The 288,358-nt window shown below is 40.8% G+C and overlaps 6 protein-coding genes across 7 annotated transcripts; 3 read left to right on the forward strand and 3 right to left on the reverse strand.

The window, feature by feature from the left end:
* Positions 1-3,826: 3,826 nt before the first annotated feature.
* Positions 3,827-33,690, forward strand: STX17 (syntaxin 17; the record flags this gene model as incomplete). Its single annotated transcript, XM_084279875.1, is given in 11 exon segments — positions 3,827-3,870; positions 3,872-3,914; positions 3,916-3,988; positions 5,389-5,483; positions 11,045-11,224; positions 19,352-19,417; positions 24,521-24,740; positions 30,337-30,455; positions 30,539-30,589; positions 32,595-32,681; positions 33,451-33,690. Coding segments are annotated over 11 exon segments (1,218 nt in total).
* A 4,201-nt stretch (positions 33,691-37,891) lies between these two features.
* ERP44 (endoplasmic reticulum protein 44) lies at positions 37,892-87,509 on the reverse strand. The gene is made up of 12 exons (XM_084260565.1): positions 87,390-87,509; positions 69,280-69,352; positions 66,904-66,943; positions 64,516-64,631; positions 54,382-54,566; positions 53,823-53,938; positions 49,424-49,481; positions 47,977-48,093; positions 43,902-44,013; positions 43,328-43,469; positions 40,364-40,466; positions 37,892-38,347 (listed from the first exon to the last, which is right to left on the reverse strand). Exons 1-12 carry the CDS (start codon positions 87,444-87,446, stop codon positions 38,246-38,248), a joined length of 1,221 nt encoding a protein of 406 aa, XP_084116691.1. The 5' UTR covers positions 87,447-87,509; the 3' UTR covers positions 37,892-38,245.
* Positions 87,510-92,117: 4,608 nt separating this feature from the next.
* Positions 92,118-179,549, forward strand: INVS (inversin). The gene is made up of 16 exons (XM_084260061.1): positions 92,118-92,244; positions 100,151-100,317; positions 127,635-127,808; positions 131,096-131,263; positions 137,994-138,174; positions 142,190-142,299; positions 145,975-146,146; positions 151,680-151,835; positions 153,280-153,509; positions 155,332-155,438; positions 158,633-158,845; positions 163,861-164,162; positions 167,438-168,245; positions 174,897-175,132; positions 176,170-176,250; positions 179,257-179,549. Exons 1-16 carry the CDS (start codon positions 92,139-92,141, stop codon positions 179,370-179,372), a joined length of 3,327 nt encoding a protein of 1,108 aa, XP_084116187.1. The 5' UTR covers positions 92,118-92,138; the 3' UTR covers positions 179,373-179,549.
* A 915-nt stretch (positions 179,550-180,464) lies between these two features.
* TEX10 (testis expressed 10) lies at positions 180,465-243,094 on the reverse strand. Its single transcript, XM_084260054.1, has 15 exons — positions 243,037-243,094; positions 239,995-240,183; positions 238,521-239,230; positions 232,608-232,851; positions 230,366-230,478; positions 227,736-227,974; positions 216,748-216,883; positions 212,347-212,522; positions 211,970-212,147; positions 198,336-198,424; positions 197,001-197,134; positions 185,243-185,323; positions 183,079-183,260; positions 181,865-182,075; positions 180,465-180,678 (listed from the first exon to the last, which is right to left on the reverse strand). Exons 2-15 carry the CDS (start codon positions 240,172-240,174, stop codon positions 180,565-180,567), a joined length of 2,787 nt encoding a protein of 928 aa, XP_084116180.1. The 5' UTR covers positions 240,175-240,183; positions 243,037-243,094; the 3' UTR covers positions 180,465-180,564.
* Positions 243,095-246,785: 3,691 nt separating this feature from the next.
* Positions 246,786-267,972, reverse strand: LOC311205377 (uncharacterized protein). The gene is made up of 17 exons (XM_084279777.1): positions 267,812-267,972; positions 267,144-267,230; positions 266,154-266,222; positions 265,655-265,685; positions 263,643-263,702; positions 263,170-263,250; positions 262,373-262,509; positions 260,720-260,842; positions 259,147-259,189; positions 257,885-258,004; positions 256,993-257,134; positions 255,090-255,135; positions 254,699-254,758; positions 251,931-252,038; positions 250,090-250,186; positions 248,880-249,080; positions 246,786-247,148 (listed from the first exon to the last, which is right to left on the reverse strand). The coding sequence occupies exons 2-17, from the start codon at positions 267,192-267,194 to the stop codon at positions 247,069-247,071; spliced, it is 1,449 nt and encodes a 482-aa protein (XP_084135903.1). The 5' UTR covers positions 267,195-267,230; positions 267,812-267,972; the 3' UTR covers positions 246,786-247,068.
* A 1,170-nt stretch (positions 267,973-269,142) lies between these two features.
* Positions 269,143-276,343, forward strand: MSANTD3 (Myb/SANT DNA binding domain containing 3; the record flags this gene model as incomplete). Of its 2 annotated transcripts, none has more annotated exons than XM_084279773.1 (3): positions 269,143-269,153; positions 274,152-274,597; positions 275,934-276,343. In XM_084279773.1, the coding sequence occupies exons 2-3, from the start codon at positions 274,183-274,185 to the stop codon at positions 276,341-276,343; spliced, it is 825 nt and encodes a 274-aa protein (XP_084135899.1). In that variant the 5' UTR covers positions 269,143-269,153; positions 274,152-274,182. The 2 variants fall into 2 exon arrangements, with proteins under 2 accessions (XP_084135899.1, XP_084135898.1); XM_084279772.1 differs by lacking the exon at positions 269,143-269,153 and adding an exon at positions 271,949-272,002.
* Positions 276,344-288,358: the final 12,015 nt, after the last annotated feature.

The following is a 288,358-nucleotide window of genomic DNA, read 5'->3' on the forward strand; positions in this document are numbered from 1 at the left end:
GTCTCCCTTAAATCTTTGCCCTAATAGTGTTCTCTCCTACTTTTACACCCTACTCAGTGTTGCTGCTACCGTGAATGTGTTAATGTATAATGATCCTCTTGTGTTTCATTGCTGCTTGGGGGACCTACTTTTTGCAATACTGTGTGAATGATCCTCAACCAAATCTGGGCTGGTTTTGCAGCAAGTTACACTAAAAAGGCATCGGATCAGAGTTCCACCGACTGTAATAGACTTTCCCCACAAACCAACTCAGGGTATTTTGCTTCTTCCATCAGGAAGAGCTTCAGAAAATGCTGCCAGCTACTTCACAAAACACCCCTCAGTCAAGAATTACCAAAACAGTTTGATTTTTTTTCCCAGGGATATATGCTAGAAAGGGATCTCATTTCGAGCAGACTTGTCCTCCTCAAAGACTGAGCACAACGTTCACTCTAACTCAGCAATGGCTGTGTCCCATGACACAATGGAAACTTCATTATCGGCTCTTGCCAGCGTAAGTCTTTTGATAGTGAAATCAGTGTACCTGTAACGATCATGTATTGAAAAAGGCAACAGAATTTTGAAATGCTCTACTGGAAAAAGATCTGTCTTTGAGGACACAACGTAAGAACCTGGGCAGTCCTGTGGTTTTTGAGCAACACGCACTGCAAGGTTGCCTCCACCATGAGTTAAGTGAGAGTCTGTCTGCATGGGAAGGAAACCTTGCTGAGAAGGGAAGTGAAGGAACCGTGTCAAATGAACTGCACATCTGGATCCTAGTCCAAAATCTGTGTATCTGAAAACTAGGGATGATCTCATGGGCAAAAAAAGTAACTGCTGCAAGCTCTTCCTTAGTCTGATGTACAACAGTTCTCTGCCTTTTTAGGAGTCTTCATGATTTTCTTCTACATGATTTACTGGGGATGCCAAACAGTTTATCTGATAACCGTATAGAAATACATACAGTCACCAGACCTCTAAGAGACCACTCAAAATTGATCACAGACATGCAATACAAGCCATAGTCTGCCTGCAATACAGGAAGTCCAGCTCAGCCTACACATCTTTTCTTTTTTCTGAGTTATCTTTTGCCATCAGAGGTAGTACTTTCCCAGACCTGAAGGTGGAACTCTTGTTCCTTTGATGATCTTTACATGAGTGACATAGCATTTTACATTGTCATTTTCTTCTTGAGGAAACCTGGACTTCTCTGAAGTCATTGCTGGGTTGTCTAGGAGATCACATTAGCGATGGTAGCAGAACTGGACAGTCAGGCATGAATGTCATGTTCACAATGAAATGTGCCAGGAGTTCTTCAGGCATTGCCTGTCAGAACTCACCAAAAAAAAAAATAAATCTTTCTTCTTGGGAACATCCATGGTATCCTATTCCTTCTTTTGCTGCTACAGAACTAGAACTAGGTTTTCTTCTAGAGTCATAAACTTTAAGGATAGAAAGGACCAAGTATAATCTTGTGGTCATATCACCTCCGTATTAGACCACACAGAACCTCAGCCAATGTATTCCACATTGTATGCTGGAGCTACAGTACATCTTTGAAAAAAAGAAATCTTCATTTTTTTTACCAACAATCTTGTACAGTTTCAAAACAAACTCATGGAGAATGTAATCCTACAGACAATTAAGATATGCCATATTTCTAGATATTTCTAGTGGAGTTTTGGATTTGTTTTTTGGTTTTTTCTACTTATCTTTGAGAATTTTGTCATTTTCTGAAAGTGAACACTGTTTCTACTTTTCAAACATCTCTAATCCAGACAACTAGTGGTATGGTTATGTCAAAGGTATCTCTTCTCCCTCATTGGATTGTGCTGTTAAAATATCTCACATGAATGCACATTTTCCATACATTTTACAACGTCCTTCTGGAGTCTTTGCAATATTTAACATACCTTGAAGTGTAAATGGCCAAATTGAATGCATTACTTCAGTGATGGTTCCATCAGTACTATGCATTCCAGTTGTGTTTGACGTTCCCCTGGTTTTGTTTCAGAATATTAGTTTGCAAAATTTTGTTCTGGGAGGTCACGTTCAGCTGCGTATGTGCCATAGGGTCCAGGTCCTCTTTAGCATTGTCTCATGCCATTTGTTCCCCCTCAGACTCCAGGTGTGGCTTTGAAGCTTTATCTTGAATTTACAACCTCCAATTTGACTGTCTTTGGGGGAGTATTTTTAGAAGAGAGAAGATCTTGCAAAACAATTCAATGGAGTTTACCTAAGTGACCCACCCTTATCTTTATATACAAGACCGAAGCTGTGATTTGGTATTTTCATCTAGGTCATTCCCAATAGTACCAGGCCAAGAATAACACCACCCAAAAAGACAAACCCTATGACAAATCTTCACTTGCAATTATGTCTCTTGAGAACTGTCAGCTGAATTAGTTCTTAACTCACTTATAAACTGTGCAGAATTTGCATTCCACGTTGTATTTATGAGAATAGCATCCTGTTCTAACTCAAATGGAAGCTATTGCTTACCTTTATCAACCAAACAAATTCAAATATATTTCATTGAATCTTATTCATACAAGTGCCTTGACTGGCATTTAATTACTGGCATTTAATTACTAGCATTTCAGAACTGTATCCCACTTCATGATTCTGCCCAGTATCCATGTCAAACTGTCTATGCTAGGCTGGTCTGTACCATTCTCTTTACCCTTTTAAAAGTCTATGTTCAGTGTAAGGTTCCTCTTAGTGCTCTGGCATTCCCCAGTACTCCGCTGTCATTCCAGCAGCTGCCTTGTGATCAACAGAGCTGATGAAGACACTCAACCCTGTGGATTTGGACCCTTTAGTCCCTAAATAACTACAATTTCCTCTCCACTTGCCCTATGAAAATCCACCTAGGAGACTGGAACCATGGATACGCAAGGTGCATGGCTTATATATTTATACTGATTGGCTGGTCATTGCAAACAATAATGTGTAAAAGCTGATTATTTTTTTTTTTTTGCTTGCTGCTCCTTTGCTGAGGAAGCAAATTTAGGGTGGTTTCCCCAGTGACATATCGATTTCTGCAAAACTTCTAGGAATGTAATGACTTTCTCCAAATTAGATTGGAACCGGACAAAAGGGCATTGAATGACAGATGGACATAAAATGTCAAGTCTTGTCCAGAACTTCAAAATCAACTTAAATTGGTCATTGATTCTTTGGAGATCTTAAAGTCTGTTCTGTTAATGCTACTGAGTTCAGGTTTAAAATGTTCTGTTTTAATAGGGGCGTAATACAATTCCTCTACAGATATTTCTGGGCAACTGGGTAGTTTTTCAGTTCTCCCAGAGGTGATAGAATGACCAGAAGTGATGCCAGGCTGCCCTGGGACGTTCTGTGCTGCGTGTGCCACAGCTGCCGGCAGGCCTGGCTGAGCAGGTGCTCTGCCAGCCAGGGGCTGCCATGTCAGGGCAGGATTCCATCAGCAGCCTCGCACACGAACTGCTTGCTCCTAATTTCAAAGTACAGGTCAGAAATACTTTTTGGACACTTAGTTGCTGAGTGCTGAGTCAGTGAAGGTTGGTGTGGCTAGAAAGGAGACCACGCTCTGTCCCACCTGGCGATCTGGCATTACCTAAGTTACATGTCAAGGCAAATAAAAACGTTGGCAGCAGGGAATTTAAGGGAAGTTCTTGAAGTGATGGCGGGAACCTTTGGCTCTCTTTCATACGAGGAAACGTAACTTTTCTCTCGCGAGGAGCTCTCATCCCAGCTGCCCGGTACCACCCCCCCCCGCCGGACTGGGACAACTTCTCCTCCTCCGCCCCGGCCCCTTCCCGCACCCGAACTGGGCGCCCCGCACCGGGAGCTACAGAGGGAAATAAACATGAGGAAAATCGCCCGGAGCGCGGCGAAGACGGGGTGTGCGTGTGGCGGGCGGGGGTTGGGCCGTTCCCCGCCGAGGGGGGAGACTGGCGCGCCGGCTCCCGCCCAGCGTCCCGGGTCCGCAGCTGGCCGCGGCTCCCGTCTCTGCCACAGCCGTCACATGGTGAGAGGCCGCTGGCGCAGGGGGAGGAGGTGGGCTGTACGCGGCTGGGGGCGGCGGGACCAGCGGGAAGCGGAGGGCGGGGGCGCCCGCTGCCCCGGCGCCGAGTGGCAGGGAGGGCAGCGGGGGTGGAGGTTGCCGGGTCTCACGGGCAGCTGCCCCGCTGCTTTCGCTTTCGCTTCTCGGCGGGGGAGGCGAGGCGAAGGCAGGGCTGGGGCCTGGCGGAACCCCGGAATGCCCTGAGCTTGGTTCCTGCGGACGTGGCCGGCCGGTAGGAGCCCGCAGCGAGGAGGGGAGCGTCGGGTCCCACCTTCGACCCCCGGTTCCTGCCCCTCAGCCGGGCCGCAGCGGGGCTGCCGCCGGCTCACCTCGGCCTTGCGGGCCGCGGCCGCAGGCCAGGCCCTGCTGCCGCTGGCAGGCCCGCGCCCCTCGGCCGCCCCTCTCCCTGAGCCCGGGGTCTGGCTGGCACAGCGGGGGAGCTCGTCCTTCTCCCCCGCCCCTGCTGGGCTGCGGGGGCAGGAGGTGGTTTCTCGCCTCACCAGCGGCGGGGCGGCCCGAGGCTGGCCATCGCGGCGGAGCGGTGTGGGGTGCTCAGCGAGGGGGTGCCCCCGGGAGCGGCTGGGCGCGGGGGTCCCGGGCCGGGTGGCCGGGAGGGCCAGGCTGAACCATGCCAGAACTTGCCAGCGCAACTTGGGTTCAGAGGGGGAATAAAAACAACCCACAAAAGCGTAATGCGATATGTTGTTTAGTTCTGCAGTTCCCAGGCTTTTAAAAACATAGTTCAGGAAAAACAAGCGTAGCTCACTTGAATGCTTGATACAGACTCAAAGCCTTTACTTATTATTTACTCATGCTGCTTCTCTCTGCGTAGACCCCTGGCTTTCCAGGGGCTGAGGTGCAGGAAGGGTAGGCCTCTGACACCTGGGGGTTGCTGAGGTGAGACCAGAGGCTTAGTTGGATACTAAAAAGTAAGTGTAAGGGCTGTGATGGCAGCTCTACAGCCATCAACTCCTGCAGGTGTTGGTCTACTACAGACTTGCTCCACCGGTTCAGCTTTGGTCAGAAGAGTTCATGTGTTAGTCATTAGGTATTTTCTGCCCTTCTGCAGCTGACTTAAACATGTACAACCAATACAAACTGCCTGTCATCTGCTCTGATTTCTCAAAATAAGTACGTGCCCCTGCCATGTTTGGATCAAGTTTGTATTGCTGGGTGATCCACAAGCTCAGATCTACTAGGAACCACAGCCTGCTAGGTACAGCTGCTAATTCTGATTGTTCCATGGGAGATCTGCACTTTTTATTCCACCAAGTAGTTTCATGTGACTTTGTGAACACGCTGGGGCTGGTGACAGCACCTTATTTCAGCCTAACAAAGCTGTTTTCCTTTGGGTTCCTTTATAGCCAAAGGAGCAAGGTGTAGTTCAGACTCAAAGCGCGATTTGGCTGTAGCTCACCACAGGAGTGTGTTCCTTGCTAACTACAGCCCTCAGCTGAGGGTGACTCTTTGTCACTGCAATTTTGGGGCTAGTACTTAGTCTAAGAACTGTTCAGGGTTACCTTAGTGAGTAAGCTGTTGCATGTCTCTATTCCAGCATCTGTATTTGTAATTTATTTAGTTTACATGGACAAAAGGAAAAGCTTTTTGCCTTACAACCCTTAAAAACAAGGCATCTATGCTGGAAGTACCTTTTCTATTGGCAGTGGTTGTCTAAAGGGTCATCAGTGAGTTAAAATAAAATTGGAGTGTTACATGGTGTTTCTCTGGGCAAGCAGAACTCTTCAGGATATTTTGCATTTTTCCTAACGTATTTGAATGGAAAACACTGGGCAGTTTAACAGAAGTTAATGACTGTTGCATTTGATGTGCATTAACAGCATTTCCTAAAATGTGTAATATGAGTGCATTTTCATACATGGGAAGAATTTTACTTCTGATTGACTGGATATACGTGACTCTGTGCCTTCTGTGCACTGCCACAAAGTAAGGGGAGAATTTGTTTTAGTGTCACAATTAAATCCACACTTTCACTGTTTGGAATGGGATGTCTTAAGATGCTTTTACCCCTTACAATTATTTGATTTAGACAGCGAAACAAGATAGCATTTGCTGGTTGGACCTTCTAAAGCTGAAAGAGGAAGTGATCTGTTTTTCAAAAAAAATTGTTTGCTTTATGTACCTGTTTATTTGTTAAAGCAAATATGAAATACATGGGTCTCCTCTGGTTCTTTGGCTCTGTTGCTTACAAACAGGAGTGTGTCAGCTCACCCTTTATGAAGGTATATACTTATTTAATTTCAAGGTCACATGGCAAAGAAACTGGATAAGTAATTTTTCCCTGTCTTGGATAGTAAGAGTCATAGATTATTTTCATATTGACTGCAGATACCAAGTTAATGGTATTATTTTATGGTAATTTTATTTCAGAATAAAAGTTGCAGTTTGGGGCCAGTCTCCAGAAATACAGCCATTAAGAAGGGACATTACATATCATTTTTGTCACCACCTAGTGCTTTGATAACGCTGCTACAATATGCTTTGGATACATCTTTTCTGTTAACACAGTTGACTGAAAATTGTCCTGCATCTGGGTCTTGATCACTTCTGGATAAGGGTCATTGCTGTCACTGAAATGTAATTGAATTTTGATGTGTGAATTTTTAATGTTAAAATGGGAAGTATTTCACTCAGACACTACCCCCTCATAGGCCTGTAGCATCAGCTTTTGAAAAGACAAGGTTCTGTAATTTCTTTGTTTATCAAAACATCTTGCACAGTGAATATAATAAAGGACAGTTAATTACAAATTGTTTTATCTAACTTTTTAAATTACTGATTTAATGATAGGACATTCCCTTGGGCTTGTTTGCTCAAGCTGAAATTTATTTTAGAGAATCAGAGTCGTGTATTCTGGTCTCAGGGAACCTGAGGTTTTGTTGTGCTTGGAGCTTGGTGAATGACTGTAGGAAGGATGTCCAAGGCCCTGTTCAAGTGACAGTCCTGTACAGAAGCAGTCAGAAAGGGAAGGTGATCTGAATGGCACCCTCTGAGAGAGGGCTCAGAACTTCTGCAGGTTTGTGTACACGCTGACTGCAGTTCAGATCCAAGGACAGAGACAAAACGATCTTCTTCAAAAGCTGGAATTGGGAGCGGTGGTTTTTTATATGCCTGGGGAGAATGGTTGATAGCCTGCACAGGGTTGGTACTCAGAGGGATCTTGATGGGAACGGGCTGATGTGAACCTCATAAATTCCAGCAAAGGCAACAAGAAAGCCCTGCATCTGGGATGGGATAGCCTGAGGACTGCAGCAGGCTGTGGGGAGGCCTGATGGAGAGCAGCCTTTCAGAAAAGGACCTGTGGGTGGTGGTGGACCACAGGCCAAATATGAGTCTGAGTGTGCTGTTGCAGTGCAGGACGACCTCATTGTGGGCTGTATTACTAAGTGTGGCTGAAGGGGAGCAGGATGAGGAAGTGACTCTTCCCCTCTATTTGGCATCTCTAAGACTAGGAGGCAGTTTAGGGTCTGGAGCACTCGAATGCAAGGAGAACAAGAGGGGGAGTTATTTAAGGTGAAATCTCACTGCAGTGTGTGGGAAGGTATAAAGCCAGGCTGCTCTTGAAGGTGGCTGACAGTGAGATGAGAGGCAGCAAACACAAGCTGGTTTAACTACAACAGAGGGTTTTTTGCATGTACTTTTCTTGGTTGGTTTTAACCTGAAGAATGGTCAGACACTGATGAGTCTAATGAGTGTGTGGAGGTGTTAGAACACAAGGACCTCTGCAACCACATCTAATTCAGTTTGTATTGGATGGTCTACGAAAATCTCTTCCAACTTGGCCTGTTGTTCTGTGATTACACTAAAACCCAGGCATTTATAGCTTTGAAAATTAATTGTTAAAGTTATGCTTAGGGAAATACAAACCAAATAAAGTATGCAAGAAACCTTAGCTATCCTTAAAATTGCACCTGGAATGAACATACAGTCATCACAAAAACTTGTAATGTTATTTACATAAACTTTTAAAAAATATGCCTTATTGGTAATTTACAGCTTAGAATTTCTGTTACAAAAGCTACTGTACTGTTTGAGAGAACATTAAGGAGACCTGATGAGATTGTAAGGAGTTTCTGTCTTTCATAGTTTCTCACACTTGATTGTGTTGTGAAATTTAGGCAGCAGTGCCTTAAGGACACTCACAGACACGGTTGTGAAAGCTAGTTTACCATCTGGGAATTTTTAAGGAGAAGAAAATGACTATCCAGAGCCCCACATGAAGCCAAATCTTTGAATTTAAACCAGTTGCTTATTCAGATTACCCACTCAAGACATGGGGGGACCTTGGTTACAGTAACTCTGCTCGCACAGTGGTTTGGTTTTGACATCATCTCAACTATTGATTTCAACTCTTACAAGTCTCTGGATGTCATTAAAGATTAGGTACAAAGTTACGATGAGTTTCACTTAGTCTTGGCTGTGTTTGTTCTAACACAGAATGGGCTTCCCTGGTTTTCTGTGTGTTCATTTTGCATGTCAAGTTTGAACAATTCATGTCATTGCTTCTTCAGGATGATTCAGTATTAAAGAGAAGCATGACATGGCTCCTAAATAACTTTCAGGAACCAATTTTTAATTAATTCTAGCTCATAAACTCATGGATTAGCATATAAACCATCAGGAAATTGTTTGTTTGGAGAGGAGGCACTGCAGTTTGGAGTATGATGCTTTTTATCTTTTGCTCATTGAAAAAAAACCCCAACCAAATACCACCAACCTGTTGTTAGCTGAAAATGGACTTAAATAAAAGTTGCTCTTTCAAAATTGTTAGTGACCATACTGACCAAGGTATAATAAAAGAACTGATGCATTTGATATCATTTTGCATATAAGTGTACTATTATCAGAGTGATGGAAAGAGTAAATCAACACAAAAGGACTAAAGTTTGTTTTACATCCTGAAAAATGTGTGTATGACCACTCACTGCATATTTATTTTGAGATTTGGCCAAATAACTATTAGTATGAAATGTGTTGGGCTAGAAGGGAATCTGTAAAGACTGCTCCATAGTATCTCTGTGATTTGAAGTGGGGATGATTTAGCAGTGTCTGCAAAGTAGTGATGACTGCGAAGCCAGTGAATGAAATAATTTCCTTCTGAGGTTCTGAAAAAGGAAAAGGTGTTTCAGTGAAACCCCAGAGACTGATGACCTCTGACTTGTTCTCCTCTTGGTAAATACTCATTTTTCCAGTTTTCCATTTCCTTGTGGGTGGGAAAGATAAAGGAGGAGAGTACATTTTTAGACTTTGTTTTATTTGCAGCTGTGTTGGGAAAGGTGAGTAATCAGGGACTGTTTTCCCCTGGAAAGCCAGTTCTTTGCCAGAAGTGCTTTTCCCCTTTCTCACTGGCCTGATTTCTCACTTGGCTTCTTTGAAGGAGAGGGAGATTTGTACGTATCCTCCCTGCAGCTTACAACTGAGGGCTGTGGCTGAGCTTGAGCTGGTTCAAAGACCCAGTGCTATCAACTGGTGTCTGCCTTCAAGTGCTCTCTGCCCGCAGGAATCACAGGTCTCAGCAGAATGTCAGCACCCTCCTTCCACACTTTCACACCATAGTTAGATGTGAGAAAAAGGTCTAATTTCACTGTTAATATGTTTGCCTGCATGAAAAACAGGATTATTTTTTTTCTTTAAATCTGTTACATTCTGCTGTGCCTCATCCTTACCACATGGAATATGGTAGTTTAATTAATTTAAATTAGTTTGATTACTGGAAGAGGAAAATCAGGGAAAGCCACCTGATGCAGTTGATGCTGTAGTACAGGTACTTCCGTATAACCGAGTCAGCATGTATCTTTTTACTGACTTTCTCATAAGTGTCTGCAGTTCAACTTCTTGATTTTGTTAAGAAAGGACCAAGAGAAAGAAAATCTCATTTAAATAACCTGTTTATACAGTGTTATTTCTCCTTGTGTGCATCCAGCGTAATAGAATTTCTTTACGTTGCTCGTATTCTCTGTAGATAAACCCTATTATGTAGAGATCACAGAATCATTAGGGTTGGAAAAGATCTCCAAGATCAACTAGTCCAACCGTCCCCCCCCCACCTGTATTACCAACACATGTCCTGAAGTACCTCATCCAACCTTTCTTTGAACACCCTGAGGGACGGTGACTCCACCAACAACCTGGGCAACCCATTCCAATGCCTGACCGCTCGTTCTGAGCGATTTCTCCCAATTTCTGACCTGAACCTCCCCTGGCACAACTTGCAGCCATTCCCCCTTGTCCTGTTGCTCCTTATCTTTGAGAAGAGGCTGATCCCCAGCTCACCACAACCTCCTTTCAGGCAGTTGTAGAGAGCAATAAGGTTTCACCTGAGTCTCTTCTTCTCCAGGCCAAATAGTCCCAGCTCCCTCAGCCACTCCTCATAGGTTCTACATATCTTTCTTTTAGAGAAGTGAAACCTCAAATTTATGGTTTATGCATAGTCAGGGAGCAGATTCAGACTGCTTGTGTACCTGCCAGTCCTGCAAACATTTCAGCAACCTGTTTAAACCTCTTGCTGGCTGATGCCTTAGTGTTTTCAGTAGGGGACAAATGCACTTTGGAGGACAAATCTCCATTCAGGAGCTCTTAATCTTTCTACGAAATGGACTTCCAAAATTAATTTTATTTTGGTGTCTTTTAAGGACATGTTTTGCAATCTTTAGGATGATTCAGAATGTAAATTGGCAAAACTTGAATTCTGATCAAGCAAAGCATCTAATTGGATGTTTTTTTCTATTGTGAAGTATGTTTGCCTCTGCCTTAATTATTTAGCTAATCATTAGTATCAAGTTCTATCTATGAAAAATGATCCCCAAAGCCTGCAAATAAATGGAAATAATGCATTTAAATTCAAACACAGCATCCAGAATTTAAGTAGTTAATGCTACTCAACCGTGGGTTTGGAATAGATGTGATTACTGGAAAGACTTGTTTACCTTAGTTTGCTTTCTTTTAAAAAGTGGTTCTAAATGACAGTATTTTTGTAAGCCTGTAATTCTTTCTTTTTTAGGGGTTTCTACCTTGGTGAAGGTATACTGGACAAGTGTTAACTTGCAAGCTGCTTTTAGGATGTCTGAAGATAATGAAAAAGTTAAACTCCGTCGAATTGAACCTGCTGTTCAGAAATTTATTAAAGTGGCAATTCCTACGGATTTGGAAAGGTTAAGAAAACACCAAATAAATATTGAGAAGGTCAGTGTTCACTTTTTACTAATATGTTGTTTTGTTGTTGGTTTTTTTTTTTTTACAGTATAGAAGGAATTATGCTGGAAGATTATGTAAAAATTTTGACAGAAAGCTGATCATGAAATGCTTTAATTCAAATTTGGTTGAAAATGATACTCCTGTATTGTCTGGTAATTTGGTGTGTACAAACACCTTTACATTTGGAGTAGCCAGTCAAGTGCAGAGTGAGAAACATTACTGTGTTAAAAAGTTCTTGTAAGAAAAGCAGCCTAATATTTTTACTTTGTCACAGTGATTTGTTGCCAACTATTCTGAGCAATTTACTGTTTATCCCTATCTTTTTTGCTATATATTTTTAGACTGTGTTAAGAGAATTAGAGAGATTGCATTATTTTAAGTAAACAGAAAAAGAATTGCGTCAAAATGGTAGTATATTTATATTCTTCTTGTTGACATTAGCTCACACTTGACCATGAAACTGTATGTTTCCAAGTTGGATTTGTGCATGTGCTGTGGCAGTGTCTGTGCTGGTAAGATAAACACACGTGAAGTGGCCTATGTCTGTATTATTAAACCCTTGTATTCTGCCAGACAGGGTGGCTGTTTCCACGCTGCTCAAGGGGAAAGGCCTCTGTTCTGTGTTCATAACTCCTCAGCTGTTCTTAGGGGCTCTATGTGAGAGCGCAGTATGGCCTGGCCAGGGACAGTTCTAATAACTTCACAGTGCAGATGGTGACCAGATTTCAGACTTGAAGCATCCTCAGTCTCTGTTTATTAGTATAGATATAGCCTGTGGAAAACAGAGGAACTGGTTTGTTGAGGAAGGTGGTAGGAGATGTACTAGAACAGGTGACACCAATAAAAAAATAAGAATCACTGGCTCAGAGGCAAACTTGCAGTGATAATATCAAGCAGCACTGGGGATTTGGAAATGACCGCGTAAGAACTCTTTAGAAAAACATGCATTTGACTTGGCTTATTCACAGTGTTTAAAATCAAGTAGACATGAAAATATGGATGGTGTAAAATAACAGTGTACGTTTTTTAACATGTTGGGAAAGAATGAAGAAATTGAAGAAAGCAGGTGAACATGATCTTGGTTTCCTGAAAGGTACCTGTAATATATTATTGAGACTGTTTTGCGTTTTGCTGATGCCATTTGTTCACAACTTTTACCGTAACTTTTCTGTTACTTTACCAAGTGGGTAACCTTTTGGAATGAAATTTTCCATCCTAGGTTTCTGCCTCAAGCGGTTTGGGGATGGGAGAGGAGGAAAAAATAAATCCATGCTTTTGTTTCTGAGAAGATAGTCAGGAAATAACATGCTGTTCAAGTAATATTAATTTATTTTAATAAGAAATGCATAGTTTAATTCATAGCAAGTGATGGATAGCTTAGTGATAATTTCAGAGCAGTGACATGTATTGGAACATTAGAGATGTTTTTGTAGTGTGGGCTTTGTCCAGACTGTACACTTTGCTGTGCCTGAAAAATCTGCTGGTTTTTGGCCAAGAGGTATGATTCCAGGGGATGGGGGAGGAAACAAAAAGGAATAAAGAGGTTTCTAGGTACTCAGTAGATCCTGGTTGAACTTCACCAGCTGAGCGTTGCTAAAGATTTACCTGACACTAAGGCATGTTCCTGTGCTTATACATTAGCAGAACTCATTCCTGGAGTTGCTAATTTGATGGGTCCTGAATCTGGGAATTATTTTTCTGAGTTTCTACCATTTCATTCTCTTGCTTTCACTTACTTGTTTGCAAGAGGAGGACACCCTTCCTGGTTCATGTAATTAAAGAATTGGATGGGGGAGCTAGTGAAAAATTGCCTCAGATAGGAGATCTCAGTGCAGAATGGTGACTGACCATGGCACGACAGAAAAACTGGGAAAGAAGAAGTCCTTGGAGTGCTGGGAGTAATGATGAGAGATAATAGTTTGACCCTTTCCTGGTAAGGGTGTGATGAGGGGACAGGAAGCATATGAACTGCAGTATTCCCAAACTGAAAAGTGTATTGATGTAATATTTGCTTGAAAGAGTAACTTCATGAGATGACCTATTTTTTTGGTCACAGGATGCTGCTTACTCTGTTATTCCATATTTGTGTAATTAATTACATCACCTAGTTGCCAGCTGATTCAGCTTTTTTTTTTTTTTTTGCCTTGGAATCTGCCAGTTTCCCACAGTGGTGTGCTTAGCAGGCAGGAGCAGCTTTCTGTTCTCCAGCTTCTCCCACAAACAACAGTTAGTTGAGTTGCTCTGCACCATAGCCAGAGTACAGAGGAGTCAGTATGGGCTTGCTCTTGGGTGAGATGATGGGGAGGGAAAGGAGCCTCAACTGTTTAATTGCCCTGGAGAGGTGCACAGCTTCCAGGGATCAATAGATACTTGTCTCTGCGCATGGCCAGAGCCTATCAGTGGCCATAGAGCTGGTTAAGGGCAAATAGTGAAGAATTACACAGAACAGGACAGGATTCAGAGGTACCTACAGGAGACCATTGTATTAAAAGCTTTCCTTGCAAGCTGTTTCATTCAAGTTGAGACAGTCTTGGTAGCTAGATTGTTCCTTTATTTCTCTAACCAGAAATTGCACAACTGCTCAGAGAAGTAACATGCATTTGTCATACTTCACCAAGAGGGATTTCTTGGTTGCAGAGAGGGAGAGTTTTTCATCTGTAGTTGGCTTAAAACAATGTTTAAAATTCTATCTTCAGGCCAGCACTCCAGTTAACTCCAAAGCGTGGAGCAGCAATGCATACCATTCTTCAGAGTCCTGGGGAAGGCACCCAGAAATGAAGGGATGCAGTTAAATACCTGCAAGAGGGTGGCATGAAAGCTACAGCTTTGCCTGAGAGGGGGAAACGGGTGGTGACTGGAAAAAGGTAGTTTGGTGATAGGAGGGCAGAGCTGACCTGCTGGTACAGAATGGGAAGTGATTAGCAGGGCATATTAGTAGTACACAGATGATGTTGTTGCATTCTCAAGGTAAAGATAAGCTTTTAGGATGTGCTTAAGGTCTAATTAGGGAGAGATGATAGGTGTAACTGTTACAGTACTTGAATTTTTCTGGAAGACTATTACTCTGTACAGTTAAATAGATTGTTTCCTTGGTGTTGTCCATATATGTGAACTCTCCCCCCACTTAGGATGTGTCAACACACAAAAGGCTTGGGTGCTGCAGTGAGAAACAGGTTCACCAAGAGGGATTTTTTGGTTGCAGAGAGGTAGAGTTAGAGATCAGTTACAGTGCTGTGTGGCACTTAACCACTGTGAGAGATGATCTTGGGAGTTGCTGCATTTTGCAGAACCTGGTCAGTGAGGTGGGGTGGCCAGTTACCAGTTGATTCTGCTGAAGATCTTCTATGTATTTAGACAAGGAATAAGTATACTGTATCTAACCAGATAGTGTTACCATGCTGTCAGAGGAGGAGTGAAATATGTTCCACTTAATCAGCCATGTGTTGGTCAACTGTAAGTCTTTATTAAAGTCCAGCAACTCAAACTTGAGTCAAGCATTCCTGTTTGCAGGCAGAAGGGAAGGTTGTTGTGAGGGTAGTTTTCTGTGTCCAGAAGAAAGTGAAGAAAACAGTAGCACTCTGGGTGAAATGAATCTTTAGTTTAGTTCTGATTTAACTCTTTGGTCAAAGTATTGTCAGAGAAACTCATTCTTAGCCAGAGTTTGCTTGTAGGCAGTACAAACTGCAGCATCTCTGTAATGGCACTCAGGGACTGTGCTGAAATACCAGGATGCTTTATTGAGTTGTATTGTATATTCTGAATGTAAGCATCCCATGCAGTCTGAAGGTATCTAGTTTGAACATTTCTTTAGAGTTTCAGGTTGTTGGTAGTGAGGTGAATGATTTGTTCAGTCAAACAATACAATTTACATATCAGAAAAGTCCTTAAATCATTGTGAACATAGTTCTTTACAGTGTTAGCTGTGTTTCCTCTAGAACAAGGCTTTTATGGAAGCAAGAAGTGGGAGCAACATTTAGTACAGATTTGCCTTTTGGATTTTAGAATGCCATTAAAAATTTCTGCATCCCTAGAAAGTGTAAGTCCTGGCAGATTTAATATTTGAATTAGTAATTAGCAGAATTGTTAGAAACAAGTAACTATGGATAAAACCTTCGAATAAACAATGGGTAACTGTACCAGAAGGTGTTCAGCTGTACTGAAGGCTTTAGAACTTCTGTGTATTGACAAAAAACGTAAGACATGAATGTTTCTGAGAAGTAATACATCTGAGTATAAAAATAGGCCCTAAATGCCAGATTATTTTAAAAGTCTGCACTCAGTGCAATGTTTTTGAAATTTGAAAGTTTCTTTTCTTTCTTTTTTTTTTTACTTTTCTGGCTGTTTGAATATATAAATATTCAAACATTTATTGATTTATGAGAAGGTGAGAATAAAAACATGGTGAATCTGAGTTTGAAATCTGTCACTCTTAGATAGTTTTAGTTTATCAGAACACTAGCAGTAGTTTGGTTGAAATGTTTCCATGATCATTTACATTTTTACATCTTTTGCATGCATTTTAGCCATAACAAATGTGTTAGAGTAGTTATGTGAGCTGTCAGCATCAGCAGCTTAAATGGTTTTCTCTGAAATACTTTTTGTAAAATTAACTTTCAGCCATGTAAACCAAACATCCCTAGAGGTAAAGGGATAATTTTGTAGACTCTGGTGCTGTTTGTTTTAGAGGCTACTTTTAAGCAAAAATCACTAATTATGTCAAATTGCTTAGAGCAGCAACATTATTTACTTATGATGAAGCCAATATCTCTAACCTCATTTCATGAATATTGATTTAAACCTTAGGTTCCAGAGATAGTCCAAACAATTAATCTACTAAATCACTGTTTGAAGAAACTATAAAATCAATATATAATGAAATTTGACCTTGAGTACACCTTTTCAGAGGAAGTGGCTACCATAAATCCATCATCATTGCATGGCTTCTCAACTATTTGAAAGTCCAACTTTCTATTTGACAGTATTGAAGACTTCAAATTTACATTCTTTAGAAATCAGTACTCTATACTTAATTTTTATTTTCTTACAGTGTTTTCCCTAAAGAGTTCTTGCTTTCTAAAACATGTTCAGTGAATTGGATGGCCCTTCACTCCAAAGAGGGAATAAAATGCATGCTTATCCAAGAGTTAGAACTTTCTGTTAGCTCCTCTTAGATGAAAGCAATTGTCAGGGTACTACAGGAAGGTGGAGATTTTGGCATGCTGCCCTAACTTTGTTGGTGACAGGCAACAATCCTTAAAGAGTAAAAAAAGTTCTCTAAGACCCAGACTCCTTTTCTCTATTGCTCTTGGTTTTGATTTTGTTTCCCATGACTGTGTCGAGCTTAAAGGATGTTTGCAAGACACTTTTGACCTTTTTTTTGTGATGGAAAGATACATAAACGTGACACAAAATGAGAAGTTAAGATACATGGATCTTGCTGCAGTCTTTGTCAGAATGCCTACTTTTGTATAAGGCATTGATTGTGTAATTTTTAGAAATGCTGGTGAGCAGCACCTGCTACACATTTAATGCAGGCATGTTATCAGAAGCTTTGAGTTCGCTTCATGTCCATTGGGTACTTCCAAGGAGAAATAGAAGGGATCCAAGGCATAAGCACAAAGGTGCCTTTCTAATGAGAGTTCTTTAAAGAAAATGGGACAAAGTGGAAAATAGATTTTTTTTCTAGGAGTAATGTTATTTTTGTGTAATACAAACGATTTGGGTATAGCACAGTTATGTTTAAATATCTTAGACTCATGGAAACATAGAATGGGTTGGGTTGAAAGGTCATCTATTTGAGTTGAAGGTCATCTAGTTCTGCACCAACATGAGGAAGAACTTTTTCACAGTGAGGGTGACAGAGCCCTGGCACAGGCTGCCCAGAGGGGTTGTGGAGTCTCCTTCTCTGGAGATATTCAAGACCTGTCTGGATGCCTGCCTGTGTGGCCTGTCCTAAGGAACCTGCTTTGGCAGGGAGTTGGACCCAATGATCTCTGGAGGTGCCTTCCAGCCCTTACAGTTCTGTGAATATATGTAAAATTCTGTGAACTCTGTTAATGAAAACAATGTCAATACCATTTCTCTTCCAAGTTTGCTATCCTTGTGTCACCCAGAGCAAACGTTGCCCTGGAGTGTGGCCTACTTCATGCTGAGTGACAAAGAGTAGTCAGCAAGGAAGGATTCTCTGGCCACATTCATGTCAGTGCTTTGGGTGTATTAAGTCATAGGATTCTTTGAGCTCGTCACTAGCATACTAGGAATTTCAAAGCAAAGTAGTAAAACTTCTAAATATATAAAGCAATAAAATGTGTTGAGCATTTCTAGTAGAAGTTGTAGACAGCACTAAAGATTTCCTGAGGATTTCTTCTTGTTCTTCTGAACTGGAAAACGGGATATTTTTAATTGTTCAGTATGTGGACAGTTGTCATGGTCATCTGAATTAGAACGGATAATTTTTCCTCAAACCCCTCCTGCTCCTCCCTCAGAAGTTACTGTTTCACTACTCTTTCAGGGGCGACTGAGTTGGAAGATTTAATGTTGATACAGATAAATGTTTTTGTCCATTTACTCTTAAATCATAGAATACCAGGTTGGACCAAAACTGAACACAGTATTCGAGGTGTGGCCTGACAAGTGCTAAATAGAGTGCAATAATGACGACTTCATTTCTTCTGATGATCCCCATGTTGATGCATCGCAGTGTCTTGTTGGCTTTCTTGGCCACTGCAGCAGACTGTTCACCTATATTGGGCTTGTTGTTCACCAGGACCCTCAGATCCCTTTCCCCAGAGCTGCTCTCCACCCAGATGGATCTCAGTCTGTACCCTTGGATTATGTGTTCCCTGGTGCAAGACCTTATACTTGTCCTTGTTGAACCTTATAAGGTTCTTGTTAGCCCACTCTTCCAGCCTGTCCAGGTGGGAGAGCCACCCTGCAATGATTTGAGCAGTGGCAATGACTTTAGTGGCATAATTTATGCAGAAATTGCTAGTTTCCTGGAAAAAAAAAAAACAACACTTGAATCTGGCAGTTGAAAAGGAAACCATTTCTCTTCCATAGCACTACAAAATCCCAACACAAAAGAACTTTTTTCTCTGAAAGTAAGAAGTAAATTCTGATTTCTTGTTATATTCGTGGAAACGGAGTAATTTCTGACCCTTATTGCTCTAATTTCTAAGATTAAGAAAATAATGAAACATCTAGACTGTGGATATAGTTTTTATCGGTACCAAAGCATGCCAAGATACATCAGAAATAATGTTAAGTATTTTTTTTTTGTATTTAAACAATTTAAAATAATTTTTTAATGTTGCCTGGCAGTTTAAATACCTTCTTTGATGGTTTCAGCACCTGTTCCAATAATCACAGCTTCTATTTCTCTATATTATTTTACTGCTCTTTTTTGTGATAATGCCTCTGTATTATTTATGTCAACTGCCAGTAGCAAGAATTGATTTATTTTAACAATGAAAAAGTTTCTGTGTGATAATATGTAGTGGTTTTGCAAAACCTGTTCTCTGCTACTGGAGTAGTTTCCCTAGAAAGTGCCGTATGGATAGTTTCCCACTGAAGTTAGTGAAGCCTTGTGCAGGTGCTAATTTTGCTCTGATAGTTCTCATAACCATATTTGTAACTGTGTAGAAATGGTAAATATAAATGTGGACAGGGGTGCAATGAATGCAACGCTCTCTGTAAATAATACCAGGTACATTGTTGTCCTGTATGGCCAGTACTGCGTATCCCTGTGCCATTCCATTTTCCTCCTCCTGCCCTTTGTTTTATTGACCACCAAGTGGTTTGTGACACAGCAGTACCAGGATGTTACAATTCCTTGATTGTTGATAAAAACTGTTGCTGAAACTGAAATTGTTATCTGCAGTTCTGTAAAATACATTGTGCAGAATTATTCACAAAATATATTGACATTTACCTGTTAATTTTGCAGTGGAAATGCCAATGACTCATCTTCTTTGCTGTCAATTTTGGGAAATTAAGGTGATGACCTACTGAAGATTCTTCTTTTCTTGGTTTTTTTTTCTTCTGTATAGCCAGTTGGTAAAAACAGTAATTATATGGAGTTACATATGGAGCAATTATTATTTCCCTTTATTTTAGTATCAGAGATGCAGGCTCTGGGACAGATTGCACGATGAGCACATTAACGCAGGACGGACAGTTCAGGTAAGGATATTCAAATGACTGTGATATTAATGCAATTAAATTATATACATAGTACTAGTTACCTCAGGGATGGCTATTCAGAGATGTGTGTTTGACAAGTACCTGGCATTGCTTTGCTTTGTTTAAAAGGTAGGGATTTCCTAATTGTGTCCCATGAGGCAAACAACTGAAATGTTTCAGGATTCTGTAACAAACAGAAGCTGGGAGACTCTGGTCTTTTGCAGACAGGAATTGCAGTAAGTGATACTGTTAATTTTAAAGCATTGTGAGATGCATAACGTCACCAACAGAGGAAACACCAGACATAGGTGTCAGCATGGCATCATCTCATTGACTTCGTGCGTAGTCACCCCTAACTCAGCACACCGGGAATTTCCCCTCTGTTTCCAAAGAAAATGTGTTGATGAAAATGCTGCAGTGGCTTAATGCTCAGCATCAGCCTCCACACAGGGGAGACTCACACAGCCCAAGGACACCGTCAGTGCAGACCACAAAGTTTGCTGACACAGATGTGCCAGCTAATAGTGACACAGTACTACCAAAACTGGGGGGACAGACGTATTTTTTGCCAGCAGAAAAGGCTTCTTCTGTTGGGTTTCATAGGTGGTGTTCAGAGAAGGAGCATGGCTTTGTTACTAGAACAAATAAGTTGTGACCCAAGTTGCATCAAGATGAGTGTGCTTTGCCAGCAGCAGTAGCACAGTCCCAAACTGCTGTATTTTGTAATTCTAATACTGGAACTTCCTGTGTTCCTTGCAGTGTCTTAAAGACGTCTCTGGGAAATTAGACTGGGCTGAAAATGAAAACAACTCAGAACTTACTCCTGATTGAACAACAGTATCAGGCAGTAGGCAGAGCTGGAGTTTCATGTATTTTTTGAGGAACTGAAGGTGTTAGCCATTTTAAGATCTTAGATTATAAGAAATTATATATGAAATCAATTTGATTTTTCTATTATTTGGTGGTTTGAATGTTTATCTTGATTTTTCACCAAGCATTTTTGAAATTTGAATATGAAGTAAGAGTTTTCTTAGTATTGAAAGAGTCTTCGTACAGTGAAAGTCCTGTTAAAGCAGTGGCATTCTAACAGGTGTGGTGTAGTAAGCATGTGTTTGCTTATGTCTGTGCTCTAATCTGTTTTCATATCTGAGGGGTAGGAAGGGTTCCCTTGGAATGCTTTATCATCAGTATCGCTTGTTTAGCAAGACAAAATCTGTTAATAATTAGAGAAAAACTACTCATGTTGAAGATGATGGTTTTTAATACAGTTAGTGCTTTAGTAATAATTGTCTTTAGAAACATACCTAAAGCCTGCCACTTTTATTTTCAGCAAAATATATAATTTCTTATATTTTATTTAAAGCTTACTGCTTTCAGATCCAGATGCAACTTATACATTCTGATACCCAGAGAACAGAATAAGTATCTGGGTTCATGCAAGAAGAGTAGAGTAGCTCTTTGTTTTAATTAAATAGTTAGGAGTCTGGAGTACTTGATAATAAATTATATGACATGTAGAATGTGTTTGCTGTAAGCTGTTTAAATGTTTACCAATGGACTTGTGATCTGTTTGTTTGCGAAGAAATCAGATTAATTATTGTGATACCAAATGTTCTCTGCAGCACACACTTTGCTCTCAAAATTAGATGTTGTAAAAATACATTAGGAATCCCTAAGTCAATATTGACCCAAGGCATCCGCCACAGGTTTTAGACAAATATATGCACAGCCACTCTACATTTAATCCATGTGCACATAATTAGCCATTTTTCTGAATTTTCAGTTTACCCAGAATAATTACTTCTGTTGTACTTTTGGCGATGGTCAAAATTATAATAGAAGTATAGATGAGCATAAATGTATATCCCTTCCTTCTGCTGACTGGGTGTCATGTTAAAAGCTTCTAAAATGGAAAGTGAAGAGAGAAACTGTGGAAGCCTTTGTTCAGGGCATAGTGACACCCTTCCAAAAATAGTGAGGAAAATACACCATGTCTTAGTTTTCATGGATGTGTTCTTAAAGGTCGTCCTTTTTAGGCCCAGTCCCTGGGCTTCTCAAATTGTTAGGGCCTCCATAAATGTGCAGTTTTGCCCACATCCATGCTGACTGCACCATACAATTCATTAACTGTTTCAAGGTTTAAGTCACTCTCAGTGCAGTGGCAGTATTTGTTTTAACACCTAAGGATTGCCTTCATCGTATTCATGATCAGAGGCAGAAAAATGCTGTAGTTAGTAGAGAGGATGTAACACATTGAACAACAAAATAAAGGAAAAATGCTGTGAATAAATGATCCAGCCTTAGTCTGTCTTCAGCCTTCAGAGGGAGATCCTACTCTGGAAAACACGCTGAAGCAGACATAGGCTCTTTGCGGTGTTGTTCTAACCCAGAAATGGGTTATGGTTTAGCACAGGACAGGAACGGTTGGACTTGATGATCATAAAGGTCTTCTCCAACCTTGTGATTCTGTGGAAAGCTACTTGAAAAATGTCATTTTTTTTCTTTTTCCCTTCCGCTTCCATGATTTCCAATTTGACTGAAAAAAGTTTGCAAGTAAAAGATGGTTTTCATTGAGCTCTCTCTTGCAGAAATCTTCAAGGCTTAATTGTGTTGGCTCATGCCTTCTGTACCATCTTTAAAATTACCTAATCTTCAAATTAAGTATCATTCTGAAACACCGTGCAAATACACTGGGGAGAGTGTGATAAGCAGCGTAGATGAGTGTCTTCATTGCTGCAGAAGGTTGTTTATGGTAACAGTGAAGGGTCATGTAACATCAGCTCACTCTTGAAGTCTCTGGCCATATTCTCATCTAGACCGAGATGAGATACCTGTGAGGAAAATTATTTGGTACCATGTTTCTAATTCAGCTATCTTACAAAGTTATTTTTTTATATCTCCCTTTTTCAATTGTGAATCAGTGTTTTTACCTGGGGTTAGCCTTAAATAATGCAGCCCAATTGGCCAGTAGTGCTCTCATTGTAAGCATGCAATAAAATATGCTCACAGTAATTTGACAAATGATGTTGTTTGAATCAATAGTTTGTTCTTTCTTTGGTTGCCTAATGTGGCTCATGAGGTGTTATTTCCTTTGAATGTTGTTGAATTAATTTTCCTCTTAATTATGTTTCTACTTTTTTCATACATGTTAAAAAAGTAATTCAACTATTGTATATAAATAACATACATCCCATCTAGCTCCTGCTTTTCCAGGTAAGTGATGTTGCCTTTCCAAGACACTTCCCCTATGTGAAGGAAACCTTCCTCTTTCTAACCACTCACTGGTGTTAATCCATTCTCCTGTTCTGCTGTGAGAATATTCAAAACAACTGGTAAATAGTGCAATCAACAACATAATCTATTATATCACCTTATAATGTAATGCAATCACTATTATTTTTATTACAGCATTATTTTATTATAATTAGATAAACACCAAGTCCTAAAACAATGAGTGGTATAATTTGAACTATAAATTTCTTCTTTCATTTGTAGAAAAAAGAAAAATTACATACATCTTCTGGATTTTAAAAGCCTAAGCATTAAAAAATACCCTTTATTTTTGCTGTAGACAGAATTTTATTTCACAGGAGATGCCTGTGCAAAGACTCTTCTTAATGAACAGTTTATATCTTCAGAAAAATTAAAAAGGACATTCATCAAATGCCCGAGGACAGATATTTCTTTTATAATTAAATATTTCTGTGTTTTACTGTACTTGATATTCCCATCAAGCAAATATGTTCTTCCTCCTTCTGAAAAAAGAAATATTTTTTTTCCTTTTTTTTTGTTAAAAAAAAACCCCTAGTCCTGCTCTGTCCCTGAAGTTGTCTTTATAAAATGAAGCAACAGCTTTCAGATAGCTGGGGCTTGTGAATGGTTGTGTCCAGAAGTGCTGTAATGAGTTGCTTATCATTAGTATAAGTAGCTTGTTATTTTAAAAAAGGCTAATTCTGAGAAGCAGTCATTTATTTTATTTGGGTATCATTTGAACTTGTTGCAACCTATGTAAATATTTTGGCAAAGGCCTGAGTTGATGACAGACACCAAAATAACTTCAGTAATTACATAGTGACTTAATTAGGTAAATACTTGAACTGAAACCCAAAATAAAACACGCTGCCTTCTTTGCTTGGAGAAGTGGATAAAGGTTAAAACAGACGGCAAGAAAATCAAAATATTGATGAGGTGGCTTCAAAAATACTTCTCTCTCCTTCTGTGGTAGGCTGATAGTATGGATGTAAGCTCCCCAGAGAAGAGAAGAGGTGCCACCTCTTCCTTGATCTCTGGTTCTTACTCTCCCGGGGCAGACAGCTTCGTTTCTATTACAGAAAGCAGGCCCCTTCCAGAAGGACTCAGGAGTATGTCCTGGTGACACCTCACTGCACCCATCAGGCACCACTGGGATGGGAGCTGCTGCTGCCATGTATTTTTGTTTGAGAGAGGGAACTGAGTGAGCTCAAAGGCACAAGCAGGTATTTAAAGTGTGACAGACCTCGCGAGCTGGTTATGATGTAGCGGCAGCGCTGAGTGAGAAGCACTCACAGGTACTGATGCCTTCCAGCTGTGGGCAGCTTTGAGCTCTGGTTCAGGTGTCTACATCACTGACTCACTCATCCCTCTCACATCACTGTCAGCCACCTTAGGAAGAGTAGATGGGTCTTTCACTCAGTAGGGATCATCTGTAGGTTGAGCAGCCTTAAGTGAGGGCCAGCCCCTTCACTGCAGAGCACTGTACTTTTTATAGGGGGACTCTTCTGCTGGAGCAGTACAAAAAGGGCCAGGAAATAGCACTGGGTCACAAAAGTGGCAGAGTGCAGGAGTCTCAGGATGGGGTCAAGGGGAGAAGTCACTGTGTTACTGGAGGCTTTTTTCACAGGTGAACCAGCTGTGGTCAGACAGCGCAGTCTGGAGATGAACATGGATGTAGTGGAGAGGTGACCTGAAACATAGGGATTGCTTGAAAGTTGGGGCTTTTGAGGGTTTTTTTGGCCATGGTTTCTTAAAACTTAAGAATGGATGATGAACATGATAGTTGCTTCTCAAACCCAAAAGGTGTCCTGTGCTTTTATGTAATAAAAATACCTCTTAAAACTGTTACAGCAACTCCGATCCAACATGAGAGAGATGGAGAAGCTCTGCCTGCAAGTCCGGAAGGAGGACATCCCGCTTCTCCAGAGAATGGTAAATCCAGTCAAAGAGGAGGCCTCGCGTGCCGTGAGGGACTTCCTGCAGCTCCACTCTGAATCTGCAGAAGAACTGAAAAAGCAGCTCGAAGGACCAGAGGATGCCTCTTTAACCAGATCTGCAACTCTAGGAGGAGGTAGTAGAACTTAATTTCCGTGTCTCTGGTAATTTGTATTGCTGTATCCAGGCTGCGCTTTCTGACCAGAGTGGCAAGGGATATTTCAGTCAAAGAATAACTGTTAATCAAGAAGTAGCTTTTCTTTTCCTCCTCTACACTTTTCTCATGGTCTGAGGCTAAATATTTCTAAGTGGAGAATGCTCTAAAGCATCCTAAGAAATGAGATAGCTGTGGCCTTTTGTGAAAAAGATCCCATAGCCTTGGGTCTTGAAATAGAAGACTGTTCATACAAAGAAGAATGTTTACAGTCCTGTTTCCCCGCCCTTGCAAGTCACATGATGGTGTGTAAGTAATCATTTAGGCCGTTTTCATTGAATTAGTGCTTGCAACATCAAGGAGAAAACATTTTTTATGTGACAGACAGTATAATAGGCCACTGCTGAAATACCTGGAGAACAGGAGCAGGTCTCTATAGAAAAGAGACACTCTTTTCCTGTAGCATTTTATCTCAGTAACTGACAAGAAGGCAGAAAACAGTAAAAAGCCATTTAAATAAAAGATTTGAAAATACATTATAACATGCTACAAGTCAGACATATTTGCTGTTTTCTCCTCCTTTCTCTACAAAATGTCTTTCATGGCTGCTTCCACCATTCTGTCCTCGGGTGAAGCCCTTATTATGTCCTGCTACTGGCTAGTATTCTCTGCTAATGATCTGTGAGAAAGTTGGATACATCAGGATTAAATACTCCCAGATAATTAGTTTGATTGCTGGAGTAGTGGTATTTTGAAAATCGTTTGGAAATTTCATGTATCTTTAAAACTGAAAGAGTGTTCTCAGTCAGTGGCATTGCAGAAGAGCCTGCCATCAAATGTGATTTGCTGCATAGAGAACTGCAAGAACTCTTTCAAGTGTGATTAACAAGGTAGTGAGTCTAGTGGTCAAACAGGAGACAAAGAAAAGTAGTTTGGAAGACTTGGAACACCCTCCCCTAGACCAGGTTGCCCAAAGCCCCATCCAACCTGGCCTTGAACGCTGCCAGGGAGGGGGCAGCCACAGCTTCTCTGGGCAGCCTGTGCCAGGGCCTCACCACCCTCATAATAAAAAACTTCTATCTTCTTACCAGGCCAACAGAAAAGACTGATTTGGCTTCTGACGTGTGAATCTTGACTCTTTCAACACCTTCAGCATCTTGTAGTTCATGCTGTTCAGTCGCCAGTACTTTGTCCTAATACCTTTATGGGCTTCCAAGTCCAGCTATTTGGTGCATTCTCTTTTTCCTCCAAAACAAAGAAAGATAAGAACTGAATCTGTTCAGTGTTGGAGTCCTCTGGGACCTCCTTACTCAGGTGCTCAGAAATATGCTTGAACTTTCGGAGGCTGTTTCGTAAATGCTCGAGAGCGAATTTCATCAAGAACTTTAATAGATGGAGTTCGTCTAAATATGTTCAACCTGTTCTCTTTATCTTTTGGTCTGTACACTTTTTTCCTTTAAATTCATTACATCATATACCTGACCACAGCTACCTGTTTGTATAAAAACTGACTTACTATTTCTCTATGTCATTTGATGTCTTTCTTTACCTGGCAGTGCACTGACACTTCTTTTGTCTTCCTTTAACTTGAAAAGCATTCATAGAAACTTTCTTGCCCTTGGGTAGTTGCACTTTATTTGTGTCCTTGTCTTTATGATAGTAACTTTCCATGCTTATATTATTCCCTGTGCTCATCCTAGTTGTGTGTCAAATCCTTGATATCCAGGTTGTCAAAGAGCTCTTGACGAATCCATAAGCATTTTCCTCTTCATCAGGACAACTTGCTGTCATCTTCAGTATGGCCTATGTTATCAGTGTCTGCCAGCTCTTCTACAGTCTTTTGCCCTTCAGGAACTTGACCCCCAGAGTCACTAATAATCTGATTGCCAACTGTGTTAGTATCTCTTTGGTGGGGGAGCTCACTCATTGCCTTTGGTCTTTGAGTTTTGGGATAGAGAACTGCGGTATTTGGTGATCCCCTTCATGCACACCAGTTACTCTCAGTCTCTTTGTGTGCTCTTCTCTGTTAAGATCAGAATGAAACTTCAGATATCTCTTCTTTTGGGTAACTTTCTGTGGTTTTCCCCAACACGTTCTGGTATTTCACTGGAAAGTCTGTCTTCACTTAATTGTTTTTTTTTTTTTTTTAACAGTTACATGGGTGTTAAATGAGAACTAGGATTTCATTTCAAAGAACAGGGCTGCTTTTTAAATCTGAAATACCTTTAAAGTATCGAGGACATCGAGCATAACTGTGCTTCAGAAAGACAGGAAATTGTTCAGAAAGGTTGGGAAGAGAAGAACAGATAAATACTGCTGGAACCACACAGTCCTGCAAGTCTGCTCGAGGAGACAGGACGTGTTTCCCCCCATCTGAAGAAGCACAGAATCAAAGAATCGTAGGGGTTGGAAGGGACCTTGAGAGATCATCGGGTCCAACCCCCCTGCCAAAGCAGCTCCCTAGGACATATCACTCAGGCATCCAGATGGGTCTTGAATATCTCCAGAGAAGGAGACTCCACCACCTCCCTGGGCAGCCTGTTCCAGGGCTCTGTCACCCTCACTGGGAAAAAGTTCTTCCGCAGTTTGAGGCCGTTGCCCCTTGTCCTGTCCCCACAGACCACTGAAAAGGGGCTGGCTGATTCCCCCTGCATCCCACACTTGAGATATTTATAAACATTAATTAGGTCCCCCCTTAGTGTTCTTTTCTCTAGGCTGAAAACAGTCCCAGCTCACTCAGCCTTTCCTCGTAGGAGAGATGTTCCAGGCCCTTAATCATCTTTGTAGCCCTCCTCTGGACTCTTTCCAGGAGATCCCTGTCTTTTTTATGCTAGGGAGCCCAGAACTCCAGGACACGATACTCCAGGTGGGGCCTGAGCAGGGCAGAGTAGAGGGGGAGGATCACCTCCTTCGACCTGCTGGCCACACTCCTCCTGATGCACCCCAGGATCCCATTGGCTCTCTTAGCCACCAGTGCACACTGCTGGCTCATGGCCAACCTGTCTGTCATCTGCCAGGACCCCCAGGTCCATCCCCGCAGAGCTCCTCTCCAGCAAAGAGAAGAGGAACGGTACAGGCAGGCAGACAACTAAATACAGTTAAACAGGTATTTTGTTCAAGTTTGCCTGTGAAAGCAGCTCTATTGAATTGCTACCACAGATGCAATATATCACCTTTTCTTTTGTGCTTGGAGGCTGTGGTCCTGAAAGCAAATCTCAGCTGCTGATCTCAATCAGAGGAGCTTTGCTGTGCCTGTTCTTTGTGGCATGTTGCTTCCCATCTGGTAGAGAAGAAGGAGTTTACAAATTCAAATCGCCCGTTTAGAAGGGATGGCAGTGAAATGATGTGGTCCCTTCTCTCCTCCTCCTTCTCCATGCTCAGCTCAGGTCCAATAGAAATGGAATTTAATTGCATTTTAAACTAATGTTAACAAAAGGTGAGACTCCACTCTTCAAATTACTAAACTCTTTTAAGCCACATACTGAACCTCCCAGAGCATTAGATTTTTATCTGGAGTGTAATGAGGTGCGAAGCCCCATTGTGAAATCTGCAGAGGTGGTTTGTATTCCTGCCTGTCTGTGGAGATGCTGGCAGCCAACTGGTGGAGCCACTTCTATTCTCCCTTCTATTGAAATCCGTTAAACTCGATAAAAGGCAAACCAGAGAATGTAAATTTCTCACTCATACTTTGAGCAGTGTTCTGTCACCCTTCTTATTCTTTAGTTTTCCGAAGTCAGTGAAGGAATTTTCTTGAGGATATTTTCCCCCACTAATTTTTAGTTATTAAAAAAATGAAAACAGTGTGTAAACCTGCTTATAATTGGAATGTGTGTGATGCAAAGTGTCGGCATCACTCATGTGTGTTGAAGGGTGTGCTTTGCTTCAGCATAGATTGCTAAGGACAGACCAGAGTAGGGAACGTAATTTGTTAGGAGTAGAAAAATGGACACATTTGGATATGTGATTAACTGTACTCAGAAGGGAAAAAAGGAGTATCTCAGAACTGTGTGTATAAGATTAATTAATCTGATGCTACAGATCAAAAATAGGTTCTAGAAGAACTGGTGATGACTGTAGAAGGCGAAGCGCCTTCCACGCCTGGGCCCTGAAAGGAAAAGGGGTGGAAATAATTAGAAAGAAAAGCAAGCCCAGAATAACACCCCAAATGGCCTACTCCATCGTAGTAACTCTCCTACTCTGCTTACTTAGCAATTACGGCTGGATATTGGCTTCATTGATGTTGGACTTCTATTGATCGGAGAGTAGGAAAATGGGGCCTTAATGTATTTTGAGATAAAAACATTGAAAAATGGATAAATCTTATGAAAGTATGTAATTTTTTATTTTATCTTAATTCGATGAATAAGCATACACCATTACTGGCTTTCTAGTAAATATGATTATTTTTATTTATTTTCAGCTGTTCATACCTGTTGCAGTAACAGTTATATAACATTATTGTAGTACCTTGGCACATTTGTTGTTTGCAAAGATTTTAACACAGTATTTACACTTCATTATTGTTAGACATATCTCACCAGTCTTCCCCACATCAAGTGTCCTCTTTATGCTGCCCTCCCCAGGAAGGAACCATTGGTGTCCAACTAAAGTAGCTGTTTCTTCCTTCAGGAACCAAAGCTCTCTAAATTACTGTGATCTTTGCACGGTGCTTACAGTACATACGTTCTCCAGTCTGCCTTTCACCTGCTCAAGCAGCTCCTTAATCCTTGCTATGACAAGCCAAACTTGTTCGTTATTATTCTTTATTATCACTTAATTGCACATCTGTAATTACGCACATGGCCATTGCACCGGAGTGGCTCAAGACTGGGCTCTCAGACTGGAGGAGGTATGTATGTGTCTGTCTGTCTGTCCGTTCGATCTGCTCTCCCCCATGCCTCCTAGCTCACTCCCTGTTTCTCCCAGCACACTTTGTCCAGCGATTGAGAAAGGAAAGACCCTTGGGAGTAACTCACACTGCTGAGCTTCAGGTGCGTGTCACCCTCCCAGTACCGCTGCCCCACCATCCAGGAGCGAACACCGGGCAGCACGTTCGCTGCTTGGTTTGCCACTGCTTTTACTTCTAAAGCTGCTCTCCTCCAGCTTCTCTTGGGCCCAGAGTGCTGAAAGTCAAACCAGGAGTGCAGTAACCATGTGGTGTAACCACAGAGTGAGTCACTGTCCGTTCAGGTTTGGGACTGCAGAGTTTTTATGTGGCATTATGTAAATGAAAGGTTTTTGTCCCAAGCTCAGTTTTCTTAGCTCAGTTGATACAAAATTAAGTAGCTGACCTCAAATTCAGGAGTGTAAAGTCATGTAGCATCATTCTCAGAACTGTTTGTGAAAGGGTGCTGATAGAAATGAATCCATTTCTCCAGCAACAACAGCAGCTTCCTTTTAAGAAACTCTCTAGTGCTGTAAGACTTTTCCCTACATGATCATTTTCAGGCCAGACATTTGGCTTGACTTGGGTTAAAAATCAATTCATCCTTGTGTCACATCAGGAGGGAGAAACTTGACACATCACCTGTGCTCTGATCCAGTGTGTTAATTTCTAAACACTGTGTTTGTCCTTCAGAGACTTTACCTAGCACGGAAGTGAAGGATGGCTCCCAGAGTTTAATCCAGATCTGCTCCCGCCTTCCTGAAATACCTCAGGAAGAGAACGCAGCCGAGTCCTGGGAAACCTTAGAAGAGGTGTGTTGAACCTCCCTTACTGCCGTGTCAGCGCTCCTGTTTTTAGCAGCTATTACAAAGTAACATTTGGGTTTTATTTGTAGGACTTGATTCAGCTGAGCCAGCTGGTGACTGATTTTTGCGTCTTGGTCAATGTAAGTACCACACCTGCGTTCTGCCCAGGGTGGAGGCGTTGTGCAAAAGCTGGGGGGCCACTCCTGGTTGGGGAAGGGAAGATGAGCGGTGCTGCTGCTCCTAATCTGAACTCGGACTGAGCTGATGTCACTGGATCGAAGTGACACAGTAAGAGAATAACGTTAATTGACTTTATTCAGTCCAGTATTCAAGACCACAGAATCCTAGGAAGTTCAGGAAAATGCCAGTAGAGGCAGAGAAGTTTCCCCACAGGCAGCTGGGGTGCCTGCAGGGAGGTGCAGTCTTTGCTGCCTGGGACCCATGGTAAATGCACCTACAGTTTACAGTAGTTTGTAGTTTATAGTGTACAGCAGATACTTTCCAAAGTCACAGGCGATGCGTATAATGTTTACACCAAATGGTCTAGCAGGGAGGTGGAAGGTTTTCTTTTGCTTTCCAAGTGCAAAAGGAATGTGCAGAAGCCCCAGTTGAACTACTCAGCTGTCCTGCTGAGCTGACAGCGCTCCCTTCCCTACTCACCCGCAGTGACTCAGTGCAGGAGTACCTTTGTGGCTCTCCTGCAGATTCAGGCTCTGCCGAGGTGATTTTTGAGGCGGCAAGTAGACCTCTGTTTCGGCACCAGTGCTGGTAATTGCTCCTAAGTTCTTGCCACCAGAACAGCTACTCATGTTCTAGCCAGTGACCCTGGCCACAAGCTGAACCTTAGCAGAAGCTGTAGTGCTGACTACAGATTTCTACCCAGGCCCCATTTGCTTTTACAGTTTCTAATTTTATGGTGAAGACAGGGTGGGTGCTGAGTCTCACTCTGTAAGGAGAACTAGAAAAATCTGGCATTTCTCTCCCCTTTGTTGTGCCCTTCCTCTACTCTCACATGTAGCTGCCAAAAGGTTGTGAACCTTCATCATCCACACTCAGTTCCAATGTTTAGGGCTTCCTGTGCCACGGGGATTTTAAGCTGACAGCTCTCACCCCCTGGGAGAGTTCCTTAACCTCCTTTCTGTTGGGTTAGTTGGGAGAGAGAGAAACCAGCTGAGTATGTGCTGCTTCACATATACAACCCGCCCTCCTCAGACACATTGGGCTGGAAAGGGACTGCTTTTTTCTTCAGTAGCCTAAATGTGAACAGCTGTAGTTAAAAAGGGGAGCTCCTGTCCCCAGGACTCTCTGGATTTTACACGTCCCCGTCATTAGATACAACGGCAGGTATTTCATAAGCGTGTGTATCAGATCCTGGCTGGTGGATTCCACGTTTTCTGAAGTAGAAAGAGGGAAGGGAGTTCAGAAAGCCTTTTCTTTTAAGCCAAGCATCAGCCATCTCATTATTTTGTAACATAAACCAGCCTGGATATCGCTGAGATTAAAATAGGAACAAACAAACCCCTTTATCTTCTCTCTAGCGTTCTCTTGGAGAGACTGCAGGGGAATGTGACTGCATCTGGAGAAGGGAGGGAACGTTTTGGTAAAATCCAGCAGTAGAATATAGAGCAACAGCGAGTATATTTTCAGTACTGTCACTACTCTGTAAGGCTTTATAATGTCATAATGGAACTCTTCCATTTAGATTCCGTGGTGCAGCTTCCTGTGTTGGAGCTGGGACTGATAGATAAACACTCTTTATAGAAATTTTATTTGAGCATGAACCTCAGCAGGAGACAGAAAGGCTGGTTTGGGTGGGTTTTCCCTTGGGAATGCGAGTTCGTCTCTTCACAGAAACCATTTGGAAACCCTGAGTTCTGGGATGTTTTCTCCAACTGCAGCAACACCTTGTGTAATGCCCACACCGTATTATTACTAAATAGTTAAGGTGGGGAATAGTTAAGGAAGTTTGTATCTTTGGCAGAGTTTATCAGATGCTATTAACAAACCACCATTGGGGCTGCAGGGCTGCAGTGTGCAGCAGATGAAAGTGGCTGTGGGGCCCTGATTACAGGCATTAAAATGGTGTGTATTGGCTCACCGCTGCTTCCCAGCGGGCTGCCTCACTCATAATTCCTTTGCATCTAGTCTCAGCAGGAGAAGATTGACAGGATTGAAGACCATGTCAACAGTGCTGCTGTGAATGTTGAAGAGGGAACCAAAAACTTGGGGAAGGTAGGGATCTGCTCCTGCTGGTCAATCAATGGTACTCTGCCTCCCAGCAATCCTCTGTATTAACCCAATTGATCTGCCGTCTTTAATGCTGAGGGAGCCAGCAATTAAGGAAATAAGGAAGAAATGACCCACAGGTAGCAGGGGAAAAACAAAAATCAATCTCTCTTGTAATTTTCTGTCACATCCAGGCTACTAGGAAATACAGTTTGGGGGAGGGGGGTCGGGGGCTGTTTTTTGGGGGAGGAGGGGGCCATTTGTGGGGAGCGCTACGCTGGTTTACCCACAAAGACAGGAGCATTTGATTGGCTCACAGGAATGAAATAAACATTAAACAACAGGCTGCTGGTAAGCTGCAATTTCAGTGCTGGTCCCTGTCGATGTCAGCAGTAGCTGCCTGTAAGCCACAGCCCTCGAGTGAGCCATGTAGCTGGAAAGGCTGCGCGTTCTCTTCGCTCCTCACCCGATCTAATGGTGGAGGTGAGGGAGAGACAGCCTATGTCAGCGGGCAGCAGCATGTGAAAGGGGCCCAGTTCACAGCTGGGTAGGTGTGACAGCTCCATTCTGAACCGTGTTTGGTGTGCTCTGTCATACACGTGGCATGGGAGATCATCCTCTCGTAAAGACCAATTTGTAAAGTTTATCTCTGACTGAGCATTCCAGTCGTTGCCAAGAGCAATGAGGGGAAAACGCGCCGCGCTGCAGGTGAGGAGTCTAACGCTGCTTTTTTTGGTTTCTTTTTTTTTTTCTCTCCCTCCCCCACCCCTTACAGGCTGCAAAATACAAGCTGGCAGCTCTGCCCGTGGCAGGTGCAGTCATTGGTGGAGTGGTGGGGGGTCCTATCGGGCTCCTTGCAGGCTTCAAAGTGGCGGGAATTGCAGCTGCACTTGGTGGTGGGATTTTGGGTTTCACAGGTGGAAAATTGATACAAAAAAGAAAACAAAAACTGATTGAGCGGGGCTGTTCCAGCTGTCTGGAGCCTTCTCCCCAAAGTGCCAAAAAATCCAGCTGAAGCCTGGGTTCCTTTTGACCAGGAACAAAGCGTAGTCGCCGTGCTGATGACAGACCCGCAGCCTTATGCTTTACGTACTGGGCTGAGTTGCCTGAACTCTGACAACAGAACTGTTACTTGGGAGGGGTGAAACTGTAATGCCAGAATGTCTCTTTTCAGATGGGGTAAGTGACGTCAGCCCTTGGAAAATGTTACTTGTACAAGCCTTAGGTGAGCCGTATGCGCAGCTGTAACGATGGGTCGCAGGTGCTTCATGCCAAACTTGCACAGGGCCTTGCACACAGTACGAAGGGAGAGATTTGGAGAAAACCCTGGTGCTTTCCCATGAACTACCCAGAAGCTGGAGCTCCAAAGAAAAGGACATAAGCTCCATCTGTCTTTCGTGCCCATAGCACAACTTTAAATTTAACTTGAATTACCTGGATTCCCAAACTCCTCCTGTGTGTACCCCCAGGACACGACAGGGCTGACTATGCATGTTCCTCAGCACACAGGGAAGCATTAGTTGCCAGAGGAAAAGGTTAAAAGTTGGCCGAGTGGGGTGGGATAAAACCCATCTGCCTCTGTCAACCAAATCAGATCAGCATCATGCTCAGCTTTCCCCTTTTTCAGGTACTTTATTTTTTTAATTGGTAACCTCCTCATCCCATCTAAAGCGTTGTTAAGAATTAAACAGTTGAAGCTGTAACCCTGCAGGACTGTTACTGGAGAGGAGTAGTTTTCCACGGCTGCTCAGCTCCTTGGCTTGCCCTGAGAACCCGCACAGGGTGAAGTGACGAGCTCTGGTGGCCTGAGCCCGAAGCCTCAGCCTACTTCAGCAGTGCTTACTGCCAGCTGTAGCTCTGGCTTCTCATCCTCCATCACCAGCAGCAGCATGGGGGGAGAGCTGACAGCTTCCCTGGAAGGCCTGTTCCCTCAGCAGCCTTTACTTAACCTGTCCCCCAAAGGCAGCATTAGGCACCAGGTCCCAGGATGGGGAAGGGGCGAGGCCGATGAGTTACCCCTTTAATGGTGCTGGCGCCAGCTGCCCGCTCCGGCTGATGGGACTGCTGTGAAAATGCCAACCCCAGTGTCTCCAGCAAGCAAACCCTGCTTCCCTGGGCCAGCTGCTCCCCTGCACGCTGGTCAGTTCTGAGACTTCTGCTCCCACCCACACTGCAGAGCAGCTTCTCAGCCTTTTCAAGAGTTTGGGACGTGCTGTGGAGCCCGTCAGGGTGAGATGCTGCTGGTGCTCTGGCTAGCTTTTCACAGCAGATGCCTTTTATTCTTACCTTCCTGCCGTTGCTGCTTAAGAAGTCTTTGGCTTCTGAAACTTCCATAGTTAAATACGGAAGTGTTACTCTGTTTTTACTGTCATATCAGCTACTGTTCAGCACATGCCCCTACCTCCATCCTTCCAGGCAGCTGCCATGCTAGTGCTACTTCTGCCTGGGGAAACAGAGTTTGGGGTTGGGAAGGTGCTTTTTTAAAAGAAAAAAGTATTTTAGACTGTTGGATTCATCCTGAGCTCAGCTTGAGCAGTTTTATTAGACAAGCCCTGAAGGCAGTGTTCTAGGTCTGAGCAGGGATCACTCTAAGGAAGCTCCCTTTTCTTAACTAGTACTTTGCTATCATCCTTGGAACTAGCTGTCTGCTAATGACAGATGATAGGTTTTTGTGCCCAGAGCCACTGCATGCAACTGTTACTTACAGCACAAGTATCTCTGAACAGTTCTTCCTTGCTGCTTTGAACTGAAATCAGGCTCAGTCAGCGCCTTGTGTCTCTATTAAGGAGGTCTGAGGCTCAGGGAAGCAACATGTGCAAGAGTAGTTTTCACAAACCACCGCCAGCATCCTCAGAGCCACATGTGTTAAAGCCACAGCACCAACATCTGTAACATCAGCTGGAGTGGAAAACATGACCCAAGTCAGTCAGCTCATTTGCTCCTGCCAGGCAAAACCCACTTTTCTTTAAATGCAGCCTGCTTTGGATGTAAACACATTTAATGAGCTTGTAACAGTTTCATCCTATGGCTGCTCAGTCATTTGAGATGTAGAAATTACATTTAAAGGAAGAAATTAAGAAAAAAAGCACATCCTTTATCACAAACTGTAGTTTATATATATTTTTTTTAAAGTATTGTTTTAAAAAGCTCCATCTGCTTTCCTACTGTATCCTTCAAAACCTTGTGTGTTTAAATGGCAGCAGCCACACGTGAGACATTGCGGCCTCCAGCCTCTCCCCCCGAGCTGGACTATTGCCAGGACAATCTAAATCCCTAAGACTGAATTCCTGCCACAGCTTATACAGACTGAGCTTGGTGTGCACTCAGTTTATGAAACATCTAGCACAAAAAACCTGTTCTTCCTCCTCCCATCTTCAAGGAAGCAATTTCAAAACATTGTGTGCACGTTAGACTTGGGAGACTATTATTTAAGTGATGATTTTTAAAAATAGATGGGTTATTTACACATGTGAAGTAACCAAGCCAGTGATTAAATTGCTAGGCCTGGTAGTCAGGAGAAATGTAAGATATAAATAATCCTTTCAAACCAAATAAAATTCTTTGTCTATCAGCCTGGTTGTAGTATTTATTGAGAACGGGGGGTTGGTTCCTTTCAGCATCTAAAAGACTTGACCTGTGAGGGATTAAATAATGGAGCTTTTTAATCTCCAAGGAAGGCAACTCGAGCCGTGTAACTGTTACATTGATTGTCTGCCTGTTGCTGGGATGCCAGAGCTCTGGGAGCAAATTCTTGCTCAGAAAAGCAACCACAGATTACGAAGTGTCAGGGGGCTGGGGTGGCATCATCTCTTGCCCTTGCTGGCTGAAAGCACCAGCCACCAGCCTTGCTGGGTGCATGAGAAGGTAGCATCTCTCTCTCCACAAATAGAAGTTTGGGTGTCTTCTGCAAACCAGCATTTATAAATAAGAATCCCAAGGAACAACAGGAACCCTATGCAAGTAAGATGAGCCCTTGTGGGCACTATGCAGGGGTTACCTGAAATTTCACATGCCTGAACAACTCCACAAGTTCTGCAGCAGCACCCTTTGAAGCACACCATGCTCCCCTCTTTAGATCCTAAAGCAAAGCTGCCCAAAATGCTTGGTTTGGCTTGAAGTGGAGAACAGAAGCTCTGGCTTTCAAGCCCTTACTGCAGACTCACAAAACCAACAAAAAAGTATTGTCTTGCAGTAAACCCCCTTTTCGTTAGCAATTCAGCCTCTGCTCAGGTGCCTGGAGCTTGGCCGTGGGTGGTACCAGCACCCCTCTCCTCAGAATCAGCCCCCAGAAAGCACCTGGTGCTCCAGGGGCTGGATTCAGCAGCCTTTCTTGGGATCAGCTTTTGCCACAGACGCTTTCTGTCCATAACTGAGCCCATGATGCTCAACTGAAAGGCAAAAGGAAGCCTGATCCATGAACTGCAGGGAAGTAAACGGGAACCCAGTGGTCCACAGCACAAATCCTTCTAAGGACACCAAGCCTCAGGAGCCCAAGTCACAGACAGATTCTTTGTGCACATTCATTATTACTCCCCAGCAACACACCCCAAAGTAACAGAGAGAAGCTGCAAGATGGAAAAAACACATTTATCACACCAAGAAGCCTGAAGATGCATTGAGCAAAGCCTGTATTCTGGTGCTGGGCACAACAGAGAAGCCCACAGGGAAAGCAGTACTTCCTCTGTCGCAGCAGGAGGCGGAGGCCAGGCAGTAACTAAGGCACGAGGCAGACAGAGCGTAACAGGGAGCTTGCACGGGCTGTTTGCAAAGTAAAAAGACCAATCACAACATCTACAGAGATTAATTTAAGGGTGACTAAAGTAAGATGGCCAAGACCCTTGGCCTCTCCTACTTGGAAGAGTTTCCAACATCCCTGTTCTCGTAACACAACCATGTAGCTACTATAACAATCCTAATTCCAGGAAATCAGAGCAGGTCAGTACAGCCCTTTCATGCCAGGTACAGCCATTCTCATGAAAGCTGCTCCTTTCTCCCCTCGCTCGGTATTGCCATGGTCAGTCAGGATGATGGCTCAGACGTTTACACCCAGTAAAGCACCACACGAGATTCTGTAAAACTTTAATTTATTCCCCTCCCAAGTATCCAGAATAGAAGACCCTCTTAAGTTGGAGAAAAATGTGACAAAGAAAGAGATTACCAGGATAGCTGTTCACATGAAGGAGAAGAAGAAGAAGCAGCAGCACAAACTACCAAGGTTACACAGAAAACAACCCAAAAGTCCTATTTAATGGGATAGTGCAAGTTAACAGCATGTCTCTGGCAAGGATACCTTCATTTGGACTATAAAAGTTTTACAGAACAGAGTTAGATCAAGAGTCTGGATGGGTCTCTGAGATTTTACTGTAGCATTAGGAACGTACTGTTTGAAAGATGCTGTACAGAGTGACCCACCAAACAAATGTATTTACAAGCCTGGGGAGAAAAAAATTATTTTTCAGTTTATTCAAAATAAAAATACACATAGAATTATGAAAATATAGGTTTACTATTTCCACCACACAGAAGTCAATGCTGCTGTCTGAAAGGCTTGCAAGATTATTTCAAGTTTTTTAAAGTTCATCTTTTTCCCTCAATAAGGTGTACCTATGTTCACTGGGTGCCAGTTTCTGGAATGAGCTCTCTGGCGGGCTGCTTGCTAAATCCTGAATTGGCTGAAAGACAGAACACAGAGTGATGGTGCCTGTTAGACTCATTTCATAATCAATCACCTCCAGAACACAAACTTCTGACATGAAATCACAGAGCACATGAACATCTGGCATTCACGAGTTTCCAGCTGGTGGGGTGGTTTTTCTTTCCCTGGAGGCACATCCTGAGCCCCAGGTAGGTGGCACTGCACACACACATTCATTAACGAAGCACCTTCGGTTCAGGACGTACCTTTTGTTGGCCCAACTCCACAGTAACAGCCATCACATGACTTTGGGGACAAGTGACTTACAAGTATTCCAAATGCACCCCACGGTATTGCCCTTTGAGCCTGCCTACTGCTTGCTCTGAAAGCTCTCTAGCTTGTGGCCTAGGGCAGCAGAGTCCCGGTGCGCTGAGGCCAGCACGCCCATCGTCCTCACGTATACACTTTCCAGAGGATGGCAGGGTGCCACACTGAGTTGAGAAAGTGGAAGTCCCAGGTTTTGTCTGTGTTTGTCAAGGCAGAATGGAGACAAGAGGAAGCCTGCAGCTCCACAGAAGGAGCCTGTGTCCAGATAGGCAGCAGGATCCAGGGACTTGGCAGGCTTCGCCCACCCTGGCCCAGCCTCCTCCACACCCCAGTTGCCCCCCAGTGTCTCCTCCTCACACACCTGACTTGTTTCAAGCTGACTGACTGCCTACCCTATGCCTCAGACTCCAGCCCTGTTTTCTGAACCTCCTCCTGCTGACCTGAATTCCAGTTACCCAATGAATTCCTGAGAAACATGGGGAGTCACCAGTTCAATGAATTGCTGCAAAGACAATTCAGCCCACGTGTTTCCAGGGCCAGTCATGACAGCACGGAACAGCAGTCATTCTCCTGGCCCTCAGCAAGCCCTCCAGGGCTTTCAAGCTTTTAAATCTTTTAACTTTGAGCAGGGCAACAGGAGGCTGCACTGGCAGAGCTCAGCACAGTGCCACCCTTACCACATCCACAGATGACCTGCAAAATGAGCCTGTAGCCGTAAGTTGTTTCTGTTCCTCACCCCAGGGTTCTAGGATGGCCCAAGGCACCCCAAAACAAGTGCACACGTTCTACTCTGGGGCCAACTTTTGGCTTTAAGACCTAGAGAATGCAACATAAACCTTAAAAGAAGTGTTTAAAACCAGTTCTGTCTTAGGGGAGTGCCTGAGGGAACAAGAAGGTTGCCTGATGGGCTGCTGCATTTGCACTTTTCAGCATGACACCAAGCGTATCAGCTGAGTGGTGTATGGAGACAAGGCACAGAAGACTGGGCTGGGAATCAGGGCTGGCAATGTTTCATCCAAGAGGCAGAAAAGAATGAACTAAACACTGGGGTGCTCCTGAGTTTTGTCTGGTGAAGGATCTAGTAGTTCTTTTCCCAAAGAGATCCCAGGAGTGGCTTCCAGGCAGGTAATTATACAGCATGAATCTAAACGAACAAATGGAGCCTGTGACCACTATTAATGCTGCTTGTTAACTGTATTAATAAAAGTAATAAACCCTATCACCACTTAGCAATCTTTTGCTGATGCCCTAACAGCCTGCCTCCCCCTGGGCTCGGTGACTACCTGTACACCTACAAAACCCTCAATCCACTGCCCCTTCCCCTTGGAAGTGCCCTCTTGTAGCGTGTCGTGTGGGGAATGACACATCTATGATGTATCATCAGTTTCTACACTGAAATCACATGAGAACTTAAGAGCAGCTCTGTGAGCTCAGAACAGCCGTTTAGCCAAAGATCTGCTGTTTCAGTGGAGTGAATATTTACTCTTACACTCTTCCCTTATTCAAGGCAAACAAGTATGATTCCCCCAGTGCTCTCCCTGTCTTTACCCAAAGGGAAGTTAAAGGAAGAGCCAAGCAGAGGTGGCAATGTTATGCTTTGCTGAACAGAATTCTCCTTCAGGAGACTGAAATTAGAAATACACACACATATTGGGAAGTACAGCTCTGACAAGGGGTTAAAAAAAGAGTCTTTATTATATGCCCAAGTTATTTGTTGTAGCCTTACCTGACCAGGTGCTACATCAGTTGGATCAGGGCCATGGTGAAACTCCCTATGCAATTTTCCAGAATGCAAGTCTAGTACAAATTGCTTCAGTTTACCTGGAACTCTGGAAAAAAGGCAACAGAAACAGCCACAGGTTTATTACAAGTTAAGTCCAAACACATAAGATTGAAAGTGCACCGTGTTTAGCACAGCTGACTTGTGTTTGTCTGTCACACTACGTCCACTTTGAGGTGATTAATAGAAGACAGGAAGCCAAATGGTTTGTTAAGGTATCCTACCAGCTCCTTTTTCTTTCCCCTGCCTCTGGAGAACACAGCGAGTATTTCATCCTTCCAATAGCTCCCACGGAGCGGTACGAGCCGGTAACTCCATTGTACAGGCGCCTCGGCTCCCCCGCCAGCCGCAGCGTACGGGGGAACAGCGGGGTCCCAGCGCACAGTTTACAGATACAAATGACAGTCGGGTAGCGGTATTGACAAAACATCTTTGAAAGGCTCTCTAGTGCCTGAGCAACTGCAGACACACTGGAGATCAGCACTAAGAGGATATCAATGGAAATCTAATCTGAGATCATCTACTGTCACCCACAGCAAGCGTGCTAAACTGCAGCATCCAGTTTAGCTTGTGAAACATCAAATAGAGTAAAAAGCCGAGGATGAGGAGTTCATCTAATAAGCATTAAAGACGGGATGAAAACCGTAACGTGAGCACTGCTCGTGCAATCAAAAGGTAATGTGTCGATGGAGCAGGTTTTGTGGGGAGCCTTTCATCATGCCAGTTACCTCACTCAGGAAAGAAGGACAAAGTGTGGTCAGAAAGGCTATCACCAGCATCACACATCACCAGAAAACTCCAGGTAAAACACAGTATAACCCAGACTCCCAGCGTATCGCTACAGCAAAGCCTGCTCCTAATCCCTATTACAGTGGGACTCTGAGGGGTCTCTTCCCTTCCCAGCTAAGACCAGGAATTAGTAGTGATGGAGACAAGGGGGTTCGTTCCAGCCCAGCTGCAGGGACAGCAGAATCACTGCTCCCTGCTTTTACCTTTAGCTCCTGCCCTGTTCTAGGTCAGGCACACTGCAGGAGACATCCCCCTCCAACCCCTTCTCCTCTCCTAACACAGGAGGGGCATTTGGTGCCTACAGCTCCTCGCAGCTCAGCCACTTCTCACTGAGGAGACAACCCATCTTCTGAACACTCCCTGCTAGCACCTCCAGCCTGGAACAGCAGGACGAGTAGGGGTAGGTGGCTAAAGGCTGAGGAGAAAATATTGGGTGGTGATCTCTCTATGAAGTAGCTATTCTCCAAAATGACAGCTCCCTAAAGAAAGGGATCATCTAAAGAGCCAGTTCTGAAAGTTCCATATCCAAACCCTATTGGTTGGTGGCAGCACTGAGATTACAAGAGACAGTCTGGGGCCAGTTTCTAAAAGAGACCAGAAGAGTGTACTATGTGGCAGAAATCCTTCCTTGCAGGTGAGAGACTCAAAATCAAGATTTTTACCTATTATTAAAAAAAAAAACAAACCCAACCAAACCCAACCCCCCAAAACCAACACCCAAGTCACAACAATACACCACTAAAACAAAAATCCAAACCACACACACGAAAGAGAGTATCCCCTCCAGGAGCTCCAAGCTCTCCCCGTTTCCAAACTGTTAGGAATTTCTAAGTATCAGCTCAATCTCCTAAAGTAAGGTTGAATAATTATCATTAAGCAACGGTCTACAATCCTGACATTTCTCACTCATCTTCATTTGTGTGTAACAATTAGCACACAAACAAGCAAGTAGCTTCCATTATTCTCAGTGTTTCACAGAAACAGAACAGGAAAGTCTGAACTAAACACCTCTATTCCCCTTTAAGAGAAGTATCAGGTGTTTGAGAAGTGCTATTATAGCTACATCAAACAAAGGCCACGTTTTCAGAATAAGCCCATGGAAAATTGTGGGGAGAAGCCAGGTTTGAACCTTCCTTCCAGATGTCAGCATTTCAGGTAGAAAGCTGCCTGCTGGAACAGCAGAATTAGATGTGGGGTTATGCTCATGTTGCATGCTAAGCCTGAGCTCTGAATCCCTGCTTTGACAAAACTTAAATACCCTGAGTTTTGAAAAGGATGAATGGGCAGAAATTCCAAGTCTCAAGGCCCAGGCATCTTAATAAACAGCATACATGCAGGTACCTCCTCTGGGATAGAAACAGGAGCTTAACTCACAACCTGAAGATAGGACACTTCTCTCAGGCTGGATGTCCCTGAGGGTAACATTTACACATCTACTCCCCAACTGAACCCCAGGAGACAGAACATCTGCTCCTAAGGCAGTACAGCATAAAGACAGGCCGATGTAAAGAGGATTATCAAGGTGGTATTTCACCTAAGCACCCTGATACTTGAGAACACATTTTATTCAGATACCATGCCAATAATCAGCCATTTTCCAAGCCGTGCGTGGAAAATTTAGAAACTCATGCACAAGGATTTCTCTGCCAGCTTTCCAGGTTTAGACTAATGCTGGAAAGCTGGAATTGCACAGCAGGGAAAAAAAAAATCAAAGCAGCAGGCTGGGAGTTCTTACATGGTTCATTTTACAGTCATTATTGCATAGCACAGCATTTAAACTTTCCATGTAGTGTTTTAAACCTTTTAAATTTAATTGATGTATCTAGGATGCCACCAAAAATACCATGCCAGGCTTCAAACACCTAACTACTAAAGAAGACAGCAAAACTTTGAAATAAAAGAGCAGCAGCATCTAACAACTTAGTGTGAGATTCCCTTCTTGCCTAAAGCAATGCAATGACGTCACACCAACTCCTATCACTTTAAGGCTCTGAATTGCAGGTAGGGAGCTTTACCTATCCCAGGTTTAGTCACCCTCCTGTCACAGAACTGATTCAAACAGGAGCCTGTGTCTTTTCCTTTGTTCTTCCTGAATTAAAACACACAAAGAGAAATACTTACGACAAGTCGCTGAAGTCTGGGAAGACATACATGTGCCTGAAGCTATCGATGGCAATAACAGGGCAGTCTGCTGGAGTCTTCTGGATGTGGAGGAGAGGGTGCCTGAATTTGTCACAGTCAGCATGGAGGAAGTTTATTGTACCTTAAAATTGTGAGCAGACAAAAATCCACGTTAAGATTTTTTTTGTTATTATTATCTTGAAGGCCTAAACACTTTTGTAACTGTATCACAAAGGTGGAGATATTACAGGTACAGCATGCAAAACTTGGAGATTTCAATACTAATGCCACCAAAATAACCCAATTTCTTAAAGTGGTTTTGACCACAATGCAGACTGAAGTATTGTTTAATGCCCTCTCAAACTGCATGAGGTCATTTAGCCCAAAGGGACTTCTGAAAGTCACTTACTAACCATTTTCCCAGGAGTCAGCACTCACTGTCAGAAATACATGAAGCCCTTTGGTCTCACAAGCTTTAAAGCTAGGATTCTGCTTGGCTTTTGCTTCCACTCAACTGAGTTTGTCTCAAAAAAAGTTACACCGGTAAAAACAAGTGGTAGGAGTTCCTACAAACCTTTTTCACTTATTAACTGTCGTGCAACCTCCTGCTGGAATTTCTCTAAACTCTCCAAGTCATCTTTCATATGGAAAAGAATGAGAAAAGGAAGGCCTTCTTCTGTCAGTTCCTGCAGAGAAAACAAACAGCAAAACTCATTTCTTCCATTCCTTAAGGGCACTTAAATGATTCCAGCAATCTTCAAATTCAGCAAGATCTCTACTTCAGAAGCAGCTGAAAGAACAAGACTGAAGATGTTCACTGCTGAACCTGCAGCTAAGACATCAGAGTGATATCGTTTCCTTCTTCTGTCACACACAGCAGCTAAAGGATGAAGGTATTTCAGTATTTTGGGAAGGAACACACCTGCACTGGAATACCAGCTCAAAAGAAACAACCCAATTCTGAGAAAACACATCTTCACAGTAACAGCGCGGTATTAAATGCTATGAAAAGCTGAGTGTGCATTTGATACCCAGCCCTAGCCTGGTTCTGGCAATAAGGTGCTGTTTTCTTAGCATACCACTAGGAATGAGGATCTCTAAGGAAACGCATCAGAGAGGTGGGGAGAGGAGAGGAGGAAAAGAAAAAAAGCTGAAACTAATGACACAATCAAGTAGTGCTCTTTTGCCAGTAAGCATGTCCTGACTGTCATCTGTAGAACACCATCATCAAATTCACAGGCTAGTGTACTGATAAAGTTGATGAAGAACTGAAAACCTTTGTAGGACCAGCAAACTTCAGTTCCTCACAGAAATGTGCTCTTGCAGCCTGAGTGCATTATAAAGATCTGTCCAGGGACAGATAAACACAAAACTCCTTGAATAGTTTATTCAGGATCTTCCTCTTACTCAAAATTCAAACGAAACCAGAGCATGTGTTCACTTGCTTCTAAAGTGATTTTTAGGAACCTGTGAACATCAGCTCAAGGCGCCAGAGCCCAATTGAAGAAATTGTTGTTGTCAGCCAACAAACACCTACAGTTTTGTCCTGGCTTTCCTTTGCACAACCGGTGTACAAGTAAGAGCTGCCATTTCTTCAATTCTAGCCCATAGCAGAATAAAATCTATGGTTTTGGGGAATGACAGGGCTCGTTCATTCTGACACTCTGTGGTTTCTTTGGATGTTTTCAATTTGCAGTGAGGTGGAAGAAGTGCTCTCCATGTCAGTAGGCAGCCAGTTACACAGTGTAAGAGAAATGGCTGCCATTCTCCCTTCAACCAAGTCTGGCAGGTAAGTTGAAGCTTGTCTTCTAACAACATCATACTGCAAAGATCCTCATAACTCCAGTGCTCTTGATGAAACTCAAGCTTCCCAATACATCCCTAACCCAACTGCTAACCCCATTTCCCTTTTCATTTTGCTGTGGCTGTTACACAGAGATGAATCTGAGCAGGTCTCAGGCTTGTCTCCTACTAAAGGATGTGAAACAGCCTGTTTTGTACCACTCCGACTACGACGCCGTTTCCTCACTTGTTTCAGCAGGTACACTTCCAGAGGGAGAACTCCCAAGTGGGGCTTGGTATTCCAGCTCCAAGCTTCCTTCCTCCTTGCAAGCAGCTAAAAGGGCTACCTCACTTTCAATATCTGCACAGTTAAAACCCTTGTCTGTGGCGAGTTACATGCGCAAGATCAACTCCTCTCCAAAGAGGTTGTCAAGGACAGCTGGCTTGAAAGCTTTGCTCATTTTGGCCCTAACTGGTTTCTATAAAGGACCTTCCTTTGCCTGCTTTTCTATTCCAGCTTTCATGGGATGTCTTACTGATCAGGACGTGGCAAGTGGAATAGCTGTTTCATTTGCTTTGAGCTGCTCCCTCAAAAGCTACTGTCTCATTTGGCCCAGAGAATATCAAAAGATTTCTTCATTAGATCTGAGCTTCCCATATTTCTTCTGTGTGACTTTGAGGAACTTTTTACCCTTTCAGAAGCTTGGGAGTTCAGCACCACATGGGTCATTCTATTCATACAACACAAAATCACAGAGCGTGTCAGGTTGGAACAGACCTACAAAGGTCAAGATAAAACTAAACAGGCTGATGGCAGGTTAAATGGCAATTTCTTCTGAATGGTATGGGTGATCCCAACAGCCTTTTCTTGTCCAGCGTAGGGACTGTCTTGAACGTACCCTCTTCTCATGCAGACGACCTTGTTTCAGAGTTCAATTACTATGTGTTGCCTGGAGGCAACGCTGAACTCTGTTCACATCAGGCACTTTCCTGGCTAGCCTGCCTATGACACTTATTGGACAATGAAAGCATCAAGGTGGAAAACAAGGTAAAAAAATCCACCAACAGTTTACAGAGGCTTATTTTGATTTTATAATGGAATTTAAATTCTATGGTAGAAATTTTTGTCTTTACAGTATTTATACTGTATTCTAGCATCATAAACACAACCTAAGAGTCACTGAACTTTGTGTTTTTACCTTGAAATACTATACAGTGTGCACTAAGAGCCCACTGAAATACTATACAGTTTCAACAGGCTGAAGTATCTTAGCTTTGGCACATTTAAATTTGGTTATTTGCAACACTGATTTTTTTTAACAAATGTTGCTAGGCAAAGATGTTCCATTGAGTTCTGAGCCTTAGAAGCCAAGGTTCATCACTGTCAGCTTGTACCATGTTGGGTCGTGGTTTTTCTGGTTGTTCCCTCAACCCTCGGTTCCCGTTTCCTTAGGAAGAAGACATTTACAATTCCAATTTCACCATGGGAAAGGTACAGGGGAAGTCTGAACATGCTATATAACATGTGGCTTCTTTTACATACTGAGTTGCAAATGAAGAATTAGAATTTACCTCACAGAACTTCCCAATAAAACCTACTGAGATTGACTAGAAGGTTGTACTTAAACCATTGTGTGCATCCCACGCTACCCCTTTCCTTTGCCACGTAACCTGAGGTGCCATGTGTGTTCCCAGAAGAGCAGTGTGACGTACCCTGCATCTGCAGGGTACAAAATAATTAAATAATTAAGTGTGCAAACTAAGAATGACTCATAGGACATTCTTTGGTTTCTAATCCAGTGTGAAGAAACCACTGCAATTTGTTGCAAACCTCACTGGAGTTTCCAGAAGATGCTGTGGCTTGGTACAAATATTCCTCTTGAGGTACTACAACCTTGCCAGTTTTCTAAACATTTTTTTTTCCCTGTTGTGTTGGGTTTTGGTTTTTTTTAAATGCAAAAATATGTATAGTATGGAGTTGGAAAGGGATGGAAGGACTAAGTTACAAAAGAAAACAAAAATGAGGGGGGTGAGGGAAGAGAGGTTTAAAAGTAAAGTCCCAAATTTAATCTTATGAGTTACAGCTAAAAAGAAATATAAGGGAAAGAGCATGTGAAGCCAAAACATGTATTAAGAAGGTACCAGTGTTTAAAAAAATATTGGGAAAAAAAATCACCTAGTTTTTATTACAGTTCCCAGAAGACTGCCATTTCTACAGGTTGTCAGCCACCATTTAATAAAGTTATTTTATTAGATCATGCTTTGGAAGTGGTCAATACGGTAAAATTTTTCTATTGCTTTTAAAAAGTAATGTCAAAGCTGATCATAACTAAGAGATAGTTCACAGTTACTTTACTTTGTTCAGTCTTGGAATTGTTGAGATAGGTGTTTTCTACCTGGATGAGAAACATATTTTCCATGTCATTAGAGATGTAAAAAGCACTTCAGTAACATTTATGTCTGAATCTTAAATCAACATTTAGTCTGAACTTCTGTATAAATACTATGTGCCTATTTTAGATGAATAATCCAACCTCCCCAAGGTGTTACACACCCATACATACTTACAGACACAGTGTCCCAGTGTTCACCCTCAGAAAAATCACCAGACATTTCTTACACAATCCATATATGCACAACTATCGACTCTTACTTTGGTAGTGTACAATACTGTAACAAATCTGCCTCCAGTGAACTTCAAGTCCAACCAAAAAAGCTCCAAAAGAATGAGAAGACATTACAGCTATTTTCTGTCAAAAGCAAAGCGTTCAGAACGTTCTTCAGCATGGAATAAAGACCTTGAAAAATACACTTTGGATTTGAAAAACAAGCCCTAGAAATGGAATGGTAGGGAAAAGATTTCTTACCTCCCCATTTTCAAATGTAATTTCTCGAACTAGTGGCACACATTTATCTTGTGTCCATGCATAAATCAAATCAAAATTGGTTAGCGAGCCTAAATACACCATGTCTGGAGCATTTTCCTGTCAAAGAGAAAAATTACACTGGTTGAGAAACAGTAAAAATGATGTTGCTATGGAGAAGATAGCCAACATGACATGAAAGTAACAACATCCATAGAAATATGGAAAGCCAATTGTATACCAGTGTTCATGCATTCAGCATTTCTATTAACTACCTTACAGAAGCACAAGAGGAAAAGTAGTATTATATGTGATCAACTCCATTTTAGAACAACTTCAGAAGAACTGAAAAGATACTGTGTTTCCAAATTAGGGTTGCTTCAAAAATCAAGACTACTTAGTCTCCCATCAGGTTGAGAAACAGTATCTTAAAAAAACAGTCTAGATATAAACTAAGTGCAGATACTAAGCTTCTTCATGCTGACAGTTACAAAGACTCACCAAAGATCCCTCTCAATGTCCTACAGGACTCAAAAGCAACATTTAATGTTTACTTTCCCAAAGAGATATGAATAAATAATAGTTTTGCTTTATTTGCTAGTAGCTTTAACTCAGAATAATCCAGTGCTGCCAACTTTTAACACAATGACAGTTTTGGTTAACATGAAACGAAGCATGACTGCGCAAGCTGTGCCCACGATTAAGCACACCTTTAATTCAGACATGCCACGTAAATTATTTAACCTAATAAATTCTGGTTTCACAGAAGGAGGTTCGAAACTCACTCCCCCCTTAGGTGGGGTTTTAAAAAATTATTATTTCTCTTTTGTAAGCAACTCTTTTCATACATTAATTTGAGGGAAAAAAAGATTTTTCAGATACTATGTTTCTAAAAAGCAATTATTGGAGATTCTCTTCTGTACTGAATTTTTCCTCAAGCAAAGCTGTGTTTATGAGAGTTTATTAACCTACGGTTAATTTTGGAGCCTTTTCTTTGTTTGTTTTTAAATTAAGGGAACAGCTCTTAGACTTTGTGGGCTAAGCCACACAAGGCAGGCAGGTGGCTGTTGGGTAAATAGTTGGTCATTGTCACTTGCTTTCAAAAACATGAAACATGCCAGGAGTTGAACTTCAGACTTAAGTCCGGTACAAAGCACCTCTCTAGACACACACGATGAATCAAATATATTTCCAAGAAAAAAAACAACCCACATTTCTGGCCACTGACATTTAAAATGACAGATTTAGGCTGTTGTGCACTTAATTGTTAACAGATTCAACAGATCTTTTTCACCGACTTGGAAACACTAATTCCTATGACCCTATTTCATCACTGTTTAGTGATGAAATAAAACTGGTATTTGAGATGCAGTAACATACAGAATACAGTCTCTGTTAGCTCATGTTCACATATAATGACAAGCAGAATAAAATACATAGTTACACTTACCCCTGGTGGCTTGTAGATTACATTGTCTCCGCTAAATCTCTCTGCTTTTGAAATAGCCCTACAACAAACCAACCAGTAAGCATGTCTTGGTACAGACAAATGAAATCACTGAGATACCAAAAATCATATTTTAATTTGCTAGCCTTTCTTGACTATTTTTTCCCCCTTCAAAATACTTGATTGGTAAAGCACACTGTAAAGTAACTGCACAGAAACTTGGCCTGGCTAGGTAAGAGGGCATGAAGGGAGTCAGCAAGATGTATCCCAGCAATGAGAAGCAAGGACTACCAGGCACCAAAGTGCATGTAATGAATACTGCTGGTTACAACTTTGGATGAGACCAGGGAAAAGTGTTAATGAATTAACAGAATCATGTAAAAAAACCCCACCAAACCAAACCCCAAAGAAGGTGAGAAAGGCTGATTCTTGCTTGCATTTACACTTCCTGTTCCATTATTTACACCAGGAAGTTACGCCTTATCTACCCTGATAAAGCAGCACTTTGAGGTGCTCCAGTGGCCCAGTCAAAGAGAAACACGACAGCAAATAAGCCCACACTGTCCATTTTACCCTCAGGACAGATCCAGAGAGCACAGTTTTCACCCCTGATGATACCATACATGTGTACCTGGAGAACACATGCAGTTCCTCCTTGGAATTCAGCTTACTATGTCACCTTAGTGAGTTCCTAAGTGTCCTGGGGAATATATTGCAGTTCCTTAAATCCCAGCCACAACCGAGCACCCAGAAAGCTGCTAGCTTGTACCCCCAAAACGATCACCTCTTATACAAATGGTGACAGTGATGCATCCAACACAAGAGATGGAAAAAAAAAACCCCAACATAAGAAAGCCCTTAACAAAGACAAACCCTTTCATCACCTTCAGACACTAAAAAAGGCCCCTTCTCTCCCATGCCTTGCTGTTCCAGTGTAACTCATGCTGACAAGACAGAGCTGACTGGCTGCATATGCCACAGAAGGGTGAAATGCACTCCCCGTTTCTTTTCCTTCTAGCATAGGCTAAAAAGAAAGCATGTCAGCCTCAGGGAACTGTTAGCTGAGTGTTCCAGCTTCTCCAGTTATCGTACCTTTTGTGTGCTTACTGATATTGGCATTGGTAAAAACTGGTTAAGAGAAGTAAGGAGGATGAGGAAAAAAAGAAGCAAGAATATCTGAATTTTTCTCACTGCAAGATGAGGTAAATCTTCCAGGGGTTTGAATGATTTAGAAGGCCAAGAACAAAAACAAACCCAAGACTTCATAAGGGTTAACTTAGAGTACCTACTTTTTATTTCTTCCATTTGATCCAATTATCCTTTTATCACCTACAAAAGACGTCTGGCCGAGTCTGCTCTACCTATCAGTATTTGCACCAGTTTAGAGATACCTGTTTTAAAATGCACTTTTTTATTCCAGGCATGACAGCTTCTCCCAAAATGTGAGCTTGGGCTTCTCTCTGCCCATCATCACTGAGATAAACCACTCCCATCCCAAACAATCCTTCACTGAATAAGAAGAAAGTGCAGACATAGGAACCACTTGCCCAATCACTGCTTGGTAAACTGATGATAATCTATAATGAAATATGTGCTCTAGGGTAAGCCTGTGGTAGAACCCAAAATGTCCTCTTCTGAAGTGGAAGAACACAGTTGTGACTGCTTTGTTTCAGACAAGTCAAAGTGGGAACACATGAAAATCCTAAACTTCTGAAGATACACCTTTATAAAACAACTACCAAAATGGAAATACTTCCATTTACTGGTTCAATAAAAGACAAAACACAATGTAGAAGGTCAGTCTCTTGGAACCTCACAACACCCCACAACAGCAAGATTTGCCTGCTAAAATAAAACAGATAATAAATAAAACAGATAATTCACTCTTCCGTGAACTATCTACAGTTCATCATAGTCTGTTTATAGTATTTTTGGCCATTTGTTTTGACTCCCTTTGCTATGGCTCAATGGCACAAGGCTCTTCCATGTCTACTAACATTTCAGGCTTACTCCTTTAGTTCTACTTCCATCTACTTCTTGTATCCCTTCATCAGTATCTCTCCTACACTCTCCTGCTTAAAACTCTTCTCTCATTAATCTTGGTCTGCTGTCCTCAGACCTTAACAGAACTGTAAGATTAGTTGATTTAAGATTCATTCTAAGGTTCAAGATAATCTGCATCTAAATACCATTACTACAGTTTAAAAATAAGCTATTACTACTACCTAAAACCAGAATAATTTTGTCATAGCAGGGGTAACTTCTGCCTTGACAGAAGGTAGCGAGTTAGTTATTTTTTCCCCTCTCAAATTGATTAATTTGAGTTTACTTTAGCTTACTACAAGTTTGAAGACAGCAGCTCATGTTGTCACCCAAACCATATACCTGTTGAACTCTGTCCATAACAAATCCAGAACTCTCTACCCCTGGCTGCTAGGATGCTCCACCAGAAGAGTTCAACTGATCTGGGCCAGCTCCCCATGAAACATTTTGCTACATATAATCCGAACAGACAACACAGTTACATAGCCAGTATCTCCCTCGTAAGTCTTTTCACACATAATTTGTTTGGAAGCTGGAGAGCAGCAGCCACTCAGGAGATGAAAAACATTTAGTTTCCAGGATTGCTGTCTGGAAGGCTGCACTTTAAAACACTAACAGCTCCAGGCTAGAAAGGGAATGGGAGTCTGGAGACCAGAACAACAAGAAGCTTGCTGTGCAATCTGTAGTTACACGGGCAAGTTACAAATAAACTGATCTGTGCCATTATGTTTGCTTATCACTTATATCTAAGGAAAAAAACCCACTAAAATCCAAAAAACATCATAGCTACTCAAGAACAGGATCCAGCAACCAAATGCTAACACCGAATGGTGGGAGACACATTATATGAAGCTGACAAAGAGCAAACCAAAGACAAAAAGAGTGGAGAAAGAATCTTAAAAGTACTGCTATCTTATTAACAACTCTTTAAAGGCATTCCTGAAGGTAACGAAAAGTCTTATGATGGGGTGAAAAACAATTTAGAATTCTAACAACAACTCAGACCGGCTGCCCCAAGAACTAGCACGGGTGCACTGATGAGAAACTATGTGAGAGAACGGCTGTGCTTTGGGGACAAGACTGACAGGTCTTACAGGTGACACCTTTACAAGATGTGATGAGTCTCTCACAGCCAAGGCTGCACACACAGTCATGGGACACCCAACTGGAAACTGAAGGAAAGAAGGGCTGCTCATACTCCTGCACATTACAAATACTCTTCCCCATCCCCAAACATGCCAGAGGAGGTCTTAATGACTGACAACAAATTTTGTTCAAACACATAAAACGTCTTCGACTTTGATGCACCCTCCCAGGCTCTCTGGTACCCTTCATCACGTCCAACTCAAAAAGCCCTTCAGGCAGCTGCACAGGGTACAAAAGCGAGTACAACCCATGGGAATGCCTGATCTCCCAGCTGCAGGTACACTGCACACCACTGCAGTCACACCAACGCCCGGTCACTTTGAATAAGTACTGGCATATTAAACACCCCAGAAACACCCCAGAACTGCACTGTATTATGCTACTGAAAAAGGGAACTGATCGCTCCCCATTTATTTTTCCTCCAGGGAAGGAAGATCTTTTAATATTTTAAAATATTGTTGAAAATCTGCATAACAAGGAGACATTTCAATTTCTCCAGGTTGTTCTTTTAGGCTCATGCTATGAAGTTCGTCAGTGTAATTGCCTTTCTAAACTGTTTCATGCAAGTTCTGTATCGCTGTATGCAGTAACAGACCCAGGCACAGAAATCAGGCATTTTGGAACATAGCCCTCTTCCCCAACACCAAAAGGAAATGAGCAAGCAACTACTGAACTTTCTTTACAGGAAGAAAGAAGAAGGGGGGAAAAAGATAAAAAGAAAAAAGAAAAAAGAGAAAGAAGAAGAAAAGATTATACCCCCACAACAAAAAATGGTCATATATTAAAACAACAATAAATAAATAAGGAGGCTGCACAGGGGCGGAATTAAAAAATTAGTCTGCAAAGATGATAAACTCTTTGCAAAAAAGTTTTTAAACTCTTCCCCTTCTTGTACCCTTCTCCTTCTGAAGAAGTAGATTTGGGGCACAACTGCCTAGTATCTTCCCTCTAAAATCTCCCCAATTACACTGAATTAAAAAAGAAAGAAGAAAAAGGAGACAAAAGCCCCCCAAAAATATCAAGGCTGGATTTCACAGCAAGAATTAAGGCTAGGAGGACTTTTCTCCTCACAATACATTTATTCGTTAAGATATAGTCTCTCCAGTTATGCCTCACTGGAAATATTAAAGAAATACATTAAATTAAATTACATAAAACTCATTAACATAATTTCAATAACAAAATCATGCAATCATCAAATTTTAAAACTCACCCAAAGGCCGACAGGAATACACAGTCATCATGCAAAATACTTGCTACTCTTTCAAATGTTCTGTAATTATCAGAGTCCTTTTGCTCAAAGTATCCAACGATATTTCTTCTGCTGCGCTGTAAAAACAAAAAGTTAAATTATAGCTTACCTCAAATTGTCAAAACTATCATTACTCCCTAAGGGTATTAAATACAGCCGTGTCATTCAGTCAAGAGTCAACAACTGGTCACAAGTTTCTGCCTTTCTTTTCTGCCTTTTCAATACCGAGAGGCATCCTTGTGGACAGTTTTCCAGGGAGGAAAATTATAAGTCTCTTGTCAAAGTCTAATAAGTAATTTGGTAGCGGAGTTACTGTAACAAAATGAATGCAGTTGAAAGCTACTCGAATTATTTGTAATACTGGAAATTATCCCATTTTTCCACACAGTTTAGAAAAAGCACTCACAATATTTCTAGTTGAAAAAAAAAAGTACTAATTACGAACTTCAAACTCATTATGTTTCACCAGCTCAATATTTAAAAAATATATGCTTAGAGGGAATAAAATTGAAATACTTACGTCAACAGAATTTATTTCTTCCAAGTCCTGGACCTCCCGAATAGGATTACTCTTCTGCTGCCTGATGTAATCTGCTATTGCTGTCACAGATCTCTGGCCCCTGTACTCTCTCTTCATCATCATTCCATTCCGGAAGAGTTTGAGCGTTGGGTATTTGCTTATCCTGTACCTCTGGGCTATGTCCGCTACAAAGAAATTAGGTGAAATTAAGACCACAGCCCTACAAATACAGAGATACACTGAACGGGGTATCTTACACGTGGATAACGCGTGCACTGAAGTGGAATCTCTGAACCAGGAGTTCCACATCTTCAAACAAAAACAAACTAAACCAAAAAAAGCCAACAAACCACCCCCCACCCCAAACACCTATAGTGAAGAGAATGAACAGCAGCTGTGTTATTCCCCACATTTACTAAATGTCATTAAAAATCCGGGGTACGTAGAGACTGGACTCGGTCAGCTGAGCTCCTTTAGCACACTCCCTATGAACAAGAAGGAAAAGCAATAGAAGAGCTTAACAAGAACACCAGAACCTTAAAAGCTTGCCAAATCTCAGTTAATTAATCCACATGAGAAAATTCTAATAGCATAAATCACCCCCTATTTTTCTTTAAACTCACTACGACCTTTTTATCTCAATTACAGCGTTAGAAATATAATTGCCATCTCATAAATTTTAGAGAACATGAACCCTGTGCAAAGTACTTCTTGAAGCCTACAAAGGCCAGGGGACTGCTGTTAGTTCTGAGCTGTTCAAGTTTTGAACAAACACAAGATTTTGTGTTTCAAAATTAGGGCAAACACCTCCCTGGGTCAACCAGGGTCAGCATTTCCTTCAAGACAGCTCTCAATTCACATCTATCCATGCAGCCCAGCTTTCTCATAGACTTAAGACTGCCCAGAGCTTCATATGACAAAGTAACGTGTTTACATTTCATCCAGCATAAAAGCACTAGCTATTTCCACCTTTATATAACAGGTCAGATATTTAAGTTAGTTATTCCCATGACTTTCAAACATAAAAGAACAAAAAAAAAAACCAAACCAGAAAGAGGCTTTACAGTAAAATCAGAAGAGCAGCAAAGAAGAGAGGCGAACAGAAGCAATAAAGTCAATTTCTCATGAATCCATCCTGTGCCACATATCTCCAACATCTACTAAAACAATAATCTGGTTCTTCACTGTGCCACAACAGAGTATTTCAAGTGTCTGTTTGTCTGTCTTCTGCTGTGGTCAGTCACCAGGACACAGCAAACTGCAACAGGCATTGCAGGTAGTTCCCAGCTGCACACTGATGGAAAACCAGAACCAGCGAGAGGTCCCCAGTGCATCAAACAGGATACACCAGTCTTGAGTTTTGACAGCAACCTCTACTATATGTGCATTATCCAGCAACCTACTGCTCTTCTCTCATTCAGAATCAGTTGTAGTTCCACAAAAGAGCTTCAAGGAAGTTTTTTGTGAGGAAGGACTAGAGAAACAAGGTAAGCTGATACACTTTGGATTCTTAGGAAAACAAGACTAGAAGTAACAATAGAGACAAAGCATGTAATGCCAAATAGATTCCCACAAGCACTTTCCTTTTTTATTTTCCTGTTTAATTATGCCCTGTTCAGTCCTCTCCTAGAAATACAGCTAGAAACAAATAATTAAAAATATAACAATCACACAGCCACTGTGCAACCCAGGGACTCTGGGTTTCCTCTGTTACAGAGGGGGATGCAGTTTACCTAAACCTCAATCATGTTTGTACCTAAATCCAACTAATTCCCAAAATATGAGCATTCTGCCCACTTTCCAGAGCTGCTTAGTCCTTTGAGGCAACTCGTTCCAGTCAGCCATGATCACCCCGATTCCCTGTCTCCCTTTCTCTCACAAGGAAAGGGAGAGACTGAACTATAATAGATTGATTTTTCCTTTGGAGACAGATGTTTTATCCAGTTAAGAGGCATTGAAAGTCTGGGCTGAATATGTGTCCTGTTACTTTTCACTGACTGCTCAGGTCACCTGGATTAGCTCACAGCAGGAAGGCAACCAAAGTCTTGACAGTGGGGCCTATCTGGCACAGTAATGAAGAATTCCCTGCTGCCTGGAGAAGCCTCAGTGAATCCATCAGTAGTTTTAATCACTGTTAAAGCATTACTGTCTTGAAGCTTTAGTTACTGGAAACCATCTCTGTACCAGCTAGACAACTTAAAACAAGTCTGAGAACTAACAACAAAGTGCGCACAGTAGAGGAATAAGGACCATGTCTTGTCCACAAAAATGTTCTTTAACATCCCTCAGACCAGTAAACTCCACCAGCTAAGCCCAGTTCCTAACAAGGTCTGCATTGCTATAAATTATCACGGAATCCACATTCTTTGACTAAGAAGGGACTTGACCCATTTCCTAAATAACCCAGCTTCTCAATGCACTAATTACAGTTAAAATTAAGGGTAAGGCATTTTATGTCCTCAGAGTGTATTTATTTGAAACGAATACAAATTTCTCAAGGGAAGATGCCAATATATTGATCATTAACAAGTTTTAGATCAATACCTTTTCCTTCCTTTAAATTCCATCACTTTCAAGTTAAAGTACACACGAGCTGCCTGCAAGTTGGTGGTGAGTGTAGTGGGGGAGGAATCACTTTGTATTTACTTGCCAAAAGACAAACAACACTGGCAAACCAGGCACTTGCTGCCCTTCTCTCTTGCTGATAGAAGGACCTTTGTTCTAACGGCACGTCAAGCTACCAAAACTTGACCAGGGGCTGGTAAGAGCTGAGGAGGTTTTGCAGAAGCACATCAAGATTAAAGGCTGTTACAGAACTCCAAAGCCACACTCTTTGTCTTACAGTATGGACTTTTCATTCAGGTTATTTCCACAGTTACAGGAGGACACGAGGTCTTGAAGGTTCTCCGAGACGGAGACGGCAGTCCCTGGGGATGTGAATCTTCAAGTGCTGAAGTTGCATAAAAAATACTAGTGGCAATAAAAAGCCCACTGTCAAGACTGAATCCAAACATTATTTCCTAAGTCAGAACTTGCATGCTCTTTACAAATTACATTGAGATTCCATGAATACTGGTATTTGAACTAACGCTGAGATGACAGCCCTACACAAGTATTTGAAAACCATCTTTTTACAAAATGTAAAATGCAAGTACATGAAAAATTGTTTGAATTCATTCAAAAGTCAAACAGAGTAAACCTTAAATGCTTCATTAAGCTCTGGCATTTGATGCAGTTAGAGTTAGCATAAGCAGAGCAACTACAAAATTATATTCCTTTTAAAATTGGAAATACACAATGCAAATACATGGAATATTGTTTGAACTCATTCATAGATTGCATTAGTTATAGTAAATCCTAAATTAAATTTAAGAATATTTCCAGACATTCTCACTGCCACTTACTGATGAAAAGAGGTATTTGAAACAGATAAGGGCAACCTACCTAGAGGAAAAAAAAAAGTCTCTCAGCTACAACTTCACGTTTTCTCAGGTACAACTGTACCTAAAAGGTACACACCTTAAGTTTGTGTTCTGCCCAATTAATCATTAAATCCCAAGCCTAGTGTCTATGCTACCAGAATGGTTTTGCACTAGTTATGACAGGAAGCTACTGACATACCTGATCATGTCTTCTACAAATCAGACATTTTAAGCAGAGCAATGATTCTTGAATTCAGATGATTCCATCCTCCCTGTTTTGCATGCATACCTGTTGTCATGCAACCATTTCTAAACTGCCCAGACTATTTCCTACCACTGGTGATCCATATCTTTATCATATCTCTTGCAATGTCAGAGTTCTCTGTTGTCTGAGCATCATGTGATCCTGTACTCAAAGGAATGCCAAGCATGTGTCAGGCTGAAAACACACGTTACTTTGGCTATAGCTTTAAGTAAGCACAGTCTGAGTTGACTCCCAGAACGCTTCAGACACCACTGATCTAAGTTTACCCCACAGCACACTGTCCAAAGAGTTCAACTAGTATATCAGATCATATCACAGAGAATCTCAAGTTCACTGTTACTACATTAAAACAAAACGTACAATAAAGAATGTGTTGAAAAACTGCACACACACACACTAGAATCACAGCCTGGTTTGGGTTGGAAGGGACCTCAAAGACCATCCAGTTCCAACCCCCTGCCATGGGCAGGGACACCCTCCCCTAGACCAGGTTGCCCAAAGCCCCATCCAACTTGGCCTTGAACACTGCCAGGGAGGGGGCAGTCACAGCTTCTCTGGGCAGCCTGTGCCAGGGCCTCACCACCCTCACAGGGAAGAGTTTCTTCCTAATGTCTGATCTAAATCTGCCCTTTTAATCTGAGCCCATTACCCCTTGTCCTATCACCATATGCCCTTGTAAACAGTCCCTCTCCAGCTTTCCTATAAGCCCTTTGAGCTACTGGAAGGCTGCTATCAGGCCTCTCCAGAGCCTTCTAGAGGCTGAACAAGCTCAACTTTCTCAGCCTGTCCCCATAGGAAAAGTGCTCCAGCCCTCTGAGCATCTTTGTGACCCTTCTCTGGATTCACTCCAGCAGCTCAGTGTTCTTCTTTTACCGGGGACCCCAGAACTGGACACAGTACTCTAGGTGAGATCTGAAGAGCTGAACAGAGGGGCAGAATCACCTCCCTTGACCTACTGGTCATGCTGGTTTTGATGCAGCCCAGGATACAGTTGGCTTTCTGGGCTGCAAGGGCACATTGCCAGCTCACGTCGAGCTTTTCACCAGTCCACACTTCCAAGTCCTTGTCCTCAAAAGGCTACTCTCAATCCATTCTCCACCTTGTCCTGTAGCTGTGCTTGGGATTGCCCTGGCTCTCGTGCAGGACTTGGCACTTGGCTTTGATGAACTTCATGTGGTCAAGTTATCTTAACTCCTCCCCACCCTTGTGCAATACCTCCCATCTCAAAGGCAACAAATTCCTTCAGCTGTATATTTGAATCTGGGATTACCAAATGAGTATTCTGCTTGCTCACTTGAGATCAATCACATTTTTGAAGTCCCCCAGGCTACCTACAAGGGTATACTACAGATGAGAAATTAAATCAGTCTTTGAAACTTACCTTTTTACTTATTATTCCTCAAGCTTTTTTCTTGAGTTCAATCAAAAAGGCCTTTTTTGCCTTGTACTTTCCTACGTGCAGCACTACATTCACCTTACTGTTAAGTATTTCATAATACAGTATTAATTCTCCCCAGTTAAACTACTCCTCTCCTGACACATGCACACAGCTGTAAGACCTGGGAATATTCATAGGAAACAGAATTAGAAAGGAACTTGGGAGACCATTTAAACAAGGCATACTACCCTGATTACTATGAAACCTGGGTTTGGTCCATCGTGAGAGGTACAAGAAAAGCAATCCATGCTCTTCATTAAACTTGGCTACTAAGAAGCTGGGTAACAGCAAATCTAGACCACCTTCTGCTGCAAAGGAGCATTCACAACAGCCGTGCCTGCTCTTAGCAGGGCCTCATCAGTAGGTGTCCCATAACCTTTACTGACAGGCTAACAAAATGGCTCTCCTGAGGAGAGCCATCAACAACCTCTCCGAATCACTGCCATTTTTTATTCTATACAAAGGTAACTCTTTCAGATTGATGTTTTATTCCTAGGCAACCTGACAGGAATGCAATGAAATCCTCATGGTTTTTTACAGTTTTATTTATAGTTCATTTATGAACCTCCGGAATTTGTTACTGTACTGAGGTATTTTGCTTACCAAAGGCACAGTAGCAATATAATTAAGTAACTCCATTAAATAATAATAATAATAATAATAATAAATAAGCAATAAATAACTAACTCCATTGCAGGAATGGCCAGATCTAAAGAGATCATCAGCTCACTGTACTTCATGAGTGTTCCACTCATGGACATTTTGAAAGAACTAACAAGGGGTCCCTAAACAATCGGTCCAGAGAAGCACCTCTCAGCACTCCGCTGGTGAGAAGTCTTTTTCTTTTGGAAGCACAAGGATTTGTTCAAATCAATGATTTTTAACTCAGAAAACAGAGGAAATAACGGCAGAGTTGAATTAAAACCCAAAAGCATACTTTATAAGACTTCTGTACCACAACTCCTAATATTCAATTCATATAAACTGTTTAAAAAAACCCAAGCCCTCTCTCCTCCTCTCCTGCAGAAACTGGTGTGCTGCAATATTCACTCACAGAGGACAGAAACATAGAAAATCCCATAGGTACCAAGTGAGTTTCAAGCGTTGCTGCTTAACACAAAGGATTTCAAAACCCAACAAAATCCACACACAAAGCCAACCCCAAGCAAGCAAAAAAACCCCAACAAAAACAACACCCCACCAAAACAAAACCTTCCTAATAACATAATATATATGCAGAAAGCTCTTCTATAATTTTCTGTGGAACATCAGTAGGTATTAAATTCAGCATAGAAACACGTAATTTTTTTTGGTAAGTAAATTATTTAATCAAACACCCCAAACCCACCGAAGATTTTAACAGCAAACAATGTAGTGGAACTTAGATTATTATATTTTATAAAGGGATGAGGTCTTAGAAACTGAAAGAGTACCTGCTTCAACAGATTTACCTTGAGGATGTTCTACACCAGTTTAAAAAAAGGCTGGTAACTCACTGTGAAAGATAATTATAACTGAAGTGTGTATAATAAACTGGTGTAAAATATAATAGATACAGTAGCTGAATATAATGTTAATATTTAGATTTTGTATTTAATCACATTGGGACCTATCACTTCCTAGAAAAACATCTTAATATTGGCTATAAGAGCAGACAGAATTATAGTTTTGTCATTAAGCATCAAACATTTGGCAGTGCATCAATAATTCCCTTTAATTTGCCTTACCCTCAGAAGCTGGTGTGAGCTGTTGGGCCCTGCAGTGTGCTTCAATAATAGTGCATTAAACGGAAAGTATCTATGCCTGGCTGACCATTCTAAAAGCTGTTTTTGAGTGGCCTGAAATCAGCTATTTGGGTTCCCTATGGAGTCTTGGCTTCAAAAAGAAACAGATCATTTGTAATGCAAATAATCTGCCATTTCCAGAATATCATCCTAATATAGAACTACTAGTGATATAAAATCTGCAGGGCATACAACCCCTGAAATATTGTTGGAAGCCTTCTAGTGCTGTTAAAATATGTAATCACATACAAAAATATAAAGGTAAAACAGGGGAAAAAAGATAATTACAATCTTTACTCCAACATTTCATGAACTACTACAGCAAGCTCCAGCTGGGTAACACAGTAACATCCACCTTACTAAAAAGCTGCTATTATATATATTAAAATCAAAGTTAAGATACTTAAAACTTTAGGACATACCCAGTTACTGCATGCCATGAAATGTGCCACTGCTAACAACCCAGCAAAAACACTCTAGAAATCAGGAACAACATTTACAGTTTTGTTATGTTAACTCAAAAAGGCCAGGCAAAGTGGGATAAAAGACTTGGTTTGTCATGATAGGCTTTAATTTTAATTTGCACACCTTACAATTTTTGCAGAAGTCAGGCTCATCTACTTCTTAAATTAAGGACACAAAGCGTGACTAATGAGGACTCATAGTATTCCAATAATAAAAAGACAGACAAAATCTCTTGGCTACCTCATACAACTCAGTCCACTACACATGCTCCCAGGGAAAGGACTATCTTTGTGGTAGCATCTCCTCCACCACATAGGCCTTCGCTCTCCCTAGCAACCTCTGATGAGCTACATTCAATAAGCACATGAGGAGATGATTAAGCAACAAGCTTCTAAAGTGTTTCAAATGCTTGAGGGGAAGGACACACAGGACGGTTTTCTTAGGGACCAAACTGCTAAGACAAGAACACCTCAAAGTTAAACACTGGGCATCTAGCAGTCCCAAAACTCTCAGCCAAGCAACTAAAGCTGCAGCCAACAAAAAAAGGATTTGAGTTGTTAATGTGAACCTTAACAGTAAAACTCAGCAATCCTGATTTTTACTAAAGTATTTTGTAAGAACTTTATAAAAAAGTTTCATTGTCAATATCTTGACTGAAAAGGATGAGCCAACCTATTAAAACACTGAGGTGAGATTTATTATGGACAACCACAATGATCAAGTAAACTGAAAGGATGAGTGTCCTTAATTCCCCTCCTCCCCCCCAACTGATGCAAGTTAAATTGAGAGAATACCACTGATGAAAATGATAGTCATTTAAAGTATGTACTGTGACTGGTTTAATAAGCTGATACAAAGCCAATCACAACAATCGCTTCAATGGCATTTATCATCTACTGTCACAGTGGTAAAAGAGCAGGAGCAGTTTATTTGATCCTGCAGTGGATCTCAGAACACTCAATAAGAAAACTTCAGCAAAGACCACATATCAGGCTTTGCCTTCAATATATTCCTCCAAAGGATTTTGTTGCCTTACTTGAAAATTGACTTTGAAGGACGGTAAATTTGAATACTTAATGTTATGCTTTTGATTAAGATCCCCTAAGCACACATCATACAAAGAGACAATGGGAAGCAGAAGAGAACACCAAGTGTGAGAAAGAATGAAGCTGAAAACGTAGTTAAGTATTTGAGATCTCAGAAGGTATTCCAGGTACAAAAGAGCCCACCAAATCCCAACAAAACAAAACAAAAAAACCAACGCTTTATAGTTGAGGCTATAAAGGGAATCTAATGTTCCAGTGATTCACAAACTTCACCCCAGAGGCATTTAAGTTTCCTGTGATCAGGAATTGGTTGTCTTGATTTTTGGGACAAGCCAAAACAGAACCTCCCTGGCCACTCCTCACAGTTTGAAGGATCAGCTTATCTTACATTTCAGAACTGAGATGATACTGTTCGCTCCCTTAAACTTTTTTTTTTTTAAAAATGCTTGAGATCTTTCAAGATCACAAGATGGATGGTCTTACTGTTGGGCAACTGCAGGCATGCATACAAAATCAAGCACAAAATTATGCCAGCAGCAGATGTTAAAATGGACTTTCTGATTTTTGAATCTCCAAAAACCAAGACACTTCAAGAATTCTCATTACAGGGAAAAATCCTCTTTAACACAAAAATGTCATGTTGTTGAAATGGCAAAGTCAATTACCTTGCAGATATACAGCTAATTTTTTTTCTGGCCTACCTTGGTTCTCTTTAGGTGTGTTTTTTAAACAGAGCACAAACCCAAAACTTCTTTTGTTTGCTCACTGTTAATTCCCAGAGATATGCTAGAGATACAAACTAGTAACTTTATACAGCGATTCCTCAGATTTCCAAATGTGATCCTTCTTACAAATTACCTTAAACTTTCTTACAAATTAATTTAAAGCCCAAATATTATAATCACTATTGGCTAGGACTGAATTTCTGCTGGAATCTGAAGCCACTTGCCACTGGCACTACTCTTTGGGATTCAAAAGCCACTGCAAAGAAACTACGTCTGCAAGGGCTGTCCTTCCAGAAGCATAGAACAGAAAAGCTAGTCATATACTTTAGAGAGCATTATAATAAAATCTCAGTACTTTCCATACTTCCAATGTCTAGCAGATGATGTTCCTTACATCTTACTCATTATGGGATTAAAAAGCAACTTCTGGGATTAATAGCAGCATAAAATGAGTAAATTCAGGCACATCACCTCCTTGTATTTCTGGGTGAGGAGAGAACCCAAATAGGCAAGTACTTGTTGGCAGGTGTACAAACAGCAGAGCAGAAGAATTCTGATCCCTTTCTGGCTGTGCAAAAGCCACCTTACAGTGCACTATGACTCCCAGCTGGAAGGAAGGCCTGAGCAGAACACCATCCTGATGCTGACAGTGGAGGGTTACCCCTCCCTTTTCTTGGCTGTGAAGACCAGTACCATTTGCAGCACTAGTGCTTCTCACCCCTCAGTGAGCCAATTCCATTTACAATACCAACTCTCCCCCCCTTCCCCTCACACAAGACTGCATTTTTGTGGATGCAGCGAGAAAGCAACACTGGAGATTCCCCTGACAAATTTGGAAGAACAGGTTCACTGACATACACCAGCAACTCTGTGCTAAACAGGGAGGCAGGTAAAACCTCACTGCAGATTGCTGTCTAATATATTCTTCAATGAAACAAATAACTTGCTGGTAGGATACAACACAACAACTGAAATCAGGATTTACTTACAATGCTGATCACAGTCTACTCTAGCAAACACCACTTGATTTTTATCTGGATATTCTTCCTTAATTACATTAGAAGCTTCCTCAAAAATAGGATGTAGCATTTGGCTAAAGCGGCACCTGTGAACAGAACACAAAATTATAAATAACTTAAAATACTAACTTAAAATACTTTAATAACTCACAGAATATTTCAAACTTTAAAGGAAAGATTAAAGCTCTTGGAAAAGAACATCTACTTCTAATCATCTCCGTAACTGGCTGGATAAAAATAGGTTCAAAAGTAACTTGAATAATTCAGGTGGGGAAAAAAATTCTAAAAGAGTATCTAGTTGAAGAAGTGCCCCTGCTTTAGCTGCTTAAAAAACATCATTAATCAATTATAAGGCTTTAGGAAGTATACTCTATTCAGAAACTCTGTTCTTTTATTTTCTACCTGAATTATCCCCAAGGAAATAATTTTTAAAATATAGCAAAGAAAGTTACATGGATTATTGAGATCCAAGTATTTCACTGACAGTCACCTTCAAGAAATATCAGAGATAACTTTATAAAGGGTTAACAAAAGAAGTTATAAGTATTGTTCACCATATGACTGCTCAAATTTGGTAGAATTTTAACAGCCTGCTATTATAGCACTACAAGGATGCTTGTTACCTTGCTATAGCAATTTTTAAAATATTGGTATCTTCCCTGCATCACAAAGATATCAGAAAACCAATTTTCAGCCTCTTGCAGTTTGCCCTTGGAAAATCCAAGAACAATTTTCCAACAGCAACACAGACTCCAAATTTAAGTGTATTAAATTTACTCTCCATTAGCTTGCTTTCCTTGATTGTCCACCAGGTATCTATATGCATATCAGAAACTGAAAATAACTACCTTAAATGTTCCATTCATTTACTTATTTTAAAAGACAACATTTGCAGCATCATTCTATACATAACATGTAAGAAACCAGGTCTCATCTCTTAACTAGCCACTAAGTTGTACTATCATTATAAAAGAAAGGCATTTCAAGCAAACAGCTTACTTTGTAAATGACTACAAACTCTAAAGAAAAATCCTATTGGTTTAGGTGTGCCTAATCCGTGGTAACAAATGAACAGATGCAAATTAATTAAACAAAAATTGTCTATAAGATGACAGATGTATATACAAAGGTTATTAAACTAATTTAGATTGGTATGATGTCTATCTTTATGCAAAGCTTAAGTGAAACCATTAAAAACATCTTTACTGAGAACTTCTACATGAAAAGACTGGGCATCAATTTTTTAAAAACACTATTAAGAAACAATTAAAATTAACCTCCCATGGGTTGAATGAATTATCAGTAAAGGCAAAGTGTAAATTTTTCATGTAGAGCTCTGTGAGCTTGCTATTTCTAGGCCATATAAACCTAGAAACTCAGGTGGATAGTGGGATGTGAAAGGAACCAGAAGTCTCATCATCTATACAGCCTTTGATTCAGAAGGCCAATGCTTTACGCTTAGAAAGTACAACAGCAGGGAAAAGAATATTTAAAAACCTTGGTTTATGTATTGCTTTACATTAAAAAGGTAATTTTTTGGTTTATGTATTGCTTTACATTAAAAAGATTACTTTAGTCAAGACAAAAATAAGTACCTTTCTCTAACCTCATTTCTCTATATCAGTTTGCATGTTAAATTTTATTCTCTCTGAATACTTCTCTATTTTCTTCCTTGCTAAAGATTCTTTTAAAAATACTAATGGTAGCACAGAACAGAATATTTTAAATTACTTCTTACAAAAACAAAGAGCAGTAAGATGCTTAAATTAATTCTGAATATTTTGTATGGAAGTTGTTTCTTCTCTAAAAATGAATGTACAATAAACGGTTTCCTCTAACTTTCACAACCAATTTGGCCTCAAATCCTTTCTAGTTGTTCATATTTCATCCCTCAATTATAGTTTCTCTAGTTCTCAACTTGGACGATCTTCCAGATTAGAGAAGGATTTTAGCATCATTTCAAGCCTTTTACTTTCTAGCACACATGCATGGGACCAACTCTAAAGGAAATGGGAAAATTGAATATTTTGGACTCTCCTACGTTAAGGAGCAAAATGTTAAGGAAATCTGTCTTGATAACAACAACAAAAAATATGGCCAAGCACCAATTACATAGCATGTTATTCTGTACTACTATAGAAGCTTTTTTCCTCCAATAGAAGCCCTGAATGAAACAAAAGATAGTGGAGCAGCAGAAGGGAAACTAATCAGGACATAAAAACAGCAAACCAAGAACTAGTTTGAAAATAACGTAATACTGTATTTTCAATTAGAATACTACAGCCAAACATGACAGTTTCAAACAGACAGAAGTTTAGACACAAAAAAAAAAAAAAACCCAAACTTGGTGTAACTTACCAATCAGCATAAAAATTAACTAAAGCAACATCTGCATTGTCTGAGAGGAAAGAAAAAGAAAAAATCTGATGTCACATTGTGAGATAAATTTCTTAATGTTTTTACCTGAAGCTATAAAAATATGCACAATGACTACAAAAGCAAATATTCCTAGGTTATTCAGCATACAACTCAGTCTGATTGCTAGAAAACTGCTGGGATAAATCTTACCTGAAATATAATCTATATCAAATGGGAAAGTGGTGAAAGAAGCCTTCAGTCAAGTATTTTATTGACATTTTAGAGATTAAAATTGTCAATATTTAAGGTATTAAAGATACAAAAGAATATGTGACACGAGACAAAAAGTAATTCTGGATTTAAAATTAAGGCACTGAAAGCTATAAGTTGTACTCTAGTTTATCTTTTAAGCATTATCTAGATTATTTGTAATTTAAAAAACAGTTCAAAGCTGAAATGTCAACGATTTGGGTTAGAAGAATGACCAACACGCAGCCTGCCTGTGCAACTTGCTCTGGTCACTCTTTATTCACTAAGATGATGGATACCAAGGCAAAATGTATTAGAGAAATCTTCAATCCCCAAAAAAGAAAAATAAAGGGAACTCACAATAAATGCAATACTACAGAGATATATAGGATGAGGTAGTGAAATACTGTTCCTCTGTATTATTTTGTACATATCAAAAAAAGAAGAAAATATAATCAAAACTAGGAAAATCTTCAGCCCAAACATAAATTTTGATATTTACACAATATAAACAACCACGTTCTAAATTAACTTTTAGTCATTGCAGTGGTCTAGACATTAGGAAAAAAAAAAACCCAACCCCCCAAAACCAAACAAAACCCAACAACTAGAAATAAATAATGGGAAGTACAGAATATCAGTCACAACTTTATAAAGCAGAAATGTTGCTAGATTAATTTGCACTACTGACAAAGTTGCAAAACAATTACAAGCAAAGATTAAGATGTTGGAAGACTGCAAAACACAACACAAGGCTGGGAAAAACGGCAGCCTTGATTAAAATTATGGCATTAAGATTTTCATTATCAGCAAGAAATGCAAGTGACAAACAGCACATTAACAAGCACAGAGAAATTCAGGGCTACCTCTAAGGCATAAATTATTTCTTGACAGTAATAGGATAACTTTGAGTAGTATTTACACATGGGCATATACTGCCCTTTATGAATAACATTTTACAAAAGGATTTTATATTTTCCACTGTATAAAAGGTACTTATAAACCAATCTTATATCATCTAAACATACACGTACCACAAAAAACAATAGTAGGCAGATTCAGGCACCTAAATAAAATACTATAAAGATTTTTTTTTTCTGAATACTTGGAAAAAAATGTAGTAACTTTTCCTGTGAAGATAAACAGATACAGGCAAATTTCACACTTTTCAGCTGAAAACGTTTCAGACAAGGTATACACATCTATTAACCTATAAGCCTCCTCTCTGAGTCACCAGAATCAGGACAGCACTTAACCTGAGTAGAAACATAGCTGAACAATCACAGAATGGTTTGTGTTGGGATGGACCTTAAAGATCATCTAGTTACAACTCCCTGCCATGGGCAGGGACACCTGGCAGGAGAAGGAAGGAGACTCCACAACCTCTCTGTGTAGCCTGTTCCAGTGCTTTGTCACTCGCAGAGTAAAGACTTTTTTCTCATGTTCTGATGGAACTTTCTGTGTTACAGTTTGTGCCTGTTGCCCCTTGTCCTGTCACTGGGAATCACTGAAGAGTCTGGCCCCCACCTCTAGACAGGGACTCTTTAGGTACGTGTAAGCACTTAGGAGATCCCCTCTCAGTCTTCTCTTCTGCAGACTAACCAGACCCAGCTCCCTCAGCCTTTCCTCTTAGGGAAGATGCTCCAGTCCCCTCACCATCTTTATAGTCCTCTGCTGGACTGTGTCCAGTATTTCCCTACCTTTCTTGAACTGGGAAGAGCAGAACTGGATACAGTATTCCAGATGTAGCCTCACTAGGGCAGAGTAGAGGGGGAGAAAAACCTCCCTCAACCTGCTGGCCACGCTCTTCTTAATGCGCCCCAGGATGCCACTGGGCTTCTTGGCCACAAAGACACATCGATGGCTACTGGACAACTTGTTATCCACCAGGAATCCCAGGTCCTTCTCCATACAGCTGCTTCCCAACAGCAACCCCAAATCTATACCACCAGTTCATGGGGTTATTCCTCCCTAGGTGAGGACCCTAATCACAGGCATTTAATATTTCTATGCTGATTGCAATTCTTATTTTTAAAGTTAATGTAGGCATATTCATTTAATAATATTGCAACATTCACAAAGATAAGTGATTGCAGACATACAAAGAAAAGAATTCAAAGTACTCACTTAAAATGTCATCTATATTTCCACTATCTAGACTTGTTATTTCACTTCTTGTTGGACTAAAAAGCCAAGACACCTAAAAAGAGAAAGCAAACCAATAAGGTATGTAAAGTTTCAGCAATAAAGTAATATCACATCTATGATTTTAAATGCTGTGATTAAAAAGCTGGAAAAAAAAAAAAAAAAAAAAAGAATCATATTTCAGTCCACACATTTCAGATGACAGCAGTACTATGTTTATACAAATAAACACTACAGATATAGCATACATTCACAGTTAAAATGAAGTTGGTTCTCTCTTCATACGATTCTCTACTATGTCATCAGAAATATTACAGGTAAATTTTGTACCTTTAAGAATAACATCAATTCATAAGTTTAATCTGCAGAAAGAAGTGAAACTCCCATTTCAGCCACCCTGACAATCTCACACAGCCCAGAAGTGTGTAAGCAGAATAGTTTCACCCACAGTGAAGTAATTCCTTCTATCACAAGGCTGGGCTGGTTAAAAACCTCTCTCATTAGGTAAAGTTTGCAATTGCCTCAATTTTTATTGCTGTTTCAGAAGAGAGTTTCAGTATATCTACCTCAAGTAGCTACAAGTCTTTTATCTCCTGTATTTTTTTTCTTGATGCTGCTTCAGTCCCAGCATGCGACTGGCACGCCAGAACATCACAACTAAGACACCGTGTCAGTCAGATTATTCAATTACAAAGCAACACATGGATTACTCTTAAGGCAACTATCACAGCAATATGCAGTTTTATGGAAGAGAACCAGGGCTGGGACCAGATGCTCTACTGTGATGCCTTCCAGCATCGTTTTCCAAGATTCTACAGTTCCATCCCTGGTTTCCATCATTCAGCCGACAGAGGTAGCAGGAAAGACAAAGGAAGGTTTTCTGTAGAGAACTCGCCGGAATGCGCAGGTCAGGGAGCCACATAGAGTCCTGAGATTCCCAATGATGAATTAGTCCTCACACTGAGATGTGGTGACATGACATGCACGCTACCAGCGTTCCCAGAGCCTTAGTTTACTCCTTGAAACTGCAGTGAAAACCTGCTTATGGCTACAGAACCAGAACCAGCATCTGCTTTTTCCTTGGTGTCTGGTAAATTCAGCCGGCAGCATAATGAGCATCCAATAATGCCACACATTGCAGCTAGATACAAGAATCTATTTATGGAAAAGCCTGAGACCTACCCCAGACCTATACTAAAACCATGGCTACAAGAAGGAAGCACTCAGGGCAGAGCTGACCCTAGTGACAATTTATCAAAGGACTAATTCAATGTTTTCTAACGTTTGTTGCAATCAGTATTGCAACCAAATATTGGCCTCTCAAAAACATTAGCCACACTGGGTGCCTGCTTTCATTAAGATTAGCTTCAAAAATTATGGGAAACTTCTGCAGCAGGACGCTGTCACAGCTCACAGACTATCACTGTAAATGGCAGGTAAGTGAGATTTTGCAGCAATCCTTTTCAATTTCTTCTGGTTTACGGATCACTAAAAAACACTCTTCAGTGAAGATACAAATCCTTTCATATTTCCCATCCAGAAATCACCGAGTAGCACATACACTCCACTTTATGCTATAGGCTGAAAGCACACCAGCTCTTGTAATACAAAACATGCCCCAGCACTTCTCTTTTGGAATCTGTACAAGCCACTTATCTTATATGCAAGTCTAAGATCCGTTGCAGAGTTTGCACAGCCTTCCTGTGGCATTTAAACTGCCTGACAGAGATGTCTGAACTGTGACTTTAAGATGACTGTACAGAAACAAAAGTAACGGTTGAGCCGTGAGTTCTGTGATCGAAACAGCCTAACGACGCGGTCTATCAAGGAAATATCTGATTAAGCAAGCTATGCAATGCACAGGCTGTGGCAGGCCAGTGTCAGGGAAGTTCCTTTAAAGGTGCTGGTGTTGCTGACTGCTGAGCAGCAAGGAGGCATGACCCTGCCTTCAGTCTTTCCAGAGAAGCTACATGTGGGGGCTGTGGTCCTCATCAGTCTGGTAACCCCCCATGATGAATGAGAGCTGACAGCAACCATCAGTGCAGATACTTTCCAATCACACGCTGGGTGGTGACAACTCCCATGGTATTAGTATGGGGAGATGCTCATAGTAGTAGCTACATTAGTTGTAATGGGATCAGTTAAGCAGGTGAACGAGCTGGCATGGTTTTTGTTTGTACATACACAGGGTGTTGCAAGTGTTAGGTTTGACATAACTTGTGTACAATTGAAGCAGTAGCTAGAATTAACAGTATCAGAATATTGCTCTAGGCAATAAAGAACAGTATAATTCAACATTTATTTTGTTGGCTGTTACCTGATCCTACCACGGGTGACTTTGCAAACTCATCTAAGTTTAGCTTAGATGAGTTTACCTGCCCTGAAAGGTCTCAATAACCTCTGAAAGTACCCTTGAAGACCACAGAATTACTTAGCCTGCTGACAATCTTACATGATGTTTATTTACACCAAAAATCTACACAGGCCTCTAGAAAGCATTCGTACACAGAATGTATTTCCACAGTAGGTCTGGGTGAAACTATTTTCACAGGAGCTCAGCTGTTTCTATTGTCTCAACATACCTAACGGGTAAGATACCAATTTCTTAAACCCACGTGGCTTTTTATAAAGCAACTTCACAGCAGCAACACAAATCTGACCTAATAGGATACATTATACTTAAATTAAACATAACACAGATAAGCTTGCTATCTCGTATCGGAAAACAGGCTATGTTATTCACCAGATACACTTAAGCATATCAGGAACTGCAGCTGCATTTGTAGATTGCTACAATAGGCCTTAACTTGCAGTGCAAACATTTAACTGCAAAATGAAAGCACAGGGCTTACTAACCAACAAAATCCTCTACAAGAGTGTGCTACGTACAAATTAAAACTAATACTTCTTTATAGCATGAATAAAATTTTTGATTGTTTTCTTAACTCTTACTGTGGAAAAGCATGGAACAAGCTGCATGTGCTGAAACAAAGACCTCAAACGTCTTCATATACTGAAGGTAAAAATGAAATTAAGCTATATATCCTTTTACCCATCAATACTAAACAGTAGTGGAAAAATACTGAGACTAAGAAGGTCTCTTCCCAAAAAGTTGCACAAGACCTGCAAGAATTGAAACACCACTGAAGTATGAACATTTCTGGTGTGTCTGAACACATTCAGAATCATGTTCTTAAACATTTTATACTGACTAAATAATTGTGAGTGCCAAAATGTTCATAATAAATAGAGAGACTAAGGGGGGAAAAAAAGCATTCCTTGAAGAAATGTCAATAAATATGCAAGGCTCACTTCAGCCTTAGCTTTCATAAAGGTATAATGCCTGTGAGGAAGAAGGTTCTTATTCAAATTGTCAAGAAGCTACACTGTTTTGAGAATATTTTCTGACCTTTGATGAAACTTGTGCTTGATACCTCATGGGCAGAAAACACGGTATTTTTGAGGAAATAATTTCTGAATGTCAGCTGCACACTTTATAAAACATATTAAACACATGTTCTGAAAAACATGCTGGCTACAAAAAGAAGTCATCAGGATTTTTTACTTTTGAATGCAAACATTGCATTCCACTGGCCTACATCAGAAGGAAAGATGGGTGACTGTTCATATTTGTAACTGGGGAAAAAAATTTTACAACTGACCTCACAAGTCAGCTACAAACTCACTGAGAAAAAAGCATCTTGTAGAAATAATTCAAAAGGAAAATTGGCTATGTAAGTACACCTGTAAACAGCTCAAGTTGCTGACTATTTTGGATAGAATTAGCTGTATTTTCATATTTTTATTTTTTAAATGCTTAAACTACTAAAATCTGAAGACAAAACCAAAGATATACATATAAATATGAAATACTTGAGTGTGAAACTACACAAGTTAGGTAAGCATGTTTATAATCTATTCAGTCATTTTTCTATAGTGTTGAATGATAAAACCTGTAGACTAAAAAAAAATGAATGCAGAAACCTTCATGCACTTACAGAACGTGCTACTGAGAGGAAAAAGTCATGAACTTTCACTGGTCCTCTGAAACACTGTCAAGCAGGAATACATCTGCACAGGTTCCTGGGAGTTTCTGAAGATAATACTGCTGATGTTTTTACTGGAAAGTGTAACTATACAGAAATCCCAGTATTTCTAATCCAGTTTAGACCCTCACTTGAAGATAGCAAATGACTTAGCTACTTTTGCCAGGAGCCAGTACTAGTTGTTTCTGACGAGTAACTAGTAATTAGCTGACATTTATTCTGATTTTTTCCTAATTAAGGGCCTCAAAGCACTGCCTGAAAGACATCCTCATCTGACACACAGCACAAGGCCTGCTCTGTTCACACCCAACATCAGACCTCTGCCAGGTTTCAGATCCCTTTCCTGAGGAGGAAGTAAAAGCGCAACTCATGTTCTGCTGACAGTGTAGCTGTTCAATTGCCACTCCACACATCCAATTAATGAAACCCACTGGTTTATTCAGGAGATTTAGGTCAACCTTTTAACGTTTTTCTCTTACCAGTTAGTGCTGCTAGTTCATTAATTGCTAACTGGACAGAAGAGACAGACCTGAATGTTTAGCAGCATTTTTTTTTTTTTTTTTGCCATGTTCATCATACTTTACACCCCACATTCTTGCAGAAGAGCTCAGCATTTTAACTGCACAATCTTGATACTACAACAAATAAAACCTGGTCTGTTGCATTTTAGTTCACATCTATTTTTTAATTCACATAACGAAACACAAGTCCTCACTTCCAGAGCAAGATATTTAGAGAATACAGAAAATCTGTTCTTGGAGCATTATGATTTATAATTAGTAGTCCACCTGCAAGGCGGTCAACAGGAACAGTCTTCATTTTCACTTGCTAGAGTTTCCATTTGCCTTTTCTTCCTGATGGGAGATCCTAAAGGCACACTGCTAAACCATCTTCCTGCTCTAGCACAAAATCATTTTATGTTTGGCAACCGGCTCTAGCCGGCGTCTAATCCAGATTGACATGTTGAAGTTACTACCTGAAGTCCTAGCCCCACAGGACTCCCTGGCTGACTTTCAGTCCCTGAGTACCTTTTTCTTTATTCATGCCACTAATCTGCTGCTGCTCTGAGGTCTGCATTAAACTCCTGGACCACAGGAAGCAGACGCGTTTCCAGCCTGCTGTAGGATGATACAAATTGGAAGCAATCCCGGGAGACAGCAGTGCCGAGGCTGACAGGCACTGTAAAGAGACCCTGAAGTTTGGCTTCAGAACCATCAATCAGGAGCATCTCGCTGGTGGCATTCCCAGAAGCCCTATAACGAACCACAAAGTTCAGAGCAGACAGAGATAACAGTAAATAGAGAATGGTGGGGAAAAATAATAATAAAAAAAGAACATTATTCACCCTCTCAGAGAGAGCAGTTAAACTCTTAATTGCCACCACTTGATTCCAGACAGTGCCTGAACATTTTCATAATTTAGACGAACTGCTGCCATCCCTTATCTGTTGATTAAGCAGGATTTTTATTAGCAATATAAGCTACTTTCATTATAAAACCATGAGACAAAGTTACATTAGAGCCAAACACTAACTAACAATCACTTCTGAGCTATATTTAAGTTTTCAGAACAATTTTTAAATTGGTGCTAAAAACCCTTTTCCTATTACTCTTCTCTCAAGAGCTGTACCTTCAATTTAATCAGGGAAATCTAAAATACTCAAAGGTAGCTTCTGAAAACAGATTTCAGGATAGTAGTTACTAACTTCCATGACAATATAAACAAAATCTAACTAAACTGAAATACAGCTAATATATTTATTAGAAAACTTATTTCTTTAGTTTTAATAATTCAATTTTATAATGATTTAGTTAAACTGCTATAACTGTGCAGAGCTAGGTAGACAGACCATATTAAAAATAGGTAGTGTGATTTTTCCCCCCTTATCTATTCCCATTTTAAGCATCTACCAGGCATACATGGTGTAGGTACATGTATTAGCAATATTGAAGAACTTTCTGACAACCGAAAGATTGGAAAGAAAAAAAATCCATTCAATACTTACAAAGTCTATCTTTGAAATTTCAAATTATATTGGATTTGACACTCCAGGAAAAAAAAAAAAAAAAAACCAATCACAAAACGAAACTACACAGCTAATGGTTCCTACCACTGAATTTAATAGACACACAAAGGAGTTGTAGGATTGCTGTGTGACTGGCAATGTTTCCTAGCCCCAGATATCACAGTCCTCTGTTACCACAGTACTGAAAGTCCCCAGAAAAACAGGCAAGTTAACCTCTTAAGAGTTTGTGAACTATCATAAGACACAAGATGTTCATTCAAAAGTCCGCTGCTGAGATGGAAATTGAGCCTCCTTATCACAACGTGCTGTCCAAGGCATTGTATTTTTCCATAAATCTCACAATAGCAGAGCCACACACCCAGACACGATTTTAAAGCTTCAGTCTCTGAGCCCAAACCTAAGGATCATTGTATTGCATAGAAATATTTAAGGGCTCAAAGAAGAGATGTGAGGCCACAGAGATAAGGCCTGTAATTTATTTTCAGTTGAGCTGTTTCTAATTTCAGTTATTTTTCTTGGCCTGGAGGGAAAGGAAAATCTCCAGTCAGGGCCATAATACACTGGTTTCCTTGTCTAAAACAACCACTTAGAGGCAACACAGTCCATATACCTACAAAAGATGTAAATAGGTGCCTGAACAGCTATAACATTAATGAATAATGTTTAGAGTGCTCCACAGCCCCAGAAACATGACCCTGCCTTAAAGCCTGTTCAAAGCTTTAAAAGCATGAGTTCAGCTCCCCAGGAAACTACTGAAATCTCTGAATCTTTAGATATTTTATTTACCACACTTCTTACTCTTACACAAGACGCTAGAATTGCCTTGGGGGTGGGGGGGAGAAAAAAGGGGGAAAAAAGGTATAATTTGTGCAGCTTCTTAGAGGGAAAAAACCCACAACCTCATGTTCTGATAACTTTCTTCTAATATCTACCAACTGGTTTGATTATCTGGAAACACAAGGATTCACTTTCAAGCAGCTGTTGCTGTATATGAAAGCCATTACCCTGAAGTTTCTGAATTTGTTAAAAAGCCATGATCCAGCGACGTAAAACAAACGTTAGCTTATTCTTATCTTGACAAGACTTTGATAAGGCTAGCAGAACGGAATAGTTTGCTGCCCCTTTTCATGAAGTAAAAGGCCCGTTCGCTGTTACACATAAAACCATTAACAAAAACATTCATTGTAGAGAGTTTAAACCTTGCAGAGTGTGTACTCTTAACTCCATTCCTCAAGTCACAAACCACATACATAACCTTGAAATGCAAATAGCTTCACAATATTTTCCTCTCTGTATTTTCATACAAGTCAGAGCCATTTTTGCACTTCAAATAGTTTGGAAATTAATTTTATGCATAGCAATGGAGAGGAAATTGTGAGTCATTACATATAAATAGTAGAGTCTAAATAGAAGGCTCATTAGGAACTGTGTTGAGAGCCACGTGGATTGTTACAGAAAGCAACATACTATCCATTTATTCACTATGAGCTTCTACAGCCTTTCCTGTGCTCTTTATTCTAGTCTTCACACAAAGGGCCACTGCAGAAAAAGAAATAACAATTTAAAAAGAAAATATATATATATATATGAAATATATATGTGTGTGTGTGTATGGTTTGTTCATTCTTGGACTAGCGATGAAAATGGATATTCAAATGAAACCACAACTTCTACAGTATTCTGTGAATAGAGCAGCCACAGAATTCAGTATCTCCTTAAAAGAATAATCTTGGAGGAAGAATTTGAAAACAGACCTAGTATTTTTATAAGAAACAGTATTTCCAGTGCCACATGACTGTTCATTACTTTGGAATAATCTGAAGGATTGAATGTAGAAGTGGATAACTGAATTTCCATACTTGCTGCCTACACATATCCTACTGCTTAAGATAACACACAATTTTTATTTTGGTAGATCTTAATACATACTGATATTATTATGCAACAAGACAAAAATACCAACTTATTTCAAAAGAAAGGCTCAATTTCAACATCTACTCACTTGTAGCTGCTTATCGTTTTATGAACCATATCATCTATTTGCAATATCTTTTCACTCTTCAGCTTCAAAACGTCTCAGTGGTATCAAGAAAGGTGGAAACTTTAAGCAAAGACTAGCCTGTTCAGTTTTACCTTTGAGGCTAGAACTTGTTTTAAGAGTAGGTATGAATTGCCAAAACCAACTGCTCAAATGGAAGAAATAAAGGCTATCAAACACATATAAATGAGTCCTCCATGACAGAAATACCCAAGAAGCAATTTAGATAAAATTTCAAGTGCAGCTTTGGAGAAATCTGTATTTTGCATATTCTTATCAGCAGTTAAAATGAAGTAGCACAACCCACGTTGCTCCTGAGGCTGGGGATCCACACAGCTTTAAGCTGTGCAGCTGAGGCACTGCATTAAAACCAAAACAGCACTGGAAATTACAATTAGACAAACGAAATACCCAGTCTCCTCACCCAGTCCACTCAAAGGGAAGCAAAACACAATGGTTTAACTGCCACTCTAAAGCCAATGCAGAGGAAGACACGCAGACAGACAGTCTCTGATGAAGCTGTTTAAATTTTACTGGTCACAGAAGTGCTGCTGCTTATTTGTACTTCCAAATAACAAAATGGGTTTGAGGGCACAGAAGCACTGCCTGCTTGATTTGGCTCAGCTTTATTTGATGCTGAAGGTAACGGGGATGAGAACAACAGAGCAACACTCACAACGCAGAGAAGCAAATGCAGAGGTGACAATTAGTAGTTGAAGTTCATGAACCCTTCTAGTTTTAGCATTACACGGTCCTGCTACGCCATGCAGTCTCAGACAGAATACACACACAACCACCCTCATCTATTAATCCTCAGGCCTAGAGCTTTTGGCAATAATACTTCCAATGCCACTAAGACCCTCTTTATGCTACAGAGCTTTTTTCTTCTTTCAGCATGATTGAAATGTCACATTTCCTCAGATGACCACATAACCTTCCAGCAGGAGGCTAAGGTTTGATGAGTATGAACTATGAACTATAGTGCTTGGTGATACAGGCCTCCACTGCACATGAAGATTTTGTCTATACATTAAAACCATGTGAGATTCAGTCCTATGTTGCTGCTGCTCCTGCTTTTTTTTTTGGAAACAAAATCACAGAATCACAAGGTTGGAAAAGACCTTTAAGATCATCAAGTCCAACCGTTCCCGAAATGAAGAAGAACATCTCAGAATTTTTGAAATAATACACTTTCTAGAATACCACGGGGTCTTATTGCCTCAGTTTTCCATCCCCTTAACATCAGGACAAATTAATTTAAAACTTCATCTTTATTTACATTGTTTTGATTATTTTCTTCATTCCAGGCAAATGTGATATACACTCCACAAAACTTCAACAGATGCAAATTACAAAGACTGACCAGCAATCCATTAGCTTATCTTTAACAAACACTTCGCCTCAACTTTTTAGGATAGTATTTATTTGCTACCTTAAAGTGAGGTATGAGAAGACAAGGATCTTTCCAAATAAACAGCAACAGAAATAATACTCCACAGTTGCATTCTAATTGACATGTTGGCATTGGAAAAAATTTAAAATGGGGGGAAAAAAGAAGTTTTAGAATTAATCCGTTGCCTATCTTTCAGAGGAGTTCATTAAAGCAATACTGCCTGAATCCGAAGAGAAAATTCACCTTTGGGGGCCACATCTGCATGTAGCTTGAAGAATGAACAAGAATAACTTAAGACTGCCTAAGAGCTATTTTCTTTCTTTCTTTCTACCCTAAACAGCTGCTAAAGGCCTGCACATATGCAGTCAATTTATCCTGGATATCTCTGGACAGCAGAAGAGCAAATAATGCAGAGGACAGGGCACATGCCACAGATACTTTGAAACCGGCAGAGGAGCATGATACAGATACACCCCACTGCTGGTTACCTCCCCCAAGGAATACCAACCATGCCAACTTCAGCCTAAGCCCCACAAAAATATCCAAGCCAGTATTCCAAACCGGCCCTAAAATAATGTTATCACATTCGCATGGAGCAAGTATCAGGCAAGGCTGGCTCTGCAGTCACCCAGCTCCCTGTAGCGAGCTTGCCATTCACAACACCAAAGTCTGCTCTGACCAAAATCGTTACCAAAATCCTCAGTGAAGTATCACAGCTGATACTGGCTGATTTTAATAATGTTTACTACCTAAGTAATGCTAGTTATATTTAGATATTTACATCAGTTCAGCAAGTTCTGGTGCCCTGTGTTGACAGAAAAAAACCCACAACCTTAAAGAAAAAGTCGTCCCCCTCCCCCGCAGTTATACGTTCCTAACCAAAGCAGTTTTAAATGTCATTCAAAGGTAATTCCTGAGAGGCCCAAGCAGTCGCTGAGCTCCCTTCACTAATTAGCGGATCATTAGTAGGAAAGAACCCCTAACTGTTCACCCCCTGCACCACATACTCTCTTAATTACCTTTGTGAAGCAACCAATTTGTCTTGCAGTCATTCTGTCCAAAATCCCAAGTGAATTGACTCAACAGGGAGAAGAGCAAAAAGGAGGAAAAAAAAAAAAAAAAAAGTATTTTCATGCACACATTTACAAAAATCCATAATTTTTATGACTGGCAAAGAATTCAGGGGCTGTTTCCAGTAAGTTTTAGGAGAGGGGATTTCAGTAAACTCTAAGAAACAGAAGTGAGAGACAGTGACTGAAGGAACAAAAAGCTCTGATACGAATACATCATTGAAAAGCTTTCCCTTCCCGAAGCTTTTGAGAAAGTTAATTATATCGTCACTTCATAATCACAACAGCTATGGGAAACAGCAAACACTATCACAGCTGTTGTTTTCTTTTTTGAGACCACTGGAACAGGCACCTATTCCTTATCTTTCAAAATACTGCCTTGCAGACTTCCTAATGAACAAGTTCTCTGTTTATGCCCAACTGCCACCCAAATCCACTTGGAGACAAAACCTAAGCTTTACTGCCAGTTATCTTGCAACAGAGATGAAATTGCTTCTCTTCTCCCCACTTCCCAAATCTACACCAATAAACCCGAAGAAAACTGACATGCTTACAGCCTTTTGTTGTTGCCTTTTTGGGGGTTGGGGGGTGTGTGGTGTTGGTTTTGGGGTTTTTTTTTAAATGCATCTCAATGAAACACACATGGAAACCAGGCAAGAATCACAAAACAAGACACGCTGGTTGCAAAAAAATATGTCAATGAATGAGGTCATGTACTACACTCCATACTATGCTCCCTTTCCAGGGTTCTACCTTCTGCTCAGGTTCCTGTTTCATGAATGCCATTTAGGATACGAAGTTTCAATGCCAGAGTAGCATCTTCCTTTGAACCTGAATACAGCCAGCCATGTACCTGAGTTAGCAAATCTCCCTACGGGTTAGCACCCTAAGTTTGGTCCCCAAGCAAAGCAGCAGGGAGACTACAATGCATAAAGTGTGGTAACCTCCTTCTTCCAGGAAAGTAGTAATGGGGATCTTCAGTGTTTCACTTCCTCACCACTGCTGACGAAGTTTTCAAATATAGCTCAAAAGACTGGGTCTCACAATACTTCCCATCTATAATCAATTAGGATACTTATATTTTAATAGAAAATTGTACTTTACAGAACCCTGAAAAAAGTGACAATAGCTGAAGGCACTCAGATCCAGTAACAATTCGATCCACTCACAGAACATGGCTCTGAAAGCCAGCTGATCTTCAAGGAAAACCTCTTCAAAGGACAAAAGTGATCTACTCCACTGTGCAGAAAATCGGTATGGCAGAAGATCTGCATGGGTTAAGAAAGAATTTCCAGATAAGGTTGTTTTGGTTTGTTGCACTTTTTTTTAAACACAGAAGGCACAGGTAAAAAAAAAAATAAAATAATAATTGACAGGAGTATAGAAACATTGCTTGGACAGGATGAAATCAGAAAAGCCCAAGCTCAGCTGGAGTTGAAACCAGAGAGGAATGTTAAGGGTAACAGAGTATTTCTGCAGGTATAAGCAAGCTAGATATACACAAAGCCCCAGAACCAGACAAAATGCATTTTCTTGGTCCCCAGGAGGACTGTGAAGACAAACTTTCTTTCCAGAACCCATATCCATCCAGCATGGATTTAGAAGCAGAAAAGCAATCTGTTTTCTATACTGAGATGGTTAGCTCTGAATGTTACTTGCCTTGACTTTAGCAAGCTTCTAATACAGTGTTTCAAAGTATCCTTAGACCTAAATCAGCACTATATAAACTGAGTGAACTATAGAATGAGTGACAGAGCAGCTGGACTTCTGGGTTCAAAGGGCTGCAACCAAAGCTATTACATCCAACTGGTCTCTAACAGAGTTTCTCCAGATCCAATACTGATACAATATTTGTCTTTATTAATGACCAGTATGAAAGTACAGAGTACCCCCCTCTGCAGACTTCCCAAGGATTTGAACTGGGGGAAGTGGTTGATACGCTACAGAAAAACCTCAACTGGTTGGAGAAATGGCCTGACAGAAACCTCAGGAAGTTCAACAAGGGTAAAGTCCTGCATCTTGGGTGGAATAACCCCACACATGCTGGAAGCCAACCAGATAGAAAACAGCTTTGCAGAAGAGGTCCCAGGGGACTAGTTGAACGTGAGTCAGCAGCATGCCCCTGGCAGCAAAGGCTGCATACTGGACTGCATTTGCAAGAATGTAGCCAGCAGACCAAGGGAACCAATTCTTCTCTTTCATTTACCACTTGTGGGACCACAGCTAGACTCTGTCCAGCTCCAGGAATGCCTGTACAAGACAGACATTAACATACAGAAGTGAAGTCCAGCAGATAGTTACCAAGATAAAGATAAGAAGATAAAGAGTGGCTGGAGAATAGGGTATACAAGGAAATGTTGAGACAGTGGAATTTGTTCAGCCTTAAGAGGAGAAAGCTATTACTGCTCTTCTCAAGGATCTATTTGGAGGTTATAGAGCATTCATAGCCAGACTCTTCTCGGAGATGTGCAGTGACAGAACAAGAGACACTGGACACGAGCTGCAGCTCCCAATAGATTTTTCAGATAAAGCTTTCAAGATGGCTTTGATCAAACACGAAAACAGGTTTAGACAGACAAGGTTAAACAGGTTGTTTTTTAGACAAGTTGTAGACCCTCCCATCCTTGGAGATACTCAAATGTCAACTGGGAAACACCCTGAGCAGCCCTATCCGAGTTAGTTTTGCTTTGAGCACAGAGTTAAGACCTGATGACCTTCAGGTGTCACTTAAATGATCAAACTTCCGGTTGCAATCAGAAAGTAAAACTCTACAACTTGGACCTTTTTGTGTAAATGCAGAGAGACTCACAACATCCCTGTTCATTGAGGCTTTCTTGCTGAACCCAGACTAATGTAGATCAACAAGGGGAGGGAAGAAACCCAAAACATTTACTACAACAGATGAACACTGGATTTACTATGTTTACCAGAGTCCTCATCCTGCATGTACAATTACTCAGGAACCAGTTATTTGCTGAAGGTACACGTGGAGTACCAGCATTTAGATAATCACATTACTATGTTCTACCCTGAATTCTTCCACCATTTCAGTCAGTATACGGCTTAAGACATAGACCACTGCACTTCACATTTTGCTCAGTGCCACCGCAGCCAAACAAGTAACATTTATGTTCTATCAGCTACATAAAGAGCAAATCTTGTGGATGACTACCAGGTTACAGAAAAGGTGTGTGTGCATGCATGGGAAGGAGCCTCCAGGCTCAGTTTATTTGTCCAAGTGGCTGCAAGTGACAGGTGCTTATCTAGAGGGCACAGTACTGGAACTTTGCACATGTTTTACTGGAATTAATGGCTCTTAGCTCTGAGGGGTGTACTATCAGGGTAGTCAGTTTCTCAATAGCAGCATATATTAAAGAAAGAGAAAGAGTATGTAACTTTTGCAGTATATCTTGTTACTTTTTGTAAAGCACTTTTTTTAACACCAGAGAATAATTGAGTATGGATGGGGTCCTACAGCTGGCTTGTAAAAATACAGTATCCTCAAATGGAAGTGAAAAAAGCCCCCTGTATTCTGAGTTAGCATTGAGCATAGCAACAGCTATTCAGAATAACCCTTAATGTAAAATGAAATACCTAAGCGCCAGTAAATTATTCAGACTTCCAAAATCTCAGTTACAAACATTTTAAAAAATTAGATTATATGAGCAGTTGACATTACTAACAGCTTTGAAAAAACAAACCAACCTATGTTTCTACCAATGGTTAGCATATTTGTGATAAATGAACACATACTGGGAGGGAAAGTGCAAAGCCAGAACTCTCAGAAACTAGAGAAGTAGCATTTTGAAAGCTTAGATTATAATGTTTCATATTTTAATAAAGCCCAACTGAAACATTAAATATTACCTGCCACTGATAAACTGCATCAACTTGTAGACACATCATATAGTGGGGCTGCTTGAATCATAAGTGGAACATACACCAGGCTTCCGTAATAACCCCAAGTGCAGAGAAGCTACTACTTATTAGAAGACTACTGAAGTTTTAGGACTCAGTAAACATTCCAACATTTTGCATTTTCAGAATACAAGATGACACATACACTTTTCCAAAAACGCTGCCAAATACGTTTCAAGAAGCAGGTGTTCTCAGTTTGTCCACAACACCTTTCCAAACCAGCTACCAGAAAAGGCATAGTAGCGGTGCTCTGAAAACTAATAAACTTCCACAGGTGGAAGTGCAAGAATTGTGAAATCATTTTACAGTTATTTGAGGAAAGAAAAGAAAAAAAGAACCAAAAAAACAAGGAGTAAGAAAAAAATAGAGAAGTTCCCCCTTGATTTCCCTCACTATCAGTTGGTGGTTTCCTCTAGTCCTATCTATTCCCCAGGGACATCATGCATGAACATCCCGGTGAAGTAATGAACAATATGACAAATATTTTTCACAAATATGCAAATTCAGCACGTGCAGCAGTGTCTTGTTCTGTAATTGTCTTTATAGGTGAAGTATACGCATCTGCAAGTAGAGGCAAACATCAGAGCAATCAGTCACATCAAAGCCAAAAAACCACACCTTGCCTTAGGGGAGAATGAAATGAGCCACTGTCCCGTCAGCGTTTATTCCACTGTCTTGGATGCCTCTTAAAAATCTGTCCTACCCACTATTAAGCAAGATGCCAACATTGCAGAAACATCTTACTCTATAAGCACAAGGGCCACATGACATTACCGTGCATCTCTCATTCCAGTCTCCTGCTCAGCTGTACACACTCCCTGCAGCCGGCACAGAGACAGGTCATGTGTGCCTGTACCTCCCTCATCCACTCTTACCATCTCTCAGCAGCCTGGTACAACACCAGCATGTCAGGTTGAAGAGTTGGAAGGGAAAAGGGTTGGGATAGGAGGACTGGTAGGTATTCCTGTAATGCTCTGGGCTGCGCTCTGCATTCTAGCAACACTCCCTTCTGTGAGACCAGGAATAAGAATGTTAGAGTGAGGCCCAATGACCCCCGAAATTTTAATGGTCTCCTACAGTCAAACATTTTTAGGCAACATAACTTCTTTTGATATTGACGCTGTATCTTTTCTTCCTTCTGTAGCATTTTAACTCCCCATCTAAAAAAGAAATATGCTTATCCAACAGTCTGGAAATTTGTTTTAAAACTTCATTACTATTACTAACCAAGACCAGTATAGGAAGCTGTTTTCATAGCTATGTAACACTGTATTCTGCTTTAGGAACCACTCAGTAATGTGACACTAATAAGCTCACTTATCCACAAAACATGCCAACTACCATGCTCAAAGAGGCTCTGCTAGATGACACATCTGCTGGATGCAGAGCAGAAGGCTCTCCCACACCTTACAAACCAAGATGGTATTTATTTTGCTGGCCTTAACTATTTATGGCTGTCAGTAACAAGAAAAATAAATTTAATAGAACTTTAAAGCCAACTTGGTACATCCTACCAGATTCTCTGAATACCCTGAGAAAGCAGACACCATTGGTTTGTAAAACAGCTTTTCAGCTGTTTTAAAGAACAAGGATCCTTCACAGTCTGCTCTGGACTTTTCCAAAAAGTCTAAAGAAATCTACTAAAAGGAATGATTCATTGCCTTGATCAAAGTATGTAACTAGGCACCTTATCGGGCTAGGTCTGATATTATGCTGAAGAATTAATGACACAGATAACATGATACTTTTTTTTTTAAGTAACAGCTCTGACCTGTATTCTTCTTGATGTTTTATGTTTACAGTTCTTCTTAAGCACATTAGAAATCACTTTAAGTGACCTATTCACAAAGAAACAGCAACTAAAACATGGGGAAAATTTAGATCTTGGCCCTTTCCTGTTCTGTAGTTAGCACACACAGACAACTGAAGCATGATAAATTTGCATTGATCAACTACACCATGAAGAAAGAATAAAGCTTTCATTAATGCACGTCCACTTTATCCAACTTGTGCTTGCTCATTTCAATGACATTTTAAAGAGTACACGCTCCTTGGTTTTGCTCACTGGAGTCTGCACTTAAAACAATGGTAGAAGCCAACCTAGCACTTGAGCAACATTCTTGTTGTTTTAACTTACAGATGTGACTAAAAAACGAGTTCTTCAGTCTCTCATATAGTGAGCTAACACACTATAAGTAGCCATCTGTATAGAAATATTTCCAATGTGTTTTTCAAACTCTTCCACTCAGGTGTATCTGCTAACCATAAGACTACATCAAGTTTAAAATAATTTAACCAGACCTTATCCAGGTGGAAGTATATATTTCAAAGGGATAATGAGTGCTTGTTCTGTTTGATAAATAGAAATGTGAGGACAAATATGTAAGTCATTCATCAGTAGCTATCTTACTATGTATTTCCTTCCAGATTCCCAAAACTCTACCTACCTACCTTTACCTCAAATTATTCCTTTATTTCTGGCCAATTTTATCGTCTCAAATGTTTAAAATAGTTTGATTGAAGCCATTAGTACCTTAAAAGCAAATCTTATTCACACAAGCCCCTTTTAGCTCTGAAAGTCACTTATGCTATGAAAGGTCCAGCGTCTGGCCCACTACAGTTCTGGAGAAACAAAAATCACTACTACATCAGCTGCTAAAAAAATTAAATAAATATTTTTTTTAAAAGATAGAGCATAACGCAGACACCTTATCTTCACAAAACACACGCACCAGTGATTGCGTTTCTGTGTGTGCAAAGCCAGAAAGCGACTTCAGTCACGCATGTAATGTCAGCCTAAAAAAACCCAACGCTGTAGCCTGACAACGACCCAAGACAGCTCGGGAAGTTTTCCCAGCTGTGCCACTGAGCTGGGACGGGGTTACTTCACCGCAGGCACGCCCGCGGAAAGGGCGCACGGGCAGCCCGGTCCCCGCCCGGTCCCAGGAACCCGCTTCCATCGGTTTAAGGGCGGCAGCACAATCGGACTCCGGAGCGGCACCGTTAAGGCAGTTTCCTCACGGTAGCTCCGGTTCCCGCTACCGCCCGAGGGGCTGCGCGGCCCCTTCGGGCCCGTGCCTCTCTTCGCCTTCCCTCTTCGGTCCCTGAAGCGGGGAGGCGTGCCGCTAGCCTTCCCCGCAGAGGAGCCGAGGCGAGGCCCCACCGCCCGCCAGGCCAGCACTCTGTGCCCGCAGCAGCTCCCGAGCTTCGGCCCGCAGAGCGGCGAGCCCCGCAGGCCCGTCCCCGCCCCGCAGCCGGCCCGTTCCGGGTCCGCAGCCTATCAGCCTCGGCCACAACACCGAACTCCGCCAACCGGGGCCGCTCCCGCAGCCGCCGCTCGCCTCCCTCCCCCGCCGAGCAGGTGCCGGCGGAGCGGTCCCGGCGGGGCGAGGAGCGGCACCGCGAAGGGGCCGGAGGCCGCCTCTCGGCCCGAGGCGAGTCCCCGGCGCGCACATGCGGGGCGAGCGAGAGAAGAGCCCCGAGGCCCGCCGGCCACCGACACGCCGCCCATTCCAGGCCGACTCTCCCCCTCGGAGGGGCCCCGGCGGGCCAGGCGGGCGAGCGGCGGGAAGGGAAATGCTGTGGGGAGCCGGGCGCTTACCAGGAGGAGGAGGAGGCAGCCAGGGTCAGGCAGGAGCGGGAAGATGGCGGGTCTCATCGTAGATCGGGCGCCCGGGAGGGGGAGAAACGCGGCTCCCACTCTCCGCGGCGACTCCTCACTTCCCCCGTCGCCAGGAAACACCCGAGCAAGTTCCACCGCGGGGCCCCGCGCTCCCCGCCTCCGCCGCTCACTTCCGGGTACCGCGCTGCGCGGGGCACGCCGGGAAGCGTAGTTCCAGCCCCCTCCGCCGCCCGGGAGGGGCGCGCAGGGACGATCCCAGAACGCACTGGGGCCGCCCGCGCCTGAGCCCCGGCCCCGCCCGGCCGGTGAGGGGTGGGACGTGGAGGCAGCGCAATGAGGAGGCGGGTGGGGTGGAGGTGAGTTGTGGGCCACAGCGGGGAGGGAGGAGGAAGCAGGAGGCAGAGGCGGCGGCTGTCACCGCCCGGGCGAGGCATGGTTAACCCTTTCCGCCTTCGTGGCGAGGTGTCCCGCGGCACCGCAGCCTCTGCCGCTCCTGCTGGGACGCTGGGGCTCGGTCCGGGTCCGGGCGGGGGGATCCCTGCCAGCCCTCAAGCCGTGGCGGGCGGCAGCTCCGTTGCTGAGCGGGGGGCGGTCGAGTCGGCTCCGCGGAGCCAGGGAGGGTTGAACAGCCCCGGCGGCGCCCGCGAAAACTTGTCCGCGTTTCGTTTGGCGTCGCTGGGTCCCGCCTTGGCCCTTCAGCCGCCGGGCTGAGGGAAGGGGCTTTGGCTGGAAGGAGGAGGAGGGGTGTTGAGGCGCTGTGCGCCTTCGGGGGGGTCTTCGTTTCTTCGGAGCTGGGGAACCAGCTAACTTTGTGTGGCGATGGAGGGGAAGGCAGCCCCGCGTGAGGGGGGCAGGGCGGCTGGTCGGCAGGGTTGGGAAACTGGGGCTGGGTAAGAGGGTTAAAGCGGAGCGTCATCGTTCGTTTTTACTCCATGACGCTTCAACAGATGTGTCTTCCTTGTAACTTCCCGAGTTCTAAATGCTGAAAGCAGAAAACACCTCAGATTCAGTGCTTCGTCCTCCTCCAGTGAAACTTTAGGGCTTACAGTGCTTGTGTGTGTGTATATATGTGTATATATGTGTGTGTATATATATGTATGTGTGTAAGCTTTGAGGCCTTGCAGAGCTGTCCCAGAAAGACATCGGGAAGCTGCACGTTGTGTTCTTCCTGTGTCCGGTGGGTACACAAGCATGAGGAGTGTAACGGGGCATAACGCCATTTGAAAGGAAGTCCCTTGCATCAGCTGTTTGCCAACCAAGCCCAGTTTGGCTTCAAGAGAAAGCCTGACAGGCTCGGACTTAGTGTGTGACCCTGCAAAAGTCATTTGGCCTGTTAGGTTGATGAGCTGAAAACGCCAATACATATATATATATGTATATGCACATATACACACAGATCATGCCTTTATCGTTGAAAATTGAAATTCAGATTTTATCACCTCCACTATGTATACCTTAAAAGCATGTGTCTTACCTTCTAGATTCATTCACATTTGAAATATACTCTGATATTTTTTTTCCTAGCAGCTCATTCTTCGCTTGGAAACTTTATCAGTAAAACTTGGTAGAGTGGCCTTGTTTAAATCTTCACAACCTTGTGTTTTGCTGAATAGAAAACTGATGTAATTCTGATTAACTCTGTGATGCAAAATAAACTTCTAGTTTAGTATGAAATTTCGCATGCTTTGAAGAGCTCTTGGCATCAATATGACTGTCCCTTCATTTCAGGTGACTTGACAAGGCTTCTCTTTGCCTACAAAAGATTAAAGAAGAAAAAGTGAATTATTTACTTGATTTCCATAATACAATGCATATTACAGACAGTGTGAATTATGTAACTTTTTGTAAGCTGATGTTGTAGTTATTTCTTGATTTTTATTGTTGTTTTTCATCCCTTATGTATAAATCCCTCATTACTGGTTAAAGAGCATCTTTATCAAACAAGTCCTCCAGATACCAACTAATCTGTTTGTCGTACACATGAGAGAAATAGCTGAGGGAAGTTATATATTTACATAGTTCTTAATATTTCAGAATTTCTCTCATGCAGAATTAGCTCTTTTGGTGAGGTACAGGGATGCACTGCAAGTGCTTGTAACTGACACCTCAGTTTCATGTTGTCCCTTTTTGGGGATTTGCCCGAATCTGAAATGCCTCATCTGCTTTTATCCACTGGATAATATAGAGAAGATAACAGAAAGCATAAACCCTACTGCTAGGTGGGGAGGAGGAGTTTAGCTTTGAATGAAACATACCAATTATGTGTCCTAAAGAATCCAAAAAGCAGTTTTGTTGGTGGAGAAGAGGATAACTTTAGAAACAGAGAATGGTGCAAGTATTTTGAAGGACACGAGTATTCTTTATCCTCCTTAAAAGGAAACAAAGCTTGTAGCTTGTGCTGGGAATGTTTGTAGGGATTCTAAAACAACTGAGCTTTATGTCTTAAAGTGTATTTGAGCGTTTTGGGGGCTAGGGTAAGCTCAATCCACCCTGCGCTGTCATGCATGCATTTGCACTTCCTTTGGCTTTCTTAAGCACCACATGATGTTGAGTTTTTCTGTGATTTGTTGTGGTGTATTATGGCACTGTTAGCCTGTCTGACACGGCTCTGGAAGTGGAAATGTTGTTAACCTCCTGTCGCATCAGACTCTTTGTACCCCTTTCTTTTCTCTTCTCCTAGAAGTCAACAAATCAGCCACGAATCCATTAATGAAACAGTTCTGATTATGGAAAAGATCACCTGCTTATTTGGTAAAACAAAATTTGATGGCTTTTCTGAAACTTAGAGAGTTTCACCAAAGTCAGAAAGTATCTGTGGCTTCTGAGAAATACTGTACTTAATCATTGTCATGTTATTCTGAGGTTTACAGAAGAAGAGGAGAGTGGTAGGACAGGGTCACATGGTTACATCTGTTTCAGATGGCTGAAAATGGCTCCAGAACTATTTATGAGAAAAAATACTTTCCTAAACTTATGTGAGGAGCTCGTCCTCATGCTTCTGCACCAGTGTTCTCATTGGGATGCACCACTGCAGTTCTGTTTCAGAAGAGGTGAGGAAGGCAACTGTAGTGGTAGATGTGATTTAGGAGAGAAATAGAGAATAATGCCATTATACCCCTGCATAAATCCTTGTTTGCCCACATCTTGAATATCTAGTGGAGCTTGCTTTCTATCTCGAAAGGGTTAGAACAGAGCCATGAAAAGGTCCCAGAAAGTACAATTAAAATAGTCATGCATACAAAAAAGCTACAGCCTGGGTAACAGCTAACTGTGACTCATGTAGACAAAGATACGATTGGGAAAGATACATTGAAAATCCGTAGAAAAATTACTGATGGCTAGTAACTGTTTCTTTACTGTCCTTACTGGGACAAAGATTAAGGGCACTCAGATGGCAAGAGCCAGGACAAGACAGGTGAAAGCAAGCAGCTTGTCCATCCAGTGATTAAACACATTTATAGTACAGAAAATAATTGAGAAAAAAAAAAAAACCACCACCCAGAATTTGTAATACCTACACAGAAACCAAGTCTGCGGCAGGAAGTAATTGAACTAGAAATAATTGTAGGTTAGGAGATTATTTGGAAGAGGAGGGCAAAATCAGATTCATATATATAATTATTATATATGGATATATATATATATATATATTTGCTCCGTTCTTTTGCATCTACCATTGGCCAGTTTGAGACAGGATGCAGAGCCAGACTTCTGGTCTAATTCATTGTAGCTTTTCTTATATACACATTGTCCCACATCTGCTAAGGTTTGAAGAACCCTTACGATCTAGAAAGCTGATCTGATTGTTTCAGTTATGCCAGTTGGTGAAATAGAAGATACTTTATAAAGTATCTTATAAACTTTATCTTATAAACTTTGTCTGGCGTATGTCCATAGACCATCATGGTAAGGTACCATCAGATACCAAATACTGAAGGAATATATCAAGTTGATACTTGATAATAAACTTAGTTGATTATGGAACTGAAGCATGTATGGCAGTGCTCTGAAGAGCAGTCTTGTTGAATTTGTAGAGAAACAGTATCATACTTTCAGATTTTTGCAAGGCTTATTGTCCAAAATTTATGTTGAATGCAGTAAAACTATAACACACACACACATATATATATATCTCCTTAATGCAGGCTTTTTCTGGTTGAATCTTGGCTAAAGGTAGATTTAATCCACAAAACGAGAACTGTGTTTCTTCATTTCTGTTTGTAACAGAACAGTCAGTCCAGGCCAGAGTCAACCTCCCCCAGCAGCCAGCCCAGGTGAGCTGAGTCAGCCCTGGCTGTTTCCACACCACCTGACATCACTCCCCCATCAAAGGGGCTGGTTGGGGAGGGGTGTGCCTAGGTGCCCCTGGGGTAGTCTTGAGGGTGGTTGTTCTTCACAGTAATTTCTGTCATCACCGAGTGGGAGTGAAATTTGCTGTGGACTGTTTTTGTTCCCATTTCATGGGGGTTTGGTCAGTAAATTATCCTTATCCCAACTCAAGGGAGCTCTGTTTCTCCTCTGAGAGTGAGCAGGTGGCTTGTGGTGCTCAGCCACTGTTTGGGGCTGAACCACCACAAGACTGTATTCTCTTTAGCGTTGTTTGAGTAGTTTTAATAAATTATTGTAAAATTCATTCTATTGTGTGGTATCTGGTTCTTTTCTAGAACTGAATTCCTACAAAGAATGGTGGTGGTGAAGATCTGACCTATGATTATACCTTGAAAGAGTATGAATATTTCAGCAAACTGCCTCTTCAGTGGTTCCTCTTTAGCATCTGAAGTGCATGCTGCTGCTGTCAATGGAGATAAGAGCACCCTCCAAAAGCTAATAGCAGGTAAATGTTTTCATTGTAGATGTTTTGATTACTTCCAAACTGAAGCTTGTTTGGTTTTGACTTACTGCTCTGATCTGTAAGATACGCTTTCATTTTTTAATTATATATATTTCTAGAATAGATGTAGTCTTGAAAATAGGGCTGATTTTTTGTGGGTTTTATTACCTCTTGTCTTTGATTGGTACTTCTATCTGAAGTAAAATAGAAAATTTCCAAGTGGTACAACCAGAAGAGTTATACAGGACTCCTGTTTCAGGGAATTACAAATTCTGGAGAACAGCTTTGAACTGAAATTTTTTTGAATTGTTGTTTTTCTGCAAAATTTGATAAACTTGTTTTTTCAGATAATATTTTTATAGTTAACAAAGTCTTGTCACTGTGTAGTATCTGGGGAGAAAAATGAGCCGTCTCTACCTGTTACTTTGATTCTGATACACTAACAGTGCTCCTCAAGACAAATTAAATGTGGAGATAGTCTCGTCCTATTGAAGCTGAAGTAAAACAAAAATAAATTTTAAAAAGCACAGGATTTTCCCTTCCCTCTCTTTCCATGAACTCTATGGCATTCCAGGTTAGTAGTTTTCAAAAACAATGTTTATGTTCTGTTTTAAAACCAGTCTTAGATCAGAGTTTCTGATTAAATGCAATTCCAACTGATACTGGAGAAGTTTTATTTGCTCAGCCTTTTTTCAAAATCCCATTCTTGGGGTTTGGTGAGGGTAAAGTGCTGGGAAATAAGAAGAAAATTTCTCTGTCAGTTTTAATGGGTGTAGAGGATTTGATGATAGGCACGTTAAATCACCAGTCAAGTTTCTATATGTATCTTCTGCTGACTTGTGTTGAAGACAAGATAGTAAGCTATGTGCATTTGTTGTCTATGCTGTATAGAAAGCAGGGAATTGTTCTTTACAAGGTGTATCTAACTTTTGAAAAAGACAATTAAAAGAGATTTAATTCAAATAGGAGAAAAAGTTTGAGGGAACTGACTTTGTAGAAGCTCCACTGGTTGAAACAAAAATTTTATTAGGCCTTCAATTTAGTTTGTCATATGGTGGCTCAAATATACACTGTTTGCCTCTAGTGCTCTCTGCTCACTCTTTTGTAGAACGTTTTATATACAATGTATGAGCAGTTGATATGCAGATGCTTCTAGAAATCTGTGGGATACAACTACAAAGTAGCTTTAGATACCTGATGTTCTTGAAGTTCTCTGCCTGCATATGGAAGGGAAAAAAAGTCTGTGCTGTCAAATCCTGGCTAACAATCAAAAGTGACAACAAGGAGGTTTTCCTCATTTCAGTATGTTTTTGGTTAATCTCCCAGCCAAAAGACATGTTTTGAAAACACAAAGGAGCAAGTACTTCTGTGTTGCTGGTACATGTTGTCACATACACCACACAACAGCCATTAGAACCAGACACGAAAGTCGCTGTTGGTTTAGTCATGCAGCAACAATATAAAAATGCTGTGTGTTATTTTAACGTGGGAGAGGAACACACATAATCCTTGCAGCCTTTGCTGTAATAGCAAAATTTGGCTTTTCTGCTCTGTGGTGTTTTGACAGGATATGACACAGACCTTACTTTTGGCAGGACAGGATCATAAAGAAAGTATTGCCTAGCAGAAGAAGAATGCATTGGAGTAATATTTGTAGCAGCTTACCAGGCACTGTTGAAAGCATAACTTGATGCCAGAAGTAAATTGAGCAATTGGTGTTACTCACTGAACTTCATGACAGCACTTAGCAGCAGCATCTAATTCAGGACAGTGCTCCAGTGTTAGTGTGCGTGCCTGCACTAGCACAGCCAAGCTTTGCATCCTGGTTGTGTAGCTAGTGGTATATCTAGTAACATAAAGTGTGATTTTTCTCTTTACCCCTCATTCATTATTAAATTCCTCTTTGAGCTTTCCCTATGCAGTCATCAATACAAGAGTGGTTACACAGTCCCTTGGAGCAGCCCCTCTAACCTGTTTGGTGGTTGGTTATTCCTTTTCTGATCTGCTGTAGCTTGATTGAGCATGTGTGACTGTATGGAAGCATATACATTGTATTCCCATATAACTCGTGAGTATGGGTGCATGTGTACTCTACTGGCCAGTAGCCTGGGATTGTAAGGGAGCAGGTGGTTGAAACAATGCCCTGTGTTCTGGATGCTCTGTTCCTTTCCATGTCCTGCACTGGTGAGAGACGGAATCAAAGACATATTTAAAGAAAGAGGGGTTTGGAACAAAGTGTCCCTTTATGTTAACCAGCACTGACACTTAATTACAGGACTTTCTAACCAGTCTATGGGTTAAATACAATAAAGCACAGTACATGACAAGTTTATTGTATAACCAGTGCTCTAACAAAAGCAGGCTAATTGTTCCTATTGCCTGAGTTGCCTAGTACTGTATCACATTAGTTTAGAATTCTGTGATCTCAGGCTTTGGGGAATTTTCTCTTCAGGGTTTTATACAGCACTGAGTGTGTCTTTAGTTCACAGTTCTTCAGTGTTAAAACCTTTCTGTATGATTCTAATCCTAGGCTACAGGGATCAAAAGGTAATTTTATGTTTGGAGGATCATTTTGCATTTAATGCAGTTATGTAGAGTTTCAGGAAGATGCATCTAATTGCTTATGAAAACATAAGAGTGTGTATAATCTATAGATTTAAATGTCTGTTCAGTCCAACTCATTCTGCAACTCTTAGCATGCATCACTGAATGGAAGTGCTTCTAAAACTCTGATACGATGTTTCATTGTAAATGTTAACTGTACATTCTGGGTTGCAAACACGCAGTTGCGTGAGTTTCATTCACCTCTTTGCTGCTTTCTTCCATGTTCTGCAATGTGGGAGGTTGAATAAAACTCAAATCAGACATTACAAAAGCAAAGATTCTTGTAAGTAACAAGGGATTGGCTATCTTTTTAATAATTAAGCAGAATTCATGTCTACCTCCTACCCATTCATCTGGCTTGAAAGATTAACATAGATATGTTGAGAGTTTGGTGTGACTGCTTGCACAGACAGTGAAGAAGTGATGAGGTCTGAATGAGAGCCAAATTTTGGAATTGGACAACTTGTTTCTGTGGTGTTTGTGACCTTTGGCAACAAGCTTGTGAACTGCATAATTTTGTGGGGCGGGCTGTGTGTGTGTGTGTGTGTGTGTGTGAAGACGTTGGTCCTAAAATGGGAGGTATCAAAAAAACTTCCTTTCTTAGGCAGGTATTTGGAGGAAAATTTAATTTTACCGTGGCACATTATAGTTATGCCAGTGTGTGAATGTTTAGAAGGCTGCCTGTGCAGCAGGTAATAATTTACTGCAACTCTGAAGTCCACAAGGGTTTGTGTTTAGTGCATTTCAGTAGGTTAGTCCCCCTTAGCACCTGACTGTGATGCAGTAGCTCCTAGCCCTTGTGCTGTCATGTACCCTGAGCACAGACACACCCTTTCAGGGAAATGCCTGCAGAACTTTAACCATTATAAGGGCCTTACACAGAGTCTTATAAGCTAACAAAAAGAAACCTGAAGATCGTTTCTTTCCTTTAAAAACCAGTGCAGCAGCTTCAGGCAAATCACCACCATCAAGTTTTGAAGGGCTTGTTCCTTTTTCACCCAGACTATGCAGTCATGGAATCTCTTTTGTCATCAGCTGCATCACTCTCTGGGAGCTGTACATATAATTAGATGTTTGTTGCTCTAGTCAGCTGGGTTGTACTTGAGCTTTAGGCTATTTGTGCTCATCTTGACCTTACCCATCTCTTTTAGTCTTTACATTCTGTATAACCTCAAACATTATATAACAGAAAGGGAACTTGGAATTTGAGAAAGAGGGACTATTTCATACTGCTGATTTAAGAGCGAGTCTTGTATGAGCATAAGCCATGTGTAAGTGCATGTTTGTATTACACAATCACATATATTTTTAAGAAGTCCCACAATTTTCAGTGCATTTAAGACACTGTTGAGGCTGTGTTAACACTAAACAGTGGAACATTTTTTAAATGATGTCTAAATTACCTGACCAAACTCATATTGGAAGAGCACCTGACTATAGTAATTAAAGAAACTTGTTTTTTGACTGGGAACAATGCTGTGTTAGTTTATGCTTTGGACCTCAGTATCTGTATGTTCCTGCACAGGGCTGCATGGTTGTTCATAAATGGCTTTGATGTTTCTGTATTATGCTCTATTGGATGGAAAAAGTATTTACTATTAGCTAAAGTACTGAGATGTAAGACACAAGCAGTTTTCCAGTATACATGCATGACTTTTAAAATACTTCTTTCTAATAGTGGAAGAAAGAATTATCTTGAAACTGCATCCAGTTTGTAATGAAGTTCTAATACTGTGAAATCAAAGTCTAGCCAATGTTTTTACAAGTTAGGAAAAATGAAAATAAAAAAATTATTCTCCTGTGTAACTCATATGTTACATTTTGTGTTATTTCCTAGTGGCCATGTCATTAATTAAGCAAGTGCCATTTTCTTCTACATGCAGTTTTCTAATGCTCTTAGTAAATATTACAACTTTTCATTTTTAATAGAGGTAAAGAATTATAGGCTTCAGTAATGAAAATAAGATGACACTCAAGTGAATTTTGGAAGGTAATATGAGCTTGTTGCTCAACAAATGAGGAGTAATGAATAAGATGCATCTAATACTTCATCTTTTTTAATTCTAAGCAGAGTTCAGACCAGATTCTTATGCAGCCTTTATGCAGGGTCCCACAAGGAAAAAAAATCATCTGTATGAATTTACAAATGTAATTATCCATTATTCAATTTATTTTATTTTTATTCAGTACAAAATATACTTTGGTCATTTATTGATTGAAAAAAATCCGATACTCAGCTGTTATGCTCATTATGAAAAAGTTTCTAAAGGCAAAAAATGTGTAAAAGCTGACAAGGGTATGTACAGTTCCCAGTGGCTTATATACAGAAGGTGGAATCATGGCTATTCTCTATCTTCAGTTAAGTAGTAATAGGGTAGGAAAAGATAGCATCTGGTTCAAACCAGTTGAAGTTGCATAGAAATTCAAAATGAACGTAAATACATTTTTTGACATATGTGGAAGTCTAAAAAAATTAGATGGGTCTTGAGAAAAGGAGACTGAGAGGGAATCTAATTAATGTTTATAAATATCTGAAGTGGGGGGGACAGGAGGAAATGGCCAGCCCCTTTTCAGTGGTCTGTGGAGACAGGACAAGGGGCAATGGCCTCAAGCTGGAGCACAGGAAGTTCCGCACCAACATGCAGAAGAGCTTTTTCCCAGTGAAGGTGACAGAGCCCTGGCACAGGCTGCCCAGGTGGGTTGTGGAGTCTCCTTGTCTGAAGATATTCAAGACCTGTCTGGACACCTGCCTGTGTAACCTGTCCTAAGGAACCTGCTTTGGCAGGGGGGTTGGACTGGATGATCTCTGGAGATCCCTTCCACCCCTACGATTCTTTGATTCTGTACTTTAAATGAGGGCACTGATAATATGGTCAGAGCGTAAAATTTGTGGCAGGGAAGGCACCAACATAGACAGCACTTTTCTGTATACTTTGTGTTCTGATGTATCTGTGGAAGCCATGTAGTTGGAAGAGTGGTGGTACAATTTTAAAAAACAAAGCAAAAAACGAGCCTTGGGTTCAAGTAAGATTAACAAATGGCCATGTAATTCAAGCATAAACACAAAAAAGCCAATCCCTTAATGCTTTAATTTACAGGTCTAAATAAGAAGCTATAGTACTAACTTTTTATTACTGTCCATCTGAACAGATGTTGATATATGAGTGACATGGTAAAGGAGGTCAGAGTCTGAACTGAGTGGAAACACAGCAGTAATGAAGGTTCCGTTCATATGTTTTGGGTAAATGGCTATTGAAGTTATGCTCCTAACACAGAATTTATAGAAAGCACAAGTCAGCTGGCAACAGAAATTTTGGTGAACCCAGAACAGAACTGACCCTTGAGTTGCTCTTGACGGCTGTGTAGGAGCTAATTGAGTGTTAACTACGTGAGATTTTCTAACTCCTGATGAGAGTATACATGGGTAAGCAACAGCAGCCTGCTGTAGCTGTGTACTCTAAAAACGGTGGAGGGTCTGATGATTATACTAAGGAGTGCTTGCAGTGTGAAGTGAATGCAAAAGCACTTAAGAAAGAAGTTCAGGAAGGTCAAAGGGAAGTGAGCGTGGCTAAACGGCAGCGTAACTGTGGGTATTAAAAGCAAGCAGGTGCTCTACAGAAAATATAACCTGTGGCTGAGGAAGATAGGTGCAGGTCAGGAAAAGAAGGTTTGGGGTTTTTTTTAATGATTTGCTAGAGGCATAAAAATTGATTCTAAAACTTGTGGATTGTCAAGGTGAAGGGAGAAGACAAGGACATGAGTGAAGAACAGAAAGATTTTTTTATGTCTGTGTTGACAGAAGAGCTTGGGAAAGGTTCCTAAACTGTTCTTTTACACAGCCAAAAGAGTTTTCTCAAAGCATATCACAATTTATAAGCGAGAAAAGATATTACAGAGTGAACCCCCTCCAATCATATTTAATCTCTTGACTCTTTAGCTGGGTGAATCGATAGCAGTTATAATTAAGAATACAATTACTGGGTGTATAGATAAGTACAGTGCACTGGGGGAGAGTGAAGATTGTGTCTGTGAAGGAGAAGCATGTCTCTGCTGGAGTTCTTTTGAAGCATCAACAATCATTCAAACAAGGAAATATTTATGAAGGAAAATTAACCTACCTGTTAAAATTCAATGGTCCTTGAGTGATTGTAGATGATGTTGCTACATAGAATCATAGAATGGTCTGTGTTGGAAGGGACCCCAAGGATCATAGAGTTCCAACCCCCCTACCACAGGCAGGGCCACCAACCTCCAGGCCTGGATCTACACAAGGCTGCCCAGGGCCCCATCCAACCTGGCCTTGAACACCTCCAGGGATGGGGCATCCACCACCTCTCTGGGCAGCCCCTTCCAGCACCTCACCACTTTCTCTATAAAGAACTTCCCCCTAATATCTAATCTAAACTTTCCCTCCTTTAGCTTCAATCCATACCCCTTGTCCTGCCATTGTCTACCCTTTGAAAAGTGGATTCCCCTCCTGTTTCTCTGCTCCCTTCAGGTACTGGAAGGCTGCAATGAGGTCCGCCCTGCAGCCTTCTCTTCTCATAGGAGATGTATCTAAAATTGGGGTGTGTAGGATGCTGTGAATTTATAGGTGCTAGTTTCTGTGTGGTGACATAATAGAAGTATGAACTTTGTAGTGGAGGATGCTTGTTGGATTGTTGGTTTGAGATTTTTCTGACTGTAAATAGAAACTCAGTGTTTTGAATTTTTTTAAATATTACCTCAGACTTGTTATTTAGCGTAATTGCTGGCTTACCTTATATATTCAAGAAAGCTCAAGAAGTCCTGAGTAGTTTCTGTATTGTAAAACACTATGAAAGAAATCATGATATTGATGTAATGTTGTCATGCATATGATTTTTAAAGAAACTTTGCTGTGAATAGGCTTCAAAGCTTGTTTTATTTACAGTGTTTATAGGTTTCAGAAGGGCTATTTAGTTCACTTGCTGTTATTTTTTTTAGTTACCTTTGCAGCCAAGATTTGTGTAACTATTTCAAAATTATTTTGCTTCAGAATTTTACTGGTGGTAGGTGTATTTATGGAACTAGTGTTTTCTGAAGGTACTTTTTTTTTTTCCCCTGTAAATGTTTTTTGAAATGTGCTGTAAATGTCAGTAACAGTAGGGTAAATAGTAACTTTGGGTTTATTTTATGCTCCCTTATTTTGACCATCCTGTTAATTTATAATAAAAAAGTGCCACTTTAATTAAAAGTACCTTTTTAATAAAAAAAACCTGTTACTTTTGGATACTCACAGACTTAATTGCTTTATGTAATTCTTGAATTATTATTTTTTTTTTAGGAAACTCTGAGCTGAAAGATAAAGAGGACCAGTTTGGAAGAACTCCACTTATGTACTGTGTATTGGCTGACAGGCTGGACTGTGCAGAGGCATTGCTGAAGGCTGGAGCCGATGTTAATAGAGCTGATCGTAGCCGAAGAACTGCTCTCCATCTTGCTGCACAAAAGGTAAATGCATTACAAGTGGGCAGCCATTACATGAACTTGCAGCATTCACAACAGGTATAAAGGAGATTTTCCTGTGATGAGTAAGCATGTTGTATCTTTAGAGGGTTTAATTATTCCAGAGGCAAATTATTCTCTGAAGTTTTTAAAAACTTGGCCCATCCCAAAGTAAATCTTTGAAGGTTTGTTTCATTTGTTTTTTCAGTGTTTTTACTCTGTGTATTTGTAGCTGTCTGTAGTTGTGTTAAGAACTTGTACTTTCTAGTCCTTGTGTAATTTGGGATAGCCAGTTCTAAGATGAGACCAAATTCTTTACGCTGTGATACTCCTTAGAATGTTACCATTCATTTTGGTGGATGTAAGGCTGTATGCTCCTAATTATTAATGCCATGAATATGGAGTACCAAATAATTTCCAGGACCAGAAGGGAAATGCATTACTACCTGGTTTTCCTTCTACAATTTCAGCCTATAATATTTTACTTTCTATGATATGTTTAAAACTGTAACTACTCAAAAGTTAGTTGTTTTGTCTATGAAATGTATGTCTTTTGGTACCAGATGTGGTTTTTGCAGCAAACAGTTTTTACTGTTTCTGGTCACCTGTTCATAATCACTCATGTAGTTCAGATATTTTATATACTCTTTAATACACTCCACAATATTTGTTTGTTTTATTTTAGTTAAGTTTACTTAAAGGTATCTGTAGATATGATAACAGTAGTAAGGAGGGATATGTGCAATTGAACCATTTAGGATAACTGTAATAAGGTGATATTCTTCAGTTGCACATGTGCTGGAGTCCATGGGGACTGTGTGGTCTGTGTTACTGCATCCCCTAGAGGGAATGAAGTGTTCATTTAATATTTTAAATTACAAATTCCTCAGGTAAAAATGTTAACTGTTTAAAACTAGTGAGAATGAATTCTTGAAAGTTGTACAGTAATGCTCTGCGTTACTTAACTGCCATCGTAATCAGTTCCAGTAGGTTATAGTTGAGTTGAAATAGGTTAATTCAGCTATTTGGTTTACATACAACACCCTGATGAAATATTTCAGTCATCATCATAACTTTGGTACACTAGAAACAAGATTAACATCATATTTTTAAGTGACCAGCTTACTGTGAATGTTGTTGTTTCAAAGATAGCTGTTTCATGAGCATAATAATGTCAGAGACTTAAAAAAAGGAAAGCTGTAAAATACTATACTTACCTGGTGTTCATACAGGCTTTAGACTTTGACCTGATAGGCACATCAAGGTTTTAATAATATTTAAAAAGTAATAAAAATTGCATTTCCCACAGGTTTTAAAAATATGTTTTAGGATATTATAATAACATAAATTCTTGTTTAAATCTTTGTTCATATTCTGCATTTGTTACACTGCAGCTATTCAAGGCAAGAGATATTTTGCCTCGACATAATGTCCATTAACTGCATGTGCTCTCTATTTCTTTTATATCTTGCTGCAATCATGAAAGAGCACTTTGTACCATGCAATACTTGGCCCATCTTAGATGTGTTTTCAGTTGATAGTGCAGCTGGAAAAAAAAAAACCCAACCCTACTCTCTTTACCTCGTGCTTTTTTAGCAAAAGATTTTATGCAGTCACCCTCTTTTAGTTTAATGTAGATAAATGTGGTTCTTTGCATAGCCACATAAATGCTCGTACCATCACAGTGCTGGGGTGGCAAAACATGGTGAGGAGACAGCCCAGCTTCTTTCCATTTGGCTGACTGCTGAGCTGTCCTGTAAAGCTGCTTTCTATGCCTCTGAGCATTACTCACTATTGATGTCAGCTTATGAAATTAACATTTCAAGTTGTAAAATTTTGTCTTCAGTCTTTCCTTGTAGACATTTTAAGATCTGCATTTTCATCATGAATGCCGTCTGTAAAGTATGTAAAATTCAAAGCAGCTCCATGTTCTGCATAGTTTTGGCTGTTTAAATAAGGTTTTGCATTCTTCTTATCCCTCTCTGATACTTCTGGTTTATGTTCTCCTCTAACATAAAGGCTATTTTTTTTTTATGGTAAAAAATGTCTTTCCTTGGCAACCTTTACTGAAAGTTGACTTTCAGACAGAGAAAGAAAAATACTGTCAGATAACCTGTTTCCAAAATGTTATTGTCAATGTTACTAAATCCTGAATTTATGTATTTAATGGAGGCGCTTTATAGGGTTTTTCTCGTGTGTTCAAGTTTGTGAGTCCATCAGTCACTGTACTGCACCTCTTCACAGCAGACTTACCTGACTTTGTAACTCTCCATTCATTTGAAGTCACTGACTGGCAGTTCTTGGAGATTTCAGATTCCTAAATTGCACTTGAGTTTCCACACTTGATACTTTTCTGCACGCACGTTCTCAAGTAAAGCCGGGGGATGTAAAATGCAGCAAGGTTTCCTGAAGAATATGAACCTTCCACCCTAGGTACTAGAATCACTTTTACCATTTTTTACTGTCTCCTGGGAGTGCTTTTTGGAACATTTTATTCATGGGGTTGCAGCAGACATTCTGAGAGCTGGAGTTTGTTGCCAAAATATTTGAGTCTCTTAAGTTCTCATTCTGCAGGCTTCCTTTACTTGTCCCTTTACAGCTGTTCTTCTGAAACAGTCTTGCAGTTGATTTGACAAAAAAATGCTCTGCTGTATTTTGGAGTCACAGGACTCTCTCAAAGGCAAAAAGTTTGTGAGAAGACATTCTTCTAATGCCAAACGGGAAGAACGATTTAGCTGTCTTGGACAGCAGGAAGCTGAATATCTTTCTTTTATGTGTTTAGACTGGAGATGGGGACTCTCCTATTAGTAATCCTGGTTATAGACAGAAAAATTGGTTTCATTTCTGCAGAATGCTTTTTGCCATGCTCCATTCCATCAGTAATAGCTAAAACTAGAGCTGTTGTAAAGTTTTTTCATTTGCTTTTTTCCTCCAGCATCAAGTAACTGTGCTAAGGTATTTGTAGAAATACTGACTCACTTGAGATTAAGCTATTCCTGTTTTTCTGTCCAAATATTTCAATGATAGAGAGACAACCAGTTCATATGTTTCAGTCCTAATAAAATAGGTCGATGGCAGTTTGTTGTTTGCTTTGGGTTTTTTTTTTTAAAATCCCTGTTATAGAACAAACATTCAGAAATGTGACAGTACCCTGAATTCAGTCTAAATCATCAGTTTTAAGTAAAATGAGTTAGGACTCTAGTTGTCCTTCTCTAGGATGGATTTCTGGTTCGATAGAACTCGAATGGACAGCTGTAGCATTGTTCCATTAACATTTGCCTAACTAGCTTTTGACTACACCTATGTGATTTGCTAACCTGGCTATAATTGGAGAGTGTATGTATACATACATACGCATATGTACTTACTGTTATATTTTATTTTTAATTTTAATTTCCATCTCTCTGCAAGTGTTATACTTCCAGCTATTGTCTGCAGAATAGCAGGCAACTTTCTTCCTGTCATCTTTGTAATTGCTGTTGCATAAGGATTGTATTTTATAAGAGGATTTCTTCCAGTCCTTCTAAATGCTGACAGTCACATCCAGTGTTCAAAATTTAAAGTTTTATTTGTTGATAGTACAGACTTCTTCCCCAGTTATAGGTGAAGATTACAGCATTACCCAAGTGGTCATGCAAAACATTATCTGATGTGATAGTCTCACAGGAGATCCTTAGTCCTTGGTCTTTTCCTAATGGCACCTCTAGCTCCTTTTCAAATAGTTGCTTGGTTCCTTGCAGTTGTGTAGTTGATATCTCAAATATTCTGGTGCACTCCAGTGACTTTGCTTTTTGTCCCACATGTCCTAGAAGCTGTCTTTTAGAACTGTGTGTTGTCAAAATTTCTCTTTATTTTGAGTATCAGTTAAAAATATCAAAATATCAGCACTTGATGCTGTTTGTAGTCTCTGTCAAAGATATTTCTGATAACATAGCTAGACAGATGAATTGTCATGGTTGAGCCTCAGCTGGCAGCTGAGCAGCATGGTGCTTGCTCAATCCCCTCTCTATCCCCTGGTGGGATGGGAAGGAGAATGGGCAAAGGCAAACTGTGGGGTTGGGGTGTGCTGGGACAGCACAGGAAGAGGGGAAATAACAGCAGGATTTAACAACAAAAATATACAAAACTGATGATACACAGTGCAGTTTCTCACCAAACACAACTCAGACCCATTCTGAAGCCAGCCTGTCCTGAAGCCTCACTGCAGCTCTCTGAGTAGCCCCCTTTTATACTGAGCATGATGTCATGTGGTATGCAATAGCCCCTGTGGTTAGTTTGGGTCCTGTCCTGGCTGTGTCCCATCCCAATTTCTGGTGACCCTATCTATTAACCCTGTCTGTCCTGGTTTTGGCTAGGACAGAGTTAATTTTCACAAGGAGCCAGCACAGACGAGCTGAGCTGGCCAAGGGTGTTTCCATAATGCAGTGTCACACCGGATAAAGGGGGCCAGGTGGGGGTGGGGAGAGTAGTTTGGCAGAGCTCTGTGAGGGTCTGAGTGTGGGCTGTGTGTCCAGTCTGTCACTGGGTTGGTAATTTACCTTGTGTTATCACTGCTGTGTATATTCTGTTCCAAGCTCTGGTGGTGTTCCCCTCTCCCTGTTCTGTCCCAGCAGACTGCCCCTACCCTACAGTTTGCCTCTGCCCACTTTCTTTTCCCTAGCTGCCGGGGTAGGGTGTGGAGAGGTGGGTGGCTGTGTATGTGTGTGCTCAGCTGCTGTCTGGGGCTGAACCACGACACTACCCTAGCCCAACCCAGGACACTGACATGTGCTATTCCATGTTCTTTCAGTTCCAAGGGTTTCAATATAGGTAAAAAGTGAAGGTGATCAGATGATTTCAGTAGCCCTATCTAATGTGGTTTCAATATCTAGGTCATCTTTGGCAGTTAATGAGGAACCAGAGGCTTCAGAACTTGGAGCTGCTTTGTTGTCCTTGTCTTGTCGTGTTTCATCCAAATGGCTTTTATCACTGGAGCATGTCTATGAAGCAGTAGTTCACTGGAGTGGTGTATCAGGTTCTCAGCAAAGGGTAATCTGTCTGTCTCAGACTTCACTGATGTCATTCTGGACTATTTGGAAGAAGCAAGAGTTCAGATATTCCCCTACTTACTGGGTTACCTAGACATCTTTCTTTGGTATCAGGTTAAGTGTCAGTGTTCTCATGCTTTTCTTTGCAGAGAGTTCCTGAAGTACCAATTTTGTACTTGGTTGGTACAACTAAATGACAGCAAAAAAAGAAAAAAATAGGTCAAGCCATTAACTTGAGAAAATTTAACTTACCCCCCCCCCCCAAAACCAAATCCAAAAACACAGAAATTGATAGAAATTATTGCAGGAGTACACCTGTGCAGATTGCCATGGGTGTTTCAGGGGGCAGTTGTGACTTCATGAACATGGATGTAATTTACTAGGACCTGAAACAGTGACTGATTGCAACAGAAGCAGAATCATCACCATAATTAGCCAGTAATTTCACACTGATTAATTGTATTACTATGCGGATGCAGATCATTTAAACTGGTAGAACTTAGATTATTGTGAAATAAACACGCTCTGGAGACAATTAGGAGCACTGGGATTGCAGTTCAGCTACAGACATTAATTTTCACTTGTAAGCAATCTAGTAGCACTTTGCTTCTAGTCTTAAATTGCAACTTGCTTGAACGCCCACATGGGATTCTTCTCAGCGGAAATGTTTCTACATACCCAAATTACCTGTATAGGATTTTTTTCACTTATCTTTCAATAAGTAATTCCAGTTTAATATAAGGAAAAAAACCAGGACTGCTTCTTTCACAATTTCTCACAGAGGATGATGGCTTATTAGCAATCTGTTTACTCTGGGGAAGTAACAATCTCTGTGAATTCCCCAAGCACAGCCTTTTGTGTTAACAGGGATAAAAGAAAAAATTCAATAGTTTTTTTTTGTTAGATGCTAATAATATGCACTTAAAATAATCTATCAGGATGCTTAACTGTTAGGAGGATATTAATTTTGGCTTCAGGAAAATTAACACTACCCCAGTGGGAAAATGTGGGTTTTGTTATCTAGAAGCATTAAATATTCTGTAGATTATATTAATTCTTTGCTGACACAGTTATTGATAAATAACAGTACATCTAGGATGCAGTTAGGGATTCTGCATAAACTGGGAGGGTATACTTTATTGATCTTTAGTTGTAACTTTTCTTAAGCAAGAAAAAATGGTTGTTCCTGTATACTCATCAGTAACCATATAGATAAAGAAGGAAATAAGAAAAGATATCGCATAGAAGGGTAAGTCATGGCAGAAAGTTAGAAACAGAGCGTTGTCTTCAGTTCACTTACTTTGTGAAAGCCTATTCACAAGTCTTATCTAATGAGTACAGTCAGGGTAGTCCAGAACCCCCCAAATCAGAATGGCACCTCTCCTTTTTTGTCCAAGTACAAGATGTTTGTGTTTAGAAGCTCCTGAATAAAACTAGCTTGGGAGTAAACTTACACATTTTTCCCTGATTATCTTTTCCAAGATGTGTTTCCTAGCGCTATAGTCTCTCAAATCGTTCATAAGGCATTAGTTGACCTATGTAAAAGAGTATGTGCACTTCTAACTTTCTTTTCCAATCTCTATCATGAAAATAAATAATCACAGTGCCTTTCAGAGATGATGGTGGTCAGTTCATGTTGTGGTTTTTTTTTTTAAATCCTAGGCTGGTAATCTTTTGTGATGTTCCCTCTTAACTGAGCTCATAATGAGTAATATTAATTCCATGCATATGGGTTTATGAAGTGCGAGTGAGCTGTATGTTAATTCTGACATACTTTCTTATGAACATATAACTTAACTAAAAGTAACAAATCTAAACAAAGGAAGATGTGAAATAGGAACGCTTGCCAACCAGCCAGAAGAGGTGATTTATTTTTTTTTTACATGCAGGATTATAGTTTCCTCTGTGCTTAAGCCACGTCGATGGTGATACAAATGTTGACTTTTGCCAACAAAGGATTCTTCCTGGTGAACAGAGTTGAGGATGCTCGTGAACAGAGTTGAGGATGCTCAAGGGCAGGAGGCACAGTTCCCTAAGTGTGGTTCGTACTTGTTATATTACAGATAAGCTGATGTAGCTACCAAAGGGTTGGTCTGCCCGTGGCCACCTCCTGGCTCCTCTCCACAACTGTGTAGCTGCTTGGTGCGTCAGCAGAAAATGAACTCTGCAAAATAACTCTGCAGAGTTTTCTGCTTTTAGCACAAGCCCTTGTGCTCCCAAATGCTTTTCACTATTGGTAGTGGTGATGCTACTGTTGATCTGTGCATCTGTTAAACCTGGGTGAAATGGTTAAAAATAACCGCAAGAAATGTTTAGGGAGAAAAAGGTCACATTGTCAGAGATCTGATTCACCACCAGATCCCTCAGAAAGTTGTGCTGTCACCTCTGCAGAAGAATAATAAAGCAGCCAGAGACTTTGCAGGGATGAAACTTCCTAAATGAAGCTTCACACTATGAAAAATATTCTTGAAACCTTAGAGAAGAATTTAACAGTGTTTCATTTCAGTTGAGGGAGGACAAGAAAACCCTTTTGAATATTTTTTTCTGTGATAAATAGCAGGGGCTTTTCAGGATCTTTCATGTCTAATTCTGCTACAGACTGTTCTTTAGGTGTCATTAATACTTCCATTTGCCTCTGCATTAACCTGTCTTGATCTGGTGATCAGTGAGCAAAATATTAAAATATGAAATTGTGATCTTGTAATCAAAGTATTAGTCTCCTTTTATGAAACTCAGATTTCCAACATCATTCCAGGGCATCCTAAATTTCACAATTTCTCTACTGAAATGTGCAGGGTGGCTTGGAACATGTTCATACACACAAAAAAAACCCCAAGATAGAAACATCTTGTGGAGACCAGTGTTAGGTAAATTCTTCTGCATGTAGCTAGAGAGAGAAATGATTGATCTGAAAATGTTATGGAAAATGAAGCAACACTAAATATTAGGTGAACAGTCAGAACACTGCCTTGTACGTTTCTCAACTTCAGAAGTACTGTATTTTCACCTAATAGTGTATTGCAGATGTGAAGGAGAGGGAAGACTTTCCAAGTCAGTTGTAGAAAACATTATAGAGTAGTGTAACTGGAACTCAGCTTCCTGTGGGTACTTGAGCTTTCTGTAAAAGCTTGGCAATAGTGTTGTTGGTATGGAGGGCTTGGTTTAGGCATTACTTTGGAAGATAAATATGTGATTCTGATATTTTCAGGCAGTCTTTTCAGCTTACACTCCCTGTTGTTCCTTATAATGAGTAAGAGCATGCACGTTGTTGGTTGCTCATGAATTGTTAAGTCACTATAGTGGTATGCAGCAATCACCTGTCTCCCCTGTCAAACTGTGGGTTAAAATCCTGCCAGTTCCCTTGTTTGCAGAAATAAAAATGGTAGAAATACTGTTCTACAAGTCAGGTTTCAGTTGCACAGCAGATACTAAGGCATCTGAATCTGATTTCTCACTGTTTTTATGTTAGTATAAAAAAATCACACTTTAAGACAAGGTTATGCAAAAATTTACATGCCAAAGTAGCTCTTTTGACTTCAAAATCTCAGAATCTTGAGATCAGACTTTGTCTCTATACAGACTTCACTGATAGATACTATATGGACATCTGTAGGCTGTGCCACATGTAAAATGGACCCTTTTAAATTATTTTAGTAACTGTTGGCTGCTCAACTTGCTTTTTCTTATAAACCATTTGCAAATACTGCTTGCAATTTGTGACTACCTCCCTGAATATAGCGACTGCAGCAGTCATTTTGAGCATCAAAGGAATTATCACATGGCTAAACAAAAAATGTAGTGTCTGTCATTGTCTTTGGATAGGACTGGACTGTGAAAGAGAATAAATAAATCTGAATGAGGCACTAAGGTGTATTATATTATAAATATTTGACAGAGTTGCTCTATAGCCTGCTGTAGGCAGAATGCTTCTAGCTACTTCCAGTTGTAATAGCAAAAGATTATTTTTCCCCATTTAGAATAGCAGAAACAAAAGCCAAGGGGGGAAGTGGGGAGAGAAGATTTGCAGCAGGACCACTTAAGTCATGTTCAGACAAATCGTGCATAGTAGAGTATATTTTTGTGAAAAGGGATGGACTAAGTGAAGTACCTTCTCTTTTACATGCACATGAAGTGGTGATCTCCAGTTGCCTGGAGCAGTTGCTGACTGGCAGCCCTCATTGTAGCATCTGTATTTTGAAGAAATCTGTTTTGAAGGTGAGGGTTACAAACCTAATTTAAAAGTAGAACAAAGCATAAATACATCTAAGATGAATGGATTAATTCTTTCCATGTGCCTCCCTGAGAATCATATCTGAACATCCTTTACACGTCTCCTGGGACACAACTGGAAAAACAATGGGAAAGATTCACACTTATCAAGATGAGTGATCATAAACCAAATATTATAAGCAAGTATTGCAGAAGAGAACTCAGGAATAGCAGTGTGGGACCCAAATTATCGGGTTAGTAAGTTAATACCTATACAAAGTCACAAATTTTTCTGATATGCTGAGAAATTAAGAGTAGTAGTTTTTCTTCACTGCTTGGCATCAGCTAGTCCTGCAGTACAACAGTGGGTTTTTTAGCCATCATAGTTAAAGATTTTAAAAAAGAAACCAAAAAAGAAGAAAAGCTCTTAATATAATGGAAGGGGAGGAAAAAACCCAAATGAGAATACTTTCAATGAACCAGGTAACACCAAATTGGGAGTGTTATGTATTCCTTTCCCATGTGAGATCTGTTTTAAAAAGAATTAAAATCCTCAAAGTAAGAACAGGACACAGCAGTGAATATAACCTAAGATAAGTCGGAGTTTTATAATATAAACAGTAATGGAATTTTTCATGCTGGAAAACCTGACCAACTCCCCAAAAGACTGTGGACTGTTGCCAGCGTAGGAATAGATGTCTTTATGTGAGTAAGAGTTTGGAATGAGTTTGCTCAGTTCTCCCCAGTATGGAAAATGGGGCAGGATGCACCACTGGAGGAGGTCTGCTTCAGCACAGGTAGGTGCTGCTGGGGGGGCTCAGCGTTAGGAATTCTGACCCTGTCTGGTTTTGGAAAGGACAGAGCGGTATTAAAAATGGGTTTTATCACTGCAAATGAAAACATAGCTATTAAATGGTACACTACATTATTTGAAAACTTTAAGTATTTATCTCCTCTTTGCAGTAATTTATAATATTTGGGGTACATTTTAGAGCAGTGTAGTAATCACTGGAATTTATTCCTAGAAATATAATATACAATTTCAGCTTTTCATTTTTTTCCCAGTTTGCTTGAGTTTTGAGAGACCAAACTTACCTAAATGTCTTATAGGTTCATTTTTTTCCTCCAGGAAATAGTAAGCTTAAGTGATCTGTTTGCCAGACCATTCATTTGAATATCTATATTTGTGATAATACTGAACTGAAATGCCTGTCTTTTTGAAGAGTTTGACCATCAGTGTCTGATTAAAATGTTTAATAAATATAACTTAATCCCCAAGAATATTTTTGTACATACAAATACTGAGCAATTTGATTTTTTTCATTAATAAATCTTTTTAGTGTTTAGATTTTTTAAATTAGTATTATGTTGCCCTTGCGTGTTGTTTCTTATACCTGTATGACCTAGATGCTACTCAGGAACGTTTTTCTCAGTTAAACTGTAAACTTTTCTAAAGTAGAATAGAAGATATTCCTGTCTTACATCTTTTTTTAACTAAGGAAGCTTTTATTTTTTATAAAGTTGTAATGTAATTTGATTCAATATTATTTTAATGTTAGTAAGTAATTTCAGAAGCATAGGAATTCCTTCTGGGAAAATACTTTCTTCTTGGCACAGTTGAGAAATCAACTAATCAATTATGGCAGGGCAGTGCTAATTGCTTTTTAACAGTTTCAAGAACTTGTGTATGTTTACTCACCTTATTCTTGTGCTTGCATGATCTTAATGATGTTCCCATGGTTGTGGTGTTTTATTTTGTGGGTTTTTTGTAATCTCCCTATTGTTTGTTGCATTAAACAGCCTCAATTCAGGGGCTGCACCTCTCATCTTGCAGATAATGTTTTTGGATAGTGCCACTGTGCAAACAATGAATGTTGCTGGTTTTGCTACTTGGGAGTTTGCCTTAGAGTGATGTGACTTGTGAGGTCCCATGTTACTAGATACTGCACACTGTCCTTGAAACAGGCTTCTGGTTTTGTTGAGAAGCAGTTGAAGAAAATGTATAATGCCAATGCAAATGGTGTGTTCCTGGCCTGTATCACTCCACTAAAAAAGAGGAAAATTTCATAGATATCAAATGGAATAATAATTGTAACATCTCTGTGTCATGTAGCTTGTTCCCAGGATTCCTTTTTTAATGATGCAAATCCTTGCTGGCTGAGAACACTTCCCAGCTCAGGCTTGGCTTTCTGGGGTTAATTTTCCCAGAGTTTCTGCCTGGGCTGGAGGAGAGCTCTGTAGGAAGGGAGTCAGTACAGCCTAGTGGAGATCAGAGTCATGAGCATTTGCATCCCTGGAATGTTTTTATTGACAAACGGTAGTCTGCTATTGACATTTGTGTCCCTTGATGATACTTCTATCCTAGCTTATCTTTGCTGGTCAAATGCCTTAATTGTTCTGGCCTTTAATTCAGTCAAAGTTGGAGCACGAGTGGAAGAGAAAAGAGAAGGAACAGGTCTAACGGAGCATCAAGCTTGAGCTGTGAAGCTGCTGGCAACGATCAACCTGTCATAATGTTATGATTTGTTCATTTTTATACCATTTATTAGCCTTTACTTGTTGTGCCATTTGGCCTCCAGGGCAGATAAAGTGCTGTCTAATTTGGTAGGTTTGCTTCTGTCAGAGTGGCCTCGACAGAGAAGGTGTTAGCTGTAGTGACAAATAATCAATAGCTGTCGTTGTCATGAGGAACGTGAGTAGTTGGGCCTTTCATCTGGAGGATTAGAGGTCTAATTGGATTGAGAATAGGGAGGGTGGGCTGTTGGGTAACCCTGTCAGCTATGTTAAGCTGTCAAATGTCAGCCTTCCTGAAAGGAAGAAGGGATGGTTAGCTTTCAGAAACAAGGAAGAAGACATATGAAAGCTTTTTTTTAAAAGTAATAGATAGAAAAGTAGAGCAGGCTAACATACACTTTAACCCCTTCTTGTTTAATTATATATCTCTCCCGTTAATGAGGGTTCATGGTTCATGGTGTGTGCGCTCCCTGTATCTCACGCTCTCTTTCTCTCTCTCACACACACACACACACACACACACACACACAGATGGGCAGAATTTGTGTGAAATGGATTTGGCAGCGCGATACCAAATCTAACTGGTTCTATGTCTTGAGAAAAAGCCAGTTAACTACTCAGATGGGAAATATAAATGCAAAAGATTATGACATAGGAGAGGAAAGTATTCACTGATGAAGGGAATTGCATAGCAGAAGCTATAAAGAAACTGAATATTTTGTTTGAATATTCTGCTAAAGGATTTCACAGTCCGGTAGTGCCAATATGTTTTTTGAGGTGTAAGTAGCTGTTTCATTGTTATTGGAAGTAGAATAAGAACTATGATCCAGTTCTGCATTCAATGGTAAAATTGTCAGTTGAATTTTGCCTGTATTTTCTGAAAATTGTTGCTTTTGATCCCTTGTTCCCCGCCAGTTTCTTAGAGAGAGATTTGTGGTGTTCTAAAGAAGAGAAATTCAAGGAAAGAGTTTTTTCAGATTAATGTCTCAGTTTATGTACTAATATTTACGTTACCAAAATAAATAATAGGACTAGGTTTTGAAGGAGGATTTTTAAAGAAAATTTGTAAAATCATTATTTCTTTGTCATGTTGTCAGTCTTTTCAAAGCAAGTCTTAACTGTAAACATGCCAGTGTCTCCTTTCTCTGTGTTATGCACTTTTTGTGAGACCTGTAGTTCTTGATGAAAGCAATCCTTTATATCCCTGGCCATCTCCTACAAGGAGCATCATCCCTAACTGCTGATGACCTTGAAATAGCAGGTTTTTTGGGGGAAGCCCTTTATTTTGTATTAGCCACTTTATTTTTTTTCCTGGTTTTGATCATTGTGTCTGTATGAATGGTTTTACTACTGGTGTTTCAGTTTGCAGTGACTTACCTGCCACCCTGCTCTTCTGCACTGCTTATTGATGGCCATTTGGACTCAACGACAGCGCACGTAGGGGTGGTCTGCTGTACGTGCTGGCAAACCCATCCTTAATCTCAGGTTTACCTTTGTAGGTTGTTACAATTCTCTGAGTGTTTCAGAAGCATAGATCTTGAACATATTATCTGTTATCATGCTTCAATGGCTAACATGTCAGAAATGGTGGCTTTTTTCCCTGTTCAGATTGACTGCCATGCTCTCGAACACCCATCATTGGGTGAGAGTCTGGATTTATGGTCATTAATAATTTTTGCTTATGCAACTAGTTATCTGACAGGTACTGTACTTCTGTCATTTCTAGTCTAGGTTTTATCCTAATACAGTTCTGCCTCTTCTTTCCCTCTCTAGTTTGTTTCATTGCTTCCCCATCTCTCACTTTAAGATCTTGGTATTTAGTTTTGAGTCTGTGTCATCTGATTTAATCACATTTAACCTTCTGGTGTAAACTGTAGGAAGACAGATGAAGAATTGTGGTAATGACCTGTTCTTGCAGATTTAATTGTGGTGAAGGTAGCTGAGATTGCTGGGCTGCAAGAGAAGAATTGTGCTGCTGTGACCCCATGTTGGGTCTAGTACCCACAACATCCATGTGGCTGAGTCTGTTTCTATACTCTGCTGTAGTCTACGCTTTAAAAGCACTGTGATAAAATGGGCTTTTTCCATGATTCCTGTGCTTGAAATAAGCTCTTTATGATCCAGACTGCCAAAAAGAATGTGTTATGTTTTGTCAGGCCTAAAACATATATTGTATTATCATACTAGTGCCTCTGTTAAGCTATCTTGCTCTCGAACATTTTAAATTTAATTAAAAAGGATAAGAAAAGAAATGTCTCCAACTGCAGTGGTTTTCTAAAAGACTTAGAAAATATGAATGAAGTGCAAGCCTTGGTAGCAGAACATAGAGCAGCCCTGCTTGTGTTGTGTTTCCTAGTGAAAAGGAACTAATTCTGCAGAGCATATGGAACGATATCTTAAATATATGTACAGCCAGCTGGTAGGATTACTTTATTTTCATGTAGCAAATTCATGGTCGTACTTTCCTGAGTAAAATTTAGCAGAGTATCTGGGCTGATGACTTGCCCATTGTTACATTTTCAGATTTTTTTCTCAGTTTTCATCTGTAGCGATATTTTTTTTCAGGCTGATATTAATGCATATAATAATTTTTATAAGTCAGTGAAAAAGTCACTTAAAAGAATGAGAGGGTAAAGTGATCAGATCCTTAAAACAGTAATTTTAAGTGACTACATAAGGCTAAAAAACCCAAATACTGGTGCATAACTTTCACTCAGATATTTTGCTAGGAAGGCAGACTAGAGCTGAACAGGATGCAGACATGCATTAGGACAGTTAGGCAAAATTTTGTCCAGCAAAAGCAAGTACTTTATACAGGCATAAGGAGTGCTTTTTAAGTTGACTTAATTATCTTGGTTTTCAACTGCTAGGTCTCTTTTACATGCTGTTATCAAATGGTTGTGTTCTATCTCTCTTTCTCTCTCTCTCATTTTGTTTTATTCAAAGGATAGGTGACAATTTCTCCAGCATTTGAATTCGAAAATTAATTGTTGCAGCTTGAAAATGTGAATCTTGCTAAAGGTGGTGCTATTCTTTTGGAGTGTTAGTGTTCATAACTGAATAGATTTAATTTTGTTTCACCTACTGCAGTTCCTTGGCATGTTTAGCACTGTGGCATCCCTTGGTGCACAAGAGACTTGCCCAGCTCTTCTCCCAGGACATTGATGTCTGCTGCCAAGTCTGTGCTTTAAAAAAAACAGCTTTACAGGAAAGGCATCTCCCTGTTTGAGTGTCCTTTATAAAACATCATTCTTGCATTAATTGCCCCTCTGCAGCTGACCTCACGACTCATCTTTAATGGTTACAGGGAGAAATATTGTTGTTGGGACTGGGAAACTGCTCACTTGTTTGTGTCCAGATTTGGCACCGACAAATTAAAACAGGACTATCACTGGTATTAGCTCATCAGTTTGGTTTAGTTCAGTTTTGTAATTTGTTGCTGTTTAGCAATTTCTGTTTGAATAAGATGACTTTTTCTGGGTATTCTGTGGTAAAAATTTAAGGTATTTGTTTTCACTGATTATAAATGTTACTCTAACTTTAAGTGAATTTTTTCCACATACGCTTCAAGAAATGTAGTTCCAGCAATAGATCATTTTGAAACAGGACACCTTTCTGCTGAATTCTCCAGAAATCTTCTATCAGGTGTCTGACACATCCTTAATCTGATGCTCAGGCTTGTCATTTGAATCAATATTATACTAGATAGGATGTCCTCAGCATGCAAGGCTATTGCTATAGGAGGTATTTGAAAAATAAATTTAGTTTTTATGGCCAGCCACAAACTCCAGGAGCACTAATCTTTCATTTGTCTCTCTTTCTGTCTGTAAACAGTTGGTTAAATTGTTGATTAAAGAGAAAAAGGTGAATCAAAATGGGTATGTGTATATAAACTACATAAGCGAATTCTGTTGTTTCCTGGAAAGTGACAGCTAATATCAGCATTTCATGAAATAGAAAATTAGTTTATCTTACCTATTAAAATTATATTTTTTGTTGTCTTTGTGGAGTGCTTTGGAACCCCTTTTTGTCATATATTCTTTTTATTAATGAAGAATGCTACCTGTTTTTATTAAGGAGGAATGATTAATACTAAAATACTAACTGATTATATATTATAGATATCATCTGTATATGTTTAAATGTTCTCATCAGAAGGCTAAACATAAATAGATATGTATATATGACATGTTTTGTCAGTGTTCTCTTAGCATAGTATAGATTTGGGAGGACTTTAAGAAACACCAAGCTTGAATTGTTATTTTAACTGCCTGTAGTCTGAACAAAGAGAAATAAATCCAGTATGTTTATTACTCCTAGGATGTAGCTTGAGCAACTTATGAAGTCTTTGAATTGTTTTCCAGTACAGTTAGTAGATTCTGACTTCATTTTAGATCTCAAATGTCACAGTAGCTAGTGTCTATAGGAGCTATGAAATATGTGAGTATATAAAGGTAGCCTTAAGTGTCTTCATAGTTATTTAAAGTAAGGGTAAACCTGCCTTTACTGCAGGTTATTTTCATTATGGATTGGCTACTTCTGTAATAGTTCTGGAAATAACACTGTGGTTGGAGAACTTTTCTCATAAAATAGAACTTAGTATATGTAGCTTTGCAATTATGTCATACAATAGTTTGCTATGGGACTTAAAGTGTTTGAAATATACTTAAATAAATTAAAACCCACAGCTTGCTTTAGTTTCAAATAAAACAGTTGCTAAAATCATAGCAAAAATTTCTGGAAAGAGAGGCTCAGCAACAAGTATATATGAAAAGTTTTTATTTTACAAGCATTGTTCTGTCCAGGAGCCTGTGAGGCCATCGCATAGGCAAGCCCTTAGAGGGGTGCAGTGAAGAAATACAAGGCAGTAGTGACACAGTACAGACCAGAGCGGTGCTGAGTAGCAATGGCAATTAGTTTGCTTCCAGAATGAAACAGTATTGCAGAAAAGTGGGATCAGAAAGTAGGAACTTTGGCTGGACTTGTAGCTGTTACTGAGAGCTTTGTTTTTTAGCTAGAATTCTGTCATGGGTAATACTGTTCTTCATAACATTTTTATTAGATTTTTAAATAGAAATCTTTACGTAGTGTAGAAATGTATCTAGAAGAATGGCAAATCACATGAAGCCTGTCTAAATATAGGTTTATCAATTTAAAGTATGAACTCACACAGTTTTAAAAATTCTGTGTGTAAGGAGATTATGAAGGATTTTTTTTTTTATTTATTTTTTTCTCCTTTGCCTTGCTAAAATGTTTTTGAGCAACCATCCCAACTTGTCTTATGTTCCTGGAAGAGAGGTGGGAAGTTTAGGAGGCATTAGGTAATGTGAGTATAACTAAGCAATAAGAGACTTCCACACCTGCAAAGTGTCAGTTTCGTGAGGTATACACATAATTAAAAATGGAAAGAATATTATAAATATGGACATAAATCAAAACTTTACTAGCATTCAAAAAGTATGTGAATATATATAAAAATGCCAGTTTTAAAAAGCAAGACATATTTCAGGGATTTATTTTCTTCATTTTTAACACTGCTTTTAGTTCAAGAAAATGAATGTAGTAACTCTTTCCTACTAGTTGTATTTTTGGGGAGGAATAGGCCAGTACTTGCCTCCAAATCTTTCAAATCACAGTGTTTTTTGAAATATGATATTTCTTGAGAACTTGGTCTTTGATTCTTTATGAAGAGGTGGGCAGTGAGCCTGTAAATCTGGATGATGTATCTCAGGCTTTTGTCTAGACCCCTAGAGATTGTGTGTTGTGTGTACTTCTGCCTGAGCGACTTCAGAGGAAACAAGTTCAGTGACAGTAGGAGAAATCAACTGGAAATGAGAATGCTAATTACATTTTCATTACTTGATGTGCTTTTTGCACGAAGGCCACTAATTTCTGTAAGCAGTCCATACAATTTAGGGCTGAGGAACTGAATACTTCACACAGAAACAGCATGCACAAACCATGGATAAATGAGGTCAAAGGCTCTAAGATGCAAACACCTATTTTCCTTCCACTTATGCTGGGAAACGGATTTACCTTGGATTTTACAGCACTGGTTAGTTGTCTCCTCTATTGTATTCTTTGACTGTGTGCCAGTTGATAGGTTTGTCTATTCCTATGGAAACCGAGATGTTGAAGCCAATCTTGCAAGAAGAGGCTTTAGGGAGAAGTTCTCTAAGTTCAGACACTGCCTTGCTTTCAGTCAAAATGTCTGGTAGTCAGAGCTGGTCTCAAGTTGTACTGATGTTCCTGGCTGATGTATTGCTGAAGATGCTTTGCCAGATGGACAAACATGTTCAGCTTGGTAACTGGTAAATACGGGTTCTATTCAGCTGTCTGAGGGGCTCTCTCCAGTTGAGTGTTTTACTGGTGAGTCTAGGATGTTGCTCACAAAGTTGCTAAAAGGGTACTTTGTGAGATTAAACCCAGTGTCAAAATCAGTGATGTTTTTGCCATGGTTGGCTTGAAAGGATTAGCAAAACATCATATATTTAATTCTGCCAGTGTTTTGTTAGGTGGAAGACATGGCATCATCCTTGTCCACGCAGAGGTAAAAAATAGCTTATGGATATTTTTTTTTCCCCTAAAGCTGTACTTCAGTGGATGATTGTTAGGTTTTGTCTAAAACAATGCACGGATTTTCTTCTGGTTACTTTAACTTTTCAGTTACTTGTTTAATCAAGGAATTAACTGCTTAGTTTTGCTCAAATTAAAACTACCTAAACGTGTGAATTCAAGTTTTCATGATTTAAGCTGTGACTGAAGTTGCTTCAGTGCTAGAAGAACTACTAGTTTAGCTTCCTATAATTAATAAATTTTATATTGCTGTATTTTAGTACTCTGTTCAGAGATGGGTTGCTTCCATTCCCTTTGCAGCAACGTTACTGAAGATGCATGTGTAAATCAAGTCTTCTGAATACCATCTGCCAGCTGATTAGGGAGTGCAGAGAATGGGATGGAGTAGTTTCTCTATTACCTCTGCTGACTATATTTATAATGTAGCTAGCATAGACTACCACAGTGGGTAGACAGTGTGCAGGAAAAAAAATTCAGTGTCTAGTTCTTGCCCAACATACCAAGTGTATGTCCCAAAGGTTGAGATAATTATTTGAGAGGATTGAGAGTCTCCTTATAACTGTTACATTTCATAGAAACATTTTGGTGTATTTGTTCTGTGTGACTCTGCAATCAGATTGATGAATGCAATCACCTTACTTAGCATTTGTGAAATAATTTGATTTATTCCCCTTCTCTTTTAGTGTGATTTTATTCAACAGTAATGATACTTTTTTTGCCTATGTTTTAAAAAAGAATGATTAATCTGACTAATTTATGAATCCAATATTTATGGATAAAATAGAATTTCCTTCCCTATTCATGGTTTACATATCATAATCATATTTATTACAGCAGAGATAAGGAAAAAGTTAGTAGGATCTTGTATCTGATTCTAACTTTGTGTATTACTGGTATATCAATTAAAATTTAAAATATATTAAAATGTAATACCAGTTAAACATACTCAAAATTTTACAAAAACTTTGTCATGAGCTTATTTACTCAAATAAGAATATTGTGTGATAAACCTGTATGGCAATGTAGCTAGCAGATGATAACTGGAGAGGCAGCTTGCTCTTGATGGTGACTTTACTCATTTTCACCAGGAATTGAGGTTCTCAATTCTCTATACTTATTCCAGTTTGGTGTTTTTTCAGGACCTGTTAAAACAAAAATGGCTAGTATACAAGCAGCTTAAAAACAGTGCAGCCATATATATTTAAAGGATAGCTCTTACAGCTGTTGTAACCAGGCAGTATTAACAATTTCATTGTATTAAAAATCACAAACTTTTACTATTTCATGCATCAATATTTTTTTAAAACACATGCTGTTTAATTTATAACTCTAAATAATTCTTATTTGCAATTTAATTAATAGATCTAGTTGCTAGTATCTATTTTAGTAACTTCTGAAGAATCCTTGTCAGATTTCTGGCAGTTAGCTGACAATATAAGCATATCAAAATGCTCCATTTGATCTATGGGTTTCATTTGCTTCTCGAAGTGTATTCTGTTCCTGTATAGATATAAATTTAGAAGTATGATAGTCACAGCTTCTGTTTTCATAAGTGCAGTTTGTTCCCTGAAAAGCTACTAAAAATGGCAGGTGCTGGTGGCAGAAAGTCCTTCATATGCTCCATGTCATTGTAAGCTGTTTCTGATTTTCTGAGAATGAGCTTCTCAGGGGGATCCTAATAGATGAATAAACTCCAAGGAAAGCATGTGTGCAGCCCCTTTTCTTTCCAAAGTTAGTAAAGTTCTTGGGGCTTGAAGATTTGTGACCAAGTTGATATGTTGGGTGAAGCATCTCTCTTCAGCACCTGCTTACTGGAAAGAGTGAATATGTGTGTTTGTATATATAGTGTAAGGTGGTTTTCTGTAAGATTGAGTAGGTCAAAGAGCCATTTCTGTACTGTGAACATAAGAAAGTTAAAGTCAATAGCTATCTTTGTTTCAAATGGGGAAGCTTATGACTATGTTAATCTTTTAAAGGCTTAGCTAGCAATTAAGGAGTTCAACTTTTTTGACTTTCATTGCTTCTTGAAAGCATCTGACAGCAAAGAGCTGTTCTCAACTTCATCTGTGGCAATCTGTTGGCAAAGTGTGCTTGTGTAGTGCAAAGTGTCTGCTACATTCTGCTTGAGTTTTAAGGTAAAATCTAAATAACTTTCATGCTGTTCATACTTTACCCCAGGGAGTGTCTGAATGCACAATTATTTGTCAATGTATAGATCTATACTTATTTAGAAACTTCTATGTCATTATTAAAGTATAGATAATTTTGTGTTTCAAACATGAGCAGCAATTAAGCTTCATTTAAGTCCTGATTACTTTTCATGAGTCCTGGGTTTAAAAAGATTAATATTTAATTTGACTGTTAAAAACTCATAGCAATCTATTTAATTTTCTTTTGTTATCTTAGAATAAGAACTAGTATAGTCAGGGCAGAATGTATTTCTCTGGAAAAGCAGATCAGTGGCCTGGTATCACACTAAATTTCCATGCACCTTTCCAGCTCTTGTTCTCCCCCAAACTGGGTCTAAACCAAAGAAGCAGCATATATCAGTGCATACATAGATTAGAACCTATGATATAATTTATTTTCTCACTCTCAGGCTGTTATGCACCCAGTTGTACCTCATTCAATATGATTTATGAATTTAAAAAGGGAAATTAACACATGAATAACAGTTAAAGGCAACAAAAGTATGATCACTGCCAATGCTACAATTGTGTAGCAATAGGAAAGCAGACCTGTTTTAACTGTGCAGTTAACTCAGATATAATAATTTTGTATTGTTTTGTTTGTGAAGGAGTAAAAATAACTGAATTATACACTGTGCTCCTCAGAAGAGGAGCTATTGATTTTTAAATAGTCTTTTTTTATGAGAGAATACTGAGAAAATTGTGCTAAAGCATCTTACATAAGTGCTGCTTAATTAATAATTCATATATTTCAAAAATCAAAAATTAATAAGCTAATACATTATTAAACCATGGTGGGATGTATAACTATTAGATCTCCAAAATGCCTACTGACATGGGTGGTGGTCTTGCTGCACCATTACTCCTCCTTTCTTGTCTTTGAGTGTGCCCCTTTAAACAGGTCGACCTTCCTGCTTCTGCTTTTGTGGGGACTTATTTTTTCCCCTTGCCAACAGCCTTCTGTGCACTGCCTGCCCAGGCTGAGTTACTGTGGGCTCTCCCTCTGTCAGGAGCTGTGGTCAATAGCTGATGCCTCATTTTGATAGCTGTCACCCTAACAGTACGGAAACAGAAAGGGATGAGGGGCAGAAGACTTTTAATCAATGAAACAGTCCTTGGGAATTGCAACACTGCAGGATTTGGGGTATTCAGTAACATTTTTGAATACTGGTAAATAATGGTTTTAGCAGGAAGAAAAGGAGCTGAGACAAGTCACCTATTCAACCTCAGTAGCAGGCAAAAAATTAATGTTAGTTTCTAAGGGATAAATATATAAACATAAATAGAAAATGGGGTAAAATGTGCACCCTGCTGTCAGCAGTACATTCTTCAAGACTAACTGGATATTTTTCTGGCTGATTTTCTAGAAACAAATTTGATAGATTGCCTTTTTAGGTCTGTACAAAAACATTTACTGTGGTGCTAGATGAGGAATTGCAACTTAAATGGGAAATTAGGGCACAAAACAGAAGGTTATGGTAAAGATTTTGATAATAAGCTGAAAACAAATACAGTTGAAATATGAACTGTAGGAGCAGGAGGAGTATATTAGAATTGCACTTCAATTGAGTATCAGTCAATATTTTTCATTAACAAACATCACAAGTAGCACTTTCTCTAAGGATACTTCAGAGTGATACAAGAGTAGGTGTTACTGTGAGTCAAAGACAGAAGTGCTTGGGGTACCAGAAGTGCAAGAATACTGAAGGTAATTGAAATGATTGAATATACAATGGTCCCATATGCAAATTGGGGGAGGGGGAAGAGGGGGCAGAACAATGTGTTTTATAACTAATAAATATATTCTATGTATTATATAGTTATTATTTGAAAATCACTGAGAAGGATGTCAGTGTGCTAATTGATCTGAAAAAGTACTTAATTGGTGAGAGAAATGCAGTTTTTGGTATATCTGTCAAGGTATTTGCACTAGCAATGGCCAAGTATCATTGTCATCTGGTAGACGACTTAGTGGGACCTCCTCTGGTGTGTCCTGTAATCTGTTCACTTGTGTTCAAAAGAAAAGAGTTCAAACTAGATTGAGCGTAGAGAGCTGACAATATTTTAGGGGGAATGTTATCCTTCAGTATTGAGATAAAAAGACCAATGCTTGGTTAGGTTTTAAAGTATGCACTGTACGTTACATGTAGGAAGTGGGTGGGTGTCTTAAACCCCAACAATCAAAACCTAAAAATACCCAAAACCAAGAGAAATTGGGGAAAAAAAAAACCCACACCATAATTTCACTTAAATCTCTAGGGTTTTTTGGAAAAGGATTAGATGTCCTTACTCCCCATGGTGTTGGAGGATTTGATTTGATAACCTAGAAGGTAAATTTTAACCTTTGCTTCTAATTTGCAAATATTTCTAAGGTTTTCTATTCCACTTGAAGTTTATGCCCTGACTACATCTTCAGTGCTAATGACTGTCAGCAATGAAGAGCCCTTAAAAACCACCTCCTTTGTAAGGATGACTTTTAGATTGATTTGTGTTCTTTTGGTCGGTCTGTTCCCAGTACTGGGAAAGCAGGTATGTAATTTTCAATTGGAGCCAAAGCAGCATCTTCACAGTCTAACAGCTTGGCATTCTTTCTAATGAACCCTGCCATGCTTGCCAGGAGGTTACATAGAGATGCTGAGCTGCTTTTTTCCTAGTTCTCCAGCAACCTTACAGTCAAATCTTCACCAAGCCTATTTTAGGTCTTCTGAAAACCCTAACAGTCAGTTGTCAGTTGGGTCGCGTGCGCTGCGTTATGAATTATGACAAATCAGTCTTTCAAGTCATGTTAAATATTTCACATGGATTAGAATTGTTACACTTTTTGAAAATGGGATCTCAGAAATAAATAGGGAAATAAGCCTTTTTCCTATACTCACTGGCCCCTTTTTGCCTACTGATGATGAGGTGATAGTAGCCTATCTATGGATGTGTTCTGATGCTTAGAGAGGTGCACACATTTGTCCAATTCTTAGTCTCCTCTTGTGCAGCTCAGTTTTTCCCTTTATTAAAAGGTGTTGTATTTATCTACCTACAAAGTATGTTTTTTTAAAATCCAAAGATGAAAAGCACAACCCCAGAGATACATCTACTCTAGATTAGTGTAGAAGAGGTGGTTAGTTGAGAAGGGAAATAAATTTTCACAGAGCTCTGTTGCACATCAGCAGAATGTTTCTAGAACCTGGATGAACTTTTATACGTTTTACAGGAAGGTTACTCAGATTCTTTTCAATTCTAAGTCAGAAAGTCATCAGATTTTAGACAGCTAAAAGAAGTTGTTCATAGTAAGTATTAAAGTTGTTCTCCTTTTATATTCTGATAGCTGAGCAGTAATACCAACTGCATTGTCAGGCTTCTACCAAATGTAACAGAACACTGTATCATAGAATCACAGAATGAATGGTCTGAGTTGGGAGGGACCCCAAAGATCATTTAGTTCCCCTGACACTAGACACCCTCCCCTAGATAGGTTACCCAGAGCCCCATCCAACCTGGCCTTAAACATGTCCAGGATGGGGCTTCTACACTGCATTCCCTTATTAACAGTCCCTCTTTGTCTCTCCTGTAGGTCCTCTTTAGGTACTGGAAGACTGCTGGAAGAGTTTCATGAGTATCTTCACTGTCAACCTACAATGACCTACATCCTAATGACCTCTGTTACCAGTACAGAGCTCGTTTTTTCCTTTTGTCTTTCACTTAGATTATCATATAGGGTGGATGGACTTTGTCTGGCTGCCAAATGCCCACCCAGCTGCTCTCTCACTCCCCCTTCTCAACAGGCCAGTGAGAGAAAACACATTAAAAAAACTGCTTTAGATGGATAAAGAAACAAACACATCATCTTGTAGGCCCAGAAAAGTAGGTAGTGAAGAGTTTAAAGGCAATTTTCTACTGGAATCTGTTCCTGGAAAGAGGGTCATATTGAAAATACTTGGAAGGTTTTTATCTGAATGAATTTGCAATTTGGGGGATAGCTTTTTCATTTTCAGTGATATTCTGAATTCTGACAAATTCACTGATTCCAACTAAGATGTTTCTAGCATTGCTCTTTATTGAAAAGTTCAGCAAAGGAAAGGCTTTTTTGATTCCTTAGCAGTTAAGTCTGGGGTCTAGAACTTTCTTCCAAGCCATTACATAATGGAAGAGCAGTGATTGCTTATTGAACTGTCTAACAAAAAATGTGTTATACTCCATTGTGGTTAGAATGTGTGGCTGAAATTTGACATAGCAGTAGTATTTCTTCTGATAACGCTGAAGCTAGTTGTCAGATGTTCTCTGAAACTGGGCTGTGGTTTACATAGAGTTGAAGTCTTGGCTAAAAATAATTTTAATATAAAGGAATTTTAAGAATCAGCATTGGAATAGTAAATTGTGGCTACGAGGAACATATTGTTTAGAGACACTATCAACATTAAGAGACCATGGACTGACCAAAGCACTTCATGCTACCCAAGAACCTTTAGGCTGACCAAGTGCATTTCCAATGAGTAAAAATTTGCAAGCTTAAAGACTTGTTAGACACAAGAATTTTATAAAAATGAAGGAATTAGATTACTAACTGCTTTTTAAATTGTGCATACTTTTTGCCCTCTGCACCTAGTAAGACCCAAATTAAATCTGCCTTCCAAACATGTTGATCCATTGCATGTCTACACACTTAAGCAGTAATCAGTTGAAGGTGGAGAATTTTTTCTTTGTCATTAATAGGGATGGTATTATTTTCTAACAAGTGAAAGGCACCCAGACGCATTCGTGGTATCATAAAAGAGAAGAACAGCAGCCAGAAGTAAGAATGTGAGGAAGGTCATTACAAATAAGTAATGTTAAGTACAGGTATAGGTGTTTCTGTGGTGGTGTTTTTTTAAAAAACACTTAAATCACTTGGAAGAAACAGAATCTCTTGCTATTTCAAAATGAGGGGATTTATTACCGATTTATTTCCAAGTGAGAGGGATTTGTGGGTGGCTAAGCATGGAACAGAATAATATAATATTAACTGGTGGAAAAATGTGTATCAGCAAAAATGAAATGCAGTATCAGGAAAGAAACTCTAATAACAAAAATGCATGTTTCCTTAGTTTTGTATATTATTTTAACTTTGACTCTTCAGCCAAATTCATTCAAAAAGCTCAGTATAGTTGTAAATCTCCTAGTATGTATCCATCAACAAGAGAAAATGCATGCACATCAAGCAGGAAATACTGAAAACAAAACAAATGCATTATCCTCTTTGATGGAAAAAAGTAGCTGTATTTCTTCCAAGACTAATATTCTCAAGTTATTTAATGTTGTTGCCTAGTCTAATTCCCAAACACATCATGATGCATTGCGTTTGTGTGCTTTTTTTTTTTTTAAATGAGTTTTGCAAATTCTTCTTATATTTACCTGTAAAATATAATGGCAATAACAAGGAATTTCAACCCTAACTCATTCCCAAATTTATCACAAGTTCTTTTTGAGTGTGTTCTGCATGGATTAGTAACTGTGCAGATGTGATGCTGTTCCGCCTCTGCACTTCAGGGTATGCCTTGGTGTGTGTGTATTAAAAGGATGCAATCCAAAGGTTATGCTTCCCCTGACACCCAGCAGAAGAAAGAATTAGTCAGTCCCTACTCGCTGTGGATGCTGTTAAAGAGTACAGTAGCCATGCTGCCTCTAGCAAGAGAAGTTTGTGTTTTCAGGCAGGTTTGTGGTGAGGTTTTTTGACAGACTTTTCTTGTAGGCTTTCACTAAAGAGCAAGGACTGATGACAATAAACTGTAGAAGCAGGAAGATGGCATTTTGTGCCAGCTCATTAGTGATTTCCTATTTTAAAGTAAAATATTGCAGCGGGGCTGGGGGGAAGACACAGTATGTTGGTGAAGTCCATTCTCCCCACATAAAGCTCAATTCCTCCATTTGTAATAGACAAAGAACAGAACAGTAACATATATGAAATCTGCCCTTCCAATGTGTATGGCTGCTATGAAATAGGAAACTAGAATATTTTTATGACCTGGCACTGGATTCTGTAGGGGTCTCTGGAATGAATCCTTGGCCCATCTCCACCCTTCCTTTCTGCTGACAAAGTGATTTGCAGTTCTGCAGCTTATGATATGCAGAAGTGCTGCCATTCATTAGCACTACTTGCCCTTGTCTACAGGTCTACCTGTTTTCATTGTTTTTTCCAAAGACAGCCTAAAGGGACTGAGTTAATGTACAGGATTGTAGCAAGCAAGTTATTAGTCCCAGGAGCATTTCTACATTATTTCTTTCAAAAAAAACTAGTGTTAAGTATTTTAAATGTGTTCCAAAGTAGCTGCCCCATCCATTTATCCTGCATACAGGAAATCAGAACTCATATACAGTTCCCAATTTAAAAATGTAATAAATAATCACTTTTCTGTATATTGTTTATTCTTTCAGATAAGTACATTTTATATATCTGAATAATTTTCCATTATTTTTTCTACTTTCATTTTGAAAATTGTAACCTTTCTTCATGTTTGGTTCTTCTCAGCTGAAAACTGTCTGCCTGGCTGAAACCAGCATGTAATGGTTTTATTTCAGTTTTTACATGAAGCTTATTGATGTTAAACTGTCAAGAAACTGCCAATATTGCAGAATTTTTGGTATTACTGAACCCTGGCTTACTCCACTAAGTGAAGACATGTGCCTATTATGAAGTAGTAAAAAAGACTTAAAAACCAAGACGGGTTTTTTTTAGGTGAGGTTTTTTGGGTCACTGTAAAACAACAGTAAATATGCCTAAACAGTATCAGCATTTGGTTTGATAAACAGGAATAAATTTCTGTTACTTTTCCTTGCTTAGGGAAATTACCGCTTCATGAAGCTTTTACTGGCTCGTAGAGGGAACTGGATGCAGAAGGACTTGGAGGATATGACACCATTGCACTTAACCACACGTCACAAAAGCCCAAAATGTTTAGCTTTGTTACTAAAACATATGGCACCTGGAGAAGTGGATACCCAGGACAGAAACAAGGTAAAAATACTCGTTATTTTAGTAAAACACTTGTAGCAGCTTTAGAAATTGGTGTGGCATCAAGCAGTTGTGTGTGAAAAAATATTTCAGTTATAACAAACTTTTTTTGAGTCTTAGTGACCAGTGCTGGTATTATAATGATCACCTTTAGAAATATTAGTATTTTCCTGGCTGTAATAACCTCAAAGTTCATTGCACTGAGTTCATTGACATTCTTCTTGAGGTTACGTAGATAAAGCCACTGTTTTTAAGGTTAAAGGCTTTCTGCAGAATTGTGATCCTTGTTAGAATTTGGATAACAGGTACTTACCTTGCTTTTCTTCCTTGGAAAAAACATAAATTTGTCATAATTTAATGATAAGAGTCAGTAGAAAACTTTGTGCAAAGGGACTTTGAAGTATTTGGTAATAACAAAGGTGAGTTTAAAAAAAACCAAACCCAACAAAACAAACAAAAAAAAAACCCAAACAAAGAAAAGGAAATTCCTCTGGTGCTGAGCTGAATGCAGGTTTGCTGTTGGCAGGCATCCTTCCTAACATCTGGTGATTGCTTTTGCCCTGCAATGGGACCAGTAAAAGGTGGTGATATTGACACAGCTCTCTGAGTTTGAGAAACACAGGGTGCCAGCAGCCTTGTCAGCCATCCTCTCACTCTCTCCCCTCAACCGCACAGATGGAGAGGAGAAAATAGGTTGAAAATGCTCATAGGGTGAGATAAACACAGAAATATTGCTCACCAGTTACCATCATGGGCAAACCAGACTCAAATAAAATTAGTTTCATTTGTTACCAATTAAATTAAGTTTAGATAATGAGAAGCAGAGGTAAAAATTAGACCACCACCTTCAAACAACCCCGCCCCTCTCTTTTCCTGTCTCAACCCCATTTCTTCCATTCACAAGGATGGTCCAAGGGTAAAAATAACTGTTCCTTTTTCTGTATATCTGTAAATAAAAATGGCCAATTTTTAGAGCCTCCTAGTTGTACAGGACTTTTTGGGCTGAGTTAGAATGTGGTATCACTTGTCAAGAAGACATTCTAATAGGGACAATGAAAAGTACCAAGTTGGTTTTGTTTTATTATCATTATCATCGTAATAAAATAGACCAATTGGCAGGAGAAGGTCTGCTATCAATAAACATGCACTGTTGCTTCCATGAGTACATCACTTAAAGGGATGTCATGATGAAGTTGATTGACATTCTGGCATGAGGCTTTGAAGCAGAGCAACAGTTAGTCACTTTGACATTTGTTTTGTGAAATTACAGACTTCCTTGGGAAAAAATGTAATCTTAACATTTCCAGAGCTTTATATTACCACCACCTTAGAATAAAGTCCTTCAGACTAATTTTTTTGCATCTGTAGTGACAACAGTTGCTTGAAAGGCCAGGAAATTTCCAGCTGACTTTCCAGGTATATCATATATTGGATATATCATCATGAGTTGCCTTATGTCCTTTTGCAAAGTCAAGTCAAACTCTACCTTAATAAAATTACGAGCCTGCTTCCAAAGCACACTGACCTCAGAGAGCCTCTGGAAATGATCTACTGATGTTTGTTAAAAAGTACTGTCATTAAAATGACCTTACAGAAAAGATGACTGATCTTAGAAGGAAAGTGGTTCCGTTGTTCAACAACTGGTTTACTATTACTCTTCATACAGAGAGGAGTGCCAGCCCACAGTAATAGCTCACTAACCCATTTTGACAGAAGGAATAGTTAGCATATATTCAAGTCAATAGTCAAGTCAAATTGACATGTAATATTTTGCAGGGGTGAGGGGGGGAAATAACATTTATACTGCATCTTACAACCCTCTGCTACTTGCCAGCTGGGAGATACGTATCTGATAAAATACTGTTAGTATACCAACATGTTACTGTTTAAAAAACCTCACAAATTGGTTTTCTTGAGTAATTATGAACATTGATGTTGCCCATAAAAAGCCACTGGCAGTCAGAAAATGGCAATAGGAGGATGAATTGTCTTTCTATGTTTTATTGCACTGTCATGGGCTGTTTGGCATTGGATTCTACCTTGGAATTCTCAGTGATCAAGGGCAGTGCAGAAATAAAACGTTTGCTCAAGACGGATCCATGTTCAGTGTCAGTATTTTTCCTGTAGTGAAGAGTAATCTTGTTAGCTGCTTCTCCACCAATTTGTGTTATTCCAAAAGATTTCCAAATTTAAGAGACTGAATTAATTACTGCAGTTGTTCTACAATGCAGCTCTGGTGCTGGGCCCTGCATCAGAGGATCTTTGTAATGTGGATGTGATTGTTGAATACCAAGCATGGATTTTTTTCTCCAGGTCTGAAATTACTGCATCCAGGGGCATTGCCCTGTTGGCTGGCAGTGTTGTCCTGCTAAAGTCCAAGAAATCCCCATATGAAGCAAGTAATCTTCTACCAGAATTCCTTATATTCCAGGCATAAGGGCTTCTCAGTGTGGGTCTTATGTAAGATGATGTAGCTTAGACCTAATTCGTACCTCTGTAGCAAAGATGTGTGAGCATCTACTCCTACTTAGATAGATGGGCCTCTGGTTCAGTTTTGTTTAAAACCCATTTACCAGTGATTTTGAGTTGTCACCCACCCTAGTTATATGTGCTGTGTTTTCTGTGTGTCTTCTTTATTGAAGCATAAAAGATTGTTTAAGGCTGGGTTTACCTGTGTTTTTTACCCACTCAGCACTGGTGGCACCACAGAAGGAATGCTCTGTCTACTTCTAGGTTCTCCAGTACAGTAAGAGCATAGACATACTGGAGCAATCATAGTGGGGACCCACAAAGATGATTAACAGATTGGAGCAGCTGACATCAAGGAGAGTTTGAGAGACCTGCAGATGTTTAGCCTGAAGAAGACAGTTCAGGGATGATTTTGCCAGCGTGTATAAATACTTGGTGGGATGCAGTGAAGAAGATAGACTCTTCTCAGAGGTCTCCAGTGAACAGGCAAGAGGCAATGGACATAAGTATATAATAAATTCTGTTTAAAACTGAGAAATCTTTTTTTTTTTTTTTTAATGTGAGGGGGCTAAAATACTAGAGCAGGTTGTCCAGAGACATTGTGGAGTCTCTATCTATGGAGATAATTCAAAATCTGACTGGATTTTTTTTCCTGATCAGCCTGTTAGAGTTGACTCTGCTTTGAGCAGAGGAGTTGGCTAGGTGATCTCTTCCATTCTGTGAAAAAAGTTACATCATATTTCAAGTTCTGAGCAACTTCAGTTTTCATCTTATAGTAATTTTTCAATGTGTTTGTAAAACCTGTGAATATTGTGTTCCAGCAAACTGCATTGCATTGGAGTGCCTACTACAACAACCCAGAGCACGTGAAACTTCTCATAAAACATGATTCAAATATTGGAATCCCTGATATTGAAGGAAAAATCCCACTTCACTGGGCAGCTAACAACAAGGACCCAAGTGCAATTCACACAGTGAAATGTATTCTGGTAAGAAATTGTTCTATATATGAACACATTTGGTATCTATTGCTTTACTCTGAAATATTTTATGTTTTCTTGAAATTTTTTGGTTTAGTCCACTGCATGTTTGAGAGAGAAAATTATGAATATTAGGAAACTAAATAATCTGCTAAGAAATCATCATAAGTATTTTTGCTCTCTTGAAAAGGGGTTCTTCTGAGTTCTATGAGTATACATCTTTCTCCTAACACATGGACTATGTATATTCTCTTAATTAGTTTGAAGTGTGTAACTGTTCACTTGGGAGGAAGGAAAGCAAGATGAGTTTGCAAGTTCTAATTAAAACGGGCAGTTGTATTATTCATGTCAGTTGCATCTTACACACCAATTGGTTTGTGTCTTGTCTTCGTTATTTGAAAGTTTAATCCTCGTTAACTGTAACAAAAAGTCTACTTTAATTTTGTCTTTCAAGTCAGAATTGTGGCAAATGTTTGATTAGTTATCTGTCAGCCTGTGATTGGTTTATTGAGACACTTTCCAAATATTTTTCTGTAGGGATTTAATACATTTAACTTGGTGACATATTTTATCTTTCTGCAGGATTTGTTTCATTTTCTAGGCTGACAGTTATAATGAGTACAAGGAAATCATGTGCTCAGCTTAATTTTTACCTTGATTTTTATACTGTGGAAATCGCTGAACTTCACTAACATGGAAAGATACAGAAGTCTCAATTGAATTTTTCTCTATGTATCTCTATATCTTTGTCTTTCAAAGGTCTTTCAGAACTAGACACATATTGATTGTAAGCTAACTACAATGACTTCTATGTCTGTTTGCCTGGTTGGCTTGCGAATTGAGAACTTAGTTATATGAGGCACATCAGAATTTGCTTTGCTTTTCTCCAGATCACGTTGATAATCTTATAATAACTGATACTTCTTTTACTATAAAAAGTTTTTGAGATGTTTCCAGTATTAAATGAGTGTGATTTTATTTCTGTATTATTTGCATTTATTAAAGATACTTGTAATTTGGACTCAGTTGTGAAATACTTTGTCGCAAACAAAATTATGTCACAGAGTTTTAGTTTGTATGTACCATCTACTTTTCTGCCACGCTAGAGGAATAAATTTGCTGAAAAGTAGGTAAGGATTGCTGTACTCAAATAGAGAATTTTTCAAATGTTAGATAGTCAAGTTAAATGTTTTTAGAAGTTGTGGTGGGTTGGGCTCAGCCACCAGCTTAATGCCTGCCCAGCCACTGGCTCACTCCCTCTTGCGAGACTGGGAGAAAATAGAAGGAATCACAGAATCACAAGGTTGGAAAAGACCTTTAAGATCATTGAGTCCAACCGTTCCTGTCCTACGCTAAACCATATCCCTATGTACCTCATCTACCCTTTTTTTAAACACAACCAGGGATGGTGACTCAACCACCTCCCTGTGCAGCCTGTTCCAGGCCCTCACAACTCTTTCAGAGAAGAACTCTTTCCTTACATCTAATCTGAACCTGCCCTGGCGCAGCTTAGTGCCGTTTTCCCCCTTGTCCTATCTCCTGTCACCTGGCTGAAGAGACCATTGCCCACCTCTCTACAACCTCCTTTCAGGTAGTTGTAGGCAGTGATAAGGTCTACCCTCAGCCTCCTCTTCTCAAGACTAAAAATCCCCAGCTTCCTCAGCTGGTACTCATAGGATTTGCCCTCCAGCCCCTTCATCAGTCTGGTTGCCCTTCTCTGGACATGTTCTAGGACCTCAATGCCCTTCTTATGGTGAGGAGCCCAGAAATGGACACTCCACTCAAGGTGTTGCCTCACCAATGCCGAGTACAGGGGCACAATTACCTCCCCAGACCTACTGGCCACACTATTTCTGATACAAGCCAGGATGCCATTGGCCTTCCTGGCCACCTGGGCACACTGCTCACTCATATTCAGCCTGCAGTCAACCAACACCCCCAGGTCCTTCTCTGTCTAACGGCTCTCCAGCCAGTCTTCCCCAAGCCTGTAGTGCTGCATGGGGTTGTTATGTCCCATGTGCAGCACTCTACACTTGGCCTTGTTAAACTTCATCCCGTTGGTCCCAGCCCATCAGTACAGTTTGTTCATATCCTTCTGAAGAGCCTCCCTACCCTCAGGCAGATCAACACTTCCTCCTAGTTTAGTGTCATCTGCAAACTTACTGAGGGAACATTCAATCCCTTCATCCAGGTCATTGATAAAGATGTTGAGCAAGACTGGACTCAGGACTGAGCCCTGGAGGGCACCACTTGTGACTGGCCTCCAGCTGGATTTGACTCCATTTGCCACCACCCTTTAGGCCCATCCAGCCAGCCAGTTTTTAACCCAGCAGAGGGTCCACCTGTCCAGGCCAGTGCCAGCCAGTTTCTCAATCAGAATGCTGTGAGAAATGGTGTCAAAGACTTTACTGAAGTCCAAGTAGCCTAAATCCACAGCCTTCCCTCATCCTTTAAGCAAGGGATTGCAACTGGGCTTTTTATTACATCATCTAAATTGTTTATATTCCACATAGTTATAGCAATATCTGCTTATTGATGGAGAAAGTTAATAACAAGTTTAAATGAAAAAGTAATTTAGCTACAGACTGTGCTCTAAAATTTGATATGGAAGCATTGTTACTAGGTAATCTATTGATTGAATCTGTGATTGAGTATAAATACTTTTTTTTGGTGGTGTTGGTGCCTCTGAGCTTAATTCCTTAGATTTTGTCTTCCCTTCAAACCCAAGTGGTTTTCGTACTTGTCTTGATAGATGCCTGCATAGCAGAGTTCACAATCTTGCCCTCCTTTCTTAGGTGCTTTTTACGATATTACCCAGTTCCAGACCTGTTTCCCAAGCACCACCTTTGGTTCTCATTCCTCTCTAGGTCTTCACATCCAGGTTAACTTTGTATCTTTTCACGTTCTTTCTGTGTGATATTTCTAAGGTATGCACACGTACAGTTAAATTTCTGTCATCTTGGGTCTTAACTTTGATAATTGCATTTCTGAGTTCATGAGAATATTGTTTTGCAGTGATAGCAGTGCAAGAGGCCTACGATTGACTCTCTGGTGCCTCTCTACTTGTAATTGCATCCAACACAAACCATTTGTCTTTGCTTTCGTGATGTTAGCTGTGTGCTGTTGCTCAGATAGCAGGCAGATATTGATATCTCCTGCTGGTCAATCTGCGTTGGCAGCCTTTGTTGCCTGCTAAGTTATGGAAAACAACACTGTTGTTGTTTCTCTCATGTTATCTTTAACACTCTGGAAGAATTCCTCAGAAAATTATTTTTCTCTAGTGTCCTACTCAGAATTCTCCAGTCCTGTTAGCAAAACTTGACAAAACTTAAGCTGCTGCTTTTATCGAGACCACAGTCTAACATACTGAAAAATTCTGTCTTGTTTTTCCATGATCTGCCATCTGGATGTGTCCATTTGTTGTCTTTCATTTATAAATTCACAGGATTAAGGGTCATCTTTTTGGAATATGTTTGTATACCATTTAGCCTGTTAGGACTGTCAAAATAAGAAATAATGAACAGAGCTCAACTGAATGCTGAAGAAGTAGCTTGGGTTTGCAGGGGTGATAGCTGTGTGCAAACTGGTTATAGCTAATATTGAAATCCATGAAATACATTGAAAATGGAACTCATGACGTATTTGGAAAGTAAATTTGAAGTAGAGAGAAACTCTAATCTGGAGATCCTCTCATGGTCAACTTCCTTTTCCACCTTTCCAGATTCAGCAGTGCTTGGTTACATGAAACACGTTGGGAAGATGTAAGGAGAAAAGAACAGAATAAAGTTCCATTAATATGATGGAAGCAACTGCTTAGTACTCTCTGTCTATTTTGTATCTCTTCTCTTTATTTATTCTTCATGGTAAGAGATGTGACATTTATTTATATAACACTTTCCATTATTGCCTACAAATCCATTGTTCTAATTGCTGTAGAAAGATGTGTAGCTTCTGTTTCTTCTGTGTGTTGTGCTTAAAATATAGAGTATGGCAGTTTAATTATAGCTAGTTTTACACCAAACCCACATAAAATCCAAAGAAATCATACTCTTGAATGTAGGCAGAAAAAAGTCTAGAAAACTTTACTTTAAGTGGCCAAAAATTTCCGAAACACATGAGTACTTTTAGACTGAAATATAAATAGTTGCTTTGGCATTAAAAGATTCTTTACTGTTTTGCAAAATTAGTGGTCAGTTATGGGGATATGTGCTGGGGACATCAGTGACTTCAAGAAAGGAGGTTTTAGGAGTCATTTATTTAATCAGTTGTTGTGCTTTCAAAAGTCTTGAAAATTAGCTTTCCAGATTACATCAATAAATGGTAGGTAAAGTGAAGAAGCATTTGTTTTCTTGCTTGTTCAAGCAGGTTTTCCTCTGGTGGAATTAAGAGTCTCATTAATAAATTCTGTGTATATCATCAGTCATTTTTAGTCAGTCTTAAAAGCGATTCTCAACAAGATCACTTCTGAATTTTTGCAGTGGGCTCTATACTCCCCCTGCTGAGCTCTTTGAATACATAGAGAGTAAGCATATTAGCAGTTAGCTTTCCTTTGAGACTTATTAAAGCTGGGGAAGAACAGAAAACTTCACTCTTCACTGTAATGGCTCAGATAAATGCTTTTGAATACTTAGTAAAAGAAGTATTAGCTGTGCTTTAATTATTGTGGCTTGTGCATATAATAATGCGAACTTTGACTGTATTTTTATTTAAGAGATTCACATTTATCAGTTTTGTGGTTTTGACAGATTATCTGTTACTGTACTGGTGACTAGATACAGTAATGAGCTCCAGTATGTTTCTAGTATGCTCACGTTTTCTCTACCAAAACATGGCTAGCACTACTGATATCTAAACCTCTGGTGCAATTTTTTAATATGTGAGACAGGCAACTTAATTAGCATTTACATACAGTATGCAAAGTATGTTAATGTTTAACTTCAGAAAATACATATCAATCAAATATTAGGAGGCTTAAGTTGACACTGTTAGGAAGTGAGATTGTAAGAAACAAAGAATCAGGGTATTGCAGAGTTGAGGTTACTACAGCAGTATTAATATAATCAGATTGCATTTAGGAAATATGGTTAAATACAACTCTAAAATCTATTAAATGGAACATATAGAATGTACAACCTCAGTCAATTAATATTTGGATAGAAACCGTATCTCTTTCCTGACTTTCTGCTTCTTAATTTATCGTTCTCAATGTTAGATATTAGTTTTCTATACACTAGTTATGAATTTCAAATAATGCAAATAGAAGTGATTTTATGGCCTATTTGTGTACCTAGTGAAGTCAGTAGGAAAAATTTCAATTAGTTTAGTGAGAAAGGGGTCAGGAACTTGCTTTTGCTGTTAACAAGCTGCACTCATCAAAGTCTCTGCCTCTTCTTTCACAGAATCACAAGGTTGGAAAAGACCTTTAAGATCAATGAGTCCAACTGTTCCATGCTAAACCATATCCCTAAGTACCTCATCTACCCATCTTTTAAACATATTCAGGGATGGTGACTCAACCACCTCCCTGGGCAGCCTGTTCCAGGCCCTGACAACTCTTTCAGAGAAGAACTTTTTCCTAACATCTAATCTGAACCTGCCCTGGCACAGCTTCCTGCCATTTCCCCTTTTCCTGTCTCCTGTCACCTGTCTTTCATAGGTACATTGTAAGATATAGCATGGGACTGTATTTTCAGGAGGATAGTTTTTCTCAGTTATCACAGGTTAACATCTACTCCAGCACTGATAATTGAAAATCTCAGGACTTCATTCCTTTTCTCTTTTGCACAGGGGTCGTATGACTTCAAGAACAGCACACTTAGAATCACGGACTGGTTTGGGCTTGAAGGGACGTCAAAGACCATCTAGTTCCAACCCCCTCCTGCCATGGGCAGGGACACCCTCCCCTAGACCAAGTTGCCCAAAGCCCCATTCAACCTGGCCTTGAACACTGCCAGGGAGGGGGCAGCCACAGCTTCTCTGGGCATCCTGTGCCAGGGCCTCACCGCCCTCACAGGGAAGAATTTCTTCCTCATAACTAATCTAAATCTGCCCTCCTGTAGCTTAGGGCTATCTTGCCCTTTCACTATATGCCCTTGTAAACAGTCCCTCTCCAGCTTTCATTACTCCCTATAGTTTATTTAAGCTCCTTTTGCTTCTGCTCCAGGTGTTTGGTGTCCTGGATCCCGAGTTTCTATTATTTTGCTGTTTACCATATTCTTTAGAGACACCTGTCTTCTCAGAAAAATGAGGTTTGGATTTCATGAGCTTTACAATATATGGCATTTGGAGATCTCTGCACCACCAAGTTACTGTTCTGCTCATTGCCTGAGAAAGAAATCTGTCTAGAAAGAAGTTGATGAGAGAGGAAATTACAATACAAAACTATATAGGTATGGGTCTTATGTGGAAGTAATTTAGCGTGTTTTTTAGGAAAATGTGATGAAAAATCAAATATGTGTCTATTAATGCCTATGTTATATGATCACATGACTGATCATAAAACTATGGGGTATGTACCAAAAATCAGGTCTTGTACAAAAATAAAGTATAAAAAAAATAAGAAATACTTGAAAATAGCCTATACTGTAAAAAAAAAAGAGCTATATTCTAGTGAACAAGGACAGTTTAACTCTTCGTTATGACTCCAAAAGAATAAAGTCTGTAAACAATATATGATTTTTCTCTTCAACTTAATTTTTTTAAAATTTTGTGTTGGTTTTGTTTTGTTTTGTTTTTAAAGGAAGCTGCACCTACAGAATCTCTGCTTAACTGGCAAGACTATGAAGGACGAACTCCCCTCCATTTTGCTGTTGCTGATGGGAATGTAGCAGTGGTTGATGTCCTGACCTCCTACGAAGGCTGCAATGTGACATCTTACGACAACTTGTTTCGAACTCCCCTTCACTGGGCAGCCTTACTTGGTAAAACTACACAGCCCTGAAGTCACTTAATTATCTTAACTCTGTTGTTTAATCTTTGCCTGTTTTTTTATTTAATTCCAGACTGGCCTTATGCTAACTAATGTCTTAAAACAATAATAGTTTCTGCTAAAAACAGAATTATGAGTTTGCATGGAGACTTTTTTAAAAATCTTTGGATTCTACAAAGCACTGAAAGGACATAGAACTCCTTGAAAGAGGATGATTAGAGGAGTGGGACACCTTCCTTATGAGGAGAGGCTGAGGGAGCTGGGAGACTGAGGGGTGACCTTATTAATGTTGATAAATATGTAAAGGGTGAGTGTCATGAGGATGGAGCCAGGCTCTTCTCAGTGATGGCCAGTGACTGGACAAGGGACAGTGGGTGCAAGCTGGAGCATAGGAAGTTCCATGTGAATATAAGGAGGAACTTTTTCACTGTAAGGATGACCGAGCACTGGCACAGGCTGCCCAGAGAGGTTGTGGAGTCTCCTTCTCTGGATACATTCAAAACCCACCTGGATACATTCCTGTGTGATTTAGTGTAGGTGATCCTGCTCTGGCAGGGGGGTTGGATGAGATGATCTTCTGAGGTCCCTTCTAGCCCCTGATGTTCTGTGATTCTGTGAAAACGCATCACATCAGCAGGCTATGTACACTCATGAACAATTAGACCAGATACGGATGTTCTTACATATATAGCTTTGTTCATGGGTGAAAAATTAACCCTGTTATTCTAGAGCAGTGGTAGCTAGAGCAGGGGGGTGCACACTCCAGTGGATATGCAAAACAATCTATTGGGGTGCATGAAGAAAATACCAGTACTTCTGTTTATTTATCTGAAAAAATAAGAACATTTTTCTAATATTTAATATATAGATTGATGCTAGCATCCTCACTTGCTCCATATGCAAGATGGTCACATAGAGTTTGTGAAGTGCCTGAGGGAAGTGAGCACTCTACAACATGGAGGTGTTGACAGTGGTATCGTCACTCATTTGTTCACTTTCAGCTTACATGTTCTCAGCTAAGTGGATTTATGGATTATATTATCTAGTTTTTACTAAACTACCCCTCACAAAGTAGACGAGTGTCTTAAAAAGATTCCTGCAAAGAAATCACAGATAATCTGATAATGCCAGCACAAGTGAACTACAAGAAAATGGCAGAGCTGACAGTTCTCCTGCTCAGAGTACAAGCTCTTTATCAGAGGCATTATGACAATCTAATCAGATCTGACAAGAAGTTTTATTCAGGTAAAGGTTTTCTCTGTTCAGAATGCTACCCTGAGACTCAGATGCTCTGTAAATTACAGCCTTGCATGTGTGAATTCTGCACCGTTTGGTTTCACAGGTTACAAAACTGAATCTTTGCAAAACAGGTAAAAATCTGATTAAATACAAATACAGGGTAACGTAACTCACACAATGACAGGCATAAAAATAATGTGATTTAGAAAATTGACTTCCTATTTTCCATTCTCCTATGTGCAGGAGGAAAAAATAAACACCATGTACTGGATAGAAAGAAAGAATCTACAAACACTTTCTCACCCACTTTAACAGGCTTCATTCCCATGACCCTTTGGGACACTGCAGACAAAGAATGCCAATAAAAGAATCAGATTGCTCACTGAAGTGAGTTACTGCAAGTCCAGTGGCAATATATATGTAGTTTGATTATGTTTATTAAAAATAAAAGAAGAAAAAGTGTTCTCAGATTTGCATTTGCATTTAAGTAAATATTGAATATTGAATTTTTACAGAGAAATTCTGAAACATTTTAAGTGTCGTAGCATTGGTCTCCTAAAGAAACAGTCATTGTCATCTGGTTCTGTCAAAGAAGCAAAGTTTATTGTGTTTTGAAATTGATTGTACTTGAGAGAAGTTTTGTCTGTTGGAAAAATGGATTGTCTGATTGATGTGGAAGAAAGGCGGAAGATGTGCCAAGACCTCCAGAGTCCTTTGTGAACTTGATGAGGTCTCTAGGTGGCATGCTTCTGATTGGTAAATCACAATTAATTTTTAGGGCTCTGTTTTAAATTAGATACTGAATGCTGTTTATAGATCTCCAAGGAACTAAAATGTTACTATCTCGGTTAATGGCAAGAGATTTCAAGTAGTGCATGGATACAGCCACAAGTATTCTGTTAAAGGTGATGATTGCATGTGCCTGCATCTTAAGACATTGTTGCTCCAGTTTTCTTTTGGGTAGATACAAGCCTCAGCCAAGTTACATCTCTTCTGAATAAAAGTACTACAGAAATGACAGTTGTTGACCTCAATAACTGAGTTGTAATAATTATGATAAATGTCCAAGCAAGATCCATCTTTGCACCAATTTGTTTATTGTTACACCCAATACAAAAATATTTTTCCACTCCCTCAAGCTTATTTTCTCATAGATAATTTAGGTAGATCTCCTGTCCTGTTTACAGAGTTCAGTTTCCCTTTTTCCTAGTTGTGTGTTCTGAAAGTTCAGGCATGTTTTTTTCCAGGCTTAGTACTCCTGTGTCCTTCCTGGTAGGATTGCACTCAGAACCAACTACTTCCAGTGCACCTCAATTCACTTATACTCTTGAGATGGGAAGAGCACAGCAACATTGCATCCCTTCTTTTTATTGGTTTTTCTGGTAGGAAGGGACAGTGTGTTGTGATGTTCTGGGTCCAGGCTTGTCTTAATGGCTGAAAATAAAGAGGAACATTCCTACACACCCTAAAGCCCCTTCAAAAACATAATCCCGCATAGCTGTGCATCATTTTTCCCCAAGTTGTCCACTTTCTCTTGTTTCTGATACTTCTGTGCATGCGAAGTCTAAAAGTGTCATTCCACAAAATAAGGCTTGCCTAGTCCTCCCATCTTCCAGGATTTTTTTAAAAGGCACAGACCCCAACTGTTACACAGCTTCATTCTGTGTCACTGTTTTAATGAAAAAATGTCTACTGCTAGTAGACAGCATTATCTACTTTTTTTCATTTGTTCTAAAGTAATTCAGGTCAACTCTGCAAAAGTAACAAGCTGCAAAATCATTTCCCCCATATGCAAGACACTGGGAGATTTCTCCTGTAAAATCAGAGTATTTTTTTTATGTGATATGCCTTACAGCATAAAATACCCAATCGTTAAGATACTCTGTGAGCTGCCGAGAGCATAGCAAAGGATCAGTTGAGTTTACTGGTGAGATGCTATATTGTGTCTTTGCTTTCCTGACTGTGAAGTGGATATAAAGTTCACCCATTTCCCCCCCTCCAGTGTTGTGATTTTAATCTCAAAACACTCTAATCTGTTTTGATGGAAGGACTTGTCTGTGTCAGTTTATTGTTTATTGCAGATATGGCAGCTGGTGGTAGACTAGTTTCCAGGTTCTGCTGTGCATCTTCAAGTGAAGTTTTCATTGAATTAAAGTTAGAGAATTTCCACTTAATTTCTGTAAAACAATGTGATGTAGCATGAAATGGTCAGTGTCGGTTTAGCCTCCCTTTTAATGTGGGTGGACAAAATGCTCATCATCAGTCTGTGAGCACTTTACTTCTTCTGACTGACCTCTCACTCAAATGGAGTGTCTCAGATGAAATATCAGATGTTTTTTCTGGCAATCGACAACCCCTTCATTGCAATGTTAATATTGCAGTTGTCTGACCAGCTACTGCTGGTTTCTTTATTTAGGGAAATGCTCTAGTGATTTCTTTTAAAAGAAATAATATTTTTTCCCCACGTGTTCCTATTGGTAGGTCATTCTGATTTATAGATGCCCCTCAAAAATTATGGTACAGAGTATGGAACTGGAACAGTGTTGGGAAGAAAGTACATGCCAGGCTTAATAGTTCAAATATTGAGTCTCATATTTTTCTCTTATAATAAGACTATAATGGCTAAAACACAAACATACTTTTATATTGAAATCTGTTTATTTTCTTCTGGTTTTGCTTTGTTGACTTGTGGGGGTTTTTTTAACTTAATAGGGAAGTGGTTAACTTCAGGATTTGATAGATATCTGGTTTTGTCATATTCTTCTCAGGTCATGCGCAGATTGTCCATCTGTTATTAGAAAGAAATAAGTTTGGAACCATCCCATCTGATAGTCAAGGTGCAACACCCCTACATTATGCAGCTCAGAGCAACTTTGCTGTAAGTAGCACACATTCTAAATGTGAAGTAAATATATTTTGCTGAAATATTTATAATGTAATGAGTTGAGGGTTTTTTTAAAGAAATAACATCAACAGTGTTGTCTGCATGAGCTTAATTCAGAGTTTTCCAAGGTTATGTGATATAAATGTGGTTAATTACAAATTATTAACAGTAGATTAAAAAAAAAGCTGTATAAAGAAAGCCCTTTGATCTATATGTTTACATCAGAATGCACAAATGGTCACGTAGGTACTTCAGTAGAAAGCAGAATAGCACCTACTGTTTTATAGTGCTTTCGTTTTCAGGGTCATTATAGCAAAATTGAAGCAGTTATAAGATCACCTGTAGGAGTATTTGCACAGCTGCTTCAGTACCGGTTAAACCAGTCTTGGCCTTCAAGAAGGTGATTAACTTATTAATATTTGCTGTTATGAATGATCCATTGTCCCACAAAGCATGGCTAAAGAGCAAGTACCTTTTGGATTTAATATTTTAAATATATTTTTAGAATTCAAGCAACAAAGAAAATTGGTTTCTCAGCCTAATTCTTATATTTTGCTAGAATAGGATAATTCTTTTACAGAATAAGATCAGATACAGTAGAGCTAAGTATAAAACTCAGCAGTTTCATGTTGCTATAGAAGTAGTTCTCAGATGTTATTATAGAAGTAGTCCTGAAGCATTAGAACTTAAGAAGGCTTTTTCTATGCTGCTCTGTCTCTCATACTTGAATTATGCCATGCTTAGTAAGCTGAGAGCTCCTATCCAAGTTTTCTTCAGTTGTATTATTCATAGCCTCCCCTACAAAAAGGGTTATTTAGTACTTAATGAATGGAGTTATGCAGTGCATATTGCAGCATTTTCTTAACAGGGATACTAATTTGGGTCTTTCTTGCCCATCTATGTTAATTTTCATAAAGCAAGTAAAATTTTAATGCCCTTGAGAACAGTTCAAGTTAACAAATCCAGAAGTACTGTTGAAAGAGGGAACAGACCGAGGTATATTAATACTGCAGTTCTCACCCTGTTTTGGGGTTTTGGTAGGGATTTTTTGGAGGTGGTCTTAGTAAGACCATACAGATTTATTCTTTTTTAAATTCAGACTTTCATGGGAGTGTATCTCTGTGTATAATTTATGGCTTTTTAGAGAATTTTTTATTGATGCTGATTACTGTCCATTACGTGATGTGTATGATTTGGGTCTGACTCACACGCCTAAAATATTTATGCTGTAAAAGCCTTTCTTTCTAGCTTGAGTCAGACTTATGGGAAAGATAGAATGTTTTTGTTTACAGTCTGGTGATTATCTCCATGTGCCTTTATCTTTTTCTTTTTTTTTCCCCTGCATCAATGCATTCTTAAAAAATGACTTTTTTTCATCTGGGCTTGATTCAGTTGTATGAATCTTCATTATGTTGCTGCCAATATTGTTTAGTTTTTTATGAGGAAATAGAGTAGGTGATGGAACCAGACGTTCTTTTGTAATTCTGTGTACTTACAATGGATATTCTGTTTCGTGTCTTAGATTAAGAATCAAACAGGACAGTCTCGTTTAACTGGTGATGTATTCAAGAGCCCCTGTTCATGCATGCAGAAATTATATCTAGAACTTTTTTTACTACTCTGGTTGTTTCTGAGCACCACTATTTGCTTTCTTTTTCTATCACATACACGTCCTCAAGAAATTCCCACCACTGCCTTCCACTTACATAGTCAAATAACCCTGTGGAGATACATCCACGTTTGTTTTGGCAGTAGCAGCTATATATTTATGGTTCAAGAGCCACATTGTTGTTCTTTTCAGACTGCCCAAGTTTGGATAGGTGTGGTATGTTTCTGAGTTAAATGTTAAAATGTTTCTTAGTTCCTAACAAGAAGAAACTCTGGTTTTTTTTGTGTTTATTAAAAATATTTTACCTTGATTTCAGAGAATGCCCGTGTGGATACCCATGTCTCATTTTTTAAATATATGTTTCATATTTTTCAGAGTTTCTTGATACCACAGAATGCAACAATCCAGGTTTATTTGCCTTTACTGTTTTCAGCTTTTTTATTTTTTATTTTGTTTTCTCCCATTTTTTAATAGAGATAAAATTAATAATTTTTTTCATTCCAAAATACATTAGAATTGAAGTGTTTGATACTTTTTATATTCTGATTTCTTAACTATGCTGTTCTAATTTAATTTTGTTTTCAACTTTTGATAACTTCATTTGGGAAAAATAGCTCTTTTATAGCAATATGGGATTTTCTTCTTTTTCCCATAAAAACTCCAGAAAAAAAAAAGTGGTTGAAAGAAAGGTTGCTTTGCTAAAAGTTAATGGAAAAATAAAATTACTTATTTATGTTTGTAGGATGTGTGCCTTAGCATTGAAAAGATCCAGCCTTCGAACTGCTTTTCACTTTGCAGGATTTCAAGCCGTGCAGGGTAGTGGTAGGGTGCTGAGTTGCTGGTCTAATGAGTAGCCATTTGTGTCTGAGGTGTAGTGGTGGTCAGTGTGAGTACACAAAGCTATAAACACATGCTGGTTTGTGTGGGTGGTTTAATGCTTCCATTCCTCATTATTTTTGGCTGGACCTTTTTACAATAGACTGGTATTTCAGGAATAGACCCAAACTCACAAAGCTGTTAGGATCTTAGACATAAGATGAATGAGACAACTCCTGTTTCTTTAGAGGGATGAAAGAATAGGCAGTAGTTACAAAAAAAAAACCAACCCCAAAACCCCCAAAAAAACCCCACCCACCAAAAAACCCACCAAACCCAGAAAGCAAATTAATCAGTAGAACTTAGGCTTTTCAACACCTTTGTGATTATGAGCATTTGATTCCTTATAGCCAAGGAATTCTCATTCTACCCAGAGCAGTGATAGATCTATGTTGGGGTCACATGGGAGAAAAGAAAATAATGTTAATACTAAAAGGTAAGATAACTCACTTGTTTCAGTTTTTATTGACTAGCCCAATAGTGGCTCAGAAGAGATGTTTAACCAGCTGTTAAATACAGAGCCTTTGTAAGGCATTAGATAGAAAAGGGAAAATCTCCTAATTCTTTTTGCCACAGAAGTGGTTTCCTCTCCCTTCCTTTCCTGGGTGGCCTATTTAGAATTTAGCATCAGGTTAAATGGAATTAGTAACTTGTTGATATTATTAAATATTAGGAAATACATCTGTGTTGCCCCAAAAGTCTTTTCTCTTTCTTTTTAATAGTCAAATTATTAGAGTTTAGCAAGCTAAAACACTTGCCTGTACAGTCTTTTTTAGAATTGGAGCAAAAAATAAGTCAGGAGAATATTTTGAAAGAATATTATTTTTAGCATCAAAGTATTACATTAATATTTTGATAAACCAATTATATTTTTTCCATTTCCACAGTGGCTGCAGTGTCTTTTACTTTCTGATGATGAACATACGGTGTTTGACACTAAAAAGAAAAAAGTGTGAAAGAAATGACAGTGTTAAACTCCTAGTTAAGGATGGGCTGTGAACACGGACAGGGAAGAGGCCATAGCAGAAAACACAGTGGTCCTGTTGAGCTGTTGCTCTGTATAAACATGCTCTGTGTAAGAGCTTGAAGCTTTGAATCGCTTCACAAACAGCTAAATGAGGCACAATAGTTCCGTTTTGTTACGGATTCTTTTTAATGTTAATTTCAATTGTGTGCCTTTTCAGGAAACAGTTGAAGTATTTTTGAAACATCCTTCTGTAAAAGATGACTCTGATCTCGAGGGAAGAACATCCTTCATGTGGGCAGCTGGCAAAGGCAGCGATGATGTCATTCGGACCATGCTGGCTTTGAAATTGGATATTGATATCAATATGACAGACAAATATGCTGGCACAGGTAAGATGCTTTACAACAAAGAGCTGATGGATGTTTCCAGTTAGTCTGATTTCCACCAAATGAAAACCATTGTCAGACTCCATATTAACCCTTTTCTGGATTTGTACCTTACTCCTGAAAATATTTCTGCATTAGTTTAATTATATATATGAATAACTCCTTTGCCTTATTGTGGGAAAGAAATCGATCTTTTCTGCCCCGACTGGACCAGTTCATTTGAAAAAGACATGTACTGCTCTGCTGCTATTTTATTTGAACATTTAATCCTGGGAATGGAAAAGCTTTATTGTATTTTGAAAAATAATAGTATAAAAAGTCCTTCCTGAAAATGCCTGTGATAAAAAAAAACAGGTGGGTAAAGAAATACTTTGAAACAATGTACAACAAATGCACCAGTGAAGTGGCTAAATTATCATAATGAATATGCAGAAGTACCATTGTTAAAGATACTGTAACAAAGATTAGAGATATTGAATTCCTGTTGTCCAAGCCAGAGGTTAAACATGATAACCCTCAAGTTTACCAACCCCTTAGCTGCCCGAAGCAAAAGGAAGGTATATAACAGTGTTTCAGAATTGAAGCACACAAGTCATGAAATTCCAAATTTCCTATAACAACTGTGAATTTATCCCCTTTAATGAAAAATTATAAGAAGTTGTGGTAAATATGTTGTACCTACATCATATTTCTAACAAAAATAGAATAACAGTTCTTACAGAGACAGGTGGTGAAGGGTATATATATTCAGCAGTGTTGGAAATACAGGCAAAAGTGTAGTGTGATGACACCTGAATTAAAAAGAGAGAGAAGAATTTGGCATAAATCGGAGGGGTTTGGTAGCAAGGGGTGCTGGAGTAAACTGTGTGGGAAGAGGTCATGAGCTACCCTGTGCCAGTCACAGCCAGGTCACAAATTTAGAAATGCAAAAATGTGTACTTATTGTCCTGGTTTCAACTGGGATAGAGTTAATTTTTACTCTAGCAGCTGGTGCAGTGCTGTGTTTGGGTTTCAGGATGAGAATCATGTTGATAACACACTGAGGTTTTAGTTGTTGCTGATCAGTTAAGGACTTTTCAGCTTTTCATACTGCCCCACCAGCAAGGAGGCTGGGGGTGCACAAGAAGCTGGGAGGGGGAACAGCCTGGACAGCTGACCCAAACTGGCCAAAAGGATATTCCATAACATATGGTGTCATGCTCAGTATATGACTGGGGGAGTTAGCTGGGAAGTGACAGGGCTCAGGAGTTAACTGAGTGTCAGTTCCAGGTGGTGAGTAGCTGTGCTGTGCATCACTTGTAGTTATTATTATTAATAATAATAACATTAATATTAATAATAGTGTTATCTTCCTTATCTGTCCTATTCAACTGTCTTTATCTCAGCCCATGAGTTTTACCTCTTTCTTTTTGATTCTCTCACTGATCCCTGGGAGTCAGGGCAGAGGGAGTGAGTGAATGGCTGGGTGGTTGTTTTAGCTGCCTGCTGGATTCAACCATGACAGCTATGTGTTATAACTCATAAAATGTTAGCCATGCTGATAGACTCCATATCTGTGAATAATATATTAGAGGGTATTTTTCCTGAAAAGAAAACTTATTTTTAAACAACCAAGAATGTATATAACAATTTTTTTAAAAAATATAAATTTAAAAATATTAATTTTAAAGCATACTTAAACATTACCTTTGACTAGCAAACCTGCTTAAGCTGCATGCCCTATTTAGGGAACTTGCAGTGTAGATCTATCCCAATTAAGAAAGAAAGATAGGAGTTTAACAGCTTGTCTCTTTTCAGATCACACTTAGAATTACATAGGTAAATAAATGTGATGTCAGGGCTGCATGGTTCAGGATGTGAAAGGCAGCATCTATGAATACTGCTTTCATAACAAACAAAAAAATTACTTCCTTTGGTTCTATGTTGGAGGGCGTCTTTACACTAAGTTACCATAAAATTCTAGTTTAATATCTCAATTCTTGCTTTCCTTACAAATTAACATGTCCCCCCAAAAAAATCAGGCTTTCCAAGTTATGATAGTTTGTAATTTTTGAGTTTAGGAAATAATGCAAGAAAAAAACCCTCAGGTTTTATGTTCGATGACTTTCCAAACCACATACTCTACCCCTTTAGTCTTGTTTCATCTTTTATCTCTCACTTACAGTTGGTCCTTCCCCTCAGTTCCTTTTTAAAGAAACAGTATTTGCTTCAGACCTCGAGGTGTAGTAACGTTGTGCTCACTGTGCAAACCCCCTTACAAAGGGTTTGCTTCTTTGCAGACAGTGACCACATACCGTGCTTGTGAAATTACTCAGGTGTGGATATCACGCCTGAAGAATTCAGGTGGTTGGGTTTCTTGTCTTTCGGCCTTAAACCTTTCATAGCAGTGATGTGTAATCACCTTTTAGTCTTGGTTTTGTTGTAGGGATTTTAATCCAAGGGAATGAATGGATTTTCCACTAACTTGAAGTGGGGACGTGACGCCGTTTGTCGCTTGCTGTGGAGCAATCCTAATGTTACCATTGGACAAGGATGCGCGGTAGCATGGGCTGTATTACAGGGACCTGTAAGCTAAAAGGAAGCCCACCACTAAATCACTCTCTCCTTTCAGACCTGGGGTTTTTTTTCTTAATTATTCCCAAGTTTTTGTGGGGGGTGGGGGGAGAAGTAGCGTTGTATTCTGACTGGAAACGATGCAGCAAGAGACAATTGCCCCCGTGCCTCTGTGCCTGGTGTACAGTTGCTGAGGAAAGTTCAAGGTTGTGTTTTTCTGACTTTTGTGTGGCAACTCAGTTACAATGTTGCGTTACCACAGCCTTTTGCATTTGCTTAAAAAGAGCAGGCTCCCCATTCAGCTTTGCTAGAACATCCAGACTCTCCGCGTATTGTGTAGGAGAATGACACCAAGGGAAAGGAATTTCCCTGCTCTCAGAGATCAGCGCCGCAGGAGCATTACAGGGGCAGCTTTATAGCTCTGCCGTCACTGCCCACAATGGAGAGGGCTCTGTCTGTCGGCGGAACAAAGGGCCTATTGTGACCAGCTGGCTGAAGAATCTCTTCAGTCACCGTGACTCCATCACAGAAAATTTGGCTTACAAGAAAATATTGAGCACAAAGTGCGAAACAAGATGCCTGCGTCAGAATGAGTGATGGGGGGGAAGGACCAGCCAAGCTGACACAGCAGCTCTTTTTCTATTGTATTGTTATACACACCCCGTGTGTCATCCGATGAAGTGGTTTTACTGCCTTTGGCTTCGTAAGAGATGCAGTACAAAAACCAGAACCTAGAGTTTACTGTGAGGTCAGACCATGGAAACCAGGCCCATCCAAATGTACGAAACAGTAGGGATCTCAGTCTTGTCAAATTTCTACTGATAGCCACCCACTTGCCTGGCTACTGCGGATCTTGCTGCTTACAGATCCTTTTCCCAGGCACGATGAGTGTCCCTGTGCTTGTTAGCTGCAATAGTTAAACATCAGTGTCATCTTACAGGCGTGATTTCAGTTACTACAGCAGCACTTTTCACAGCATCACTGGCTGTGACCCCAGTTCTTGTAGGAAGTGCCTCATTTGTCTGTATCACAGCTCCAGTTACCATCACTAATTTTAAGACTCTGTGTGAAGGCGACTCACTTCAGCTGGATTTGATTCATGGAGGGTAGGAATGACCTGTGTGTTTCAGTAGTACCTGTGCAACAGGTTGTGCTGGGTGACTGTTTCAGGAGCTGTGGAAGCTAGTACCAGTGGCAATCAGTAGCAGGCAGGTAGAAAAAGCCTGGCTGTTTCATTATGCTGGCTGTAGTTCAAGACACAATTCCTCCTAATGCTGGCCTTCGTGGTGTGCTTTTCTGTATAATGCCTCTGCTGGATCCTGACCCTGCCAGTTTTAGCATTAAACAAGTAGAGACATGTACGTACTGTGTACAGCCTCACGTTTTGCTTGTTTGAGCAGATTGAATCCTTACCTATTTATCCAAGGATAAATATTTTTTAAAATTTCACAGGGAAATATGAATTCACTGTACGAACTGTGCATTTATATAATCATAGAATCATAGGCTGTGTAAGGTTGGAAGGGACCTTTAGAGGACATCTAGTCCAACCCCCCTGCAGTAAGCAGAGACATCTTGAATACCTTCAGGGAGGTAACCTCTACCTGCCACTCTGGGCAACCTGTTCCAGTCATCTACTACCCTCATATTGAAGAATTTTTTCCTAATATCCAACCTAAATCTCCCCTTTTCTGGTTTAAACCCATTACCCCTCGTCCTATTGCTGCATGCCCTCATGAACAGTTCTTCCCCAGCTTTCCTATAGGCACTTTTCAGGTACTCGAAGGCCACTATAAGGTCCCTCAGAGCCTTCTCTTCTCCAGGCTGAACAAGTGCAACTCTTTCAGCCTATCTTCACATGAGAGGTGCTCCAGCCCTTTGATAATTTTTTGGCCCTTCTCTGGACCTGCTCCAACAGGGTATGAATTGCACTGTTTTGTATTTTCCTTCTAAATTATTAGGATATTGTGAAAGAGTTCAGATGTGAGGCGATATGCCTCCGAGAATGTAGATTATCTGATTTGATAGCTGATGATAGGAAATAATAAGTGAAATTTCCCATATATACGTCCTCTGTTGGTTTGAAATCTCATTGCTGTGTGTAGTTTGCCTTTCCTTCAAAAAAACCACTGAACTGGTTGGACTGACATTTCAGTGAAAGAGTCTGCAGGATGCTGGGTGAGCCCATAGCAACATCTTCACCTCTACTATTCGTTGGTTTGGACTCAGCCAAATCTGCATACATTCAAAGATCAGAAGGCAAAGAAAGTTACTGAAGAATAGGAGCCTGGAGAATCAACTTTGCATAGTCTTTATGCAACTGAGCTTCATAAATTGTAGGGATGAGACAAAATGCAGTGCCTGCTCTGTCTGTCCTGTTTTTCCTCTTTTCTGAAGAAAACAGGGAGCTGCAGGTAACAGGTGTGAGAGGTGATGGCCTTGCTACATACTTTTGTGTAAAATCTTCTCCAAATAATTCTGAAAAAGAAACCAGCTGAGTGGTTATCTGGAGTTAGTTTTAATTGAGACAGCTTTGTGTATTTGAAAGAAAAAAAAGGTATTTTCAGAAGAATGTTGAAGAAGCAATGTAAGCTTCCTTTCACTGGCAAAGGGCACTTTCATCTCCATTGGAGTGATGTAAGAAATGCTACAAAACAGAGGCAGCAGTAGATCACGTTCTGTTCTCTTAATCAGAAGATGATCCATGGATCTTAAGTATAAGACAGTCTTGGTAATGTTATGATTAAAATTCCTATTTTTACAAGTCAGAAACATGTTTCAGGGCAAACAGTTTTACTGCCTAATTGCATGTATGGCAACCAAATGCAGTTAGCTATCACTTGTTAGGATTCTTCAGTTTCTTGTAGTTCAAAAGCACCTTTTCCACCAAAAACGTTGAAATTAGTTTTTGTTTTGACTGTTCTGTGAACCTCCAAAGCTCATGGTATTTTGATTTCTTTTTCCTGATGCTTTTTCCTTTCAGCATTACATGCTGCTGCTCTTTCTGGCCACGTCAGCACAGTGAAACTGCTGTTGGAGCACAAGGCGCAGGTAGATGCTTTGGATGTCATGAAACACACCCCGCTTTTCCGAGCCTGTGAGATGGGACACAAAGAAGTGATACAAACACTCATTAAAGGTCAGCTGTTATCAATTTACAAACCTGTTTGGAGTTTTGGTGCTGCTTTCTGTGGGGTTAGGAAATAAACAGCACAGCTGAGCAAGGCACGGCGTAGAAAATGCCTTCCCTAAAGCAGGTTCTGTCTGGAAGAACCTTTTGTGGCACAGTGCTGGTCAATGTCAAAGGTTGTCAGAGGGGTGTGCAGAGTGCCTGGAAGAGTTACATGTAAAACTTTCAAAATTAAGGTAGCTCTTTTCACAGGTCTTTTCTGCTCAAGCCTGTTCAAGTACATTCTAATCTGCCAAACAACCTCTCCCCCCAGCAAGTCACTGTTGCTTTTTTCCTTAGGTTTTGGGTTTTTTTCCCCTCCAGTAAATAAGATCAAACAAAGCTTTCTTCTCTTTTGTCAGAAAGCATTTTAGGTTTCTTTGAAGACTTTTTGACTATTTAAATGAATCTTTATTTTTTTAAATGAAGGAACCTACTAAATCACTAATATTTTCCTCTGATTTTTATAAGCAGTATTATATTTGTAGACATAAGTTTTAACAATGTACATGGTTTCAGGTAATTGTAAAAACTCTGTTGAAGGAGCAGTGGTATTTTAGATGCAAAAATCTGTCATTTTAGCCTCACAGAAACATTCCGAGTAGCTGGAAGTATCCCGTTTATGGACAGAGGCAGTATCCAGGCTGTCCTGCATATCCACAAGTTGAAAGTGTTCTGTCAGCCAAACTTTCTGTGATCTGCTTGGTGCATGTTAACCTCCTGTTAAGCTCTTCCTCCCTCCCCCTGTGGCATTTAGCCTTTGTAGATGCAAGAAACTCAGTTATCAGAACCTGAGCTATGTTTAATTAAATATTTTATGGTACAGACAGTCGTTGCTGGTTGGTTCAAGTTTTTGTATTTGTGGAGTTTTATTTTGTGCAGAGTTTTTATGTCTTAAAAGAACACAGAGGAATGAATTATCTACATAAAAGAGTCTTTGTGTGCTTGAATTAAAAAAAAAAAATCAAGCTTTTTTTCCAAAAGTCATTCTTGCTCTGTGAATACCTTATCTTCTCTGCTTTAGAGATTTAACAAGCAATTTCATCTGAAGTCTAATTTTCAAAACTGATTGTGTTGTTAAGATATAAAATTTTCAGTGAAAATTAATAGGCCTGTAACAAGTATAGGCTAGGTTTTTAAGAGCATTTGACAAATCTGGAGATTCTAAAGCATCTGAGAAGATACTCAGAAGCTTGTAAAAAAGTTACATGCCTGACCCTCACTGAAACTCTTCAATTCCCAATTAATTTTGCTTTAGGTTTTAGGATTTGAGTAACAAAGTTGCTTTCAGATATATTTCTCTGAATTGTCAGTTTGCCAAATAAATTCTAGTTGAACATAAACATATTCTTTTCTCTCCTTTACATTCAGAAGTATTTTCTTTTTATGTTCAAAAATGTATTCCGTGTTACAGGAGGAGCAAGAGTAGATTTGGTTGACCAAGATGGCCATTCACCTCTTCACTGGGCAGCCCTGGGAGGAAATGCTGATGTGTGCCAAATCTTGATAGAAAATAAAATCAACCCCAATGTGCAGGATTATGCAGGTAGAACACCTCTGCAGTGTGCTGCTTATGGAGGCTACATTAACTGCATGGTAGTCCTACTGGAAAACAATGCAGATCCAAATATCCAGGATAAAGAGGTACGTTGTTCTTCACTGGGCTGTTCCATTAACTTCACAATAGCCATATATCAAAACCTTTTCCTTTTCTTTAAGGTCCTTCTCTTTTCTAGCACATAAAAGCATCTTTGCTGCTGTTTATCACAAAAGGAAAGGAATCCTGACATAGTTTTCCCTATGGTTTCACTTCTGAAGTGTTTACTCACAAAACCACAGACTGGATTGGGCTGGAAGGAACCTCAGAGACCGTCTAGTTCCAACCCTCTGCCATGGGCAGGGACGCCCTCCCCTAGACCAGGTTGCCCAAAGCCCCATCCAACCTGGCCTTGAACACTGCCAGGGAGGGGGCAGCCACAGCTTCTCTGGGCAACCTGTGCCAGGGCCTCATGACCCTCACAGGGAAGAATTTCTTCCTCATACCTAATATAAATGTCCCTTCCTGTAGTTTAAGGCCATTGCCCCTTGTCCTTTCACTACACTCCCTGATAAAGAGTACCTCTCCAATCTTCTCCATTAATCATCTGATTTCTCCATTGTTCCTTATTAACAGCTGACAGGGGAATGTGATTTTGTAGTCTGTAATGTGTTTCTTCAGCACAGAGAGACCCCAAGTAAGATACTGCAAGTGAGATTGCACAAGAACTGCTTCAGTTACTAATCCACCTAAGTATCCACATATATATCACTCTAGGTAAAAAAAGACCCACTGGTCAGTTTATGGGTATTTATGCCATTATTTAAAGTGCAAGAGAAATTAGGAGCCAGAAAATTGCACAACATAGAACAGATTTCTTTGTTATATGACATAATTTCTCAGAATTCAGCAGAACTTCATCAATCAAAAGGATTTTACCCCATTTCCTAAACCTTTCTGTAGCTGTGCATTGCAGGTCATGGATAATTCCAGGTAATGGAAAAGTGTTTTTTATTATGAGTTCTGCAGAGTGTGCTGGGGAGATCTTCCAGCCTGGTACCAGCTCTGTATGGCATCAGCTTGAGTACAGCTGAACACATCAGCTCCATCTATTTCACACTGAGACTCTGCAGAACGCTCCTCAGCTCTTGGGATTCAGGGGATGGCTTGCTAGCACTGAACACAGAGTATCTTCAGGTTTCTATGTGGCACTCAGCCTTCTAGCTATTCCCTACATTTGGAGTTCAGAAAAGCAAGACACAAACAGGAGGCACAGCCTGGAAATTAAGGGAAATATCTATGATTTGTTGATATTAACAGAGCCTGAGGTATTTGTATTGTGGTTCTGTGATCCCAGTCCCAAGAGTGGTCATGTATGAGCTGGTTGTATGGAGTGCAGCTTGAGAGTTGGACTTCAGATGCATGTGAGAAAAACTAGACTTCCAAAATCAACCTTGGTTTGAAAGCACAGCTGGAGTCTGTCTTTCTTTGCCTGGGCTGATAAGCTTGCCTCAGACTTCTTCTGATGCTGAATTCTGTAGTAATTCTTTCACATTCTTGTCACAGTGTTCTGGAGCAACCTAGAAAACAGTCTGAACTGCAAAGGTTTATGAGAGCTGACTCAGTCCTGGGTGGCATAACTGCAAAGAAAGCAAGTCTAGTGCCAGCCTTCTAATGCAGTTTTCAGCTGCTTTATGTGAAAAAGCATTTCTGTTGTAATCTTGTTTAATTTTTTTTTTTTTTTAGAAAGAGCTATTTCATTTTTGAGTGCAGTATTCTTTCTTTTTAACAAGGAAGCTTATTTAGAAGAACTAGTTTGTCCTTCATGTCCAGAAAAAGCATTGTGTTATAGTATGAGTGACAACTTTTTTGGTTGCATGATAGAGTTTGGGGATAATGTTTGTTTTGGTTGTGTTCTATTGTTCACAGGGAAGAACAGCTTTGCACTGGCTCTGTAACAACGGCTACCTTGATGCTATAAAGTTGCTGCTTGGGTTTGATGCTTTCCCAAATCATATGGAGAACAGTGAGGAGAGGTATTGCCACATTGTTTTGTACTTCAGCAGAACTGCTACCTACTGCTCTAAATGTTGTGTTTGGATATTGCCAGGGAATCATGGTCTGGTATCTAAAAGGAGTGCTGTAATCTTGGCCTTCAGTGTAAGCAGCTTTCCTAATGTGAAAAACCTCTTCTTTAAGTAAGGTGTTGCAACTTGCAACAGTTTATACTTCTGAACCATGAACTTCCAGAGATGACAGCAGTTTACTCCTTCTAATTGTGTTTGAAATGCTGAAGATCTTTTTCATTTACCTGAACTTGACAGTAGATATGGACAGAGGATAAAAAGGCATTTCTGCTGCCATTGGAGTAGACTGGGATTTTCCTCTTCGATTTGGTAGGAATACAGTGAGAAGAAGGAAAAGGGGAGAAATGTAATGTTATGTTTTAAAATAGTGTTGCAAATTACCTGGTGGTTAACTGTATTCTAAAGGCCTAGTTAAAAAAAAAAAAACATCCTATAATCATAAAGAGACAGTACATTTGCATCTCTCTTCTTTGTCTTTTATTGACATATAAATAATGGTATTTTACAAGTGATTTGGGTTGTGGGGTTTGAATTAATCACCTGACTGTGAAGATAATTACCATTAGCAGAAAGTTATAATGCCTTTTTTTAGACTAGGTGACCTCCTGGTAATTATAAATAAAATTATGATCAGCATGCCATATGAATTTGAATATTTCAACATTTTAAATAACTTAAAGACTTTGAAACCCCGTATTTTAGTGCTAAATTTGAGACTTCCATACTGTCCCAGTTTTTATTGCTTGTTTCCCCATCGTTTCTCTTTGGTTCTCTGCTCTAAACCACTCCTTTTCTTTTCTTATTTTTTATTGAGAAACACAAATGAAAGTATAAGCAGTTCCTAATTAAGTACTGCCAATGCTCTCTAGTAATTTTTGATAGAAAATTAAATAAACAGTTGTAATTAAATTACTCTTAATAAGTAAGATTAAAAGCCACTATTTTGCCAGAAAGGAGGCAGCTATTTTCCTTACCTTGTAGAAATGTAGTAGTGCTGCTCAAATGTCAGGAAAAGACCTTAGCTGTGGTTTTGCTCTAGCCATTTGTATATCTATTTTAGTTTCCCTTTTGGCATTAGTATATGTTATTATGTATAAACCTAGATTATTCAAAGTATAACTTAGAGTATTCCAAATGTCAGCCCTTAAGCACTAGTCCATGTGCAGAACAAAACAGATCCCAAATATTTCTAGATGAACCAGTCTCTAAATATAATTCTCAAAAAATAGGTCTTGCATATAAAAATTGAACAGTTGCCTCTTGATAAACATCTACAAAACCTTATTTTATTGTTAAGAGACCAGAAGTTTGGAAACTAAAAATCAAGTTGAGTGTAAAAATAACCTCATGGATGCGGTTCATCCATAATTAGATGAAATAGTTTTTTAACCAGTAACAAATTCACTAAATAGTATTGTTTTTCCCCCAATATACCTAGAGAAAGAAGCTTCCCTCTTCCCTTTATTAGAGTGCAGTATGAGATCCCAGTTCAAAACTCATAGCTGGGTTTGTGAAAGATGGAGCTGAGATCACATCTGGGATTTTAAGCTGCTGGTTGCTTGCAGATGTGTGATGAAGTGCTGGTCTGGAGGGTGGTAGGTTTGTTCTTTGCAAATCTATTTCCTAATCCAACTTGATGTCCTGAGTACATGATAATCCAACGTGATGCCAGGCTAGCTGGTGTCTGACCAACTTCATGCTAAGTACACACAGCCACTGATAGCTGATGTCTTTGCATGTTTTCCTGTGAAGCCAGCTTGACTTTAAAGCTCTCTGCTTTAGAGATAACCAGTGAATGTATAACAGGCTTTGAACTGACACAGCAGAGCAATGGCTGGTTATCATGAGGGTATATGAGCAGACTTGAATGGGTACAGTCATACAAATCCCTGTTCAGATTTTATTTGAATTATTTTTTTTACTTTCAAAGGTAGCTCTAATGGAATTAGAGAGTTCACATTTAAAAATATGGATCTTCATGACTGGGATCTCATAGTATAATGCGTTGCCTTGGTACATACATGCTGGTAGTATAAAGTTTACTGTAGTATCTTTTGTACCCACTAAAAGTACTCCAAACTAACTATACTTTAACAATGTGTTTTTCTTAAATGAGGTCCCCTCTCCAGTTCCCATTCTTGCATTATCAAAAATCTGTATCTCTTTAAATGCCATCAGCAGCACACCTTGACATACAGATTTTCATGTTATGTCATTGTCTTTATTCCTGCAGACACTTCAGTTCAGACACTGTTAATCCTTCCATCAAATCCTTGCTGTGTGGCAAGTCCAATTGTGCTTTCTGTCTGTCTTTCTTTGCTTACCAGCATTGCGTCCGAGCAAGTTACTATCAAGAAGAGCCCTAATTTTCACCATCGCGTGCATTGACACTTGCTATTTGATAGTCTTGGGCTGTATGGCCTTGATTATGGTTTGTGACTGATAATTTTCAGTCACCAAAGGTCTTTGTCTAATGTTTCAGTGTTGGTAAGGGAGGTACATAAATTTTGCTCCTGTGTTGACATTGGAAACTTGAGAATAATTTTTAAAAGGGCTCAGGCATCTTTGGCAGCATTAAAAAGTAACAGCGTTTAATACTTTTAAGTGCCCATGCCCATATGAAAACAGACTTAAGTCTCCCCAGATCCTTTGAAAGAATATTATCCCTCAATGCAGGTGTAATTCTGCTCCTTGGTCGGTCATACCGTCCTCAGTCATTGTTATAAAAGCAAAGCCAGATTTGAAAGTGAATCTCTAGAGCTTAAATTCATACGGAAATAGCACAAAATTGTTTTAACTTGCTTTTTGTTTAGATTATATTTCCATATGAGACCTTCAGTAACACCTTTTGCTTGCCTGAACCAGTTAATTCTATGGATAGGGCTTTGGAGGCTTCATATAGACTGCCTCTTCCCTTATAGTAGGAGACCGAAATAAGCCTTAAATGTCATTGTGGTGTGTAGAATGAGTAACATGGGAAAGGAATACTAAAGAATTAGTAAAACAGCCTATGGAAAAGAGTGTTTCATCTGTCTTCATACTTGGAAGTTGCCTTATTATGAAATGAGGATGAAGTAAATGCAGATTATTTTTAGAATTCTAGTTAAATGATAACTGTGTGTTTGTTTTGGTTATTTTTTCAGGTACACTCCACTTGATTATGCCTTGCTTGGTGAACACCATGAAGTGATTCAGTTCATGTTAGAACGTGGGGCACTATCTATAGCTGCCATACAGGACATCGCTGCTTTCAAAATTCAGGCTGTCTACAAAGGGTACAAAGTTAGAAAGGCTTTTCAAGAGAGGAAAAATCTTTTAATGAAACATGAACAGCTGAGAAAAGATGCTGCTGCCAAGTAAGTCTGAGACTTGAAATCTACTCCAGCAAATAGATATTTGTCCTAAGTTTGTATTTATCAGTGTGAGGTTTTATCTGTTATTCATCATAATTTATTGTTCCTCTTAGTAAAATTCAGGAAACTGTAGGATTATTTGCCATGCATCCACAGATGGAAATTATTTCCCAGGTAATCCCAAACTAAAAACCAAGCTTTATATAATATACAAAATACCAAAAGCTGAGAAACTAGCATGTTAGCATCTGTGAATCCTTACCTGATATTCTGTGTTATGATTAAAAAGGATTTTATAGTTGTTTGCCTTTGTGAGGTTCTGATGGACTTTCTGAAACTTACTAAGCAGCTGTTGGTTTGCCTGAAAACAACAGGAACAAAGTCTGGGAACCAAACACCATTAAACCAGAATTAAAATACAACTGGAGTGTACAAGCCAATCAAGTTGTCACGTAGCAAATTTTATTTAATTGCCATTTTATGATCTGTAATAAACTGGAGGGGACATTATGTTGTCATCATTCTGCACACCCATCTGTGCATTCCGCAGCCCCAATTGGCCAAGGTGCTGCTACATGCAAAAAACCCCTAATATCCCCACTCACGTTTAAAAACCTGCTCTCCAGATAAAAGTAGACATGTGGGAATCCAGAATGATGGTGAACTCCTGGACTGAAACACAGTCCCCCAACTATTCCACTGTATGTATTTAAAACTTGCTTTGTAATGTTATTTTAGAGGTTCTCACTAATATAAATCATCGCTAAGCCTGCATGTTTTTGATTAGTCTGTGCTTTCCTCCCCCACCCTCTTGAGCCTTCTCTTGCTTAGGCTGAACAATCCCATCTCTCTCATCCTCTTCTCATATGAAAGATACTCCAACCCCTCAAGCTTCTCCATGGCCTTTCACTGGACTTGTAACAGTAACTCCATGCCATTTTTATCCTGGAATGAGTGATCAAACTTTTGTGTATCTGGAACATACCAAAGTAAGAAGTAATGGCTGGTCTGCCTTTGCTAAGAACAAATTCTATCACACCAACTCAATTTTCTTTTGTGGCAGAATAACAAGTTTTGTGGCTGTGGAGAAACAGTAGCAGTTGTTCAGACTTGCTGGAAATTTTCATACTTGCTCATGTCCCTTTCTCATTAGCAAAGCAAGGCAATGTAGCTTGAACTAAACTGCTACTCTTTGGGTGAAAACTGCATGGAAGAACAATGCAAAGAGCACTTCTTAGTGGTTCAGCTTTAAACTGGACATGTATATTGATGGAAATTCTGCATAAACCCATCCTGAATCCAATACTTCGCAGTATTTTCATTTAAGAAGTAAAATGTGCAATTTCAGAATGGCACCGAGGTGCATGAGGCTTGTAAGCACATTGAGGACTAAAGAAGAAATCAGGCTGGTGTTTGACATGTGAGAAATGGTTGAGGAAAAAAAATAGGTATGTAAGGGCAAATGGATAGCTCTATGCATTTGACAAGACCTATCAACATAGGAGTGGAAATTAACTGTCTTTTTAGTGTTTTCTTGTTAAAAAGTATCTGTTAAAAGGTTGTAGTAGATCATAGGCTGAACATGTGATTCAACAGTATCCTGCTTTCAAAACCAAATATCATTCTAGATTGTCTAGCAGGAGGAGGCTATTTATAGAACACACACAATGTTAGCTCCTCTTGGTCCAGATAAAGCTTCAGCAGCAGTAGGATCACAACCTGAGGTCTCCTTTCAGTTATGATTTTTAAAGTAATGTTTGTTTGCAAGGATAACTATAAAAATTCCCTCCAGGCACATGGACATGTTCTAAATGTGGACATGTTCTAGGGACTTTTTAGAATCACAGAATCACAGAATCTTAGGGGTTGGAAGGGACCTCCAGAGATCACCCGGTCCAACCCCCCTGCCAAAGCAGCTCCCTAGCTCATGTTGCACAGGGAGGCGTCCGGATGAGTCTTCAATATCTCCAGAGAAGGAGACTCCACAACCCCCCTGGGCAGCCTGTGCCAGGGCTCTGTCGCCCTCACTGGGAAAAAGTTCTTCCGCATGTTGGTGCGGAACTTCCTGTGCTCCAACTTGCAGCCATTGCCCCTTGTCCTGTCTCCACAGACCACTGAAAAGGGGCTGGCCAATTCCCCCTGTGTCCCATACTTAAGATATTTATAAACATTAATTAGGTCCCCTCTTAGTCTTCTCTAGACTGAACAGTCCCAGCTCACTCAGCCTTTCCTCATAGGGGAGATGCTCCAGGCCCTTAATCGTCTTCGTATCCCTTCTCTGGACTTTCTCAAGGAGGTCCCTGTCTTTTTTATACCAGGCAGCCCAGAACTGGACACTGGACATGGACATGGACTACAAGGGTGTGTAGTGATAGGACAAGGGAGAATGGTTTTACATTGGAAGGGGTTAGATTTAGATATTAGGAAAAAATTCTTCACTATGAAGGAGGTGAGGCACCAGCACAGGTTGCCCAGGGAAGCTGTGGCTGCCCCCTCCCTAGAGATGTTCAAGGCCAGGTTGGATGGTGCCTTGAGCAGCCTGGTCTAGTGAGAGCTGTCCTTGCCCATGGCAGGGGGGTTGGAACTCGATCTTCTTTAAGGTCCCTTCCAACCCTAAACCATTCCATGATGATTCTAAATTTGAAGTGTCCTCCACAGTGTAGATACAAAAGGCAAAGTGTTCTTAACAGAAAAGGTTGGTTTCATTTTAGCAGGATCAAAAATTCAAAGCATCTCTGTGTCTTCACAAATGTTTGAGGTTGAAACCGTTCCTTTCCATCATCTAAAAGCTCAGTTTCCATTTTCTCACTTTTGTAATGAAATACAAATTTATGACCATCCAGGACAAAATTCTGCTGCAATTAAAGTGGAAGATTCTGGCGTGTCAGCTCTGTTGTCACAGGGTAGTTTTCTAAATTCAGAGCCAATATTTTAATCCTCCTGAGTTGCCAGAACCTTGTGAGAGCGAATTAGAGCCCTTCAGCTGGGAACATGTCTGCTTGCTGTACTTGTTTATGAAAACTAGTCTTTCAACTTAGACAGCAGTGAAACTTGGACCTTTTAATTTTGAAGATACCCTTCATTGTAAAGCAAGCTCCATTTCTAACTGAACGAGCAATCCACACAGGGAGGTTCATAAGTATTCGTCAGGACTCTGCTAATCAATTAAGCTCTGCTGTGACAATTAGCATGATGATCTATGAAAAGGGAGCTTTTAAATCCCTTCTGTTTATTATTTCATCAGCTTTAGCACACAAATGAGACCTTTTTTAAAAAAATGCCTCTTTTTACTACTTCTCAACTTCCAGCCCGGTGTCACTTGCATAACTTTACAACCAGGATATGGGTGAAGTTAATGTTTTGAGTTCATCTGCTTCACCCAGAGAGTGCAGGATGCTCGGGTTTGAGTGTGTACCACACAGCCACACAGCCTCTCCCACACTGTCTTTTCTACGCCCCTTGAATGGAGGATGCTGGTAACAGACTGCTTGATTGTTGTGAAGAAAAGAAAATTACTCTTCTGTGAATAGTAACACCTGATTTATCAGCTCACAGGGCAGAGCAATGGCAGTGAGATCCATACTGTACACGAGACAGACACCCCTGCACAGTCTGTAGAATGCCAATATTATTTGAAACTAGCCACTTTTTTTTCTGTGCCAGAGGGAATACTGAACCTCGGGGCTGCCAGGAGTGTATTTTTTTAGATCAATTAGCAGCTTTTCAGGTACAAAGTTCAATCAGCCGCTTCTGCAGAGCCTACTTGATAAGATAGTCCTGACAGATAAAGTTAAGGCTTCTCCCTGGCAGCTGGTGCTGAAATGACACATACTGGCATTGATACGACTCGCAGGAGCCGAGGATGGCATGCTGCATAACTAACCTGTCATGTGCTGTGCTGTAAGCTAATGTGTCAACAGTCTGCAAACTGTGCTGCAGCATTGGAAGCAAGTTAAAATACCAGGCAGCTACATGAGGCGACATTTACCACCTGTCCGCTGCAACAGGGAAAGTGTCACTTCATCTTACCACCGGTGCTGCCTTTACAGGCAGAGCTTGGGTGGTAGGGAGCTGTGCAGTGCTTGCTGCCGGCTGTCGGGCTGCTTCTGCTTTGTAGGAAAGAAGAGTTTCAAGCGGTGGCGTCCCCGCTCCGTTTCAAAACAGGCTGCAGGCCTTTATTCAACAGCTGTGCCTTCCCTCACCTTGTCCAACATTCTGGTTTATGCCTGTGCTGTTGCAGGCGTGCCTGACGTCCCCCATCTTCACTCGCCAGACGCAGGGGTGCCAGTGGCGCACCGTGTGCGCGCGCGCCTCATTCACATCTCACGCTTCCAGCCTCTATCGTTGTACAGCAAGTAACCTGTTTGTGTAAAAACAGCTCTTCCACTGCCTACTGATGCTCAGTATATAGCAGCAGGGTAGGATCAGTGGCTCGTTGGAAGTTTGTTGGCAATTGTCTGTATGAAGGGTATGACACAGGTAAGAAGGAGAAATAATTTTCACACAGATGACACCTTCTATTAAAGCTTTCTGGGTTTCAAGTACCGTGTAGTGCATTACTGTGCATTACTATGCATTACTATGCATTACTACTGATACTAAAGCATTGTTCATTATAGATTCAAAGCATAGTTACCATCATGCTTCTGGTCTTCTGACAGCCTTTCAAATCCCACTTTTCATTTTTCTATGTTTATAAAACCCCTAAGTTTTGTTGTTTTAAATAAGAGAGTGTTTTAAAATTAGTCCAAACCACCACAAACTAAGCAGGCAGCTGGCTTATAAGGTCTTACCCTTCGCAAGCCTATAGCTGCAAGCCAGCTGCTATTTGGGATCAAGCTAAGACACTTCAGTGCAATAGGTGTCCCTTTCTCACCAAAAAAAAAATAAATAAAAGGTGTCAAGATGTTATTGTGGCAGTGTCTGGTTTCTAGAGAGGCACGTGATCAAGTTAGGTACGTGCTCCCAAGATCCTGTCTTTAGAATTCTTATTCTTACGGTATTGACAATTACTACAGGAAACGTGAAGAGGAAAGTAAGAGAAAAGAAGCCAAGCTGCAGAAGGGGGTGCTGAGTGTGGAACAAAACAGGTTTCGAGCACCACAGAATCCTGCAAACCGAGAGAAGGCAGCCAGCGTCTCGCAGCTGCCTAATAAACCGTCAGATGTACAGAGCAAGAGCCCTCTGTCCCTCAGCGCTTCGCAGATTCAGCCAGGGAGAAACAGCAGAAGTTCACCTAAAGCTTGTCACAACAAAGGGACACCGAAGGAGAGTTGCCTGTCAGCAGAGCCTCAGAGTGAAGATCATAAAATCAGGAGAGGTTTGTAATCTTTTGTGATTGTCCTGAGTATCCTTTTTGTCCATGTCTGGGGGTGCTTTATTCATAGGACTTGTTTTATTTGTTCTTTCATTTCTTGTTCTTTTTGGTATTTAAGCAATTCATACAGGGCAGACCATGTGTGTTCTGTCAACTTAAGTAGTCTAGAACACCATTATTTCCAGTGTCTATAAAACTGCCTAAAATACGTGAGAACAGGTTGTTGGGAGTTGTTACACTGCTTGGAGAAAATGAGATTAAAGATATCTAACATATCTGTGGGGTTCTTGAAGAATGATAATGTTTTTAAACGAGGTTAAAATGAGGGTAAAATTCTCTCTAGCATACAGAGGGAGATGTTCAGGCAGCTTCATTCTCCTTGGCAGGCTTCTCCTGTGATTTGTCTTTGAAATCCTTTGGGATATTTTTTGATAAGTGAGACTATTTTTAGAAAATGTACCATGAAAGAGTGTGGCAAAGCTCCTCATGTTACTTTTCTTGCCCTGTTCCACTCCTTTATTCTATCTGTAAATGGATCATGGGTTTGTCATCCTTTCTTGAGCACTCATACATTAGTTTTTGCAAGACTTCCATTTTAACAACATTTCAGTCAGTCCTCACTTCATCCAGTTTTAGGATGAAATTTCTGATGATCTTTCAAAACTGGTCATTTTAAACCACCTCTGTTATCATTAGAAGCAACAATGGGATAAGTAGTTTTTTTAAGATAGGTTGCAAGAGCTCCCTCTCAGATGTAAAGACTGCATTGCAGCCGTGAGACTCCCACTGTTTCGTGGAACAAATATAATGGTCTTGCACTGAGAGAATGACCTAAGGAAGTAGGTTGCCCGTGGGACACATGGGCTGGAAAGTAAAGATAGCTAATGAGATCAGGAGTGAATTTGCCAAATGTTCTGCAGAGGATTTTAATAGTCATACTTATAGTTGGAAAAACACATTTATCTTCAGTTGTCTGTTCTACCCTTCCCAGTAACCTAAGTAATTCGAACCAGCAGCAAATGCCAGGAGCATGTAGCTCGTACTTTTGACCAAAGGCTTCCCTCAAGTTGGAGATTTCCAGCTATGCCAGAATAATCTTTCCATGTTGATGGTTCTACAAGTAAAATTTTGAAATGATGTAGGCCATTGCCTGGAGGTTTTTTGCTTTTCAGTTTATCTTTGAAAGCAGAGTGAAACTTCTGCGAAAGATAGAATTTCAATTTTGAATAGGAAATTCTTGCCATTGATTATTAACTTTCTTCACCATGAGTGTTGAACTTGAAGAGAACAGAACTCTGCTCAAGATTCTTCTGAAAATATGTAGTCTTCTTTTTTTATTTGACTTCAAACAGTAGACTATCTTCTCCAGTGTGGGCAGTTTACCTTCAGAGATGGTAAAGAAAGCCCCTTCTTGCCCAGTGCACCTGTGTTTGAAATAAAACGCTCTGCCATTTTTAGGCATGTGTTCTCTCTTCACTATTGAAATGATGACAGGAAAGTTGATGCCACAAGGAACAAATCATGAAGCTCTTTAATCAGTTCTCATTAGCTGTCTTAATCAATCTTCTTTGTGACCAAAACTTTTAAAGGATTTTATTGGATGATTTATTGGAATTAAATATAAATTTAGATCCTGAAGGGCTGTGAAAAAGATTTAGTTAGTGGGTCTTCTATGACCTGTTCTTCAGAGAAATCTCTCTCCTATATATGTTGTCTCATTTGCTTGTACTATTGTACAAACAATTAAGTTATTGTTTGTGCTCTGTACATGGTATTACTTTGTCTTCCTATACAAGAAAGTTTATTTAAACCTCAAAAGATGAGCTAGAATACTGAAATAATGTGTTTTTTATTTAAGTAAGATAATTATCCAGTAGTTACCCAGTTAGCTGGCAACCGTCCAGTTACCTAGTTGTTCAGACTAGGAAGGTTTTGCAAACACCACTTAAGTGTCTTTTGATTGGAGTAAAAATCCGTTCTGTGTGGTGTAGGACCAGAGCCCAACGTGCTGATTTCCTTGGCTTCCTTGGGATCAGGATAGTGCCCGTAGGAATTGTGGCATTGGAAGGAGCAGTTTTTAAACTGTAACTGTTTTAAAGTAGTCTCTTCCCCTGGCCTGGTGCAGTGCAAGAGAGAGGGAATTCCCTTCCCCATCCTGGGAGATTAAAATAATAGATCACAATATAGAAGACATAATTTTTTTTGTATCAACAGTATATTAAAGTGAGAGTATTTTTCCCCTGTCCCAGAACATATGGGCTGTCCACCAGTATGAGAGTCATGTGTAAGCGTAGCCTCTCAGCCCGTGGTGACCTGACACCATGATAAATCTCCTCTGTTGGAGACATCATTGGCAATAATTATTAGTTTCTTCTGTATAATCTCTTAACGTCACATGGTCTGTTATCCAGACAAAAGAGTATCCTGTACAGGCATTACAGGGAGGATAAATGCAGCATGGTTTCACCAGGTTTTAGATGATCCAGAAGATTTTCTGTGATTCCAGTATATCAAAGATCTCCTCCTTTTCTTTTACCCCTCTTACCTACCCTTTAACATCCCTGTCCTGCTTATTACATTCTATCCTGTCTGGTCTGTTCTCTCATTCTCCCGTTAGTTTCCAAACAAAATGGAATAGTGGATGGTAGAAGGGGGGTTTTCAGTTTTGCACTCCAGTCTGACTTGTGACTCATCCTCACAAGAGTGTTTGGAAGCAGGTGCCATACAGCAGCAAGGGTGAAATGAGAAGGACTTCCTAATTTCACTTAGGTTGTCAAGGAAAATATTGACAAGCCAAGTGCTCTGTTTTTATTCTGGGTCAGTGGGTTACTCTGTCTGTCACCATGTGCCAGCATCTACAGGGTGGCTCAAGCAGCAGTTTAGCAAATAAGCATGAAACAGTGTTGGTCTGCTGCAGAGTCTTCACTGGAATGAGCAGGTGTCTTCATGAGGTTGCATTTCTGTGCCACGTGGTGGTGTGCTTGTTTCTTTGGAGAGGACCAGTAAGTTCAGGTAGGTGAAGAACTGGTTTCTCCCTGTGAAAAGGAGGCATCTAATCCAACTGTAGTATAAGAGAAATACTTGTAGAACAGTAAGCAAATGGAGAAGCTTGGGTCTGTACCATTCCAGGCAGCCGTGTCCTGCTTAATACTCTTTTTTTTTCCCATTCCAGTCAATCCTAGTGTGCCTCCAAGGTAACAGAGCAAAACTATGAGAAACAAAAACTGTGTTTCACTGGATGAGACACTGAATGTTTGTTTCCATTTCTCTGTCTAAAGATTCAGGGAGGAAACACCTGAAAAACAAGTCAAGCTGTGTCCATTTCCATTGTGGCAAGGCAAAGGAGGGAACAAAAGCTGAAGTGAGAGGTCAGGAGGCAGCTGCTACAGAACTGGACGGAGAAAAGCACAAGGAGCACACTGCTGAGGCAACGGGTACCCGCGCGCGGAGGAGCAGGGGGCGTGCGTCTGCCGCGTGTAGGACTGCTGGCGCCGGGGAGAAAGGAACAGGCCAAAGCCAGTCTTCATCTGGCAGCAGAGACCACTGTGGAGGGACAGCTGTCTTCTTCTGCAGCGTCAGCTGCACTGGTGGAACTGCGAGGGGCTCACAGCGGTGTGAGGCTTCTTCCAAAGGCAAGAGGCATCAGCAGAAAGCCAGGAGCAGAGAGGTCAATGCGGAGCGATGCTCACCCGCTGGCTCCAGTAGGCCGGGAAGTGCCCGAGCCGTGTCCGTGAACACCGGCAGCGGCGGTGTGCCCGCTGCAGAGCAGGCCGACAAAGGGGGGGGTAACGAATCAGCAACAAAGGCCTCCCCTTTGCTGCCTGCTGAAGCAGAACCTGTGGGACAAGCGCTGAGAAACCCAGCAGCGTGTTCTGCCTCCAGCGACAGTCTGAACTTGGAGAAACCCGGCGTAATGGGATGCAGGAACGCGGATGATCAGTTGTGTGCTGTCGCTTGGCCAAGTACAGATATTGAACGAATCCCTGTGGAGATCCGCCTGCAGATAATAGAGAAAGAAAGGAAAAGGAAGGAGCTGTTTCGGAAGAAGAACTACGCTGCTACAGTCATCCAGAGGACGTGGAGAAGGTAAGACTGCTGCTTCGGTAGCTAGAGATGTGTGAGAGATATAAGTAGATGTAACTTGAATTACTCTTGCTGGAAACACGCTTTACGTGGCCGTTTGGCTTGCAACGTTCAGAATGATAGAATCACAAGGTTGGAAAAGGCCTTTAAGGTCATCAAGTCCAACCGTTCCTGTCCTAAACTAAACCATATCCCTAAGTACCTCATCTACCTGTCTTTTAAACACATCCAGGGATGGTGACTCAACCACCTCCCTGTGCAGCCTGTTCCAGGCCCGACAACTCTTTCAGAGAAGAACTCTTTCCTAACATCCAATCTGAACCTGCCCTGGCACAGCTCTGTGCCATTTCCCCTTGTCCTATCTCCTGTCACCTGGCTGAAGAGACCATCGCCCACCTCTCTACAACCTCCCTTCAGGTAGTTGTAGGCAGTGATAAGGTCTCCCCTCAGCCTCCTCAAGATTAAAAATCCTCAGCTGTCTCAGCTGCCCCTCATGATTTGCCCTCCAGCCCCTTCACCAGCCTGGTTGCCCTTCTCTGCGCTCGCTCAGGGATCTTGATGTCCTTCTTACGGTGAGGAGCCCAGAACTGGACACAGTACTCAAGGTGTGGCCTCACCAGTGCCAAGTACAGGGGCACAATCACCTCCCTAGACCTACTGGCCACACTGTTTTTGATACAGGCCAGGATGCCATTGGCCTTCCTGGCTGCCTGGGCACACTGCTGGCTCATATTCAGTCAGCAGTCGACCAACACCCCCAGGTCCTTCTCTTCCTGACAGCTCTCCAGCCAGTCTTCCCCAAGCCTGTAGCGCTGCGTGAGGTTGTTGCATCCCATGTGCAGGGGACACCACTTGTGACCGGCCTACAGCTGGATTTTGTTCCATTCACCACCACCCTTTGGGCCCAGCCACCCAGCCAGGATGGCACCTTTACCAGTGCTAAATTGGGACTTTAATAATCTTTCACCAAACAAGTGGAATTGGGCTCTGGTCACCTAGAATTACATTAGTATGTTTATTAGATGTGCAAGCTAAGTGATGACTTTTAATGATTGCTGAAGTTATTAAACTTCTGTTTCAAGCTCTGGTATTTCTTTAGAGAGTGTCGATGAAGATCCCAAGCCCAGAGTTTACTGCTGGCAGGTTCATTGCCAGACTTGCTCGTGTAGGGATACTGGCTTTTTTCCTGAAAAGCTTTTGTAGCCAGGTCCTTCACCAATGACAGGCCTGAAGCTGCATTCTGAGCTGATAACCTGATAACCAAACCACAAGAGGTTTGGAACCTTTGGGAGTTCGCTGCCAAAACTTGAAGTGGATCTGAGTAACTTGAGTGAGCGGGCACAGCTGCTGTATGGAACAGGCAGGCAGGAGGGACTGAGATGCCCCACTGTTTGCTTTCCACAGCATTGTTCTGCTTTCATTGATGTGTGAGTTTCAAGCTCAGAAATGCTGTGATTCCTGATGGATGTGCTCCTCAGTATTTAATTCTGTATCCGAATTGATGGGAAGATCCTGGCAGCTATAGGTGAAATGTAGTATGTACGAGATTCTTAAGTCCTATTTTCTATTGATGTTTTGTTCAGTTTTTAGGTGGATGTTGAAAACTACAATTTGCTGGTTTTTACTAAGAACTGATCTTTCTGGGTCTCTCCCTAGCCTAAGAACGAGTGACATTTCTGTTTTAGTATTTCTTAGTATGCAACTAAAGAAAAAACAGCAAGGACCTTCCTTCAAGAGCTCAACTCTCCTACCCTGTGCTATAGTTCAATAATGATGCAAAAATGATTCCCCCAAGCAAACTGTACCAAAGGGAGCAGCTGGCAGATGTCTGGGAGCGTGTAGAGGGTAGTCATGGCCTTTATTCTAGTCCCTGGGAGACCTGTGAGCTCCCAACAGCAGGATCAGGTCTTAATGCCCAACTGCCTGCAGAATCAGGTGGATTTCCCTTCTGGGTTGTGCTGGAAGCTTTGGTTCTCTTGCAGGGAAACTCAGCAGGGCTGTTCCTACCCCTGGTGCCGTGCCAGGAGCCATGCAGTAGCTGTCTCTGCAGTGCAGGGCAGTGGCTGCATCCAGCCCTCTCTGCCACAGCCCGCTGTGGGCTGGATGCAACCACTGCCCTGCCACAGTGTGAAGCAGAGAGGAGCACTCAGCAGCCAGAGCGTCGGGGTCTTCTCTGTGCCCACATGCAGCCTGGGCTGTTCATCTGCTCCACTAACGTCCTCTGGGCTGCCTTGAGCAAGGCCAGGACCACGAGTTAAGTGAGAACAGTTCAGAAATGGCTGTGGTACGTCCCTGCTCTTCTGACAAGGAAGGATCTTGTGGCTGAGTGCCACGTAGCTCTGAAAGGCGGTAGGGAGGCGTGAGGTTGGGCTGCCTGCTTGCAGCGACGCTTCCAGGCTTAAAAAAAAACTGGTTCCTATTTTGCAAGGTGGAACCTGTGTTCCCTGTTGCACAGGACACCGGGGAGCCAAGACCCAGGTGTTTCTAGCTGCTTATTCGTGGAGTTTTGAGCACTGGTATTTCTCCCATCGCTGTTGCAGGCAACTTAGGAAGCACAAAGTGTCTTGTCTTTCTCAGAAAGACTATTACTGTGGAAGGGACACCAGACCAGACATCCCATGGTCCAAGCTGGCAATCCAGCTGGCAGTTCCTCAAGTGAAATGTGGCCATTTAAACATTTGTGTTGGCTCATCAAATACTTCTGTTTGCTCCAGCTCTTTTACTGGTCAGTCTAAATATTTCCCAGCATGAGGTTGAATTTCCAGTCCGGTAATGTTCCAGGTTATCTCTTCACTGTTGCTGGAGTATAAAAGTTTCACTGCCTTTTGTGAGCACATTCCCATTCCAGTGAGAAGTTAAAGTTAAATATGGTACTTTTCATGTTGGACCCTCTTTTTTAGTGAAATTCTGAGGGTTTTCTACAGTACCTGCTGTCGTTTCACGGTACTTCTGCCATCCTTGCTCTCTCCTTGCTTTTTATGCTTCTGGGGTCCCCAGTACAGGAAAGACATGGAGCTGTTGGAGCAAGTCCAGAGGAGGGCCACAGAGATGCTCAGGGGGCTGGAACCTGTGAGGACAGGCAGAGAGAGTCAGGCTTGTTCAGCCTGGAGAAGAGAAGGGTCTGGGGAGAACTTATTGCTGCTTTCAAGTATATAAAGATGACTTGTCAGGAACATGGGGAGGGACTTTTACCAAAGCCCATAGTGACAGGACAAGGGGCACAGTTTCAAAATGAAAGAGGGGCGATTTAGATCAGACATTAGGGAGGAATTGTTCCCTGTGAGGATGGTGAGGCCCTGGCATAGGCTGCCCAGAGAAGCTGTGGCTGCCTCCTCCCTGGCAGTGTTCCAGGCCAGGTTGGATGGGGCTTTGGGCAGCCTGGCCTAGGGGAGGGTGCCCTGCCCATGGCAGGGGGTTGGAATGAGGTGGTCTTTGAGGTCCCTTCCAACCCAATCCAGTCTGTGATTCTGTGTTTCTGGGCTGTGTTCCTCATGCCCGCAGTGAGTTACCAGGGCAAAGCAGCCACTGCTTCTCCCAGTGATACATCCCTTCTGCCATCAGCTCCCTCAGCTGCTTGCTAGAGGCTGAGTAAACATTGCTGTCTTGCCCAAAGTTTTCCAACCGCTGCGTAAGCAGCTCGGTGCTGGCAGTGTTCTCCTTGGACCTCTTTTCTAATTGAGATCCTGAATTCGGGGTCTTATGTGTTCAGACCCTTTTAGATATCACAACCTAAGGTCAGTCAGGAGCAGGTTAGGAGAACAGATCTGTAAGTGGCACTACTGCTTCTGAGGGCTGTGGTGTTTTCCCTTAACGCCAAACTGAAACCCTTGCAGGGGAGCAGGCGCGTGCCACAGCTTCCAGCCAAAGCGTAAAGATGTGCAGTGAGTGTACAAACTTCCTCACAAGAACTGGGATCTAAAGCCAGCTTACTTGTGTAGGCATCTTTGCATTTGACTTTGAAATTGGACCAGGTCTTCTCCTCCTGGTTTCCACTCTATTACCACCCCAATAATGTTCATTTTTATAAAGAAGAGAGTTCTGCTTCTTCCTTTGAAGCAGAGTTCATGGATACCTAAAAAAAAAAAAGAAAGAAAAAAGAAAAAAAGAGGTGGTGCAGGTATTTTAGGGTATGGATCCAAAGTCAGATGGTGGCACCTGCCTGCCAAGAGTCATGGTTAGCATTCCCAGCTAGCTCACACAAGGCAGCGGGATCTGCTGATTATTACTATTTCAGCTGCCCTGATGGTCCCTCTGAAATACCCCATTTCCCACCCACAGCACCTGAGTTACAGTTCTTGACCAGGTGCCTGCTGTGCAGCTGTGGGTCCCACCCGCTCCTGTCTTTGGGTCCAGGCTTGCACTGGTAAATAGCGTGTAGCCAGCAACAGAATGGTACCTGTTAATGTGTAATTCCTCATTAGACACGTGGATCCATTTCTCTAAATTAGGATGAAGCACACTCCTGTCACTCTGCAGATTTCACAGTTGTGATTCGCCTACTGGAAGTTTCCTGAGAGCTCTTGCGAGCCTCGGCCCGGCGGGACCGGCCTACTCAACTCTGTTTTCTTCCTTGGGAAAACCTTTCGATTCCCACAGTCCGCGAACTTTACAGACCTGGTGCTCCAAAGTGTGTTTCGAGGTGTGGGGCTTGCCAAAGGTTAATTGCCTCTCCTGCTCGGTGAGGCTTACAGGCTCCGTGTCTGGCTTGCTCCCCCATGGGGGGCACTGGGGCCTGCACCGCTCTCCAGGGCCTACGGTGAGTTGGCAGAAGCTGGTGCTAAGTGGGCTGCTGCTCTCACCGCTGCTCTCCTCCTGGGGCCGGGGTGTATTTTTGTATGTATGGCTGCTATACACATCATTTCCCAGCAGTATTTTTCCAGCTTGGAGCCTCATAACAATCAATCCGAATGCCATTTGCCAGCTCTGTCACTCTGCACGTGTACTCCGCGTCTCTTGTAGCCTAAGCACTGGCTGGCTTGTAAACCCTGGGCAGCCTGTTCCAGTATCTGACAACCCTTCCAGTAAAGACATGTTTCCTAATATCCAACCTAAACTTCCCCTGACACAACTTCAGCCCGTTTCCCTTTGTCCTGTCACTAGCTGGGTATGTTAGCAACGCAAGTTGCTGCAGCAGGTCACTGCTGTAACTGTGCTCCCTCCCTTCGATTCCTTTTCCTCTCTTGCAAGATTGAAAAGTTCCAAGTGCCATGTTCCTTAACAGAATTGGACCTTCTGGTTTTCCTTCTGTCCGGTAAGAATGCTCCTGTTCTGAATCTGTACAGCACTTTGCTGCTTGCAGGCATTACGGATGTTTATTGGGAAGATGGAATCGCTCCTTGCATTTGTTCAGTGCTTTGATGAGCTGTAGAACGATACGGGCTTGAATTTGGAAGCTCCATTAAATTAAGTATCTTGTGTCTCACCCAAGAAATTTCCCAGAGGTGATTTACTGAGCTTATTCAAAGTTTGAATTTCTTGGGGCAGTAAAGGAGCGTCTCACCCCCCCTTTGGGATTCTGTCGTGCTCTCGCGTACTTGTTTTCTGTATCAGGGTGATGTTTGGTTTGAATTATGTTGTCCATTGGCTTGTTACATACATTTAAGCACCTGTATCTGGCTGCCTTGTCCTTTGTTTTAATTTAGAACTTGTTGCAGATGGAGCAACAGAACGAAATCACCTCTTCCTCCCTCCTCCCCGCCTTTACCAGGCGCCCAGTAGAGCCTGTTTGAACGCTGGAGGGGATGGTGATCGATGCGTTTTTGGCCCGTTACCAAACGCTTACAATTAATATTTTACAAGTGTTACTCAGTGTTCATTCATCACAGGTTTGTACTGGGGAGATTCAGAGTTAATTGCTAGGCCAGTTAATTGACTTGTGAGTGTGAAATGCCAATATCTGATTGAATACTTATATCTGATTTGAGAAATAAAAAACCCAAACAACTCCTTGTTGCTGGTGCCATCAGCCACCCCAGTGGGAAGAGGGTCAGACAAATTACTGTGGCTGCTTGGAATTGGGCTGCAGCTGCATCTGAGATCAAAGTAGCCCCAGCAAGGTTTGGTCAGGAGACTGGGAGCCTTTGAAGGGAAGGGGCAGGGGGTGGGAGGAAAGGCAAGAGCAGGTTGCTGATAAGGAGGTGAGGGAAGCATCTGCAGAGATGGGAGGGGAAACGGCTCGTTTCTATGTAGGGGGAATGTGTGGCTGGACCCCTAAGAGGTGGATTTAGCTTGTCTCTTGCACTGATTGACTGGGGGTACAGAGCAGCAAGGCACAAAAATGCGGTGTTATTAAGCAGTGAATATAGTGAAAACGAGAAAGCAGTATTGATTGTACTGTTACAGCATACATATGTATCAGTTTTGCCTTCCCCAGCTTTTCTATACATTCTAAAGCAGTTGATAAGCTGCTGTAGCAGTAACATTGCACACTTGCAATGCCAGGTCGTTGGTCGCTGCGTGAGGTACCGGGTGCATCCAGAACTGAGCTGGGCTCCTACTTTTCCTTCCGAGCAAACATCTCTCATCTCAGCGCATCAGCAGGAGTTCCGTTTTCCCAGTTACTCATGTCACCCACCGTGTGAACTGATGCGTGGCGAGCACCCAAGTTAAAACAGGTCACCTAAAACAAGCGCTCTTCTCTCTTCTGCTCTCTAGTTACCAGCTGAGACAGGAGTTGTTTCAGCTGCTCGGCGCGAAGCGGCAGTGCCAAGAGGATGAAGACAAATGGAGACAAGAGACAGCTGCCTTCTTCATTCGGGTTGCTTGGAAGAAACAGCTGAACCACAGCCCTCCGAAATCGGTTCCTTCCTGTAAAAATCTGAAATCTATAAGCAAAACCAGCCCAGCCGTAAAACCCAGCAGCAAGCAGTCCATCCTGAAGCAGATATACGGTAACCTTGTTTCCCCTGGGTTTTTAAATAGCTGTGCTTCTATGTTTGATCACTGTATTTTGGAGCCTTCAGGACACTTCTTACCCAAGTGTCAGGGATTTCAACTATTTATAGAAATTAGTCTGAATCTTGTGTGTTCTGGGTAGTTGTCTTTCTCTTACGGGTTGAAAAGAAAAATGCCAAACCCTCTGTGATTGAAAATAGCTGCTGCTGAAGCTGGTTGACTCACCACAAGTGTTTATTCACAAGGGTATCAAGCAACCAACTAGTTCTGTTGCCAGAGCTGCTCACGTAGATCAGTGTGGAAGGGCAGCAGAGCAGTGATAGGTGGCTGCATTGATGCACACCACCTGGCTGCAGCAGGGATTAACTTTTTAAAGCCCTGTTTTAAGCTTCTTTTTTGGGGGTGGGGGGGGGGTGTGTATTAATTACTTCTGAAATATTTCCATTTGAAGAAGATGGCCTTGCTGCATGTTAGCAACTTTCCTACTTCAAGACAGCTGCTTTTTATTGGAAGAGCAAGATGATCTTTCTCCGCAGTGCCGCACTGCTTTGTGCTCTGCCCGAGCGCGCAGGGATGCGCCGTGCGGAAGGGGAACAGCATCCCTTTTAAACCTTGTCCTAGGGAGCCTGCTTTGGCAGGGGGGTTGGACCCGATGATCTCTTGAGGTCCCTTCCAACCCCTACAATTCTATGATTCTATGATTCTATGATCAGTGCAGGACACTGCTGGGTAAGGATGTGCTCACTCTGTGTACGTCACCTGTGGTGTGGCTCTGCACATGGCCAAAAGGGGTAAAACACTGCTAATGGTTGTATTTTCCTCCCTTTTTATAGCAACTCCAAGAAATGCTTTAACCAAAGCTCAGGTGGGGTTGTCACAACATTCTGTCATAGAGAACGTCACACATTTTTCTTGTCATGAACAAGAGGAAATTTTAGGCTGAGGCTGCAGCCTAGTTAGATAGCTCATGGCTACACAGCACCCCTTCTTTACAGGAATAAACACAGAGCTGCTCGTATCCGTTTTGTTGCAGGGCGTTCTCAGGAGGGCAAAGCCTATCAGCCGGCGGGGCCTCCTTCCAAGCTGAAACTTTCGGACGTGCAGCTGGCCTCAGGTAGGACACACATGCTTCACCATCACTTTAATCCTTACACTGAGGTGGGATTGGCTTCATTTGGGGGGGTAAAAAAAAAATCCAATCAAGAACTGGGATCTCATGTCAAAACAGGTAACTTCTGCCAGGCTGCTGTGATCCCGCGCTCGCTCTTTCACGCCTTTTTGGCTTACCTGGGCACTGGCCTTTTATCCTCACCTTGAATTGTTTCTCTGAAAACCTGTTTTCATTGGGCTGTTACTAGGAAAGCCCCCGATAGAATGGTGTCTGTTCAGTGGTAATGCAGGTAACAGCCACCTGTGGTTGCAGCTCCTTACAGATGCTCACCTTTAGGCTTGGCAGCACAAGTGTTTAGAGAAGGAGAGAGATTCCTACACGGAGGCAAAACCTTGACACCCCAGAGCCACTCGTCTGACCTCTGCCCTTTCTTCAAAAACACTGGCGTGGTGGGGTCCCCGCACTGTGCACAGCCCCGCCATCAGAGCGTTTTACTGGCAGTGAGCTTTAAGGCTGTAGCCAAGCCCTGCGTTTAGTCGCTGCTGAGCTCGAGAGCCAGGCAGCGGTTGCCAGGCGTTCCCTGGGGAAGCCGCCATTGGAACTGGAGCGTTACGTACGCAGCTGTGATGGGCGCTGCGGCCATGGCACCAGCGGAGCTGGCAAGTCTTGTAATGCTCCTCAGGGAAGCCTTGTTTCCCAAGCGACAGCTGATGAAGTTACCCAGCCCATCGGTAGTAGTTACATTTCTACTCTGAATTATCACGCTACCCCCCGGATTAACTAGGGTGGCTGACCAGAGGTCACTGCCAGCACGCCGTTCCTCAAGAACTTGACCACCACAACCAGTTTTTTCCCATCTAGTCTGGCCCTGTCCCCCTCCCCCTTCTTATCTAGTTTAAAGCTCTATTAATGAGCCCTGCTAGCTTCTTTGACAGTCGCACAGGCCCGATGGGGCGATGCCATGTCACGCAGAATAGTGTCGAAGACCACATCATTAAAGGCTGGAACACTTTTGCACTTGCTGTTATTTGACAGATATCATAAAAACAAAGAGCAGAGGTTCATTTTAAGCCATTTACCAAATGGCTTTTTAAAGACTGTTTCAGGGGTATCAGGCACCTCTCAGGGATGGGGCTGTGGTACTGTCAGCCCTCTTCCATGTCAATGTTTAGTGCCCAGTTGGTCACATGGTCCTTGTGGTTGTACCACAGGTAGTTCAGAGACAGGCCCCAGCTACACACCAACAAAGCACGTGCTTCGAGGAGTCAGCGGGTCAGGCAACTTGCACTGGGAAGCAGAATGCGTTTTCCAACTGGTCTGCAAAACTCTTAGGGGAAAAGGGAATCTGACAGCGGACCTGTCCCTGAGTTCATTAGACTTGAGAGTTTCTGCCTCACTAAGAGACAGAGGGTTTCTTTTTTCTTCCACTGTGTCAAACCAGTTTTCAAAAAGAGGACTGACCAGCCAGGTGTTTGCTTGCCACCTCCTCATGCAGACATGAATCTAAATTTTAAAAAAAGCTTTAGCAAATAAAGCTCCTTTTCGTTTAACTTCCCAGGACAAGGGGTCTCCCTGTCTTCTGAAATAAAAAGCCTTTCTTCTGAGCTTTGAGCGTCCTTTTGCTTTCATAACCTGGTGACGAATAGGGGAGCGATAGGAACTCTGCCCAGTTCCTTTCGAACACTGCCTGCTTGTATTCACCTACGAGGAGCTCAGGGAACCTTAGCCCTTACTCAAAGACAATAACATGTTTTCCATCTGCCTGCCTTCCTGCATGACAACATTACGTTTGTTGGAAAAGTTCAGAGCTGTCAGTGGCTAATGCCAGAGCCTCTGTTTCTGACGTAGGTGCCTGGAGTAGGTCAGACTGGACTGTGCAGTTTGATTCTGCTCCTGCAGGAGGTCCAGCTGGGAAGGTGAAGGCTGACCCTCAGCCCTAGTTTTAGTGTTCATGGAGCTAGTGGGAAAAGCCAGCAGTGACAAGTCCCTGACAGGAGCCTGAAACCAAACCCAGTTACCTCACTGGCAGCAGCAGACCAAGCACTGTGGGGCAGGGCCAGGCACTGAAGGGAGATGTACAGATCAGTACAGGGGGCAGAGGGGATGGGTAGAAAAGGTGTGTAGGAAAGATGGAATTTACAGGCAGGGGACAGAGTTTTCAGAATGTTCTGGTAAACAGGGGATTGTTACGATTTGGAACAGGAAAGCTGTTCTTTTTTTAAAATGTTTTTTTTATTAAATGAGTGAGTGCCTTTTGTCAAGTCAGGAAATGGCATTTAAAGAGGCGCCCAGCAGCAGGCCAGACAGGTAAGCCACTTTTTTGTTTCAGTGTGGACAGTAAAGCGTGGTTCTAGAGCTGTAGAGGAGAGGTTTTGCCATTCCTGGCATTAGAAAGACATCCTTCAGTTCTGCTCCTCAGTGAAAGGCTCAGATCTGCACTGGGAATAGGCCTGGCCAGAACGGGGTAAGAAGGAAAACACAGGCACTGTTTGTGGCACATTATGGTAAATAGAAACAGGGAATGAAACCAGACATTCAGCAGGACTCAAAACGGATGAGAACATCAGCCAGCCTTCACTTTTGCTTTCCAATAACCCAGAGTACTCGCTTTGGGCTGGACAGGCTTCTCCTACCTGTGAGAAGCCACCCAGTACCTCACATGGTTAAATACTGCTCAACAAAGATCTCTTCACCAACCTCAGCCAAGAGCATGGTGTTACTCACTGAACCATCACCCTGGAATTCTGCATTCATGTATCAGGGTACAGCTCAAGTTAAGCTCCATTATTACAGGCTGCATTAAACACACACTGTAGCGCTCTACAGAAGTCACACCAGGTGCCACAGAAACAAAGCTCTATCTGCAGATAGCCCACCAGGAGCTGCCAGGATAAAGGCATGTTGTCTTTCTGGAGGATTCATTGTCTGTGGAATCTAGAACCCAGCATAGATCAGACTTCTTTTTATCTACTGGCATTACTCATCCAAACCCTTCTGTTCTTTTTACAGTAAACAGCCTACACGGTGGTCATCTGCTGGAGAACATGGGAAAATCAAAGCAGTTTTCATACAATATGAGACCCACCACTGCTGCAAAGACAAAAAGTACAAGGCTCAAGAACTGAGCAAAACAGAACGCTGGAAATTTAAGGAGCACATTTCCTGTACAACCCTTCTCTTTTGTAACCTACACGTAGCCTACAACATAGGAACTTGAACACAGTTTCAGTGTTGTATTCTCTCAGCATTACATGCCAAGCAGACTTCTGAGGAGTTGAACTCCTTGTGTGTACAAATCAGTTTTTAAACCACAACTGTTAATTTATTTACTGACAGATGAAATCTGGATTGTGTTTGGAAGCAGGAAATGAAGCGCTCGGCCCAGCATCACAATGGAGTCACAGGGGTTCCCAAAGGTTTCTGTTGTCCTGAGTGGGAATTCTGAACGTGTTCACCAAATGCAGTTCCAAAGGAGAGGGAAATGCTACCAAAGATGTAAGAGTGCCAAAAGGCCACTGCTCCATTTCACCTCAAATGTATTCAGTGTGTTTCAATGTCTAAAGAGGAACAGAAGTGCAGCCTTCATGCACTTCTGTACTCAAGAAGCTGTTTCTTCCCTACCTCTGGAGTTGGAAAGAAAAGTTGAGAAGCTGACCAAACCCACTCAGTAAATGAATGGCTTTCCACAGACGATGGGGATCCTCAGGGGTGTGTTTTCTGCCCTCCGAGATCAGCACTGGTGTTCCCCATGTTAGTAACTGTACCGAGTGTACACGTACAAGAAAGGATTCTACAGAAAGGAACGAAGGATGGGACCAGCTCCAGGAGAAAACTTGTCCTTAGAAGAGCTGCTGCTGTACCCTGTTTACCTTGCACACAAAGTATTTGAAAAATACAAACTCAGCAAAAATAAACAAGTGTTACTCTAGTGCCAAAGTAGATTGTCCCCTATTTCTTCTTCGAGTTGCTATTATATAACTCCAGTTCTTTTAATCAATATGACACTTTGAAATAACAGATGATTGGAGTCAATCCCAGTCTGTTTCTCCGCAAACACTTAAGTTTCCAGGAGCCTGGATTTCCTTTAACACCCTTCCGTGTGGTCACATCTGCCAAACCAGCTGCCAGTACCATCTAAACTTGTTTTACAAAAAAACCCCCCACCCAACCCCCAAAAACCAGCAGCAGAGGTACAGGGTTCTTTGTAAAATTTTTATTCTGTTTCACTTACAAAAAAATTGACAAGCTTTGTTCCAACACCTTCCATTCAAAACTAAATAGAAGTAAATGCTTTACAATAAATGGGGTCTGACCTCTTTAATACACTGCGTTTACAGGGCCCGGTCCCTGGGGGTGAGAGGCAAGGTAGATGTTGAAACAGTAATGGAGGTCTGTGAGCCACTGCTCCTGAACTTCTCCACTCTTCAGTGTCTGGAAAAAAGGGGGAGGGGAGAAAGAGAGGGAAAAAAAAAAAAGTAAGACTCAGTTTTGCCAAGGGCCCTTGTCAAGCTTTGCTTTGTTTTCACAGCTGGTCAGGTGCCCTGCGAGGGCGCAGGGCGGCCTTGTTCACCTGCGTGCAGCGACGCTCTCCAAGTTTGTATGTTTCACCACAGTATGTCAATAAAATGCCACACAAAGGTGGTGTTACATTATGAAGGGTGAGAATTACACCAGGTTTCCCTACTCTTCGTCACGGGGGCTTGCTTACTTTCCCACTCAGTGATTTATAGTCAATTAAAATGCAAATGAGCCAGAATGCTCAGTACCCCGGCCTACAGGAGACCTGCGACCAACACTGCCCACGGGCCACTAACTCACCCTGCTAAGCTTTCATAAGCAGTACAAGCCCCCCCCACCCACAGCGGAACATCACAGACACGGGCTGAGGCATTCCCAAAGGAAACCAACCACTCCATTCTCAGAGGACACGTACAATGGGCTTCACATCTCCCTTCACCATCACTGGTGTCACGTTCCTAGCGACAGCCCTTTACTAAGGGATGTGTGTGTGTGTGTGTGTGTCTGTGGGCATCTCGCTGAAAGCCGAGCACCATCCACCCTCTCCACACTCAAAACTACCCAGAGCTCTGTGCAAGGCAGATTCAGGCTCTTTTCCTGGAGACAGAAGCAACTGGAACAGCCTTGAAAGCACCAGAGTGCAGACACGCTAATAGCAGCACTGGGTTTTGCAGTATTGGAAAGAGAACAGATTTTGCACCTACATATTTATGAATTTGATCTCTTAACGTCTTCCAATACCTATAGCCCCCTGCTCCAACACCCAGTAAGAACCGGTTCCTTGTTCTGGGACAGCTCTCATCCCTTAGACAGGCCATGTACATAATCTGCTCCTGGGGCGGTGCTAGGAAGCCAGCTCCTGTGCAGGGCCCTGGCCTGGGGGCAAACTAAACTTCCCAACTCTCTCATCCGGGCTGTGACTGCAGGATTTCTGGCAAGGAGCTGCCCACTCCACTGGCAGCACTCCCAAGGCATGTAAGAGACAATGGCAACCTGTGTTTTGCTAAACATCTGTTCCTGGGGTGTGCAAGAACCTTGAAACGTCAACACCAAGTGCGGCCCCCCAGTCTCTGGGAAACAAGCAGCAGTGGTTTCATACCATGATGTCCTTGATAATCTGTTGCACCAGGAATTCATTTGTGATCATATGGCTCCTGAGCTGCCCGTGCTGCATCAGCAAGCGGAGCAGCTGAGCGACGACGGGCAGCTCCTCCCGACAGATCCTGCTCACTTGCAGACTCTGCAGCATCAGCCTCAGCAGCCGCGGGAGGAGCGCCAGCGCAGAAATACACGATCCCCACAGCATGTCCCTGCAGGGGAAGAGACAAACCTGTTCAAGGACACGTCTCCCTCTGGTTATGCCACTGTGGCTTCACCTCATAGCTGCACAAAGCAGCATGCTAATTACATTCACCATCATTAGCGCTGAGAGAGAATATTTATACCCAAGAAGTGCTAAACTTGAAAATATTCCAAAATGATGTGCAGCACTGGGAAAAGAGTAAGGTCCTGCCCTGGAGCTACAAGTGGGGCTGAAGCTCTCAGACAGTGAGAGCTTGGTGCAGCCAGGAGGAGGATTGTACTGCACTTGTTCAGGTAGAATGGAACCTGTTGAGGGCTCACAAGGCATCAAAACAGCAGAACCAGCTCTCTCTGTAATACCCACGTCATTGAATACAGTCAGTGAAGGGCAACTCCAGCTTTAAAACCATGTCTTAAAATTTAAGGAAGTGTTGAACCAGGTTCCAGTCTATGGAACAGTTAGGGGAAAAATCTGAAGTTTAAACTGTTCAAAGACATTTCTCTTATGCAGGTAAATAAACTTATTGAAAGCTGCTATCTGCAGCTTTTGGGTTGGGTTGTTTTATTTTTTTAAATGATACGGATTTGCAGCCTAGCAAATCATGCCCGAGAAGTTCTGCTAAAGCTGAGATACCCCGTTGGTTAAGAGCACAAGCTTATAAAGCCCAATCCTTTGCATGTTGCTTTGCAATGTACCTAATGAAACTGCAGGCTAAAGCTAAAGATTAAGGTATAAATAGCCACCTTTCTGAAGCCAGGATGGCTCTGACATCTAACTAGAACAACCGAAGGAAGTAAAAGCTTTGAGATGAAACCTCCTTCAGTTACTGTTTCAAATAATTCCAGCTAACTTTGCAGCTGTTGTTCTTAAATCCAAGTACTGTTTTGAAGTAAGCAGAAGACAGCACAATAAATTGGGGGGGCAGGGCAGGTATCCTTTCCTTCGACATCTCTAAGTATTTGTGGGTATAAAGGCAGAGACAATTAACACTGTACGAGATGCAGCCTTACCTTTTCTGTACATGTTCTGCATCCTCTTTGTCTAAAGTCAGCAGGAAGTACAGAAGACTGTAACAACAAGAAGCTAAGAACTTGTGCAGGTTTTCACTTAGGATGCAAGCTTGATCCAAGAGCTTATTTATGGCACATAGAACAGATCCAGCTGTGCTATCAGGTATTACAACCAATCCAACCTGTATTAACACAGACAAACAAAACCAACCCAAACCAAAATCAGTTTGTCACTTCATATACACAAGTATTTTGCTGGTACAGGCCAGAACCAGGACATTGTCTACAGCCAAACGATTCTCTTTCAGACCATGACATGTGTGACTTCATTTCTGTTCCAGTTCTACACATTTTTCAAACCCCTATTTCCTATGAAATCACCACCCAAACCACCAGACTGTTAATCCAGCATCTTCATCCCACCCCCTTTGTAAACACACACTCATCTCAGGCGTACTTAGAAAAGCCCCCCACTGCTTGGAGCCCGGCTCTGTACACACCCCCAGAGAACAGGTCTTTCCTTTTAAGCCTGTATTGTGGGACAGAGCAGCCCTTCCGTGTCTGGGAAACGGCAGCCAGCAGCCACTGAGGCAGAAGGAAACTCAGATTTACAATCCAGAAAGAAAAGCTTTGACTGGATCGTTATCAGGGTGAGTCTCCTTGGAAATCCGACAGGCTCGAGAGGAATGAGAGCAGTATGAGCCGAGTTAAATTACAGCTAATGAAGCATATGGCGGGTCCACAGCTGGGGCAATACTCTTCTGTTGTTAAATGAGAGCATCATCTTCAGTAAGAATTTTATAGGTAGGATAAATGAAATCATTTAGGAAAGAACCACCCAAGACTTGTTTTTTGGGTAGAGGCAGTGAATTAAAGAGCAGTTTAATACCTGAAATCCTACCAATTCAGTATCCTGAATTTCTGCCCCATAAAGGCATTAAAATAAAAATCATTCCTTGCTAATGTGGCATCACCATTTATCCTAATTTAAAAAACCTGATGTAAGTAGTGCTGAAGTAGCCTGATCTGTTTTTGCCTGCAAGTACACTGTTCTAGGCAGTTCAGCTAACCCAGCCAGCAGTTTCTTCCAGAAATGGTTAGGAAAAGATCAGTGAAGCAGCACAAGCTTCAGAAACACAGCATGCAGCTCGTTGCTATGACTGAAAAAGATAAAGAGCAACAGGCTCCAACTTTTAAACACTTCTAATCTTAAAGAGGTTAGGTGTACTGCCCCAGCCCCAGGGGTAGGAGGACAGTGCTCCTGTGTGACAGACAGACTGCAGCTGCCACCCTGCTGAACACCACAGGACAAAAACTAATACTGGTGGTCCTGGCCAACCCCAAATAGGGAACAATGGTAGAGAGCTAGACTGATGTCTGCATGCTAAGCAGCATCCTGAAGATCCAATCAGCCAGCACTGCTGATGAAATGTGCCCATCAGCCAGTCTGGAAGATGATGTGAACAGCGACACTTCCATCTAAACCAGTTCAGCAGATGAGACTGTTCAAGTTCCCATAGAGGATGCTGCCTACACAGTGCCTTTCCTCCCTGTTAGGTGTCACCATCCAGATCCAGTTGGAGATCTTGGGCAGCAAGTCTAATCAACTCAAAGTGCACACAGCTGTTTGCTCTTGAGGGGACAGTGAGGTAGAACACAAATCACAACTTTGACATCAGCTTATAAGTCCACACCTACTCGCAGAAATCCAGACCACACTGACAGGTGAGCCACTCCCTACTGCAGCTTTGTTCTAGTACTGTGTCAGTGGGGCTCCACACAGGGAACTGCAGACACCTGTCAAGACTGTTGGAGAACCATCTCAATAGGAGGACTGACTGGTCCTCCACCTCAGCAGACAGCAGCACAGGTAACTCTTGTTACCAGCTCTGGCTTTGCCACCCCCGTCCTTAACTCAGGGAGCATCCACAATCAAGAGAACTGAGAGTGTAAAACTCAGCTAGCACTACTAGTCGCCCCTCTGAAAAGCAAAACAAACCAAGAAACCTTTCCATCAGTTTCTTTTAAAACTCCACTTATCTTGTTGAGAATTTCTGCAGAAGGTGAAATTATCAAGAAATATAGGTAACAAGTGGATTTGAGGGTCAGAGACCATAACAAAACTTATCACAAGGAAGCAAACAGAGAACAAAATGGCACTTACCAGGTATTTACAGATGCCAGTCTGGAGAATGTCAAAACACTGACTTTGTGAAGGTATAGTGGACAAGCTGTGACAGATCATCTGTGTAAATAAAACAAAGTTATATTTCAGTACTCCAATGCAGCCAGCAACCATTCACTGTGTAGTCATACCTTGCTGAGAGACCTAAATACAAAGTGCGTGGGGACAAGTGGCAGCATTGTCTCAACATACTGATTCCTCACACTGTGCATGAGTAACGCTGGCAGCATAAATTGTTTGGTGTTTAAAGAGATGACAGGCTACATCATGAGTTTTTTTTGGGTAATGGCTTTCTTTATTTTACTGATGTGATAGAAGCAGGACAAAAATACCATATCCAACTACAGTGCCTCACCTAGCCTCCACACACTTTTCCTCAAGAGCTGAATAATCACCTCCCAAGTAGCTTTACCAAGCGTGAAACAGAAGGATCACACTCAAACAGAACAGAAAAATGATCTAACAAAAGAAAGTAGGAAAGATCCACTTCCAACTTACTTTCTTCTACACTGCCAGAGATGCCATGCTCAGAGATTATACCAAATGTAATACTACAAAGTGAACTGAAGACATTTCAAAGTAAAAAAAATATGAGTGGCAGTGGCCAGGCTGAGGAGGGGGGGAGAAGTTGTTGACGAAGACCCCATGAAATGCAACATGCCTCCTCAACAGAATAAAGAAACCAGAAGTCTAGCAGATCTGCTAGTAAGCGGTACTACAGCCCCCACGCATGTGGCTTTCTCTGTTTCTCTTTTCCTTCCCATCCATTCCAGTAATTTGCAAACTAGTCAGAGAGCCTGGATGTCCCCCCTCTTGTTTACATTCACGGCTTACTGCACCAGTCAGCTGGAGCCTCCAGAGGAACGCAACACGCACGCCCTCCCTGTGTTACAAGACCCTCAGCACTCATGATGTCCTGCTAAGGACAAGGAAGACTGAATAACCAACACATGAGGAATGAGACCTTCTCTTTGTGCTTACAGCAATCAGAAAGAGAACAGCAAGATCAGATGTTTTAAGTCAGTTTTACAAATATCTCAGCCATTCCTCTAAGAGACCTTGCTGAGTGAAGACAGAGCTAAAAGCATGATCTGAGGGATTAAATCCTGTGATAGCGTCCTGCTTTTGAAAAATATGTTAAATGAGGATGGGTCAAGACACCTAAACAAGAGATAATGACAAAATAGAAAACGTCACCCCATGTTTTGTGTCAAAAAGTCTCACAATGACATGCTACACATGTTTTTAGCCCTGCTTAAGCTGCCCAAATTCAGAAGTTCCTTAATACATCTGCTCAATGGAACATGACACTCTCAGGCTGTCAAGACATTGCTGATGTTAATCAGTATTACAAGTACAACTGTGCAAGTATTTTGTTTGACTAGTAGGTCTATTTGAAAGACACCTTTATAGACACTCTTGCCCTCAACACCCTTATTTTTCATTTAATAATAAATATTATTAAAACCATGTACTCAATGGTAGATATGGCAGTGCTTCTGCCCGCTGCGATTTCTAAGTGACCGATTATGAAGGACTCTGCAACAGTCCCAAGAAACACACTCACTACATTTGTGCATCAGCAGTGTCAAGGAATAAAGTCAAGCTGAGACAGGCTACTGCTGGGGACTGTCATGTCAAAGACAAACCCTGATGCCCGCCTGACCTAGTATTTTAGTGAATAACACTCACATAAAAGGTAGAGCTGCGTTGATGAAATCTCTCAGCTGACAGCTGAGAAACACAGCCACGACAGGAGGACTGCACTGACCTATAGAAAAGATCACATGGGTTCAACGAGGAACAAGCACAGAGAAAACTGGGTGAAACAAGAGCGGCAGGTCACACGCTTGGAGACTAATAAAAACTTCTGTGTGCAGCCAGGAGTTTTAACAGTTGGAGTGAGGAGAAAGTTCTGTGTGTCACAATTGACCACGAGGTACCAAGGTACTTGTGATACAACCACGAAATGGGCAGATGTCACCTGAGGATGGAAAAGTAATCACAGCAGAAGTGATCACAGGACTGATCATCTGTTCGATACGACTCCGTAAGACCCCACTTAGGCTGCTTCTGACATACCGTGCCACACAGGAGTCACTCATGTTCAAGGAAGGTAAATCAAACTGAACTGGCACAGAAACTGATTTCAGAGATAAAGATGCTGTCTTACAGGTGTCATCAGCAAGACCTTAACCCACCTCAGCTGGCAAAACTATTCCTAAGAAGGGATGTTACTGTCACTTGCAGATATGGCTGAGGGGTGAAAACTGTTGCAGGAAAACAAACACAATCAAATAGCAACAAAAACTAATGATGTCCATAGCTGGCTGGGAATGCAGATGAGATGGAAATTAGGAAGGATGATTACAAAAGGGGAAATGCAGGAGATGTTTGTTGCTTGTAAGACGGAGTTTACAAGTGGGGTATGTCAGCTGCTACTGAGTGCACAGCACTAGACACAGTAAGCCTGGGAGAGCCCTTCTAATTCAGTACGTACCCACAAGGTGAACAAATTAAAGATCTTGAAGGCAAATCCACCAGGCCCACACAGCAAACTAGGATTTCGTTATTAATAAAACCATTATTAACATTTCACCCTTAGGACTATGTCCCTAAAACAGGCCTACCAGTGCACTGAGGTTCTCCCTGAGATGACAAGCCACAGGAGCATTTACTAATGGGCACAATTCACCACTGACACTTGTGCATCATACCACTGAAGAGCAGCAAACTTGCTTAGAAGGGTGGTAGTAAAGCGCATTGGCAAATTCATATTTCATTTTTCAACCTTTTAGATCCTCCCAGCCCTCAAAATAGCCCAACCATTCCCTGCACCCAGTGCTATTTTCCTGAGCTTAAGTGGGAGTGGCAATCCTTTTCAATTCCATCAATTAAATCCTGTGTGAAATGGCTTTCATAACCAACGCCCGTTATAAAAAGTGAAACTGAAACGTTATTAGACATGGAAATGAAAAGCAAAGGAAACTTAATTATCACATGAAAATTAGTATTTTTCCTGACAATTTATTTTCCTTAGGCAAGTGTTTGCATGATGTTTAATTTCCATAATAAAATGTCACAGCTGATTCATTATTTTACATTTGATTAGCATTTATCACATTTTTGGTGCATTCATAGATTGGTTTTGGACTAAAGCCAGAACAGTTTTGTTTCGGAGTATTACTGGAGTGGACAGAGAATGAGCATTTCTGATCGTGCTGGGGGGTTTATACCTTTTTGAGACAAGTACTTTATAACAGGTTTGGTTTAGCTTTAGAGGTTTGGGGTTTTCTGGTGCTTTATTTTCTTTGAATGTCCACTTGAATAAAATAAGCCAAAGAAAAGCAGTCCTTTAAATACAGGGATTAACTGTCAGCATTATGCAGCTAATACTACAGGCTTCGTAATCCACTGGCAGCTTTTCAAACCAACCCTTACTGATCAGACAAGCCCAACTACCCATCACAGTAACGAGCCACATAACTTGCAATGCATTCACTAGGTGTGCTTGTTACTACGCAGGCCTCCTTCCCTGCCGTACTGAAAACACACTCCCAACAGCAGCCAGCTAAAACAGAGAGGAAAAAGAGAAAATAACAAAAAAAACCAAAAACCCCAAACCACAAACAAAACCCCAACAAAACAAAACCAAACAAAAAGGCTGGGGAACTCAGCCAGCCCCAGGAGCACTCCAGCTTCAACTGGATGAGTTTAAAGCATTTTGCTCCCGACAGCCAACCTGACTGACTCCTAATCTACTCCAAAAAGGCTTTTCATAGCCCTAACATACAATCAGAGGAATCCACCAGTTGAGTAGCGCTTACCTGTAAGCCAGAGGCAGAGTCAGGAGGGACTGAGGAAGCCCAGTCTCAGCCTGGGCCCTCATGGCAAAAGGAACACATGCAAATGAACACAACATTTTGTTTGTTATTTAACTGGTCCTACTCATTAAATCATTTAGTACTTCCCATAATGTGATGTATTCCTGACTCAAAATGCCTCACAGGAAACATTTTATCAGGAACTCTCCAGGAGAAATCTCTATGTAGTTTCAAACTTACTCATGCTGCACGGTACTCTCTTTCCAAAGAAAAATACCTTCCTCTGAAGACACGCACAAGCGTGACAAGAGAGGGGAACCAAGCAAGCAGAAAAAAATGACAGATCAAGTATTTTAGCCAGCCACTATGTGGACTGAGACCAAAGGCAATTCAGCCTCCAAGAGAAGCGGTTTTATTAGGAAAGTTGGCACACACCAGACACTATATCCTAACGTGAACTTTTAAAAGGCATTTTTCGATCCACACCGACATCCACCTCACACACAGGTATGTAAAATGTACCAGGCTGCCCTGCAGTCGATTCCCAAGCTCCTCTCTCTGGAGCGGGACTCTCTCCAGTGTAACATGTTACTGCGGAGCGGAGAAAGCGAGAAGTTTTCAGGTGACGGGGCAGGCAATGAAGCTTGTCGTCTGAAGCCTGGCCCGAAGCACCCTGGCTTATCAGGCAGTGTACTCCCTTGACAGGTGCTGCTTCTCCTTCTGAAATAAATTGATTTGACAGGGCAATATTAACAGTGCCCTGAGTTGTTGAGAAAGCCGCATACAACAAGAGATCTTTGTTCATCTGCCTTGGCTAAGCTCACAGGGGCGGATGTGAAAGGTATTCCTGATTCAGTGACTCCAGAGGAAAAGAAAGAAAAAAAACAAGAAAAAGCCCACACCACCAAAAAAACCCCTACACAATCACAACAAAACCAAACCAAACCTAGGTTAAAAAAAGAAAGAGAAAAAGAAGAAAGTCTGCACGAAAACAATACATCAGTACACAGGGTGGGGGCAAAAAAGAAAGCAAAATACTGTGGAGCTAATTTTACCTACAGAGTAGGAAAACAGGAAGGCAGAAACTTGTTCAAGAACTGCAAAAGCTTACAAACATGTATTGTGTCCTGCATCTTGATACAGTATGTGTTTCCAAAGACTTGGGTGATGAAACACAGTTAATTGCTGGAGCTGAAACAGCGTTTACCTTGCATCTGATGAACTTCAGTGACTGCCTGTACACAGGTTCCCAGGCTACATGTGCAGTCTGACCTTAAACCTCTATTAGAAGCCAACTAAAACAACTCAAGTTACTGTCCGCTGCTACCGGACACACACATGGGAGGCACTCGCCACCACTCACCTACCGTGCAACAGTCTGACCACAGGTTTAATTCTGGGTACCAGCGAGACACAGTGCCAGGAGGCAGAGAACCAGGGGCTAGAGACAAGCCTCCTCTTTCACTGAGTGACAGACACTGCTGAAAATGCTGTTCTTTGTGAGCAAAACCAGGCTGTATGCTCAGCAGCTAATGCGCTCTCCAGGAGGAGACAAAGCCATACCTGAGAAACAGCACAGGTCTAATTCTCCTCTCAGAGCCATCTCACTAATTCAAAGAAAGGACAACATGAAAATGCTTGACTACCCAAGGAGATTCTCCTTCACACCCTTGCAGCCATAAATCCTCCTTTGGCAGCTTTGCAGGTGCCCCACAGCTACACAATGTCACCACAGCCCATTCCTTCTCTTTGTAGGTGCCTCCCTTGTCAGACCACAAGCAGGACAGCCAAAGGAACATCTGATGTTCAAGTCTCCAGATTCACCTGCCTGCTCCCCATACCTCACAAAAGGACTTAAACAGAAAATTCTACACTTAGGAAATCAGCTCTTGTCCCACAAAGCTTGCCTTTTTAAGCAAATTTAGTTCAGGTAACAAACCAGGGTGTGAATTTATAGTACAGCACACAGAAGCCTCAGAGATGATGTTAATTCACATTAGTTACACACACCAACATGTGAGCTCCCAGCTATGAAACTGCACTGCAAGCCTAAAAGTGCTGGTTTAAAGATTGAGCTTGGTTTTCTGGGAGGGTCATGTTTTGGGGTTTGGGTTTTGCTGTATTATGGTTTGAGGGGTTTTTTTTGTTCGGGTTTTGGGTTTTTTTTTTTTTAGGTTTTAAGTTTTATATCTTAAGAAAATTATGTGAGAAACCTTTGAAAAAGCACTTTATTAGTTTTAGAAGGTTGGGGTTTTTTTTAGCACTTGCCTTATTTTTCAAGAAAAATAAAATTTTATTTTCAGTTCTAAACTGAAGCTTGAATATAAATTTATGAAACACTAATTGCCTTACACAAAATTTTCTTCATCTTCCTTAAAGAGGGTATGAAATGATAGTGTATTTCTAGTGCAGAATGGATACACCATTTACCCTCAGCTGCTTTTTCATCCCAATGTAACTGTAATCTGAAGATCTCAATAAAGACTGCAAGTTGAAATCTTCCAGGACCTTCAACTCAAAATCTTCATTTTAAAAATTTTTGAGGGGTTTTTTTTAAGTGTTGCTCTCCTCTTCAAGTTAAGCTTCAGCACTGCAACACCACCACTTACTTTTCAAGACAGACATCCTTACAGAACTTTTAACTTACATGCACTGCCTTGCTATCTTTAATGACTTGCCAGAATTTTCCACAGCCTATCAGGACAGATACAGCCCATACAGCCCTCTCAACTCTATTCACTTCTAAGGTTCTCCGTTTTTGACACACATTAGTGCATTACATCATATGCATCCCGTATGAATTCAAGACTGCTTTCAACAGGAGCTGACCTTCCCTAGTGTTTGCTTTTAAGTGTTTTATTTCAAGTCAGTGACACGCTCAGTATAACTCCAGAATCGCGACTTCAAGCAGAACTGCTGAATTATCATTTGCTTTCCCCCTCCAAAACATTCAGGGGTCAGAAACATCAACTATTACAACAACAGAAGTTGCCAGGTATACACAGTTACCTTGTTAACATGTTCATTCCTGCTGGCACCATTGCATTCGATCCTAGCAGAGCAATTCAATTACAGGGGAGTGAACAGCGTTACTGACACACTATAGGCACAGTGAAAAGGAGTGAAGACTGAAGCCTCTTCCCTTAGGCTGCAACCATTTATTTTGGAGCCCCATCTGTTTCACCTGCAGGGGTATGGTTTTAAATAATTGGCTTTAATAAGGCAGAAGTCATTTGAAGAAGCTGTTGCTCCAGAAAAGGAACCAAGGTTACCACACTTAACATCTCTTTCAACAAAATATGAAGATTAACCTTTACAGCAATGTAAAACAGCATTTAAAGGGACACTTTTCTTAAGCACTGCTCCTTAAATGAAAAATCAGTATTACCTAAAAGCTTCCACAAAGAAATAACACAGCTTCAGATTTCCACTACACCAATTACCACTCTCTAGACAAAAAATGCTAGAAACAGTATCGACTTCAAAACAGGTCTTGTTATAATCAGCTTATAAGCATTAACTCCTACCAGAAGCACATTTGTTCAATCTTTTCACCAGTTTCACTTGGCCACATGCTACCAAGTGTACTGGTTATGATATAACTCACTCCAAGTCCCAACTGCCACGTGAAAATGCCTCAAGTTACTCTTCTCCTATACACAACTTGCTTTTTTCTCCAGAGGCACATCTTTCCTCCTTCTTCATCTCTGGCATGGGTACATTATGTTACCAGCCCATTACCATTAGAGGTACATACCTCCCACTGCACAGTACAGCTAGCGACAGAAAGCTGGCGCTGCCTTCCTCTGGCTCTGACAACAAAGTCAAGCAGCAAGCAATAAAGGCAAGAAGCTGTGGCCCCTTACAGATTCATGTCTGGGACCCTTCATCCCTTCCTCTCCCATTCCTTCAGCTCTCTAATCCCCACTGCTCCTGCCTCACAGCCTCTCCCCCCCCGACACCTCCAAGGGCCCAGAGGCAGCACCTGCTTGGCCTGGTCTGGAGCGATGCTCATGTAGGCTGGTCAGCTGCCTGCTGCCAAGCATGATGCAGGAAAGAGTGAAGAACTGCCTCGTGCTAGTCTAGAGCTTTTCATCTGTCTTCAACCTGTCTCCGTAAGACTTAGGAGCAACAACTAGTACTTGCAAGTTTGTTCTTTAGCAGAGAGCCAAAAGCTAACCAATGGTTTAGACAAAACTAGTGGTGGAAAAGAAGAAAGAAGAGGATGGACCAATAAGAAGAAGCTGATAACCAGTCTTACTTATTCACAGGAAACCAAGCTGTCATATCCCAGTTCTTTCACTTCCTTATTTTCATCCACGAGAAACCAGCTTTCCATTATAAGGAAACCCTGAATCACAACTACAGGATCAGAACTCTTAACTGGACAATTCCCAACACAGAGTAGGGGCCAGAATGCTGTTGGCTCTGCAGCCAATGAAGATGTTTTAATTTGCTAGGTATTTTAAATTGCTACAAATTATTTTTAACATTACTGCATCACCATAAACTTGCTTATTCAGTAAAGGACAGCATGAAAGACTCAGCATTCTGAAGCCAGCCTGCTCTATTTGATTCCACCAAAAGTGTGACTAATTCAAGCTGGGTTTTATTAATTCCTTTAGGGCTTCTGTATTTAAATACATTTTCTGTCACAGATACTAGTATTTTTATTTGGAAACTGTGTCACACCTTCACACACACACAGCCCACTTGGAAGAAAGTGATCTCCAAACCTACCTCTCTCAAATGCAACGCACACAAAGCCATTGTCTTTCAAGGCACCCCAAAAGAACCTCATGATTTGCTGGCAGTTTTCTTCTCCCCAGAGGCTGCAACTCAGGGGCTGGGGGGGGGGGGAGTGTTTTGCTCTTCATTTTCTTTTAAGAGGACAGTAGTTCCTCAGGTGCTTCTTTCCACTGTAGGTGAAAAGCACCTGCTCTACAAAAAGTACTCCTGTGCAACTTTTGGAAAATATTGAAGTAAAAGATTTTTCCTGAAGCAGGATTTTTCTTATTTAATTTTTTTTAATGGTCCAGCCTCCAAATCCCAGAAGTTTTAATGGAATGAAGTCCCCAGCATGTTTTCTTTACAAACTGAATGTGAAATATAACAATCTGAGGTTGCAGAATGGTACTCACCAAGGAAAAGAGGAAGCTCCTACAATCTAATAAACACAGCACTACATTAGGTATTTAAACACAGAGAAAACAATTATTTAAAAACCTAATATCTGATTTTAAATCACTGTATCTATGATCATATCAAAAAATCAAAGCCGCCAAATGAAAAATGAATGGAATCCTATGATTCATAAAAGTGCTTACCTTAAGACTAATCTCTTTTCTTTGTAAAAACAAAGAGATTTGGAACAGAAACAGTGATTGCTAGATCAGAGGCAAGAATATCTTGATTTTTGTCTAGTAGGAAAGAAAGCTACTGAAGAGCTGCTCCTACTTTTCTGCCTGCAGATACCACTGGGAAAAAAAGCAATTATGTGGGGAACATCCCAAACAGCCTTGCAGTACTATCAGTCCTTCTGGCAAGCATTTGATGTGACCATCTGACCTCCAGATTGTGCATAAATGTAGCAACCTATACTGGGAAACTCACTGTGCCCTAAACCCAAAATTAATACAGAGATTTGTTGACTGTGAAACTAAAGTTCTGTTTTTTTTAAAGAGAAAAGTCTGTATGATAGCACAACCGTCATGTATCACCCAATCCTCCCAGTTTTGCACCATCTGCACACTGGCTGAGGGTGCACTCAGTCTTACATTCCGGGCCATTAATGAAGGTTAGAAAGTAACAGCCCCAGTATCAATGTCTGGGGTATACCACTAGTGACTTGCCTCCCACTGGACTTTGCACCACTGACTGCAATCTTCTGGCCTGGCCATTCAGAGAGTTCTCAACCCACCTACCTAAGCCATTAAGTGGTAAACCACTCTCACCTCGCCTGCCAAGCTCATCACCTTGCTACAGAAGTCTTACAGGTTGGTTGAGCATAATTTGCCCTTCATAAATTCTTGCTGAGTATTCCTGACCACACCCTAGGTGTAACCCAGTTACTTCACTAGAAATTCTCTCACGCCTATGAGGAACAGCCTCCATCTCCTTCCCAAGCTCAGAGTTGTGAGGAGCAGTCCAGAACTCCCTTTGATTAAACATCTACAAGTTGAGGTGGGTCTAGAAGGCCTCACTGCTCTTCACACAGAGATTTTTGATGCATGGGGTTTTTGTTCCTATTCTCTTTTTCATAACAGCCTCCAGAAAAGACTTCAGACTGACACATACCTGCAGAAGTAATGCAATGCTCCACAGGATGCCCACATCCTCTTTCATTACTACCCAAGTATCCAGTTCTTTGCTTAACGACTGCCATCTACTGCAGAGAACCTGAGAGCCCACTTCATGTCTTTCCCCAAGAAAAGGTACTTTAAAGACTGTGGTAGGAGAAGTGAATCAAACTTGCAAGCTATCTACAACCAAACTACTTCATTATCGCTAAGTGAAGATAGTGCTATTGTGTGGATTCCCAAATGATTTTGGTAGACTTGTGGAAGAGAAGAAGAGGCTTGATGGCAAGCTCTGGCTTGATGGGCCTCTGAGCAGCCTGATCCAGTGAAGACATCTCTGCTTGCTCCAGGGGGGTTGGACTAAATGACCTTACACAGTCCCTTCCAACCTAACACATTCTGTGATGTTCCATGAGATCCATGAGGAAGAAAACACAAGAGGTTGCATTTTTACAAACTGGTAAAGAACATATAAAGCCTTCAGATGCTGTATGGGATCCTCAAGAAAGTGTACAGAAGTGATCTTCTGTACAGGACAGGGAAAGAAAGCATTCTAGTCCTCCAATACTACAGAAAAGAGCTTTGGTGAGAAAATGCCTCATTACTGACCAGAAAAGACAAAGCAAAACAGATTAGAAGGGTTAGCTACTTCACAGGCTAACTGACTGAAGGCAGGATGTCTAAACACGTGTCTCAGCCACGGTACCAAACCACAATTTTGCTGAAAATACTTTTCAATACATAACAGATACCACATGGAATATATGCCCTGGACTATCACTAGTTTCAGTAGATTATCACTTAAACTTTATGAATTAGAAGAGGAAAATCTACTAAAAATAAGAAAAATCTGCTTTCTTGACTGCCATGAAACCCCAGAATAAATCACACAACTGAAACCTTCTGTTACACTCTTCCTGTATTCATGAGACTTCATAAATACTGTCAAATTGGCATGCCATTAAAACATAATTTCACACCTTCAAGTGGGTTTTGGTGGGCTAAGCAATAAAGAATTGAGCCAGAATGAAGACTAATGCACCTGTTCTGAATAAAATCTGATGGCTCAGATCCCTTTAGAACCAGCAATAAAATTAAGCTTCCAGTACTTACAATCTTATGAGAACAAAATTCAGTGAATTTCTAATCCCAGTAAAGTTTTGATTAAACAAGCATCAGAAGTTTTTCAAAATAACCACCAATGCCAACTTAAAAATCTCATTTAATGCAAGTGCTTTTTCATTAACAGCAGTATTTACTCTCAAAGAAAACTCTTCATAATTAGTATTTTCACAATTCATTTATTTTTGAAAGCCAAAACATATTGCTGGTCTTAATCTTATTGTTGTTTAAGAATTTTTCCACCAAGATTTCTACTCATTTTTTCCACAAGCATTGTTTTGCATACTATGTGTTTGAACATTAACCTTTTAAAGCCTCTTCTTTGAAAATATTATCTGATGGCTAGACAAAAACATTGGCTGTTTGACAGCTATTATATTTTTCATTCTTTTTTCAACTCAATTCCGAACAAGATTTACACATCTGCAGAAGAGGGAGGGAGAGCACTCGGAGTCTGTATGCTGTCATTTAGAATTAGTGTTGATGTATTACCTCTGTCACAGCCCAGTGGTGTAAAAACTGGTCCAGATCAGTTAGGTAAAGACGGACAGGTGAAAGCTGTGTCTGGCTAATGTGTGGCTTTCCTCTAATGCCCTGGAGACTAGTCAACTCCTCTCTTGAAAACCCTAGAGAAAAAGAAGCAGTAAAACAGTATCACAAAACAAGCCAAGGACTGCTCCACTTCAAAAGCATCATTGACAAAAAACTGTCTTTTAAATCATGTCTGTATACCTTTTTCTTTTTCATTTAAAGCTCTTGCTTGGTATTATATATTAAGTATATCAAAATACAAATTCTGACTTCTGAAAGAAAACAATAATGCTAAAAAAAAATCAGTGGTATACAGGTATTTTTTTTACTATCACATTATATTTTAAATTGCAAGAGGCCAAAGTTACTCTGCTACTTTCAATGCATATATCTAACAGAAATAACAACCCAGGTATGATGACAGTTCTCATTAATGCAGTAGCTGTCTAACGTAACCTCAATTCTAAACAAATCAGATCAATACAAATTTGGCTAATTATTTCTAGCTAGGTATTGGATGTTTTTAGCAAACCAGGACTACTGCTACACCACTTTGGCTTTGCTTTTGTTTTCTTAGTTGTACAGCTCTCTCCACCCGTTTGGGGTGGGAGAAGGAGGTAATTTTTGAAATCAAAGTATTTGAATGTTATGAACGACTGAGGTGATGAAGAAAAGAGACTTTCTTTACACCATACAACAAGTTACTGGAAGGTATTTTTCAGTAACGTTTGACCATTTTAACCACTGTCATTTCCCAAAGTTGCATCACCCCAGAATACAACTATCTTTATCTGAGTAAGAAGAGAGTAGCAGAAATAATTCTGCTCACATGCTGTTGATGGGCAGCTCACTTCAAAGTATTTCAATTAATTTAGTCTGATTAATTTTTTTTCTCTTTAAAAGGAGTAAAGATGTCCACAGGAAATCCCAGAGGCACTAATTTATATTGTTATGGGCCAATAAAAGGCATTCATTTAAATCTAGAGGAAATATATTGTTCTAGTCTTATGTTGAATTTAGGTTTTCCTCATACTTTCCAGAGAAAGGTGCTAGAATGAAAAAAATATGTAAATATTCAGCCTAAATTGCAACTTACAGTGTAAAAATAGGACATCAACAATCAAATCAAGGCAGGGGGGCGAGGGGAAAGGGGTATCTCCTATCAAAATGGAACAAGATTAGAATGACTTTCAGGAAGTACTTACTACACCATTTACTCTACATTAAATCCAGCAATTGACTATCAAAGCAAATTTCATTTTGTTAATTCTGAATTATGACATTCACATGGATTACCTATAAGGGTTGAAAACAAGAAGCTGAAATAGTCCACATCATTCACTGAATTATCCTGCACTTGGCACTTCCAGCCTGCAAAGGATGATCTACACAAAACCAACAGCAGATAGTTTATTAAAAACCATGTAATTAAGAATTCACAACCTACCTGCACAATACAATCAATTAGCATGACTAAATTGTTAATTTTAGCATTCCTATTCCTAACTGCTGCTGTTAGAATAGCATTTTAAATAGCTTCAAACCCAGAACTTGTTCTTTTCAAGACAAGCAATACTGAACTTTATACCCCTACATGGGCTTAGGTTGTTCAATTGATTAAATTACTGAGATAGCAACTTTTCATAAATACTGGTATAACCTTTAATACTGTGACGACAGCTGACACACAGTAAATGAAATTAGTTTTATCTCCCTTATTTGGCAAAAGTCATTATATTACAAAGCTGGGCTGTATTTTTCATTTTACCAACCAGTTTTGATACAGCTCTTCACGTTAACAATAGATCCCATTCACAAGCAGTTTCAGTGTCCATTGTAAACTACTGAATGCAGAACAAATTACAAACTTGCTTTGAGCTTTAGAACACAGAAAGGACCAATATGCAAAGAGAGGAGCAAACCCATCACCAAAGCTGCCTGACACTTCCCTGGTTCGGGGCAATCTGTGTCATGCCAGCTGACTTTTTTTTCCCATCAAAAGCCCCACATGCTTGTGGAAGCTCGGACCAGACAGACACCACTGACCACATAAGTAGAGCATCTTGCCAGTGTATCCGTACAGAACCCAGGAGAAAGCCAGGAGCAAGTACATCTCACTCATGCCTTCCTCAAAAGGCTGCAGCTCAGACCTACATCACATTATGCAGAACACCTATTATTCAAATTCACTTGCATGCTGTTCTTGGCACTTGCACTGCAGGCTGTAAGGATCTCTGCTAGTAAGAGACTCCTGCTTTCTGCTCTTACGTCTTGCAAAACTTCAGAGCTTCCAAATCCAATCTTCCAAGACAGCTATCTGCCTCAGATCACTCTTCTTTCCTAATTTCTCTCCCCTAACAGCCAAAATAGCTTAGCATGTGAGGAGCAAAATTCTGGAAAGCTTGTTTTTCAGAATTTTTCTTTACACCTCCATGTTTTGGGAGCAAAGATACCAAGTTTGGAATAACTTTGTGCTACACATGTAGCATTTTGTCAGCCTATGAAAATCCATCCACAGTATTTCAGATTCCACAGAACTGACCCCTAGAGTACACACTTGTCTGGAGCAACTCAAAAAGATTTTTTTTCTTTAAAAAAGGAAATTCAGAATTCCTTTACAGAAAAAAAAAATCAGGATTTAATCAAACTACTATGTAGGATCATTAATTCCAAGGGAAAAAAACCCACAAATATCACAGGTAGGTGAGAACAAAGAAAGGCTTATTAAATAAAGCTCCTGCTTCACACTGTATCCTTAATGGCAAATCCTTATTTCCAGCTGTATTTCAGGCAACCTAGTGACTCTTTGGTGTAGGCATCTCTTCATGGTCCCTTCTAGCTCCTCAAAGGCCTCTGGTCCTCCCCTCAGGCCTGGCTCACTGCTTCCTTTTCTCAATCTCACAAATTTCATAAGGCTTCCAACACCAAGTACTCCACAGACAAACCCCTTCGCCACAGCCAGTGTTCTCCCAGGAGAAGGGAGAATTTCTTCCCTCCTTCCAAGGAGGTCCTAGTCCAACTCATTACAGTAAAGAGATTTCACACGTAGTCAACTACATGTTGACTCTTGCTGTTTACCTCATTTATTTGGGCCCCTCACTACAAGAAAGGCATTGAGGTCCTGGAGTGAAGGAAGGGCAACCAGGCTGGTGAAGGGGCTGGAGGGCAAATCATATGAGGAGCGGCTGAGGGAACTGGGGTTATTTAGCCTGGAGGAGGCTGAGGGGAGACATTATCACCACCTACAAGTACCTGACAGGAGGTTGTAGACAGGTGGATGTTGGTCTTTTCACTCAAGTGACAGGAGATGGGACAAGGGGAAATGGCACAAAGCTGTGCCAGGGCAGGGTCAGATTAGACATTAGGAAAAAACTGTTCACCCTAAGGGTTACTGGGCACGGGAACAGGCTGCCCAGGGAGGTGGGTGAGTCACTGGCCCTGGATGTGTTTAAAAGACAGGTAGATGAGGTGCTCAGAGACATGGTTTGGCATAGGACAGGAACCATTGGACTCCATCTCAAAGGTCTTTTTCAACCCAATGATTCTGTGATCTGTTTCCCTAGAGATTCTACCTAAGGTCAACATTCATACAGGAATTAGATCTATACACCAAGAGAGAATGAGGCCCATGTCCTGGTCAGCAGAGGGGAAGAAGCTGTCTGAATCCAACGTGGAGTGACCACACATCAGATTAGAGGTCAGTCATACCAAAAATAAACACTGGGAAGCATGATGACAGAGCCAGGAGAATTTATGACTTACTGGATACAGAAATTGAAACTGTGATGCAATCGCTGAACAAAATGGTGGGAATGCAAGAGATTGGAAGAGACATCAGGTGAGAAGCTGCAAAGGGAATCAGGGAAATGTGAAAACAAAAAAAAATCTTGGGCAAGAGGACAAAAAACATGAAAAGAACTTATGATAAGCTTGAATTTGGGGAATAGGGACCTGCATGACAAAGCTAGCCAGAACCTGGTTTAAAACAATAAAACATATTTTCCATGCAGCAGTTAGCAGGTGCATCAAATGCCTCAGCAAAGGACAAGTGGATGCAGGAAATTTTACATGAACTAGAGAAGAGACTGGACAGAAACTCAAAGTCACTGCAGGCCAGCACACACACAAACCGCAGTAGGTTCAGGAAGTCCCTGGACATACAAAGTTCTTCTGAAGCTTACTGCTAAGTGTTTGGAAAGCTTTCAAACACTGCAGCAGTTTTGGTTTTCTACCCACATTTGACTGTTTGCATACCTGGAAAACAAGACAAGAATTTTAAGCATCCTAACAACACATGGAGCTAAGTGTCACTGACATCGACAGGAGAAGCTGTTCTGCCCCAGGAGCATGGAGGCAGCGTAAGACACAAACCCTCAACAGAGCTGTTAAATGGCTATTTTAAGACTGATCTACAAGCAGAGCTACACTGAGATATGCACACCCAAAACTAAGACACCCCCCCCCAAATTCAGTTGCAGTTTCCTTTTTAAAAAGAAGTCAAAGCTATTATATAAATAAAAGATGCCTCCGTGTTAAAAGGGCATTGAGGTTAAAAATAATCTAGCACTCCATTTAGAAAGTGACAGAGAAAGTTGCCTATGAACTTTGACTTGGCCTCCTTGTGCATATGCCTTGGAGTATGATAGTGTTATGTGTCATATTTTCTCTAAAAAAATCCACACCTTCTTCAAATCATCGGTGAAAGGACTGATCAGGATTATGCCTGACCTGTTCCTGCCTTATTTATTGCATCATCTATAACATGCACTGTGTAGGAGGCATGAGATGGTTAAAAAAAGAGGATTAGCTTAGAAATCTAGGCAAACAAATAGGTTTTAGGCATTCTACTTGATCACCCTCCTCTCTGTACTGCGGAGGTTCCACGAGATGCTAGATGAACACCTGTGAGGAAGGGAAGTCAGACGCAACACACTTCTCAGAGCATCACCAGATGAGGTATTAAATTTACTTTTAGAACACCCCCGCATTATTCACTGTGGAGGCTTCCCTCCTCCTTTCTTTCTGCTAGTTATCACCAGCCCTGCAGCAGTTCAAGAGTGAGTAAAAGACTAAAAGGGCAGTACAGCTGTGGAGAGATAGAGCTTCAAAGGTTGTAAAGAACATCACTTAGACCCATCTGATCTCCACAGCTCCACTTCACTTACAGTGAAGTTGAACTCAACCCATTGCTTTCAAGACAGAAAACACTAAATAGTCTAAAAAATCTGTTCCTAAATGTTTCCTGCTGAATTCCTAAAGTTAGCAGGTACTTCTATACCTGCAAAGTTTCCACCTCTGCTCTGCCTTAGTTCCCCATCTGTAAATTGGGAAAAAAGTCACCTCCTCATGTCCTACAGCTGTGAAAATACTTGAGCACAAGGCAAAGCCCCATGGGCAGGGTTGGGGGGGTCACTTTGCTTTCCAAGAAGGACAAGATAAAATAGAAAAAAGATGGAGCCACCTACTGAAACAGGGACAAAGCATAAACAGTAGTAAACTCTCCTCCAGCGACCATGATGCACTCGGTACAAAGTGTAGGATGAGAGAAAAATAAGGTGAAATCATGTTATCAAAGACTAAAAAACACATTCTCTGATACAACAAATTACGAGCAAGAGAAGTATCTTTCTAGTATTTAAGATACAAGCACAACAGTGTTACAGCCTAGAAAAAGCTTAATCAGTTATCAGTGCCACAATTCACATGTCTAATGTAGTTAAAGCTGCTCAATTTTGAGGTCTGTATCCAAGAAAATTTTAATTCTAGAAAAAATGTTGGTCCACTACAAAACATCACAATTATTTCAAAGATCTTAGTTAATATATTAACACCATCATAGATAATTAAGAACCACATGCGCCTTTAAAATACGTTTTCAAGATCCTTGTAAATTACACGTTAGACATTTAACTAAAAAAAAAAATCTGATTTATAGGTGGAAGAGAGATAAGTATATTATAATCTCCCTTTTCTGAATAGATTTTTATTGACAATGGAAACCCGTTATCAAGCTGCGTATGAGTAAGACCTCTTCCAGTCAGCTAGTCCAAACCCACATTAACGATGATGAATTATGTGTTGTAATTTTCATAAGGTTACTTGCTCTCCATGAGAACCTCTCTACTGAGGTTTAGAGTTGCACCTTTAGGTAACCTGCCCTGAACGCCAAATGGGATTAAAAGAAAAGCTGAATCTAATTAACTTAAAAATCACTGCTTCTCTTGCTATTAGCATAGCAAATATTTCTCAGTCAGAGCAACTGTGCAATGCATTCCTTTTATCACTAGCTACTAACTTTTAACTCCAGGCACACTTAGCTACTTTTGTTCACACTGTTGTTAACTTTCAGCTTGGGCTGTATCACACAGCAGCAAAATAAACTGCAGTTTGTACACAAGTGGTTATTTCTCAACTACAGACTCTTTGTGCTCCCTGACCTAAACTGGCTACCAGTTCATTTCTGGTGCAGGTTGAAGGTGTTGGGTTTGACTAATGTAGTCAGAGGGAGCCTTTGGGTAACTCAGAGGTCTCTGGTAGAAGAACTCTGATGAACCTTGCTGCAGTTATTTTAGGAAATACCCTTCCAGTTGTCTTCCTGCAAAGCACACTGCTCAAATTCCAACTCAGACAGCAACACACCTACCAAGCACAGCAAATTTTGATTGGAATCTGGGCTGGGTTTTTTGGTTTTGTTGTTGTTCAGCAATAGAGTGTATCAAATCTCAAAACCCTCTGCATTCAGTCTTCAAGTATTTAAAAGAAACAAGAAAAAGCAAATGCAAGATTCACAGCTTTTCTGAGGCACTGATGCTACCACCCTTTTGTTCACAAATGTGAGGGTTACAGAACTCTAGGGTCTGGGTCCTTGTTCAAGGAAACTAAAGTCAAGTATTTCACCCTCCAGGATAAGTACTTCCACTGCCATAACAGAAAATATTCTAGCACAGGGTGTTCCTGCAGTTTTACAGATTTAAACATCTGCAAGCAAAGCTATTTGCTGAGAAACCTGACTTAAACTGTAGCAGTAGGTGATCTTACATTAAATTTATTTTATCAACCATCGATCAAGACTCAAACCAAGGCCTCCCACAATTGTTTAATTCTAGGTTATAAAAAGAGTCTCCCCTCCATTTCTCTCACTAATAATTCTGTTCCACAAGGGACATGTGAATATTCATAGGAACTGCCCCCAGCTGATTCACTCATTTCCTAAAAAAAAATAATCCACAACAACTTAACTGCATTCCAGGCCTCAACTCAATGAAAATTTGACAAAAGCAACATAACTTATTTATATATTATTAAATTGATTATACTACCTCAAAATAGTTCAACGGCTAAGTCACTGTGTTAGGAAATAGGAAATCAGTGTCCCTTTAGATAAGGGTAGGAAGCTCAGATTTTCTGCATCCTCTGGCAAGTGCTTTAACCACTGAGATATTGCTAATAAATTGTCCTTCAAACACATGAGGATCAGACAACTTCCCAAAGATTCTATACACCCTGCAGACCACCAGTGCATGAGAGCATCCAGAAAACAGAGAGGCCACAATGTAAGCTTGTGTCAAGAGATAATTTGTATAAAGGGAAGAAATGGTGGGTAGCTGATCAGACATCACTGGGAGTTCACAAGATCTCTACTGGCACCTGAGCTGTTTGGCCTATTCAGGAAACCCAGAAAAAGATAAAGTCTGCTAACAACATTCACATTATTTAGTGCCAAAGCACTTAGTATAGCAGCAGGCAGCTAATCAAGTCTACCCTGTCTGGTTTTTTCTTGCAAAAGCTATTCGGTCAGTTCATCTACCTACAGCCTGAAGATGATACACCACCACCTTTCAGGTGTACATGTGGTCATTCTGCACCTCAACAGGATACAGAAAAGCAGCTCTCAGCTCTTTCTGCCTATCTAGCAATTCAGTTAAGGCCTTAAAAATATGAGAAGCCAGAATAATCACACAACAAACAGGGATAAGGAAGAAGTCATTTCCATTGTGTGAAGGGCTGAGTTTTCCAACACACTCAAAACCACAGGTGTGGGACAATATCCTTTATCACTTGTCAATCTTCCACTGCAATTAACCAGGCACTGTCTTGAGAGGTTGTCTTTACTGATGCACAAAAAGAGGGTAAAAGAAAGGTTTATTCTTTCAGCTTCCTGTTTTTATGACCTATGCCACCTATAACCTCTCAAAATAGTGAATTTAATATCAGCCCAGAGAGTGTATCTATCAAAACAAAACTAGTCAGCTACTTCATCAGAAGCAGGAGACTTCCACAGAGATACTGCAGCATCTTCCTTTAGAGCTAAGCCAACTCCATTCAAATTTTTCAGCACACCACTCAGCTTATCTGAGCCCACAAAGACTGGTCTGCTGACTAAAAACACGTTGGGACAATACCACACAGATAGGTCCTCTCACTTTGCATAGACACTTTGCTGTGTAACTAGTAGCAGTGCTGTCTGACAAGACTTACATGCAAAGACACCTCTCAAGTATGAGGTAAAGGAACAATTACAGAATTGACTATCCTGGAGACCACGGCAAGTATGTTTGTTACATCCCAAAAATTCTGCTATGGTCTCATTCTCAGGAGCTGTGTGTGTATAAATAATGCTACACATTGGAAGGAAATGCAAGTCCCATACTATGACTGTTGTACCTTTATGGAAGAAAAATGTAAAATATAAAATGCTTTCCCCCAGTGTAGGCATGTACTTGCACTACCGTAAAATATGTTCTTTTAAAAAACTAAAAAGCCCTGTGCCAATGTTTATCTCAGCTTTGGCACAGTTTACTTCTGTTTAGCTTTAACGAAAAATAATTTCACTCCAACTGAAATGCATCTGCAGTGAAGTGTAAACTCAGGTTCTTGCAGCAGCTTCATCAAATCAGTTTCAGGTTACACTACCCAGGACAAGCACTCCCAGGTTTCAAACCAGTTCTTGAAGGGATGGGAAACCAAGACTGTCACAAACTGATGCTGGAATAGTTTAAAAATAAATAAATGAATCTTTCAGTGCTTCTCCTACTCTGTACCAATCTTAACCTTCACACCAACTTTAGCTCTGGGTAGCACAGGTCCTCTACATAAACTGAGAGCAGTGAAGAGTTATTCCCTTCCTTTCCCTCTTAACAGGTTACCCCTAAGTAGCCAATGGTTTGTTAGTGAGAGTTTGTTGTTTTAACGTTTATTAACTGTTTTGAAGGATCAAATGTTTCTGTGTGAAGATACAACAAAATACAACAAACATCTGCAAAGAATTACCAGGGATTTGGGGAAAAATATGAACCTTATTTTAAGAAAAAAACCAATTTGAGCTATGTATTGTTAAAAGTAAGCCTGTCAGCCACTCATTTGCTCCATGGTTGCAAGGGTTGTCTGAAGAAAACAATTGCTTACACATTATAAATGAGAGCACAAATGGGAAGAAGCATTCACTAATGAGCAACGGCATTTACCGACTGGTACAACTGTCAGAGCAGCACCATAATTCTTTCCCCCTTGGTTAGGAATATCAAACTACAACCAGTCACCTGGGGACAAATTTAGAGGGCCATGTCCCTAAATGCGAGCTTAGCCCTCCCCACCTCTCAAGCCCCAGATCTCTATGTAAACATGAGCAAGGAAAAGGAAATCTGCTGACCAGATGTGGATTAAGGAACACATCTGGGTGTAACCCACCCTGGGATCCCATTCTCAAGAACTACGGATTCTTTCTGATCTTGTAGCAAGGAACAGACTTCTTTTACCCTTCACCCTCAGTGGCACCCAGTCAGGGAAATACCAGCATTTTGAAAGCACACATTTCTTTTAGTTTATAATCTATAATCATTTTTGGTACCTTTTTAATATTTTCCTCCTTTGTTTTTGATTCTAAATTGAGGGGTGTTAAAATATAGACAGAAATAGCACTTCACAGTGAACACAGATCTTAGCATTATTATATTCTTAGCAACCCATTGATAATTATGACACCTTCCTATACATTTATGCTTTTCAACTTACTCTTCAATATGTATTGAGTTGACTTTCTGCTGTACTATTTGTAATGGCTTGAAAGTGTTTGGTTTTTTTTTTAAAGAAATTAGTTTATTTTGGTAAAATTTTAATTCTATTTAATCTTTAAAAAAATACACATTTCATTTGTATGATTATTACCATATTCAATTGCTCTATCAGTATTGTTATTCACAATAACGGGTTACAATATCCTCTCCAGGTTGTCTCCAACTTGCAGACACCTTTGGGGAGTATAATGTGTTTAATTAAGTCTTTAGTAAAGTAGTATATAGGTTCTTTGTTACCTACATTTTGCGTTCTTCCTGTGTCTCCTCAAGCTATACTGTCAAAGTCTGCAGATCACATAGCTAGGATGACTAAAGTAAGTATTTCCTTTGTAAGTAAATACTAACTCTATCAGAAGCCTAAAACATCTTCAGTAACATACTTGGAGACACAGAACTTTACACCTTACACCAAACAGATGTTAAAATACCCATCCCAGCTCTTTCTAAACACCAGATTCCTGAGGATAGCAGGAACCCACTGCTGCTTGATGAGATGCCAGCTGAACTCCCTCATCACTGTCTCGAGAGCAACAGAGTATTTTAAAAGGCATCACTTCTTAAGGAGACAGTCTATTTACAGTTATGACAAGCAGAACACAAGTTACCTCCAGAGTCATCTCAAACCTACAAAGACTAGGAACTCCCACACAATTTATGTCTTGCTGGAAGAGTGTACTCAAGCTTTTATTTATATGGTCCTCACCCATCTCTTGTTCTACAGTAACAGACAACAACTCTTTGCAAGACCTCAGCAGGGAAAGAGCCCCACAAGAATAAGAAACATCTGCCTGAAGCTGTTGGGAATTTAATTTATGTACACTACTTCAGGAGATATACGACAGATTAACTCGCATTATTTTTTTATCTCAGTAGTGAAGTAGTACCTGTCCAATTCTCTACTGCAGTGAAATAATTTCCAGACACACTGTTCCAATGGGTAAAAAAGGTCTAAAACCCCCCAACTATTATGCATAAGACATAAACAAACTTCATATATGTAATTACACTGAATAGGTTTTCTGTATTTGTTCTTTAAGACATGTTAAGAGAAGACAGACCTGTTCCTGCAAAGTCAGCAATCTCACTTTGTGCTGGACTCTTTCAAGGAGCTCTATGTCCTTCTTGAAGTGAGGGGCCCAGAACTGGACACAATATTCCAGATGCGGTTTCACCAGGGCAGAGTAGAGGGGGAGAAGAACCTCTCTTGACCTACTAACCACATCCCTTCTAATGCACCCCTGGATACCATTGGCCTTCTTAGCCATGAGGGCACACTGCTGGCTCGTGGCCATCCTGCTGTCCACCAGGACCTTCTCACCTACGCTGCTCTCTAAAAGATGATGAAGACAAGACTGGAATTTCAAACCAAAGGTCTACTCATGCCAAATGTTTCATATTCCCAGCCAACACTTTAACCATTCATCTTTAACAGAGAACTACAACTTCAGTATTTACCAGTTATTCCAATAAATAATGAATTAAATGTAAATACTGAAGTTAATTCTCTTAGAAATTAACCTTCCCACTACGTATGGAAATACTATCAACACCGCCCTCAGTCTCAGCACACAGTGCCCACTGTGGCTCACTTAATGGGCTCCTGTAGGCACCTGGCTATTCATTTCACCATTACAAAAAGAAGTGGAAGCTACTGAATGTCTTCAAAATTCATTTCTAATCAACAAAAAATTCTAGATGTTAACATGCAATAATTATAATTTAATGTTACTGCCTGACATCATCACAAGGTTGCAGTTTAAGCCATCTGGATACTTTACTACCTACTTTTATAGTTTACACACACAAAAAAAGAAAGCTATGAGTTTAAGTTTATAATAATTGTTCCTATAAAAACTGCAAGAGCCTGTACTATCACCCATACTCTCATCAAGTGCACCTTGCCGTAGCTTCTCCCTGGCAAATACACACGGGTATGCATGTGCACTGAGACGCATGTGAAAACATACATGCTCTGCCAGTCGAGAATAATGCAGAAATAAATGCTTTTAAAGAAATTAAAAACAATTACCAAATACAGCAGTGAGCCTCTGACGCTACTGAATGCAATCTATTTAAAGCATGACAGATAAGCAGGTGGCTTAGAAGAAAAGAAATTTATAAAAACTCTCCCCATACCAAATAGAACATGAAGGTACTGGAAGAAAAACAGTGCCATCTACTGTCAGCATTAGATTTACTCAATAACGATGTCTCCCCACAGACGGACTTGTATCATCAGTTCCTTTGTGCAGCACTACCATAATCTAGAACTACAGAGGGTGTCCCATGAACCAGACCGTGGCACAGAACTGTGAAGTTCGTTGTAGACGTTTTGGCATAGCACCACTTCCAAAACCTGCACGTTTAACTCCGAGCACCACAAGAGCTGTCGGTGGTTACTACAAGTTACTCCGTCCCACTACTTCCTCCAGCGACAAGCTTTTGTGCAACCTCATTCTAAGTACCTCCAGTGAACTACACTGACACCCTTTCCTAGACAGCCCACTTTCAGTAGGTATCTTTGCTTTTAGAAAATTCTGCAAATTGTTTTTCTGACATTTAAGGTTTATGTTTCTAATCCTGCTAAGATTGCATTCTCCCATTCTTTCTCAAAAGCCTTTTACGCAGGCAGCTCCCCCTCCTCCCCAGCCTTATTTGCCTAACAATGCCAATTTGTCAGTCATTTCCCATTATCACATTTTACAGACTATGCTGTTCTTTGTCTGCTCTCCTTTAAACTCAATCCAGTTTGCCCACATCATCATCTAAAAGCAAGCCACAAAACTGGACACAATAATCCAGCTTGACTTCTCTGAAGATAAGAGCTGAAAAATTAGTTCATGTATCCTGTGTGCAATGACAGGCAGTAAAGCTCATAAATCCCACCTAAAGTTCAGATCTAGAAACCCTACTACTCTTTCCATGAATGTACAACTTTTCTCAAGGAAAAAGATGTGTCAGGCTCTTCTATTGGCGAGAAGTTACTATTGTTGTCTCCCTGTCTCTGAATGTTTAAGTTGCTGGTTTATTTTTTTAACACCCCCCTCAGCAAGGACTAACACATCTGACATCATCTTGGTTCTCTAATTCCTTAAGGCATCCTAGGATGAAGTCTTTATCATTAAAACCAAAACTATGACCATGACTATTTAAAAAACATATTTTAGAAAACTTATTTCAGCTATATATTATAAGAAGCTGAATCACAACTGAAAAACAGTATCATGATCAGCTGTTTAAAACTTAAAAACTGTGACTTTTTAAGTTGGCTACACAGGTGAGAGTATTTTCAATGCTACTGCATTCACTTTGTCTGTAAGATATATTTCAACCTTTCCAAGGACTTGCATTATTTTTCACATGTATTTCTAAGGAAAACTCATTAAGTTCCTGGTTTTAACACTAACTGAATCCTCCCAATGAAGTGGGAAGAGCCATATCAAAGAAAAACAGCAGTAAGAATTAATCTCTCTTTTCCAAGTTTCATCAAAACCAGTAACTTGCAGAAAAGAGCATGGTTTATTGCACTAGTTTAACTACATGAGTACTTTTTTTCTTCCATCTAGTTATTTCAGATTAACTTCTTGGGTAGACAACCCAAAATACTTGTTTAGTTTAAAACATGTTCCAAATTCCATAAATTAAAAAGCAAACGACTTTCTTTGCAGCTTTGAAAAATGAAAAGTTGCTTTCTCCATCTCTGTTGTCAAGGTATAACCTGCTTTCGGTAAGAATACTGCCCTCCAGCTGCCTCGTTCATCTTCCGCCAATAGGATCAAATGCCCAGAATCTACTTGCAGCTTTCTGATAATCTTCAGAAATGAATTACAGTATTGCCATAAAAATCTCCCACAGTGAAAATCCACTAAGATTTAATAACAAAATAAGCACCTAGGCGTTTATGAATGCATTTGGTTTGGTTACAGTTTGCTAAGGTCCACCTTCTCAAAACAAGACAGAATTTCATTTTTATAGTAGAAATACATTATATATAGGATATTATCAATTTCATCACCATCACTTCTATGTTAGTCACCTTACTCATGTTATATAGTTAGTATGAACAGTTCTGTATCTGACAGTGCATTGTGTTGTGTCATATTTTAATTTAAAAACGTTCAATTCCAAAACGCAGTAAAAAATAATTTAGAGCATAATTCACATAAGCTTAATGCGTGCTTATTCACTCAAAGTTTGACAATGTTGAGCAAGAGAGAAAAGCAAGCATACTTTTTCCTGGAAGCAGCCAAAGCCAAACACCCTCGTGAAATCCCAGCAAGCCTTCCGCTCTCTGCGGGGCAACAGCAGCCTCCCTCCCTGGCTTCACAGGCACACTTACTCTCTTTCAAGCCAGGACAAAAAAACCCAAGAGAATTAATCTCTAACAGGATGCTTGCCTAGCAGCTATGATTTGGCTATTTAAGCATGGCAACTGTAGAAAAAGTGAGTTTAAAAATTGGAAAGAAAGCAAGCAGAACATGAGAATACACACTGGTTGGTTACTTTCCACTGGTGTCAGGTCAAAATGTTTGCAAAGGAAAGCTGCAATAAGCAGGGCCAAAAAAAGGCCTCTGATGATGATGATGTGCTGGGTAGAGGATGCTCAATACCATGTAGCCTTATGTGTAACTGGTATGACACCACTGAGCACTGGAGAAACAGGGTCAGCTTAGAGACAGGCTCAAGCTCAAGTCTGTCGGGAGCACCAGTTTTCTCTGCGCTGCCAATTCTTGTGCGCCACACTGAGTTTTGCCCTCAGGCGTAACACACCAGCGACTGGCTTTCTGGGCTTTCCTCTCGGGTGCGTTGTTTGTTTGTCGCTACAAGAAACACAAGCGGCCCGTTCCGCGTCGTTACCTCATGCGCAGGATCCCGATGAGCGTGGCCGCCAGGTCGGAGGAGATCCTGCCCATGATGCAGCAGCGGCTGAGGCAGGCGAGCAGGCCGGCGGGCAGGCCGGGCAGGAAGTACACCAGCTGCACCAGGCGCCGCTGGGCCTCGGCCGGCAGCAGGACCAGCGCGCCATCTAGCGGGTCTGCCGGCACAGCACACGCAATCACCGCCCTGACACCGGCGCGGGGCTCCCGCCCGTACCCCGCCCCGCCCCGCTCCCCACCCCAACCCCCCCCACCCTCACCCCTCCGCCCCGCCTTTACGTTCGGCCCCGTATTTCCCACTTATCGCAGCCTCCCCGCCAGGTGAGACCCCGCCGGGCTGCGGCGGGGAAGCCGTACCGTATATTTGAGCGGCGGTGGCCTGTAAGCTCTGCAGTAACTCCTTGTTGGAGCGGGCGGCGGCTGAGTGGATGATGTCGATCAGCTGATTGGAGAGCTCGGGGTTTCTCAAGCCGAGCAGAGCCAGCTGCTGAGGTAAGCCGGCCAGCCAGCGGGACAGAACTTTACTTCGACTTCTGAAGAAAGAGGGAAAACTTATTATATACTAAGTGACAACCCCCCCGCACAAACTGGACTCTTCCCAGGCTTGACTGAGTCCCTTTAACGACAGCTTCAGTTAAATCAGAGCAAGCTGCAATCCTGTCAGCGGCTGAGCACATCTCACACGCTGGCGTGCGACTAGTTACCGGCTTGATCCATCCCCTTTGCACTGCGCACGTCCAGCTCTGTCAGAAAATACCTGTCTGACCTGACCGTGTGCTGGCAAAGGAAGTTTTCCATCTATCATCAGTTTTATCAGGTCGTTTTTATGAGCCAGGCTAAAAAGCCAGATTACTACACCCGGAATAATACTGACACCCCCCATCAAGCTACTACTCTTTTACACTAGGCATCAGCAAAGGTGCAACTGAATTTAAAAGTCTTGTGTGTGTCAGTTCTGATACATCTTAAAAGCTGAATGAAAAGCTAAACCTGGCTGCTTTAACTAGAAGTTGATAACACTGTTTTACGTTCCTTCCCTGTTAAACTGCTGCAGTAAATGAACTGCTTATGTCAATGGTATTCACATTTCTCCCCCCAGCCCCCTCACCAAGGTCCAAACCCCATTTTTGTTTTCCAAGTATAGCTGCATTTCTTACCCAGGAGCCACGTTTTTTTAAAAAAAGGCAAAAATATTCAAAAGTGTTCAAAGTCAAGTCTATTTTTTTTCCTTAAATTAACTTGGGTGATTAGAGACCTCTCTTTCCCCTTTATTATATTTCCCTTTATATTAATAATATAAAGTACTGAATTACTGTAACGAAGGTTTTCAGGTAGGTCTTTTACTAACACTTTCCAGAAGGTAAAGCACAAATTAAAGACTCCGGAATCCCATTCACAGTTTCAACACTGAGTTCCAATGGCACACAGGCAGATTATTTCAAACGTGTCTCTCCTAGAGACGCTGCTATTAAAAGACTTTAATAGATCCGCAACTTCCTATGCTCAAAACCACACCAAAAACTTGAGGCATCAACCCAAATCCTTACTCTCTCTGCAAGCCATACAGAGCTGATACAGTCATTTATTTTTCCTTACACATCAATGCATCTCATTACTAAGCTGTATACTTCAAACGTAGAAAGCACAACAGGAAAGAAGCATGAGGGACAACTGGAATAATTATTTAGTTGAATCTCTTGTGACTGACATGAACTTTAATAATCTTTATTGAAAAAAAAAGTGACAAGGTATCATTTATATTGAAGGACAACCTGGGTTCATCCTAATTTCAGGCCCTGTTATTCCCTTATCCTACAGTGTGATTGTTAAGAAGCTTTTGCTATTTTCACATCCTGTTAAAAAATAATTCAGCTTGACATTTAGGAATTGCTATTTCTAACCTACTTGTCAGAAAAGTAGGAATAAAACCAGTTTACCTACCAATTCCTCTTTTCCCATTCTCTCTGAGTGCTGTTTACCATAAATACTCTCTAAAAGCTGGTCAGGAAACAGCAAAAAAACACATGGAAAAGCTTTTCCCTTGCCAAAGAGAAATATTCATTTGTATTTATAATTGGATTATCCAGACCTCCTTCCACATTCCAATCAGTTGGCCTGTTGATACTTCAGGAAACTTAACTAATTATTTTTTTCTTCCCTTTAAATGTCTTTGGTGATGAGCTTTAGAACTTGACAACCCGCATTATAGATCTGCTTTTATTTATCCTTTCTGGCTCAAATTTAAACAATCTTATAGGCCAATCCCTATCTTTCATGGGCTACAATTTCTGTGTCACCCTGGCTTATCAAATCAAACATAATTTATAAATCAAAATCAAAAGCATTTCATCAGCTTACTACTGAAGCAATGATTATGTAAAAGCAGCTGCGAGTGCAAATCAAGGTCTTTGACAAAGTGTCAGCAAGAGTGGTAAAACCATAAAAAACTATTTCATTTTCAAAAAACCTGACCAAATTAATTTGCCCACAAAATATAGGGGAAGGGCATTGCATACACAGATCGTGTTTTAACAGTAGGAAGAGCCTAAAGAAGAGACAACTGAAGTGGGCGAGGTAGAGGAAGGCTCAACAGAGGTCCCTAAACACCTGACATGGAAGTGGCAGATGGGAATCAAGTGTTTGATTTCTCATCTCAAAGAAGCAGGTGCTGGTATCAAATGAAGCTAGAAGGAGCCAGGATCAAAAGAAACAGGAGGAAATCGGTCTTCAGACAGCTGAGCTTTGTCACTCCTTGCCAGAGGACGCTGTAGATGCTCTTGGTTTAGGCAGATCCAAGGAACAACTAGAACAGCTCATGGAAAAGATACCCACAGAGTGAGACACTAACACAGAGAAGTTCTGCTCAGTGAGGAAGTACAGGCTTCAAATGGCTGGAGGCTTAGAGCACCACAGACAAGTAACTCTTTCTACAGCACCTCACATGGGTCAGAGCTGAAGACAGGCTGTGAAGCTAAATAGGCTTTTAAGTCTCTACCAGTGATATATATATATATGCATGTTTATACACACACACTGTATATGCATATATACACACAATGACTGGGCAAGTGTGTAGCGTTTAGGGGTGAAGATAAGAAACATCGAGACCAAAATATTAATTGTGAACCTTGCAATAAATCAACTAAGTTTTCTTCCACAGGGCAACAATAGGCCAGAAGATTCTACCTAGCCTTTGAATCAGATACACCTACACAGAAAATCCACATTTCACTTAAATGTCCTCGGAAGACATTCCAACACTAACTCTGCTCCCCATAGGATGCTCCTGACAAGTTTGAGGAAAAAAAAATTAAAAAAAAATGAGGAGAGCAGGCAAGGGAGAGCTGAAGCAGAGAGCTATAACATCAAACTGAATGGGACAACATGAATATTATCCAGGACCTACTGCATGGTCCACATCTTGAAGGAATGAAAACCACACACCTGTTTCTAAAGAGACAAAATGGATCAGTATAGAACACAAACATTGTATCAGCTTAAAATGCCTCGTCATATATAAGTGCACTTATCTTTTTTGCAAAGAATTGTTGAGATTTTATCATTCTGCTACTAAGTGTCACAATTCCATGCAGAAGATAGAGGAACAGCCAGAAAAATTATACTTGCAATGTCTAAAGACAGGAAGTTAAAGCTTTCTAGATAGTTAGATGATGACATGAAACTGGATGAGAAGCTCAAGTAAGTACTGACAACAGCAGTTTTATGTAACCTCAGGGAAATAAGACAGTATGAAAACAGTTTCTTTCTCATTCTGGGTGAAGAGGAGGAAACCAGCATTATTCCCTAGCCTTTTCCTGTCTTTCAAATTCCTGATGTTTTATAATGCTCAAAGGGTAGTGTTAATATATTTCTGGCTATAGATCTAGTTATGTGTACACTTAGGTCATACTACAGCAGGAGATTTAATAAAACAGAAGTAGCAGAAGAGAACAACTCTCCTAGAGCCTGACTCTGCTAGTGAATGCCAGTGCTTCTGGGGGCCCTGGTGGTTTTTTTACGTAGTATCACAAGTATGAACTTCTGTCCCTCAGCAGTTCTCAAATGAGGTAGGATTAATGCAGCACCATCTGCATTTAAGGATTTTACATAGCTGGAACCAGATGACTGGACAGGAAAGTACCTTCTGGAAAAACTAAGCCTTGGTGACAATTTGGACAAATCTTATGATGAAAAAGAGTAACAACAGCAATACAGAGAATAACCTTCTTACTTGAAGTCAGTCAGGTTTAGTAGATGCACTAATATGGTAACCCAACAGGACAAGTTGGGTTCCAACCAACTAGTCTCTGGAACTACAGCTTCAAAACAACAGAATAATACTATTCTTAAAAAGAAAATAAGTACTAAAAAAGCTAGATATGCACTTCCAGAACCACCAAAGGCACCAAGGTGCAAGTCCACAACCTCACACAGAAGTAATGGAAACACTCTGTGGCTTCAGCTGTGCAATCTCAACACACCCACTGCCTACCACACTATCTAACAGTGAGCTTGCAGCAACATGCTTGGAGTTAAGTTTTAAACATTAAGATCTATCTAGTACTTACATTAAGAAAGAACTAAGCTAATGCTAATACACACCTCAGTTTCACAACTCACAGAACCTACGTTCAGTGATACAGTGCCAAAAGAGATTCAAAAGTAAGTTTTTAAACATCTACACAGAAGTTCGGTTTTCTAACTTTTAAAATAAATATACTATGTTGAAATGAGAAATGATACACAAACGGGTTTTACCTGATTCTTTGAGTCCTCAAATCTTCTTTTTGGTAAACTCTGCTAAAAAATTTCAAAAGCAATGTACGAACAGGAAAGAGGAGATTCCTTTGCTGGTATAATGTGTATACTGCTTTTATCAAGGGTTCTGTTGCCACTAGAAAGAAAATACATAAAAAATATTAAGTAGAGCATCTTAATCTTCTGACTTTATACATACACAGAAGAGCTATAACCTGTATATGCAACTACCTGTATTTAACTCCACAGGGAAGTACAGTATGGTTTTAAAACAACTATTGGATAAACCACTGAGACATCACCTTCCTGTGTAGCTTGTGAAAGAGCCACATAAATGGAGACCCCAGAAATGAAAAACCTCAAGCCTTCTCAAAAGACGATGCAGTGCACTGGTTGCGACGCCGCCAACACCCAATAAATTCTTGCTGATTTCCACTGCTCTTTTTCCCCTAGTGCAGTGACCTCACATCAATCTCCTTTACTCACCTACACCTCACTGCCACGATGCCTTCAGTTCTCTCTATACTACCCTTTCTCCCTGCCACATGCACCAGCTCTCCATGTCTTTCAATCAGCTGGCTCCAAAGCCCATTTGCTAACAAATGGGAAAAGACGTACCTGGAGAGGCCCCTGGCAAGCCACTCCAAAGAGAAATGGAAACTCTTCTTCCCTGAAGCTGGTCAGCTGCACACTGTCACTAGACTTAGAACAACATACTCTTACGTCAAAGTGGGCTAAAACCAGCCAGCAAATGCCAAAGTAACTACAGAACACTGAAAATCAGACCAAACACTTTCTTTGGAAGCCAGATTAAAGCACTGGATGCAAAAATAAACAAATAATGCAAAAATTTTTTTTTTGTAAAAAAAAATCATCACACAAACATCTGAATTCAGAGAAGACAAGCCTGGAAAGAATAAGGAAGCATCTGAAAAGTTAAGAAACACAAGAGACCTGACCCAATTTGTCTCACAAGAGCCTGGGGTTGCAATGAATTCATTTCTGTCAAGATCAGTAGCAGCAGTCATTTAATTATCTTCATAAACCAAGTTTGAGAAACCTTTTGTCTTTCCACTCAGGTGTACAGAGCAGTCAGTAAACTATGTATTAAAAAAACCAGACACAATATTGTGTTCCACACTGAACAGAGCTACTTCTGCCCACAGCAATAAGAATGCTGCATCCTAAAAATGATTCCAGATCCAGTGCAGGGCTATTTAAGTTACTGTAATAGAGTGATTGTCACTAAAAGACACACCAGAAATGGGATGGTCATACTCAAGCATAAAGCAGGGAGCCATTTAGAAATTGAAACCTAACATCTTTGTCAACAGAAAAAAATCCATCAAATATTAAAATGGATTTTAATTAAGATAAATTAAATTATTTTCATTGTATCAGAAGCATCAACTTATTCAATTCACATACTCTTCAAATCAAGATTTATCTTGGACAGGATTTCTTAAACAGAACACTTGCATAGCCTTAATCAGGTAAAATCTTTATGCAGTTTTTAGCTAATTAATGAACTGTTAAATATAGTAAGAAATAAATATTCTAAGTATATAAAACATTTAGCTATCTTCCAATAACTGTGGCACATTTATTAGAGCAGGTCCTGCTATTTGAATTGTTTCGTATGAACAGAGCAAATTTAAAAACAGAAGTAGTTTAAGATGGATTTTAAAAAAAGTAGTACTTAAAAGGTCCACGTTATACAGACTTTCAAAACACAGGCAAAGTCCTCATGATTTTTAACATACTGCAGTATGTTGCACATACTTGCACATGGCAAGCCTCCTTCTGAAGTAAATGAGTCACCTGTTCTCTTTGTTACTTGAAGAAAATTTATCAAAATTACAACTATCAGGCAAGCTGCTGCTAAAGTCATACCTGAGAGATACCAAGGAGCTGACCTAATTACAAACAGCAGATCCAGTTCAATCTTAAAAAAAGAGATCTTCAGGTGTCACTGCTTGAAGCTCTTCCAGACGTGCACCAAAACGGTGCAATTCATCCCAGCATAAATAGTTACTCCAAACTGGCAATGCTGAAAAATGCACCTGCAAATATACTACCTTTGCAGGGGCATAATGCAGAGGCAGTTGATTACAGTCTTATTTAATCTCTCGTTTATTAGCTTTTTGCTTTTTCTATCTAAATTTCCCCTCTTCTGATTTCCATTGCATTCTAAACAGTTTTGATTGTAATTGTTAATATTTTTTTTCTTTTGCCTTGTTTTCTAAAGACAGCATACCATTACAGTCCCTTAACTTCAAAATTAGATTTAGCTCAATCTGGGGGCAGGGGGGAATCAAGGAAGGAAAGTGGTTTTCTTCCACAGAATCAGAGAGGGGTTGAGGTAGGAAGTGACCTCTGGAGGTCAATTGATCCAACACCCTGCCAAATCAGTATCAACTAGATCTGGATGCCCAGGACTATTGTCCAGACAGCTTCAGAGTATCTCAAGGATGGAGACTCCACAATGTCTCTGGGCAACCTCTGCCAGTGCTTTGTCACCCTCTTAGTGAAAAGTGTGTTCCTGATGTTCAGGCAGCATGTCCTGTCTTTCCATTTGTGCCCATTATCTCTTGCATTGTCACCAGAAACTGTGGGCACTTGGCTGTCTGATCAAGGCCATAGTTACATCTCACTGCAGCCCTGCTCCCAAAACAGCCCATGGAAAAGCTTTGCTTCTTGCTGAACACAGAGACAAAGTAAATCACTGATAGCGAACTCTAGCATGAGAACAAGAAACTGTAATAAGAGCTCTTTGTACTTAGAAATTCCACTGGGCTGATAGAAACCTGATACTATGTAGATGGCCTTTTTCCCCTCTCCTTTTCCTGACCCCTAACTATGTGTGAAGCAATTGCGACATCTCCTTTGAAAGGGTACTTAAACAGCAGCCGGCTTGAATAAAGGGAACTGATTGCTTTTAACCCTATTGGTGTGCAGGCTTTTCCTAGCGCCTCTCTGCACTTCCAAAGACCCTGGATATAAAATATTTCCCAAGAGCTGGATTTTGGACGAGGAAAATCACAATTGGCACCTGAACAGGGACCCAGACGAACAGAGACCAGGAACGACCAAGGACCGGGAAGAAGTTCAGAGACAGAGCAGCCAGGACGAAACAGGAAGGCGGCTTCAGAAGGCTGCGGCAGACTGACTGGTGCCGGTAGAGCAGTAAGTGTTGCGGGAGCTGGAAGCAGGGTCGCTCCCCACCCTCTGTGTCCACGATGGAGTGGGAAACTGTGGAGAAACTGCTCCTTAGTATCTTCTCTAAGAGAGATGAGCAAGTGTCTCCAAAACAGCTAGCGGAGCCGATCAAATGGGCTCGTCGCTCCAGACATTTGACAGAGGTAGCACTAATATTTAGTGTCTCCGAATGGCGAGAAATCGGGGATCATATGTGGGATGCCCTTATTATGGGTGGTAAAGAAGTGAAACTGCTGCAATCTCTCCGACTGACCTGGCATGTGGTGGTTAAGACCTTAAAATCAATGCAGGCTGAACACCAGGTGGCCACTGCTGCAGTGCAGGTGCTAACAGGATCTCCAGCTCCATCAGAGACAGTGTTTGAGAGTTCGGTCCATGGCTTAGTACATTCTGTGTGTTCCAACAGCCACTGAACTGTGAGAATCAGTGGAGGGAGCAAAAAAGGACACTTTGCCCTCCGCAGGGTCTACTGACCAACGAGAACCTACAAAGTGTCCTGAAAGTGCAGCCCCCTCAGCCACAAGTTGTTTCTGTGAAACATCCAACGACTCCTCTGATTCAGAAGGAACAGAGGAAGAAATACAGGAACTTACTAACTGTCTCCAAAAGATTAAATTCAAACAGAATAATTGGATGGCTAACCCAGTGCGGACGACACCAGGACTATGCAAGGTGCCCATTTCAGGACCCATGCCTATGCCTTCGGTGCCACCCTATTCAGGAGTTACACCAGCTCCGGTTCCCTCGCGTTGCACAGGGGTGATTGGTGATGTGATCATAGAAGGACAATGGGAAGCGGCGTCCCGAGTTGCCTGCCCTGTGGTATATAATCAGATCAGGGAGGAATGGGGAAGACGTGCTCCATAAAGAAGGCGAGGCAGTAGTGAAAGTCCTCCACAATATGCTCTCTAAGAGAGTAATTAAAAATGATGAAAAGTCTCTAAAACAGCTCCTTCTGTGGAGCAAAGAAAGAGAACTGATAACAAGCCTTAACAGGGCATTTGATTTACCTTCTTGGGAAGCTATTGGAGCTCAAATCCTTGACGAACCCTCAGTTGGGGCAAAAGAAGCTAAATCGTTAATAACTCTCTGGAAATTAATTAAAAGGACTCTAACCGAAACAGAGGCTGAACGCGTTGCTGCTGCTTCAGCCTTTGCAGCTTTAAGAACAGTTCTGGGTTCTACAGAACCAATTCAAAAAGGGAAAAAATCTACTATGGAGAATGTGTTTTTGTTTCTGGGTGCCCTTTCACCTGCCCCAGTTACTATACTAAGTAATAATACCGTGTTATCAGAGCAAAGTGATAAATCTGTTGGAACTGACAGGGAAAGGAATAGTGTGCATAAATCTGCCACCACGGTCTGCAACCCCCCTCACTATTATACCTTTGGAAGGAAACAATGTGGAAACAAATGTACAACTGACTGCATCTAGTATCTATTCACCTCTAACTTTTACTGAGCCTAAAACACCCCGTGAGGCAGTTGAAAACGTTAACTGGCATCAACAACTTCAGCTTGTCCTTGAAAAGCTGGAAAACATGAAAGCGAAGCAGGCAGCTGCGGCAACAGCACGCCCTGCTGTGAAAGGGTTTAAGCCTACAGTCTCAGAACTGCCCACGCACCCACCCGAAACGCTACGGAGATAAAAACTACCGACACAGAGAATGAACAACTAAGGCACTGGGCAGTGCTGCCCCCATGGACAAAGAGCCTAAGGACAGGGACCAGAATCCTACGGAGATGGGCAAATATCAGCTTCGACAACCATCAGATCAGGGACACATTTCATATCTATACCCACTGCTCCCACCCACACCTCCTGACAAACTCAACAACACATCACTGTCTCCTGAGGCCAGAGAGACTCTGCAGAGACTGCTCGTCGGAGCCTGGGCACGTAAGGTGGCATCAGAACGGGAAAAATGGTTAAATCAGGGTATTTTGATTCAACCTGAGGGAAACTCTAGCCCTGCTCTATTGCAGAAATTACCGGGTAAAAGTTTATGTGGGAACAAGAGAGGGTGGTGGAGAGAGCTAGTAGCGGGATGGTGGGAGGTGACAGAACAGGGTCCTAGTGCTCACCCAGGGCTCAGCCCTGGTAAACAGCAGGGTCACACTGTGGTTCACAGCAGGGGAGAACGGCACTGTGGGCAGCGGCTGAGACCACTGAAAGCATGCCACGCAGACAGGTGCCTTGGCAGAATCGCCACAGAAGTGGGAGAACCGCCCCCCCTGTCCCCCCCACCCATATGGGCTGGATGTGACAACTCACATCTTCCAATATTGTTTGTCTGATGACTTGGTTTGCAGTGTTTGTTTGTATGTGCTGCAGGTTCAGGGATGCGTTTATTCACTGGGAGCAAAGCTGCTGCTTCCTTAGCAAAAGGATTTTTGATAGTTACCATTGAAAGTGGGCAACTTACTTTAAAAATTTAACCTGGAAAGCAGAAAATCCCCGCTTGGGTTGCTCAATGTCTGCTTACTTGAGAAAAAATTGCCCACTTACAAGATTTAATACAGGAGCAACTGACTAAGGGGCATATGAAGCCTTCTGCAAGTTTGTGGAACATGCAAAAATTTTAAAAGATTGGGTTTTTTTCGAAAGGTATTATTGGGTAGTGTTTCCACAAGCCATAAAAAATTCACCAATTATCTGCCAGGCTTGTGGAGCCTGGGCACTTGTTCCAGTATGTAAAGCACATCCCGATCTAATCTTTTATCATTACATGGTTGAGATACTGATTGCGGGGAAAAAACCTGAATGTTGAGAGTTTGATTCATAAATTAACAGTGCAAGGGATTACAGATTACTGGTTTTTCTGGCAGTGTGAGCTACTGCATAAATAGGGGAATCTAGTAAACATCCAATGCCACGTGTGGTCTGCTACAGCAGCACTTGAATACCCCCTGAAATCAAAATGGACAATAGCCCAGGATTTATAGCACAAACCTTTTACCAATTATGGGACATTATCTATGACAATACCTATTTTACAGGGACACCACATTTGCCCTTTAACACATAGGTTTAAAAGGAGGTTTGAAAGCGAACAAAAAATAAATTAGGAAAAGAAAAAAAAAGAGAAAGAAAAAAGTCAATGTCAAGTGTCAGTAAGAAATGAAGTTACAGGTACTAACTTGGGGAAGAAGATCTGCCTGTGTCATTACAGATACAGGAACCAAGTGGGTACCAGCCAAGTGGATAAAGCTGTGGATCTAGAAGAAATCAAGCTTGCATGAACCAGGATGGGATCCTGATCCCAGTAACTGAAGTCAAGTGGTCCAAGGGCAGCCACAATGGACTATGAATTTTGCTGCAGGACATATTGAACTATCAAACAGTCTTTGAAAAATGTATGTGTTTGTGGTAAATGAAAATTAGGGAAATACTGATTTCTGCACTGCCTAAGGTCACAGACTGCAGTTGGTGCCTGAACAAAAACATGAGGCTGATGTTATCTGCATTTCTGACACTCCTGACTGGCAAAGCAAACAAATGCAACAGCAAAGGTATTAAGGCACTTAGCTACAGATGTGGATTCTGTAAGACTCAGCACCTGATTTGTGTTGCTGGCTCACAGACATAGTTGTGAAAATTTTGAAAGCTATGTGCTGCAGGAATCTGGCTGACCACTCTCAGTCGATTCATGTGAGTTTCAGAAATTAACAGTTCAAACACAAAAGATACAACAAAAACAAACAACAACAAAAAAGGGAATTCTCTGAATTGGACAATTGGTTTCATAAGTGGGAAATTTCAGGGTGGATATTGTCCATGGTCAAATTTAAATTACTGGATTTGCTAATTATGGTACTTGTCTTACTCTTACTGCCATGCATATTGAGCTTTCTGCAAAGGGCCCTTGCAGAGACCTCTAAAAGCAGTTTTTGTAACACAGATACTAAAAGGGAAAAAATTGTCAAGGAGGACAGCAGGCCTGCCAGCAACCTGGCTCTTCTCACAGAACACATCGGCCCTGACAATATCCTTGAATTCCCATGAAACAGGAAAGTTACTCATGCTGAGAGGTATTTGGTAATCAGTATCTCAAAACATAGTGACCTTGAAGACAGAGGTACAGACTGCCTCAAACGAAGAGGGAGTTGTGAGAAGTATTTGGAAGTAAGTGAACATGTCATGAACCAGCCATAATAAGGTGGCCAAAACACAGCAGGTGTGCGGATAACTTTTAGACATCAAAGGTAAACTAACAATGTTTAGCTGTAAGATATGCTTATCAAAACTCATTATAATTACTAATTAATCACTTTGGTGTGAGCAGTGTGTAGCCAATTAGCAGTTTTTAGCTTGCCACGCTTTACAGCACAGTTTTCCATTTTCGGGATGGCTTTTAGATTTAGTTAAACAAGGGCTTATGGTTTTGTTAGTTATTTTTGCTTTAGTATTATATTTGCCATGTATGTCACAGTGTTTCTCTTGCAGGATGGATATTGCTCTTTGCAAAAATCTGACTGGTCCATAAACAAGATGGGGGAATTGTAGCAATGCATTTTGAGAGGAGTGGGTTTTCTGGCCCATACAGATTTATTTCTGACCCCCATATAATCAGGCCCGGGGAAGCTAGCAGAGACGTGTTGGTATGCAGTAACAGGAGAGCAGATTTCTGTGAGAACAGCAGCTTGCAAGAAAAACCATGAGATAAGAAACTGCAAGAATGTTAACAACTCCCTTAAAGTTATTGTGTAGCCTTGACCAATTATTAGCAATAGTGAGACACATGTAAGTCAGGTGAACAGAGCATCTAACCAACAGAAATGTAACGTAACTCATGTACTGATATAAAAACCTATATAAGCTCTGTGTGTGTTTCAATAAAGGAGCTCAGCACTTGATCACATTGATCCAGAGTTGACTCTGCAAAACTTCAGCTGCAGCAAATCAGCACTGGTCCCTGGGGCTGCAGCTGCTGCTGCGTTAAAGAAACTAACAAAACCTTAGGCTGTTGGCTGAGTAAACAAACCAACGCTACACCTCTTGCTTTTAGTGGCCTGCTTACTGATGTAGATAGTGTGAGACATGCTACTTTGCAAAACAGAACTGCTATTGATTTCTTACTTTTGGCACATGGTCATGGATGTAAAGATTTTGAAGGTATGTGCTGTATGAGCTTACCAGACCACTTGGAATCGATTCATAAGAGCACTGATGAAGCTGAAATATGAAGATAGTTGGCTGGATGGATGGTTTAATAAATGAGGAATTGCTGGCTGGTTCAGAGATATTAAGACTGGACTTATCATCCTACTGATAATATTGTCTATGTCCATAATAGTGCCTTGTTTGGTTCAATTCCTTAAACAACTGACTAACAAAGCCCTTACTTCGGCTGTTTTGCTTGCGCAAAAAGAAAAAGAGGGAATTGTGGGCACTTGGCTTTCTGATCAAGGCCATAGTTACATCTCGCTGCAGCCCTGCTCCCAAAACAGCCCATGAAAAAGCTTTGCTTCTTGCTGAACGTAGAGACAAAGTAAATCACTGATAGGGAACTCAAGCATGAGAACAAGAAACTGTAATAAGAGCTCTTTGTACTTAGAAATTCCACTGTGCTGATAGAAACCTGATACTATGTAGATGGCCTTTTTCCCCTCTCCTTTTCCTGACCCCTAACTATGTGTGAAGCAATTGCGACATCTCCTTTGAAAGGGTACTTTAAAAGCAATCAGTTCACTTTATTCAAGCCAACTGCTGTTCACCATATTGGTGTGCAGGCTTTTCCTAGCGCCTTTCTGCACTTCCAAAGACCCTGGATATAAAATATTTCCCAAGAGCTGGATTTTGGACGAGGGAAATCGCAACAAGAAACCACTGAAAAGAGCCTGGCTCCCCCTTCCCTGCATCCTCCCTCCAGGTATTTACACACACTGATGAGATGTCCCCTGAGCCTTCTCTTCTCCATGCAAGTCCCAAGTCTTTCAAGCCTTTCTTTGTAGGAGATGCTCCAGTGCATTCATTCTCTTTGTGGCCCTCCGCTGGACTTCCCCCAGTGTGTCCATGTCCTTCTTGTACTGGGGAGCCCAGAACTGGACACAGCACTTCAGGCATGGCCTCACCACTGCAGCATATAGGGGAAGGAACACCTCTCACCTGCTTGCAACACTCCTAATGCAGCCCAGGGCACCAGTGGCCTTCTTTGCTGCAACAGCACGCTGACAGCTCATGTTCAACTTGGTATCCACCAGGACCCCGAGGTCCTTTTCTGCCAAGCTGCTTTACAGCTGGTCAGCCCCCAGTACATACAGATGCATGGGGTTGCTCATCCCAAGGTGCAGGTCTTCTCTGTCAAGCCATCATCCCATTACTCCAGCACATTGTGGCCATATCTCCTCTACAGCTAGTAAATGAATTACAATCTGACATCCAGTAAAGCTTTTTGTCTTCAAGATAATTCCTGTGCAGTACTAAGTTGTCCACACAAGCAGACACAGGTTTATAAGGTTACTTTTCCACTTGCAGTAAAACCTTTATAGGATCAGCAGACAAAATGTATATATACTCATCTTTTGGAATTTAATTTAATTTATTTTCTGCATTCCTAAGAAAAAATTACTTACTAAAATTGCCACTATGGTTGGAAAAAACCCATTATCCACTGTCTGGTAAAAGTGGCAGAAAAAGGAAAAAAATAAATCAGTGTTTCATTGTAAGAGAAGGCATAAAGTATCCAACAATCCAACAATAAATTGTAAAGTACTTTCCTGAATAGCAACTCTTCTATTTTAACTGAGCTGGTAAGACAGGCACATCTCTGACTGGTCTGTTCTTTGCCTTCAACAGAAGCTAAATGTGGAATGCAGACAGGAATGATTACTTACTGTCTTTGTCACCGGGGACACAGGAATAGACATATTCCTAATTAAAATGGGTTTGGAAGGAGATACAATTAACTGCCAAAATATGTTTGAGGGACAGCTGACATATTTTCATCTTACAACATTAACAATGAAACCTGCTGCTAAGGGCAAAGTATTTTCTCTAAAGTCTACTTGGCTGTGTGGCTGTGGAATTCACTTCTACCAGACTGGTAAGACATAATAGAACCCTGCCTCCTTTGCACATACTGAAAAATATGTTTCCTGAAGAAGCCCTTCAGCACTTAACAGTGCATCAATTATTTAACAGGCACATCAACTAAGGTCTCATCTGGAACACAACCAAGTAGTACTTGAAAAGGGAGGAGAAAAAAGAGCCAAAACACTTTACGGGTCCTGCAAGTTACACTTGGAAATACATTTCCTCTTGGAAAAGGACTCAAATCAAAGACCTTGGAAAATAACTCTACAGCAGCTTCCATCAGAACAATCCTGGCATTTCATGTCATCAAAGAACTAGAATGGTCATCTCAGTACTCAAGGGAGTTTATCATCAGCTACATTAAGCATTTTAAATAAGGATTGAAATATTAAAGCATCATGCACCTCTACATACTAGTATTTTTTTTTCCAGAGAAGGAAACTCATCTCCCCATTTAGAAGAACACCTTAAGCTAAAACCAGAAAACATATGGAAAAAATATATTAATACTTCGCATATCAACAGTGTAAATCTAGCAGCATTCCTAAAACTCAAGCACTTTCCAATGCTACATTCAGGGATATGACCATGGAGTTCGATTAACCTCTATAGACAAAATATGTTATGATGTAACAACTGAGGAGTTGAGATGAAGTGACCTGAAAAACACTAGAATAACTCAAGCTCTTAGTTAGTGTATAATTATGCTTTTCAGAAACTACTCACATCTTACCTTTGTTTTGCTGTATTTGCATTAGTCTCCAAGTCACACCAAGCAATCTGTTCACCTGCTTGCTATTCAGCTTGCTGCCATCCTGAAGAGTATCTGTCACGAATTTCCTTATCATGTCTAGCCAACCAGAATCCACCTGAAGCGTTGAAGTGCTTGCTAGTGAAACCATTATGTCACACAAGGTTAAGTTCAGTAAAAGATGGTCCACGCTGTTTGAGGATGTCATACAGTACTTGTTGCTAAGGGGAAGGGTGGAAAAACCCAAGATATTAAAAAAAATTGTGCATTTTAATATACACTACTTTGCTAGAAATTATACTACGTAGAAAAAAGTTCTGAGCTTTAAAGCCAATACACATTCAGAAGTCTGGGTTGCCCAGGGAGGTGCTGGAGTCACCGTCCCTTGGGGTGTGTAAGCGGAGGTTGGATGAGGTACTTAGGGACATGGTTTAATGTGTAATACAGGTGGTGTGGGGGACGGTTGGACTAGATGATCTTGGAGGTCTTTTCCAACTTTAATGATTCTGTGATATTTGACACTCAGGTACATGAAAAGTCTGACATCAAAACTTCCATTTCTCATTTTTCTAGTGAGGGCAGCAACCAAAGCTCTAAATTGCATCTCTCCAGTTTTCTCCTGTCTGACATCTTCCCCTCTAGCCCAGAAGCACTTTCAGGTGACTGAAACCAGTAAAGGAAGACTAAACAAATTAATTCTTAATTTCAGTCTCTTCTGTTTTTTCTGTGAGGAATCACATGGATTTTGTCCTCCTGACACAATGCCAAAAAACACCTGGAACAGCACAGAGAAATCCATTTCTGTGCTTCTCTTCCAAACTCATGTGAATCAGAAACACATTTTTTACCATCACAATATTCTGCAGGACCACCCTGTTGCCCTACAGAGGTTTGAAAAACAGAATTAAGGGACATCAAGAACAGAATCAAGAGTAGTGCAACTTGACACATAATGCCACATCTTCTCTACTTGCTGATTAGCCACCCAGTGTACAAAACCAAAAGCTTTCAACATTAATCTACAGAAAGCTGCACAAGACGAACACTGACATTCAGAACACAAAGTAAAGCTGTGAAACAAAAACAAGCAGCAGCACTTTACTGTGTTAAAGTATGTGCATCCTTCACCCTTCATTTCAGAGCTAACCGTTACAACATGAGCAAGTAATCTCAACCTGTGGATGTCACACATGGTGTAAGTGCTACAGACTTTTCCAGGTTCAGAGTACGTAGATACTGAGCACCACCAGTACTACTGTGGTAAAACTGCAACATTTTGCAAACAGGAGAAGATAAAGGAAGCCTCAAAATGCCATGCAAGGTTGCCAAATATAGGCCTTTAACCTGATAGATTTGCTAAGCAAGGAAAACAAAAGCAACTGATTTTTCATGGCATGAAGCTAAATTTCCACAGGTCTTGAAGTAGCACTCAAAAATCAAACCACAAAGAGTTTCACAGATTATTTCTCTTGCACATATCCAACAACACATTTATTTTTAAGTGCAAGAATGGGGCCAAACTTAGTAGCAGAGTGAAGAAGGATTGACAAGTATGGTTAGGCAAAGTGGCACCTATAAGACAAGATGGTTACATTGACTATATACTAATTCTGAGATTTTCGTTTCAATGAAGGGTCCAACTCTAGAAAAGCAAAACACTTTTTGGCTTTTTGAACTTCATGGGTGAGTCTTAGCTGAAATGAGAACACTTACTGAAGAGCTATGCTGTACCTCTGATCTATTTGCCCTCCCAGGAAGGGAAAATGCTACAGTCAAAATATCAAATAGGATTTCTGCCTTAAGTATACCTGCACTACAGGAGACCCTTAGTATATAAAAAAAAAATCTGCTTTTACTACTACAGTTAAGTCTGCAGTGGCACAGTTTGCAAGTGTTTGAAGCCAAGGTAGACACAAGGTGACACCCACAGTACGTACACCAGTGTTTCACAGGGACTGCAGGGGCACAGAGAGACTCAGAACAGACTTTGCACGAATACAGTCCCACGCCGGGAAGCTGAGAGTAGAAACAACCTGCTACTGCCCTGTACCAGAAAAACACTGGTGTGCACACTGCCAGCTACACAGCAAGAGCATTTGACTTCTGCTTTAGTACTGGACAGTAGGCACGATGTGTCCCATCTCCATCCCAGCTGCATTTATCCAGCCTTGTAATACAACTATAGAAATGAAGATACGGGTGAAAAAAATAGTGTTTTAACTACACTACATTTTGATGTAATTCAGCAGTCAACTGAAGAAACCATGCAGAAATACAAAGCCAGTCAAATGCACGCTGATCACCATTTAGCAATATACAAATTCCAGATCAAGCACTCAAAATACTTCAATTCCTCTAAGACAGTATTTTAATTTCTACTGGAGACTGTTCACATTGTTTCCTATAAAATACTTTTACAAAGAAGAGCCAGAAGTTCTCAATTCAAAACAATGCCACCTTACTATAAAAACTTCTCTACAGATCCTCAAGGAATACACAATAAGACGTCTTCTCTTCCAACATTAAAAGCTTAGGGCTGGATAAAGCATGTGACTCACATTGTCTCACTTAGGAAATTAAAAGCTGTAACATCACACTGATTTTATTCTTACCCTTTGCATGAATCTTTCTTTTTGTGCTTTGCTGTTTCTTGTAAAGAATAAGGAAAATGACGCATGAAGTGGTGCTTGAAATCAACAAGGTAATTCATTCGAAGCCACAGCTCCTGTTAAGGAGAGCAGATGACAAACAGAAAACACAGTAGTAAATTAAATACATCTATGCAATCATCTTCCAAAATCCATTATTGGTATCAATGAAAACCAGGAACTTTAGCTTCTCTTGTCAAGTTTTTGTATGTATTTACTTTCAGAAGTCAACATCAAGTCCTGTGCATGCACCTGAAGGTCCACAAAACAAGTGAGTAAAATTGTAAGGAAATGACAGAATTACAAAGTTGGAAAAGACCTTTAAGATCATCAAGTCCAACCGTTCCTGTCCTATGCCAAACCATATCCCTAAGTACCCAATCTACCCTTTTTTTAAACACATCCAGGGGTGGTGACTCAACCACCTCACAGAGCAACTTGTTCCAGTTGAGAACATGTACTCATTCAGTTTAGATTAAGTGTTCTTAGCACATATATGCAATATTAAACAGTATTGCAGATTTAAATTGAAAGTGGATTTAAATCAATTTATCAGGGTACTTAAAAGTTAGAGGGAACTCTGATGTACCTACAGTGACTGTCCTGAGTTTTGCACCAAGACACACTCTAGCACTGCCTGCATCTTTCCCCATCATTAGTGCACTTGCAGGGCAATGCCCACTGATGACACGTTTTCCAGTAGGAAGGCCATGCTTAAAGTGACCTTTAAAAATTATTTTTTTCAGTACTTTAAAATAAATTTTACTTTGTGGTTTAGCAGACACTCGTCACCATTCCACAGACTGTCCAGCAGATCACAAAAAAAAGCTTGCATCGTTATGAAATCAGTCAGGCAGAATTATCTTTTTGATATTCAAGTATTAAGAACAGAGAATGACCATTAAACTATTTCAAAGATTAATAGGTTTTCCACTAAACATAGGGGTTTTCCAAAGTGTCTCTAATAACCCACTTTGTCCCATAAACCCAAGGACCGTTAAATAAGCAAAGCTTCAATTTTCAAACTGAGCCATTTGAATGCATTTTTAAAATATATTAGCCTGACTATAAAGGGAAACATAAGACAAAAGTTTATATTATCTGAAATGCAACATGCTCAAAAAGAGTTGCTTGGACATCAGATTTTTTTTTCTTCCCAAAAATATCCCAGTCATAATGCAACTGTATGTACCTAAACCAGCTACATCTTGACACAAGAGCCCTCCTACATGACCCTATGGCTAAGGGCAGCAGCTCTGCAGTACCCTAAAGAAAAAGGCTCAGGGCAGGCACAGGTATTTACCTGGCCAACAGACTGGTTTCTGCCTGCTTCCAAGAGGCCTTCTAGTAAAGATGAAAGGGGAACAGCATGTTTTGTTTAGGCACATCAAATCCATCCCTCAAGGCTGTGCATGTTAGGTAACTCGGATCTAATGGAATGATTCCACAAATGATTTCCAATAATTCTTCTACATGTAGGTTTTTGTTTAGCAAGAGGACTTGGTCCTATACACAGGTACAACAGAGCTGTCAAGACATTCCTTCCAACTACTCTCAACAACCAATAAGCAAAGAGAAGAGCATTCATCCTCCAGGTTGCAAAAAAATGTTTGGAAGAGCAACAAAAGTTACAAAAAAAATAGCAGTTTATCAAAGTAAAAGACACAATAATTAGGGATAAAAAAAAAATCTAGGATGTTTTCCAAAATTCTTATTGAGGTTTTGAGTCTTACGATACTAGTAATCGTGACACAATGTCAGCTGCATTAAGCAATTAGAAGATCTCATGCCACCATTATCATCCTCTACAATTTCCAAAGGTTTAGGGTTTGCTTCCAATCCTTCCCCTCCCTGGCAAATACACGCTTTCAATATTGTAAAAACCAGGAACACCTCCAATATGCCCTTTCTTCACATTTATATTCTAGAGGTTATTTTGCAGACAAAATGCTCCTCCTTCTCCACTACCTCTTTCAGTTTCAAAAGCTTTTGCACTACAGCCTGTCAAGGACAACTCCTGGAGATGACTGGTGAACTTACTGCTCAGTTACTTTAGAAAAGAATCCATTGAAGAGACCAAACTCACATTTTATTCAAAACCTAAGCTGCTTCTCTCTTAATACTTCCACTACTTCCAATCACCAGAGCACTAGCTTCCGATCAAAACAAACTCTCATTAATACCCCCGAGACCACTTCTCCCTTACCATTTTGTATGTTTCATCATGCCGCTTTGTGAGTTTCCACAATAAATGGATTATACTAAGCACTTGCTGCATAAGATGCTGATACTCTGATTCCAAAAGGTTTCCAAGAATGGGAGCTGATTGTGCAGGAGATGCTTCAATCCAGCACTCAATCAGTAATGGAATTATTACCTCAATAAAACCTTTCAAGTTTTCAGCCGAGGACAGGCCTTTTTCTGCACTGTCCATTACATTTGCCAGAGACCTAAAGGACAAAAGGAAAAAGAAAAAAAGAAAGAAAAAAAAAAAGATCACACTTTAAAAACAGATTACAGCAACACCACTTTCCCATTTTCTGAATGCCAGGAAAAAGGAGTTTTTAACACATTAAAATGTTTGCTTGCTTCCTTGCTAGATATTTCAGTACGGGAAAAAAGGGAGTTGAAACCACCTAGAACAAGCCTGCTCCCAGGTCCCCCTGCAAGTTTGTGTGCTTTTGTGACAACTTATTAGGCTTCAGCATTTCTTTCCCCATTGTTATATGCAAAGTCTATAGAGTGGGCAAATGTGATTTGCATTATCATATCACCCTCAACCAAGAGGATCACAGAATTGTAGGGGTTGGAAGGGACCTCAAGAGATCATCGGGTCCAACCTGAATTCACTACACCAGGCACAACAACAGTAAGAAAAGCTGTACTTCTTAAGATCCTTGAAGCAAAATAATGAAGCTGACTACAAACTATTGTCAAATGCATGAGGTTTATTACAGTTAATGACCATCTCCAGTTATAATAAAAATATGGTTGTTCATATTAACAGGGGGAAATAAAGAAAGAAAACAATTCTGCAGAACATCTAATTTTGGTTCCCACCTGATGTTTAGCTATAATACTCTGGAAAGCTACTAGATGGAAAAAATATTAAAATGATCCAATAACTAAGTTAAACAAACAAAAAAAACCATTAAAAATTTAAGAGATATAGTTTTAATTAAAATCTCTCAAAGCAAGAAAACCAAGATCTTTACCTCCCCACACACACACCCCACTCATAACACACTTCATTTGCATTTCAGAAGGGATTATCAGCACAAATCAGGACCAAATCCTGCTCCCAGGTAAATTCAGGCTGTTTCCATTTTAAAAGGATTCTTTAAATAGAGAAACCTCATAATAATATCTGCTAATTTTAAGCAACATAAGTTTCTCAAAGCATTTCCAAACAAGAGCCTTTAAAAAGAGAAAAAACCCCACCGGAACAGCCATTTCAACTGATAACTTCTAACATCGTTTTCCATGATGATTATGTTTTCTAACTCACCACAGGGAATTCCCATCATGAGTCCAACTTCCTAATACACATAAAATTGGTATGCTGAACTTCCTGTTAAACTCCTTTTTACTTCAGTGATGTTCTCCAAGAGCTTTTTTCTACATACACACCGAAAATAAGATCTGAAAAACTATCTGCTTGCCTTTCACAGACAGCCAGAGAAGATCTGTTTATAAATATTTTAATTTCATATTTGATTAAAGAGGTAAAACAGCTTTTCCTGGTCATCCTATCCTTTCCAAATTACCCAAGCTACGTTTCTCATGCTGTTGCAATCACCTCTAATAGGTACAAAAATAAAAAATTTTACTCTGTTATTTCTCTATGTTTCTCAAGAAAATTACTAAACCAAACCAAACCCAGGTATTAAACTGTAAAAGGAGCAGGGAGATCCACAAAAGAGCAAAAAGAAAGCATGGCTCTTGTAGACTCTTTTCCAATGACCTTCAGTGCAAAATAAAACGGACAAGCAGAAAAATTTTGGCTTTATCTTTAGTACCTGCTACAACTATTAGTCATCTTAAAACTGTATTAAGCTCAGCGTTATCTGCAGCAATCAATGTATGCAGTCAATGTAATCTGGCTTACTTGTGCCTTTTTTGGTTGCTCTGTGTTACTTCTATTGGTTGCAGACACTGGTAGAGACACCAGTCTCTAAACGTGAGTTTAGGGTGAATGGTAACTCTCAGTCATCTAAAAACACAGTAGACAAAAATCCTTCTTCCAGTTACAACCACAACGAATTCCAAAGTGTCACTGAGCAAGCCACTTGATATCAAGACTACAACCCTCACTGAAGAAGTTAGGTTGTCCTGTAAATGCTGTGCCATGACATGACTGCACACTCAACCTAACTTCTGAAGTGTCAGCAATCGTCTGAAATAGTTGTGAAGTAGTAGTCTGTAATCACTTCTCTGTAAATAATACCCAATATTTTAGCATAACTCTGGAGTATGAGCTACCTATTCCTGGCATACCAAAAAATATCTCCCCATTAAACAATGAGCAGTGCCTGAAACTTGAGAAGCCATCCACACACACACCTGAAGATTCCTACAAAAGCTTAACACATACGCTGCACCCAACTATTTCAGTACTTCTTGGACACAGGGGATGGAAAAAGAAAGAAGAATCTGTGCCAAAAGGAATATTCCACCCAGCTGGTGAAAGCATTTGGGCAAGAATACTGTGCATAGTTTTCCTGTCCTCCTGTAAACGAAGCCCCATCTCTCAAGGTAAGACTCCTCCACATACTTAAGATTAGCACCAAATGGGATAAATAAAATCTGACTGGCAGTGAATTCGCACAGTATCTTTAGCAACTGAGTAGGGTCACTGGAACTGGGAGGGTTTGATGTAAATTACAGTACTAATATTTGTCTCACTATGGTGATACTTTAAGGGCAAGGTGGCTCTCAGACACCACAAAGCATATTACCTCCTTATCTACATGAAATACAACTGAAGAGAGCTGCAAGGTATCTGTGTGGCCCTTAACCTCTATTTTTTCTTAAAATGACACTATTTTTATATAGCAGAACCAAACAGAACAAAACTGTGTAACATATTTACCATCTGACAGTAAGAGGATAAGAGAAATTCAGCAAAGGGATACCAAGGAAGTGTAATAGAAACAGAAAGGAAACAACTTTCTGCTGCTTAAAACAGGGAAAGTCATTAGAAGTTATTAAGGTTTTATAGCTCAGAGTCTAAGCCAGGCAACTGTCCTCCTTTTTTGCATGCACTGCCAACTGCAGCAACAGCACACGAAGTACACTGTATTTCCCATTTCTATGACACACAGGTCATGTCATGTATGTATTTTTTCACTATGCTTTGTCTTCCATTTTGGTCTTTCAAGTCTTGTCCGCTTTTCTCGGCAGCTTTTTGTCCTCTCAGGAGAAACAGAAGTTCTACCATTTCTCTTCAGCATCACTTCCAGTCCAAAACCAGGTCACACACCTTGGTATCACCGTATTTAAGTTGTGAAAGCTTCCTGATTTTTAAAACCTGAAATAAGTTTGATGCAAAAAGAAACAGTCAGCACATACGGCAGAGGATACATTCAAAGAGTCTCCTAAATCACTATCATCTTTAATTCACACACAACAGGAAGAACTAGCACAGTCTTTAGATTTGCACTGTTGAACCATCCAGCATCCCAAGCTCAGAACCTATGCTTTTATACTAAAGACTACACACTGATTCTGAAAATTCTTTTCCAGAGTCACTAGGTTATCAACAAGGTGCCACCCCTGGCTGATGAATTTGCAAGATTAAAAAGATACAGGAACTTCAGCACACAGTTAGCAGTGTTTAGAAGCCTACTTTTTAAAGAACCAACTTGAAACTTACTTGCAGCACTAGTAATGAGGCCATCAATACATACACACCACAGTGAGACACTTGTGGTTTGGTCAACTCGTTATCTATAGTTTGCACTTGGCTGTTCATGCACTGACTTCTTTAAAACACAAACACTGTTTGAGATGTCACAAGTACTCAAGGATCATTACAGATGTTCTGCACTTCCTATTGGAAGTAATTTCTGTCCTCCTGGTATGGCCAGAGCAGAGGCCCATGAATGCCTGTAAAAGGCCACAGTTGGGATTGGAAGAGACAGAATTAAACATCTTTTAGATTACTAGAAAAATATTTCAGTGGCAATTAAAAGAGCCACCACAGTAACTTCCAGTCTTAGAATTTCACTGATACGCATTAAAATAAGCTGAACTGGCCCTTTATGCAAACTGAACATACCAAAAACATGCACAAACGCAATAAAATGAGAATAGTTTAGTACCTTCTGCTGATGCCTCTTCTCTTTCCATTCTTCTGTCCTGCTGCCATCAGCTCGCCTTGGATTTTAGCAATGTTCCCTTCTATTCTTCTGGTCCCTCCTCATGCTCGCAAACGCCTTTTTGAAAGTGTTTATAACCACAAGTGGATCACAACGTTTCACCAAAATTTAGCTCCTCAGGAAAGCGGAATCCAGTTCAGGTGACATCAGATGCAAAGTTTATTTTCCTAGACCTTGGACACAACGCACCTTCAGCGATTACAGGGTATGGTACATCACACACCGCATACCATAGAGGGCAAATTACAAGAATCCTCTGATAAACTGCGGCCCACAGCCGTATGCTTCTGACTGCAGAGACGAAGGCCCAAAGACTCTTTTGTGCTCAGCACTGAACCCTTCTCCCCAGTGTGCTTCATTGATCTAGTTTCCAGGTAAAGCTTTACCTGCAGCAGATGCTGTTGGCCATGACTAAACTCTTATACTACGTAACAACCACTTTCACAAGAACACGCTGCATGTTTTATTTAGCTTAATATAAATTTCCTATAAATTACCTACCACAAGTCATACGCTATCTACCACGTGGATGCCTAGAACAGTGGGAGTGGAATGGTCATTTGTACGTCTCCAGAACAGAGACAGGATAAACACCTGCTGATTTAGGCCAACACCTGTGGTATTAAAAGAGAACACCTCTTCTTTGGCACGTCATTCATTCAAAGATAGATGGATACAGCAACGGATTAAACAGTGGGTTTCATACCCTTTTCTGCCACTGAACTCCTAGATCAATTTGATGCAACTACTTCCTACCCCTTATTCAGTCTTCTGAAAGGATTGTGGCTTCTCTGCAAACCACCTTGTTATCTATGGATTAGAAGCCCTGTGTAACAGCTGAACAGTTCCCATTTCTGAAGTCGTTCATTCCAGGTCTCCTACCAGCAGGTATCATAGTAATATATACACACACATAAGGATGCCAATGTTTGTAAGTTATAGTACAGAAGGTTCCCCTCTAGCTTGAAGAGCAGGCAAATCAAAAAGGAAGATCAATAAAAGCTGTTAGTTATTTCTCCCTCACGTCTCACCTTTGGAGTACTACTCCCTCACATCTCTTTAGACTTCTACTAAAAAACACACAAGCATGTGACTAAGCCCACTATGTTTCCTTCCACATTCATCAACATGTCTCAGACAAGACAGCTGTTATCCACAGCAAAGATATACACCAGTTAATTGACTAAAAATATATAGAATTGGAAATTCAGCGGAATTTCATACAGCCAGACACATCTTAACATGCTGCCCTTTTTAAAAGGGGCTATAGTCAAAGAAAATACACTCCTAAGCTTATGATGGACTCTTGAAGGCAAACACAAAATCTGAGTAAAATTCATTATCACCATGTGAGAAACAAGCACATGTTTCACGTAAAGAAGTTCGCTTGCTTGCCTCCAGGTCTGTTTGATACCCTGCAACAACCTGTAACAATCCATCTGCATTCCAAAAAACCCTGAGAGCGCTGGTCTTCCAAAATTACCATGAAAGCATAAAATAAAGCTTTTATTTGATAATGGGGAAGTTCATGATATGTATAGCACAGTTGGTTACCTGCTATTTCCCTGTTTTCAAGCTACTGCAGTATGACTGCACATCATACTACACAACCTGAAGTATGGCTAAGGGACAATCACACAATGAAAGTGTAATAGTTGTCTTCAACAGCAACAAACCCCAGACTAACACTGTGACCACACAGTTGGCATGAGTTCCCAAATCAGTTAACATTTTCTCACCTCAGTCTAAACGATGAGTTGATCTTTGGTCGTAAGCCACCATTTTCAAACAGTTGTATATGTTGCTGATTATTTGCATGGACCTTCCAACTTACACATATTGGGTTCCTCACAGAACAAGGGCTGTCCTTTTGTTCTTGAAGCCCTTCGTCCTCTTTTTCACTGGATCCATCTACTACTGCTTGGAGAAACTTCTTGAGCCTGGTAAGTACATTCAACCTCCACTGCTGAGAAGTTATTCTGCGATTTGGGTTAACAGAGAGCATCCAGGAAAGTTTCTCTCTGTTGCTTTTCAGTCTTTTTGACAGTTGCTGGTGAGAAATAAGCTCTACAAAATTCTTCAACAATATACTGCTGCGGTCTGTGAGAAGAGCTGGGTATGCTTCCAATAACACGTCCAAGACTTTCAATGAATCTTCCTGAATCCCCTCACTGATATGAGTCATGGCACTGGAAAGATGGGCACTTACCAAAGGGAAAAATGGAGCAATCTGTTCGGCTCTTATTCTGGAAGCCAAGAATTGCAGCAGGTGAACAGCTGCTCCTCTGACACCAGAATCTTTGTCTGTAAACACAGCTGCCACCTCACTTATTATATTCGAAAGGTGTGCATCAATTACAAATGGATACTGAGACAGGAGATCTTTGAGCCCAAGAAGTGCATTATGCTTCACCCCGGGACTATAGTGATGCATCTGTGAAAGCAGATCCTGAAAGGAAACAAACACATACACTTCTAACATGATTACTTTAAGCTCTTTAAACCTCTCCACCTATTCCAAGCAAGCTTTTCTTTCAGAATTACAAGATCTACTCTCACAATGTTATGTTCAGAACAAATACAGGTTTAAACATAACAATGAACAAATCATCAAAATTCAAGGACAGGAAAAACAAGATACCATGACTTGCCCTTCAGGTAATTAGATAATCCTCACTCTTCAATTTATGCCCAACCCTACTGACTCAAAGGGATGACCAAAAATAAGGCCTCTCATGCTTGTTCTCAAAAGCTATGAAACCTCTGTCTCAAGCCCCTTCACTGGTTTAAGCAGAGAGCTGCAGGGATAAGGAGACAGCAGAACAGAAGGAAAGCAGAGCCACCACCCCCAAAAATACAAAATTTTCAAAAAATCTTATCTCAGGAAGTCTTACTTTTTAAAACCCTGTCCTTAAATTGCAACCCAAGCCTTTTAAAACATGAATGTTAATTCTAGGTACTTAAGCACGCAAACTTAGGTTTTGCACCTCTGAAAACCTTTCCCATGGGTTATGCATATGCTGGTCCAGCAATTTACTAAAATCATGGGTCAACTTTCTGTCAGGGACGGAGAGGCTATGTTCAGATACTCTGCTGGGTTTTAAGTCAGTTCTTTTCCAAACAAACCCTCTCTTCCCAAACTCCAGCAAACACAGTAAACAGCTAAATGACAAATCATCTTCTGCCATTTCAGAGCGTAACATCACAGAATACCTTAATGTTAAGTTTTCTATTTTGTGTAGGAAGCACTCCATCTTCTTTAAGCTGCTCAGGAATTTGTATGGCCTTTGTTTTGAAGGTAGTATCTGTTGCATTCTCTAGTTTAGGCTTTTTTTTCCCAACTTTTAATTTCACTTTCTGGAAATCTTCTTGATGTTTCCTTTTTTTAGTCATTCTGATTTTCTGCAAAAAGATATTCAGAGTTTCAATTTGATTAAATGCACTACAAGCAAATATTTTTTTCCACCAAAGAGCAGCAAATTCCTAAAGAAGCCTACTGGTTTTATGCTTTTACCTATGCATAAACTAATGTCCACTACTGAGACAAGATGTTAGACTAAACAGAGACTGATACAGTACAGCTGTTCTTTCAGTGTCCAGAAAACATTCTGCTGCTCCTTGGGTTGTCCTTGCTCTGAGAACTACTTTACTGAGAAAGATCACTTAAGTATGTGCATCGTCCACTGCTTTATCAGATGAAGTTGTTGGGTTTGTTTTGTTTTAAATAGTTCCTGCCAATGAAGGAATTTTTTTGCATACTTGACTCTCTATTTTTCCACCAAAGAGCAGAAATTCCTTATGGAGACTGCTGGTTTTATGCCTTTTCCTATGCATAAAATAGTGTCTGCTTCTGAGACAAGATGCTAGGCTAAACAGACATACAGATGGACAGATAGACTACAGCTGTTCCTTCAGTGTCCAGAAAATATTCTGTTAGAAGTCAGCCATACAGACCTACTAGCACAGATATACAGTAAGCAAAACAAACTAAAACCCACTCTGCAGTGCCTGAACCACCTTTTGGCTTTGATTCATCTGTACTGAATCAAGTACTCTTACTTCTACCAGATTTCAAACAAACACACACCACATGCACAAACCAACAAACACTACAAACCTCCTTTATCTTCCTTCCCTCCACGCTTCTAAATCGTTGATAACAGGACTCCAGAAGTTGATGTCACAACACTCAATATTCACATACAAATTGTACCACAACATCTCTTAATTAAAACCATGAATCCATGGTCTAATGGCTTTTAAAAGTGCTTCTACAAGTTACTTACAATTTAAAAGGAGGGGGTGTGAAGGGAGAGACAGGCACAAAGCCATTATGATACTGAGGTTTTACACCTCACAACTTTCTAATGATGACAGGTAACAGAGCTGGAAATCTGAATACTTCCAGATCTCACTGTACATCACATAAGGTCCATACAATCAGGTACATGAACTCTTTGTTTCTTCTCTCTCCCAAACTACTCTAGGTTTTGTAAATTTTTAATATCTAAACCATGCAAAAAAGTTGCAAATACAATGTTTGAATTCTAAAGACTAAACTAGAAAAAAAAAAAAAGAAAGCACAGTTGACTAAACCTTGAAATTTATAAGTAAAATACCAAAAATATGATTCTTTGATGGTGGATGTGATCATCATTAACTCTAGAAAACAGACTTCCACAGCTGATTTTCCCCAATAGACTTAAGAATGTAAAGTTTCCCTCTATCACACTATTTCATTTACGCATCAGTCATCAGGAAATCATTAAAGAATGTTTTAAATCCAAGTGCCATTGTCTATTATTTTAAAACAATTTAAAGAGGTGACTATACAAACATTTGACTACAACTTAATTCCTGCTTTTCATACGCTAGCTTGAAACATCTACCGATTCAATGGCTTTTTAACTGAGCTGTAAATTTAGTGTTAAGTAACCCAACAACTGAAAAGGCTTTTAGAAAAATGCAGGGTTTGGTGCCAAAATAAAAAGGTCCTTTACTGTCCAAGTATAACAACCATGGCTTTATAAGCTTTTGATTTTTACCATATGCATCAAGAGAGAATTACAAGACTTCCACTACTTGATTGCAAGACGTAAAGAAATAACTAGAAGCGTTTGATGTGAACGTGCTTTCCATTCAGAAAGCTTCTTTTATATGCTTATATATATTTAGGAAGGCTACAGATGAAATGCTTGGCATCCAATTAGTGTCAAGAACAGTACAACACAGGTGTACACATACCTGAACAAAGTCAAGTAAGTAATTTTAAAGTATGATAGAATGGTCTGAGTTGGAAGGCACCCCAAGGATCATCCAGTTCCAACCCCCCTGCCACAGGCAGGGCCACCAACCTCCAGGCCTGGATCTACACAAGGTTGCCCAGGGCCCCATCCAACCTGGCCCTGAACACCACCAGGGATGGAGCACCCACCACCTCTCTGGGCAGCCAGAGAGTTTTAAAGGAGGATTATAAAATATATTTTCTCATACTAAAAAAAAAGAAAAGAGTTTACTCTGCACTGCACGCTCTGGAAAGAGTTTACTGCCCATCTAAACGTGCAGATTTCTAAATCACACGCAATTACCGTGCTCAATCTGAGATAAAACGGTCCCAAAACCGAAGCCACCAAAACACCGCAGTGCCTACACCTCCTGAGCCCTGGAGCTAAACCGCGTACAGCCTGTGGAGTCATGCAGATACTTCAGTGCAACTCCTCGCCGGAGCAGCTGCTTACCTCTACGCCCACTCGGCCTCACTCCCTCCGGGCCACGCTAAGTGCACCTAAACCGCTCCTGCGCTAACACAGCTTTACCAGCAGAACCATTACAACAGCCCCAAATCGATACCAGCGTCCCCGAACGCAAAGCTGCACCCAGCAGCAGCAGCAGCACTTCCCAGAGGCTACCTCAGGCGCCGTCCCTTCGGCCGACCCCAACAGCGGGCTTCGGGAAACGGAGCCAAAAGAAGGGGCGGTTTCTTCACCTGTGACTCGCTCCCGGGCGGCCCTGAGGCAGCACCCCCGGGGAGCCCCGCTACCTGCCGGCTCCAGCCAGCAGGAAAACCCCCGGGCACCCCAAGGCGAGGAACAAGCCCCGGCTCGCCTCATCTGGTAAGAGGCTCCCCAGGCGGGCGAGCTCTCCCCCAGCGACGGGCAATACTTACTCGCAATTAACTTGCGGAGGCTCCCGCGCCGGGCGGCGGCCCCAGTCACCCCACAACCGAGCAACCAAAAACCGCCGCGAACGCCATACCCCAAAGCCAACGCGCTGCCGGAGCGGAGGCGGCGGTTCCTCCCGTAGGTCTAGGCCGTTAAACACCCTTCCTGGCCGTCCCGGGACATCTTCTGGCCGGGTCCCGAAAAGCCGCTTCGCTCCAGTCGCTCTACGAGGCGTTTAAATTGAGCGCGTTAGTGCCCGCCCGGCGCCGGGGCTCCCGGCGGGGAGGCCGCGAGTTCGGCTCCCGGGAGCTCCCGCAGCCGCGCCGGGCTCCGCCAACGGCAGGGCGAGGAGGCGGGTGCAGCGGCCCAGGGAAGCCGCCGGCCGGGCGAGCGGCGGCAGACAAACCACGGGGGAAGCGGGGCAGGGGTCGCGAACGACGGCGGCGCCCGGGGCCGCCGGCTTGCAGGGACCGGCACGCCCGCGGCTGTGCTCACGCTTTCCCGCCGCCCTGCGCAAGAACGTAGGGGAAGGGGGTGGGTCACACAAAAGGCGGCCGTTAGCGCAGGGCAGGGCCAGCCGGGCGGCCCCCCAGCCGCGCCCGCGGGCAGCGGTGGGCGAGGCAGGGCCGAGCCGGGCCGGGCGCCTCCGCCTCCTCCCGCCAGGCGACGGCGCCGCCAGGTCCCCCGCGCCCGTCACTCACCAACCACGCGGCAGCGCGAGCCCCCTTCCGCCCCCGAGAACCTGCCCGGAAACGGCCGCCCCACGTGAGCGGCCGCGACCAGCGAGCGCCCCCCGCGGGAAGGAGCGCGCTTCCTCCCCGCCCCGCCGGAGCCGGGGCGCTGGCGCCACCTGCAGCGGCGGCGAGCTCGGCGCTCTCGCCTTGCGGGGCGGCGGAGGCGTTTTGGGGGGGTGGGGGGTTTAACCTCTTCTGGGGTACGAGTCTGTCGCCGGCTCCGCCGCGCGTTATGCGAAGGCGGGCAAGCGCGGACTTCCGTTTCCACGCACGCCGGAGAGCAGCCGGTGGTTGTTGCTGCCTCACGCCGGCTGCGCAGGACGCCGAGAGGAGCCTTCCCGGCCCGGCACAGGCTCCGGCTGGGGACGGAAAGAAGGAGGGAGGAAGGCGCTGCTGCGGCCAGGCACTCACGGAGCCTTGAACCCCCCTCCGGTTCTCGCCCCGGGGATCTTACCTGAAGGCGGCCGCCGGAGCGCTTCGGCGCGGGCGCTGCGGTACCTCCGCCGCGCCGCTCTGGTTGTTATGCCCCGGCGCCGGTGAGTGGCCGGTGTCCGACAGCGTTCCGTGGGCTGGCGGCATCCCCGCGCCACGGGGCGTCACGTCATGTCAACGGCTGGAATCAGAGGTGTCTTCTGGGCTCGCCGTGGCGGGATCGCCGCCGTCTTCCCCTTGCGCCCGGCTGCTTGGCCCCGCGATTTGCCTGCAGCGCCTTTCCCCCAGCGCGAACGCGGTCCCGGCGACACGCGCCCGAGGCTCCTGCAGCCTCAGGCAGCGCTCGGAAGAGCTCGTTTCTCAGAGGGCAGCGCAGAGTCGGCGGTGACATCTCGGGTCCCGCCGGCGCTGTGGAGCCACGGGCGCGCTGCACGGTTCTGTACGCCGGTACCCGGATCGATACCTCCATCCGATCCAAGAGATGGGGCTCGCTGCTTCAAAAGGGGTCGCGAATTCCTGCCGCAGAAGGAACGCGCAGTCCTGTCGGGCAGAGGAAGGGAAAGCAGAGGAGGGTGCTTCCCTGCCTCCCTGGAACGGGGTAAGTCTCCTGTTGCGCACTCAGAGCTTTTGGCTTCCTGCGGAGGCACCCGCGAAAGCCCCGCTCCTGTCCCCTCTCTGCCTTCCCAGAGGAGTGAGTACACGCTCTGCGTTACGGCGCTGGAGGCGGCTTCCCCAGAGCTCTCTGGTCGCCGAGTAAAACGTGTAGAACTGAGAAAAATCTAAAATAAAAACCGATTCTCTGGTGGATTGTTTTTTTTTTCTTGCTTTGGGCTGAGTTTTAATGCTTCTAATTCTCCAGTTACCCCCCTCGTCTGCCTGGCTGTTACCGTGAGAAACAACTAAAATGTATTCTATTAAAACCAGTCAGCAGAATTAATTAAGCATCATTAGGAAAATGATGGAAAAGGAAAAAAGAAAAAAAAAGCACTCCTAAAATTCTGGCACAAGTAAAACTTTATCCTTAAAAACTGTTTTGGAAGGAAGATACCATTTTCCATTAGTGTGAGGATATACTGAGCCAGCAGAAAACCCTGGCAGATGGGGAAAAAACCAAGTCCTTTGCAGCCTGTTTGCACAAAACCAAAAAAGGGGGTGGGGGACAGATAATTGTATGTCTGAATAGCCTATGTTAAAAACAAAAACCATTTCCAGAAGCACACAGTGTGTGATTTCTGTGCAGTTCAGTTTTCTCAGCTGTCTTTAGAAGTACAGCAGCACTCTGCAGTATACCATTTTACATCAACGTGATATAGATTCAGAGGTCTTTCCATTTTCAGCATGTTCCCCCTGCACCCAAGGAAAACAAGATTGTCAAATCCATGTAATTTCAACTTAATTTTAACTTCATTTCCACTAGGAATGATTCCACAGTAAGAGAACAGAGCTGTCCCAGAGACAACCATTTACAGCAGCTGAACATTATGATTTTAGTATTTGAATTAACAGAATGTTCTGCACCTTAAAACCAAACACAAATATGTTTCTGGTTGTATTTTCTGTACTGCAGGAACAGAATTCAGAATTTTGAATCAACTAAAAGATGCTTTTACTGATCACATTTTTCTTCATTAGGCAGGCATTAACATTGTTCCCACTGTAGAGACAGTGAGCTCTAAGAGCCCTGATTCCAGCTCTGCTTCTAACAAGTACATATCTAGGGGCATTCTAGCAATACTTCACAATTTCTTTAAAGCAGAGTTTGATTGCCATTGAACTGGTCTGGTCTTGGAACAAACTAGACAATGTTGTTGTTGCTTTCTTTGTTATGTTATTTTTATGCCATCTTGCATTCCATGGTAGGAAGATGTGAAACCATTAGGATGAGGATTCTCAATTCCATCCAGACCTCCAAAATATGTAATTTAACATTAAAAACTTCATTTACCATCTGGCCCCAGCATGTCTGTATTATACCAGCATTTGGCTGCAAAGCTAAAGAGCTTTAATTAGAACCACCAAATACTACCCAAACATGACAAGCAGGAAGAAAATGTTAATGACACAATTTTTAAAGTGTATTTTTTCCAAGCACACTCATTTGTAGCCATCCAAAACATTGCTTGCATCCTACAAAAGTAGTACTCAATATATACACCTTTACGTTCAGTTAAAAGCACGACTACTATAGTTGGAAAAAAGTTCATGTTAAAAGAGCCTGAATTGAAGGACAGTGTCAACCAGTTTTCATTTCATTCTCATATTGGTGGGACAAGGAAAGACAAAAGATTGTTTCACTACTGCATCAGTGCCTCTTAACCACAGCCTGGTTAGAGCTTGTGGGGCACATGCCTGAATTCGCAAGCCTCTGTTGCCTTTGCTAAAGCTTCCAATTAGCTGGGCTCCCTAAACGGGCCATAATCCAGACACTGGTCTGGCAGCTAGCCCCACAGCACTAACACTTTTTTATTTGTTTTTTCATCTTCATTAAAAGAAATTAAATGTGGACACCTATTCATAATCTTTACATGGGACTGGGTTTTTGGTTACAAGTTTCTGGGCCAGACCCAGCAGCCACAGGGAGTAACTTCAGAGTATTTGTTCTACGATGAATTTGTGCTGCTGGCTGCAGCTTGTTCTGTTGATAACTCTTTGTAAAAGAACCAAGACAAGATCAGACTGTCAGTGTATTATTGTATTTAATGGTACCAATAAAAACAGCCATTACCTGTTTTTAAAGTATGTTTTAACAACATGGGAAGTAAGAACACAAGCGGTACAACCTTTCCACAAATACAAACATTCCAGCTATATGGAGAAATAAATAACAAGAATCTCAAAACCAAGGTATTAACTTAATTAAAATAACACTGTACAAAACTTGAGCATAGCAAAAAACAGCTACACTGAGTCTCAAACTTAGGGAAGTATACACTGCTGTATTAACTCTATTAACTACCACGTCACAGTGTGCTGCCATTGCTTGGTCTTCTCAGAGTTCCACTTTCAGTCAGGATCCTTGTAACATTCAGTATATCGATTCCTTAGTTAAAGGCAAACAAACAAAAACAGGTTCAGTGGTAAAATACATTTAAAAGCAGAAGTTATACTGAAACATTCAGATGCTGATAATGGGTTTGGATCTTTCTTGGTTTTTTCCATGGTATCCTTTTGATAGGAGTTCTGTAGATTATCCACCTGCTATTGCATGAAGAACCACCTCTTTTTGTCCATTTTGAAGTTGCACTCCCATCCTACTCCAAGTTTATGGATCAAAATAAATATGAAATAATAGAATCCTATCTGTCATCCCCATCCACTCATGATTTTACAAATCTCTCTCTCAGGCCAAGAAGAGTCCTAGTTTTCTACTGCTTCTTATGTGGAATATATTCCACATATTTTGTTGTCTTCTCTAAATCTTTCACAGTAATAAAGTCTTTTATCTGAAATAAAGAAACAGAAATGTGTGCCCTATGCCAGACACAGGCAAAGTATGAGTTTATGCAATAGCAAAATGAGGATTCCCATCTTGCTTTCCATTCTTTCCTTAATTCCTTGTATTCAACATACTCTTCTCTCTAGTAAGTTTCCACTGATCTGAGGAGGAGCTTTTGAAATTCACCAGTCAGCCAGTACCTTTAACTGTCCTGGGTTTGACAAAATTTTGTCATCCCGATACTCATCCCTTCTTCCAGGTCATTTGTGACAACACTAAACAGCACAGGCCTACAGTTCTCTACTGGAATCTCTTTTCATTGTTAAAAGTAGTTGCCCATTGCTATCTGTTTATTATTTAGCAGTGCAAGGATTTCCCTCTTTTCCCACAGACAGTTCTCATAAAAGCCTCTGATTAGGGCACATATCAAAAGCTTCTTGGAATTCCAAACAGACTGTATGAACTGGATTACCTTTATCTGACTCCTTTGCTGACCTCTTTCAAAGAACTCCAGAAAATCTCTAAGGAAGGATTTCTTACCACAAAAGCAGTATTATTTCCCCACAACCACTCTAAGCAGATCATAATTTTCCAGGTGTCCACTAACTCCTACCATGTTTTTCTAAATGCTTTCTATTCACCTGTCCAATAATAGCTGGCAGTTTCAGAGATGACCTGGAATCCTGTACTGGTTTTGGCTGGGATGGAGTTAATTTTCTTCAGCACAGCCCTTAAGGTGCTGTGTTTGGATTTCTGGCTGCAACAGTGCTGATAAGAGTGTTTTGGCTGTTGCCTAAGGGTGCTTGTGCAGAGTCAAGCCTTTCTCTGCTACACTGCACCCTCACAATCATTAGGTGGGGAACGGGAAAAAGACTGGTAGGGACAAGTGACCTAAACTGGCCCAAGGACTATCCTATACATCGTGCTCAGCAGCAAAAACTGGGGATGGGGCTGGCATTCCCAAAGATTGGTGTTTCACCAGTTACATCACAGACACAAGAGTCTCCTTTTTTCTAGTAACAACATACTTAAGGTTACTCTCTCTCTCTCATCATGCAAATGTTACTATGCACAAATTGGGAGAGAATTTAAAAAGGAATTCAGCAATTACTAACACCTTCATGGGAAGGCAGCCTTTTTTGAATTACCATTCCTAAACTGGTTCCTGCACAAGTTAAAGGAGGAAAAAAACCCCATGTCTCTTCAGTCCTCCTTAATACCTCAAAGTTCTTTGACCCTTGTAGTCCTTAGTACTTCACACTGCTAACCATGTAATGCCTATTTTTACATATGTGTGTTTGTGTCTGTGTGGGTTTGCATGTGTATGTGAATTACCTCTGAAAGCTGGATTTGCTGCTGCCATTTTGTGTAGAGTAGCATTAACCTCCTCAACATTCTTATTTCTCACACTGTTCAATAATTCAGTAATGATGATGTTCTCATACGCTGGTTCCAAAGAGCCACTTGAAAAGTTTTGGGGTTCATCTTCTTCATTAACTGATAAGGACCGCTTAGCTGATCGGCTGCTTGAATAGTCTTAGAGAAGAGAGAGAGATTTCAGTAAGAGAAGATTCTGAACAGTCTTCATTAATTATTTCTCTAAATAGGGCTTTTCAAAACAAGCATTCCCAGTCTGGCACAGCAGGGTCGCTGGTAAGGTTCACATGGGACTTTGCCATTATTTTCACACAACTGAGTTGAAAAGTATGAAGTGATTTCTATTTACAGAAAATCCTGGAGAAACAAGGGTGGGGAAGTGGGCAAAAGCCATTTCCATTATGCTTATAAAAAGGAACTAAGACTTCCAAGTCTCGTATATTTACAGGTCATTGCAATTTTTGTTATTAGTGCTTTGTTCATTCAGGTTTTCAAAAGCTATGCTTCCTAGCAAAAAAAAAAACACCCAAGAAAATTGCCACTGCACTGGAAAAAAAATCATACAGAATAGCTGCACTAGTATTCTGGGTATTTTTCCTCTCCAGTCATAGGATTGTACTTCCTATGCTTGAGAAACATAACCATTTTGTTTACATCAAGAGGGAAATGACCACAACGAAATCCAAGATTCTTTGAAAAAAATTAATCAGAAGCACTGAGGTCAAGTAGCTGCAACATTCAGATACTAAACAGAATTTTCCATCCTATACAACATAATTTTATTTCCACTGGCATCTTGATTGCACTAGACCTGGGCTAAAAGGGGAAAGAAATGGGCAGAGGGGGGGCAGGGGAAGAAAAGCCAGAGTTCAATTTTGAAAGCTTCCTTAGAAACAGTTGCCTCTGGACAGAGAAAAGTCAGTCATAATTAATTCAAATTTTCCCCAAATCCTACAGTTAAGTAAGATGAATGTTTCTAAATAGCCTAACATTTGTAGAGAATGGAAAAAAAAAATCGACCCACAAAACAATTTATGCCATTTGTCCCTGGCTGTGTTCTGTTTGTAAGCTCTGGTTTTTAGAGAAGCAGGAAAAAAAGATCACTGAAATTTTTGCAAGGTTATGTATTAAGATTAAGGCACATTCCAGACTGCAATGCTAACATTACCAGTATCAGAGTCGCTAATATCTGCTGAAGTCAGGTCAGACTGTTCTGTGGAATGTTCTAATGCTTCTTCTCCTTTATATTCAGTATCTAAGATGTCCTATGAGTATAAAAAAACAACCAACCAAACAAAAAAACTGTGTTCAGAATTTCATCAAGACAAACCTCTTAAAATGAAATGCAACATTAAAAAAAAAAAAAGGACAAAACACACACAAATAGAAGACCAGTATTTCTACTACCAAATCTGAAAATTCAAATATTTATTTAAAAATCATACAGCTGGTAATGAATTTTCATGCACACACTGGCTCATGGTATAGCTGTGCATCTGAAAAAGCACTATATTAGGTCAAGAAGTGATACTTGTAGAGGGTAATTCTCAAACTGTCAGGTCTAAAAAGGAAGCATTTTACACTTGAATCAAAGATTTAATTTAAAAAATTAGCAATTGAAAGACAGTTTAGAACATATAAAAATATCTCTATAGCTAATAAGTTACTTCAGTCAGAACTTGATTGTTTTGCAACATTAGATTTTGTCCTCTTTCCATATGAATAAAACAAGAAAATCTTATTTGGAAAAACCTATAGGGATAAGGTGAAAGTAAGCTTAATGAGGGAGTAAAAATCTGTAATCAGACACAACTATGGGCATGGAATTTATCATGGAGAAGTACTCACTTTGCAGCAGAAAAAGCAATAGAGAGAAGATAGAATATGGGAACAAAGATAAGCTTATTGTAATAGGTCATGTTTTAAGAAAAGCTTTTGAAGACAAAAAAACACAAAACAAAACCAAACCAAAGAAAAAAAACCTCCAAACAAACCAAAACATCACTCTACCAAAACACCCAAACCACAAAAAAACAAAACACAAAACTTTTTTTTCTTGAAGTGTCACCTCTGTGACTCTCTCCAGCTTTTTGGCTGGTACTTACCTGCATTTGTCATTATCCACTTAAGCTTACCCTTTAAATAAAAAAAAAAATAGGGAAGCATCTGTAATGTGAGGCTTAGCTGTTGTGGTGAAGGAGAAGTCTGTTTAATACTGACAATTCTCTGTGAGAGATAAGAAATGTTTCCTATGGCAAATATAATGAATGGATCACCAAGAGGAATGTTCCTACCATCCCTGTTGACAATGAGGGAATGAATGAATGAAAAACCATTCCAAGTGTGGAAACTGTGGAGATTATGGTACAGTGAACACAAGTGGCAACCACAGCAGCTTCAGAGTACTCTGCAGAACACCATCAGACTATGCCTATGTAAAGACAAGTCAGTCAAAAGTAAGAGAGAAGGGAAAAACTGAATTTCTAATAGTGTGGGAAGAAAGAGACCTCAAGGGAAACCAGAGAGTAGGACCAAAAATCCAACCAACCAAAGTTGTATAAGAAGGAAAAATTCATGTCAATAATGTTTGATTACATTGTGAATGAAGTGATGGCTAGGGAAAGAAATGGGACACAACAGGAGCATCAGGGATGCCAGAAGAGATGAGAAAAGCTGAAGCTAGAATTGAAAAGGGGTAAAAAACACAGAAAAACCTAGATACAGGGAAAAGCATGGGAAAAAAGAGACAAGATGATTTTTAGCTTCTATTAACAACAACAAACCCAAACAAGGTCCTCTGAAGAAAAAGTATTAAGATTCCTCAACAGAAAAGCTGTAAGCTTATCTTACCATCGCTACAAAAATTCAAGTGTTTAATGGCCACAACTTACAATAAAGTCTCCACAGCAATTTTTTTAAAGTGTAATTAAACTATCAATAGCAATTAAAACACATAATTACAGGAATCTACAGACTCATAGAGCAAAACCAAACCAAAATGCACATTACTTTTTTTGATGCAGCCTGCCGACGATATTCCACTAGTGCATCTGTAAGAGTCTGGGTAACTTTGAGGATAAATGAGGCATCATCTTCATTCAGGATCTCAAAACTTTGCTAGGAAAACAACAAATAAAACAAACAAGAGCACATGGCTGCAATTGATTAAATAAAAATCTTTGTTCTGAAAGATTAAAGTATCATGACTGTGTTGTTATTACCTAAAGTAAAGCCCACCGTTACAGCATTTTTTCCTCCTGCCATTTCAAAAATGTCAGCATAAGGATTTTATCTCAGGCATTGTGGATTAGATGCAAAATGAATTTTTTTTACTATTTGAAATATGATTGGGTAACTGGTGGCCAACAAAAAAATTACTAATTGAAGTTTATAAAACAAAATGGGTTGATGTTAATTATAGAGTCGATAGTGGATTTTTAGTGATCTGAATTGCCATGCTTAAAATTATTTCAGCTGTTAGTAAAATTTACTAGTTTGCTGCAATTTACCATGAAGTCAACCACAAAGTAGAACGTTCCTGATGAAACAGGAAGGTACCTGCAGGAAGCTCATTTTTTTGTCTCTATCCTTTAGTCAGACATTGCTGAAGTTGCAAAGCAAATAAAGTTTCTACTTTTAACCCCGTAAGTTTGGGGAGGGAGTGGGGGCAGGAAATGGAAGGGGATCCTAATAGAAAGTAGCTGCAGCTACCCAATACAATCCTGGGAAAAGGAACAACCCAAGGATATGCCTAGAAATACACAAAGTAAAATGTTTTTTTCCTTAAATATTTGGATCTCCTCCCAAGATGCCTGCATACAAATGACAATGTACAACTTCCCTGAGGCAACATGGTCATAATTCATTTCTCTAGAAAGTAGCAAAAATCCAGAATACTACTAAACATAAAATAAAATATATGCCACCTTGCTTTATTCTAACCACCTTCTTCCCAAAAAGCCTAAGGAAAAACCAGGCCTTAAAGCTCTGAGACTCTAGTACGGACACAAGTGCCAGCACTAACAGCCCTCACAGAGAGCTACAGGCATCATCCCTCTCATCTGGAGCAATAAATTTCTGCTGCAAACACTGCCACTGGGCACGATGTCTGAACTGAACTACAGGTCTGTCCTAACAAGTCAAAGTCCTCTGGATTAGAAACAAAAGCATTTAAACACTCCAGACAATGGGAAAATGTAGTAAAAACATAATGCTCATATGTGACAGCATAAGAGGGATTATCTTATATTTTTAAGACTAATTCTATTTGTCCCTCCTGGTTTGCAGAAGTTATATTTCATAGAATCACAGGAGTTGGAAGGGACCTTGAGAGATCATCGGGTCCAACCCCCCTGCCAAAGCAGCTCCCTAGCTCATATTGCACAGATAGGCATCCAGAGAGGTCTTGAATATCTCCAGAGAAGGAGACTCCATATTTAAAGAAGATCTTGTCAAAAGCAGGTAGAAAAAGAAGATGAACCTGGGGCAAGGATATCTCTGCTATCAGGTAATAAAAGAAATACCATTACTTTAATAACAAAGTTGAACATACTGATTTTCACAGTTAAAAAAGTGTACAGCATGGATAATTATGGAACAACTGAAGTGATTCCATGAGCACTAAGCTGATACTTGTAAAATTACTTTCCACTACATAAAAATTTATTGCCTTTTGAATCCAAGAACAGAAACACATAATGCAGCTTTAAAAAAACCCCAACAACAAAACTTGGTCAATTTCAGATTTTCCAAAACAGAACACTGTTCCAATCACATTCCCACCAGTTCCCTTTTGCATTCTTGGAGAACAACCATACTAAGAAAGAGGGAGCCTCAAAACAAACTCAAGTTTTATTAGCAAGTTTTATTAGCAAGGTGCAATCTTTACACCTAATAACTTCCTTTTTAAAAGAGGAAAAAAGATTTTATGATAGAAGTCCTTAAATTACAATGCAGTAGCTGACTCATGGGAACTCAGTAAAGATTTCCATACAGTTTGTCCCTGATGCTTTCAATAAAATTAATAAAAAATAATAATTTCTTTATGAAAGACCAAAGAAGCTGTTAATACATTTAAAAAACTGACAACTGCTGTCTTTCAATACTTACTGATTGTTTTCTCTGCTCTGTGGGTACATAATATATATTTTCAACAAATGACCAGAACTCAGGTGTTCTGCCACTTATTTGACAAAGGGAATAGGTAAGGGGTTTTAGTTTGTTTCTTTGCTTTGTTGTTGGGTAGGGATTTTTCAATTTGGTTTTGTGGGGTTTTTTTTAGTACACAACTGTTAATTTATTTCTTAAAAATTGCTTCTTTCCTTTCTGCCTCTCAGGTATTTTTCTTCATTCTGTTTCCTTCCATTACTGAACTACACTCTATTTGAAAATGATAGGCCAGCTACAAAAGAAATTAAAAAAGAAATTTTAAAAGGTCATTTACTTAACCATGTTAACCTTTAAGTTCAGGAGTGGAGTTAAGCTACAGTTGAGAAAAATGCATTCACTTTCAATACAAGTCATTCCCCTAACAGTAAACCAGTACTTTGTCAAAAACCCTGTCTAAAATCTTCAGAATTCATAGATATATTATAAATTCAGTGACACTAATTTTATCCTGAATCTTACCTTCTGACAAAATATGGTGTTAGATTAGCAGACTGCCTACATTTTGGCTTTAATCTTACTTGCTACATTTTAAACTTAACTAATTCTGTGATTTTTAATTTTTTTTTTCTTTTCAAACATGACATTGCAAGGTAAGATTGAACACTCACCAAATAACCCAACAGTTCTTCTTGACTACTGAATTCTTCAGGATTTGATGTAAATTCTTGCTGTTTAATAGTAAAAAAAAAAAAAGTTCAGATATCTGTCATGCACAGTAATTATAACTAAACCAAACATTAATTTTTATTATGGTTACTCTAGGTTCTTGCTCTCATTAAATTGTGTGTGCTTGTATGAACATACATGTGTTTTTTATGATAAAGTAGGAAAAAACCTTATTCTTAATGGTTTTACCTAGTAGCTTGTAGCTAATTTATTGCCAATAATATTAGTAGTTTGAATCATCAAAAGCAAACACCATTGCCCATCATGTATTAAAGTAATTATTTCCCCAACTGTTTGTAAACTGGAGCAACCCATTAATGCAAAAATACTCACCTCACCTTCCTCGTTTTCTTCCTGTGATTGTTTATTGGTCTCCCACCTTAAAATAAAGAAAACAGTATAGAGTTATCCCAGATAAAATTGCAAAAAATTATTCATGAAGTTTTATTTAGTGTGATTGATTGGAATGCAAGTTCTAAAACACAGAATTAAAAAAAAAAAAAGTAGTTTGACATTGGTTGTAAAAGCTGTGAGCTTACTGTATGCGTTGCAGAAAGACAACCCCCCTAATTACATTAGGATTTTCATCAGCACTTCCCAAAATTGCCTTAACAAAAACCCCAGCTGTAACAAGAAGTATTTTACAATGCAGCTACAGAGACACTAGACATACAGAGATTCATATGGCCCAAATTACTAACCCACATCTGGGCTGGTTTGCAGCTACAATTGCTACAGGTGCAATTCTATCCCTTTGCAAGCCCAGGAACCAGGGCTGAGAGGGGTTGTTTTTTTTAAAGCTAACCAACACCATATGGCTGCCAAGCCTATGTCTCCTTTTCTTGAAATCTTCTATAAGAATCAACAGTGTAGCAAAAGGTGATATTTAATGAACTCAAAGTAACTGCCATCTCCAGATGACTGTGCAGCATTTCAAGGAAGTTAGGAGTATTATAAATTCTCAGACTTATACTGCAGAATTCTTAAATGGAAGCATCAGTTGACTGCTTGCTGTCAGTGAGAAGATGATTTTACTCCTTTTAGGAAACTAAGTTCACATGTCTCAGAAGCCTCACAAAAATAAACAGTAAAGGAACAAGCTGAAGTCCTAATTTAGCAACTAACTTCCAGCTCAGTCTCTTGGTGGAACATCTGGCTGCTCAGTTACCCAGGATCTATCTGAAGAACTGTATTAAAAGAACGATGCTAAGTGATTTTCCAAAGGGTGCTGTTCTTAAACAGGACTGCACAGTTAGTGTCAGTGTCAGGTAGAAATAGACAGCAGCAGTTCCAGATGTACATGTTTGAACTTTGATTAATTCCCTATTTTTGAAGTTTTCACAAAGTAGTTCACACTCCAGATTAAGAACTGCTACAGTTACTTGAAAGACAGACAAATGAACACAAAGATTCATAAGCCTGGCTGAATTTGGTTTCAATTAATCTTTTTCCTTAATGTTTGCCCCACAGAGAGGCAAAAGTTCTGCAGAAAAAGATGTTTCAGGAGCAAGAACATTTCTCTTTTTACTGAGTAACAGTACACAAATAAAATGTGTTAGAGCTCAGTGCCTGGGAGAGATACTACTGGTCTAAAGTTAAGAAACATTCAAAGAGAATTGTGTTGGAGCAAAACATAAGAACTTATTGTTGGAACAAAAGTTTGGGATCTCATCAAATGCCACCTTCTGGTTCCTGATGCTGCACAAAGATGACTGATTCTAGAAATAATCCCCTCACACAAAGGTTGATAGTTCAAACTAAACTCACAATACTGTTATTGATAAAGATGTTTACAAACAGCAAGCCCAGTTTCACCATTTGAGAACCACACACAATGCTTCTTATTGTTCCTCCGTGAAACCTTTTGTAAAGACGAACCCTCGTTACAGCTATTTACTGATTATCTTTTCCTTCTAAAATCAGTTCACATACCACCCAAATTAGCTGACATAATGCCAAAATAGGGGGGGTTTTTAAGTCATAAGTGAACATTATTTTTAAATTTGTAATACATGAGGATTATGCCTTAAGGATAACACAGTTAAATGTAAAAAATAGTTGACGAGAGTTTAGAGCTCAGCACAGTTTCAGGACACAAGCATCTTACTATTATAACATGCCTTTTTTCTTCACACCATACTCTACACAAACCCAGTGCAGACAGTTATCATCTACAATGTTTTCCTTTGAGTAAATTTAAGGGAGTTTGGGGATGGTGGATTTCTGATTGTTTTACTTTTCTGGATTGTTGCCTTTGCTGCTGCCTTCGTTCTTGTTGCCTTTGCTGCTTTCAGTAGCTTTATTAGGCTCAGCCTTCTCATCTGGTCTTGCCTGTTCCTTCTGGCATTTTTCCCGCTCCTCTTGAACATTCTTTTCATCTAAAACAATAACCAATATATTTAATAGTGTTTTCCTAATCTTTTAAAGTATTATTTGCTTAGAATTCTTTTAAGGACAACATCAATAAAACCTAAAGATTTAAATAAGGTATCTTGTGAAGAAATAAAACAAAAAGCAAAGATTTGGTTCAGCCATGAAGCACACGTTTGTATTTCTGATCAGAAATATTCTGGATGAGAGTAACAGTAATGCATGTAGACAGAACCCTAATCTCACCTTTGACAGCCAAGCAGCACCTTGTGATGTTTCTTCAGTTACACGGTGTCCACTGACTGGTTTTCAAGAAAATAATTATTTGTCAAATATTTTAGATGTCATAAAAAAACCCCCATCAAATATACTTCACTTTTATTCTTCTTGTGCTCCAAAGTCTGGCATTCAGCTGTTCCTTGTTTTTATCCCTGACACCAAAAACCATCTTATAAGCCCCAAAAGAGCCTGTGTCCCTTTGCTCCAAAATACACAAAGCAAAATTTTCTAATTATGAAGCTTGTCTTGTTTCTATTCTAAAGTGTCCAGCAACACGAAGTAGAACTGGACTGTTTCCTTGGCAAACACTGGGGTTATTCTTCCCTCCGCTGTACGCTCCAGCCCGTCCACGCACTGTGCAAATACACCTACAGCAGAATGTAACTATAGAAGCTATTCACAAACATACACACAGTAAACATTTCATGCACTGGTGAAAGTTTTTAAAAAATTACTTTAAAAAATCATTTTTCTCTTACTTTGAATGACGTCTAGCATTTTTCCATCCTTGTTTTTACAATCTGGTTTTTCTTCATTACTAAGTGATGCATCCATATGCTGAACTTTCGCTTTCGATGGGCTGTCATCTGCATTAGGATCTAAACAAACATGCTTGAAATGTAGCAAAACAGACATTATCTTGATAGAGGAGGGTTCTAAAACTGCACTTCAATTTCAACTAGCTTTGTTTCTGTGCACTATTAGTTACACATGTTACAAATAATTTTATAAGCATTATTATGTGACAGCATATTAAATATTACCTACATATCAGTAACAAAGTTTGAAGTATTTTATATCCTGGTTATAATTACACATATAAGTTTCTTAAAAGGCATAAATATTACACATCTAGTCAAATGCCACATAGCCATGTGCAAAATTACCCACTTTAACCAATGGGGTACAGTCAAGAAACATAATTGGAATAGGATTCAATTTATTTCAAAACTTTCCTAGATTCAAAATGGATTATCTTTCATCTTCAGACTGTGACACTGCTAATCTAGATAAGTCTAGTAATAACTCAATAGAAGTAACGAGACGATTAAGACACCATTTACATACTAATATGCATAAAAATTAAGTACATTAGTTTTAATTCAATTCTTTATTTTCACACAGGTCTGCAAATTCTTAGCCATTTCCTGAAGTGACACACAATTGTATTGTGTCTATCTGAATGGCACTGTCCTACAGTGAGCTTTGAAAGGTTATAAACTGAGTGGAGAAGTCTCACCTCGTTCCTACAATTTTAAAAGTATCAGTGACTAGTAAAACAAAGTTTTCTTCCACAGGTAAGAGCTACAGCTACACTTGAAGAACACTGCCTGGCTCTCCAGACTGAAAATTTACACACACACACAAAGCTTCAACTTGCTCCTTTTGCCTGGTTCATCAAAATACTTGTGAGTAGTTGACACTGCAGAGCCTGCAGCAGTTACTGGGTTGGTTTTTTTTTTTAAAAAAAAATCATAGGTAAAGGATGCTGGGAAGTGAGGGGGACTGGGATGGAAAGAGGGAGCAAGAACAAGGCCACATAAACTGGTCTCTCTAGTTCTGTTGCCCACGGAAGAACTTGTTCATCCATCAAGTGTTCAAAATAAACCATACAATATGCAGTATAGAGCAAAAGCACACACTACAATCACTGACCAAATCTTTCAGTTTTCCCTAAAATCTAACTGATTTAGATCAAAAGCAGTTTACCCAAATTAGAAATCCCACTGAGCACACTTACATTCTTGCCATCTCCTCCTCATTATCAGAGCATCTGTAACAACCTAAAAATAAACCCCATTTATTGTGGATAAAATTATTCCATAGGTATTTTCACCAGATTCAAATATTTAAAAAAATAATAATAATATATGAGCAGCAGTGTTAAACACATATGTGCAAATCCCTAAATGGATATTTAAAAAGTAAGTTAGTTACCTGGACATTTATTTACCACACTTAAATTTTTGTTAGAGATGGAAAGGTCAAATAGGTGGTCTCAGAAAATACAGCAGTAAAGTTAAACCAAGGTATGCACACTCTAGTTAAAAGTTTCTTAAATCAAAGATGGATTTGCTATGGATGTAGTGAAACTGTTCCTAGAAAAACAAAACTGTCTAGAAAATACAGATGGAATTAATTATTTCTACATCCCTGAACATAAACCTCAAATAAAATACATAGTCTTGAGTCAAGATGAAATTTGAATTAAGTAGGTCAACAGAGAAGGTTGCTGCCAGTAGTCAGTTTGGGTTTTCTTTTAAGGAGAGGTTTAAAATGAGGGATATGTAGGCAGACTGAATCAGATGATCTGAAATCTCTCCCTTCTAGAGTGCTCTCTCTAGAGGAAAGACTTCATCTTCCAATATTCTCTTTTTTTTTTTTTTGACTTAAAAAATTAGGATCAGCACAGGCTCTTATTCTTGAGCCTAGCTGTGATAGGATCACACAGAAAGAAACAGGTCTTTTTTCAGATGGGCAGGTCATAAGAAGCTTAAACACAGCAACGTTGCAAACTCCACTGTGAAACCAGACATAGCCTGTGCACGTTAAGTAGCGCTAGCAAGAGATCTTGCCCAGAAACACTACCTAACAGGCAGGATGCTGACAGACACTGAAATGGGTGGAGAAAACAAATTTCATGTGTACCATAAAGCACACTAAGCACTTGAGTAAGCTTGTCATGAATCAGTGCTAAAGGTATGCCTCAAGAAGAAACGTTATCCTGCCCAGATAGAGGCGGTAAGCATTTCTAAGTAATACCGTGGTGTAAACATCAACAGAAAGCACTATGAAGATACCTTCCTAAGAACATGCTTCTAAGAGTGCTGCTACCCAAGAATTCAAGCTTGTGATGCTCCTCTGATTCTATGGTATTGCTGATGACCTCATATCCACCTGCAAGTTCTCACACTTCCCTCTGTACTACCAGAATTTTTCGCTGGCTCCTCCGAGAATTGCCACAAGGTGCTAACAAAGCAGAAACTAAGTCATAAAAGTAGTTTCCTAGCAATAACAAAACAAGTTATTTTACATACAGAGAGCTAGGAACTGATTAAATATTAATATAGATATTTTGTGTCATTTGTGCACTCTAGAGTCATATTTCTGTAGGCTGAGTGGCAAGGCAATTACTTCAAATGAGAAGCACTTATGACAGGAGTGACCAATGGGAAACTCTGTCCAGAATAATCTTGTAATAAATGTTAAAACGAAGATTTCCCTATCACCCAAAGCAAATCTGCCCACCTGAACAGAAATTACTTCATGCTTTTAATAAGTATAAAACTTCCAGAAGTCTTAAGGAAGTGTACCTTTATTTGTTTTCTGCCTTCTTTCTTCTCAATTGTTAATGCAACTTGCCTCACCTTCCTGTTCAGCTCAGAGCCTTTCCCCTTAACTTCATTAGATTCTGCTATCTCAGGATAATGTTGTTTCTAGAAAGTAAGGAAACACAAATCCCAAAGTCACACTTTATCCTCCACAACTTTTTCCAGATCTAGCACAGCTAATAATCATGGGATATAGGTTCTGCTACATACTTGTAAAAAGCTGATTTATTAAAATCAATATATACATATAGAATCACAGAATAATTTAGGGGACTGAAGCCAGGTGTTCTGCTCAAAGCAGGGTTGAGAGTGGATGCTGAACTGGTTGCACAGGGTTTTGTCCACTTTGGTCTTAAGCTCTGAATACAGAGATTTCCCCCATCTCTCTGGGGAACCTGCTCCAGTGTTTGACTGCCCTAACCGTGAACATATCCCACAAGTCAAGTAGGAAACTCCTGTTTAAATTTATGTTCCAGCCAAGCACCTCCAGAAAAGGCCTGATTCTGCCTTCTTGGTAACTTCCTCTGAGCTACTGGAGGGCTACTATTGTATTACTATTATATCCTACATGGGCTCTGTGGCTCCACACACCTCAAGTTGGAGGACCATGACTGCAGGAATGATGAACTCCTAGTGAACCCTGAACTTGTGGGTGATTTGCTGCTCCACCTGGAACCCTGTAAGTCCATGGGCACCGATGGGATTCATCCCAGGGTACTCAGGAAGCTGGCTGATGTCATCGTGAGACTGTTGCAGAATGACTTGAGAAGCAAGGCCATGAGCCTATGGAGCAGTTGTTCAAGCAGTCGCCTGTGTAGCTTAGTAAGACCAGGCCCCATGCTGTCTTGGTGAGAACAGAAGGGTCAACAATCGGTCAGCATATTCTTGTGTATCATACAGCATGGCCACAAGATGTGGCAGTAGGAGGTGTGATAAGGATTCAGTGTTCCTGGGACTGAGAAAGAGACATGATTCCCTGGCTGCAAGATGGGTGGAGTATGTAAATGTAACCTTTAGTTAAGAGCCAATTAAAATATAGTAAGTATAACACGTGGTAGGGGTAGTATAAAAGGAAGTGTGTGCTTGCAATAAAGTTGAAGTGCTTTATCAATCACATTGATTGGCAGCATTCTTCCCTCTCGTTGCAGCATGAGACCTCTCTCAATTATTTTTCAACAGTCTTGGGAATGTGGAGAGGTCCCAGTTGACTGGAAGCTGGCAAACATTGTCCCAGTTTTCAAGCAGGGTAAGAAAGAAGACCCTGCTAATTGCAGACCTGTCAGTCTCAGCTCAGTGCCTGGTAAAATTATGGAGGAAATCATACTGGGAGTTACTGAAAAACATCTAAAGGACAATGTAGCCACTGGTCACAGCCAACATACGATCATAAGAGGAAGGTCCTGTCTATCCAACCTGATTTCCTTTTATGACAAGGTCACCCAGCTGGTTGACCAAGGGATGATAACATTAGCTCCAAAACTGCCTCAAAAAACTGTATGAAGCAAGAAGGATAACATCTCATGAGGAACTAACCAAAACCCTCATTCCCTGCCACTCCCCGTGCCACAATGGGTGGGAAGAATGGAGGGAAATCATTACTAAAGTGAAGTGTGCACCTTTACTTCAAAAACTTACCAGGTATGCCAGTCTATGCTTGAAACCACACACATGCATGAACATGTTACTCAGTCCTGTTTTACAGTGGCACAGTTGACATTCATAAAGAAAAGGGAAATTGTCTTTTGATCGGTATTCAATTATATAATTAAGTCCTGTATTGAGAAGAAAAAGAGTTGGGAAATTTTATGTTTGCTGAAACAAATAATCAGTGCTACTTACAAAAGAAGTGTTAAAGGAAGTGATTTCATGCCAAACACATGAATCAAGATTTTTAGAACCATCAATTGTTTTATGCTTATGTTGTTTAGACTTCCTCACACCAAAGGTACAAAGCTCATTTTAAGATGCCTTATATTTACATCTGAGGACAGACAGGTTTTTTAAAAATAATCTTTAAAAAAGGGGTATCAACAATTTTGGTTTTTGTTTAATATTTAGAAGGGAATATATTTTAATATATGCCCCTGCATTTATTTTTCCTGTCTACTCTCCCCTCTGCAGGATGGGCAGTTAAACTGCAAGGTATAGCAATGATCATTTAAGTCAGAGTTCATTTCTGTCATATCACCTTAGATTGTTTCTACAGAATAATCTCAACATGTGGTACCTACCCTAACAAAAATTACTGCAGGCCAAATCCAACAATTTCCTCACTATGACAAGATACTTTCATACCATACTGTGTTCATGTAAGCACAGCAAGATTTTATTAAATATTACCTAATTTTATATATATATATATATATATAATCCATACTCTATAAAGCCAAGCATCACACAACCAAACAATTAACAGTCTTAAAAGCCCTCACCAAGTGCCGGTTCTGAGTCTTTACACGTATTAAGCTGCTCTTCCAGGGTCTGTCCAAGAAACCTCTCTGGCTCAGTTTGCACTGTAAGATGAAATCAATTTTATGTAATCCCACATCATCTTTCTAACAATCAGTCTTCACAGCCTCAAGTCACATCACAAAAACCCTCCAAAATGAAACGAACTCCTGAGTTTAACCTTTGGCCTAGAGCAAATATGCTCAGAAATTAACTTGCAATTGAATGCCTGCTCATACATGGCCCCACATCACAAATTGTCAGTTACTGAGAAGCATTATCCCCCGATCCTATTTTCACTCTTTTTATAGCATTTTGTTTGCAAGTATTGTTTTAAATACTATTAAAAAAATATTACTGTGAATGGAAAATACAGTGAACTTAAATGAATTCCCAATGACTGTACCTCAGAACATTTTATTTTTCCACCCCTTTTTTTGGCATTAAATATTCTTACCATAATCAGGAAGTTTTACAGCTGTTTGCACTTGCTCCCCTGAGCCACTTGCTGTTTTAACTAAATAAAAGCAAACAAGTGGAAATAAACTTGTAAGTACAGAAACCATATTTTTTTAAAAAAGAAAACTCCTTAAGCTTTTGTTTACATGAAAAAAAGCTACATTTAGCTTTGAATGTGCTATGAGTTTGGTTTTTTTTTTCAATAGACAGAAACATTTACACTGAACACCACCAAAGTTATTTAACGTAAGGCAATTTAACAAAGCAGGCAGAGAAGACAACCAATCAAGCCACTAGTTAGCACACATCACAGGTTCAAACACACATTACAAAATTAAATTATTAAACAGGCTAAAATTGTAAGTAATTATGGCTGTAATTCAGTTTATATGGAGGACAACCTTCAACAAAAGAAAAGCCTGATTCACTGCAGCGCAAATACCTTTTATTCTATCATGAACAAAGCCTCATTCCATAAATTTCAGGGCTACTTTAATCTAATACAACACAACAATTCCATTTAAAACTACAGAACTTGAAGCACTTAAACTGTCCACCCACATGCTGCCTGCCAAGGTACTTGACTCAGCCCATAACCCTCTTGTCTTTTCCAAAAGGTCTGCAGTTGTTCCCTCCTCCACTAAATGTTTCTTTTCCTATCCACATATGACACAACACAGCTGGGGCTGTAGAACCTTAAGAAAGGTAAGACAGGGATGACCACATAACATTATCTGCCACTGAGGAACCTGGAGAGACACAGTATGAGATGAGATTCTCCATGTTTGGGAGTGGAATGTCAAGTATGCAGAAGCAGCAAGTGCTCTTCCTTGAGTAGGGGCTTAATGCACTCTAAGAAAAAAACACTAGGACTTCAGAAATTCAGAAAGCTGTGCATTTTACTACATGGAAATAAAAAAAAAAACCCAACAGAGACATCATTCACAGTGCCTGAAACAACAGCAGCTAAAGGCAAATTTGATTTTTTTAATCTCTTAAGTGTCTCTTATCCCTGTTACTCTCCAAATCTGATATTGCTATGAAGTTTAGCGTAAGGTGGGAGAGGGCTTCAACCTACACTACTGCAGCAGAAAGAGTCACATATGCTTTGATTACAGAGAGAATCTTCATGAAAACCCTTCTTGAGTATTTAAGTTACAAACAATATTGTGTTGACAACCAATGAAGCTGCCGGCTCATTCCTCCCAATTAGATCTTGCTAAATGCCAGCTGCATGTCAAAGAAATAAAGAGACACAGTAACTGCCTACCAATTCACCTCTCAACATTTTGGGATCCAGTAATTTCAGGGCACCCATTTCAGCAGCATCCAGCTGCTAAATATTCGATCGCTTAAATTTCCTTTACAGCCCATACAAAAATTCCCAGATTTTATAGGTGCAATGACTATGTGTAACTTGGGCCACAACTTTCAAACCCAATTCCAGCAGCACTGCACTGCAGAAACTTGTAAGTATTTTGTTGCATTATAAAGCAGAAGGAGCAAAACAATTATGAACACAATTAGAACTGTATTGCTTCTGGAACTAGACCAGCTCATAAAGACATGGGAAGGTTTAATGATGTATTAAACCTGTTAAAAGTACTTTGCTTCAGCTAATTAATGTATTTTGAATAAGCTCTTTTAAAAAGTAATTATAAAGTACATGGAGGAAGAAGTATTTCTACATTCTTTGAGGAGCACAGTTTTTTAAAATACATTTTAAATCTTGAAAGTCTTGACTTCTTTGAGGTTTCTCCAAACTTTAATACAGGTGATTTGTAGTATTGTAGCTAGGACTTTTTAATAAACTTTGCACAGTTCTGCCTCACAGTACTGATTGATTTCTGTAGGATTAGATAGTTATGCCATTAAAGAATGCAAGACAAGTCTTAAAGCACAAGTCTTGAGAAAGTCTTTTTTGTTTCTGTCATAAACAACTCACTGGGGTGGGGAGAAAGGTACATACATAAAACAGAGTAGGAAATAAAAACAAAATCTTGCACTTACCAATGCCATGAGTCTTCAGTGCTTCTTCAACCTAAATTACCAAGTTATTGACCAACAAGAAAGACACTTAAGATTCAAAAAGGTACCAGTGCAAGCATTTCATTATTTATAAAGTAAGTTAGCTTAACAGCAACACAGATTATCTCATGTGAATAGATCATTACATAAAACTTGGAAGAGACATTTTTTTTCCCCACATTGCTGGTGATTTAATTAATTCCATTCTGGATCTGTTAACAGCCATGTATTCTCATACACTGTCTTTACTAACACAAATAGGAGACACAAAGTAATAAAAAACATTTTCTAATGGGACTAATGTACAAAATTAAATTGGGATTTTTTTTTGCAGTAAACAAAATAATAAAGCAACAAAACTAGCTTAATACTTGGAATTGCACATTTAACACTACATTAAAAATTCCATTTCAAACCCATATTCTATTGCTGAATAGATCTGTAAAGTCTAATAAAAGTCACATTCAAAAACTCATCTTACCATCTTGTGTTTGAATCCAAGGAAGTGAGTCTGCAAGTTTAATGCAGAGGCACACCAGATTTTGCAAATCTAGGTTAAAGAGAAGAAGTATTTCTAGTATTGTGCACAGACCAACAGAAAAAGATACCAGTGAAGCAAACCAAAACAGTTGGGTTATCACACTGTCACTACAGGCAAATTCTACAAAAGTAGCATCCCTCCAAAGACAAACTAAAGCAGCTTCTAGAATTTTTCTTTATGAGGCTCCAAGACCACCCAAATACAGTGTAACAAAAAGGAATCATATAAAAACCCCAAATCTCTCCAGAACACTGTAGCTATCTCCTCACGTATTTCTGTGTGGATAATAAAGGTGGATCCAAATCTCCCTCACAAACTACTAACCAAGTCTGAACCAGAAGCCAGGCATAATTGTAACAAGCCAGTGCACCTGCCTAAGATGAGCCAGTTGTTCTCAACACTGCATCCAGACCAACACACTTTGTCTTACCAGTTTAGGGCCTGGCTCACTCACATGCATATGAAGTTTTTCCAGTCACAGCTGGCTGATGCCTGGGCTGGTTCAGAACGGGAGCAAATTAGGTTTAAATTCATGTGACTGAACAAAAGCAGTCCAAATATTTTTCTCCTCCTCTTATAAAACCCCGAGATTTTGTCCTCCTCTGGAAAACCCAAGATGCTCAAAAAAAGCAGCAATAAGACTGAGAATCAGATAGATTAGGATTCTTTTTTTCTAAACAGAAGCTGCAACTTAATCTTCCACTTTAACACCCTTGTTTAGAAACATATTGTTTAAATTACTCGCTTTAATAAGTTTTTTGAGACACATCCAAATCAAACATAACAAAGACAGCAAAGTAAGTTCAACTGCAGCACCATTTATTATTTTGCTTGAGAAGGAAAAAAAAAATCACACTTCACTGAGTACAACTTTGCTCTACCGAAGTTATTTTGCATTGATTGCAATTTTTTTCCCTAAGGAATACTTACATTGCAGTAGAAAGGGTTTACTTGCTTCTTTACCTCAGCTTCAGGGTCCATATTTGATCTTCAGACGATAAGGAAGCTCCAGGCAAACTGCAAAAAGATTGCAACTATTACATTAGCTTTACAGCATCATTCATGTTCTTGTTTCACCTACTGCAGGGCCATGCACATCCCCAATTTAATTTGTGCCTCGCCTTCCGTCACGCTGAAGCTTTAAATCTCCAGGCTCAACCGATCCTATTTTGTAACTCGGGAGCGAAGCACGACGTGGAAGGAAACAATCCTTCTCCAAGAGGCTGCCTCAGGAGACACAGGGCCGCCAGAAAGTTACGCACACCCCGAGACAAAAACTAATCCAAGCTATTTCCAGCTTCTTCCCTGGGATTGAAGCGAACGCCTGGGCCGGGGCAGATGACAGGCAGCGGGTGTCATCTCGGGACCGCGGCGGGGCTTAGAGGTGGGGTGCGGAGGTACAAGCCCCACACGAACAGAGGCACCGAACAAGCGAGCCGGCCCCCGGGCCGCCCGCCCGCCCCGCACGTCGCGGGGAAGTGGCCTTCCCGGCGCTTCCAGCTCTGCTGCGAGGGACGGGCAGACGGACGGATGGACGGACACACCTGCACCCGCAAGGAGCCGGGGAAACCGCCAGGCGCCCGCTGCACCCAACTTACCCCAGCCCAGCAGCGGGCAGTGCCGGGGCGGGGGGGGAAAGCCGAGGGAGTCAGCAGGCACCGGCACGCCCCGCTACCCGACCAGCTCCTTCCCACCAACCCTTCAGGGGTGACGAGCGCCGGCCGGCGGCAGCTCCCTTCTCCTCCCCGGGCTGCCGCCGAGGGGAGGGGACTGAGGCGAAGCCAGCGCGCGCGCGCCTCCCGCCCGCCGCTCCGCGCCCCGCCGCTGCCGGCGGGGCCCGGGGCGCACCGGGGAGGGCAGGAACTGCGTCACGCGAGGCGCGGAAGGGACGGCGAAGGGCCCGGTGGACGGTAAGGTGAGAAGGATCGGAAGCCGCGCGCCGGCGGGAGAGGACGGCGCTTGGCAGGAGAAGCGGCGGGGCGCCGCCAGCCCGCCTCCCGCCGCCGCCGCTGGGGGCGCTGGCGCACGCGCGCGTCGCACCGCCGGGCGCTGTCGGAGGTAAAGCCCGAGCTGGCGCTGCCTGCGGCTGCACCGGGGACCGGGGGGGGGGGGGGGGGGGGGGGCGGTGCGTCTGGGGACCAGCCCCCCGCCCAGCTCGGTGCCGCGCCGCACGCGTGGGAAGAGGGCGTGGGGTGCCGCGCTCGCGGCGTGCGGCCCGGCAGCTCCGCTGGCGGCTCCGCGCCGGGCGCGGGCGGGGCTGCCCACCCTGTTCCCAGCCGCCGTGGGGTGTTTGTTCCCCGGCGCAGCCCCCGCCCCGCAGCGCCGCCGCACCTGAAGGTTCAGGGTTCCCCGAGACGGTCCCTCCCCGCGGCACGGCGGGGCTCTGCCGCCCGGCCCTTCCCCTGGGAGAGGCTGGTGCCGCGCCGCCTGCGCTCTGGAAGGGGCGGAAATCCAGCGCGGGGTTTGCGGGGAGCTGAAGGAGCGCCGGCGACCTGCCGGCGAGGAGGTGAGGGAGGGAGGGAGGGAGGCAGGCCCGGCCGCCCAGCGCGGGGGAAGGCGGGGGTGGGGAGGAGAAGGAGGAGGGGAGCAGAGCGGAGCGGAGGGGAGGGGGAGCGGAGCCGGCGGCGCTCTCCGCGGCGCTTTGTTATGAGCGGGGAGAAACCGGGGGGGCTGCAGGGTGGGGTTGTCCCCGGCGGCCCCGCAGAGCGCGGTCTCGGCGGGCGCTGGGTGACAGCGTGACCGTGTGCCGTTCCTCCCGCCGCGGCAGATGTCCCCGGATCCGCGCCGCAGCCGCAGCCTGCATGCCCGCCCTGGGTGGAGCGCTCTCCTTTGTCGAGCCGGGACCTGCTCTCCTTCCTCCTTCAGGCAGAAGAGGAGCTAGCGGGGACATAAAGCCGAGCTCGAGTTGATGTTTGAGAAGTTCGGGTGCGGGGGAGCCTGGTAGGATTCCTGTTTTACCCCTATTTTTGACCGAATGCCAGACAATCGTTCGGAATAACCTGCGTCCATTACCTTGCTTTGCACAAACTGCCTTGGATGTCCTCCATAGGTAGCAGGATGACCCGCTTAAAATGTAACTCTGTGTGTGTGTATATATAATATATAGTGTAACATTATGTATCCATTTTAAAAAATACGCCATCCTTTATACGTGTATAAAATCTGCCGGGAGAAATTTAGGCAAAGTACCGTGCGGTTTTAGTAACGTCTGATTTTGTTCATTTGCTGAATGATCCGTGATAACTGTTTACTTGTATTAAAACGGATGGGGGAGGAGAAGCATACAAAGGTTTGGGTTTTTTTAAAATCTGATTATATATATATACACATATATATACAGTTTCCAGACAGATATAATTGATATTTGTACTACGCATCTAATTGCCCAGTGATTTCAAGTCTCAAGGTAGACAGGGTCAGGCCTGGAACACTCGGGGTGGGAAGCTCTGTGAGGAAAATCTAACATTTGAGGAGGAAGGACGCTGTTTACTGCTGGTTCTGCCATTCAGATGAAATAAAAACCTGTTGTGACTGCTTTGGGTCATTCCATTCCCATGCCTTTCTTTCACCCTCAAACACTGGATGGAAAGGACAGAACTATTATTGATTTCCAACGTTTTTAATTACTGACTATGCTTAAAGCTTCATCTTCAATTTAAGTTGGATTTTTTTTTCAATATATAACTACTTCTGGTAGTATTCCTGTGGATATTGGTAAACGAATTCCATTTTCATACCATACATTACTGTATTTTGCCAGCAAACCATTTTATTTAGGTTTGATTAGGGTAACCTTAAAGTTTGGTTAAGTCTTCCACCATAACTCTCTTTGCATTTTCTTATGCCTAAAAAACCATTTCAGAGACTAAAAATACTGATACATGCTAAACTGAAGTGGTTTTTTTTGTTTTTAAATGAGATTCTTTGGAGTTGGTTGTAGTTTGGGTGTATGTTTAGGTGTGTGCAAGCAAAACAATACATATTTATGAACAAATGTGCACTTCTTCAATTGTGTAATCTTTTGTCAAGATATTCCTTCAGCAAATCACAGTGCATCCCTTATAGCCTTTAAAAGAAGCATATCATACAACATTTCAAAGTAAAAAAGCAGGAGTTGGGATATATTTTTGTTATTTTAACATGACAAAAGTAGGACAAGTACTTGGGACAATGATTTGTTGTAAGGCAACTTATGAATTGAGCCATTCCAAGACAATATTTAACATAAAATACTTCCTTACTGCGCGTGTCTTAGCACCTGGGCACCTGCAAGAGCGGGAGAAGCCTTCCATTCTTTGTTTCTTTGAATTTACTGTTTAACTGTCCTCATGTGCCTACACATTCCAAGATCAATCCCGTTTGATATGTACGCAGTAAATGCTTTCCTTCAGCACAGATTCCTACATGCTAAGCTATATTTTGGATGTGTGTCCTGGAAGGATCTTTAAGCCTTGAAATGGAATTTGGTTTGGCTTGTGGGAGTTCTACCTCTCATTCATCAGAGGAGCCAGCAGGCTGCTAGAAGGTGATGATATACATGAAGAAAAAGAGGAGAATCTAAATATATGGTGGTGTTTTGCTGCAACTTCTCTGTATTCTATGTTCTCTGACATCTCAAGAGTGCTTTCTGTTCACTTAATTGAAAATGAGCTTCAATATATTGAAGCAAGCACGTTAAGCATGTAAGAACTTGAAAAGAATCTTCAAGAACTCTTTTCTTCTGCATAGTGAGTGCATTAAACTGCTTACGCCAGTTATTGAGTTCTTATCCTAGGTCATAATCCTGGCTTTTTCATGGAAAGGACACAAGTACTGTGGATATGCATAGTTAAAAAAAAAAAAAAAGTTAGAAATTCGTATGGGGGCAGAGAAGACTAATACTGTGTATTCTTCTCTGAGTAGGACCTACATTTCTGTTCCTAAATATACAGTATTAGAGCTTATGAATTGGGATCTCGGATGTCACCACAGTAAAATTAACAGTAATAAATTATAGTGTGGTACAAAAGTGATACTGAAGGGTTTGCTGTGGTCCATCCATGAGCTTTTATCCTAGTACAGAGGTTGCTACTATAGATAAAATCATATTTGGAAATGTTTTAAATATTAACTGATATCAGTTGATCTTTGCCAGTCCGTGTAGCATACTACTTAGCACCTGGATTCCAGAAGTCCCAGTTTAACATTTTGAACTTAGTCTCCAAAATTCTTGAAAGTCCATTGTTTTTCTAATTAGAAAGGGATTTTCTGCATGCAAATGTCATGATTGTTGGTCTGAGATTTGGTCTCAGATTCTCTAGCTTTTTTCAAAGCTAGAAAGGCTTACATGCATCAGTGGAAGGCAGAATCAGCCTTTTCTGATCATATGGAGTCTCTGATTCTGTTATTTTTAGGGTCATAAGCTATTGAATCTTATCACTTGCTGGCGGGATGGCTTTTCATCCTGTTCCTTAGTGAAATTTGAGCTAAGAGAGGGTAAAACATCAATATTTAGTCCCAATAATTTTATTTCATCAGCAGTCCAAAGTAGCTCTGTAGTGTGGAATGGTACAATAAGTACTTAAGTAGAATAGATTAGTAGATAAAAGTCTGTGTAGATAGGGTCTGTTTCATTATAGGTCTCTTTTACATGTTTTGAGAGCTGTTTCATGGACCAAAGTTGGCCAGTGTTCAGTATCTGTTAGGATGTCCATTTTCTGACTTTTGTTTATTATTTGCATTTACTTTTTATTTAAGGAACTTCTGAAGCAGATGTTCTCTTCTGTTAAACCTAGACATTATAATGATTGGTATGTGATACTTGCAAGTTTTTTTACATACACTTAGTTTGTTCTGTGGGATTATAGGTGTTTTAAGAATTCATGTCACCAAGACATGGCATGACTAACTTTTAACAGAGAGTAGTAACTTGATATAGCGTGATGGAGGAAATGTTGGATCAGGGAACTGTCTTCCTTAGACTCAGCCACTCAGCCCCCTCCCTGCTGCCACCTTTTTCTTTCTTTTTTTTTTTTTTTTTTGCAAAACAAAGTAGTTGTTCTGCGAGCAGCAGAGTTAGTAAAGACTGTATTCCTCTGGTTCTTTCCATTTGACCACTAAATCCTGCTGGCTGCAAAAACTGCATCTCTCCCATGTCCTCGTGACAGCAGCATTTGGTAAGAGATGGCAGAACTGTGACTAGCCAGTGCTGGCTGTCCATGTACATGCCTGGTGATTACCCCCTTGAGCAGCAGCAGAAAGTACAAATTGAATGTTTGTTGCCCCATTTCCAGTATGGGTAGGACTTAGTTGCTACTGCTGACTTAACATACTTAAACCTGTTACTTCTAGTCATTTTGTTTCAGTTTTGCTATTCTATATAGGCTTTATTCCACTGCCTCCTCTGTTCTTTGACTCCTCTTTGTTTTGCTGGGTTTTGCCATGTTTTATGGGCTACTTGAGAAAGCTCCTATCCTTCCATCAGAGTTGGTTTCTCATTTTGCTATTAGCTTGCCTGTTACATATGTAAGTGGTTACCTTCACTGAAAGAGGTGATGATAACTGTATTGACCTCTGCAGTGAAGGAACTACTTGAATGGCACAAAGAGAGGGCTAGTGCAGTGAAGTTAAGGAAAAAAAAAAAGAGGAAGTCTGATGATGACTTCTCTTGAATCTTTAAATAACACCATGAGTGAAGTAGTGGAAACAATGGGTAAAGTACTGGAAAATTAATTTGGGGAGAATCCTAGACTGTTAACAGTATGAACTAGTTATATGCACATTCAATCTCTGAGTTTTGGGATTAAAACCAGAAGAAATGGGAGCTAAGACAGCATTGCTTCCTTTTTTTTTTTTTTTTTTTTCTACTGAATTATTGACAAGTTTCTGCCCACAGTGCAAAAGTAATTGGGGCTATGCAGTTGTAGTGGGAGGGAATGGGGAGCGAAGTGTGGAAAGATTAAAGAAAAAAAATACTTTTTGCAGCACAGTCATGTGTTAATAATTTAAGGAAATGCTGCTTTATTCATTTTTTCTTATGGATAAGGATTCCCTGGTATCAGGTGCCCTTTTCCCGTTGTATACGTAAGTCCCAGGCTTGAGAAGAGAGGCAGCCATTGACATGGTGCAAGTATGTAGCAATGGCTATCATGAGTGAGGCCAAAACTCTTCAGCCTGGTTGCTCACTCCTGAGAGTGACTGGCAGTGGAAGACACACAGTCAGCAGTAAAGGACATGAAGGAACTGTGCCTTCAGAGCAGTTAGTTTCCTTAATTAATTCATGTCTTCTTGCAACTCTTGCATCTTCTCTGTATGGTAATACTGCTTCAGGATCCTGCTGCCTGTGAGATGTCAGTCAAGGAGGGCAGAGTGTTGGGGAGAAGCAAACCAACAAGAGTCTTTTAAAAGATAACTTCTTACTGTCACATCTCATACAACTTTCAAATGTTGTAGGGAGAAGGCAGAAATTACTTGCATGCAGTCAGCAGGGGCAGAAGAGAGGGTATTTTATATAGCAAAGGAAGCCCAAAACTGGTGAAGGTGGCTTTTGACTTAAAAAACCTGAAGCTGTGGAGGGCTGGGTTTCAGAACTCTCTGGGTGTAGCAAACTACAATGAGTAGGAAAAGAAGTTACTAAAAAGAAGTTACTAAGTAAATTAAATACTGAATATTTTATTTCAAGATATATGTAACAAAGACAAGAAGCTTCTCATTATGGCATACTACTTCTCTAACTGTGTAGCCACTGAAGTGGCAATAGCACACAGTATATAATTGTACTAATGCTTATCCCAATGCTTCATTATGTGCTATAGAACTGTTCACAAGAAATTCCAGGAAATGAAGTGCATTAGAATCAGAAGCTATGCTTAGGAGTTATTTGCTAAAACAGAGTTTCTTGATACTGTAACCAGTTCTAATACATGCTTGCTTTTTTTCCTTTCAATATTGTTTTCCTAGGATTTTTGGCTTCTTGGAGAAAGAGTAGAAAATGCAAAACGAAATAATAAAGCCTGCAAAATACTTCTCAGAAGTGGAGAAGAGCGTGCTGCTTGCATTAGTTGAAAAGTACAAATACGTGCTGGAATGTAAAAAGAGTGATGCAAGAACTATTGCTCTGAAACAACGTACCTGGCAAGCGCTGGCTCATGAATACAACTCCCAGCCCAGTGTATCCCTGCGAGACTTCAAACAGTTAAAGAAATGCTGGGAAAATATCAAGGCACGGACAAAAAAGATAATGGCACATGAAAGGCGGGAGAAGGTAAAAAGAAGTATTAGTCCACTTATAAATACTCACATCATAGGGAAAGAGAAGATTGCCAGCATAATGCCTGAGCAAATGTACTTTTTGCAGAGCCCACCAGAAGAAGATGGTGAATATCAGCCTGATGCTTCTAGTCAAGGTATAAATGTTACTGTAATGGTGCGACTGGTATTGTACTGTATGTGATTTTTGCCAGTTATTCTCTTGCAGCAGTCTAAATCTCTCCACTTAGCTGTGACTGCTGGTTATAGAAAAGTAATTTCAGAGCTGTGATACTACAAGACTTGATGTATTTCTCAATGCCCCAAGAGTTAAACTGAGGTTTTACTCAATTTTTTTTTTCATCAATTTCTGGTATATCTGCTACTTTGTGGCAAGCATTACAAGCTATCCTCCTAGCTTTCCAGAAAACATTCACAAAGAGATTTTGATCCTTTATTAAGTATTGTTTCTCTGGGAAAAGGTTTTCTGAGCGTTAGAAAATATAAAATAAATAAATACACCCCCCTCCCACCAGCAAATTGATACGCAATTGTCTGCTGCAAGACTTCCCTGTAGGCCTTTCCTCCTTTGTTTTCAAGACCTAAAAAAAGAACGTGGAACCATATTTCACACTGTAGTTCATATTGGAGAATGGCCTTTTTGAAAAAGTTCAGCTCTACATTCTTCTTTGTTTGGGAAACATGGACAGAGGGAATAATTCAAAACCAGAAGGGAGGGTGGCTACAGTGGTTTCTTGCAGACTTTATTCTGTCACGATCTCACATAGAAGACTGCCCTTACTCAGAAGACAAGAGTAACTACATTGTTAGATTATATTCTTACATCTCTTTTGTAATTATATTTGCCATGAATAGTAACTGGGATTTGTAAAGCAATGTATTTTGAGACCCTTAGTTGCAGTGCTTACTATTTTATTCCATGAGTAGTTATCTTATTTCAGTAGAATTAGTAGAACCTTCTCAAAGTTAGAACAATGTAATTTTTTCCTAAATATATACACCACTGCCCTTACAGCATGAACAGTAGCGATAGGGAAGGAATAAGTCGTATTCTTCCCAGTATTCCTCAATCTCTCGGTATCGATGCTGATGCAGCTCTTCATCTGGCACTCAGATCTTCCATAAAAATACTGGAAGTCACACACGGATTTGGCTCAAACGGCTGCATTAAGGTTTAGCTCCAGGCCCAGCCACCTAAATTTAGATGGCCGCTTACAAATGTCTACATTCGCTTTGGGATATTCTGAGCTGCCATTATAGCTGTGGAGGTCTCTCACCAGAGCCCAAAGTGGTTTGTGTCAGGTCACTATGGCCTTAGTGTTCTGCAACAGAGCGTTACGTAGTGACTCCTGTACTGTGACAGAGAAGCACAAGCTCTAGGTGCATATAACAATAAGTATATTATCACAACTTCCTGTTTCTTGAGGGAGAAGGAGGGAGTACTATAATATTTTTTCCTCTTATGTTTTGCAGAGTCATTTGTTGTCTCAAATAGAGAACTCTGTGATGAAGAGAAAGAGCTGGTACATTTCCCAGTATGTGAAGGTACCTCCCAACCTGAGCCTTCATGTTCTGATGTCAGAATAGCAGCAGATAAGAACTACAGAAGTAAAGCATCTCAGGAAAGTGCTCTGAAAAAGATGCATGAGGAAGAACATCATCAGCAAATGTCAATTTTGCAACTGCAGTTAATCCAAATGAATGAAGTTCATGTGGCAAAAATACAGCAAATAGAAAGAGAGTGTGAGATGGCTGAAGAGGAACACAGGATAAAAATGGAAGTGCTAAATAAAAAGAAAATGTATTGGGAGAGAAAACTGCAGACCATCACAAAAGAATGGCCCGTGTCATCCTTTAACAGACCCTTTCCTAACTCACCGTAGAGCAAAAAGGAGCAGAGAGTCAATCTGATTGAGCACATTTATGAGTAACGTGCACTGGAAAGAAGGGTTTCTTAATGTGAATGTACAGTGACAGGATAGGTGCCCGGCTGATGGGGAACACACTTTGATTCTTAACATTTAGGGAAACGGTGGTAGAGTCCACCAAGGGGAAAACCGTATTGTTCATGTGTAGGTAGTTGATTTGTTTAACACACAGTGGTCTAAAATGTGAACATATTTTCCCCTCTCAGAATCCCCTAACATCCTTCTGAAGTTTAAGGTACTTCTTACCTTGGGAATTCTTAAGACAACTTAACAGCTTTAAGAATCAGGTAACAGTGTTTATTTTGATTTCTATTGCTTCCTCTCTACCATGTCACAAATGAAGGCGAGGGCTGGAGTTCCTCTCTGCTGTTGAGACGAAAGGTGATTGACAGGTGTCGGTTGGTTTGTTCTACCGCCGCTTAGCAAAAAAACCCCACCCTTGTTTCTAGTTAATACAGTTCATAACTTATTCTGCACAGAAGATGTGAACATGAAGGAAGTAGCACAAGGACCACTGTGATAACTGAGCCTTTTGCTTGTGAAGAACAGTAATGTTTTCCAGCTGACTGGCTGATGGAGAGACTGGCCCTCCAGCTGTTTGAGCCCTGACGTGTAAGAAGTGGGGAAGAAGGCGGCTTCTTTCTCAAAAGCTGTTGTGCTTCTCCTCTCTTTTCCAAGCCCATCTTGTATTCAACTAGAATACCAAAACAGGAGAGTCCCATGCTGCTGCCAGCGCTGTGTACCTGGAGTCCTGCTGAAGGGAAGAGCTTTTTAACAATTCATAAAGCCCTCAAAATGTAGCGAGCCAACCAGCCTGTTGGCAACATCTCCCTCTGTCTCCTCGTGCAATATTTGACAGTAGAGTATTTCAGCCTCTCTCTAGCTGCAAGAAAAGACTAAGACTCACCCTCTTTACCTTCAATGCAGGGTGGGAACCAGTTCAAGGGAATCATTCCTGTCTTGAAGCACTGTTCTGTTTTGTTCTGTCCTGTGTGTTACGGTAGTGTGGTTCTTGCCTTTGCTGTCAGTGAGGGATGATGGATGTGATTTGTAAGAAAGCATTCATGTGAGGGTCCCCACTGAGTTTGGAGCATGGAACAGTGGATGGTAGGAAAGCACAAATAAAGGTAATCCTTCCCCAGGCAGTCATTTCATCTAGTGGGGCAAGGGTTAAGAAAATGTGAGATTCAGAACTCCGCAAAGATTCTTAACAACTTCTGCTATTTGAAAAGCTGTTTTGCAGGAAGGGTTACAACCATCATTTGAAGTAGTAGAAAAATGAGCAAACCCATAAATTTGCAGTGAGAGACCCGAGTATCCCATTATTCAGTGAAGTATTTTCAGATCATGATTCATGAGTGCAAGTCCATACAGTGAGCAACGTACATTAGAGTATGTTACAAAACATACATTCCCAGTTACACTCCCATCTCTTCCCTGGATGCTCTTTCTGGTGGAGTGAGTTTCTTTTGGGTTTTGTTTTGGGCAGGTTTTTTTGTTGTTTTGGGGTTGTTTTTTTAACTGCTTTCCTTGCTGGTGATTCATCTTTGCAAGCACTGCCGTTATCAACCACAGCACTGCTCACTGTGGTTAACGCTGTGGTACGTGCACTGATCCCTTCAATGTGCTAACACCAGCAGTTGCAGTGGGAGTGATTTATTGCAACTTACTTTATATGGCAGGGGGAAAAAAAATTTGCAGAGCTGCCACAAGATCAAAAAAAATAGGCCATGTATGAAATCCGAAGGCAGATCTTTTTGACAGCAAACTCAGTTTTCTTATAAATTGGCTGTATGAAGGGAGCATAGGACTCCCACAGAAGGATGTCATTATGGGCATTTCTCTTTTTTTTCTTCTGCTGAATGGAGACACTATTGGAAGGTAGGACAATGAAGAATAATAGCAGTAGAGGCAAAAGAAAGAAGTAAACAGGAGCGAGGACCTTTTTGTTCTGAGGTTGCATTCTGCGGTCTGGAAGACAAGTCAGTTATTTGAGTGGTTATGACAATTGTTCAGGTACCATCCAGAAAAAAGAATAGGAAAGACATTTCTGGTAACTGGTGATGGGATTCCTTTCACACTGCTTCTAAGGGAAGGTAATTTGAAACTATGAAATTGAAACCATGTATGATAAGGTGTCAAAAGGTGACAAAGACAATTTCAGCACTGTGAAGAGAGCAAGAATGGAGAGACAATCCAGGTCTAGATACCCCTGTGAGAAGGTATGAAATAGTCCAGGGAGAATCTCATGATATGTGAGATAAGGGTACTTTTGACTCCTGAAAGTGATACCATTGCTCATGAAAGATGTTTTATTTTTCTATTAAAAAATCATTGAAAGTATGCATGCTTCCAGACTGCACTAAGTGGGTAATGCCTTGCATTTTGGTATGCTTATCCTGAGACCAAAAGTTACAGTTCTTAGGCTGAACAATAGATCTTTTAAATTCAGCTTCTATTTAAAAGAAAGAAGATCACAGGGGAAAAATTGGAAAGAGCCAAGATGAAGATAAGAAAGAATGATCAGTACATGCACAGAGGAGAAATGGGAATGTCACACCTAACACAAATGATACAAGATTCTTTTGTGGTGCAGGTAATAGATGGCTCACTCGTGACACAGGCTTTTGCTTTCCCGTCTGTGGTTGACTTGGTAGCTGTAAGGCTGGGTAGGTAGACACAGAAAAATTGAAAAGATCAACAAGATGGAGTGCTGTGTCTCCTTGCCAGGTTTTGGCTTCTCCATCTAAAGGCTTTTTATAAAGTGATTGGTGTGGTGGAGTTTAAATGACTTGAGAAAAGTGACTTTTACAGTTGTTCTTTTTTGCTTCCCCAATTACTTCCTCTGGTATTAATCTTTTCTCTTGTTCGACTTTTCTTATCAGTGATTCAGCCATCTCAGACCATATGTCCATTTGTTCCTCTCCCTAATTTTCTAGCTTACATCATTCTGATACCTTCACCTAACTGTATTTTTCTGTTAACCATTTGGCCAAGCTGTATGGGCATATTCCCAATAGATGTAATACAACAGTATTTCTAAAGCTGTTCTTTTTATACAAGTTATTGGAAAGAACAAACTTAGAAGATACACTGGACTTAAAGACTCCTGGTTAATTAACTCTGTAAGAGAAAACATATACCAAACGTGTAGAGGCCATTGCTCTCAGCCTCTCTGTTCTCACAAGCAGAAACTGTCACTGTCAGGCAAGGTGTTCCTAAAAAATAACACTAGCCTGGTTCCAAGTGCTTTGTCTCCTTGGAGATCATCTAACTTGTTAGCTCATGTAATCTTTTCTGTATGTTTCTCTTTTTCTCCTTATGTCTGTGTTCCCCCTTAGGTGTTTTTAACCAGCAGTAGGAGCAGTAGGTTTCATCCAGAGCTGTATGTTTTGCTCTTTCCTTTCTCTTGCCCCAATCACCTATATCACAGCTTTTGAGAGTGAGATAGGTGCTCCTCTGTCGTCATCTTCCCCTTCCAGAGAACACACAGGTAGTCTTTTCTACCCAGCTGCCCATATATTCTGGATTCTGTGCACAGGCTCGGAAATATATTCAGGGATTTTGAGGAGAGGTTACTCTAGAGAAAGATTTGTGTAGAGAAGAGCACTTTCTCCATTCCTGCCCCATGTAATTCTGTAGTCCGTGACTACAAAGTCATTCATCGGGGACAGAGCTAGTGCAGGGTGTTGAAGCTGTGTAAGTGGCACAGATTCTACAGGAATCCCAGGGGTTCTGCAGAGGTTAGGTGTGGGGGTTCCTTCTTTCTAGCTAGTGGAAGAGTCTCAGTGGAAGATTTTCACGGATATTTCCTCAAATCAAGGCTCTTACCTTGATAAAGAAGTAACCCACCCTGCAATCTGTTATACTACGTCTTGCAGTGCCCAGGCTGCTCTATCGCAGGAGCAAGTGATCTTACTGCTTGCCACAAATCCTCTTGGCAGTGCTTCTTCCAACACTGAGAAGATGTGTTTAGCCAGGGCTGAAAGACACAACCCTCCTGGCCAGCCAGTGCTCTGAGAAGGGGTCTTAGCAGGTTTCGGATGTGGTGCCTGCGCTTGATGCTCAGACTGCAGGGCTAAAATAGTCCCAGTGCAGCCCTGTGACCTGCAAAAGGAAGGGTGGCTCAGGGCTACCCTTTTCTGAGTACATCTAGTGCAGCTGAGGGGTTTGTCCTAAATTTGCTTAATAATCTATTTTTTCCTTGTGTGTTTCCAATATCAAATTCTAGCAGTCCCCCAAGGGTTTGTATGATAACTTGTGTTTTTCAATGATCTTTTCCAGTTCAGGGTGTTTTTTTTCCTGGTTCTAGTTACGGTGGCTTTCACAAAGCCTTCACATCCTTCTTCCCCACTTGCATGATAATGCTTCCAGTTTCGTTCTGAGTCTCTGTGGTCATGGTCTGTACAGCCCCACACCCATGCAGTATCACATTTTCAGGTATTTTTGTAATGATGACATCAAAATAATTGACTGCTACACATTTATTTATTGTTAATTTGGGGGCAGGGAAGTTACATGTAAATCTTAAAATAACACTTCATTGTATTTCATTCCAGGCTAGTAAATTTCTTCACAAGTAGTCCTGTGATTTCATATTTTGAGCTAGCTTCTTCAAAGCTCATTTTTTAAGACCTGATGCCTCTTAGTTGTTTTCATAAGATAATTGCCTGTCTTTTCACATTACTTTTCTGTTTCTTCTCAAAGCAGTTGGCTGTAAACTCCCACATCGTCCCTCCTCCTGAACTTAGTCTCTAGTTAGGTATTCAAAAACATTTCCATGCAAATTAAGTACTAATGCATACCAAAATTAATAGATTTAGGATAATAAAATAAAGCAGGTAACAAGAGGGATGATAGGATGATATGCAACAACTGTTAATATAATTAGAAAAACATTACAGAGGTCACCTCTGTGCATTTGATAAAAAGAAAGACAATTTGTTGCCGTGTATAATAGGATAATAATGTCTTTTCACAGTGAAAGTAAGCAGTCATCTCCATTTCTGCTGTCACAGATTAACAGCTTCTGTGCTTCTGAGTCAGAAAGAACTTTGCCTCTTAGATGTCTTTTCTGGGTTTTGGGGTGTTTTTCTTTCTCCAGTAACGGAATTACATGAAACATCTTGATTCTCTTCTATGTAAAACCAAAGGTGCACATAGAAATTTGGACAGATTTCTGGGCCTAAGCTAAGAGCAGTAAAATAGAAAAGGACTAGCTGTGCCTCTGAACATTTTATTATCCTGATAGTGAAGGGATTAGGCATCCCACTACATCATCAGTCATGTTAATAACTCTGAACAAATTAGAAACTTGGAAAAAAAAAAAAAAAGAGAGAGAAATGGAGGCTGGTATGGTATTCAGAGCAAGTAAGAACCCAAGACAGTTCTTAGCTGTCCTGAGAGGTAACGCTGTCAGTCACATATGCCAAACAATTGCCCCAGCATGGTCTTCCCCTTCCCTGATTTCTCTCCATTGAGACTCTGGACACCTATCTTACCATTCACAGCTCCAAGTGCCTGACAATAAGAAAAATAACTATATTAAGTAGGAATCCCCCCAGAGTTATTAGACCTCACTCAGCTAAACTGAAGTCGGGCGGTTTCCTGAGACTGCATTATTCAGACAGACACACTGTGCCCTGTGGAAAGGGGTGTGAAATTCACCCAGCGTGCATTCTGCCAGGTGGCATTGGCTACACAGCAAGGAACAGGAAAATGCCCACCTCGTGGCCATGGGTTAGGAAGCTGCTACATCCATGAGAGCGTGTGGATGCATCTCACTGGATGGTCAACCTCTTTATCAGTTAGAAACAAGAATTATTTTTGTCAAACCTTTTCATTCATCCTAGCCTGGCTTTCCCAAACTGTCAAAACAGCCACAGGATAAAAATAAGAGGAAAAAAAAATAAAAGAAGAAGAAAAAATATTTAGCAGTCAAAATAGCTAGAAACAATCTGTTGCCTCCCTGATGAACAGCTGGCTAGATAAAAAGCTACATGACATATACATACATATATATATATATATGGAAATAACTCTCTAATGTAACAAAAATAAAGGGAGATAGATTTTTTGAGATCATACTTATTTAATTTGTGTGGGGTTTTTTTGAAAATTTTGATTGGGATTATTTGTTTTTCCTTTTGTTATTCAGTCCAGCTGTGGAATAGTTGTGTGCTTCAGTTTCTGACCAAATGTTAGAGCACCTAATTAATCAAATTTGTTTGGCAAGAGAGTAGAAGTAGCTTTGCATTCAGCATGACTTGAGATTGATTGTATTCCACTAGTCTTCAAATATTTCTTCTCAGATATAAAAGGCTGTTCTTGGCCAGCCCTCAATCTGAAACTGGCATTATATGCCAATTCAGTAGTAATTTGTTATTTATATGGCACTAACAAGGTGATATATAAGCTGCTCAAGCTCTGTCCATTATTGGGTCACGTACCCCTTCCCTTTTCTTAGAATTATGCCCTGAGATTTTGTACTAAGCCACAAATGGACAAATGAATCACCCATATGAAGTCCTGATGCACATTCTGTATCACAGTGTAACACAGGGATAAAAGCCTTCTGCTTCTGCTTAGTTGTGGAATTTTGACCTGTTACTCTCACCAAAGCTTTGCTAAAAATGGTTTTGTTCTCTTAGACACCTATTTGTTCCCACATGTCAACCTGATCACAGAATCACAGAATCTTAGGGGTTGGAAGGGACCTCAAGAGATCATCGGGTCCAACCCCCCTGCCAAAGCAGGCTCGCTATCTCATATTACACAGATAGGCATCCAGACGAGACTTGAATATCTCCAGAGAAGGAGACTCAACCACCTCCCTGGGCAGCCTATTCCACTGCTCCGTCACCCTCACTGTGAAAAAGTTCTTCCGCATGTTGGTGCGGAACTTCCTATGCTCCAGCTTACAGCCATTGCCCCTAGTCCTGTCCCCACAGACCACTGAAAAGGGGCTGGCCAAATCCCCCTGCGTCCCAAGTCTAAGATATTTATAAACACTAATTAGGTCTCCCCTAAGCCTTCTTTTCTCCAGGCTGAACAGACCCAGCTTACTCAGCCTTTCCTCATATGGGAGATGTTCCAGGCCCTTAATCATCTTCGTGGCCCTTCTCTGGACTCTCTCCAGGAGATCCCTGTCTTTTTTATACCATGGAGCCCAGAACTGGACACAGTACTCCAGGTGGGGCCTGACCAACACAGAGTAGAGGGGGAGGATCACTTCCTTCGACCTGCTGATGAGCCTCATGGCTTTACAACTTTTCAATACCAAGGCTGTGGGCCGTACGAAGTCTCACTCGACACATGCACGATAAATTCCATTTATCTGAAAAAGATCTTGTAAGTGATCTCACATACTGAGACTCTGAGAAGTACAGATTAGGGAGGTGATGTAAGGGATTTGGTATTTAAACCAGGGCAGAAATTGTGGCAGGCTGGGAGTTATCAGTGCTGACCTAATAGAGATGTTCAACCTCTGCCTAAGGAACAATAAAGTCCAAGCCAAATCTTGCCTTACCTTCAACTTTGCATCTAAAATGAGGTGTAATAAGAAGTCCTTGCCAAATAAAGCAACATTAGTTCCCAAAATGCACTTGTTTTGCTATTCAATTATTGGCTTGCATGAGGCTTCTGGAGCTAGGTTGGGCTTCATGTTACAGTCCAGTGGTGGCTGATAGCACTGGAAGACTTCCCATTCTGATTTTGTCGTCCTCCCCTTGACTGCAGTACTCCTACCTGGATGCACTTAGCCATGTGAGGGTCTCATGTTCCCAAGTCACCAGGCACTGACTTGCTGCAGCTTTTCCATTACCAGATCAGCGGTGGTGGATGAATTTGAATAAAAAATTAAGGGCCAGCAGGAGCAACCATCATTGCTAACCACGTCACTGAGGTGCCATGTTACACTGATGAGGTGGCAAATTGAGAGATACAATCAATAAATGCTTGCAATAATCCTTTGTCTCAGCCAATCACAGGACTGTCCTCTGGGGTCAATCTTTGATTTTCCTCCTCTTGAAGATTAATTGCTTGCTTCCAGTTTATACTTCCACAGTCCCTCTGAAGTCAGTACATTTCTCTGTATGTTGCGGTGAGCTTGATTAGATAAGCGCAGATCTATTTCTGCTCTCATTCTGGTCCAAGTGCCACAGCTGCCAATGCTGCTTCTGTAAATCCAGGACTGATGGAGCCAGGCTGGGAGATCAGGCATGGGAAAAGACTGGCTTAAACTTCAGCCCTACACACAGCACGGACAGGAGTGGCTCAAGCCCACATCCTGTCACGACTTAAAAACACAAGCATGGACATGGTAAGAGAAGTGGGTTACTTCTGTGATCTGTAAAAACAGCTTTGGGTGGTAAGCAATTGGGGATTTAAAAATTGTTGTAAAATAAACTCTTCCAAATCATCGGACAGGTTAAAATCAATGCCCTGTTAGTTCAACTACCAAAAGCAATAAATTACCACAGCTTCCACCCAACAGATACAGTTTTCTGTTAGGATTTGTTTAACTGGTGTGGTTAATACATCATGCAGGCATGCTCGCACTTCTCTTCCTTGTAAAATCGTTGCTACTTCCATCAAATTAGTTCACATTCTTAATTAAAACATAAAGCAAACTATATTAACCCACCCCCCAATTGGGTATATTTAAATTCAACCAAATGAACAATATATCACACCTTTTCCTAGTAATTTCTGTTTTCAGCTATATGTGGGCTTTGGTGTTCATTTACACTTTACACTTTATTTATTTTTATTTTTTTTTCCTGAAGAGTCTAAGGTTAAATAATGAGAGATCTGATCTTCAGCTTCTCAAGATGCAGATGTCATAACTTTTTAAATCCACACCAGAAAAAGTTCTGGTAACCCATAAATGCAAGTTTAGAGATACTCTGGTCTGCTTCACTGCCCAGAGAACTAGAAGACATAGCTCTAACAATACCTTTCCTTTTGTGGTTGTCTTTCTGAACTTCCAGTCCCAATGCGTACAGGCTGTTTGGCCACCACCTGGCATCCAGCAGCACTGGTGGTTTACAGGGCCTGTTTTTCAGAGGTGCTAATCCACTGTCTCCAGAAGGGGTCATGGCAAGTCATTTCTGGGCAAAATGGCCTTTAGGAACCATGGATGGGATTTTCAACCGAGCACTTTGGTCACACTTGCAAATCCCACCAATTTCCAGGCAGCACTGAAGCTCCACTTCCCAGAGGCATCTCCTGGAACTTCGTGCAGTTTAACAGAAGTATTTTTACAACATCCACAAAGTGAAAACTCTTTAAGAGATAATTTGTTTCCAAATGTGTTATTGCCATCTTCACTAGAACTACCATCTGGTGATGGCAACTCATGTAGGCCATGTTTTGAGAAGTCTTATAGGCCAGGTTATTAAAAATCTTATATTTCCAAGTGGAAAATGTAACTTTCACTTTTATTTGGCAATGGCCGAGGATATTATTCAAGGTTGCTGCAAGAGGTTCCTTCTCCACTATCGCTTTTTCTTACCCTGCAGAAGCTTCCCCTGTTTCGCATGTGTATTCCACCAGCATTGGAATTGCACCTGAGCTCCTTTGGTCAAGGAGACTGCAAGGATCCTCTGAAAACCTCTGAAAGTGTTAATCTTTCTCTGTGTGTTCAGGGGGATCAGGATCACTGCAGCCTAAATGCAGAGGCACTGCAAATCGAACCTCTAAAATATTGCCAGCACAAGAGCTTGAGAATATCAAGAAGAAACTTGAACCTAGGCCCTCCTCTCTGTCATTTTTGTATGAGCTGTCAAATAATTAGGAAACCACTCTTCCTTTACACCATGTTGTATCTATTATGTGACATTAGATTCTGTTGTGTTTTAACAATATGTAAAATTACATTGTGCCGTGTTTGTGCTTATAGTCAGTGAGCATCTAAAACAGAAATAGCACTTAAGTACTGGGCTATTTGTCATAAGATACTTGAAAGTGTATAGACTCCTTTTGATACTAAATATTTTAACGGAGCATTAGACGGTATCTCTTGTGGTCTTCACCCTTTATTAGCAACAGTTTCTGGGTTTTGCTTTTTAAAATTGCACTGAAGTCTACAGATTATTTAAGATCCCCCTTTTTAACCAAATGGTAGCCACTAGGCCAGTCTGATTTTCCTAGCATGGTGTTAGCCTCACCTGTTGTAAAGTGTCGGTTTGGTATTTTAGTGCCTCAAACACCATGAAAGCTGGTTCTGCCCTGCACAGAAGTAGGTCTTGAAAATTGCACCTTTAAATAAATTTATTTGCTTTCCTGTTACTGTTGTTTTTAATTGACAAATAATGCCCACACTGGTTTCAGTCTCTAGGGACTTCCCAGTATGTCTGAGCCCTTAGAAATGTGAGAAACGGGATTTTCATTATCTTTATCGTGTAGCTAATTTTCATGGGAAATTCTTGGGTTTTCCTACAGAACCAGTGAGTAAAAAGAGTTGAAAGTAGGGCCCTAGAATGTGTGCTTTCTAACTGTTTTCTAACATGTATGAAATGCAACAAAAAGTACCGCTGGAGGAAGAGATTCAATAATTGTCTAAGTGAGGGGAATCTACTGTATGTCTGAAACTCACAGTGTATGTAATAAGGATGACTAACTGTACATTTTAGTGCCTTGTTTCTTGTAAAATGTTTAATCATAAATTGCTAAGCATAAATAATTAAGAATTTCTGAGAAAATGTATCTAAATATTGTTAATAGAAACTGTATATTCACAGAAAAGTCAATAAATCATCAACTATTGTTATGCGTTAATTAGATGAAATTTTTAGTCTCCTTTCTTTCGGTTGTTTTCAAATGATGTCATCTAATTTACACACGACCGTGCTATTTCTGTCTTTTTAACTAAACTCCACTCAAATTTTATTGGAGGGAGCATGATCTGTGAGGGCCGGTGCATGTATTCTCCACAGAACTTTATATTTTGTTTGATTAAATGCTGATACAGTCATAGGTTCCTCTGAGATGTTCATCCTATTGAGTAGATCAGCTTTGACCCCGAGTTAAGTGCTAAAAGTTTGCTTCTGGGCAGTCTGTGTCGGGCACTGGTGGACAATAAAAATAAGTGGGGTCTTATTAAGAACATCTTAACAATACCGGTTCAAAGCTTACACAGAAAAATACAGGAAACTAACCCATGCTGTGAGACAATCAAGAAAGTGAAAGAGCATCTCACCCACAAGCAGCAAGACAAACAGTGGGGTGTGAAAACCCACAAGGCTGAGTGTTCAGAAGCAAGCAGAGGAGAGGGAAAGCGATCAGTGGGTGAGGACAGCCTGAGACTTCTCCCTGCTCCTCTAGGATTTTCTATGCAGAACAAATGCACTTGAAAGCCACGCTGAGAGGGGCAGTTTCCCAGGAACGTCTCATCTATGCCACAGATAGAACTTTGTGGTGATTATTAAGATGTGCAGAGGAACTGGGAAGAGATCTAGAGGCAGGTGGATTCGTGTACAGTATTTTTTTTTGCAGCTAATTTGATGCTCCTTGGAAAAGGTAAAGCCATGAATTGAGGGATCTCATATGACGAATTATTATAAAGCTGACTGGCTCCCCACAGTGCCACCACATCCCTTCAGTATCTTAACCATCTGGGCCAGGACAGTGGCCACACTTCATGCTTGGTGGTGAGGGGAAGAGAACATAAATGCAGTGTTCTTCAAAGGGGCAATAAATGTACCTGTTGGCAGTAAGGGTGTTATTTATCAAACAGAAGAAAGGGAAATCAATAGCAATAAATACAGATGAGAAGCTAATGAAGTTCAAAAAAATGATAAATAAAGTTAAAGACACTAGGAAAAGAAATCTTGACCAGTACAGCTAAACAGAAGACAAGTTATTGAAGTTTACAGTACAGGGGACAAAATGACTTAAAATTTTAAACTACATGGTCCTGTGACTGTATGTCAATGGTAAACTGTTGCTGATAAAGAAAAATGTGAAAAT

The sequence above is a fragment of the Gallinula chloropus genome (assembly GCF_964237585.1).
Source record: "Gallinula chloropus genome assembly, chromosome: 2".
Classification (NCBI taxonomy): Eukaryota; Metazoa; Chordata; class Aves; order Gruiformes; family Rallidae; genus Gallinula; species Gallinula chloropus.

Bases quoted from the DNA above. Each gene is read 5' to 3' on its own strand.
- ERP44 (XM_084260565.1), bottom strand. From the start codon at position 87,446: ATGAGACCCGCCATCTTCCCGCTCCTGCCTGACCCTGGCTGCCTCCTC. The intron at 66,944-69,279 runs GTGAGTACTTTG...CTTTCCTCTCAG, and splicing joins AAATATAGATGACATTTTAA to ACAATGCAGATGTTGCTTTA. The intron at 38,348-40,363 runs GTAAGGCTACAA...TCTGTCTTTCAG, and splicing joins CTGATGTAGCACCTGGTCAG to CCAATTCAGGATTTAGCAAG.
- INVS (XM_084260061.1), top strand. From the start codon at position 92,139: ATGAATATTTCAGCAAACTGCCTCTTCAGTGGTTCCTCTTTAGCATCT. The intron at 131,264-137,993 runs GTAAGAAATTGT...TTGTTTTTAAAG, and splicing joins ACACAGTGAAATGTATTCTG to GAAGCTGCACCTACAGAATC. The intron at 175,133-176,169 runs GTAACCTTGTTT...GTTTTGTTGCAG, and splicing joins CATCCTGAAGCAGATATACG to GGCGTTCTCAGGAGGGCAAA.
- TEX10 (XM_084260054.1), bottom strand. From the start codon at position 240,174: ATGACTAAAAAAAGGAAACATCAAGAAGATTTCCAGAAAGTGAAATTA. The intron at 227,975-230,365 runs GTAAGAATAAAA...CCTTCCCCTTAG, and splicing joins AAGAAAGATTCATGCAAAGG to CAACAAGTACTGTATGACAT. The intron at 198,425-211,969 runs GTAACGACGCGG...GGTTTTGTGTAG, and splicing joins ATCGGGATCCTGCGCATGAG to ATCATCCTTTGCAGGCTGGA.
- LOC311205377 (XM_084279777.1), bottom strand. From the start codon at position 267,194: ATGGACCCTGAAGCTGAGGTAAAGAAGCAAGTAAACCCTTTCTACTGC. The intron at 263,251-263,642 runs GTAAGAATATTT...TTCATCTTACAG, and splicing joins TGTAAAACTTCCTGATTATG to TGCAAACTGAGCCAGAGAGG. The intron at 252,039-254,698 runs GTGAGTGTTCAA...TTGTTTTCCTAG, and splicing joins AAGAACTGTTGGGTTATTTG to CAAAGTTTTGAGATCCTGAA.